The following is a 288,358-nucleotide window of genomic DNA, read 5'->3' as shown; positions in this document are numbered from 1 at the left end:
TGTATTTCTTTGTTGTCTCTTGCAATTTCTCCTCTTTCATTTCAGGTTTTATTGATTTGAGTCTTCTCTTTTTTTTCTTGGTGAGTCTAGCCAAAGGTTTTTCAATTTTGTTCATCTTTTCAATGAATCAGCTTTTAGTTTCATTGATCTTTTCTATTTTCTTTTCAGTCTATAATTCATTTATTTATGCTCTGAATTTTATTGTTTCCTTCTTTTCCACTTAAATAACTCCCTTTTACATTGCCTGTAAGGCTGGTTTATTGGTGTTAAACTCCTTTAGTTTTTGCTTGTCTGGAAAACTCTTTCTCTCTCCTACCATTCTGAATGATATCCTTGCTGGTAGAGTATTCTTGACTATAGGTCTTTTCCTTGCAGAACTTTGAATATATTGTGCCACTCCCTTCTAGCCTGTAAGGTTTCTGTTGACAAGTCAGTTGAAAAGCCCTTCTGGGGCTTCCTTTATACACAACTTGTTGCTTTTCTCTTGCAGCTGTAGGACTCTCTAATTCTTGACATTTTAATTATTATTAGTCTTGATGTGTGCCTCTTTGGGTTCATCTTGTTTGGTATTTTCTGTGTTTCCTGTACCTGGATGGCTGTTTCCTTCCTCAGGTTAGGAAAGTTTTCAGCTATTATTTCTTCAGACAATTTCTCTGCCTCTTTGTCTCTCTCTTCTCTTTCTTTAATGCAAATGTTGGTCTACCTGATGTTGTCTCAGTGGTCCCTTAGACCGTCCTCTTAATTCTTAATTCCTCTTAATTCTTTTTTTTTTTTCTATTCGGCTTGGGTAATTTCCTCTACTCTGTCATCCAGGTCACTTTATCCATGTGTCACTTATCCACTTATGTGTCCTCTACTCTGCTCTTGACCTCCTTTACTGAATTTTTCATTTCCATTATTGTATTCTTCAGTTCTGATTGGGTGTTCTTTTACATTTTCTAATTTTTTGTTGAAATTCTCACCATGTTCATCTGTTCTTCTTCCCAGTTTGGTAAGCATCTTTGTGACTATTAGTTTGTACTCTTCATCAGGTAGATTGTTTATCTGTTTCATTTTTTTCTAAGCGTTTGTCTTTTTCTTTTCTTTGGAATATATTTCTTTGTCTTCTCATTTTGCCTACTTCTCTGTGCTTATTTCTATGTATTAGGTGGATCAGCTATGTCTCCTGATCTTGAAAATGTGGTCTTATGTAGGACATGTCTTATGGGGCCTAGCAGTGTACTCCACTCTCATCACCCATGGCAAATGCTCCAGAGGTGTCCTCTGCGTGGGTTCCATGTGCCATTCTGTTGTGTCAGCATTTCTATTGTTGTGGGCATGCAGCTACCTGGCTCAGCTGGCCCCCAGACCAGCTGGTTGTGAGGCCCGGCCATGGGTGTCTGCGATGGGCATGTTTTTGGCTAGGACAAGCTCTCAGCCTGCCTGTCTGTGTGATTTGGTAGCACAAAGCTACTGTGGTTTTGCTAGTCAGTGAGTCAGGCCCCCAGTGTGGCTGATTGTTAGGCCCAGGGGCACATGACTGCTACAGGCCCCCACTGTGGCTTACTGCATGGCCCTGCAGCACTTGGCTGCCTCAGATGTACTAGTGGGTGGGACAGGCTTCTGGTAAGGCTAGCTGTGTGCCATGAGGCTGTTGCCAACTTGCTCTTGGGTGGAGCAGGCCCCTGGCAGAAACTGGTTACATGACCCCGGAGTGCACAGGTGCCTCAGGTGCTGATTGGTAGAGTAAGCCCCAGGTGTGGCAGCACACAACACTTTCAGGCGTTGGTAGGCAGGGCAGATCCCCTGTGTGTATGTTTGTGAAGGCCAGTGGAACAAGTATGCTGCAGGCTCGCTGGTGGGTGAGGCAAGTCTCTTGGGCTGGCTGCCTCTGCTTCTGACTGTTCACCATTATCTCAGGTTCTGTAATAGGCAGGGCAAACCCCTGTGCTAAAAGGCTAAAGGATGGATTCCAATGGTTCCTGCTAGTGCCTGTGTCAGCATGGCTGAACTAGATCACAGTAAAGGCTGCCACCAGTGTCTAAGTCCCTGGCGATTGGGCTCAGCCAACTCCAGCCTCTCCAGGATACTCTCTGAGCTTAGTAAGTGAGTCTCTTTTACCAGTGGACTATGAACTTTGCTATCTGGTGATTTTGTGTTGATTTATGCATCAAGTGTGTCTGTATCTGGGCCCTTTAAGAGCAGGATTTCCTTTCCCCAAAGTTCTATAGTTTTCCTGAGTATATTCCTCATTGGTTTTCAAACTCAGGCATTTGAGGATCTTGTCTCTCTTGTGCTGGATCTAAGGTTGAGGTGCCTAATGTGGAGCTCAAATTCCCTGCTCCTCTGGGAAAAGCTCCACACCTTTAAGATCACTCCTAACTGTGAAGCACCATGGCTAGAATGTGGTTTTTCCCTCAGCAGGACTTTATCTCTGCCTCTTCCAGCCCTCTCTGTTGTCCCTTGTTGTGCAGGTTCTTTTTATCTAGTTTTCTGATCTCTCTCAGAGGAAATTGTTCCATGGGTAGTTATAGGTTTGTTGTACCTGTGGGAGGAGGCAAGTTTAGGATCGTCTTAAGCTGCCATCTTCTGAACTTCCCTCTGACTTTTATATTTTTTTTAAAAACATAAATGAGAAGTTTCATTTGATGGTGCATATTATTGGTGTTTAACTGACTATGGCTATCTGCTTTTATGATTTATGAAAATTAATGCAAAAATAAGCATATGACAAATATCTTTGACAAATGGCAAAGCTTATAAATATGATAATCAGAGTTCGTCATGAGCAAAATTATGAAGTTTGTTGATCATCTCTCTACCCTTTTACCCCCAGATGCTCAGTGCCTGAACAACCCTCTATATACCTGACTATATTGTCGTCATGATATATCACCTTTCTTCTGCCCTCGTTCCATCAGGGCCTTAGTCTCTGTCTTGAGGCAGTTTAGGTATAATGGGCAGGAACTTTGAAGCCAACCATCCAGGTTTGAATTGAAGCTCCTCTACTCACTAGCTAGGTGACTTTGAAAAAGAATTGTTTAACATTTCTATGCCTGGGTTTTGACAACTCTAAAATAACCATAATTGTGCTCACCTTAGAAGCTTGCTATAAGGATTAAGTGTGGTAAATTTAGTAAAGCACTTAGAAAGTGGCTGGCACAAAATAAGCAATCTGTAAATGTCATCACCAGTAAGTGGAAATGAGTTATTGAGGATAATGACTCATGCTACACTGGCAGCTGACTAAAAAGCAATGTCTTTCAGATAACCTAAGTGATTGATATCTGCTCTGTTCTGCATGTTGGTGTCCCCCATGAATTCATATGTTAAATTTCCAACACCCAATGTGATGATATTATTATGTGGGGCCTCTGGGAGGTACATAGGTCATGAGGGTGGAGCCCTTATGAATGGGAGTAGTATTCTTACAAAAGAGATCCCCCAAAGATCCTTTGTCCCCTTCTGCCATGTGATAATACAGTGCGAAGTCTGCAGTTCTGAAAAGGGTCCTCATACAACCTTGCTGGCACCCTTGGTCTCAGACTTTCAGCCTCCAGAACAGTGAGAAATAAATTTCTGCCATTTATAAGCCACTCGGTCTATGGTATTTTCTTATAGCAACCTGAACAGACTAAGATACCATCTTTACCAAGATGTTAAACCCCCCATCCTACTTTCTCCTGCATTTCTACTTTCTCGCATCTCCCATGTCAATGCAGCATAATTTGTAATTCAACCAATACTAAGAAGTTCAAGTGCAAAGAGAAGACAAAGGAACAGATAGTTTGGGTCACAACAATTTTTTGGCAGACAGGACACTACATGCTATTCTATCTCCATATAGATACCACTTTAAATTCTTTCATCCAGGAAGCAACAAGGCAAGTGATTTTCTATGCACAGACTTGATGCATATAGCTTTTACCAGGAATAACCCATTCTGATAGGGACTATTTTATTGACATACTTTTGGTGAAAGGAAACAGACCTTATTAAAGAGGGTTCTAAACAGCAGATATTTAGTTCTACTTGTTTTAAGTTATCAATAGACAACTCTAGTAACTCCTCAATAATTTGAATTTCTAGCATGGAATTTGTGATAATTTAAACAGTTTGTGTGAATATTCACTTATGAATTGTGTAAGTGGGAAAACTTTAATTAATTAATTATGAATTGTTTATGGAGCATATTAATTATTTAAGCAATTAATAATTAATCACTTGCAGAGCAAACATATTTTCAAATGTTTAAGCCTTTATAATTCTAAAATTAACAATGATTCACCATAAGTTCATTATATATTAATTAAAGTATGTCTACTTGATGCCCATTCTTAGTAATTTTTTATTCATGTGATTTTGTTATAGAATACCTATTATATGTTAGACACTATGCACAATGGTAGGTATACAATATTGAGCAAAAATAGCATAGTACCTGCCCTCAGAGATATTGCAAGTATGTTAAAAAGTATTCTTATTTTAAAATTTTCTACACATTTTATTTTTCAGTAATTTGACTGATTTGTCTTTCTTTCCTCTCCCATTATCTAAATTAATGAGATTAGAGTATTTTGATCCAGACTCCCTCTCTCTCTGTGTCCCACCTCTACTGAAGGGGATTTTGAAAAATATTTAAAAAAAAAAAGGCTATAAACCATGCATTAATAAAATCATTTAACTATAGAATCTTCAGGTAAAATTAACAAAAATTGGTTCCCTCAGTCAGGCTTCCCTCACTTGAAGTATTATAGGTTTTCATATAGCATCTGAGAGAGCAGCACATTCACTGCCTTAACAGAAAGCCAAAGCATCATCACAAAACTGTTTAGTGATCATGGAATCGGAGCAAGAGTTTGAATGTGATCACTGAAGATGTTTGGTGGTATCAAATTCAGATAGCCTGAAGGAACCATTCTCTAGAGTGAAATAAAAACACTTGGTGAAGAGATTGTGAAGACTGTATATGTTAAGACCTTGGACCAGGACAGTCTTGGTTCCTTGGTAGTGCTTGAGGACATGGACAAATTTTGCCACTGAAGGTCTTCTTCTGTCCAACGTGAGATAAGTGTCATCTTGTTTGAGAGTGATTCGCTGCAGGTCGGCCATTCAGAAAAGAAGTTGGCTTCATGTCAAGTCTTGGATAATTGCAAGGCTTGGAACCTACCTAGCATGACATCAAAGGCAGAGCTCATGCTGTCTTCTATCAGAATAGGGGAGAAGCCACGCTCTGCCGCTTTGCATGGTTATTGAATATCAACCCCTGATTGCACTAGAGGCTGGTGTTTCTTTCATTGCTCAGCTTAAGAGTCCCATAGTCTAGGAGTCAGAGTCACTCTCCCGGAATCTGACATCCAACTCAGCTAGATTTCTATGTATTATTCCTTCTGGAATGCAAGCTGACTGGCCATCTGCCTTTGTTTCACCATATTTTATGACTGACTATTTTCTTCATGCTCCCTACCGTAATGTCTGCCTTCAGATATGTTAATAACACCAATTTGACTGTTCTGAAAGTCATTCTATTCCTGAAAAGTTATTTTGCACAGCTTTGTTTTCATCCATTATAGGTTCAGTTGGACACTATGAGGCAGTTTTTTTCCCTTATTTTCAAGTTTTTGAGGAATATCACGCTGTCTTTCACTTGCATAAAACTACATGTACCATTAAATGAACAATATGCTCATATAAGAGGTTAGGTTGGGTAAGGTATTAGAAGATTCATTTTGTACTAAAGCATTTAGTTCAATCTGTCCAGATACCTGTAGGTTTTATGGCCATTTGTAGGTAATTTTAATGTAATTTTTCTATTACTTCTTAAGATATCTGTTAACTTCTGACTTCAAAAAAATGGATCTTTGCTAGGTTTCTTGACTCTGGACTATTAAGTTTTTCTGGAAAATTAAGAAACTTAAGGTGTTTATAACTTCATTACTTTATAATAAGATAAAAACTGATTTTAATAATATAGCTAAAGTCACTACACTGATTTGTTTATTCATTTTTATAAAATTAATATTTTTCAAGGAATTTATTAATATATGTTGGGACCTAAGGATATAATAATTAATAATAAATACTGACCATTTATTGAGTATATACTATACATCAGACACTATATTTAGCATCTTATACATATTTTCTCATTTAATCTTCACAACTACTGTATAAATAGGTATCATTAATGCTATTTTTTTCAGATAAAGCAAATAGAAGCTTGATAAAATTGTTTATGGTCATGTAATAAGATTGAAAGCCAAGAATAAAATCTAGATCTATATGCCTTGATAAAATAAGTGGGAAAAAGGATCAAAAGATCTTGCTTCTCAAAGGAATGTTTTTTGGGTAAAAAACTTTATCACTTATGACCAGATATGTAGGCCAAGAATATTATTGTGGGGGGAACAGACAAAATATGAAATGAAGAAGGACAACACCCAGATGATTAACAAAAAACAACATTGTAGAAAAAATGACAGTACTGAATGCCTATGACTTATAACAAACTATACCCTTATCCCAATGTCTAAAGGGATATTGGCATCATTCAGGATCCAGTATACTCTGTAGTTAGTTTTTGAGACTGTAGACCTCTCTTATGGTGACTTTGCAGTACTCCAGCCTCTCTTGTAGCTAGGGGTGGTCACAAGACCAGATTGCATCCATTGTGCTCTAAAGTGAAGTCAGTTTGTGAGATTGATTCTGCCAGTATGTGTCTTTTTTTCTCTCTGTTCTTATTTTTTGGAACATGGCCATATGCTGGAGGTAGTTCAGCCCTCTAGTGAGCACACAAAGAAAAGAATCTTTAAGGGTGGGCAAACAGCAAGACAGAAGGTACCAGGATCCCTGATGAAATTGTGGAGTTACTATGGAGTTACTGGAGGTAAGCCAGGGTTGCTTATCTCCAGACATCACGTTATAAAGAGCAGTGTATCATAATGGTTTTGAGCACAGACCCTGAAGTCAGGCTGCCTGGCTTTGAAGGCTGGCTCTGCTGTTTATTAGCTACAGGACCTTTGGCAATTTACTAAAACTCTCTGTTCCTTAGTTTCCCGTATAAAATTGGAGAGAAACAACACACCTACCTCAGCATTATTGAGGCTATTTGCTAAGTTAATTAACATAAAGAACATATAACAGTTTCTGGCACATAGGAAGTACTTTCCATTAGCTGCTTTTCTCATTACATGGCAGACATAAAGCCGCTAATTTCTTTAACTCCTTATTTTCATTATATCTGTTATTTGTAAGCAAATGCCATTTTTAAACGATATACTCACCATCAAGTCTTTCTTCATCTGCTCTAAACCTAGAAAAATCTGCATTAGTGTAATTAATATCTTTAAATTGCTGATTTCTTTCTACCCTTCCTCTAAGGTAGTATGTTGTACAATACTTCCCAAAGTGTGCTGTGCAAAATGCTGGGCCTTGAATAAAGATGATAATGATAATAACAAGAACTAACATTTCTTTAACTCTCACTATGAGCCACTGAGCTTTGTATATATCAACTCAACTGTTCCTCCAAACAACCTCATGTGGTAGATATTTTTTATTATGCCCATTTAGAATGATGAGTGTTTAAGGAACAGAAATTGCACTTGTCTGCTTGAGCTGCTATAAAAGAAATACCACAGACTGGGTGGCTTAAACAACAGAAATTTATTTTCTCACAGTTCTGGAGGCTAAAAAGTCCAAGATTAAAGTTCTGGCAAATTTGATTTCTGCTGAGAGCTCTCTTCCTAGCTTGCAGAAGTCTGCCTTCTCACTGTGTCCTCACATGTACTTTTTTTGTTGCATGCACATGGAGAAAGTGAGAGCAAGAATGCTCTCTGCTCTCTCTTCTTATAAGGACACTAATCCTATGGGATCACAGCCCCACCCTATGACCTCATTTAATCTCAATTGCTTACTTAAAGTTCCCATCTCCAATTACAGCCATACTTGGTGTTAGGACTTCAACATAAGAATTTGGGAGGGGACACAAACATTTAGTCTATAGAAGAAACATTAAATATCTTGTTCAAGGTTACTCTAATAGTAAATGGTGGAGCCAAGACTCAAAGACATGTCTGTCCACTCCTAAAAACATGTACTTACACAATAAATACTATAGCCCTCTCCTTAAAGTTCACAATGTCTATGAATATATTAAAGGCTCTGAAAGTCTTTCTAAAAAGTCTCTAGAAAATGTCTAAAATAGTGTTGTACACACTTACATAATCATAGGGGAAGGGAGCTTCATTCATTCAAAAGATATGGAGTAGCCATGCTGTGACACGCAGTATTCTAGGCATTGGTGATATTGTGGTGACAAAGACAAACACTATCTCTGCATCTCTACATTTATAGAGTTGCTTTCACCCGACTAGAGGGAAACAGGAAAAAAACAAGTAAATGTACAAAGAGTTTGAAAAAATTAAAACAGGGTAAAGGAATAGTGAGTACTTAGAGAAAGGTGATCTACTTTATATTAAAAGATCAGACAAAGCCTCTGCAAAGGCAGTATTTGAGGCAAGAACTGAGTGATGTGAAGGAGCCAGACATCAGCCACAAGAAGATCTGGGGGAAGACTGTTCCAAAAAGAGAGAAGATTAAAGCTAAAATAACACCTGAAGCTATACTGAAGCTGACTCACTAGAGGAAAAGAAAGAAGGTCAGTATAGCTGGAAAACAAATGAGGATGAGCCAATTTATGCATTCTATAAATATTTAATGGACCTCAATTATGTGCAAGATCCTGTTTTAAGAACTGGTAAATGTCAGGGATCAAAAGAGACGAGCATAGGTCTACTCCAGTGGCCTAGTTGTTAAGTTCATCATTCTCTGCTTTAGCGGCCTGGGTTTGGTTTCCAGGCACAGACCTACACCACTCACCAGGCGCCATGCTGTGGTGGCAGCTCATACACACACAGAAAAGGAAGATTGGCAACAGATGTTAGCTCAGGGTGACTCTGCCTCAGCAAAAAAAAAAAAAAAAAAAAAAAGAGCGAGAAGGACAAACGTTGTTTGAAGAGATAGTCTATGAGAATTTTTCACAATTGAATAAATATTTTATTTCTTTTTTATTGAGGTAGCATTGGTTTATAACATTATATAAATTTCAAGTGTACACCATTATATTTTGGTTTCTGTGTAGACTACATCATGTTCACGATCCAAAGTCTAATTATCTTACCTAATTACCATCTATCACCATATTGAATAAAGATTTGATTCTCAGATAAGAATAAAAGACATGGGTTTTCAGCTCCAGAATTCGGAGTAAAATAAATAAATAAAATAAAATAAATAAAACCAAATATTACACCAGAGAAAACAATATATTGGCAGTTAAAAAATAGAAACCCCAAAAATATAACTAATGGATTAAAGAGAAAAATCACAGTGGAAGTTGAAGTATATTTAGAATTAAGCAATAACACATGTACTGGTATCAAAATTTGTCAGATGCATTAAAGTGATACTTAAAGGAAAATTTTATATGAATCCTTTTGAAAAATAGGAAGAACTATTCTTACCTCAAATAGTTGTTTTAATAATTAAATAAGATAGTTATTGAGTTTTCCAGAATGATAACTCCCAAATATAATCTAAGCTTCAGATTTCCCTACGTAACAATGTATATAACCTTGTTGATCTATTTTTTCCACATCTAAATTGGTATTTTATGCTTCTGTATGCCATTATTCACATCTCAATGGAAGTACATATCAGGGAATCCCGCAATTTATATGGCATTCTTATCCATATGACTCACAGCTGATTTTCCCAAATATAATATGTGATCCTTTAAGTCAAAGATGATCTTGTCAATTTTGCATCCCTATACAGTCTGGCACTGTGTAGATTAAATCAAATTGTGTGTGTGTGCCTGCATGTGTGTGATTAATGCCTTCATTAAGAGCAATGTTCTAGTTCAAGTTCTTTTATTAACTATCTGTATAATGCAAGACAAGACAGTTCATTTCTCAAAACTTAGTTTCTTGATATGTTTTTAAAAAGAATAGTTCCTTTGATTTTTAAAATCTTGATGTTTATGTTTGCACATCTAAATTATTCTCCTAGATTTTCAATAATTAAGAGCTGTTGTTTGGAACATCAGTGAAAACGAAGTAGGAAATTCTGAAAGTATGATCCTCCATAAAAGCAATTTCAAAACTACCAAAACCATCAGAATCAACTGTTTCAAAACTCGAAACTAACCAAAAGCTTGGAGCAGCTCAGGGAGTAGTCATTCAAGAAAAACAGCTGCATCTCATTAAGAATATCTAATTTTCTGGTGTTATAAAGTGTGCTAGTCCCACCCACTGTTCCTCAGCTCAATGGTTGCCTTAAAAATAACAGCCCAGGGGCCGGCCCAGTGGTGCAGTGGTTAAGTTCAGGTGCTCCACTTTGGTGGCACAGGGTGTGGCAGTTCTGATCCCGGAAGTGGACTTACTCACTGCTTATCAAGCCACGATGTGGCAGGCGTCCCACATATAAAGTAGAGGAAGATGGGCACGGATGTCAGCTCAAGGTCAATCTCCCTCAGCAAAAAAAGGAGGATTGGCAGCAGATGGTAGCTCAGGGCTAATCTTCCTCAAAAATTAAATAAATAAATAAAATAACAGCCCACTTTTCTGGTACTAGTATCTAGAGGGATCAGAAAGAACGTCATTTACCAAGACTTATCCTTTGTTATTCTGTCTAGAGAGTTCACAGAAGTCCTGTTCTAAAGGTTTGTTTTATCTCACCTGACTCAGAACTTGACCATGCCTACAGCTGTTACCAAAAGAGTGTTTGTTGAAAGTCTTTACAGGAAAATAGTTTGATCTTTGCTGCCTGAGACAATAGACAATAGTTGTTGCAGACAATAGACTAACCAAGTTAGCTTATAAGTAAAGATTGAATGCTATTCTACTGAGATCAGGAAGAAGATAAAAATGTCCACTCTCCACACCTCTATTCAACATTGTACTGGAGGTCCTGTCCAGGATAATTAGATAAGAAAAAAGAAAAATGTATCCAGATTGAAAACAAAGAAGTAAAACTAACTCAATTTTCAGATGACATAATCTTATATGTAGAAAATCCTAAGGAATCCAGTAAAAAACTATTCAAACTCTTAAATGAGTTCATTAAGGTTGGAGGATACAATATTTATATAAAAATTCAATTGTATTCTATATAATAGCAATGAACAATCTGAAAATTAAATTAAGAAAAATATTTTTATTTTTAACAGCATTAAAAATGTAAAATACTTAGGAATAAATATAGCCAAGGAAAAACAAGATTGTACATCAAAAACTACAAAACAACAATGAAAGAACTTAAGGATCTAAATAAATGAAAAGAGATCCATGTTTGTAGATTAAAAATATTTAATATTATTAAGATGTTAATACTCCTTAAATTGATCAAGCTATTCAATGCAATCTCTATCAAAATGCCAATTGTCTTGTTTTTTTTTGTTTTTGTTTTTGCAGGGATGGACAAGCTGATCCTAAAATTCCTATGGAAATAGGCCACAAGAAGAGCCAAGAAATCACAAAAAAGAAAGATAAGCTTCAAAGACTTACACTTCCCCATTTCAAAATTTACCACAAAGAATAATCAGAGTAATGTGGTACTACCATAAGGATATTTATTTATTTATGTATTTGTTTGTTTGTTTAATGGAATAGAATTGAGAGACCAGAATAAACCCATACATCTATGGCCAATTTATTTCAACAGGGTCTCAAGACCATTCAATGAGGAAAGAATAGTGTCTGCAACAAATGATCCTAGGAGAATTGGATACTCACATACAAAGAATGACTTTGGACCACAACCTCACAACATATATAAAAATTAACCCAAATGGATAAAAGACCTAAATGTAAGATCTAAAACTATAAAACTCTTGAAAGGAAATATAGGCATAAATCTTCATTACCTTGGATTATGTAACTGAAATATGATGTCAAAAGCATAAGCAAAAGAGAAAAGGTACAAAAGTTGCACTTTATCAAAATTAAGAACTTTTGTGCAGTTAAGAGCACTATTCAAAAAGTGAAAAGACAACCCACAGAATTGGAAGAAATATTTTTCAAATCACGTATCTAAAATGAGTTTAACATACAAAATATGCAAAGAACTCCTACAGCTCAACAATATAAAGGCAAATGACCCAACTAAAAAATGGGAAAGAATTTGAATATACACTTTTCAAAGGAGACACATAAGTGGTCAACAAGCATATGCAAAGTTGATCAATATTGTTAGTCATTTGTGAAATACAATGAAACCAAAATTAGATAACATTTCGCACACTGTAGGGTGACTATAATTAAAAAATTGGAAAATAATTGTTTGAAATGATGTAGAGAAGTTGGAACTCTCATGCATTGCTGATGGAAACGTAAAATTATATATCCACTATGGAAAAGTTTGTCAGTTCTTCAAAAGTTAAAGATAGACTTACCATATGATCCAGTATTTCCACTTCTAAGTATATAAGTGAGATAAATGAAAGCATATGTTCACACAAACACTTGTACACGAATGTTCATAGCAACATTACTCATTACAACCAAAAAGTGGTAACAACCCAAATGTCTAGTAATTGATGAATGGATACATAAAATGTGGTATATACATACAATGGAATATTATTCAGAGTATTAGGGTTTTGCAGAGAAAAAGAACAAATTATTTTATATATTTATATATATATAAAATGATGAATTAGCTCACATGATTAGGGAGGGTGAGAAGTCCCATGTTCGGCTGTCTGCAAGCTGGAGACCTACGAAAGCCCCTGGTATAATTCAGTCTAAGTTGGAAGGCCTGAGAACCAGGAGAGCTAATGGTTTAAATCCAAGTCTGAGGGCCAGAGAAGATAAGATGAGATGTCCCAGCATGAGGAATGAGCCAGGAAAAAGGAGATGAATTCCAGCTTCCTCTATCTTTTGTTCTTTTCACACCTTCCATGTATTGGATGATGTTGACCCATGTTGACGATGGTAATTCACTTTACTGAGTCCACTGATTCAAATGCTAATCTCCTCTTGGAACCTTCTTACAGACACATCACCCCATGGCCAGTCAATTTGACCCATGAAATTAGCCATGGCATTCAACTTCATTAGTTATCAGATCAGAAAAATGCAAAAGAAAAAGCTACCATGAGATACCACTAAACACCAAAAAGAGTGGCTGTTTTTTAATGATAATAGCAAGTGTTGGTGAGGTAATGAAACAACTGGAACTCAAATCCTCATATACACTGGTAGTAGAAGTATAAATAAATGCAATCTCTTTGGGAAACTATTTTATATGCCGATTGAGCTAGGCCATAGTACCCAGATATTTGGTCAAATGTTATTCTAGATGTTTCTATGAAGATTTTTTGTTGTTGCTCAGATGAGTTTAACATTTAATTTAGCAGACTTTGAGTAAAACAAATTACCCTCCATAATATGGGTGGTCTTCACCCAATCAGTTGGAGGCCTTAACAGAAAAAGACCAAACTTCCCCAAAGAAGAGAGAATCTGCAGCAGATTTCCTTTGGACTAGAACTGCAACGTCAACTCTTCCCTGGTCACCAGACAGATTTTAGAGCTGACAGTGTACACAATTCTGTTTTTATGGAGAACCCTGACTAATACAATCAGATTGTCCATTTCTTAAAAAAATGTCACTGGGACTTTAATAGAAATTATATTGAATCTATATATAACTTTGGGAATTATTGTCATCTTAATATAAAGTCTTCAAATCCATGAGCATTGGATTACATTCCAATTATTTAGTCTTTAATTTCTTTTAGCAATGCTTTATTGCTTTCACTGTAGAGGACTTGTATCTCCTTTATTAAATTTGCTCCTAACTATATTCTTCTTTTGATACTATTGTGAATGGAATTGTTCCTTAATTTCCTTATTTGAATCATTCATTGCTAGTGTGTAGAAATACAACTGTTTTTTGAGTGTTGATTTTGTATCCTGAAACTTAGTCGATATTGTTTATTAGCACTAACAGTACTTTTGCAAAGTCTTTTGGGTTTTCTATATATAAACTTATATTATCTGTGAATAGAGATAGTTTTACTTCTTTTCCAATCTGAATAGCTTTTATTTACTTTTCTCACCTAAATTATCTGGCTGAGACTCCTGGTACTATTTTGAATAGAAGTGATGAAAGCAGGCATCCTTGTCTTGTTTCTGATCTTCAAGGAAAATATTTCAGTTTTTTACTGTTGAGTATAATTTAGCTTTGTGGTTTTCATATATTACCTTTATTATATTAGAGAAATTCCCTTTTACAACTAGTATATTGAATGTTATTATTAAAGGGTGTTGGATTTTGTCAGATGCTTTTTTTGCATCCAGATGATCATTCACTTGCTTTTTGCTTCATTTTATTAATGTGATCCATTTCATTGATTGATTTTCATATGTTGAAATAACCTTGCATTCCTGGAATTAATCTCAATTGGTCATGTTGTATAATTATTTTACTATGCTGTTGAATTCAGTTTTCTATTGAGGATTTTTGCATCAATATTCATAATAGATAGTACTTTATAGCTTTATTTTCTTGTAGTATCTTTTGCTTTGAAATCAGGGTAAGTCTGGCTTCATAGAATGAGTTAGGAAGTGTTCCCTTCTCTTCTATTTTTGGAAAAGTTTGAGGGGTATTGGTATCAATTCTTCTTTAAACATTTGGTAGAATTCACTAGTAAAGCTATCTGGTCCTGACATTTCCATATTGGGAGGTTCTTAATTACTGGTTCAATCTCTTTACCTGTTATAAATCTAATTATATTTCTATCTCACCTTAAATCAGTTTACTTGATTTGTATATTTGGAGGATTTTTTTCTATTTCATCTAGGTTATCCAATTGGTTGACATAGTTGTTCATAGTATTCTCTTATAATCCTTTTTTATTACTCTAAGTTGGTGGTAATGTTCCCTCTTTTGCTTCTGGTTTTAGTACTTTGATTCTCTTTTTCTTACTCTTGTTAATTTTGATCTTTTCAAAAAACCAACTTTTGATTTTGTTGATTTGCTGTATTATTTTTGTGATCTCTATTTTATCTCCTAATTCTTATTATTCCCTCTTTCCGCTAGCTTTTCATTTAGTTTGTTCTTTTTTCCTAGTATCCTAAGGTGTATAGATAGGTTATTATTTTGAGAACTGTTCCTTTTTTTAAACTGTAGGCATTTACAACTATACATTTCCCTCAGACCTTTTCTTTACTGCATCAATAAATCATGTATATTATATTTTCATTTTCATTCACCTCTAGGTATTTTTTAATTTCCCCTGTCTTCTTTTTTGACTCATTGCTTGTTTAAAAGTGTACTATTTGATTTCTACTAATTTGTGAGTATTACAGTTTTTCTTCGTTCGTGATTTCAATCTCATTCCGTTGTGATAAAAAATAATATTTGTATGATTTTAATCTTTTTAAATTCATTAAGGCTTGCTTTCTGGGCTGCCCTGTGGCCGAGTGATTAAGTTCGCATGCTCCACTTTGGTGGCCCACGGTTTCATGGGTTCAGATCCTGGGCATGGACCAGCACCATTCAGGCCATGCTGAGGCAGCATCCCACATGGCAGGGCTGGAAGGACCTACAACTAGAATATACAAGTATGTACTGGGGGCCTTTTGGGAGAAGAAGAAAGAAAGAAAAATAGATTGGCAATAGATGTTAGCTCAGGGCAAATTTCTTTTTAAAAAGAGACATTTTCTGGTGTAATACATAGTATACCCTAGAGAAAGTTCCATGTGTACTAGAGAAGAATGTGCATTCTGCTGTTGTTGGGTAGAATGTTCTAAAGATGTCTGCTAGGTCTAGCTGGGTTATAGCGTTGTTCAAGTTCAAATTTTCTTCTTTTCTTTTTTTCTTTCTATTTCTTCTGTCTGGTTGTCTATCCATTATAAAAAGTGGAGTATTGATATCTCTGACTACTATTGTAGAACTGTCTATTTCTCCCTTTAATTCTGTCAATTAGTGTTTCCTATATTTTGGAGATCTATTGTTAGGTACACATATATTTACAATGTCAATATCTTCTTGATGGATTAATACTTTTGTAAATATGTAATTTCATCCTTTGCTCCTGTAATATTTTCTACTTAAAATCCATTTTTATGATAATAACATAGCCACCCTAGGTCTCTTCTGTTTACTATCTGCATGGAATATCTTTTTTCATCCTTTTACTTTCAATCTCTTTTTGTCTTTGTAATTAAAATGAAAAATGCTCTTGTAGACAGCATATAAATGGATCACGTTTCTTATCTATTATGACAATTCTTTTTGTAATTGGAAAGTTTAATCCATTTACAATTAAATAATTACAGATAAGTAATGGCTTACTTTGCCACTTTGTTATTTCTTATATGAATTTTGTTCCTCACTTCCTCCATTAGTGCTTCTTTTAGTATTTAATTGATTTTTAGTGTACCACTTTAATTCCTTTCTTCTTTTCTTTACTGTATATTTTCAGTTATTTTCTTAAAGATTGCCTTGAGGATTATATTTAACATATTAAATTTATAACAGTCTAGTTTGAGTAATACCAATTTAGTTTCAATAATATGCACTCTGCTCCTAAACACTCACGCCACCATTTATATTGTCACAGATTATTTCTTTATATATTGTTTACTCATTAACATAGATTTATAGTTATTGTTTTATGCATTTGTCATTTCAATCATAAGGGAAAAAAGAGGACTTACAAACCAAAAGTACAATAATACTGGCTTTATACTTAGCTATGTCTTACATTTGCTTGCGTTCTTTATTTCATCATGTGGCTTCAAGTTACTCTACTGTCCTTGCTTTAAAGCCTGAAGAATTTCTGTTACTATTTCTTGTAGGGCAAATCTACTAGTTACAAACTCCCTTAGCTTTTGTTTATCTGGAAATGTCTTTATTTCTCCTTCATTCTTGAAGAATAGTTTTTTCAGATACAGAATTCTTGGAAGATATTTTTTTTCTTTCAGCCCTTTAAATATGTCATATTACTCCCTACTGGACTCTGGTTTCTGATGAGAAGTCAACTGTTCATCTGATTGACAATTAATTGTACTTGATGAGTCACTTTTCTCTTGCTGCTTTGAAGAATCTCTTTTTATTGTCTTTTGACAATATGTCTATACTGTGTCTTGATGTGAATCTCTTTGAATTTATGCTGTTTGGAATTAGGTGAGTTTCTTGGATGTGTAGATTCATTTGTTTCATTAAATTTGCAGCATTTTTACCCATTGTTACTTCAAATATTCCTTATATGAAAAGAAAATTTTTCTTTCTAGTTTTTAATTTTGATAAACTTAACGTATCTAGTTTTCCTCTGTTGCATGTGCTTTTGGTGTCATATTTAATAAACCATGGCCACTTTAAAGATCAAGAATAGTCACCCCTAAAGATTTATAGTTTTCAATCTTAAATTTGGGTTTTTGATGCATTTAGAGTTAATTTTTGTATATCATTTAGAAAAAATATTGATGACCTTAAAGACATAGTCAATAGAAACTATCCAAGATGAAACATAGAAAGAACAAAGATCAATAGCAACAAAAAATGAACCAAGTTTCAGTGACTTGTTGAATGGCATGATTGTTTATTTAGGAAAGCCAAAAGAATGTCCAAAGAAACTACCAAAATTACTGAGTGAATTTAGCAAGGAAAAAGAATGAAAAGTCAATATACAAAAATCTATTGCATTTCTAATACTATCAACAAACAATTGAAAAGTGAAATAAGCTATCATTTACAAAAGCATCAAAAATACAAAATACTAATTTTAACAAAATACATAACAGGACTTGTATATTAAAACTAAATAAACTTGCTGCAAGTAATAAGTCAGACAAAAAGAAATAAGTATATATTCCATGTTCATGGAGTGGAAGACTCAATATTGTAAAAAATGTCCCTTATCCCTAAGTTGATGCAGATATTCAACTCAACCCCAATCAAAATCCCATTAGGAATTTTTACACAAATAGACAATCTGATTTTTAAATTTGTATGGAAATACAAATGACTTAGAATGACCAAAATAATTTTTTAAAAGAGGAAAAAAGTCATATAATTCATGCTACTTATTTTCAAGACTTCTTATAAAGCTACAATAAACAAGACAGGACCATTGGCATAAAGATAGAGATATAGATCAAAAGAACAGGATAGGCATACATGAGTAATTGATTTTTGACAAAAGTCTCAAGTATATTCAATGGGCACAGAAATTTTTTAATACATCATTCTGGAGAATTGGATATCCATTTAAAAAACAATCTCAATAATTATCCTATATCATATACAAACATTATCTCAAAATGGGTCTAAATTTCAGAACTAAAATTTTTAAACTTGAGAAAACATAATAGGTATTTTTTTTTGACCTTGGGCTAGGCAAATGTCTTTTAGATAGGGCGCCAAAAGCATAATCTGTTAGACAATATAATGATAAACTGTATTTCATTATAATTAATAACGTTTGCTCTATAAAGTGATGATAAAGAAATGAAAAGGCAAACTCAAGACCAGAGAAAATATTTGCAATGACTTATATCCAGAATGTGTAAAAAATCTTTTAACTATTATAATTTGTACTTAGTTTTATCTTTTGTTTTCATGTATGTAAACAAAGGAAACTTTTATTTTTCATGCCATGACATTTTTTAAGATAAAAATGTCCACATTTATATTTAGCTTCAGTCACCTTGAAATTAAATACCTATATGGTCCCTACAATATATCTACAAACCTTATTCACAATTTTTTGTGACTTGTAATATATTACTCTTTTATTTCATTATTGTTTTTACTACAAAAATAACACATTGATATGTTCTTTGCAAAATTATTTTAAAAGTACATATTTGTCAAAAGCAAAGTATAGCAATCCCCCTCATCACCATCCTCTAATCTCATTCCCACTTCCAAAGGGAACCACTATCAATATTTTGTTGAGCATTCTTCCAATTTCTTTTTTATGCATTTTTATGTTATTTCAGTTAGGATTAAGTTTGGTTGTATATAAGAGAAAACCTCAAATAATAGTGGTTAAACATGATTGAAGTTTATTTTTCTACCCTGTAAAATAAATCTAGAGGTATAATTTTCAGAGTATTTATGACAGCTGTACAATCCCAAGGAACTCAAGATCCTTCTGCCCCACTATCCAACCATTGTTTCCAATATCAAGGTCTTCTCATGTTCTATCATGGCTCTTGGTGCCCCAATTATTACATGTACAGTACAAGTTAAAAGAAAAATGGTGGGAGAAGAAAAAAAATAAAGAGGCTTCCACAAATATCTCTTTTTCTTTTAAGAAGGATCCCAACCATCTCCTTTAAAAATTCTGCTCACATTATTTTTTACGAAAATGTCATTTCATGGCGAATTCTTGACTGCAAACAAAACCAGAAAATGTATTTTGGCTGGATAGATCTCTGCTCATTATTATAGAGGTTCTGTTAGCGAAAAGGAAGAACTACATATGATATAGGCAAAGAGAAGTATCTGCTCACACACATAAAGGGAAATATATACAGGTATATCTTTCTTAAAGAGGATTATACTCTATTTGTTGAGAGTTTTTATCATGAATGGATGTGGAATTTTGTTAAATGCTTTTTCCACATCTATTGAAATGGTCATATAATTTTTATCATTCATTCTATTAAAGTGATGTATCACATTTATTGATTTCCATATTGCTTCATAACTTACATTTTTTTATTTGGTGAAATGTTTTAGAAATCTTTTCATGTCTATACATAAAAGTCTATGTCTTTTACCTATTCATAAATACTTGTGAGCCAATGCTTATGTGACAGACACTGACCAATTTATTTATGGTATTTTTTCCTGTTACAAACAATTGTGCATATATTTAAATATATTTTAAGTGTCAAAAATATCACCAGGGCCGGCCCCATGGCCAAGTGGTTGGGTTCACATGCTCCACTTCAGCTGCCTGGGGTTTCACTGGTTTGGATCTTGGGTGCAGATCCTGGAGACGGACATGGCATCACTCATCAGGCCACATTGGGGTGGCATCCCACATGCCACAAATAGAAGGATTTGCAACTAAGATATACAACTATGTACCAGGGGGATTTGAGGAGATAAAGCAAGGAAAAAAATATTGCCAAATTGGGGCCAGCCTGCTGGCATGGTGGTTAAATTTGCACACTCCAGCAGCCTGGGGTTTACAAGTTCAGATCCAAGGTGTGGATCTAACACAGCTCATAAAGCCATGCTGTGGCATCATCCCACATAATATAGAGGAAGATTGGCACAGATGTTAGCTGAGTGACAATCTTCTTCACAAAAAAAAATATATTGCCCAATTGCTTTCCAAAGGAACATTTTACTTCAACCAATGGTGAAGCTCATTACTTTAGAAAAGCAATCATTTTTGAGGTGACATCAACATCATGGCAGAGTGAGCTCTCCCCTTAAACTCTCCCCTCTAAGATATAATGAAAAGAACAATCATATGCCAATAGAAGACATCCATACAATGCATAAGATGTCTGAGAGATGCACACAGCCATAAGCTTGAAGGTGGACGTGCTAAAGCCCCCACTGAGGAAGTGGAATGGGGTAACAGAAATCTTCTCTTCTTCCTGAAGGGCGTGACCCAGGGACTGCACGTGGCTCTGAGAGGAATGAGGGGGCAGCCCTCTGTGAGAACATCATTGCTCTCTGAGGTCCCTCACAGGCCAGGGAAAACCCCACACAGAGGTGACTAGTTACCTTGGGGAAGTCTTCATCAAGCCAACACCTCAGTAGAGCAGATAGAAAGGACAGACTGAGAAGCCCCCGAGATCAGGCACAAGAAAGAAAGCATGCCTCACCCCAACCTGGTGCCCCAGTTCAGCAGGTACAGAAAAGAAGTGGCTGGGTGCTGAGCCATGGATAATGGTGGGATCAGAATATGCAGCTCTTGACTCTCACCCAGTGGTGGCAGGTGGAAGCAGCAATCAAATACTACCACTACGCAGAAGCACAAATCCACGTCATGTAGCAGGATGAAAAAATATATTGAATCTCCAGAAGGAAAATGACAAGTACCCAGAAATAAATCCTGAAGGCATAGAAATCTATAATTTAGATGACAAATAATGCAAAGTAGCTATCATAAAAAAACCTCAATGAGTTACAAGAAAATGCAATAGACAGTTCAATGAATTCAGGAACTTCTTCACAAAAGACATGGAAACTATAAAGAAGTACCCATCAGAAATATTGGAGATGAAAAACAAAATAGATTAGACAAAGAGGAATATGAATTCCCTGAACAATAGAGCTGATATTATTGAGGAATGAATCAGCAATATTGAGGACAGAAATATAGAAATGCTTCAGATAGAAGAGAAGGGAGAACTAACACTAAAAAGAAATGAAGAAGTTCTCCAAGAACTATCCGACTCCATTAGGAAATGCAACATAAGGATTATAGGTAATCCAGAGGGAGAAGAAAAGGAGAATGGCACAGAAAACTTGCTCAAAGAAACAATAGTGGAGAACATCCCAAACGTGGAGTAGGAGTTGGAAATGCAAGTGAAAGAATCCAATAGATCTCCAAACTATATCAATGTAAAATGACCTGCTGCAAGGCATATAGTAGTGAAGCTGGCAAAAATAAATGACAAAGAAAAAATATTAAGGGCAGTAAGGCTGAAGAAAATAACTTACAAAAGAATCTCTATGAGGCTTTCAGCAGATTACTCATAAGAATCCTTACAGGTTAGAAGAGAGTGGAATGATATATTCAAAACTCTGAAAGACAAAAACTTTCAGCCAGGAATACTCTATCCAGATATCCTTCAGATATCGTGGAGAAATAAAAACTGTCTTAAATAAACAAAAGCTAAGGGAGTCCATTGCCACAAGACTCTCCCTACAAGAAACCTTCAAGAAGGCCCTCATACTTGAAAAAAAAAGAAAGGGGTTACAGAGTCCTGAGTAAGAAGAGAAATAGGTAGAGAAAGTCAGAAAGTTGTAGCTATCCATCAGAACAGGTTAGCAAACACTCAAGTATAACACTAAAGATAAAAGGAAGGAAAACACCAAAAATAAATACAATCTTATCATTTTAACCATAAACTCACAACGCGAGATAGAATAAGATATGACAAAAAGAACATAGGAGATGAAGAGGAAAGGGATGCAATTGGTGTAGTCTAAGGAAATAAGAAGTTATCAGAAAATGGACTATCTCATCTATGAAATTTTTTATACAAACCTCATGATAACCACTAAACAAATAAGTAGAACAGAGACACAAATAATAAATAAGGAGAAAACTAAGAAAAAAGAATAGAAAACTACTTGACTGAATTGGTAGTCCAAAATACATGGGATGAGAAACAAAGGAAATGCAGAAGAACTGGAAAATTGGAGATAAAATGGCAGCATTAAGCCCTCATCTATCAATAATCACTCTAAAAGTAAATTTATTGAATTCTCCAATCAAAAGACACAAAGTGGTGGGATGGATTAAAAAACAGGACCCAAAAATATGCTGCCTCTGGGAAACACTTCCCAGACAAACACAGGCTAGAGTGAAGGGATTGAAGACAATACTCCAAGCTAGTGACAAACAAAAGAAAGCAGGGGTTGCCAGACTTATATCAGACAAAGTAGACTTAAAGATAAAACAGATAAAAAGAAACAAAGAGGGGCAGTATATAATGATAAAAGGGGACACTCCACTAAGAAGACATAATACATATAAATATCTATGCATCCAACACAGGAGCATCAAAGTAAGTAAAGTAACTATTGACAAACCTAAAAGGAGATGTTAACAATAACACAATAATAACAGGGTATCACAACACTCGAGTTACATCAATGGATAGATCATGCAGACATAAAGTCAACAAGGAAACAGTGGAATAAAATGAAAAACTAGACCAGCTGGACTTAATACACATGTATAAAACACTCCATCCCAAAACAGCAAAATGCACATTCTTCTCAAGTGTCCATGGAACATTCTCAAGGATAGACCATATGTCAATAAACAAAGCAAGCCACAATAAATTTAAGAATATTTAAATAATATCAAGCATCCTTTCTGGACATGATGCTATGAAACAGGAAGTTACCTACAAGAAAAAAGCTGAGAGAGGACAAAGATGTGGAGGCTAAACAATATGCTACTGAACAACAAATGGATCACTGAAGAAATTAGAGGAGAAATCAAAAAATATTGGGAGGCAAATTAAAATGAAAATATACCATATAAACTCATGGGATGCAGCAAAAGCAGTCCTAAGAGGGAAATTCATCACAATACTGGTTCACCTTAACAAACAAGAAAAATCTCAAATAAGCAATCTCAAACTACACCTAACAGAATTAGAAAAAGAAGAACAAACACAAAGCCCAAAGTCAGCAGGAGGAAGGAAATAATAAAAATCAGAACAGAAATAAATGAAAATGAATGAAAAGAAAGACAGTAGAAAGGATCAATGAAACAAAGAGCTGGTTCTTTGAGAAGATTAACAGAATTGACAAACCCTTAGCCAGACTCACTAAGAAAAAAAAATAGAAAGCTCAAGTAAATAAAATTAGAAATGAAAGAAGAGAAATTACAATGGATACCACAGAAATATAAAAGATTTTAAGAGAATACTGTGGAAAACTATAGTCCAACAAATTGGGCAATCTAGAAAAAATGGATAAATTCTTAGACTTTTACAACCTCCCAAAGCTGAATCAAGGAGAAAGAGATAATCTGTAGACCAATCACACGTAAAGAGATTGAAACAGTAATCAAAAACCTCCCTAAAAATACAAGTCTAGGACCAGACTGCTTCTCTGGAGAATTCTATCAAACATTCAAAGAAGATTTAATATCTGTCCTTCTCAAACTATTCCAAAAAACTGGGGAAGACAGAACACTTCGTAACACATTCTCTGAGGCCAACATCACCCTGTTACCAAAACTAGACAAGGACCACACAGAGAAGGAAATTTTCAGGCCAATATCACTGATAAACATAGATGCAAAAATCCTCAACAAGATATTGACAACCTGAATACAGCAATACATCAAAAAGATCATACACCACGATCAAGTGTGATTTATACCAGGGACACAGGTATGGTTCAACATCTGCGAATCAATGTGGTACACAACATTAACAAAATGAGGAATAAAAAACACACGACCATCTCAATAGACACAGAGAAAGCATTTGACAAGAGCCAACGTGAATTTATGATAAAAACTCTTAATAAACTGAGAATAGAAGGAAAATACCTCAACATAATACAGGCCATATATGACAAACCCACAGTCAACATCATACTTAATGGTGAAAAACTGAAAGCCATCCTTCGGAGAACAGGAACAAGACAAGGGTGCCCACACTCACCACCCTTGTTCAACATCATACTGGAGGTTTTAGCCAGAGCAATCAGGCAAGAGAAAGGAATAAAAGGAATCCAAATAGGAAAGCAAGAATTGAAACTCTCGTTGTTTGCAGATGACATGTGTTTTATATATAGAAAACCCTAAAGAATCCTTTGGAAATCTATTAGAAAGTCAACAACTACAGTAAAGTTGCAGGATACAAGGTCAGCTTACAAAAATCAGTTGTATTTCTATACTCTAATAATGAACTAACAGAAAGAGAACTCAAAAATACTATCCTATTTACAATTGCAACAAAAAGATCAAAATATCTAGGAATAAATTTAACTAAGGAGGTGAAAGATCTATACAAGGAAAACTATAAGACATTACTGAAAGAAATTGATGATGACATAAATAAATGGAAACATATCCCATGCACATGGATTGGAAGAGTGAATATATTTAAAATGTCCGTACTACTAAAGCAGTCTACAGATTCAATGCAATCCCAATTAGAATCCCAATGACATTCTTTACAGAAATAGAAGAATACTAAAATTAATATGGGGCAACAAAAGACCCTGAATAGCTAAAGCAATGCTGAGAAAAAAGAACAAAGGTGGAGGCATCATAATCTCTGATTTCAAAATATACTACAAAGCTATAGTAATCAAAACAGCATGGTACTTGGACAAAAACAGACACACAGATCAATGGAACAGGATTGAAACCCCAGAAATAAAGCCACACATCTTCAACAAAGGTGCTAAGAAGATACAATGGAGAAGGGAAAGTCTCTTCAATAAATGGAGTGGGGAAAACTGGACAAGACCATTCTCTTTCACCATACACAAAAATAAATATAGTTAGTACCCTCTTTGAAACTGGTCTTAAAAGGATCTTTTCAAGTACTATGTCTACTTAGACAAGGGAAACAAAAGAAAAAATAAACATTTGGCATTTCATTAAAATAAAGAGATTCTGCAAGGCAAAGGAAACCAGGATCAAAACGAAAAGACAATCCACCAATTGGGAGAAAATATTTGAAGATTATTTATCTAACAAGGGGATAATCTCCATAATATATAAAGAACTCACACAATTGAACAACAAAAAACAAACAACTTGATAAAAAAATGAGCAGAGGATATGAAAAGACATTTCTCCATAAAAGATATACAGATAGCCAATAGGAACATGAAAAGATATTCAACATCACTAATAATCATGGAAATGCAAATCAAAACTACACTAAGATATCCCTTTACACCCATTAGAATGGCTATAATCACCAAGACAGAAAATAACAAATGTTGGAGAAGTTGTGGAGAAAAGGGAACACTCATACACTGCTGGTGAGAATGCAAACTGGTTCAGCCACTATGGAAAACAGTATGAAGAGTTCTCAAAACATTAAAAATAGAAATATCATATGATCCAGCTATTCCATTACTGGATATTTATCCAAAGAGCTTGAAATCAATAATTCAAAGAGACCTATGCACCCCTATGTTCATTGCAGCATTATTCACAGTAGCCAAGATGTGGAAGCAAACCAAGTGTCCATTGACTGATGAGTGGATAAAGAAGATGTGGTGTATATATACAATGGAATACTATTCAGCCATAAAAAAGACAGGATTGTCCCATTTGCAACAATATGGATGGACTTGAGAGTATTATGTTAAGTGAAATAAGCCAGACAGAGAAAGACAAACACTGTATGTTTTCACTCATATGTGTAAGATAAACAAAGACGCAGACAAAGAGAACAGTTCAGTGGTTACCAGGGGAAAGGGGCACACTTACATGATGATTGATAAATAATAATCTACAACTGAAATTTCACAATGTTGTAAACTATTATGAACTCAATAAAAAACGGGAAAAAAGCAACCATTTTCATTTAAAAAGCAATTTATATAAATGGCCAAATCTCAAACAGAACAAAAGGATTTACCACGATAAGTTAAATCTTCATCCTTCCCAAGATACCTAGGTCCCCAGTCCTCCTCTCCAGAGGTAACCACAGTTACTAGTTTCTCTTATATCATTCCAGATCTCTTTGTGCATTAAAAAATATGTGGGTGAATTTTATATTCGAATCTTTAACTCAAGTAAACACATACAACACTGTTTTCCTTTTGTTTTTCTCCTCTTTGGCACTGTCATTTACTAATGTATCTTAAAAATAATCCATTAAAACCACATACTTATTTATATCATTCTTTTTATTTTTGCAGTTGTATAATGTACCAATGCATGGATGAAACACAATTTATTTAAAGAGTCCTTTCTGGTGTATATTTAGATTGTTTTGATATGTTTACAATGTTTCAATGAACATCTTGTGTGTTTGTGTACGTATCTATGTGTATATGTGTGTGTGTGCGTGTGTGTATTTATGTGCCTGTGAACATTTTGTATAAGTAGAGTTGCTGAGTTAAGTAAGATGTTCATTTTAAATTTTTATATATATTGCAAAATTGCCTTATAAAGAGGTTGTGCAATTTAAATTCCCATTAACATTGCCTAAGAGTGTCTGTTCTTTCACTCCCTCACCAAAAAAGTGATTGTATTCAAATCTTTTGCGTTCTACCAATATGATATGTGAAAAATGCTTATTGCTAGTGTTTTAATACGCATTAGGAGTCATGTTGAACATAATTTTTTGTATCTATAAATCCTTTCTATTACTTTTTCTGTGATCTACCTGTACATATAGCTGTTTTCTACCATGTTAAGTATATTTCTAAAGACATTTCAAAGAGAGTGATACATTTAGAGTAGTAAGTTACCTCTTTTTGCGAATTCAGTTGTGAACAAACCAAATCCAGGGAGACGTAAGTTTTATTGGATATCTTAGACATGGCGGTAGACTCCAATTTTCCCTTCCTACCTCCCCAACACCTTCTTCCATTCACTTTGTTTAGGAGTACCTTCCAGACAGTTTGACCTGTACACTGTTATGTTTTGAGACTCAAGTAGCTAGAACTATACAAGTACTGAAGATTCCCTCTGGTGACAAAAGGGAGAATAGAGCATGGATTTTGTTCCCATTGATCTAAACCAGGTATCAAAAATTCAAATATCTATAGGGGCCAAAATACAGCAAACTGTCATGAAGTAAGAGGAAGGGTGAAGAATATGGCAAATTAGAGACTACAGCTAGAGCACTACTTAACTTTAATTCTTACCATGAAAGAATATGGACCCATATTACCAAATCTTCCTGTTTTTTCATGAGAATCCAGAAATCAGGATTTTTATGTAACATTTCTTATTTTTTTAATGTTGTCTCAATTTTTGCAAAATATTACATTAACTAAATAAACACGTGCATAGGCAAGATCTAATCCAGAGGTTGTGACATTCCACCCTCTAAACTATCCTTAGCACTTACTTTAACCCATTTTAATCTATATAGAAATTGAATGATTACGTAGTTATGACAATAATAATAATAACTCATTGCCAAAATAGAGGACTCACAATTTGCCAGGCACTGTACCAAGCATTTTACATACTTTATCTCATTTAATGCTTCCAACAAAATCTTTGATGTGTTGTTATTATTATTCCCATTTTACAGGTGAATGAAGTAAGGATTAAGAAGATCAAATGACTTGTTAGTAAGAGCAAAATTACTATTTATACCCATAGCTGTCTAAAATCAAGGTTTTGGTTCTCAACCATTTATCATGTATGAAGTTTGACAGTGTGCTTTCATTTATGTACTGTGTGATGACCCTGACTGCTGAACTTGTGATCAGTATCATAATGTCTAAGGACATGGAAGAAATTAAATATAGGAGGAAAAATGTAGAGATAAATTACTATATTTTTAAACATAATTTTGACATAATTTGTATGTCTTTTATCTTCTTGGAGTAAGTGTGAAAAATTCATAAGATTGATTTGAGAACTTAAAAAATAATGAACGTAAAGCTCTATGCATCATGACTGACTGAGTAACTGCTCAATAAATTATTATGTATCTTTTTGTGAAATAGGTTCTTTTTTGCTGTATTTGTCTATTTTTGAAAGAGGAGTTTTACAATTTCCTCTATAGGGGAAATTATTTTGTTTATTAAACATAAAACAAATTGTCTAAGAATGAAATAAATGTTAACAATAGTCATTCATGTTATTTGCCATGTCAACTATTTTGGCAATTTTCTTCTACTTATAAAAAAATTTATGACAACCAGTATAAAGGAAAAGCAAGAAACAAAAACCAAAACTATATATACTGTCAAGAGCTTGTACTATATAAAAAATGAGGATTGTACAATGTAACACCAAACAATTTTTCTTCCTCCTTTCTGTTGTCTAAATTTAGCAAGTTCCCTGACAGTGGTTATTGGATTCATTGGGATTTACTGAAAGACAATGAAAGACTTGATTGTGCCTTGCATGTAAAACTTCCTAATCTAAAGACAGCACATATCATTGGCTCATATAGATAAGATTTCTTTTCTTTTCTTTTCTTTTTTTGAGGAAGATTAGCCCTGAGGTAACTGATGCCAATCCTCCCCTTTTTGCTAAGAAAGACTGGCCCTGAGTTAACATCCGTGCCCATGTTCCTCTACTTTATATGTGGGACGCCTACCACAGCATGGCTTTTGCCAAGCGCTGCAGTGTCTACACCCGGAATCCCAACTGGCAAATGCCAGGCCACCGGGAAGTGGAGTGTGCAAACTTAACCGCTGCACCACGGGGCCGGCCCCAAGATTTATTCTCTGATGAAAAAATTTTGCTTTGCCAAAACTAACTCAAAAATCCTCCAGAGCCACGTATTTACTACGATTGACATTGGTAAGAAAAAAATCTTTCTCGTTCATCTTACTAACTTCGGGATTCATCCGAAGTAAGTGCAGAGGCATAAGTTAGTCACAACATCCAGGGTTTTGGCCTTCTGTTGTAGGTTACCTTAACTATCAGTTGAGTGGCTTTTTCCATCTTCTTAAAATCCGCATTGCAAAGGTAAGATTTACATTTACCTCAGCTCTCAGAGATTCAAACCATTCATTGTATCATTTTTTTCTGAAAAATATTATCATCAAAATAACTCATATTTCATAACATACAATCATAGACTTACAGAGTATTTTGCAACCAGTATAAAGCTAAAGCATTTTTTATATTTGGAGAGAAGCATCAAATGCTAAACATTGATAGCAAGCTTCTCTGAAGGTGGATTATATACGATTTCATGTGCTCAAAATTCAAATGATAGTTTCCTTGTTCACAAAGAAATATCATAAAATATTTTAAAACAACAATCTACCAAGATCTTTGCTTTACTCTCCTTCCACTTTTTTATTTTACTAATAATAGAAATGTGCTTAATTTACGAGCAAGTAAAGGAAGTAATTATAGACTTGCAGTCTTTAGAAAATCAGGTATAATTTTTTTTAATTCAAGAAGGTTAAATTTGTAACATTATAATATGTACTTAAAACTACCTTAAATATGATTCTTGACCAGAAAATATAACTCCTATGGAGCTATAATTAAGATTCCATTCCTGTTAATGGCCATCCATCTATTGATCCATTCATTAAATGCCTGTTTCATCCTAAGCACTGTGTTAGACATTGAGAGACACTTAAAGAGACTAGTATAACATAGTTTTGCTTCCCAAAAGGTCACAGTCTACTATGGAAGCAGACATATAAAGATGCATAATAAAACTCATAGTCACTCAGGTAGAAGAAAGCAAAAAGTATAGTTTTGAGGTGGAGAAGGGATCAAAAAGTCTTCAAAGTGATTAAACTTCAGCAGAGTCTTGAAAGTTGAAAATTTTCCCATTGCATTCAGGGGATTCATCCGAAGTAAACGCAGAGGCATAAGGAGATGAACCTGACTTGCTCAAAAACTGAGTTCTGAATGTCTAGAACTTTAGATACACTGGGAGAATCAAGGCCAGATCTTGGAAAACACCACACATCATAGAAAGGAGTTTGATATTTATGCTATGTGTAATTTGTTTTAAGGAGAGGACAGATTTGTGTTCTATAAAAAAACATTCTGGTAAAGTTTGAATTCAAGACAGTCAGCTTTGTTATCTGGGAAACATTATTTGATCTTTCTATTCTCAGTTTCCTCAGGAGTAAAATGAAAATTGTAATAATAAAAGCTAACCATCATTAGCTGATTACTATGTTCCAGGTACTATGGGCCTTCATTTGAATGATGCCTACCTCATAGATTGAGACTATTAAAAACAAATATGCAAATACAGTATTGTAACACACTGATTGGCACCAAGTAAGAACCTCATAATAGTGCTACCATTCCACTCATTTAAAAGATTACATTTTTAATGGCAACACAATAAAAGAGATGCAACCTTAAATTATTTTAAACTTTTTCTTCAACTTAGTTGAATAAATTTGGCAACTAGGATGCTCAATTTAATAAAAAATGCAGCTGGAAATTTGAATGTTTCTCAGAAAAATCTCCTAACACCCTGAGCCAATTGCATGATAATGAGAACAGCAGAAAAATTGAGGCTTGACAATAAGCATGAGTCAAGTGTCACATCTTTGGAAATAGCCACTAGCCTGGAGTCAATCAAAATTTCTCTGCATGAAAGGAAAAGAACGCTGATTTTATTCATTTTATTGCCTATCCACTTCTCACTATACCCAGGGGGTCGCTGATCATTTTTTGCCACTCTGCCAAGGGGGTTCTAACACTAATAATGAGCTTTGGTATTGAATACAGCTTCTGAGTTCCTGAAAGCACATAAATTTAACACTTTAGTAAAATAATCCCTGACAATTACTAGATTTCATTTTCCTACTATTGCTTCTAAAGGATCATGAAAACTGGTTCCATCAGGAAAGATATCCTGCTTCCCCTTAAAAGAGAAGCAATTAAGGTAGTCTAGAGCCACCTAATCTTCCTCTAGAAATAAGCACCTGGGTGGGCTGAGGGAGAGTTACATTGTATTGAACATGAAGAAAATAGGTAAAAGTTCAATATCTGTAAAACTCAACTATGTGATCCAAAATTATCTTTTCCCTTTGAATAATAAATGCAAAAATCTATCACCTAAATATTCAACTCAAATGGCTAACAATATGCCTCCTATGTTCTCTTGAACCTGAAAATTAAAATATGAGTGTATTTCAAGTTTCTTAATCCAAGCCATTTTTTATACTAACAAATTAACACATAGCCTCTTGTCTTTACTTTTTTTATAGAATTTTTTTATTTGAGGAATTTAAAATTAGTATCTGAGGGCGGATCCCATGGCCAAGTGGTAAAGTTTGCCCACTCCAGTTCAGTGGCCCAGGGTTTCACTAGTTCAGATCCTGGGCATGGACATGGCACCACTCACCAGGCCACGCTGAGGTGGCATCCCACATAGCGCAACCTGAGGGACCTACAACTAGAATATACAACTATGTACTGGGAGGCTTTGGGGAGAAGAAGAAAAAAAAGAAGAAGATTGGCAATAGATGTTGGCTCAGGTGCCAATCTTCAAAAAATAAAATTAGCGCCAGGAGCTGATATGTCTGTGTTTTTCTCTTCATCGCTTCCACTAAGCCGGTGGAAGGTAGAAGCCAATTGATTTTGTCAATTTTTAGGATATTAGATTATTATATAATAGGTAATATGAGGGTGTGAGCTACAGTGAGGAAGGGCAAATGCTGTAATAGGACCTCCTAAGATCAAGGTATAGCGCATATACCTTTATTGAAAAATACCCCTAGAAGTTGCTGAGGGAACTTAGGAAGTACAAGTATAGTTGCCAAAAGACAGTGGTATGATTGATATAAAGAGACCAACAGATACAGCAAAAGAACAAATTGTGTGTGCATGCTTGAGCTAAAGTCAATACTTTATTTAGATTCCCTAAGTTTCACCTTAATGTACTTATTTTATTCCAGCATCCAATCAAGGATACTACATTACATTTAGTCGCCATGTATTTTTAGGCTCATTGTGGCTGTTGTGACTTCTCAGACTTTCCATCTTGTTGATGACCTTGGCAATTTTTATGAGTACTCTCAAGTATTTTGTAGACTTTCCCACAACTAGGCTGTATTTAATGTTTGTTGTAGCTGAAGGTAACAGATGTTTTAAAGTCTTCTAATGTACTTATGGTTTTTTTCTCCCTTGTTGCTTTTGTCCTTCCTTAAAAACTACTTTTTAATTAGAGCCTTTGTTTTGTAGGCTTTTCAGCTGTAATCCACTGTTATTATATTGGAGGTTTGTTAGTGTGATTGTACGATGTGGGAGAGGGAAGCATTCTACCTTATACTTGACTATCGTACTTCCTTATATCAAAAATTTAAGGTTAGCTTTTTTAGCAGGTAGAGAGGGCAGAGAAATAGTGACATGTTAATTTAAAGATGTATCTTGAGAAGAATGCTGGGAAGATGGTGGCATAAGAGGACTCTGAACTCCCTTCTCCCACGGACACAACAAATGTACAACTACTCTTAGAACAATTATCCACACAAAAAGGGACAGTGCTGACTGATGTGGAAGAGGCATAAATCCTTTTCTTAAGAAGAAAAAGCCACATTTTAGCCATGGCACTTTGGTCAGGAGCAATCTTAAGGTACAAAGCTTTTCATGAAGGAGTGGGGGATCTGAGCAGGAGAATTTTGCCACAATAAGCAGGTTTTGGACTCAGCACAACCAAGACAAGTGTCATAATATCTGGCTTTGTAGCCTATTAACAACAATGAGGAATAACCCCAGAAAAGCTATCAGACATAAGGCAAAAGAAAAGCCTGCTCTTAAAAGGCCCAGACACAAATTCACCCACTTCAGAAAGCAACCTAAAATCACCAGAAAGAGATCTGTACAGTCCTTTAGTGAAATAAAAGACTCACTTGATAGGCTCTAGGCATATCTCAGTGAGAGGTAAGACCAACTCAGGCTGGGACCACATCCCCAGGAACTGAGACATTGGTGGCAGCTGTTGTTATGACCTACTAAAGGTGTTCAGACACAGGTGTTGGCAGACACCATTGGAGTTCTTCCCCCGACATGTTAGTGCAAGGGTCTGCCCCACTCATCAGACCAGTGATTTAATCCACCTTAGCTAGGACAAGCAGCACCCTTAGGGACTGACCCTAACCAGTAACAAGCCCTCAGGCAACTTGCAGCCCTTCATAGGCAGGTTGTGTGAGACCTCTGCATCTGAATGAATGGATCTGACTCTGTGGGGTAAGATGTACATGAAGAGCCAGCCTGTGTTGACAGAGTGTATGGGGCCTCTGCAGCAGGGTGAGTGGATCCACTTCACTGGGTTGGGGTGGGCACACCAGGCAAGACAGTGTTGACAGGGTGTGGGTCCTATTGGCGGAAGGCTTGTCAGCTGCAGCAGATTTGGGCTTCTCAAACAGCCACATAGGGGATCAGTCCCACCTTCCAATGCCAGAAACAATTGTGTGCTACCATAGCTGGGGCCAGACCCACTCTGCTGCACTCCTGAAAGAGCTGACAACAGCAACTGTAGGTCCCTGAGCCTAGCAAATAGCCACACTGGAAGCCTATTCACTTAACAGAAAAGCTACATCAGGAATGTGCTATTAGTCCTTGTGCTGGGGCTCCACACACAAGATAAAGTGATTGAAGAGACAATTGCAGCTGCATGAAGCTGAAAATAATGACTAGCAAGCCAGGGGGTACAGCCTAGTCTCCACAGGCACCTACAGCAAGAGCAACTCTACAACAACAGAAGGACACATGTAGCCCACTCCTGGAACATTTGGAACTGGTGATGAGAGGGAGGCACACTGTTGGGCCTCATAAACCATCTCTTACATAAGGCCACCTCTCCAAAACAGAGAGTCATAGTTGATCTACCCAATACATAGATACAAGCACAGAGAAAGAGGCAAAATGAGGAGACAAATGAAAATATTTCAAGTAAGGGAAGAGGACAGAACCCCAGAAAAGGAACTAAGTGAAAGAAAGAAACAATCTACCTGACAAAGAGTTCAAACAAAAAGTCATAAGGAAGACCATTGATCATGGGAGAAAAATGGATGAACTCAGTGAGAACTTCAGCAAAGAATTTGAAAATATAAAAAAGAAACAGAACTAAAGAATACAATAATGGAACTGAAAAATTCACTAGAGGGACTCAATAGCAGAGTAGATGATGCAGAAGAACAGATCAGTGAGCTGGATGAAAGACTAGAGGAAATCACCCAAGCTGAACAGATGAGAGAAAAAAGAACCAAAAAGTATGAGGACAGTCTAAGGGACCTCTGGGAAAACACAAAGTGCCCAAAATCTGTATTATAGGTGTCCCAGAAGGAGAAAAAGAGAGACAAAGAGGCAGAGAATCTATTTGAAGAAATAATAGCTGAAAACTTTCCTAACATAAGGAAGGAAACGGACATCCAGGTCCAGCCAGCACAGAGAGCACCAAACAAGAACCCAAAAAAGCCCATCCAAGACACATTATAATTGAAATGTCAAGAGTTAAGGATAAAGAGGGAATCCGAAAAGTTGCAAGAGAAAGGCACCAAGGTACATACAAATTAAACCCCATAAGGCTATCAACTGACTTCTTAGTTGAAGCCTTGCAGGTTACAAGGGAATGGCATGAAATATTTAAAGTGCTGGCAAAATCTACATCCAAGAATACTCTACCCAGTAGGGTTATCATTCAGAAGAGAAGGAGAGATAAAGAGACTTTCAGATGAGGAAAAAATAAGGGAGTTTATCACCAATAAACAAGACTTACAAGAAACGCTACAAGGCCTTAATTAAGTGGAAAAGAAAAGACCACAAATGGGAATAAAGAAATTATCAAAAATAAAACAAAACAGTACAATACAATCACTGGTAAAGGCAAAAAGACAGTAAAGGTAGCAGATCAACAGCGTATGAAGCTAATATGAAGGTCAAAAGACAAAAGTGCTAAAATTATCTACTTCCATGATAAGAGGGTAATGGATACACATGGCCAAGACATAGGTTAAATTTGATAACAAAAACAAAATGTGGGAGGAAAGGAATAAAAGAATAAAGTTTTTACCAAGAGGTCAAACTTAAAAGACAATCAACTTAATATAGAATACTATATACATAGGCTATTATATATGAACCTTGTGGTAATCAGAAACCTATAATAAATTAAAAAAGAGAAAGAGACCTAAATGAAATATTAAAGAAAGCCTTCAAAACACAAGGTAAGAGAGCAAGAGAAGAAGAAAGGAACAGAGAAGAACTGCTAAAACACCCAGAAGAAAAGTAGCAAAATGGTGATAAGTACATACTTATCAATAGGTACTTTATATGTCAACAGACTAAACGCTCCAACCAAAAGACATAGGGTGGCTGATTGGATAAAAAAAACAAGACCCATATATATGCTACATACAAGAGACACGCTTCAGTACTAAAGAAACTCATGAACTGAAAGTGAAGGGATGGAAAAACATACTCCATGCAAATTGAAATGAAAAGAAAGCTGGGGAGGCAATATTTATATCAGACAAAATAAACTTTAAAACAAAAACTATAACAAGAGACAAAGAAGGGCACTACATCATGATAAAAACAACAACTCAAGAAGAGGACACAACACTTGTAAATATCTATGCATCCAACATAGCAGCACCTAAAGATATAAAGCAATTATTAACAGACATAGAAGGTGAAATAGACAGTAACACAATAACATTAGGGGACTTTAACACTCCACTTACACCAAGGGATAGATCATCCAAATGGAAAATCAACAAGGAAACATTGGCCTCAAATGACACGTTTGACCAGAGGTACTTAGCAGATATATACAGAACATTCCTTCAAAAAACTGCAGAATACACATTCTTTTTAAATGTACATGGAACATTCTCTAGGATAGATCACATATTAGGCTACAAAACAAGTCTCAATAAACTTAAGAAGACTGAAATATTACCAAGCATCTTTTCTAACCACAATGCTATGAAGCGAGAAATCAACAACAGAAAGAAAACAGGAAAAGCCCAAATATGTGGAGGTTAAACAAAATGATACTGAACAATGATTGCATCAAAGGAGAAATAAATGATGCCTGGAGACAAATGAAAATGAAAATAAGACATACCAAAATTTATGGGATACAGCGAAAGTGGTTGTAAGACAGAAGTTTAGTTCAATACAGGCCTACCTCAACAAACAAGAAAAATCTCAAATAAACAATCTAACAGTGTACCAAAGGAGCTAGAAAAAGAAGAATGAACAAAGCCCAAAATCAGTAGAAGGAAAGAAATAATAAAAATCAGAGCAGGAATACATGAAATAGAAACTAAAAAAACAATAGAAAAATCAAGGAAACAAAGAAATGGCTCTTTGACAAGATAAACAAAGTTGACAAACCTTTAGCTAGACTCAACAAGAAAAGAAGAGAGAAGCTTCAAATAAATAAAATAAAAATGAAAGAGGAGAAATTACAAGACAGCTCAGAAATGCAAAGGATTATAAGAGAATACTATAGAAAGCTATACACCAACAAACTGGACAATCTAAAAAAGATGGATAAATTCTTAGAATCATACAACCTTCCAAAACTAAATAAAGAAGAAATAGAGAATTTGAATACTTTAATCACCAGTAAGGAGATCAAAACAGTAATCAAAACTCTCCCAAAGAATAAAAGTCCAGGCCCAGATGACTTCCCTGGTGAATTCTACCAAATATTCAAATATGACTTAACCTATCCTTCTCAAATTCTTCCAGAAAATTGAAGAGGAGGGGGAGCTACCTAACTCATTCTACAAGGCCAGCATTACTTTTTTTTTTTTTAAAGATTTTATTTTTTCCTTTTTCTCCCCAAAGCCCCCCGGTACATAGCTGTGTATTCTTCGTTGTGGGTTCTTCCAGTTGTGGCACGTGGGACGCCGCCCCAGCGTGGTCCGACGAGCAGTGCCATGTCCGCGCCCAGGATCCGAACCAATGAAACACTGGGCCGCCTGCAGCGGAGCGCGCGAACCCAACCACTCGGCCACGGGGCCAGCCCCAAGGCCAGCATTACTTTGATACCAAAATCAGACAAGGAAAACAACAACAAAAATTACAGGCCAATATCACTGGTAAACATTGATGCAAAAATCCTCAATGTAATTCTAGCAAATAGAATACAACAACACATTAAAAAGATCATACACCATGATCAAGTGGGATTTATTCCAGGGATGCAGGGATGGTTCAACATCTGCAAATCAATCAACATGAAACACCACATGAACAAAATGAAGAATAAAATATCATCATCTCAACACATGCAGAGAAAGCACTTGACAAGATCCATCACCTGCTTGAGATAAAAGACCTGAACAAAATGGGTAGAGAAGGAAACTACCTCAACATAATAAAGGCCGTATATGACAAACCCACAGCTAATAGCATACTCAACAGAGAAAAACTGGAAGCTATCTCTCTAAGAACAGGAACCAGACAAGGATGCCCACTTTCACCACTCTTATTTAACACAGTATTGGAAGTTCAAGCCAGAACAATCAAGCAAGAAAAAGAAATAAAAGGGATCCAAATTGGAAAGGAAGAGCTGAAACTGTCACTATTTGTAGATGACATGGTTTTATATACAGAAAATCCTATGGAATCCATCAAAAAACTTTCACAAATAATAAGTGAATATGGTAAAGTTACAGGGTACAACATCAACATACAAAAATCAGTTGCACTTCTGTACACTAACAAAGAAGTAGCAGAAAAAGAATCTAAGAATACTATCCCATTTACAATTGCAAACAAAATAATAAAATACCCAGGAATATATTTAACCAAAGAGGTGAAAGTTCTGTACCGTGAAAACTATAAAACATTGTTGAAAGAAATTGCAAAGGACACAAAAAAAATGGAAAGATATTCTGTGCTCTTGGAATAGAAGAATTAACATAGTTAAAATCTCTATAATTCCTAAAGCAACCTACAGATTCAATGCAAGCCCTATTAAATTTCCAACGACACTTTTTCACAGAAATAGAAGAAAGAATCTTAAAATTTATATGGAACAACAAAAGACATTGAATAGCCAAAGGAATCTTGAGAAAAAAGAGCAAAGCTGGAGGTATTACACTCCCTGAAATAAAAGATACGACAAGGCTAAAGTAATCAAAACATCATGGTAAAGGCACAAAAACAGACACACAGATCAAGGGAACAAAATCAAGAGCCCAGAAATAAAACCACACATCTACAAACAGATGCTTCTCAACACGGGAGCCAGGAACATACAATGGAGAAAGGAAAGTGTCTTCAATAAATGGTGTTGGGTAAACTGGACAGCCACATGCAAAAGAATGAAATTAGACCATTATCTTTCACGATACACAAGAATTAACTCAAAATGGATTAATGATTTTAATGTAAGACCTGAAACCATATAACTTCTAGAAGAACCCACGGGCAGTATACTCTTTGAAATTGGTTTTAGCAGCATATTTTCAAATTCATATCTGACAAGACAAGGGAAACAATAGAAAAACAATGGGACTACATCAAACTAAAAAGCTGCTGCACAGCAAAGGAAAACATCAACAAAACAAGAAGACAACTTAAAAATTAGGAGAAGAGGGGCTGGCCTGGTGGTGCATTGGTTAAGTGTGCACGTTTCACTTCAGAGGCCCAGGGTTTGCCGGTTTGGATCCTGGGTGCGGACATGGCACCGCTTGGCAAGCCATGCTGTGGTAGGCATCCTACATATAAAGTGGAGGAAGATGGGCATGGATGTTAGTTAGCTCAGCTCAGTCTTCTGCAGCATAAAGGCGGGGATTGGCAGCAGTTAGCTCAGGGCTAATCTTTTTCAAAAAAAAATTGGGGGACGATATTTGCAAACCATATATCTGACAATGCATTAATATCCAAAAATATATAAAGAAATCATACAACTCAACAGCAAAAAACAAACAACCCAATTAAAAACTGGAGAAAGCATCTGAATAGATATTTTTCCCAAGAAGATATACAGATAGCCAAAAGGCACACTATAAGATGTTCAACATCACTAAGTATTAGGGAAATGCAAATCAAAACTACAGTGAGACATCACCTCACACCCATCAGAATAGCTATAATTAAAAAGACAAGAAATAACAGGTGTTGAAGAGGATGTTGAGAAAAGAGAACTCTCATACGCTGCTGGTGGGAATGTAAACTGGTGCAGCCATTATGGAAAACAGTACGGAGATTCCTCAAAAAATTAAGAATAGAACTACCATATGATCCAGCTATTCCACTTCCGGGTATTTATCCAAATAACATGAAAACATGAATGCATAAAGATACATGCACCCCTATGTTTGTTGCAGCATTATTCACAATAGCCAAGACTTGGAAGCAACCTAGAGACAAATGGATATTGAAGATGTGGTATATATACACAACAGAATACTACTCAGCCATAAAAAAGATGAAATCTTGCCATTTGTGACAACATGGATGGACCTTGAGGGTATTATGCTAAGTGAAATAAGTCAGAGGGAGAAACTCAAATACCATATGATCTCATTCGTAAGTGGAAGATAAAAACAACAAACAGACACATAAAGACAGAGATTGGATCGGTGGTTACCAGAGGGGAAGGAGGGAAGGATGAGGGCGAAAGGAGTGATTCACAAATGTGAAGGGTGATGAATGGTAATTAGTCTTTGGGTGGCGAACATGATGTAATCTACACAGAAATAAAAATATAGTGATATACACCTGAAATTTATGTAATGTTATAAGTCAGAGGGAGAAACTCAAATACCATATGATCTCATTCGTAAGTGGAAGAAAATAAAAACATAAATCAAATATAAAATAAAATAAAGACGTGTCTTGATTTGCGAAACTTTAAAATGGCAAAATAGCACATTTTATTACTTAAGGAACTACGGTAATTAATAGATGTGTTAAAATACCCAGCAGGTTAGAAAAAAATTTTGTTTCAGAGACTCACCTCACCAAAATCCGTGCTCGCAAAATTTCATGTTCTCATCTGGGAATTTTTATTGTCGTTTTGGTGTCCCTACTCTGTCATTGTATATTGGGTGGATATTGGGTCAGATAATCTAACTTTTTAATCCACAGGCACTAGACCACGAGAACAACAGGGAGCACTGCTTACTTCCAAAACTGGATTAGAGCTAGATGAAGTAACTGAATGGAACTTTGAATTGACTCCATTGGGGAAGGAAGGAAGTAGATGACATCAGTCTTCTGAGTGGTTCACAGTTGAAAATCTTAACCACATAGTAACTATTTTTGAGCATAATTCTACAGCCAAAGTTAGGAGAAAAACAGAAGATTGGATAAAAAGTGATGTGTATAGTCAGTAATAGGTAGAGGAAAGATGTTACCAGTGAGGGGAATACGTAAGTCCTCAGGATGTAAGAATTGGCTAAAATCTTAAGGAATATGCATTTTTGTAACATCTATTTCTTTAGCTCAAAATAATCCATTTTTTTCTAACACAAGAGATTACAAGAAGAGATGATCCAGTTAAGAGGGAAGGATGAAAATCGACATAGACATTGAGGGTTTGTAGTGATCTTGCCGGCTCCAGTGGGTTACTGGGTGGTATTGTGTGAATTGGGAAGGAAGAACTGTGTTGTCATAGAGGTCTTCCTTGAGATTTTGTATGTACTTTGATACAGACCATGTCTCGGAAGACACACAACAAAGTAGCTGAAAGCATTATGTGACTGATTCAGTGTAGTTAATTCCAACGACATAACAACAAGGTTGAGAAGCTTGATTGACAGCCAAAATACAGTTAGGGACAAGGAATTTATGCAAAAGTGACAAAAAGGGGAAACTCTGGTAATGATATATGTATATATACATTAACTATATAAAGGAGGATAGCTACACCCACTGAGGAAGATATTCATGTTCCTATGGTAAAGGAATTAGCAAAAACTTTATTGAGCATGTACAAATGTGAGACCTACTAAGCTCCCCATATTTAATGCATGCATTTCCATCAGAGGGAGTGAATATTTAGGTAAAGAGGAGGAGTTAGTTGTGAGATGGCAATGGGATAGGCTCAGAACTTCCTGCCTCAGTATGGGGTTGAGTAAATTTTCATAGGATAATTGCCTGCTGATGGGGCTTTATTGCTTAATTTACATTGAAATATTTATAGATATGGAAAAAACAACAAAGTCAACATCTCTTGAGAGTCTGTTAAGTTGGCTTCATATATTCCTAACTAATCTGTAAGTCAGGATATGATAGGTGATGTTACAGTTTCAAATGACCCCAACATTTTAGTGGTTTATAACAATAATTATGTATTGCCAAAGATTAACTGAGCACTCTGTTTCACATTTTAGAGGCTGACAAACCAATCACTTTCTTGACTTCTTGAATATTGATGGTTGCCATACCACAGGGAAAGAGAACTTGGAAGGGTCTCAACCTTCTATGAAATGCTCTGGTCTGAAAATGACACATGTTACACTTCCACAGCAACTCGTTGGCCAAGACCAGTCACAAGGTCCCACTCAATCATAAGAATAGCAGGAATTACAATTCTACCATATGTCTCTAGTCAGAGAACTGGAAATATTTAGTGAACAACAATAACGAGTTGTATAATTTTACTGGATTTTTTAATGAAAATCCTTTAAAACACATTTATGTTAAAGTCAATTATTTTGGATTTTAAAGTCATGGGAGAAGAAAAATTGTCTGTAAATACTTAAGAAAATTTCTAACAGAGAAGCATATACTTTTACAGATTCTCTTCTCCCTTTTCCATCAGAGAATAGCCTCTCTCTGCCCTCCTCCTCATACTCAGCCTTCCAAGCTAATTGGATGGCCTCCTTCTGGCTACCTTCTGTAGGACTACTCCCACTCACTGTAGGACAATTTATTCTTACCTCCAGGACTCAAGAAAATGCACATTTTTAGTTTTGTAAGAACTTGAAAAGGAGCCCTCCAGAGTGTTTCATTATCACCTGTCAGTAGAAAGGGATTATAAGTGCTTCCACACAGAGGATGTTTGCCTTTGTAGCTTGGCAGTATCTCCTACCATCATGGGAAGCTTGGAAATTGAATGAGGTCCCTGTTTTGCTGGTAACTGAAGCTATCAGGTCAGCTTTAAATTAAACTGAATCTCTAGCATTGATATTCTCCTCAAATTTAAGAAACCAAAGTGACATTAAAGATTATTGATTCTGAACTTATTTCAGAAGAAGCCTCCTACCACTCACAACGATATTATAATTAAAGAACCATGTGCTTCTTAAGCTGAAAGCTTCTTTAAAGGTTATCTATACCAATCCACTCATTTTATAAACAAGAAAACTGAGACCCAATTTCAGAAAGTTAGAGAAAATGCTGACTATAGAATCCCAAACAGCTACATATTCCGTTTTTGGAATGCTAGGAGAGAGTTGACTTTTATTTCATGAAGACTTTCATATCTGAGGAGATTGCATATTTATCTAAAATATGTTATAAGGTTGGGACACTGGATACCAATATTCCTGTGTGTGGGTCTTTTGAATTCTAACAGTTGTAAACTGCCTTGATTTAGGATAACATTAGCCCAGAATAGTTTGCAATCAATAAAACACTGTAAAGGTGTATGGTAATCATCTCTGTATCATTCTAATTTTAGAGAATATGTTCCTAGAGAGGGCTGTTTATCTATTTTCAAGGCTCTATAACACAACATTTGGCTGACTTAGAATTTGGACCATTATTAACTGTAAAATTTTGTGTGCCACGGATATTTTTTCCAGTATCGTGAAGACTATGGATCCATGTTAAGAATGATATTTTTAAATGCATAAAACAAAACACATAAGATTACAAAATGAGCCAATTATATTGAAATATGGTTATAAAATATTTCAAAGTGCACAACAAAGTAATACATGTGCTTACTTAGTAAAATTTAGTATCAACTGCTATTTCTACAATAGTTTTAAGGTAGTGACTAATATAAATGTATTGTGAAATAAATGCAGCAACTGAACTATGATTTAAAAATATCTGTCATTTCAAATGATGACACAGATGCTAATACTACTGTATCTTGTTGCCTACATTTGTAGTTTAAAGAAATGTTAAATTTTCTGTTAGCGCTTAATGAAAATAAAGAGTAATTATTTCCCAATCCAAGTGCATGAACAGACTAAATTATATCCATAGACATGTGCACTCCAGGTTAAGAATTATTATTTAAACTGATGTAATAGCAAGGGCAAAGAAAGTTTAAGGAATCTGTATTTCAAAAGTAATTTAGCATACAATGCTTAGATTGTTTTATTCCATTTTATTTGTATAAAGTAAGTACATTCATTCTACTTATTATTAATATTATTTCAAAATGTATACATATATTTACTTTATCATACCATAAAACCTTCTATTCAAATCTGTAATCTCCTTTCTATAATCTCTGAACTTAAATATAACTAGATGTTTAAATATAACTGATGTTTTAAATAATGGAGAAAACAATACACTCATTTTAGAGGATTAAAACACATTACATCAATGTGATATTAAAGGCTTTTTTCTCCAAGCAAATATCTATGAATTAGGTGTCATAGACCCGCTCACCAGTATCATTAATATACTGATTTATGAACAACTAATGCTGAAATGACAGTTCAAAAAAATCTCACATCCTTGCTTAGAAGATTAAAGTATGCTAATCTGTACTATATACATGCTTAAATAAATACACTTTAACAATTTACGACATGTACAATAATTATTGTTGTGTTCCAAATAATTCATTTTTTCCTTCTCCATGTAATACTTAGCAAAAGCATTATCTCAAGTTTCAGATTTCAAGTAATGAGCTGTTCATGTTCAGTATAAAGCCTTCACTAAATTCTATTTGGAAAACTGTTCTCCTGGGTACAGCAGTATCCTGAACTCCAGGAAATGATGGAGATCAGTTCTAGGAAATATCAAGGTGTCAAGTGATTTCCTTGTTTCACTTCTTCCCAGAAATAGCAGGTAAAGTCATCACTATTTTCTACAATTCAACTAATGTGGCCTAAAATGAAACAAAAGAGAGGAAGGAAGGAAGGTAGGAAGAAAGGGGACGAGAGGGAGGGAGGGAGGAAGAGAAAAATCATAAAAGGAAAGAGCACTTTAAAATAAAGGAAATGAAGGCTCATGGATGGAAAAAGGGCACAATGATCATGAATCTTAAATTATATTTTCACATTTAAAATAATTTTTAGCTTTCTGATACTGACAACTACGATCTATAGCAGGAGTCAGCACACCACAGCCCACAGGCCAAATCCAGCCGGCTACAAATTTTTGTACAATCTGTGAGCTAAGGATGGTTTTCATATTTTTAAATGACTGAAAAAAATCAAAAGAGGATTTTACTATATATGAAATTAAATTCCAATTTCAGACCACATAAAGAAAATTTTATTTATGCACATTCATTTGTTTCTGTATTGTCTATAGTCGCTATTACATTACAGAGGGAGAGATGAGTAGATGTGATGAAGACCCTATAGCAGGCAAAGCTGAAAATATTTACTAACTCTTTATAGAAAAAAATGCCAACCTCTGCTCTATATGATGCAAAATCCATTTCTTAAAAATATTTTCTATTAAATATTTATCATTTAAATCTAAAAAGTGTTTCTATTAAAAAGTAATCTTTTTAATACTGAATTCATTCAGCCTGACTTGTAGATATCCATACCAGCTTTAGCTGAAATGCCTCATCTACATGTGAAAATGCAACTGTTTATCAATTCATATTGTTTGGAAAATTAGGAGGTCATAAAAAGTCGTTACAAGTAATATTATCTCAGGTTCAGCCCATATGCATAGGTTGTAGGACTGCAGCCCCAATATTTTCATTCTGATAAGAATGTCTCAAATGAGCTGGTGATTATGGTTGTTTTTTTCATAGGGCAGCAACTTCCTCTGTTACTCTCAATGTTGACCACATAGGTCTCAGAGAATCTATTCCACAAATAATTATTGAGTGGTGCCTACCAAATGCCAACTATTGTGCTAGATGATGGGGATAGAGCGGACAGGAAAATAACATGTATATGCCTCAAGTTCACTGTGGTCCTAGAATGCTCCTGATTTGTTTTACTCTTGCTCAGGTTTCTTTGGTTTACCCATTACATATGCTATTGATCGCTTGGATTCCTTTTAGATTACTAAGCTAAAATATAATATTTCCCTACAGATTTAATATGCATCTCTTCTTGCATTCTTTTCTTCCCACGGCTCTTTCACATTGTCTGTGGAAGGATGGAAACAAAGACAAAAGACAAACTGATAAACGCAATTCTTCTGCTTTGACTAAAACTCACTTTACTTGGATAAAGTTTATCTGTCCAGAGTCTCTCTAACCTTTGGGTAAGTATCTTTAGACAAGGCACCTGCCTTTGATGCAAATAGACATGTATTACTTCCACCCTTTAAATATTGATATGCATTTCTGAATTCAAGGAGTGCCCAGAGTTAAGCCTATGAAGTACTGTTACATTAAAACATTATGTCTGTTGAAAATTTCAGAATGCTATTTACACAAAGGTTTGTTGCTGTAATGAATAGTTTACTAATAAACAACACTTCCTTGTTACATTAACATGAAAATTATATCTAATAGGGTATATTAAAGTCATATACAAATGCTAATGTCTAATAATCACACACTGTCACATTTCGTCACTCATTCATTTAACAAATATCTGTTGAACAGTACCATAAATGAAGCTATGCCCTCCCATTCTATACCAAACCTCACTAAGATATCAAGCTTAATCTAGACTTTGCTAGACAGTCTATCACCTGACTATGCCCTGCCTTGTACTATACCCTATTTAGGTCTATGAATTTTTCTTGTCCCCCTAAATGTATTTTAAACCCCATGCACTTAGAAATCATATCTTTTATTTTTCTATATCTACTGAAATATATAATATCATTGCTAGGTATTCTGAAGGTATTCAATAAATATATATTATTTGATATTCTCAATTAGAATTAAATATATTTTATTTTACAAGTCTGTGCCATAATATATATATTTTTTAATGTGAAAGGATGGCTGGTTAAAAGTGTCCATACAAATATGTTTATCTTAAAATATCGTCTGGTACCTATTAGATTATCTATAAACATTTAATGGACACTTGCTGAATACTTGAATTTTTACTCAAACAAGTTTAAACTTCTGTTAGGTGATGATGCATTTATATTTCTCTTAGGGTTATAAAGACAATTCATGATTTTAGAAAAGACTTCTCTGTATCAAAATTATATAAACACTAGCAAGCTAAGTAACTCATTTTGTGTGACTATTAATTGGCAGGTGTTTATCAACGTGTGTTTGATAAATGGGGTTTATTTGTATCATGATTAAACACATTAAGACTGCCAATTCATATGAAGCCAACCAATGAGGAACCAGGTTAATCTAGATTTTTTAAATATTGTTTTGCTTTTCTATAGTTCTTTTTTTTTATTGAGGTAACATTGGTTTATAACATTATATAAATTTCAGGTGTATGGCATTGTATTTCAATTTCTGTCTAGATTACATGATGTTCACCACTCAAAGACTAATTACCACCCATCACCATACACACGTGCCCAGTCACCCCTTCCACCCCAATCTCTGTCTCTATGTGTTTGTTTGTTATTTTTGTTGTTTTTACCTTCTATTTATGACTGGGGTCATGGGTATTTGACTTTCTCCCTCTGACTGAGTTCACTTAGCATAATACCCTCAAAAGCCATCCATGTTGTCACAAATGGCAAGATTTCATCTTTCTTGTGGCTGAGTAGTAATCCATTTTGTATATATACCAAATCTTCTTTATCCATTCGTCCCTTGATGGGCATCCGTGTTGTTTCCAAGTCTTAGCTATTGTGAATAATGCTGCAATGAACATAGAGGTGCGTGTGTCTTTATGCATTTGTGTTTTCTTGTTCTTTGGATGAATACCCAGCAGTGGAATAAATAGTTGGATCATATGGTAGATCTATTCTGAACTTTTTGAGGAATCTCCATACTGTTTTCTATACTGGCTACAGCAGTTTGCATTCCCACTAGCAGTGTATGAGAGTTCCCTTTTCTCCACATCCTCTCCAACACTTGTTATTTCTTGTCTTTTTAATTATAGCCATTCTGATGGGCATGAGGTGATATCTCATTGTAGTTTTGATTTGTATGTCCCTAATAATTAGTGATGTTGAACATCTTTTCATGTGCCTGATAGCAATCTATACATGTTCTTTGGAAAAATGTCTATTCGGGTCCTTTGAACAGTTTTTAATTGCATTGTTTGGTATTTTTTTGTTGTTGTGGAGATGTATGAGTTCTTTATATATTTTGGATATTAACCCCTTACCAGATACATGGTTTGCAAATATCTTCTCCCAATTGTTAGGTTGTCTTTTCCTTTTGTTGATGGCTTCCTTTGCTGTACAGAAGCATTTTAGTTTGATGTAGCTTCATTCATTAATTTTTTCTATTGTTTCCCTTGCCCAGTCAGACATGGTACTTGAAAATATCCTGCTAAGATCAGTGTTGAAGAATGTACTGCCTATGTTTTCTTCTAGAAATTTTATGGTTTCAAGTCTTACATTCAAGTCTTTAATTCACTTTGAGTTAATTTTTGTGTATGCTGAAAGATAATGGTCTACTTTCATTCTTTTGCATGTGGATGTCCAGTTTTCCCAACACCATCTATTGAAGAGACTTTCCTTTCTCCATTGTATGTTCTTGGCTCTTTTGTTGAAAACTAGCTGTCCATAGATGTGTAGGTTTATTTCTGGGATCTCGATTCCAATGATCCCTCTGTCTGTTTTTGTGCCAGTACCATGATGTTTTGATTACTTTAACTTTGTAGTATCTTTGGAAATCGGGGAGTGTGATCCCTCCAGCTTTGTTCATTTTTCTCAGGATTCCTTTGGCTATTCGTCGTCTTCTGTTCTTTCATATAAATTTAAGAATTCTTTGTTCTATTTCTGTGAAAAATATCATTGGAACTTTGATAGGGATTTCAATGAATCTGTGGATTGTTTTAGGAAGTAATAAGATTTTAGCTATGTTAATTCTTCTAATCTAAGAGCATGGAATATCTTTCTATTTCTTTGTGTCTTTTTTGATTTCTTTATACTTTATAGTTTTCAGTGTACAGGGCTTTCACCTTTTTGGTTAAATTTACTCCTAAGAATTTTATTATTTTGCTTGAAATTGTAAATAGGATTCTATCCTTAGTTTCTCCTTCTGCTACTTTTTTGTTAGTGTATAAAAATGCAACTGATTTTTGTATGTTGATGTTGTATCCCGCAACTTTACTGTATTCATTTGTTATTTCTAAAGGTTTTTGGTGGATTCTTTAGAGTTTTCTATATAAAATAATGTAATCTGTGAATAGCGACAATTTCACTTCTTCTTTTAAAATTTGGATTCCTTTTATTTCTTTTTCTTGCCTGATTGATCTTTCTAGAACTTCAAATACTATGTTAAATAAGAGCAGTGAAAGTGGGCATCCTTGTCTATTCCTGTACTTAGAGGGAAAACTTTCAGTTTTTCTCTGTTGAGTATCATATTAGTTGTAGGTTTGTCATATACGACCTTTATTACGTTGAGATAGTTTCCTTCTGTACCCATTTTATTCAGGGTTTTTAAAATCATAGATGGATGCTGTATCTTGTCAAATGCTTTCTCTGCATCTCTTGAGATGATATGTGGTCCTTATTCTTCATTTTGTTAATGTGGTGTATCATGTTGATTGATTTGTGGATGTTGAGCCGTCCTTGCATCCTTGGCATAAATCCCATTTGATCATGGTGATTGATCTTTTTAATGTATTGTATTCGATTTGGTAGCATTTTGTTGAGATTTTTGGATCACTGTTCACCAGTGATATTGGCTTGTAATTTTTTTTTCTGTTGTGCTTGTCTGGTTTTGGTATCAGGATAATATCAGCCTTGTAGAATGAGTTAGGAAGCTTCCCCTCCTCTTCAGTTTTTGAAAGAGTTTGAGGAGGACAGGTATTATGTCTGTTTTGAATGTTTGGTAGAATTCATCAGGGAAGCCATCTGGTCCTGGAGTTTTACATTTTGAGGGGTTTTTGATTACTGTTTTGATCTCCTTACTAGTGATTGGTCTATTCAAATTCTCTATTTCTTCTTGATTCAGTTTTAGAAGGTTGTATGATTCTAAGAATTTATACATTTCTTTTAGAAGATCCAATTTGTTTGCGTATAGCATTTCATAGTATTCTCTTATAATCTCTTGTATCTCCCAGGTGTCCATTGTAATTTCTCCTCTTTCATTTGTGATTTGATTTACTTGAGCCTTCCACTTTTTTTCTTGGTGCGTCTGGCTAAAGGTTTGTCAATTTTGTTTACCTTTCAAAGGACCAGTTTTCAGTTTTATTGTTTTTTTTATGTTGCTTTTTTAGTCTCTAATTCATTTATTTCTGCTGTAATTTTTATTATCTCCTTCCTTTTACTGATTTGCAGCTTTGTTTATTCTTCTTCCTACAGTTCCTTTAGGTGCACTCATACAACATTTATTTGAGATTTTTCTTATTTGTTGAGGTACACCTGTATTGCTATAATCTTCCCTCTTAGAACTGCTTTTGCTGTATCACATAAATTTGGGCATGTTTTATTTTCATTTTTATTTGTCTCCAGGTACTTTTTGATTTCTCCCTTGATTTCGCCATTGACCCAATAGTTGTTAAGTTGCATTTTGTTTAATCTCCACATGTTCGTGGCTTTTCCAATATTCTTCCTGTATTTGATTTCTAGTATCATACTGTTCTGGTCAGAAAAGACGCCTGGTATTATTTCCATCTTCTTAAATTTGTTGAGATTTGTTTTGTGGCCTAATATGTGATCAATCCTAGGGAATGTTCCATGTGCATTTTAAAAGAACTTGTATTCTGCAGTTTTTGGATGGAATGTTCTATATATATCTACTAGGTTCATCTGGTCTAATGCGTCATTTCAAGCCAATGTTTCCTTGTTGATCTTCTGTTTGGATGATCTATTGGTGTAAATAGGTTGTTAAAATCCCCTAGTATTATTGTGTTACCGTCTATGTCTTCTTGTATGTCTATTAATAATTGCCTTATATATTTAGGTGCTCCTGTGTTGGGTGCATAGGTATTCACAAGTGTTATGTCCTCTTGTTGGATTGTCCCCTTTGTCATTATGTGGTGCCCTTCTTTGTCTCTTGTTACAGTTTCAAAGCCTGTTTCATCTGGTCTAAGTATTGCTACCCCAGCTTTCTTTTCATTGTCATTTTCATGGAGTACCTTCTTCTCTCTCTTCATTTTCAGTTCGAGCATCTTCAGATCTGAAGTGTGTCTCTTGTATTCAGCATATATGGGTCTTGTTTTTTTAATCCAATCTGAGAGCCTATGTCTCTTGATTGGAGCATTTAGTCTAGTGACATTTAAAGTAGCTATTAATAAGTGTGTACTTATTGCTACTTTTTTCCTGGGTGCTTTAGTAGTTTTCTGTTCCTTTCTCCTTCTGTTTTTCTCTTCTCTTGTGTTATGATGGCTTTCTTTAGTGTTATATTTTGGTTCCCTTCTCTTAACATTTTGTGTATTTCTTACAGGTTTCTGGGTTGTGATTACATGAGGCTCACACATGGTAACCAGTGCTCATAGCAATCTATATTAAGTTGGTGATCTCTTATGTTTGACCTCTTGCTAAAAGCTCTACTCTTTTACTCCACTCCTCCCACATTTTCTCTTTTTGTCTTCATATTTAACCTCATTTTTGTGCATGTGCTTCCATTACCCTCTTATTCTGGAAATAGATAACCTTAGTCCTTTGTCTTTCAATCTTCATATTAGTTTCTTAGGTGGTTGATCTGCTACCTTTACTGCATATTTACCTTTTCCAGTGATTTTATGGTTTTGGGTTTTTTAAAATAATTTGCTTATTCCTATTTGTGGTCTTTTCTTTTCCACTTAAATAAGCCTTTTATCATTTTTTGTAAGGCTTGTTTATTAGTGATAAAGTCCTCTAGTATTTTCTTGTCAGGAAAAATCTTTACCTCTCCTTCCATTCTGAAGGATAACCCTGCCAGGTAGAGTATTCTTGGCTGTATGTTTTTTCCTTTAAGCACTTTAAATATATCATGCCACTCCCTTCAAGCCTGTAAAGCTTAAACTGAGAAGTCAACTGATAGCCTTATGGGGTTTCCTTTTTATGTAACTTGTTGCCTTTCTCTTGCATCTTTTAGGATTCTCTCTTTATCTTTAACTCTTGATGTTTTAATTATAATGTGTCTTGAGTGGGCCTCTTTGGGTTTTTCTTGTTTGGTGCTCTCTTGTACTTCTTGTGCCTGAGTGTCTGTTTCCTTCCTTAGGTTAGGAAAGTTTTCAGCTATTATTTCTTCAAATAAATTCTCTGCCTCTTTGTCTCTCTTGTCTCTTTCTGGGACACCTATAATACAGATGTTAGTGCCCTTGATGTTGTCCCAGACGTCCTGTAGACTATCCTCATTCTTTTTAATTGTTTTTCTTTCTTCTGTTCAGCTTGGGTGATTTCCTCTAGTCTTTCATCCAGCTCACTGATCTGTTCTTCTGCATCATCTACTCTGCTATTGAGTCTCTGTAGTGAATTTTTCAGTTCCATTATTGTATTCTTCAGTTCTGATTCATTCTTTTTTATATTTTCCAATTCTTTATTGAAATTCTCACTGTGTTCATCTATTCTTCTCCCAAGATCAGTGACCATCCTTATGACTAATAGTTTTTACTCTTTATTGGGTAGATTGTGTATCTGTTTCATTTAGTTCTTTTTCTAAGATTTTGTCCTGCTCTCTTATTTAGAACATATTCATTTGTCTCCTCATTTTGCCTCTTTCTCTGTGCTTGTATCTATGTATTAGGTAGATCAGCTGTGTCTCCTGATCTTGGAGAGTTGACCTTAAGCGAGAGAGGCCTCATGAGGCCCAGCAGTGTGCTTCCCTCTCATCACCAGTTCCAAGCGTTCCAGGAGGTCCCCTGTGTGGGCAACGTCTATCCTTCTGTTGTGACAGTGTTGCTCTTGTTGCAGATCCCCACGCAGGCTAGGCTGTCCATCTGGCTGGCTGGTTGTAATTCTCAGCTGTGTGTGGCTGCTATGGACACTTCAGTCACTTTATCAGGCAAAGGAAGCCCCAGCACAGTAGGCTGCAAAGTCTAATAGCACATTCCTGTTGCAGTTTTTCTGTTAAGTGAGTAGGCCCCCAGCATGGCTTTTTGCTATGCTCAGGGGATTACAATTGCTGTAGGCCTCCAGTCTGCAAGGCTGTTCTTAGCTATCTCAGTAGTGCAGCTGGGTGGTGTCAGCCCTAGGCATGGTAGCTCACCATTGTTACAGGCTTTGGAAAGTGGGGCCAATCCCCTATGTGGCTGTTTGAGAAGCACAAGTCTACTGCAGCTGACAAACCCCACTGCTCACAGGCCCCCACACCCTGTCAACACATTCCTGCCCCATGCACACATCCCGCCCACTGAAGTGGACTCACTCACCTCACTGCAGAGGTCCCACACACCCCAACTGGGCAGTCCTACAAATTACCTAAAGCCTTGCTAGTGTGTGACGCTATTCCCTAGTGTGGGCTGCCTGCCCTGGTTCTTCTAGATTAAATCATTTCTCTAGTGGGTGGGGCAGACCCTGCACTAACAGGCCAGGAGAAAAACTCCAAAGGCATCTGCCAGCATCTGTGTCAGCCCGTCTGCATTAGGTCATGTTAATGGCTGCTGCTAGTGCCTCAGTCCCTGGGGGCAGGGGTGATCCCAGCTGCCCTTTGCCTCACTGTGGTGCACCCAGAGCCTACCAAGGGAGTCTTTCTTCACTGAAGGACTATTCACCTTTCTTTCTGGTGATTTTTGATTAATTTCCCAAATGGGTGAATTTGTGCTTGGGCCCTTTAAGAGCAGGCTTTTCTTTTTCTTATGTTCAGTAGATTTCTTTGGGTATTTCCTGTTGTGTTTAATAGCCAGCAAAGCCAGATATTATGACACTTGTCTTGATTGTACTGAGTTCAAAAGCTGCTTATTATAACAAAGCTCTCCCTCCCAGATCCTCTGCTTTTCCAGGGAGAGCTTCATACCCTAAGCTTGCTCCTGGCCTTGAAGCACCACAGCTAGAATGTGGTTTTTTCCTCTCTAGACAGGAATTTCTGCCTCTTCCACGTCAGTCAGCACTGTCCCTTGTTGTGGGGGTTCCTTTTATCCAGTTTCTTATTCTCTCTCAGGAATAATTTTTTCAAGGGTAGTTGTAAGTTTGTTGTGTCCATGGGAGGAGGTGAGTTCAGAGTCCTCTTATGTTGCCATCTTCCCAGCAGTCTTAGATATTTTTATTTTGCTTATTCCTGTATATTTTACTCTAGTTATTTTCAGTGATAAAATGTCTTTCAGCCTTAATTTCTTAGCTACTTACCTAACAAAAAATGTATATGTTTTTATCTAATCAGTGTTTATGTGGTTATAAGAATTGGTTTCCATGTGTTGACATTTAATGTATTCTAAATTATTCTAAACATTGACACTGAACTTTACAACTTTACCAGAAATAAAATTAGGCATTTGCATTTTTTATTAGAATAATTTAACTTGACATGTATAGACAAAGTAATCTGCATTAGTACATATGAAAAGAGAAGAAAGCAAGATCAGGGAAGCCACAGCCAAAACAAGATGACCTGAAATGAGAAGCATCCTAATTTTTTTCCATTCTCTACCTTACTAATGTGGAATCAATTCCAAAAACAAATTAACAGAAAGAATAAAAGTTCCAAGGAATTCCCAAATCTTTGCTAACAACAAGCTACTTTTAGAAAAAGATATTTTAGAACTCTCCTAAAAGCAATTGGATAACAACAGCCTCAGTGACAAACACTGATATTCATAATAACTATGAAAAGTTGGAATTGCTCTGAAAAGCAATGGATGTAATTGAATAAAAGTCTCAGTAGCTTTTACTTCATTTCCTATGTTAAAATTCCTAGAGTTTTCTCTCCTGGGACTAAAGGTAAGTTTCTTAAGAAGGTTGTGGGTTCAGGCAAAAATACCTAAGTGTAGGTATAAATGCAAGTACTTCTTTGTCTGGAGCACACTTGAATGTTATAAAGAAGTAATGGAAGAAGAAATTGTATTAAATTTGCATTTGTTAATTAGGACCCCAGGGTTTCCTATGGTGAGCCAAGATTCAACAAAAGACTATAAGGGAATTGAAATAGGGAAGATTATTCTTCCCACGTCCTGAAGAAAGTACACAGCATGTCTCCAGTGTCAACCTTGGAGGGGAAGTCAAGTCAGGGTGTAGGCAGAAAGAGTGACAGGACCTGGAGCACATGACTTTGTTAGGGTCAATGGTGGAGTGCTTTGGAGTTTCCAGGCTGGGGCTGGATTCGTCAATTCCAACCAAAAAGAGTGGGATTTTAGTAAGCTTGATGGGGGTCTCATCTAAAGGGCACACAAGAGGAAAGCAAAGGAGACTGTTTATCACTGGGATATTGGGTAAGTCAGATCAGGAACTTACATTTACTTGTGACTCTGTGGGCTGTTATCTAAGGCATGTGCTTGAATGAGGGGCTAGTGTCAGTTTAAGGTCCCCAGAGGTCACTTAGCCAAACAAAATGGATGTTCAGGAAGTAGTACCATGGAGTAGCTTAGTTAAACTTCCCATCCATCCTGTGATGCCTCAACATGAGGAATAACAGTCACTTGTGTAGCAGATATGTTAAAGGACATAGGTATTGTTTTCTGAAGCCATTGTAAAGTACATTTAACTGAGGAAATAATGATGAAGTCTATGATGAATAGACTTGCTACTGTTGAAATCCAGTTCTTAGTCATTACCCCCAGATAGATGGCAAGAACCATGAGAGCAAATCAGAGACCTCAGGGAGTGTGGGAATTTGTTGAAATATTTTAACTATATTATGCATAACCCATATATCTTGAGATAGCTTTTGGATGTTGGCATGTACTTGTCCTGAGCTGCTAATGCGCATGCAGCAAAAAGTGCTCTGTAAAAAGCAGATTCCACCTTATTCAGCCAATAGGGAATCTAATGCCAGTCAATTATCCATCATCATATGTGCTAGTGAGTCATGCTTTTACTGCATCAGACTCATAGTGTAGTATCTTCTTGTGGTTGGTTAGATTGGCTGACAGTTGTTGGGTGGCTTTTAATATTTGATCTTGTTGGGCAAAGGTGGTAGCACCTGTCCCTGTGCCTGCCAGTCCAGTGGTCATAGCTAGTCACAACAGGATAGGGATAAGAATGGCTCTCTTCCTATGCAAGTAAGATATCTCTAGCAGAGAGGTGCCAGGAGGGTAGAGGGTGACTGGAATATTAAAAGTAACAATGATACAACAATAAAGGTCACATCCATGGATTATTTGTGAATGGGTCAGGGTCAAGTGAACTTGTTCCTGGCCCCTTGAGATAAGTCCACAGTAGAATTTGAATGAAACATTATTTGTCATTAAAAAGTAGTGAATATACAGGTTGAGGTCCAGCCTTTGTGTTCAAGTGTAGTCGGTAGCCTTTAGAAAGTACTGTCTTGGGGTGTTAATTATTTTGATGGTTACCCACAGAGTGCCCTGTTTAGGGTCTAGACTATGAGTATGATTTAGCTTAAATGAAATGCATGGTGTTTTGGAGGGAATTAGCACAAGGGGCTGATCACCAGGAAGAGCTGTGGGATAGTGACATGGGGCTGTAGGTCTGGCTCTGCAAGTTGACAGATAAATATTGTTTTACTTGCAATACATGCTGTTATCTGGGAGGTTTGTATAAATATATTCATCACATCAGATCTGGTCCATTTGGTTGTGGTGTGTGGCAGAGTCCAACGTACAGTAGGGAGAGGCTTATGGATAAGATATGGGAAGGAGTGGAGGTGGCAACTTCAGGTATGGAGGAGGTGCCAGCAGCAGCGGTGGGAATAATAATGGGAGTAGAGTCTGTCATGCATGTGTTAGGTGGAAAGCAAAAGTTTTAATCTAGTACATTGAACAGTGAACACAGCAGCAAAAGATCCGTAGCCATGGAGTATAAGCAGGTCAAACCAGAGGTGTTGTGAAAAAGTGCCTTACTGTGGCTAGTGTGGTTTAGAATACATTGTTTGGCTTGCTGTAAAGGTTAACATGAAGTCTAGTGTTGCAAAGCATTCAGCAAGGGTTATGCAAGCTTTTTTATTGAGGCAAGATTTGTGAGGTAAACAGTAATTTCAGAAAAATAGTATTCTATAGGGCCCTCAGGGTCAATCAATTAGAGACGTTTTTACAACTTGTCCTCCAGGTTGATAGTCACCACAGTCAATTCCCTCCTGGTGCTGAGGCCATCTCAGGCAGAGGGTGGGGAATGAATCTCAATGTCCACCAAGGTTGGAGTGCATTATCTGCTTTCTTGTTATCTTAGGTTATGTATCACATTCTGAGGCACAGTCATCTCCAATAGTGAGCTCTTGGACTCATCATTGGTGTACTTGAGGGTGGCAGAGGCCAGTCCTAGGGAGGGCGACCTTCCCAGGTAGGAGTGGCTGGCTGGTGCTAAATTCTAAATATATATGCTAGAGATGTGGCTTGGGATGAAACTACAAGTATGGGCTCTACTGCTAGTCAGGTAGATCTCAGTGGGCTCCACTGGATCTTCAGGGGTGCACCTTGCAAAGGAGAGTACAATGTCCAGGATCAAGCTTTGTGGAGGCTCCATTCACAATGCATATAGATTCTAGGCACATTGGTTGGCTAATGTATGGAAATTTTATGAATGGCACCTTTATGATCCAGAGATTGCCCCATTAAAGCTATAGTAAGATCATTAGAGTACAAACCTCTCAGTCAAATGGGTCTTATTTGGTTAAATTGGAAAGACTATTCTGCCTGGGATATAATTTGAGATGAGGTATAAGAAGGGAGCAACTCATTACTCATCACTTCCATTGGTACCATTTAATGTACACTGAGGTGAGTTTCAGTCAGAGTCCATGGCTGGTGGCACGCTGGCCAAAGACCTCCTAACAGAGCCTGCCAGCATCTGGCACTCAGCCCTGCTGTGGTGCATTTGTCCAACTGGCTGGTTTTGTTCTAGCACTTCTGAGGATCGGTCTGAGGGATCCGCTAGCAATCTTATTACCCAGACTGTATGTAATAAGAATAATATGGCTACAACAGAGATCATTTGCATTTGACTAGCTTGCAAGGTCCTCCTTCAGGGACAGCAATGGGTATAATGACCAAATGTGGAATGTAGTTGCTTTGGAGCAAGAGGTCTAAGGTGGGGTAGGGACCTGGCCTGTATCTTGCTGATAGTGAGTGCTGGATTCCAGTTTCTTTCGGTATTTCATTTCCTAAAGTGACTGGCATCTGCTAGGCAGAGGGCTTCTTTTCCTCTCTCTGAGATCCACACAATTCCACTAGTTAGTCCTGGAGATATAATTTCAGTCTCCTGCAAATTTTTTGATGAGTTTGGTTTAATTAACCAGTGTTTATAACACAAATAGTGAGGCATAGATGGTGGCTCTAGCTTCGCAGCTGGTACTGGGCCATTGTCTGGGCCAATGAAATCTGTATAATCATGATCTCTAAGCAACTTGGTAGATGTTTGTCCCCTTGGGCTCTCTATTATAAGAGGGTGATATTGCCTAATCTGTCCTTAATTGGGTCGCCAGCATGTGGAAGATGGTGAGTAATTGAAAAATCAGAATGGTAAGGGGACGGGCCAGCCCAGTGGTGTAGTGGTTAAGTTCACACATTCCACTTCAGTGGCCCAGGGTTCACAGGTTTGGATCCTGGGCATGTACCTACACAAAGCTCATCAAGCCATGTTGTGGTAGCGTCCCACATATAAAATAGAGAAAGATTAGCACAGATGTGCGCTCAGGGGAAATCTTCCTCAAGGAAAAAGAAGAAGATTGGCAACAGATGTTAGCTCAGGGCCAATATTCCTCACCAAAAAAAAAAAAAAAGTAAGTGGAACATTCATCTGGTGAGTGAATGTGAATATGGTCTCGCTAATATCAAAGGAGTAGGGGTTCCCTGTAAGTATTAGCAGGCGAGTCTTTGGAAAACACAGCTAGTTGATAGGGGGAGGTTTGAGATCTGAGGGCCAGGAATTAAGCAGTATTAGAGCTTGGGAGTAAAATTTCTATCCATTTGGAGGACCACCTATTATTTAAAAGCTTGGGGAACATGTCTTTGAGTAGGCCATTGTGCCTCTCTATAAGACTGGCCACTTGGGGCCAGTAAGCTAGGTGAAATTCCACAAGATTCCATGTCCTGGAGCCCATGACTAAACAATGTGGAAGGTGAAATGGGTACCTTTATCTGAATCTAGAGTGTCTGGTGGGCCAAAGGGGATGGGTACATACTTGGTTAAGGAGGAGATTACATAAGAGGAAGTAGCATTTCTGGAAGGTGTGGCCAGCAGTCCAGTAAAAATATCGATGGTAGTAGTTGCTTATGAATTCCAGCAAAAGGTGGCAGAGGTCCAATAAAATCAATTTTCCATCATAAGAAGGGTCTGTCACCGTGGGGCACATGTCGCCACCTGGAAGCATTACAGAGGTTTTTTGGGGAACAAAGAGGACAATTATCTACCATCGTTTCAGCTAGAGCCAAGGTGAGGGGGAAGCCACACCTCTATGCCCAATCAGTGAGTGTTGTCACTCCCCTATGGCCTGTTGCAGTATGAGCCCACTCTTCTAGTGGATATGGCATCTCTGAAAGAATAATTGTGTCCAGGGCTGTGTGTGGTAATCTGGGAGGTGGCTCATGCAGGGCCTTGGAGCAGATATATAATTCAGATTAGGAGTCTCCAATGTTATAATTTGCTTCTGGTGTTTGTTGGTGCATGTGTACACAGACATGAGTGACCATAATTGGCATATGTGAGTTAGCTATCTCTTTCCAAATAGAGTCACCCCAGACAGGTTTTCCCTGAATCATGAAATTAGCCTTTTACCATTGTCCAGACGAGACTGTGAGCCCATTGGCCACCACCTAGGAGTTACGAAAAATAGGTGCCCTTGGCAGTCTCATTTTTATGGTCTGTTGTAGATCCAGGAGCACTGCCACCGGTTCTGTCAGTTGGGCTGAGCCAAGGGCAGTCTTCCTTGGCTAGGGATATGCCACTAGCAGAATGATATGTTGCAAACTTCCAGCAGGCTGTATTGCACACAGTGGTGAGGCTGCCATTGGTAAAGAACATCAACTCCATTTCCATGTCAGACAGTCCCTAAAACTCCCCGAACTACTAGAGGGGCCAGCAGTGTGATTGCCACTAGTTGTACCTCAATGTCATTTGGCAAGGGGCTGAACATTGGGGAAGCCACATCCTCCTGAAATTTAGAAAGACCCTTGACATCAGGTTTAGCCCTTTCCTGAAGATATCATTTCCATTTTAACCATGAGACTTCAGTGGCTGTGCCAAACCTCTGCTGTGTTGAGTCCCTAAACCAAGGCATGGTAGGGACTTGTGTGTGAAACAGTACAGGCTGCAAGCCCATTAATGCTTCTGTCTCTAAAATGGCCCAGTAGGCTGCCAAGATTTGGTGCTCGAGTGGCATGTGCAGGCTGCCACTCAGAACCTCATGGACAGCCAGGTACAGACGTTCTTAGTCTAGAGACTCCACAAGGCATAATTAGGCGTTGTCAGTGATTCAACTCAGAAATTTGAACATGAAAGGACTAAGAGCAGGGCTGTTGTATGGCTTGTTAGGCCACCCATAAGGCAGTTTGTTGAGGTTCTCTCAAATGGAAAGAAGCCAATTTGCATGTAACAGCATAAGTAGGCTTAAATGGAATGGATAAGCGTGAAATATGTTGCCTCCAAAAGGTAAAGAGACCTAATATGTGTTGTGGCTGCTGTCATTGCAGTGGAAGCCCTGATGATGAGAAGTTGATGTTTTACAGTGAGAGGAATTTTGCAGCCCTCTGCTGACCATATTATGCCAAGAAACTTGACAGAAGTGGCCTATCTTTGAATCTTAGGCAGGACAATAGCCCATCCTCTCTACTGTAAATGTTGCATTACTAGGTATAAATCTTCCCTGATGTCATTCTCAGAGGGCCCCCACAGAAGAATGTTATCTACATAATGCCAAAGGTGGTGGTAGGTTAGTTTTAGTGAATTTAGATCTTATTTGCATAGGTTATGTGTGATGGCAGGGATATTGAGACAACCCATTGTCAGCTGAGTAAAAGTATACTGGGTGCCTGTGAAACTGAAAACAAATTGGAGTTGCCAGCCTTTAGCTATTGTGGCAAAGCAAAACATGTCAGCTAGATATAGGAAAGCAAAGTGGGGGCCCTGAGCTAGTTGTATATCATCATCTCTATAATATTGGGAATGGGAAACTTTATGGAGGGAACCTGTACATTTAAGTTTTGATAGTCAATTGTTAATCTTCATTCCTTGATGGCCAGTTTTAACACTGGCCAGATAGGGCCAGTAAAGGGTAAAATGGTTGGCCTATCGACCCTAGTGTCAAGCATACCTCATGATGGGCTGAAAGCCCTCTGTACCTTGCTTCAGTGGGTACTGTGGTGCATTTACTATTTCACTGGAGAAGGCAGTTATATGGGTTCTCATTTGGCAACTCTCATGAGAAAGACCAGGAATTGAGGTTTATTCCACCTGATGTGTTTCTGAGTGAAGGTGTCCCTACCCACAACAGGAAAAGAGAGAACCATGGGTGCTATGACCACTGTCAACTGTTTTGGTACCAAAAGACACATCAGCTTAATTTATACACCCTTTATAGTTTTATCTGCTATGACTTATGGGCTGTGTGAAGTTCCCTTAGAGAATTTAGAAGAATTACTAGGAATTACTGTGGCTTGGACTCTTGTGCCAATAATGTGTGGTTATTGTCTTGTCTCAGTGGACCACCAGGATTTTAGGTGGGTGATTGTCCTTGGGAGGTGGAATAAGCTCTAGGGAGCCACAGAGTCCCTAGGGTAATGCTCTGGAGGGTTACCAAACTCACATGTCAGAGAAGTTTTTTGGGGGTAGAGGGAGCCTCAGGATCCTTTGAAGGCCTCTGACAGTTAGGTAATAGCTGTTTTAAAGAAAGGAGCTTGCACCAAGGCTGTCCAGATATAAGATCACTGGGAACCCTCAATTGGAAGAGCTGTCAAGATAAGGCACTCCGCTGTTTAGAATCTTTCCAGTCATTGCTTGGGATTGTCATGTGGGCACCAGCACTAAGAGGTAGAAAGGGTGCTCTGTGAGGTGGGTCGTGGGGCCCCAGAACTTAGTCCTTTTTTCTAGATCTTTGTGACGCATATTTTCTATCCCTATCTTCTCTAGAACCTCAGAGCCATTCTTTAAAATGCAAATATTTCTCATCAGAAGGAAAGAAAAAAAAGAGAGGTGGTATTTAGAAATTGAGCAAATAAAAAATCTTGTGTCTTCTCCAGAAATATAATAACTATAAATTCTCTGGGTCTGTCTGTGTGTCTGTCTGTATGTCTCTATCTCTACATATATTGTAAATGTGAGATATTTTTCTACCTCTGGATGGTATTATCAAACTTACTTTGTAAAAGAGCTCTATTTAATTGGGTTAAGAGTCAAGTGCTTATAAGGATTGGGCATTTTAAAGTTCTCAGAACTGTAACAGAAACTAAGCCAAATACTTTTCAAGTTTACATGATCTGAGATAATCTTTGGTAAATAAAAGCTAGCTTAAGTTTGTTGGTTTAATTAAAACAGACATATCTTCAAAGCTAACAACATTGAATATAATGCAAATAAACAACGTTTATTCTACCCAAGTTTACTAATCAAATTCATGTTGTCTCTGTTGTAAAATTTGTCAGCAAAAAATAACTTAGAAGTGGAGCATGCTGAACTTAACGACTAGGACGCCACGGTTGGCCCAACCATTTTATTCTTTTGATTCACATTTATTTAAGTATTTATTTATTTATTTTTTAATTTTTATTTTTTTCGGATGTACATCATATTTCAAATTCTGGATACATTACATCATGTTCACCACCCGAGCACTAATTATAGTGCATCCCCTCACATGTGACCCTAATCACCCCTTTTGCCCTCCCCCCTCCTCCCTTCCCCAATGGTAACCACCAGTCCAATCTCCAATGCTATGTCGTTTTTATCTTCTACTTATGAGTGAGATCATATGGTATTTGACTTTCTCCCTCTGACTTATTTGACTCAGCATAATACCCTCAAGGTCCATCCACGTTGTCACAAATGGCTGGATTTCGTCATTTCTTATGGCTGAGTAGTAGTCCGTGTATAAATACCACATCTTCTTTATCCATTCGTCCCTTGATGGGCACCTAGGTTGCTTCCAAGTCTTGACTATTGTGTATAATGCCACAATGAACATAGGGGTGCAAGTATCTTTATGCCTTTGTGTTTTCAAGTTCTTTGGATAAATACCCAGCAGTGGAATAGCTGGATCATATGGTAGATCTATCCCTAATTTTCTGAGGATACTCCAAACTGCTTTCCATAGTGGCTGCACCAGTTTGCACTGCCACCGGCAGTGAACAAGGGTTCCCTTCTCTCCACACCCTCTCCAACATTTGTTGTTTCCTGTCTTGTTAATTATAGCCATTCTGACTGGAGTGAGGTGATACCTCATTGTAGTTTTGATTTGCATTTCCCTGATAGCTAATGATGTTGAGCACCTTTTCATATGCCTGTTGGCCATCTGTATATCTTCTTTGGAGAAATCTCTGTTCAGATCTTTTGCCCATTTTCTAATTGGATTGTTGGTTTTTTTGTTGTTGAGCTATATGAGTTCTTTGTATATTTTGGATATTAACCCCTTATCTGATATGTGGTTTGCAAATATCTTCTCCCAATTGTTAGGTTGTCTTTTCATTTAAAGTAATTACTGATGTCGAAGGACTTATTATTGCCATTTTGTTAATTGTTTTCTGTATGTCCTGGAGCTTTTTGTCTTTCCTTTCCTCTCTTATTGCCTTCCTTTGTGTTTCATTTGTCTTTTTATAGTGCTATGCTTTGATTCCCTTCTCATTTACTTTTGTGCATATTACATGGATATTTTCTTTGTGTTACCATTGCAATGTCTAAAACACCTTGAAGATATAACACTCTATGTTAAACTGATAATTTCAATCACATACAAACTCTACACTTAGACAGCTCCATCCCCCAGACTTTATGTTATTAATATCACAAACTACATCTTCATATATTGTATATCAATTAAAATAGATTTATAGTAATTTTTTGTTCTTTAGATTTTATGAAAGAATTAAAAGTGAATTTATACACCATAGTTACATAAGTTACCATATTTGTCCATATATTTGCATTTACCAGAGAACTTTATATTTTCATGTGGTTGCATGCTACAGTCTAGTGACATTTTCTTTTACCTTGAAAGACTCCCTTTATCATTTCTTGCAGAGTAATTCTAGTGGTAATTAGCTCATTTAACTTTTGTTTATTTGGGAAATTCTTAATTTCTCCTTAAATCATTTAAAGGCAGTTTTGATGAATGCAGTATTCTTGGTTGATAGTTTTTTTTAACACTTTGAATAGATCACCACACTCCCTTCCAGCCTGTGAGGTTTCTGTTGAGAAATCTACTGATAATCTTACATAAGATCCCTTGTAGGTGATGAGTTGCTTTTCTTCTCCTGCTTTCAGGATTCTTTCTTTGTCTTTGACTTTTGGCAGTTTGATTATGATGTATCTCAGTGTAGGTCTCTTTGAATTTATTCTGGTGACCCAGGTTTGGTTCCCAGGTGTGGACCTACACTGGTCTGTTAGCAGCCATGCTGTGCTGGTGGCCCACATACTGAAAAGTAGAGGAAGATTGGCACAGATGTTAGCTCAGGGTGAATCTTGCTCAGCAAAAAAAAAAAAAAGAATAAAATGGTTAATTCACCAAAAAGATATAACAATATTAAATATATATGCACCAAACATCAGAGTTCCCAATACATGAGGGAAATTTTGACAGAATTGAAGTAGGAAATAGATAACAACACAATAATATTTGGATACTCAAAATCCCACTTGTCAATAATGGATAAAATGACCAGACAGAAGACTGATAAGGAAATAGAGGACTTGAACAACATTATAGAGCAATTGGACTTAACAGACATATACAGAATACTTCATCTAACAGCACCAAAATATACATTCTTCTCAAGTGCACATGGAACTTTCTCCAGGATAAACCATATGCTAGTCCAAAAAACAAATCTCAAACAAATTGAAAAAGACTGAAATTATACAAAGTCTTCTTTCCAATCACAATGGATGCAACTAGAAATCAATAGCAGAAAAAAACTGGAACATCCACAATTACATGGAATTAAATGACACACACCCATGGATGAGAGAAGTCACAAGGGAAATTTGAAAATACATCGAGACAAATGAAAACAAAAATATAACATACCAAATTTATGGGATGCAGTGGAAGCAGTGCTAAGAGGAAAGTTTCCTTTGTTTGTGCAGACTGCTATAACACAATATCATAGACTTTGTGGCTTAAACAACAGAAATTTATTTCTTACACTCATGGAGGCTGGGAAGTCTGAGATCACAGTGCAAGCTTGGCCAGATTCTGGTGAGTGCCCTCTTTCTATTTTGTACATGGCTGTCTCCTTGCTGTGCCCTCACATAAAGGAGAAAGAGAGATTTATCATTTCTCTCATGTTTCATCTTATAAGGAAACTAAGCTTATTCATGACAGCTCCACATTCACGACCTAATTACTTACCAGAAGCCTCACCTCTAAATACCATCACATTGAGGTTTAGAGATTTAACATATGAATGTAAAGGATCACAAACATTCAGTTAATAGCAGAAGTTTACCTATAAATGTGCATGTTAAGAAATAATCACAGCTTCAAATTCACAGTATACGTTTAGACCTCAAGGAACAAGAAAAATAAGAACAAATTAAACCTAAAGCAGAAGGAAGGAAATAATAAAGATTAGAACAGAGATTAATGAAATAGAGAAAGAAAAAATCAACAAAACTGAGAGGTGTTTTTTTCTTGAAAAGATGAACAAACTTTACAAAACCTTAGCTAGATTAACCAAGAAAAAAGAAATAAAACTCAAACAACTATAATCAGAAATGAAAGAGGGGACGTTATAACCAATGCCACCAAAATTTAAAAAATTATAAAAGAATATTATGACTATTGTATGCCAACAATTTGGATGACCTAGAAGAAATGGATAAATTCTTAGAAACACATAACCTACCAAAACTGAATTATGAAGAAATAGAAAATTTCAATAGAGCAACAACTAGTAAGGAGATTGAATCAGTAATCAAAAACCTCCTAACAAAAGCTGAAAAATATATGGCTTTATTGGAGATTTATAACAAACGTTTAAAGAATAAACATAACAAACCTTCTCAAATTTTTCCAAAACTTTAAATAAGAGTGAATACTTAAAGTCTCATTCTACAAAGCCAACACTACCTGATACCAAAGCCAGAAAAACATACTACAAAAAAATAAAACTATACACCAGTAGCTCTTATGAATATTGATGCAAAAGTCCTCAAGAAGATACTAGCAAACCAAATTTACATTAAAAGATTAAATTAAAGGTATCACATTAAAAACACCACATTAAGAAGATCATACACTGTGACCAAGTGGAATTTATCTCTGGGCTGCAAGGACGGTTCAACATATGAAAATTGATCAGTGTAATATATCACATTAACAGAATGAAAGACAAAACCACATGATCATCCCAATTAATGCAGAAAAAGCATTCGAAAACATTCCCCAAACTTTCACGATAAAACAAAGTAAGAGTAGGAGAAAACTACCTCAAAATAATAAAGGTCACATATGAAAATTGCATAGCTAATAAAAGACTCAGTGATGGACTGAAAGGTCTTCCTCCAAGATCAGGAACAAGACAAGAATGCCTGCTCTCATTGCTTCTATTCAACATAGTATTGGCAGCCCTAGCTAAAGCAGTTTGGAGAAGAAATAAAATACAAATAAATAAAAGGCAAAGAAACAAGAAAAAGAGAAGTAAATGTATCTCTGTTTGCAGATGATACGATCTTATATAGAGAAAACTCTCAAGATTCCAAAAACCCCATGATAAATAATGTCAATTCAACAAAATATCAGGATATAAATCAAAGGAAAAAATAATATACACTATACAATAATAAACAATCAGAAAAGGAAACTAAGAAAATAATATCATATATAATAATATCAAAAAGAATAGAATACTTGGAAATAAATCTAACCAAAGAGGTGAAAGACTTGCACACTGAAGACACTGTTGAAAAAAATTAAAGACACAAATAATTGGAAAGACATTCCATGTTCATGGATTGGAAGACTTATATTGTTAAACAATCAATACCAACCAAAGCAATCTACAGATTCAAAACAATCCCTATCAAAATTCCAGTTTTGCTTTTTGAAAAAATAGAAAAGTCATCCTAAAATTCATGTGGAATCTCAAGGATACTGAATACTGTAAATAATTTTTAAAATGAAGAACAAAATTGGAGGACTCATACAACTAATTTTAAGACATATTACAAAACTAAAGTAATCAAAACAGTGTGGTACTGGCATAAACACAAGCATATAGGCCAATGGAACAGGATAGAAAGCCCAGAAATAAACGCTTTCATATATAGTCAAATGATCTTTGACAAGGGTGCAAAGACCACTTAATAGGGAAAGGATAGTTTCCTCAACAAATAGTGTTAGGAAATCTCAGTATCCACATGCAAAAGAAGGAAGTTGCACATTTACCTTACACTATACAAAAAATTACCTCAAAATAGAATAAAGGTCTAAATGTAAGACCCCTAACTATAAAAATCCTAAAAGAAATCATAGGAGAGAAGCTTTATGACGTTGAATTTGGCAATGATTTCTTGGATATAATCAAAATAGCACAGGTGACAAAAGCAAAAAAAACCAAAAAAGAAAAATGGGATGAAACCAAATTTAAAAACTTCTGTTCATCAAAAGACACAACAGAGTGAAAATGCAAACTAAGGAATGGAGAATGTATTGCAAACTATAAATCTAATAGGTGTTTAATATTCAGAATACAAAAAGAACCCTACTACTCAACAACAACAAACCTGGCTTAAAAAATGAGCAAAGAATCAAATAGACATTTCTCCAAAGGTGATATACAAACGGCAAAAAAAAAAAAAAAAAAAAAAATATTAAAAGACACTCAATATCACTCCTCATCAAAGAAATGCAAATTAAAGCCACAATGAGATATCACCTCACACTCATTAATATGGCTACTATCAAGAAAAAATGAAACAAATGAAATGTTGGCTGGGATGTGGAAAAGTTGGAACCCTTGTGCACTGCTGCTGGGATTGTAAAATGGTGTAATCACTATAGAAACAGCAGGGTAGTGCTTCAGAAAATTTAGAAGAGAACTACCATATGATCCAGCAATTCTACCTCTGGGTATATATCCAAAAGAATTGAAAGCTGAGTATCAAAGATATATTTGCCCACCCATGTTCATAGCAGCACTATTCACAATTCTCAAGAAGTGGAAGTAGCCCAAATGCCTATCAAAGAATATATGGATAAACAAAATGTGTTAGATACATATAATGGTATACCTTGCAGCCTTATAAAGAAAATAGCCTATCACATGCTACAACATGGATGAACATTGAAGATATTTTGCTAAATGAAATAAACCAGTCACAAAAAGACAAATACTGCATAATTCCACTTTTAGGACAGATTTAAATAGTCAAATTCATAGACATAGAAATTAGAATGGTGGTTACTGAGGGGTTGGGGGAGAAAGCAAAGGGAAGTTGTTGTTAAATAGGTATAAATGTCCAGTTCTGCAAGATAAAAAGTTTCCGGAGATGTGTTTCACAGCAATGTATAAACGCTTAATACTACTGAACTGTTCACCGAAAAATGGCTAAGATGGTAAATTTTACGCTATGTGTTTTTTACCACAACAATAAACCCTCAGACACTGCTTGTTGGAATGCAAACTGGTGTAGCCGCTATGGAAGACAGCATGGAGATTTCCCAAAAAATTAAAAATAGAAATACCATATGATCCAGCTATCTCACTACTGGGTATTTAGCCAAAGAACATGAAATCAATCATTCAAAAACATGCATGCACCTATATTCATAGCAGCATCATTCACAATAGCCAAGACATGGAATCAACCCAAGTGCCCATCAACAGATGAAGGGATACAGAAGATGTGGTATACATATATATATACACACACACACAAAGGAATACTACTCAGCCATAAAAAAGACAAATTGTGCAATTTATGAAGGCTTGAATGGACCTTCAGGGTACTATGCTAAGCAAAATAAGTCAGACAGAGAAAGAAAAATACCAAGTGATTTCACTCATATGCAGAAGATAAACAAACACATGGATAAGAGGAACAGATTGGTGGTTACCAGAGAAGAAGGGAGCAGAGGGAGGGTGAAATGAGTAAAGGGGCACATATATATGGTAACAGATATAAACTAGACTACTGGTGGTGAACACAATGTAGTCTACACAGAAACTGAAATATAATATACACCTGAAATTTACACAATGTTATAAGCCAATATGCCCTCAATAAAATAACTTTTTAAAAAAGAAAGAAATTGACTCGTGATTGTGAGGACTGGCAAGTATGAAATCTGAGCAGCAGGCCAGCAGGCTGGAAATACTGGTAAGAATAAATGCTGTAGTCAAGTACTAAGGCTGGAAACTTGGACAGAATTTCTATACTGCAGTCTGAAGGCAGAAATCCTTTCTCTTTGGGAGACCTCAGTATTTTCTGTTGAGGCCTTCACCTAATTGGATGGGTATAATCTGATTTACTCAAAATCTACTGACTTAAATGATAACCCCATCTAAATAACATCTTCACTGCAATATCTAGAGTGGTGTTTCACCAAACTACTGAACATCACAGCCTAGCTAAACTGAAAAATAAAATTAATCATCCCAGTCTAACTCTTGTTAACTCAGCACCCACACACATTTATTTAAATGATACTGAACCTCCAAATACAGACAGTAACAAGAACATATTTCCACTTAACATGATGCAACTATCCCGTGTACAATGAAAAACACACTAACCCTTTTCCAGAATTGGAGCAAGAGAAGAAGTGGTATAAAGCTAAAACCCTACACATAGATGCACCTATATTCATAGCAGCATCATTCACAATAGCCAAGTGCCCATCAACAGATGAAGGGAGGTCCAAATACCATACTGTCTTCCATAGCGGCTACACCAGTTTGCATTCCAACAAGCAATGTCTGAGGGTTTATTGTGGCCTTTTCCACTAAAAATTTGAACATTTCTTGTGAGGCCAGTTTCGTGGTGATGAACTCCTTTAGTTTTTGCTTCTCTGGAAAACTTTTTCTCTCTCCTTCCATTCTGATAGCTTTACCAGGTAGAATATTCTTGGGTGTAGCTTTTTCCATTTCAACACTTTGAGTATACCATGCCACTCCCTTTTAGCCTGTAATATTTCTACTGAAAAGTCAGCTGATAGCCTTATCGACTTTCTTGTGTATGTAACTTGTTTTTTTCTTGCAGCTTTTAGAATTGCTCTTTAACTCTAATTCTTGACATTTTAATTATGCTGTGTCTTGTTGTGGGTCTCTCTGAGTTCACCTTGTTTGGCGCTCTCTGTGCTTCCTGTGGCTGGATTTCTATTTTCTGCCCCAGGTTAGGGAAGTTTTCAGCTATTATTTCTTCATATAAGTTTTCTGCCCCTTTGTATCTCTCTTCACCTTCTGGGAAACCTATAATGTGAATGTTAGTAAGCTTGATATAGTCCCAGAGGTCCCTTAGACTGTACTCATTCTCTTTAATTCTTCTTTCCTTTTCCTGTTCAGCTTTAGTGATTTCCTCCATTCTGTCATCCAGATCACTGATCTGTTCTTCTATGTCATCTACTTTGCTGTTGATTCCCTTTAGTGAACTTTTAATTTCCATTCTTCAGCTATGATTGGGTTTTTAAAAAAATTTTCTAATTCTTTGTTGATGTTCTCACTGTGTTCATCTATTTTTCTCCTGAGTTCAATGAGCATCCTTATGACCATTAGATTGTACTCTTTATCAGGTAGATTGTTTTTCTCTGTTTTGTTTAGTTGTTTTTCTGAGAATTTGTTCTATTCTTTTATTGAAATATATTTCTTTGTCTGCTCATTTTGCCTACTTCTCCATATTTATTTCTATATATTAGGTAGATCATTTATGTTTCCCAGTATTGGAAATGTGGCCTTATGTAGGAGATGTCTTATGGGGCCCTCCACCATGTTACCCTCTTTTCACTCATGCCAAATGCTCCAGTGGAGTCCACTGTATGGGGTGCTTGTGCCCTTCTGTTGTGGCAGAGTTGTTATTGCTGTAGGAATGTGAATATACTGTGCCTGTCCCTGGGTTGGTTGGTTGTGAGGCCAAGCCATGTCTGGCTGCTACAGATACATTATTGGTCAGGACAAGCCCCCACGTGGCTAGCTGCAAGGTCTAGTAGTGCACAACTACAGCCAGTTTGCTGTTGAGCAAATCAGGACCCCAGTGTGTCTGTTTTCTAGGCCTGAGGGTACACAATTGCTGAAGGTTGCTGGTGTGGCTGGCTTCGCAGTCCAGCAGAACTCAGCTGCCTTGGGTGCACTGGTGGGTGGGACAGTTCCCTGGTATGGCAGCATTTAATCATTTCATGTCCATTGGTGGGCAGGGAAGATCCCTTGTGTGACTATTTGTGAATCCCAATAGCATAAGTTTGCTTCCAGCTCACTTGTGAATTGGGCTGGTCTCTGGGGCAGACTGCCCATGCAGATTGGCTGGGCTCAATTTTCTTGGGTCAAGCCCTTGTGCTAACAGGCTACAGAAAGGATTCCAATGGTGCCTGCCAGTGTCTGTGACTGTACTGCTGAAATAGGTCACCATAATGGCTGCCACCACTGTCTCAGTCATTGGAGCAGCAGAGCCCAGCCACCTCCTGCCTCTCTGGGATGTGTTCTGAGCTTAGTAAGTGAGGTTTTTTACCAATGGACTATGCAATTTTCTATCTGGTCTTTTTGTGTTGTTTTCCAGGTCAAGTGAGTCTGTGGATGGACCCTTTTAGGACAGGTTTTCTTTTCCTTGAAGTTCTATAGTTTTCCTGGGCGTATTCCTCATTGGTTTTCAAAGTCAGGTGTTTTGGGGTCTCATTTCTCTAGTGCTAGATCTAAGGGCTGGAGTGTCTAATGTGGAGCTCAAATGCTCCACTCCTCCAGAAAAACCTCTGTACCTTTGAGATCACTACCAATAGTAAAGTGCCATGGATAGAGTGTGGTTCTTCCCTCAGCAAGACTATATCTCTGCCTCTTCCACCCCTCTCTGTGTTATCCCTTGTTATGGAGATTCTTTACATCCAGTTTTGAGATCTCTCTCAGAGGAAATTTTTCCACAGGTAGTTGTAGCTTTGCGAGAGGTGTCTGTGAGAGGAAGTGAGCTCAGGATCCTTATATGCTGCCATCTTTCAAACTTTCCATTGACTTTAATCACAGAGCATAGTAGTACTAAGAGATACCCTAAGGTTTCTTTTGTATTTCAGACATACTCTTCTTTACCTCCCTTATGTAGTAGCATCCAGTTTCCACTTAGTAATCAGATCCAATCATCCCAGCTAGTATAGTAACTTCCTTCTTTGAGTGTTGATTCAGAGATATTAGAAGCCCAAAGTAGCTTCAGGACAATCTTAATTTCCCATTTGGTGGAATCATTGTTGTGTCTCCTCATGGAAGTATTTCTTCCCTTAGAATTAAGACCTCTAGGCAAGCAGAGCATGTTATTCTTATTTTGGAAATAAGAACCAAAAATTTTGCTAGTGAGTCTCTAGGGGTAATAGTGAGTGATAACACTCCCATTTCCTCCCTTTGACTCCTGGACCCATGAATTCTAGCTATGGGAGAAACAGTACCATGTATTTGACTCTGATTCAGAGCATATATAGCCTTCTGGAGAACCTTTCACAAACCCTGCAAGATATTGCCACCTAGCTGATGCTGTAACTGAGTCTTCAAAAAGCCATTCAACTGTTCTAGTGTTTCTTCAAGATGGTGGGGAACATGGTAAGGTTAGTGAATTCCATCAGTGCAGGCCCACTGCTGCATCTCTTTTGCTCTGAAGTGAGTTGCTTGATCAGAGGAAATGCTGCGTGGCGTGCTGTGATGGTGAATAAAGGATTATGTATGTCCATGGATGGTACTTTCAGCAGAAGAATGACATGCCTGGAAGGCAAATTTATATCTAAAGTAATTGTCCATTCCAGTGTAAACAACATATTACCTGTTCCATGATGGAAAATGTCCAATGTAATCAGCGCAGTTACCTGGTCTGACCACCCCAGGGAATAGTGCCATATCACAGACATAGTGTTGGTCTCTGCTGCTGGAAGATTGAGCACTCAGCAGTGGCTGTGGCTATGTAGGCTGTGAGTAGAAGTTCATATTGCTGAGCCCATGCATAACCTTCATCCAAGCCACTATGACCACTTTATTCATGAGCCCACTGGGCGATGACAGGGGTGGCTGGGAAATGAGACTGACAGATATCTACAAAATGGGTCACTCTAGACACTTGAGTATTAAGGTATTCCTCTTCTGAGGTCAACAGTTGATAAGCTTTCATATGGGACACAAATATTTTAGTATTCACCCATTCAGAAAGAGCTATCCACATACTTCTTCCCCAGACCTGTTGTCAGCAATTTTCCAATATGTTCCTTTTAAGTCCCTGATGATCCAGTGACACTATTGACTTTAGACTATGAATCAGCATATAATCACATCTTACCATTTCTCCTTCCAAGAAAAATAAACAGCCAAGTTCACTGCTGGAAGTTCTGCCCACCAGGTAGATTTTCATTTACCACTGTCCTTCAAGGGTACCCCAGGAAGGGATTGTATTGCTGTAGTTGTCCACTTTCAGGTGGTACCTTCATGTTGTGTAGAACCATCTGTAAACCAGAACTAAGACTTGTTTTCCTCTGTAAACTGATCATAGGGAACTCCCCATGAGGCCATAGATGCTGGCAGGGAGAAAGAAGGTAATGTAGCAAGACGGAGGACCATAGGCATTTGGTCTTCATGTAACTTGCTTGTGCCTTCAGGGCCAACTCCATCCCAATTTCATATATATCACTTCCATTTTAAGACAGAGTTTTGCTGTACCTGCCCAACTTTATGGTTCGGTGGGTCAGACAACACTCAGCTCATGATGGGCAGCTAGGTCACTTGGTTACTTGTTGGCCCATGGTTAAACATTTAGTCTCTACTAAGACCCAGTAGCAAGCCAAAAGCTGTTTCTCTAAAGGAGAGTAGATATACACAGAGGATGGCAGGGATTTGGCCCAAATTTCCAAGGTTCTGAGCTTTGATTCACCTATAGGAGCTTGTCAAATGTCCAAAAATTATCCCTATTTGCCACTGACATTTCAAGCACCATTGGATCTGCTGAATAAGTAGCCCAAGTGGCACAGCAGCTTGTATAACAGCCTGGAGCTGTTACAGAGCCTTCTCTTACTCTGGGTCCCACTCAAAACTAGCAACTTTTGGCATCACATGGTTAATGGACCAATACAATATACTCAAATGAGAACCATTGGCCTCCTAAATACAAGTAGGCCCACTAGACATTATGCCCTTTTTTTGTTGTAGGAAGGGCTAAATGCAACAACTTATCCTACACTTTAGAAGAAATATCTTGATATGTCCCACATCATTGAACTCTTGGATATTTCACTGAGGTATAAGGCCCCTGAATTTTTGTTGTATTTATTTATCACCCTCTGACACATATGTGTCTTACCTGTAAGTCTAGTGTAGCTATTTCCTGCCCACTTGGTTCAGTCAATACAGCGCCGTCAATGTAATAGACCACTGAGATATCTTGTGGAAGGAAAAAGCAATCAAGGTCTCTGAAAACTAAATTATTACATAAGTTTGGACAGTTGATATGCCCCTGAAGTAGGACAAAAGTGGCATATTGCTGGTCTGTCAAACTGCTTCTGGTGGTCTTTACTAAAACATATAGAGACAAAAGCATTTGCCAGATCGATAGCTGCATACCATGTACCAGGAGATGTGTTAATTTGCTCAAGCAAGGAAACCACATCTAGTATAGCAGCTGCCATTGAAGTCACAACCTGGTTAAGCTTATGATAATCTACTGTCATTCTCCAAGATCCATCTGTTTCCTGCACAGGCCACATAAATGAGTTGAATGGAGATGTGTTGGGAATCACCATCCCTGCATCCTTCAAGTCCTTGATGGTGCCAACATTCTCTGCAATTCCTCTAGGAATGCTGTATTGCTTTTGGTTTAAAATTTTCCTAGGTAGAGGCAGGTCTAGAAGCTTCCACTTGGCTTTTTCCTTTATAAAAGCCTTCATTCCACATTTCAGGGAACAAGAGTAGGAATCTGCCAGCTCCCCTGTATAGAACTAGGGAAAAACCACAGAATGAGTTCAGGGACCCATTGGACCCACTGTGTGATGGACTTGAGCTAAAACACCATTGATCATCTGACCTCCATAAGGCACTACTCTGGTTGGTGGACCAGTGACATTTTGTGTCTTTTGTAATTATAGTGTAATTTCAGAGCCAGAGTCTAATAATCCCCCAAATCTGATTATTTCTTTTTCAGCAATGCACAGTCAACTTGATAAGAGGCCATAGATCCTATTGAGGAAGTCTGGGAGATTAACAGCATAAATTTTTGGCAGTCTACAGGGGTCCTTCCTCAAAGGGACCCTGATTGCCCTTCATTTGAGAGATTTAGGGTATGTAAACTGGCTCAAATCTGGGAATTTATTGAGGGGTTGTGACTCCCTTTGTTTTTTTTTTTTCTTTGAGGGAGATTGACCCTGAGATAACTACTGCCAATCCTCTTTTTGCTGAGGAAGACTGGCCCTGAGTTAACATCCATGCCCATCTTCTTCTACTTTATACGTGGGATGCCTCCCATGGCATGGCTTTTGCCAACTGGTGCCACGTCCATACCCAGGATCCGAACCAGTGAACCCCGGCCCACCGAGAAGCAGAACGTGTAAACTTAACCACTGTGCCACCTGGCTGGTCCCATGACTCTCTGTTTTTGATGTTAGACTTTTGTTCACTTAATTTGGAACACTTCTGCTTATACAATCAAGTAAGAATTTAGTAGGCTGCCCATCTACTTCACTTCTAGGGACACAATGATCAACTAGTCAACGTCATGTCTCTGTGAGTCAGACTAATCTGATTACTCCTTTGACTCTGCTGTCCATTATGGTAAACATGTACACCTTTCCTTTGACATTTAAGTGCCAGAACTTGGCCTCTGCCACCTCAGGATCCAATTATCCTCGTTGCATTTATGTTTTCCAATTCAGCGGCAACAGTTCCCACTATAATTTGTGACTTGGGGAGGAGAGCAACCACAGAGTCCATCCATTAGAATGCTAGAGCTTCCCTCACAAATTTATTTCTCACAGTTGCAGTAAAAGGTGTGTACTCTGAATACACATGGGGTAAATCAACAGCTCTTAAATGATAAATCTACTCTAACATTCCCAAATTCCCTGAACTTTGGATACCTTCCTATACAGTATACCAAGGCAGTTCTGCGCATTCAACTTCACCTAGTGTAGGCTATCTTTTGGTCCATCTTTTAGCCAACCAACCAAAGAAACTCTTTCAACTTTTTCTAACCCTCAAAACTGCAAAATTAAATCCAGAATCTCTGCTTAGTGGGCCCATGTCAATGAATTCAGCCTGATCCAACTTGATGTTCCTTCCACCAATATATCACACCCTTAATATCCATACTCAAATGTATTCATATGATTTCTGTTGAAATTGTGTATTAGAATTTTATATAATTCTGTATAAATTGGAAACAATCATTTGGTTCTTTTCGAGCTTAGCACACTTACTAATGGGTCACACTTTGTACTTTACCTTTAGGAGTCTGATGAGACTTAAGTCTAATTATAGGTCCAGAAGCAAAGAAGGATGGTGTGGGTGGGTGGGTCCTGAAGATAATCATGAGTGTCTTGATGGGCAAATACCTAAAGGGAGGCCATTATAGTTTCCTCAAGTAAGGCAGAGTCCATTTCCTCCAAGGGGGAGGAACATATGCTTCCACTGACAAAGAAGACTCAGCAGAATTTAGGAGTTCAATGGCCCCAGTTTAATCAGCATCATCCTAGATGCCCTTAAATTAACAGCAGACATCCTTCAAGGTTGAAAATTCAATTTGTGTTGTAATTCAGAATGAAACTCTGGGCTTGGGTTTTAGTAACTGCAGCTCTATGACTACAGGAAATAGGTATTTTTTCTGAGCAGATATAGAAAATTTCAGGTCATTTATGTGGCACCTGAGATGGGAATTTGAGTCCCTGAATTTATCCTTTTCTTTTCTCAGTTTGTCCATCTCAATTAGGAGTGAGCAGTCAATCTCATTATATTGTTAGTATACAGTATTGTTATACAGTATCAAATACATAATCGCCCAGAACCTTGCCTCTTGTATTTCATTAGGAGTGTCCAATGGTGACATTTTGTGTTATCTCTATTGCCATATCACAGCATGGACTGTCAGTGCTTTCTTTACTATTGGAAATAGAGTTATCTGTGCCTGTAAACTGAATCAGATTAGAGAATCAATTCCAGAAACTCCAGAACAAATTCATAAAATTCACCCTTAAGATTCTGTTACTCCATAACCACTCTGTATCAAAATACATATTAATCATGTTTCTCCAGAGAAACAGAACCAATAGGATGTATATAAGAGAGAGAGAGAGAGAGAGAGTTATTTTAAGGAATTTGCTCTTGTGATTGTGGAGACTGGCAAGTCCAAAATCTGAATGGCAGGCCAGCAGGCTGGAAATTTTGACAATAGTTGATGGTGTATTCTTGAGTTACATGCTGGAACCTTGGGAAGAATTCCTATATTGCAATCTGGGGGAAGAACTACTCCTTCAGTCTTTTATTGAGTGAGGCTCACCAACATTATCAAAGTAATTTGCTTTAGTCAAACTCTACTGATTTAAATGTTAATAACATCCAAAATAATACCTTCACAGAAACATCTAGACTTATGTTTGTCCAAACAATTGGGTACCATAACCTAGCCAAGTTGACACACAAAATTCATCATCACAGTGGTATTCACCTTATTATCTTGTGTGGCAATTCTGAGGATCTATGGAGTTATTTGACAAGAGAACTATTCTGTGGGAAACTGGATTAGCATTTTGGAACATGCTTGTGCTCTGGAGTCAGACAAACTGGAATGATAATCTACTTCCTAGATGTGCAGGCTTTAGCAAGTTCCTTATCCTTACTCAATCTCATTTTTCTCATTTGAAAAATAAGATATAGTAATAGTATCAACCACATAGGATTGTTATAAGGATATAATGAAATAGTGCATGGCACATAGCAAGTGCTTTATGAGTTCAAATATTATTCCTTTTGTGGCAGATAATGGTAGCTTATCACCAATATCCATTCTTCTCTAGGAAGCCAGTTTTCCTCTCAAAAGAACTGCATGTGCAGGCATCTTCTAGCCCCTTTTCTGTCACCCTATAGAATTTGGGACTAAGGAAACCAGTGAAAAAATGTTAGTACTTTGCCTACTACTATTGTGAGTAACAATCTCTCTTTCTTCTCTGACCCAGGAGTCTAGTGTCTTCTACCAGTATCCATAAACTGTAGCAGGCTAATTTATTAGCTTCCAAGTCCAGTAAAATCTCAGACCCTTCACAGTTCTTTATATTTAGGAAATGACCACAGACAGAAGATGGAAGGAACATTGCTCTCTGAATCAACATATATAGGAGATATCTCTGACAACCGGGAAAACCCATATTAGAATCTTCTGTGAGAAATACATTTATACTGTTTTGAGCCATGATGAATTTGGTATCTATTTGGTACAGTACTTAGCCTCTCCTAACTAATATATCATTTAATTTTTTTTAAATTCCAGACATTCCCTCCTATCCTGTGCCCTTTCAAGCATACTAGTCCTTAGTTTCATTATTTGAAGCCCACACATAACTTATTTTATCACCCTTATCTGATAATAAGGCTATCGAGGAAAACTTCCAACAATGTGTATGAGTGAGGAGAAAAAATGCTATAAAAATATTGAGGCTTTGTTTTCTCTTTTGGAAGAAAATAATTAATCATCTCTTGGCGTTGAAAAGCAGAATCACTTGCGTAGATTGAGTTAGGTTTTAAAAAAAATTATAGCTAAAAAAGGCCTTAGAGACTAACTGGTGGGAATTACTAGTTTTACAAAGGTAGAGGCAGTGTTTTTAACAAAAAAAGATACTAGTAGTTTGTATATTTAAGATTATAATTCATAACTACTAAGTCTTATTTCAGTGTCCTTTCTAGCATACTCTTCAGCACTAGTGAACCATGGGATGAGATTTTGGAATTACTAACCAAGTGGAGTCATTTGTAAAGTTTTCTCTCTCACTAATCTAAAATTCCCATGCCTGAAATATGACAGTAAAATATTATTCATAATTTAATAAATATCCGCTTTGATATTTATGATACTCAGACTTAGGTGTTGAAAACTCTTCAGCTTATGAATAGGCACAGAAATATAACACGGACTCTGACCTTAAGGATCTTATTTTCTGGCTGGGTAGACAAGATACATACATCAAACAAAGTCGAATGATACTAGAGAGTATATGGTAAAGTACTAAATTATATATAAATGATTTATAGATGATTGGAATGGTCAAGTTAGTCTTCATTGAAGGGTGGAAACTGGACTTGCCTTTAAAGGATAGGAATACTTTCATATGAGGATAGTAATGGTAAAGTATTTTCAACGAGAAATAATATGAATAATGATAGCAAAATCATGGAGGAAAAAGCACAGAATGTCCTTGGGGCAATGGAAAAAATGGGTCTATGTTAGAAAGATTTTGCTTTGCTGAAGTAGTGGAATATGTGGTTCACTATCTACAATGAGACAAGAAGGTACAGTTATTCTATATAATATTGATACTGTCTATCCCTCATTATTTCTCTCTCTTTTTCTCCCTCTCTCTAGTTCAGCATTCCTATATCTATTTCACATTGATTTTGTAATTTCTCCAATCTTAAAATAAATAAAAAATAGGGGCTAGCTCAGTGGCGCAGCAGTTAAGTTTGCACATTCCACTTCGGTGGTCCGGGGTTTGCTGGTTCAGATCCCGGGTGTGGACATATGCACCATTTGGCAAGCCATGCTGTGTCAGGCATCCCACATATAAAGTCGAGGAAGATGGGCACTGATGTTAGCTCAGGGCCAGTCTTCCTCAGCAGAAAGAGGAAGATTGGTGGCAGATGTTAGCTCAGGGTTAATCTTCCTTAAAAAAAAATAAATAAATAATCCTCTCTTGATTTCACTTCCTCCTGTAGCTACTGCTTCATATCTGTTTTCCCCTTTACAATATAACATTTCCAAAGAGGAATCTGATCTTCCCTTCAAATCCTGTCCTTCCATTATCTCTTGAACACACTTCATAGATTTTATCCTCACAAGTCTGCTGAAAAATCTTTTGTCAAACTCACTAATAACCTCCAAATTGCAAAATTCAGTGGTCAATTCTCAGTCTTCCTCTTGATGAATCAAGCAGCATATGACCAAACATACGACTTTCTGCACATTGAAACACTTTATTTGACTTCAAGGACACTATTCTCTTGGTTTCTCTCCTACCTCACTGGTAGCTTTTCAGTTAGCTATTGCTAGTATTTCTTCACCTTCCCTACCTCTGGATACTGAAGGCCTGGAAAGTCCAATGCTTCAATTTACTTTTTTTCTATCTCTTCTCACTCCCTTGAAGATTTCATCAAGCTTAATGGCTTTATGCACCATCAACATTTTGATAAATCCAAAATGTGTATTTCTTGCCCATATTTGTCTCCCAAACTTCAGACTAATATACCCAGTTGCCTACTCCACTTGGACGTCCATTAGGCATCTCCAACTTAACATGTCTGAAACTGATCACCTGATTTTTTCCTTAAACCTGTCCAAAGTTGTTCCCATTTAATTAAACAGGAATTCTGTTGTTCCAGTTGCTCATCTCTAACTCTTCTCTTTCTCTCATGTCCTACATCCAATCAATTAGAAAAATGATTTGTAATTAAAAATTCATCCAGAAACTCACAACTTTTCTGCAATTCCACTACTAAAACCCTAGTCCAAGTCACCATTCTTTCTCACCTAGATTATCTCAACAGTCCCTTAACTGGTCTCTCTGTGTCTGTGCTTGCCTTATTAGTCTATATGCAAATCAGTAGCCAATGATTCTGTTAAAATTCACATCAGGTCATGTTACTTTTCTTCTCAAAATTCTCTCTTGGTTTCACATCTCACTCAGTGGCCTACAAAGCCCTACATGATCTGTTCACCATCACCTTTCTAATTTAGTTTCCTAATTCTTCCCCCAACCAAGTTGCTCTCTCAGCTCCAGCCACACTGACCACTTGCTGCTTTTTCAAACATAGAAATAATATTTATGCCTCAAGGCCTTTGAAGTTGTTGTTCCTCTGCCTTGAATGTTCTTCCTTTACATGTCCATATGGGTTGTGACCTCTTTGCCTTCAGTTCTTTGGTCAAATGCTGCTTTCTTAGTGAAGCATTCCTTGACAATGACCCTATTTAAAACAGCAAATCCCTTTCAATTTTTCCTGTTAAGTCGCAATATTAAAAGAGATTGAAGAAGCAATCCTAGGAAATAATTTAGTTTTAAACATTTTTTTATTGAGATAACATTGGGTTGTAACATTATATAAATTTCAGGTATGCATCATTACATTTTGATTTCTGTTAGACTACATCATGTTTACCATCCAAAGACTATTATCCACCATCATACACATGTGCCTTATTACCCTTTTCACCCTCACCCTCCCCCCTTCGCCAACAGTAATCACCAATCTAATCTCTGTATTTAAGTGTTTGTTTGTTTTTGTTGTCATCGTCCACTTATGAGTGAAATCATACAGTGCTTGACTTTCTCCACCTGACATTTCACTTAGCATAATACCCTCAAGGTCCCTCTATGTTGTCACAAATGGCAAGATTTCATCTTTTTTATGGCTGAGTGGTATTACATTGTGTATATATACCACATCTTCTTTATCCATTCATCCATTGATGGGCACTTAGGTTGTTTTCCAAGTCTTGAATAATTCTGGAATGAACATAGGGGTGCATATATCTTTTTGGATTAGTGTTTTTGTTTTCTTTGGATAAATACCCAGAAGTGGAGTAGCTGGGTCATATGGTAGTTCAATTCTTTATTTTTTTAGGAATATCCATACTGTTTTCCACAGTGGATGCAGCAGTTTACATTCCCACCAGCAGTGTATGAGAGTTCTCTTTTTCTCCACATCCTCTACAACCCTTTTTATTTCTTGTCTTTTTAATTATAGCCATTCTGATGGGCATGAAGTGATATCTCATTGATTTGCATTTCCCTGATAATTAGTGATTTTAGGTATCATTTCATGTGTCTGAGGGCCATCTGTACATCTTCCTCAGAAAAAAGTCTGTTCATATCTTCTGCCCATTTTTTGATTGAGTTGTTTGGTTTTTTGTTGTTGAGTTGTATGAGCTCTTTATATACTTTGGCTATCAACCCTCTATCAGATATATGATTTGAAAATATTCTTTCCCAATTGTTAAGTTGTCTTTTCATCTCATTGATGGTTTCCTTTGCTGTGCAAAAGCTTTTCAGTTTGATGTAGCCCCCCAGTACATAGTTGTATATTCTAGCTGTAGGTCCTTCTGTCTCTGCTATGTGCGATGCCACCTCAGCATGGCTTGATGAGCAGTGCCATGTCCCTGGACCACTGAAGTGGAGCACATGAACTTAAGCAGCCACAGGGCTGGCCCATTAAACCTATTTTGGGTTAATTTTTGTATATGGTATAAGATAATGGTCTACTTTCATTCTTTTGTATCTGGCTGTCCTGTATTCCCAACACCATTTACTGAAGAGACTTGCTTTTTCCATTGTATATTCTTGGCTCTTTTGTTGAAAATTAGCTGTCCATGAATGTGCAGGTTTAGTTCTGGGCTCTCAGTTCTGTTCCATGGATCTGTATGTCTATTTTTGTGCCAATACCATGGTGTTTTGGTTACTATAGCTTTGTAGTATATTTTGAAATCCAGGAATGTGATAACTCTAACTTTGTTTTTTTTTCTCAAGATTCCTTTGGCTATTCGGGATCTTTTGTCATTCCATATAAATTTTAGGATTCTTTGTTCTATTTCCGTGATAAACATTGTTGGGATTTTGATAGATTGCATTGAGTCTGTAGATTTCTTTGGGAATTATGGCTATTTTAACTATGTTAATTCTTTCAATCCATGAGCATGGAATATCTTTCCATTTCTTTGTGTCTTCTTCAATTTCTTTCAACAATATTTTATAGTTTTCAGTGTACAAATCTTTCACCTCTTTGGTTAAATTTATTCCCAAATTTTTTGTTGTTGTTGTTGTCATTGTAAATTGATTGAATTCTTATTTTCTCTTTCTGCTATTCCTTTGTTAGTGTATAGAAATGCAACTTTTCATCTTGTTCCTCTTTAGGGCCTCTTTAGGTATTCCCTATTGGCTTTTGAAGCCAGCAAAGCTAAGTATTATGGGATCTCACCTCAATTGTGCTGAGTCTAAAGGCTGGGATGCCTATTGTGGCATAGATCCCCCACTCAGATCCCTCTGCTCCTCTGGGAAAAGCTTCATACCCTTAAGATTGCTCACAGCCATGAAGCACCATGGCTAGGATGTGTGTTTTTTCCTCAGCAGAGATATATTTTTGCCTCTTCCACCCCTGTTAGTGTTGTCCTTGTTGTGAGGGTTCTTTTTACCCAGGTTCCAGATCTCTTTCAGAGGAAATTGTTCCACAGGTTGTTGTAGATTTGTTGTTTCCATGAGAGGAGGTGAGTTCAGAGTCCTCTTATGCCATCATTTTCCTACCCTTGTAAACCTAAGATTGCCTTTCTTAATACATGGAGGTAACATAGATATCCAGTCATTGCGATTATTATATCAAAAATAATCATTACAAAAATATTAATTGAGCTTTTACTACTTTGCAAGCACTGTGATTTACAAAGTATACTTTACAAATACTATTACAATTAATACTACATTTTACAAGTGTAAGAACTGAAGGTGAAGAGGTTAAATTTCCCAAGTTCATCGCCAGCCAAGTCTGATTCCAAAGATTAAATGAGTAGCAATTGCACTGTATCTGCTTAATAACGATAAGAAGAAAAGTGTCCTCTTTTTCACCCTTTTTGGAAAAGTATTATAATAAATTTGAATATTATTTAGTTGACGAAATCTATAATTTTGCTGGTGTCATATTCCTTTGTTTTGATACTTTGCCCCTAATTAATAGACTTTACTTACAGAGGGTAATTACTTTTCCGTGTATCCCGGAGTTATTTTCTCTGAGCTGTTTGTTTTAATGGACCTTGTGTTGCTTTTTATTGAATATTTATTCATTTTCCACATTAAAGTGAAAATCATTATTATGTGCATATTCAAAAGCCCACTAATGAGTAAATCAGACAGTCTTATTAATGATATTCAACTACAGATAATCCCTGTTATAAGGCAGCATAATTGCATCACAAAACTGACTTCAAAACATTACTAGAGCATATATTGGAATGAGTCTTTTGTTCTTTTTGTCTGTTGTTTAAACATGATGCCTATATGATTTAATCACCCAAATGGCCAGACTTACAGTTGTAAATAAACTAGAAATTGTCTTAGTAAATTGTTTTACAAATAAGGATAGTCTAATATTCCTGTACCTCTCACAAATAATTTTAAGCATAGGTGTTGGAAAATTGTAATTCACCCTAAAATCTTGATTTCAAAAATTCTGTGCTTGTATGACATGAACAAGCATGCCAAGACATGGCATAAATTGTAGATGAAATATTTCTTTTAACTTTGAGTATTTAATGTTTAGAGGGTCAGAAGTAATTTTGCTGAAATTTCTTCATGTTCACTAGAAATATTTGAAAAGATGGCAACAGGAATGTAAGCACATATTAATTTTGATATTTTAGTTAAGTATCTGTTAGTGAATGACAAAAAAATTAATTGCTCACTCCCACAAACATATGAAAGCTACACATTTTAGAGACTAATATGTTATTAATTGCATTATTTGGAAGAGAGATGTTTCATAGGATATAAACAACAAAGATTTTCATCTATAAAGAATGCAATAGGCTGTCTCTAAACTGATTTACTTAATTGATAAAAAAAAAAAGCTTTGTTCATGACAAGCAAGAGGACAAATAAATCTTCATTTAAAGCTCTGAGCATACATAAACTCAATATATTGTCAAGGAAGCAATTCCTAAATGAAGAACAAACAAAGAAAAACTCTTTTATGACTTAGATATCTTTAGCACAGAGTAACAACAGAATTTAAATTAGGTTGTGGGTTATTTTGTAATTGTGATCAGAAAAAGTACAGGCTTGTGAGAAAAGAAGCAAACAAGAAAGCCATCCTCAGTGTTGAATTACTTTCCTTTAAAATGCAAGTACATATCACCAATTAGCAGCTTGGTTGCAGAACTGACTACACAGGCTACATAATAAGAAAATAGGATTTACCTGGTGATACTTTTCTTCCTTTTAATCCCTGTTAATTTCTAGTTGAGGTATTTTCAAGATCTTCTTCCAACAGAGACAGCCTCTTAGGTGACACTTTTGACTGAGACAAACTTAGGTCAAACTCACAGTTGCAACACTTACTAGCAACTTTGATGAGTGATTCAAATTTTCCGAGTCTACATCTTCATCTGTGAAGTACCGATAATAATGGTAACTACTTTACTAAGCTATTATAGGGATTGACTGAGATAATTTATGCACTGTACTTGACTTCATAATAGGTGCACAGTAAATGTTGGTGTCCTTCTTTTAGTCCACGTAGAGGGATGGCAGAGCTGAGCGGATCCAGAAGACTTTGAATGTGAATGGAAAGTTGTGTTAATTACCCGCTGTGTTGTAGTTATTACCTCCTAGTACATTATGTATTGATCAAGAATAGTCAGCTGGTTAACAAGATTTAGTAGACCAATTCAAGAAATGCTTCTCTGAAACAAATTAGTGGAAGGTTCTGTTTCAGGGAATAATGCTAAATCCCTCCACACTGGCATGTGGCTCCCTGCTGTTGAGGGATGTCTTCCTGAAACCAAGCCATAGATCCTCATTTCTAGGAGCAGGTTTCAAGTAGAGGAGAGTGGATAGAACTTCTTTAGTCAGGAAAATTTCCCTTCTCTTCCCTCTTCAGATATAATGCTCTCCCATATGCATTATCTTGGCTTATAGTAACAATAATGTGTCATCATGAAGAATGATTTTCTGTCTTGATCCAAATACACACAAAAAAGAAATGACAGTGTGTCTGGCCCTGTGGCACAGTGGTTAGGTTCACAAGCTCCACTTTGGCAGCCCAAGTTTCACCAGTTTGGATCCTGGGTATGGACCTACACACTGCTTATCAAGCCACACTGTGGTAGGCATCCCACATATAAAGTAGAGGAAGATGTGCACAAATGTTACCTCAGGGCCAATCTTCCTCAGCAAAAACAGGAGGATTGGTGGCAGATGTTAGCTCAGGGCTAATCTTCCTCAAAAAAAATAAAAATAAAAATAAATTACAAAAAGAAATGACAGTGTTTTCCTAACCTTAGCAGAATTATTGATTAAACAGATGGGACAATTTTCTTCTTATTTAATTCACTCACTTGTCAGTTCTAGACCTGAATTTCCTTTGCGGCAAAATGTGGGGCTTGAATAGACCGTTTCTATGGTTCTGACTGACTCTATTTTTCTACTAAGCTTTCCACTAAGAAATAAAAAATGATGTTTTACATTTAGGATCACTGGGTGCTTGACCTCTTCAAGAGAAGGCACATTGTGTGGCTGTCAGGTTAGTGAGGTGATTAAGAACTCAGGCACTAGAGGTAGACCTCGGTTTGAACCCCAGTTTTGCCACTTGCTAGCCACATAATCTTGGGTTAGTCTTTTAATTTTTCTGATTCTGTTTCATCATCTGTGAAATATGGTTAATAATAACATCCAACTCTTAAAAGTCTTGAGGGAATTAAATGGGATATATTTAAAGCATTTTACATGGTGCTTGATGAATAACAAGCAGTAAAATTGTTCGCTATGATGTAAGTACTATTAGAGAAGAAGAGAGTCAGGCACATAAATTTCATCAATATCATAGTCCTGGCAATAAAGACAGGGGGAAAGTTTGAATAGAGCAGGTGTATGTCATTTATATAATTTCTTATCCAGCTCCCCCAAGCACATAGAGATGGGACAAAGTAAAAATTGAAAGAAGTATTTACACATATATATCCACAAGCAAAAGGTAGTGTCACATTGGGACTAGAATGTGATAAAGAAAGGACAGAAAAGAAGAATTCTCTCCTTTTTATCATAGAACATAGCATGGCATCAGTGACCTGAGGGGTCTTGGGTGTCTGTAGCATCGGCAGCATCAGTGGCTTAGGGACCTCCTCTGGTGGTAAAAACAACAACACACTTTCTTGGTGGCTTCATGAATTTAAGCAGTCCTGGCAACAGACATTAACTTTATTCCAGGTCCTGAAAAAAAAACACCATTAAATCTTCATTTTTTAAAATGCTATTTGCATAAAAGGCTCAGTTAAGTTATGTCTGACTCTCGAACTCAACCTTGATGTAGATGTGCCAAGTGTCCTCATCATCAACTAATCAAATCAAAGCATCTGCTGCCTCAAGGCGGGAAAATGGTAAAATCCAGATGGCAGCTGAGAGGGCTGCTCATTTACTAATGTGGACTCTCCTTGGGGAGTCCCAAAAATTGTTGTGGGGAGGATACTTGAAGGGACACTGGAAGTTCTGAGTTGACATAACAGCACAGTCAGAAGCGGGGAAGGGTTTCACTGTTACTGTGACTTTAGCTCATTAGTTAGGTAGTTTGTTGTTTTTTAACCTTCAGGCAGGAATGGCCTATCAAAGGTTGATTATTTGTTGTAAGCATGGTAGTGCATTAGAAACTATCAGCACTTTGTATATCTGTAGCTTTAACTAGAGTTCAATATCCCCTGTAAATCTCAGCAGAGACCTTCTATTTCACAGACAGTTCACATTATTCAGGACTAGTAAAGGTGGTTGTTCATTTGAAAGTTATATCAAACTCTATCCCCACTGAACTCCTATAGTCTCCTCCATCTTGTGGAAACTCATTGATAATCAGTATATTGCTGAATGTTGACAATAGAAAATTAAAAATATCCTTAAATGTAGCAATTAAATAAACTCTTATCTGTTTAGTCATCTTGAGAACACATATATAACACCTAGGGGGAAAAAGTTATCACGCAAACGAAAGCTCTAAATGGTTGATATAATTACAAGTACTGAACTTGGTGTGTGGATGCATATCATTAATTTTATTGGCATGGGACCCTTCCTTCAAAGGGTATATATTGCACAGTGTTTAAAATGTGTGATGTGGACATTTTTCATATCTATGCAATATAAATCATAAATAAAAAGAGAGCGCATTTCTATTTGCAATGCAAAAACCCAGCAATTTGCCAGATTGATTTACTGCTCTCTGGTTTTCTCCTCTTTTTGTTTAAGGATATTTTGAAATAGCAATAATGCCATCTGCTGGTCAGTTCAGTGAAATCTGGAAATAAGCATAGAAAATCTGTCTACGGAGAAGTGCCAGAAACAAAAAACTAGTAGTTGGAAATGTTTTATATTTGTTAGATTTTGTGAAATCTAAAATTCACAGTCACTAAGATTTTAGGCTTAAACAACATATTCGGCATGCAGTACAATTCTTAGGTAAATTAACTTTCTACAATCCTAGTGTTTTTAATACAATGAACAGTTTTGGATTTGTTTGCAGTCTGTGAACTATTGACAAGCAATGTCTTTCTGTGACTAATTCCTTTTGTGCCTGAAAAGGTTCGTGCTACTCCAGTGGCTTAATGCATAGACATATCACACGGAGGAAATGTGCTAGCTTAAACTCCTTTTATTTTTTTTTAAATAGTATCAATTCAAAGGATGCTAATACATTTAAAAATGGAGCCATCCTAAGGGAATTCCTCTGATTACTGGTAAGGACATTTCTATCTGTGAATCACAATCCATATAAGTAGAGATTACATCCCACAATTACTTTATGCATTGATTTGGTTATGCTTTTCTTTCACAATGTTTTTTTTTGTTTGTTTTAAGTGACCATTAAGGTGAATAAAATAAAAGCAAGTCAGAATGCTGATGATGTTTGAATTTTTCAAATGCTAAAATTTCTTCTGTTTTCCAAGATATACTTTCTTATGTGTCTTGGGTATTAAATATGCAAGACCGTCATGATGCTATAATATTTGTAGAGTAGTAGAAAGTATCTCTGAAATGAATGTAATCTGGACTCAGTTCGATTTTAAGACTTTCTCATTTCCAGTACTCAAAAATATATCCCCCAATAGAATATTCTTGGGGGGGGGGGCGTATAGCTCTAGTTCAAATAGATTTCCTGATCTGATGTAAAAATAAGGTAATTTTCTAAAAAAAGAAATCCTCACAGAGGGAGTAAGTCAGGACACAAAGACTCCATTGCCACTCTAATAGAAGGACAAAGAATATTAGAACTCCTCATGGGCTTTTCTATTCTCTGGATCTTTAAAAATAAACAAGAGCACAAGATCCTTGGAAGTCATTCCTGCACACTCTGCACATTAAATAAAGCTTAGTATAATACGCCTCAAAGTGTGTTCCACAGTCCACAAGGATCAGAATCATCTGCAAGACATGTAAAAAAAATGTAGATTCACGGACCTCCCCCCACCACCCTACCCCATAACACTGCTACACTGTATGCTGAGACTACAGAGTGAAGAAAAAAGACAAATGTCCCTGCCCTCATGAAACTTACAGTCCAGTGCTTCTTAATCAGGTAACTAGAAACTGCATTGGTACAGAAGAGGCAGATGACAAAGCCATAGCTGAGACGACTCAGGCAAAGAAGAGATTGAAAGCGATGTTTTACCAGAGGAAAAATGGTCAGATAGTCTAGAATTGACTAGGAAGGAGAAACTGATGACAAGTCTCTTTACTTAGGATTTCTGTCAAGAAAAAGAGATAACAGGGAAAATTAAAAAGAGAACAAAGAACTGTAAAAAATGAAAAAAGAGAAAGAAGAATCGGAAGAAAGGGAGGAAATAAATGAAAACGAATGGATCAAGTGTGTGTGTGAGAGAGAGAAAGGATGTTGAAGAAGAAACAAAATAGGCGATGCTGATTAGAAACTCAAATTTGGGTAGACATAATCAAAAGTGAAAAGGAGAATTAGAGGAAGTCGCAATAGAAACAAAGAAAAGAGAATTAGGAAGCATACATAGGGAGAATTACTCTCCATACCTGAGAAGGAAGGAATACAGGAGGAAATGTGAATCTTACGACGGGAAGGAGAGAGTAGAAGGCACAGAAAATAGGCTGCTGAGTGAGACAGACACTAGTCCAAAAAGTGAGAGTGCAAATAGATGAAAAAAGAAATAGTCACAATTGATAAGTGGAAAAATTTTTCCCATTTCATATTTTTCTCAGAAGTATCCTCTTTACCTTTTCATCATACTGTTATTTTTCTTGTATTATGTCCAACAATAATAAATAGAAGTTGTAAACATTCTTCAGAAGAGGAAAAGTATACTTGAAACCAAGCCAGCTGAGTTACCATTGTGTCTTTATTTCTGTTCTCTACTGTGAACACTTCTTCAAAATGTGAATGAGCTTTATGTGGACAGCAGATCCTATAATGCTCCAAAGTTGTCAAGGGGTTAGTGTTTACACAGAGAATGTTAGCTTGTTTAGTACTCCATCTCCACCCTTTCTATCAACAATTCTGTTTTATTATGGTGATACATTTCCCTTGAATAAGCTTCCTAGAAACTCTCTAAAGTCCCTTTCAACTCCAAGAGTCTAGAATTTTAATAAACCTTTTGGCAAAATATTTTTGTACTTTAGAAGATCCATACCATTAATTCTTAAAAGAAAAATCTTTCCAAATTTTAAAGTCAGTTCAGAAATACAGAAAAATTCAGAGAATAATATAAGAAACACAAGTACCTATGATCCAGAATTAACATAAGTTAACATTTGATTATTTTGCTTCCAATGTTTATGCTCACATGTGTGTATTAAAAAAACCCAGAACAATCAAAATTAACCTGGAATCCTCTTTTTCCTTTCCTTGGCCCTATTCCCAATTATCCCACCCCCATCACCCCTACCTTACAGCAATCAATGAAATGAATTTTTCCTGTCTTTGTAGTCCATTTTAGTCTTTTTAAGAATTTACTTTGTGTGTACACCCACACACATCAATGAACATTATACAGCATTACTTTGTGTGTTTTTAAAATCTACATAAATGCTGTCACATCATTTGCACTTTTCTGCAGCTTGCTTTTTCCAGTTATCATTATGTTTTCCAGGTCTATTCATATTGATATAACATATCCAGTTCATCAATTCTGCTATTTAGTAACACAATATATTTTGTTTTTATTTTCTGGTGGACATCTATTGCTTTTCATTTCTGCTAATATAAACAAGGATGAACATATGGCTACATATGTCCTGGGATGTATGTGTGAGATGTTCTCTAGAGTGTACACCTTGAAGCTGGGTTGGTGGATAAGAGAGTATGTGCACCTTATGCTTTTCTAGATATTTCCAAATTAATTCAAATAAATTGCGCTGTTTTTCACTCTCACCAGGATTTCTTGTTGCTAATCCTCGCTAATACTTAGCATTGTAAGATCTTTTAAAAAAGTGCTTGCCAGTTCGATTGTATCATATTACTATTTTAGGTTACATTTCTCTGATTACTACTATAACTCACACTCTTACTCCTTATGCTACATCACTGGCTAACGGTTTTTAATCTTTACTCTGCACTAAGCACTATTCTAAGAACTTTTATGCATTAACTAATTTAAATCTTGCAATTATTTTGAGTTATTTTTGATTTTTATCCTCATTGAATAGACAAGGAAAGCAAGACACAGAAAAGTTAAATAACTTGTCCAAAGTCCTACATCTTGCAAGTGAGATTAAGCATCATCATGTGTCTTTACCCGTTGTCATATTTTCTTTTGTGAATTTAACATTACTATAATTTGTCACTTTTTCTGTCAAGTTGCTTGGCTTATTCTTATGGATTTGTAGGAGTTCTTTACATATTCTGGGGCTACCATTCTCTATGTGCACTAGTTATGTTGCTCAATAAACTTCTGAGAAAATTTATTAAAATCTGTCATAATTGATGATTTGTCCAATTTTTATAATTCTGACAACTTTGTCTCCTGTATTTCTAAGCTAGATGTTAAGAGTTTCAAGGTCCTTATTGTTATACAATCTATGCTCCTTCTTCCATTCATCATTATGTAGCATCTTCACATATTTTCACTACTTTTTCTCCTTTTTTTAAACTAGTTGTTGCCTGATAAATTATTGTCATCTTGAATTTTGCTTTTATATCACTATCCCTCCTATTAGGCAATATACATCCCTGCCTTGTTGATGTCAGGCTTGGCCATCTGACTGACGTTGGCCAAACAATGTAAAGATAAGTGATATGTGCCACTTTCAAGCAGGGGCTTTAAGAGCCTTCATGTTGTTCTTCTATTTTCTTTTTCCTTTTGATGTGAGACTATGAATAACACAGATAGAGGCTATGCCATTGCCTGATTCCTGGATGGGAAACAAAAGTAGTAATGCAGGAGCAAATTCCCAATAGACTCGTAACATGAGTGAGAAATAAATCTTTGTCACTGGAAGCTGCTAAGATTTTTGTAGTCATGTTTTTTAAAATTCCAGATTAATGCAGCTTAATCTGATTTATAGAAGGCCTATATCTGAACCAAATTCCTTCACAAGCCCCTCAATTCCAGGTCCTATTAACCACTATGACTTTTATTTCTGTCTTTATTTATGGCACAAGGGGATTTCTCTTTCCTGATTTCAAGTTCAGGGACACATTCAAATGTGTTGGGGGTAATATTTTACTAGTATTTCTATGTACTTAAAGTAGAAGAGTTCCCTCATTAGCTCAGATTACCATATCTATCCAGGAATCCTTGACAGTATTTACAACTGTTGACCTTTGAAGTAAAAGACTACTACTTGATTGCTTAAGATTATTTTTGGAGGTTTTGATTCTATGAGACGTTATCAATAACATCATAGGAGTATCAGTGCTTAAATAGTGAATTTCAATCTGCATTACATATCTTTTCTCTCCAGGTTCTCATTTGTTTCATGAAACAGTATAGAACTAGCAGTTGATCCTAAGTACAAAGAGGTTATTTGAATATTTCTCAGTTTGTAAGATTAAATATAATATCATCTTTCGAAAGATTATGTTTCTAACTTTAACCAGAAACTATGATAATCGTCCTAATTTTAAGTAGGTTCGCTTTTCTCCAGTAAAATATGGCAACATTTGCAGAAAATTTCACCAACTAAGCGGAAGTTGTTCTTAGTTCCTTTCTTACGTTCATGGGCTTAAGGAGGTTTTCTTGAAACGTGAACAGAGTGCAGCAGAGGGCAAAGTGAGCAGAAATAATTTGCTACTTGAGGCAGACAGCAGGAGGTTGAACTCTTACGGCATATGAGAGAGGCAATTTCAGGGTAAAGCTATGCATTTATCAAAAAAAAATGTGTGTGTGTGTGTGTATACACACACACCTAGGAGAGTCCGTATGCAGGTATTTGGGTAGGGTGTGAGTAAACATATATAATAAAAGATTTCTAAGGCTTCAGTTTAAAAACTGCAAATTAATTTTACCATTAGAAATCGTAATAAATCAAGTCAAACCCAAACACACTTATTTGTCATGAGAATGAGAATCAAAGTTTTAATATTATCTTTAATTTGTCCTAATGGATTAATCCAAATTATAAATAAAAGTGATAGACTGACTTTTAATTCAGAAACTACGAAAATGAAAACACTACTATTATTCCTTATTAAATAATACACTTCAACTTCTTCACTGGGTGTAGACTCATATATTTAACATGGGAATGTCTGGACAAACTAAACTTGTTTAAATGCAACGATTTCTGGTTATACCACAAAAGAATTCCAAATAGTCGTTAAAAGAAGAAAAATGACCATCCTTATTTTTAGAGTACATATAAAACTTCACATACTACTTGGTCCTGTACATAGAGATGTAAACACTTCAGAAATGAATTTAATATTTCCTTGCTCTTTGGAGAAACTGTGGGTCCAAAGATAACACACCTCTCCAATATAATATTATTAAGATTTTGGTTTGAAGTTAATACCCTTTAAAAAGGAAGGAATACGCAACTAACATAATTAATACATTTTATCTTTGTAAAATACCAAGGAAACATCTAAATGTCTTACCTTGCTATTCTCAGTTAGTCTGAAAAATTGGTTGTCAGAGCAATTTTATTTTAATTGAGCATACATAAAATCAATTGGGTGAAAAATTGCAAATATTGTTGAAGCAACTAGAAAGATTGGCTTATTACATTCTGAGAGAATAAAAGCACACCAATTTCAAGGTTTCACACATAGTTCAAAGACCATGAAGTTCAGAATTCGTGTCTGAATGTGCCTGCCTTGAAGGGGAAAGGACATGGAGAGGTGAGGACAATATACTGCTGCGGTCATTTTTATTTGTACCCCCTTGGCACTTACAGCTGTAAGAAAACCTAATAATTGAGAATGTCTTATGAAACAAGAAATGGGATAAGTATTTAGGAAGGATGTCATAGAAATGGTTTGTTTGTTTTTATCAAGATAGACTACTTTTTGTCATGCAAAGCATCACTTAAATGTTTGTCTAAAATAAGCAAATAGCAGACAGGTTTCTATTATTTATGATTATTGGTTGTGAATCAATAGTATCCCCCAAGTTAGCAATGATTGTGAGAATCAACACACATCCTACTGTACAACAGTCTCCCAATAATATCATGGCCATGTCTCACAAACATTTGATTCTACTATTTGGGGTAGCAATTACTCCCATACTGTGGGATTAAGCAGTTTTTGTTTAAACCACATATATGAGGAGTTAGAATGTGAGAGAGGATGCAATTCCTTTCTAATATCTAAGGTTTACTCATCCTATATTTGTGTAAATAAAAGAAATACTCAAGCAACTCTTCTCAAGATAAAGAAAATCGGCCTCATTTGATTTGATTTCCAAAACCACAACCACTCTTTACCACTCAGAAAACATATAATATCATGCCTCTAGAACCAGTCTATTCTTTAAAAATCATCACTTGGCTTTGCCTCTAAGTTTAGTATTTCTGATTCCATCTAAAATTATTCTAAAGACTATAAGATCAAAAGCTTGGAGTAAATGTGAGGTGGGGAGGGCATAAAAGTTCATAGGTAACGTCTAGATATGCTAATAGGAGAAAAGATAACTGTTGGGTACTTGAGAAAATTATCAAAAATATATACGAGTATGTGACAGATAGTCTTAACTGTAGCCTTCATCATTCCTACTTCCTGATATTTACACCTGTTATAATTCCCTCCACTGCAGTGTGGGACTAGTCTGTGACTGTTTTTAAATAATAGATATGACAAAGGTGATAGAATGTATTCAATTACATGTTCATTATTGTTTTATATAAGATATTAGTGCCCATCTTGCTGAAATCTCTCATTACCTTGTTAACTTTGAAGAAGAAAGCCACCATGTTGTGAGTTGCCCTGTGCAGTGGATCACATGGCAAGGAGCTATAGGTGATCTATGGCTGGCAGCCAACGAGAAACTGAGTCTATCATTCTGGCAGCCTTCAAGGAACTGAATGCAACCAAAACTGTGTGAGCTTGGAAACAGATCCTTTCCCTGTCTAGCCTCTGATCAGAACCCAGTCCTGGCAAACACCTTGATTTTAGCCTTGCTGAGGACGGAATTATGTCATGCTGAGAATCCTGACTCATAGAAACTATAAAATAATGAATGTGTGTTGTTTATACTACTAAATTTGTGGTAATATTGTTACATAGCAATGGGAAACTAATACAGGAGCAACATTGGCAGAAGCATAACATCCTAAAGCAGGGTTTTTTTCTCTGTCCAAAACCAGGAAAGAACTAGGAGACCTTTAAAATGTATACCATCTTTCTAGTTGTAGAAAGAATGGTGGTATGTTCTCATAATAAATATAATGATAACTTTAAAATACCTATAATGCCTGATACATAATGACTACTTAGTAAATGTTACTTACTGACAGTGATAGTTAATAGTAGGAAGAGGTTTGGTTGCTACTTAATAACAATGACCCTTTGAAAACTACCATTTTTCATGCCATCCAGCAATACCAAAACTCATTTTCCCATCAATGACTCTGCATTTATATGTTCTAAATACCTTTGTGAGCCTACTCAATTATAAGAAAAATAGATTGTTGAAAAATGACTTATAGATTAATGAAATTCTAAAATATAGCCCAGATCTAGGAAAGCTTTTCTTTTGTGACTGAACATTCTGACAGTGACAGCTAGCTCCAGAGTTTCCATGTTGTGTGTGGATGTCCCTCTGGAGACAAACTGTTTGCTTTTAGATTCCTGTTTTATAACTTCCTCAGTATGAGCCATGCAGAAGTTTCTTATCTCTGATACTCAGTTTCCTTATCTATAAAATGAGGACAATAGTATTATATACTTCATAGAGTTGGTAATGAGGAATGAGTTCACTCATTTAAAGAAAAGTGAACAATGTCTAATACATATATATTGTTCAAAAAATGTTAGCTATTATTATAAAAACTAAAATTCTTCTTTTAAAATGAAGTGTAAAAAACAAAGTCTGTGTATAAGAATCACAATTGAAAAAGGACCAGATTAAGCAGTGAAAAATACATCCCCTTGTCCTAGTCACCCTATTCATTCCTCAGAGAGAATTGCTTTTAGCATCTTCATGTGTTCTGCCAGGATAATCTGGGCACATCCGTACACATTTCTAGATAGCAGAAAACCTCACTTGTTGTTTTATCCATTGTCCTGGACAATCAATGCACTCCTTCCATTTGGAAACTCGTTCTTCAGTTCTGGAAAATTTCTTAAATTATTTTATTAATTTTTCCAAAACCCCAGTTTTCTCTTTCCAGAACTCTTTTACAAATGGTGAAGCCCCTGGACTGTACTTGAATTAAAAAAAAATCCAGAGGAGGGGGACAGAGCAAAATGGCAGGGTGAGCCAACCTGGGATTCTCTCCCCTCTAAAATACAACAAAGGATTGGAAAAACGGAATTTCAGAGAAGAAATCTGATGCCAACACGTTAGAGACCTACAATACCAAGAAGGCAGAGATCATAAACCTTGCTGACGGCCTCAGAGGTGCTGGAACGGGTAGGAGAGAATGTCGCTCCCTCCGCTAGAGTCTGTGATTGCTGCTGCGTGGGTCTGGGAAAGAGCGGGGGAGGGGCCACGCCACCAGGGGATCATCCAGGCCTCCTGCCGCTGGTTCAGTGGAAACCCGCTGACGGGGGAAAGCTTCCGTGCTCGGGGACCCCATAAACCCAGGGCCTCGGGAGACCAGAGAACAGAACGGATCTGAATCCAGATTGGCAAGTGAGAATAGCAGCCCCTCCCTCCCGGCAAAGCCACTGGGCGCCACCATCTTTCCCGAAGGCGGAGAGCTCAGAACACGCAGCTCTCAACCCCCATCGAGTGGCAACAGGCTGTAAATGCAACCAAATTCTACCACCATATGAAAAAACCGCTCCTCTACCATCCAGCAATTCATAAAAGCCCCAGACCAGAAGGAAAACAATAAAAGCATAGAATTAAGTCCTGAGGACTTGGAATTAGGTAAACTAAGTGATAATGAGTTCAGATCAGCTATAATCAAAAAACTCAATGAGGTAGAGAGAAAGATAGAGAAACAAGCCAATGAGTTCTGGAGTTACTTCACAAAAGAGATTGAAATCATAAAGAAGAATCAAACAGAATTACTTGAGATGAAAAACACAATGGACCAGATAAAACAGAATACGGATTCCCTGAATGCCCATGTGGACACCATAGAAGAGCAAATTAACATAATTGAAGATAGACAGGCTGAATGACTCCAGATAGAGGAAGAAAGACAACTAAGAATTTAAAAAAATGAGGAAAATCTCCAAGAGATAGTGGATTCAATGAGGAGTAAGAACTTAAGGATCATAGGAATTCCCGAGAACGTGGAAAAGGAAAATGGAGCAGAAAGTGTGCTTAATGAAATTATTGAAGAGAACTTCCCAAATCTAGGGATTGACAGAGAAATGTGTGTAGAGGAAGCTTTCAGATCTCCTAGATTTGTCAATGTAAAAAGACCTACTGCAAGGCACATAGTAGTACAATTGGCAAGAAGGAAAGATAAAGAAAGAATACTCGGGCAAGTAAGAAAAAAGAAGAGAATAACCTATAAAGGAGCCCCTTTCAGACTTTCAGTGGATTTCTCTACAGAAACTTTACAAGCTAGGAGAGAATGGAGTGACATATTCAAAGCTTTAAAAGATAAAAATCTTCAGCCAAGAATACTCTATCCAGCAAGAATTTCCTTCAGATATGAGGGAGAAATTAAATCTTTTCCAGACAAACAAAAGTTAAGGGAATTTGTAACTAAAAGCCCTCCACTACAAGAAATCCTCAAGACGGCTCTCATAGCTGAAAAAAGAAAAAAGGGAGAAAGGGGTCACAATCCACAGACTAGGGAGACCAATGGATAGAACCAGAACAGGATAGCAAATATTCCACTATAGCATTAGGGTAAAGGTACGGAAACTACCAAAGCAAGGACGATCTTATCACTATAACTACAAATTCATAACAGAAGTTGAAATAAGAAATGAAAATAATTATTTAAGAGGGGAAGAACAAAGGGTCTAAATCAGCATTGGCCAAGTGAGTAAGAGACCACCAGAGAATCGACTATATTATACATGAGATTCTAAATACAAACTTCAGGGTAGACACTAAAATAAAACACAGAACAGAGTCACAAATCATAAATAAGGAAAAATCTACGAAACCCAGCATAAGAAATTGCAGTATTAAATGGGTAGGCTAAAGCACACAGGAAAAGAAATGCAGGAAAACAAGATAATGAGCAACAGATTAAGAGCATTAAGTCCACATGCATCAATAATCACTCTCAATGTAAACTGATTGAACTCTCCAATAAAAAGACACAGAGTGGCAAAATGGATTAAAGAACAAGATCCAACAATTTGTTGCCTCCAAGAAACACACCTCAGCTCCAAGGACAAACAGAGGCTCAGGGTGAAGGGGTGAAGGACAATACTTCAAGTTAATAGCAAGAAATAAAGGCAGGTGTTGCAATTCTTATATCAGACCAAGTGGATTTCAAAATAAGACAGGTAAAGAGAGACACAGAGGGACAATATATAATGATCAAAGGGACACTTCATCAAGAAGAAATAACGCTTATAAATATCTATGCACCCAACACAGGAACACCAAGATTCATAAAGCAACTATTAACAGACCTAAAGGAAGATGTTAAAAACAACACAATAATAGTAGAGGACCTCAATACCCCACTCACATCAATGGACAGATCATCCAGACAGAAAATCAACAAGGAAATAGTGGAGCTAAATTAAAAGCTAAAACAATTGAACTTAATAGATATATATGGATCACTTCACCCTAAAAGAGCTGAATACACATTCTTCTCAAGTGCACATGGAACATTCTCAAGGATGGACCATATGTTGGGAAACAAGGCAAGCCTCTACAAATTAAAAGAAATTGAAATAATAACAAGCATCTTCTCCGATCATAATGCTATAAGGCTAGAAATTAATTACAAGAAAAAAGATGAGAAAGGCACAAAGATGTGGAGACTAAACAACACACTACTGAACAAGCAATGGATCATTGAAGAAATTAAAGAAGAAATCAAAAAATACCTGGAAACAAATGAAAATGATAGCATGCCATACCAACTCATATGGGATACAGCAAAAGCTGTATTAAGAGGAAAATTCATCGCAATACAGGCACATCTTAACAAACAAGAAAAATCCCAAAGAAGCAATCTTAAACTACACCTAACTGAACTAGAGAAAAAAGAACAAATAAAGCCCAAAGTCAGCAGGAGAGAAATAATAAAAATCAGAGCAGAAATAAATACTATTGAAACGATAAAGGCAGTAGAAAGGATCAATGAAACAAAGAGCTGGTTTTTTGAGAAGATAAAATTGACAAACCTCTGGCCAGACTTACAAAGAAAAAAAGGGAGAAAGCTCAAATAAACAAAATCAGAAATGAAAGAGGAGAAATAACAACAGACTCTGCAGAAATACAACGGATTAAAACAGAATACTACGAAAAACTATATGCCAACAGAATGGATACCCTAGAGGAAGTGGATAAATTCTTGGAGTCCTACAATCTCCCAAAGCTCACTCAAGAAGAGGCAGACAATTTGAACAGGCCAATCACAAGGAAAGAGATTGAAACAACAATCAAAAACATCCCAAGGAATAAAACCCCAGGACCAGATGGCTTTCCTGGGGAATTCTACCAAACTTTCAGAGAGGATTTAATACCTATCCTTTTCAAGCTATTCCAAAAAATTAGGGAAGATGGAACACTTCCTAACACATTCTATGAGGCCAACATCACGCTGATACCAAAACCTGACAAGGACACCACGAAAAAAGAGAACTACAGGCCAATATCACTGATGAACATAAATGCAAAAATTCTAAACAAAATTTTGGCAACCAGAATTCAGCAATTCATCAAAAGAATCATACATCAGGATCAGGTGGGATTCATACCCGGGACACAGGGATGGTTCAACATCCGCAAATCAATCAACGTGATACACCACATCAACAAACTGAGGAATAAAAACCACATGATCATCTCAATAGGTGCAGAGAAGGCATTTGACAAGATCCAACAGCCATTTATGATAAAAACTCTGAAGAAAATGGGCATAGAAGGAAACTACCTCAACATAATAAAGGCCATATATGACAAACCCATAGCCAACATCATACTCAATGGGCAAAAACTGAACCCCATCCCCCTGAAAACAGGAACAAGACAAGGATGCCCTCTATCACCACTCTTATTTGACATAGTACTAGAGGTCCTGGCCAGAGCAATCAGGCAAGAAAAAGGAATAAAAAGAATCCAAATAGGGAAGGAAGAAGTGAAACTCTCGCTGTTTGCAGACGACATGATCTTATATATAGAAAACCCCAAAGAATCCATTGGAAAACTCTTAGAAGTAATCAACAACTACAGCAAAGTTGCAGGGTATAAAATCAATTTGCATAAATCAGTAGCATTTCTATACTCCAGTAATGAACCAACAGAAAAAGAACTCAAGAACACAGTACCATTCACAATCGCAACAAAAAGAATAAAATACCTTGGGGTAAATTTAACTAAGGAAGTGAAGGACTAATATAATGAAAATTACAAGGCCTTTCTGAGAGAATTGGATGACGACATAAGGAGATGGAAAGACATTCCATGTACATGGATTGGAAGAATAAACATAGGTAAAATGTCTATTCTACCTAAAGCAATCTACAGATTCAACGCCATCCCAATCAGAATCCCAATGACATTCTTTACAGAATTAGAACAAAGAATCCTAAAATTCATATGGGGCAACAAAAGACCCCGAATTGCTAAAGCAATCCTGAAAAAAAGAACAAAACGGGAGGCATCACAATCCCTGACTTCAAAACATACTACAAAGCTACAGTAATCAAAACAGCAAGGTACTGGTACAAAAACAGGTGCACAGATCAATGGAACAAAATTGAAAGCCCAGAAATAAACACACATCTGTGGAAGGCTTATCTTCGACAAAGGAGCTGAGGGCATACAATGGAGAAAAGAAAGTCTTTTCAACAATTGGTGCTGGGAAAACTGGAAAGCCACATGTAAAAGAATGAAAATTGACCATTCTTTTTCACCATTCACCAAAATAAACTCAAAATGGATTAAAGACCTAAAGGTGAGACCTGAAACCATAAGGCTTCTGGAAGAAAACGTAGGCAGTACATTCTTTGACATCAGTATTAAAAGGATCTTTTTGGACACCATGCCTTCTCAGAGAAGGGAAACAATAGAAAGAATAAACAAATGGGACTTCATCAGATTAAAGAGCTTCTTCAAGGCAAATGAAAACAGGATTGAAACAAAAAAACAACCCACTAACTGGGAAAAAATATTTGCAAGTCATATATCTGACAAAGGCTTAATATCCTTAATATATAAAGAACTCTCACAATTCAACCACAAAACATCAAAGAACCCAATCAAAAAATGGGCTGGAGACATGAACAGACATTTCTCCAAAGAAGATATACGGATGGCCAATAGGCACATGAAAAGATGCTCATCATCACTGATCATCAGGGAAATGCAAATCAAAACTACACTAAGATATCACCTTACACCCGTTAGAATGACAAAAATATCTAAAACTAATAGCAACAAATGTTGGAGAGGTTGCAGAGGAAAAGGAACCCTCATACACTGCTGGTGGGAATGCAAACTGGTGCAGCCACTATGGAAAACAGTATGGAGCTTCCTCAAAAAACTAAAAATAGAACTACCATAGGATCCAGCCATCCCACTACTGGGTATTTATCCAAAGAGCCTGAAGTCAGCAATCCCAAAAGTCCTGTGCACCCCAATGTTTATTGCAGCACTGTTTACAATAGCCAAGACGTGGAAGCAACCTAAGTGCCCATCAACAGACGAATGGATAAAGAAGATGTGGTACATATATACAATGGAATACTACTCAGCTGCAAAACAGAACAAAACCATTCCATTTTCAATAACATGGATGGACCTTGAGAGAATTATGTTAAGTGAAATAAGCCAGCAAGAGAAAGATAATCTGTGTATGACTCCACTCATATGAGGAATTTAAAACTATGGACCAAGAACAGTTTAGTGGATACCAGGGGAAAGGTGGGCACAAAGGGTGAAGTGGTGCACCTACAACATGACTGACAAACATTAATGTACAATTGAAATTTCACAAGATTGTAACCTATCAATAACTCAATAAAAAAAATTATTGACTAAGAAAAAAAAAATGGGCATAGAAGGAAACTACCTCAACATAATAAAGGCCATATATGACAAACCCATAGCCAACATCATACTCAATGGGCCAAAACTGAACGCCATCCCCCTGAAAACAAGAACGAGACAAGGATGCCCTCTATCACGACTCTTATTCAACATAGTACTGGAGGTGTTGGCCAGAGCAATCAGGCAAGAAAAAGGAATAAAAGGAATCCAAATAGGGAGGGAAGAAGTGAAACTCTCGCTGTTTGCAGACAACATGATCTTATACATAGATAACCCCACAGAATCCATTGGAAAACTCTTAGAAGTAATCAACAACTACAGCAAAGTTGCAGGGTACAAAATCAATTTGCATAAATCAGTAGCATTTCTATACTCCAATAACGAACTAACAGAAAAAGAACTCAAGAACACAGTACCATTCACAATCGCAACAAAAAGAATAAAATACCTTTGGGTAAATTTAACTAAGGAAGTGAAGGACCTATATAATGAAAATTGCAAGGCCTTTCTGAGAGAATTGGATGACGACATAAGGAGATGGAAAGACATTCCATGTACATGGATTGGAAGAATAAAAATAGTTAAAATGTCCATTCTACCTAAAGCAATCTACAGATTCAATGCCATCCCAATCAGAATCCCAATGACATTCTTTACAGAATTAGAACAAAGAATCCTAAAATTCATATGGAGAAACCAAAGACCCCAAATTTCTAAAGCAATCCTGAGAAAAAAGAACAAAATGGGAGGCATCACAATCCCTGACTTCAAAACATACTACAAAGCTACAGTAATCAAACCAGCATGGTACTGGTACAAAAATAGGTGCACAGATCAATGGAACAAAATTGAAAGCCCAGAAATAAAACCACACATCTGTGGAAGGCTTATCTTCGACAAAGGAGCTGAGGGCATGCAATGGAGAAAAGAAAGTCTTTTCAACAAATGGTGCTGGGAAAACTGGAAAGCCACATGTAAAAGAATCAAAATTGACCATTCTTTTTCACCATTCACCAAAATAAACTCACAATGGATCAAAGACCTAAAGATGATACCTGAAACCATAAGGCTTCTAGAAGAAAACGTAGGCAGTACATTCTTTGACATCAGTATTAAAAGGATCTTTTCGGACACCATGCCTTCTCAGAGAAGGGAAACAATAGAAAGAATAAACAAATGGGACTTCATCAGATTAAAGAGCTTCTTCAAGGCAAATGAAAACAGGATTGAAACAAAAAACAACCCACTAACTGGGAAAAAATATTTGCAAGTCATATATCTGACAAAGGCTTAATATCCATAATATATAAAGAACTCTCACAATTCAACAACAAAAAATCAAACAACCCAATCAAAAAATGGGCTGGAGACATGAACAGACATTTCTCCAAAGAAGATATACGGATGGCCAATAGGCACATGAAAAGATGCTCATCATCACTGATCATCAGGGAAATGCAAATCAAAACTACACTAAGATATCACCTTACACCCATAAGAATGACAAAAATATCTAAAACTAATAGTAACAAATTTTGGAGAGGTTGTGGAGAAAAAGGAACCCTCATACACTACTGATGGGAATACAAACTTGTTCCACCACTATGGAAAACAGTATGGAGATTCCTCAAAAAATTAAAAATAGAACTACCATACGATCCAGCCATCCCACTACTTGGTATTTATCCAAAGAGCTTGAAGTCAGCAATCCCAAAAGTCCTATGTACCCCAATGTTCATTGCAGCATTGTTTACAATAGCCAAGACGTGGAAGCAACCTAAGTGCCCATCAACAGACGAATGGATAAAGAAGATGTGGTACATATATACAATGGAATACTACTCAGCTGCAAAACAGAACAAAATCATTCCATTTGCAATAACATGGATGGACCTTGAGGGAATTATGTGAAGTGAAATAAGCCAGCTAGAGAAGGATAATCTGTGTATGACTCCACTCATATGAGGAATTTAAAAATGTGGACTAAGAACAGTTTAGTGGATACCAAGGGAAAGGTGGAGTGGGGGGCGGGCACAAAGGGTGAAGTGGTGCACCTGCAACACGAACGACAAACATTAATGTACAACTGAAATTTCACAAGATTGTAACCTATCATTAACTCAATAAAAAAAAAAATCCAGAGCCGGTCCAGTGGTGTAGTGGTTAAGTTCGCGTGCTCCACTTAGGTGGCCTGGTGTTTGTGGGTTCGGATCCCAGGTTCAGACCTACACAACACTCATCAAGCCATGCTGAGAAGGCATCCCACAGACAAAATAGAGGAAACAAAAAACCTTTCCTCTAGTGTTTTCTCTTTATCTCTTTCTCTGTTTGATCAAATTTCTGGAAGATTTTACTTGGAATATTTTGATATTCCAAGTAGTCTATTGATTTTTTCAAATTTTTGTTATAAAGATTTTAATTTCCATTAACACGTTTTCATTTTCAAAATGTTCCTTTATGATATCCTCCTATTTTTTGTTTACAGTTTTCAACTAGATTAATACTTGATCTCTATGAAGCATTTGACTTTGCTGATCACATTCTACTTCTTGAGGAAAAAGTCTCTTTACTCTGATTTCAAACTTTCCTTCTTTTATACCTCTGTCACTGTTCTTCCTTGCTCTCCTCTGACATATTTTCATTATCTGACCTGTAAATAATGGAGCTTCTCAGGAATGAATCCTAGGCATTTTTTTTTCCTCATCTGTAATCCCTTTCCTGAAATGAGAAGTTTCTGAAAATGAGGTCCTCTGACTATCTGCAGTAGAAGTAAAAGTGATAAAATGCATATCACGTAGACCTAATAAATAAGTCTCTCCAAGTGTCATATGGGAATATGCATTTGTAATGATCTGCCCCCACAGTTCTTTCATATAATAAAATTTAAGACAAACTTCCAGAGAAAATCTCATCCGTTACTGTAATAGTTATAATTTTTTGCATACCAGACTAGCCCAAAATTTAGGGCTTAAAAGAACATTAAATATTTAGTGTCTCTCAGAACCTAAGAGCAGTTTGGTTAGGTGGGTCTGTCTTGGTTATTCTCATGAAATTGTGTTGGGAAACAACCTTCTATATGTCTTTCATATTTCCACAAATCTTGCAAATAAAGCATTAACTGTTTCTTATATTTCCAACCATCCTTCCAACAATGTTAGTATAGTGAACAGGCTCGGAAAGTCAAGATAGTGACTATCTCCAGAACTAAGGGCAAATGTGCTTACAGTCCAGCATAATAAAGACAATATGTCTCTCCAGAGCAAAGGGAATATTTGTTTACAGGTCATTATAAAATATTTGGGTTTCCTCAAGCTTGGGTTTCTTTAGCTGTGATGCCTATAACATCAGTCTTGTGGGATTTAGGGAGTAAGATACAACTATGAGTCTCATGCTGCCTGGTATGATATGAGTAATAAAGTTCTTTGTCTCTCATCCTAGAGTCATGTATGGTCTAACAGCATCTGTGAAACTGTGGCAGACTGACTTGATATGTGATGAGTAGGGTAAAATCTCAGACACCTCATAGTTCTTGAAAGGATACAGTCAGATACAAGGAGGGCTATACTAATCTGCAGGCTTGACTGGGGCTGGAACATTAACTTCCAGGAAGGCTCGCCTGCATGTCTGGCATGTTAGCAATGTCTGTTGATGTCTAAGTTCTCCGTGATGGCCTTTCCAAAGGCTAATGGAGTGTCCTCATGATATGGTGGCTAATTTCTCCCATGGAGCAAGATGGAAGCAACAATTCCCTTTATGACCTACCCTAGGAAGTCACACATGACCATCTCCTTTGTATTCTATCAGGCACCCAAATAAGACCTGATTTGGTGTGGAAGGAGACTACACAAGGGAGTGAAATTTAGGAGATGGGAATCATTGGAGGCCATATTGGAGGCTGGATACCACAATAACAATGTCTTTAATTACCATTTATACAAGGTTGCCTTACAAAGTTACAGCTCCATCCCAGAGTTTTCTGAAGTCCAGCTCCACATAATCAATGATTTGCTTAACCTCTCCATTTGGATATTTCCTTTTTTTATATTTATTCATTTTATTTTATTTTATTTTATTTTTTACTGTGGCAACATTGGTTTATAACAATATATAAATTTCAGGTGTACATGACTATATTTTTATTTCTGTGCAGATTGCATCATGTTGACCATCCAGGGACTAATTACAATACATCACCATACACATGTGGCTAATAACCCCTTTCATCCTCCTCGCTCCCACCTTCCCCTCTGGTAACCACCAATCCCATCTCTGTCTCTATGTGATTGTTTGTTGTTCTTTTTACCTTCTATTTATGAGTGAGATCATCAGTATTTGACTTTCTCCCTCTGACTTATTTTGCTTTGCATAATACCTTCAAGGTCCATACATTGCCAGATTTCATAATTTTTTATGGCTGAGTAGTATCCATTGTGTATATATACCACATCTTCTTTATCCATTTGTCCCATGACGGGCATCTAGGTTGTTTCCAAGTCTTGGCTATTGTGAATAATGCTGCAGTGAACATAGGGGTGCATGTGTCTTTATGTGTTTGTGTTTTCATGTTCTTTGGATGAATACACAGCAGTGGAATAAACAGTTGGATCATATGGTAGATCTATTCTGAACTTTTTGAGGAATCACCACACTGTTTTCCATAGTGGTTACAGGACTTTGCACTCCCACCAGCAGTATATGAAGGTTCCCTTCTCTCCACATCCTCTCCAACACTTGTTATTTCCTGTCTTGTTAATTATAGCCATTCTGACGGGAGTGAGGTGATATCTCATTGCAGTTTTGATTTTCATGTGCCTGATAGTTAGTGATGTGAACATCTTTTCATGCGTCTGTTGGCTGTCTGTATGTCATCTTTGGAGAAATGTCTGTTCAGATCTTTTGCCCATTTTTTTAATTGGGTTGTTAGTTTTTATGTTGTTGAGATGTATGAGTTCTTTGTATATTTTGGATATTAACTCCTTACCAGGTACATGGTTTGCAAATATCTTCTCCCAATTGTTAGGTTGTCTTTTCATTTTGCTGATGGTTTCCGTTATTGTGCAGAAGCTTTTGAGTTTTATCTAGTCCTATTTGTTTGTTTTTTCTATTGTTTCTTTTGCCTGGTCAGACATGGTACTTGAAAATACGCTTCTAAGACTGATATAGAAGAGTGTACTGCCTGTTTTCTTCTAGAAGTTTCATGGTTTCAGGTCTTACATTCAAGTCTTTTATCCATTTTGAGTTAATTTTTGTAAATTATGAAAGATTGTGGTCTACTTTCATTCTTTTGCATGTGGCTATCCAGTTTTTCCAACACCATTTATTGTGAAGAGACTTCCCGCTCTCCATTGTATGTTCTTGACTCCTTTGCTGAAAATTAGCTGTCCATGGGTGTGTGGGTGTATTTATGGACATTGATTCTGTTCCCTTCATCTGTGTCCGTTTTTGTGCCAGTACCATGCTGTTTTGGTTACTATAGCTTTGTGGTATATTTTGAAGTCAAGGAGTGTGATAACTCTAGCTTTGTTCTTTTTTCTCAGGGCTGATTTCACTATTCAGGATTTTTTGTTGTTACATATAAATTTTAGTATTCTTTCTTCTATTTCTACGAAAAATGTTGTTGGAAATTTGATAGGGGTTGCATTGAATCTGGAGATTGCATTAGGAAGTATGGACATTTTAACTGTGTTAATTCTTCCTATCCAAGATCATGGAATATCTTTCCATTTCTTTGTGTCTTCTTCAAATTCTTTCAACAATGTTTTATAGTTTTCAGTGTACAGATCATTCACCTCTTTGGTAAAGTTTGTGCCTAACTATGTTATTCTTTTGGTTGTGATTGTAAATGGGATTGTATTCTTGATTTCTTTTTCTGCTACTTCCTTGTTAGTGTATAGAAAGACAACTTATTTTTCTATATTGATTTTGTATCCTGATACTTTACTACTCAATAATTTTTTATAAAACTTTTTTGGTGGATTGTTTAGGGTTTTCTACATATAAAATCATGTCATCTGCGAAGAGCAACAGTTTCACATCTTCCTTTCCAATTTGGATACATTTTATTTCATTTTCTTGCCTGATTGCTCTTTCTAGGACTTCCAATATTGTGTTATATAAGAGTGGTGAAAGTGGGCATCCTTGTCTGGTTCCTGTTCTTAGAGAGATAGATTTCAGTTTTTCTGCACTGACAATGATATTATCTGTGGGTGTGTTATATATGGCCCTTATTATGTTGAGATACTTTCCTTCTATACCCATTTTATTCAGAGTTTTTATCTTAAATGATTGTTGTATCTTGTCAAGTGCTTTCTCTGCATCTGTTGAGATGATCATGTGATTTTTATTCTTTGTTTGTTCATGTGGTGTATCATATTGATTGATTTGCTGATTTTGAACCATCCCTGTATCCCTGGAATAAATTCCACTTGATCATGGTGTATGATCTTTTTAATATATTGTTGTATTTCATTTGCTAGTATTTTATTGAGGATTTTTGCATCGATGTTCATCAGTGATATTGGCCTGTGATTGTTTTTTGTGTTGTCCTTGTCTAGTTGGGTATCAGGGTAATGTTGGCTTCATAGAATGATTTTGGAAGCTTCCCCTCTTCTTCAATTTTTTGGAAGAGTTTGAGAAGGATAGGTATTAAGTCCTCTTTGAACGTTTGGTACAATTCACCAGGTAAGCCTTCTGGTGCTGGACTTTTATTTTTTGGGAGGTTTTCGATTACTGTTTCAACCTCCTTACTGGTGATTGGTCTGTTCAAATTCTCTATTTATTCTTGATTCAGTTTTGGAAGGTTGTATGATTCTAAGAATTTATCCATTTCTTTTAGATTATCCAACTTGTTAGCATACAGCTTTTCATAGTATTCTCTTATAAAATTTTGTATCTCTGAGTTGTCCATCATAATTTCTCGTCTTTCATTTCTGATTTTATTTATTTGAGCCTCTCTCTTTTTTTCTTCATGAGGCTAGCTAAAGGTTTGTCAATTTTGCTTTTCTTTTTAAAGAACCAGCTCTTAGTTTCATTGATTTTTTTCTATTGTGTTTTTAGACTCTATTTCATTTATTTCTGCTTTGATTTTTGTTATTTCCTTACTTCTACTGATTTGGGGCTGTGGTTATTCTTCTTTTTCCAGTTCTATTAGATGCACTGTTAGAAGGTTTACTCAAGATGTTTTCTTGTTCGTTGATGTAGGCCTGGATTGCTTAAAACTTTCATCTTAGAACTGCTTTCGCTGTATCCCATAAATTTTGGCATGTCATATTTTCATTTTCATTTGTCTTCAGGTATTTTTTTATTTCTCCTTTGATTTCTTCATTGACCCAATCATTGTTCAACAGCATTTTGTTTAATGTCCACATATTTGTGTCTTTTCTGATTTTCTTCCTGTAGTTTATTTCTGGCTTCATAATATTGAGTTCAGAAAAGATGCTGAGTATTAATTCAGTCTTCTTAACTTTATTGAGACTTCTTTCATGGCCTAATATGTGATCAATCCTGGAGAATGTTCCATGTGAATTCGAAAAGAATGTGTATTCTGAGGTTTTGGTATGCAATGTTCTGTATATATCTACTAACTCCATCTCATCTAATGTGTCATTTCAGGCCAATATTTCCTTGTTCATCTTCTGTTTGGATGATCTGTCCATTGCTGTAAGTGAAGTGTTAAAGTCCCCTCCTATTATTGTGTTACTGTCTATTTCTCCTTTTATGTCTGTTAATAATTGCTTTATATAGTTAGGTGCTCCAATGTTGGGTGCATAGATATTTACAAGTGTATATCCTCCTGTTGGACTGTTCCTTTTATCATTATGTAGTGCCCTTCTTTGTCTTTGGTTATAGTTTTGGCTTTAAAGTCTATTTTGTCTGATACAAATATTGCTACCTCTACCTTCTTTTCTTTGCTATTTCCATGGAGTATCTTTTTCTATCCTTTCACTTTCAGTTTGTGCGTGTCTATAGGTCTGAAGTGTGTCTCTTGTATTCAGCATATATATGGTTTTTGGTTTGTTATCCAATCAGATATTCTATGCCTTTTGGTTGGAGCATTTAGTCCATTGACATTTAAAGTAGCTTTTGATAAGTATGTACTTATTGTCATTTTGTCACTTATTGTCTGGGTCTTTTAGTAGTTTTTCTTTGTTCCTTTCTTCTTCCCTTGTTCTCTTCCCTTGTTGTTGGCTGGCTTTCTTTAGTATTATATTTGGGTTCCATTCTCTTAATTTTTTGTGTATTTATTATAGCTTTCTGTTTTCTGATTACCATGAGGTTCATGTATAATAACCTATGTATATATCAATCTATATTAAGTTGGTGGTCTCTTTAATTTGACCTCTTGCTAAAAGCTGTACTCCTTTACTCCCGTCCTCACAAATTTTATGATTTTGATATCATATCAAACCTCGTTTTTTGTGTTTGTTTATCCATTAACTTCTTTTCATGGAAATAGGTAATTTTAGTACTTTTGTCCTGTGACCTTCATATTTTCTTCATAGGTGGTTGATCAGCTACCTTTACTGTATGTTTGCCTTTACCAGTGATTTTATTGCTTTCTTTTTTGATAATTTTCTTATTCTTGTTTGTAGTCTTCTCTTTCTAACTTAAATATGTCCCTTTAGTATTTCTTGTAAGGCTGGTTTCTTGGTGATAAACTCCTTTAGTTTTTGCTTCTCTTGGAAACTATTTATCTCTTCTTCAATTCTGAATGATAACCTTGATAGGTACAGTGTTCTGGGCTGTAGTTTTTTTTTTTCCTTTTCAGTACTTTAAATATACTGTGCCACTCTCTTCTAGCCTGTAAGGTTTCTGCTGAAAAGTCAGCTGATAGCCTTATGGGATTTCCTTTGTATGTAACTTGTTGCCTTTCTCTTGTGGTTTTCAGGATTCTCTCTTTATCTTTAATTTTTGACATTTTAATTATAATGTGTCTTGGTGTGGGCCTCTTTGGGTCTATCTTCTTTGGTGCTCTTGGTGCTTCCTGTACCTAGATGTCTATTTCCATCTTTAGGTTAGGAAATTTTTCAGCTAGTATTTCTCCAAATAGATTCTCTGCCCCTTTGCTTCTCTCTTTCTCCTTCTGGGACACCTATAATATGGATATATTGAGCTTGATGTTGTCCCAGAGGTCCCTTAGAGTATCCCCATTCTTTTAAATTCCTTTTTCTCTCATCTGTTCAGCTTGAGTGATTTCCTCTAGTCTTTTGTCCAGGTCACTGATTCATTCTTCTGTATCATCTTCTCTGCTATTGAGTCCCTCTAGTGAATTTTTTATTTCCATTATTGCTTTCTGCATTTCTGATTGGTTCTTTTTTCATATTTCCCAGTTCTTTGTTGAAGTTCTCACTGAATTCACCCATTCTTTTTGTTTGAAGTCTTTGTCAGGTAGATTTCTTATTTGTTTCATTTAGTCCTTTTTCTGGGGTTCTGTTCTGTTTTGTTCCCTTACTTGAAATGTATTCCTTTGTCTCCTCATTTTGCCTCTTTCTATGTGCTTGTATCTATGTATTAGGTAGATTATCTATGTCTCCTGATCTTGGAGATGTGGTCTTATGTAACAGATGCCTTATGAATCCTAGCAGTGTGCTTCCCTCTCCTTGCCAGTTCCAAATGTTCCAGGAGTGTCCCTGTGTGGGCTATACGTGTCCTTCTGTTGTGGCTCTGTTGCTCTTACTGCAGGAGCCCAAGGAGGCTAGGCTGTCCCCCTGGTCAGCTAGTTGGAATGCTCAGCTATGTGTGGCTTTTGTGGGTCCTTCAGTCACTTTATCAGGTGTGGAGAACACCAGCACAGCTGGCTACAAGCTCTAATAGCACATTCCTGTTGTAGTTTTTCTCTTTGGTGTGTAGGCCCCAGAGTAGCTAGTTGCCAGGCTCAGGGTCTTACAATTGCTGGAGGCCTCCAGCCTGCAAGGCTGTTGTCAGCTCTCTCAGGATTGCAATTGATTGGGGCTGACCCCAGGCTTGGAAGTACCCAATTGTTTCATGCTTTGGAAAGTGGAGCCAATTCCCTATGTGGCTATTTGAGAAGTAGAAGTCTGCTGCAGCTGACAAGCCCCACAATCCACAAGGCCACACATCCCATCAACACAGTCCTGCCCCATGCGTCTGCCCTGACCCACTGAAGTGGACCCAGTCACCCCACTGCAGAAGCCCCACACACTCCACCAATGCCCCCACACACTCCCCCCACTCCTCATGTATGCCCTGCCCTGCATAGTTGTACCCACTCACTCAGCTGCAGAGATTCCAGGCACCCTGCCTATGTGGGCCCACAAGGTACCTGAGGGCTTGTTGTTGGGTAAGACCAGTCCCTAGGGCCAGATGCCCCTCCCCCCCGGCTGAGCTGGGTTAAATTGGTGCTCTAGTGGGTGGGTCAGACCCCTGGTCTAACAGGCCAGGGGAAGTACTCCAATGGCATCTGCCAGTGTCTGTGTCAGTATGCCTATACTAGGTCACAATAATGGCTGAAATCAATGTCTCAGTCCCTGGAGAAGTCTCACATCTCACCAAGATGCACCCAGAGCCTATCGAGTGAGTCTCTTTTTCCCAAAGGACTGCACATTTCTCTCTGTTGATTTTAGCTTACTTTCCAAAATGGGTGAATTTGTACATGAGCCCTTGAAGACCAGGCTTTTTTCCCCTTATGTTTTACAGCTTTTCTGAGAATGTTCATTCTTGTGGTTAATAGCCAACAAAGCCAGATGTTATGACACTTGTCTGAGCTGTACTGAGTCCAAAAGCTGCTTATAGCAGTAATGCTCCCCCATTCCTCCAAGGAAGGCTTTGTACCTCAACATTACTCCTTGCTGGCCATGAAGCTCTACAGCTCATGAAGGTGGCTTTTTCTTTCCAGAAAGGAATTTCTGCCTCTTCCATCCCAGTCAGGACTGTTGCTTGTTGCGGGGGTTCTTTTTATCCAGTTTTCAGTTCTCTCTCAGGGGTAATTGTTCCAGGAGTAGTTGCAAATTTGTTATGTCCAGAGGAGGCTGTGAGTTCAGAGTCTGCTTACACCACCATCTTGACACCATCTTCTCTGGATGTTTCAAAAGTTACTCAAATCCAACATGAATAAGCTGAACTCTTGATTCCCTTATCTCTCACAAACCTGCTTGATTCTTTTCCTGGATTAAATATTAGTGAATATTAACACCACCAATTTAGTTGCAGAAACCTCAAAGCCAGGAATCATCACTGACATATTCCTCTACCTCATATACAATCTTCCACCAATCCTTCACTTCCTAAATATTTCCCGAATGTTCATCTGCTTCTTTCTATCTCCACCACTACTACAGTAGCCCAAGCTACTAGCATCTCTCATATGGACTGCTACAATAGCTTCCTAACTGGTTCCTCACCCCAGCATCAAATTCTTACTCCACACCATAAGAGGATTATCTCTTTTACAATGTAAATCAGATCATCTCACTCTCCTGCTCAAACCCCTTCAAAATCTTGAAAGTCATTGGAGGCCATCCTGAAGGCCTTGAGAATAAAATATGAGCTGATTATTATGGAAGGTCTTGACATCGACTAGTTCCTGCCTCTCTAGCTCCTTTCTGCTTTTCACTAACTACGCTAATACCACATGAGTCTTCTATTCAGCCTCTCAAAGGTACAGTACTTCTTTATAGTTTATGAGTATCTAACATACCATAGGATGCTTGCTTTTTTCCTGTCTCTTACTTATTTCTACTAATCTTTCATATGTTAACTCAAATACTACTTCCACAGGATAGTAGGACCAATCCTAGACTATACCGAGTTTTTGTCTAAATTGAAGGCACCCTGTGTGCAATAACACAGCCCCACTAACACAACATTTGGAAAGGAAGGCACCTTTGGGAAAAGAAAACAGCTCCCTTTCCTCTGGGCACATGCGGCCAACATGTTGTTTAGTGCAATAAATGCATAACCCTATGAGTAACACCACAGAGAAGCCTTCCCTAACCTGCACCTTCCAGATTACATCAGGACCTTTTATTTGTAGCTCTCATCACTCACTAGACTTGTCTTTCATAGCACTCAACACAATTTATATTGATATATGGAACTGTGTGATCATATCCTTAATGTCTAGCTCTTCCACTAGAGTGTAAGCACTAAAAGCAAATAAACTTTGTCTCTTTGGGTCAGTAATGCATCCATAGAGCCTAACAAAATGCTGACACATGGAAGGTGCTTAATAAATACACATTTACTAAATGTGAATGTACACACATACACACATATGAATGTATGTATGCCTTAATGGACATTGATAATTTCATAAATATTGCTGTTTCAAAGTTCCCTGGTTTAAAAAAAATTGCCACCAGATAAACTAGTTCCAGAAAATAGTAGGTCTGACAGAATAGACTGGAGACCTGACTAATTGGAATAGAATAGATTCCTTGAATGAATTCAAATCAATGATAGCTTATTGTTAGTTTCTGAATGAAAGTATAACAGTTTCTGACACCTAAACTGTATTTAAAGATAAGACTAATAGAATACATAAACTGATAACTGAACTTGGATAAGGAGAAACATGCAGAGACCATTTTAATGTAGATTGAAATTTTACTAGGATGATAGTAAAAAATTTATCTAAAATACTCTTCCTTCCATGTTTCAGTTTTATCAAATTATTTAAGAATTACTCTGAAACTTACCAATCCACACTTATCAGGGATTGTACAGGAATCTAAGGGCCATTTGTACTTTTAAAATTTTCTCTAGTGTTAGCTATTCTCTAACATTCTTGTCATTGCCTTCTCAGCCCCTTTCACTTTTCATATATTTCTTGACTCCTCATCCTCTATGATGACCTTATTTCTTTAACTATGCAGAAACAGCTCTCAGTGTTAAATTTAATAGCAATTAGCTATATAGCATTGAGTAAGTCATTTCATATTTCTTCTCAGCTTATCTGGTAAATTACAAAATTGAATTCAAAGATGTCTAAGACTCATTCAAGTTCTATAATTCTATAACTGATCATGATTTCATTACAAGGACACAACACAAAACATAAAATATTTATTACCACTAAAAGTATTATGAACATTTTTAAAAAGGGTGCTATGCTGAGATCATGAAGCTGGAAATGATAGACATAAGAATCTCCAGGAGCTAGAGAGCACTATGGACCAAAGTAGTGAGAAATGTTTTCCTGGAAGAGGAGTGATATGGTCTGAATGTTTGTGTCCTCCCTAAATCCATATTTTGAATTCTTAATGCCCAATGTGATGGTATTAGGAGGCAGTACCTTTGGGAGGTGATTAGGTGATGAGGTTGGAGCCCTCGTGAATGATATTAGCACCCTTATAAAAGAGGCCCAAGAGAGCATCCTTCCCCATCATGCCATGTGAGGATACAAGGAGAAGTATGTCACCCAAAAAAGGGTCCTCATCCAACCATTCTGTCACAGTGATCTTGGATTTCTAGCCTTCAGAACTGTGAGAAATAAATTTATTCTGTATATAAGGTACCCAGTCTGTGATATTTTGTTATAGCAGCCCAGATGGTCTAAGGAGAGGAGGGCCTTAAGTTGTGCTGGATGCTGAAGGAGTATTATAACTTAAATAAGTTTACCTTAAAACTTTGGATGGCATTTTGAGGTTGGAAAACAAAGGTGAAAGCAAATCCCACAATGAAGAATTTTTGCATTCAAAGTAGTGAGATTAAGAATGGGAAAATGAGGAATCATCTTGAAGTGGAGTCAGGTTAGAGAAGGCCTTGCTAACTTGCCAAATTTTGGACATTGCCAAGTATAAACTAGGAAACTGTTGAGTTTCTATTTAAGTGCATAATTGGTGGTAATATGATGATGTTTTAGAAAAATAAATCTAGAAATGGTACATAGGACAGACCAAAGTAGAGGGACATTGCAAGCTATGGAAACATAACTCATATGTGTTATAAAAATGTACTGACAAATAGGGCAGTCGTTTTTTTGTAAAAATCAATCTAGTCCAAATATAAAAATTAAATACCATTTAAGGCATTTTGGAAATGTTTTATAAGAGAACATAGATGTGAAGTTTCTTGTAATTATGAAATCACAGTAAAGAGAAAAAAAGGAAGCCATTATGAGGTACATGCAGAACATTCCGATTTCAAGAACTTGGGTTTATGGATTGTAAAGATAGCACAATGTGCTTCTAATTTGGTAAGAATTTCTTTATCTTGGTGTATGGCCAGAATCAATAGTACTAATGGTTTTAAGTGGCCTGGAGTTAGCCTGAAGACCTGAACATTTCAATTCTAAGTCCAAATAATCAGAATTTGTCTATGTATTTACTCTTTATTTTAACACTTATATGGTCAGTGTCTGCTTATGTGCTTTAATGAAAGTCAAAATGTTGAATAATCAAAATGTGTTCATGTTTATTTATGACCATGGCTACAAAACCCAAAATCTGGACATATAATCTTACAAAAAACTTTTTTATGAATTACAAAGCACAAAGTGAAGAAATTGATTTTAGTTCTACATATAATAAACTTCTTTGTCGGAAATGATAAAATTTTGTGAAACTATGACTGTCTCAGAAACCTTAAAATATGTGTCTAGTGATCTGGTGATTTTTAAAATAAGGAATCTGCTCTACGAAAACAGATAATCATTGGGAGAAAGAAAAATAATAAGAGAGACAAATAAACCTAAGAAGACCACATTTATTTGAGCTGAACCTTAAAGAATCCATTCATTAGTTCAAAAAACAGTTATTGAAGGGCTTCTGTGGACCAGGCACCATGCTGGAGTTATAACAGTAGGCAGACATACGTGGGTTTTACCCTCATAGAGCTTACAGTTTTGTGGGAAAATATGTTTTAAAGTCAATAAAATAATAAAGGTAAAATTAGGGATTATGATAAATTCTATGTATAAAAGCATGTATTGTTATATATGACAATGAAGATAAGGAACTGTATTAGTCACTTTTGCTTTGGCAATAAACAACCCAAAAATCTCAATGGCTTATAATAACTTTCATTTTTTTGTCATGTTAAATGGCAGTTACAGATAACCTGTTGGGCTCAACATGGCTCAGTTCCATATGTCTTCTCATTTGAGGAACTACTTTGAAGGAGTAACCACTACCTGGGCATGCTGGGGGTTTTGTCACAGGAAACAGGCTTAAAGAGGGCAGAGCCAAACCATGAAAACTTATTTAAAGTTTCTGGTTGGTTATAATGTGTTGCATTCCCTTGGCCAAATTAAATCACGTGGTCAAGCCCAAAGACAATAGAGTGGAGAAGTATACGCCACCAAAATGAAATCATGGTAAGGGTAGAGAGGTAAGTAATTAAGACCAAGTAATACAATTTGCCACATTAGCCTACTTGAGATAGAGTGGTCAGGAAAGTCATCTCTTAGGAGATAGCTTTTGATTTGAGACCTGAAAAGTAAGAAGAATTTAGCCATGTTGAGGTAGGAGGAATCATTTCAGACTGAAGGAATTGCAAGTGTATAGTTTATATGGTGAGAAATTGCTTGGAGTATTCCAAGAAATATTAGAAGCCAGTGGGGTTGTAGTATAGAGAGCAAGGTTTAGAGTAGAAAGAGATGAAGATTGAAATGGAGAAAGATTCCATTCACAAAGACATTGTAAGATGTGATAAGAAGATTGATGTCTACAATTGATGTCTAGTAAATGAATAGAACTTCAAAAAGAAGTAAAAACGTGAAAAGATACAAAAGTCTAATAATTGTGTGGTATATTCTGAGATACGACAAAAAGTGTGGTGTCACTACAAGATAGCATTCAGGTGCATGAAGAGACTTAGAGTGAAGGACAGTAGGAATAGAAAATCAGTTTAAAGATAAAATATGATTCTGCAGTAAATGCAAGATTTTGCAAATTGATTGGAGGTTCCTGTTGGGAGTAATAAATAGTGACCACAAAAGTTTCAAGTTTGGAGATTGTATCAGTTAGCTTTTCCTCCAGAACAAAGGAAATATACCAGCATGTATGATAACCATTTATTTACCTCACAATTTTGTGTGTTAAGTTGAACTTGGTTCAGTGGCAGGCTTTTCTGGTCTCATTTAGGCTCTCTCATGTGCCTGCAATCAGTTGCTAATCATCCAAGTGGCTCTGACTTTGAAGACTAGAAATTTTGGCTACAGCAACAGGCACAATTTGGCCCATGTCTCTTATCATCCAACATGCTAATTGGGATTTGTTCACATGGTGCCTCACGAGAGTTCAAAGAGAAGGAGTGAAAATATGTGCATGACTTCCTGAGACTTGGGCTCAGAACCAACATAACGTTTAAACCGCCATACTGTTTTTCATAGTGGCTGCACCATTTTACATTCACACTAGCAGTGTATAAGAGCTTGAATTTCTTCACATCCTCACCAACACTTGTTATATAATTTTTATAATAGCCATTCTAACATGTGTGAGGTGGTGGTTTTGATTTGCATTTCCCTGATGATTATTGAAGTTGAGCACCTTTTCATATACCTGTTAGCCATTTAGGTGTCTTCATTGTAGAAGTGTTTATTCAAGTACTTTGCCAATTTCTAACGGGGTTATTTGATTTTTTACTAGTAAAAATTATCATATGTTCCCACAAGCCCACTTCTGGGTACATATCCAAAAGAATTGAAATCAGGATCTTGAAGAGAAGTATGCACTCCTCTGTTCATTGCAGCATTATTCACAGTAGCCAAGATATGGAGACAACCTATATGTCTATCAACAGATGACTGGATAAAGAAAAGGTGGTGTGTATATATATATATATATATATATATATAGGAGTATTATTCAGCCTTAAAACAGAAGGAAATCCTGCCGTATGCATCAACATGAATGAACTTGGAGTACATTAGGCTAAGTGAAATAAGCCAGTCATAGAAGGTCAGATACTACATGATTTAACTTATATGAGTATCAAAATAGTCAAATTCTTAGAAAGAGAGAGTAGAATGAATGTTGATAGGGGCTAGGGAGAGGAGAATACAGGGAGTTGCTGTTGAAAGGGTATAACGTTTTAGTTACACAAAATGAATAAGTTCTAGAGATCTGCTGTACAACATTGAATACAGTGTAGGTAACAATACTGTATTGTGTGCTTAAAGATCTGTTAAGAGGGGAGATGTCGTGTTATGTGTTCTTACCACACACACACAAAAGAACCAACACCATGTCCTCTTTGCCACATTCTATTGGACAAAACAAATCATGAAACAAGCACGTTTTCAAGCAATGGAGAAACAGATGTCACCTCTTGATGAGAGGATCTACAAACAAATTGGAAAGAGGCATATATACAGAGAATGATAAAGAATTATGAAAATTTATTTTTACAATCTATAACAGATTCCTTACCAAAATAGGTAAGGCAGATCAGAAACAATGTTTAAGACATAAGACGATGCATTTAGTTTGAGATGTTTGTACAATTCCTGGGTAGCTGGAAATGTTTCTTACAGAGTTGGGCATAATGTTTTAAAGCTCAGAGAGTCACAAGCTAGAGATATAGATTTTAGAGCCATTAGTTTACAAATGAAAGTTCAGATCATAAGAGTGGAAGTTATCCTCCAGAAAAATGATGTGATATGAAAATATAAGAGAACTGAACAAAACTTGGAAAACAGAAAATTTAAAGTATAGCCATAATAATAAAAATGAATGAGTGATTAGTTAAGGAGATAGGAGAAGAGAAGAAAGAAAAGAGACAAAGTCCAAGAAAATGAAGAGTTTTAAAAAGGATGGATCAGAGAGACTGGTGATTTCCTCTTCCAGTCATGGTAGACTAGCTTATTGTAGACTAATCTCCCCATCAATAGCAGCCATAAAATCTGAATAAGATAGTTTTAAAAATTTAGTTTGAAAGCATCATAGGCTCTAAGGCAGCAAAGATTTCATTAGGAGCTAAGATCCTAGAGAGAAGGGAACCACAGAGAGATAGACTTGATGGGCTTGAAAAAAGTGAGTGTCAAGGAGTGGTGAAGCTGAGCAGAGCTTATTATGGCAGGCCTACAGAATTTGGAAGACAAAAAAAAATGGTGTTCAGGGACTAACAAGGAGGAAGGATCCTGTTAAACATCCAAGAGCTTTCACTGAATTCCTTGAGACCTCATTCCACAGGAGTAGGATTGAATCATTAATGAGCTAAATCTTGTAAAGACTTCCAGTCAATTCAATGCATGTTTGAATTAAAGTGATATGTCCATACTGTAAACTCCTGCCAGTAGCAAAAGCATATCCTCTTTGGAGAAACATAACATTAATAAGTCAAATTATCCCCTCAATATTTCATACACACTGTCTCACATCAGTCAAAAATTGACAGACATGGGCCAGCCCTGGTGGCCTAGTGGTTAAGCTTGACACACTATGCTTTGGCAGCCTGGGTTTGGATCCTGAGTGCAGACCTACACCACTCATCTGTTAGGGGCCATGCTATGACAGTGGCTTACATAAAAAGAAAAAAAAGAGGAATGTTAGCTTAGGGAAAATCCTCCTCAGCAAAAAAAAAAAACAAGACTGACATTAGAGACTGGACCAAAAGTCTAAAAACCAAGTAAAAAGAGTGGAAACATAACTATAGGAGATTCAGATTTTGGAGTTATTAGACATCAACTCTAAAATTACTGTGATTAATGGGTTTAAGGAATTAGATTATGAAATCCAAAATTTAACAGCAAACTGGAAAGTATAAAAAGTATACAGAAGTCAAAATATAATGATGTATACTTGAAATTTATATAACATTATAAACCAATGTTACCTCAATAAAAAAAGAATCAACTCTGATTCATTGCTTATGGAAAAGCAAAGTGGTATAGCCACTTTAGAAGACAGTTTACAGGTTTCTTACAAAACCAAACCTACTCTTACCATACAATCCAGCAATCACACTCCTTGGTATTTACCCACCAGAGTTGAAAACTTATGTATACATAAAAACCTACACATAGATGTTTATAGCAGCTTTATTCATAATTTCTAAAACTCAGAAGCAAACAAGAAGTCCTTCAGGAAGTGAATGGATAAACTATGGTACATCCAGACATTGTGATATTATTCAGAACTAAAAAAAAAAAAACGAGTTATCAATCAGGAAAAGACATGGAGGAACATTAAATGCATATTATTAAGTGATGGAAGAAAATCTGAAAAGGCTACATACTATATGATTCCAACCATATAACATTCTGGAAGATGCAAAACTATGGAGACAGTAAAAATATCGGTGATGGCCAGGGGTTAGGGGAGAGTGACAGAGTAGGCCTAGAACAGAGGATTTTTAGGGCAGTGAAACTATTCTCTATGATATTATAAAGGTGGATACATGTCATTATACATTAGTCTGAACCTATAGAATGTACAACACCAAGAGTGAACTCCTGTAAACTATGGACTTTGGGTCATAACGATGTGTTAATGTAGGTTTATCAATTTTAACAAACGTAGCAATCTGGTGGAGGATGTTGATAGTGGGAGAGGTTGCGCATGTGTGAGGGCAGAGGATATATGGGAACTCTCTGCACTTTTCATTCAATTTTGCTGTGGACCCAAAACTACTATAAAACTAAAAAATGCTATAAAAAATAAAGTCTATTAGAAACTTTTAAAATAATAAATAAAAAAGAATCAAATGGAAATTTTACAAAAGAAATGCAAAAAGAGTCAAAACTAGCCAAAATAATCTTGAAAAATAAAAACATAGTTGGATAATTTATACTCTCAATTATCAAATTCATTTTAAAGCTACAATGTTTAAAAGTTTGGTACTGACACAAGGATAGACAAATAGACATATGGAATAATATCAAGAGTCAAGAGACAGAGTAAGACCTATATGAGCACTTGATTATGACAAAAGTACCACAAGAGATCAGTGGTAAAAGAATGTTATTTTTAATAAATGATGCTGGCTCAATAGGATACCCATATGTGAAAAAAGGAACCTTCACCCATATCTCACATGATCCACAAAAATTAATTCCAGATGATTTAGATATGATTTAGATATAAATGTATAAGGTAAAAAAAATAAAGTTTCTAGATAACAGAGGAGAATATTTTCATGACCCTAGGGTAGGCAAATATTTTTTAACAGGAACTCACCTTGAAGTATATGTTGGACTTCATCACAATGAAGACTTCTGTTCATCAGAAGACACCTTTAAGAGAATGAAAGGACAAGCCCTATAACTGGGAAAGATATTTGCTATAAATATAATCAGTCAAAGACTCACATCCAGAACATATAAAGAACTTCTACAAGTCAGTTTAGAAAATTAGACAGCCTAATAGAAAACTGAACAAATGACATAGATACTTTTAAAAAAGCATATCTTAATGCCCTATCAAAGCATATGAAAAGGTGCTCAGTCTAATTACAAATTATGGAAATTTAATTTAAAACCATATGAGATAATACTCAATTACCTCACCCAAGTGTATTTTCTGTTGGTGGGATGCACAATTTGTGTAACTGTTCTGGAAAACTGTTTCATACTAGCTATTAAAGCTTAACATACTCATATCACTCCTAGTAATTCTACTCTTTGGTATATACTCAAATGGAAATGCATCCACATGTTCACCAAAAGACAAGTACATAAATATTTTTGGCAGAGGTATTCATATTAGTCTAAAACTGGAAACAATCCAAATGAATAGATACATAGATCTCAATAGAATAAATACATTGCAGTATATGCGTAAAGTAAACAAATACAGATAAATATACTGTTGTCACTGAAAAAACATAGATCAATCTCAAAATCATAATATAAGCAAAGGAACGCAGACACAAAATAGTTCATATTGTAGGCTTCCATCTATATAAAGTTTAACAGCAGATAAAATTAATCTACTGTCATTGAACTCAGAATAGTAATTTTAGGGTAGAGAATGAGAAGGACATAGTGGTGGTTACATGAGTGTGTAATTCTTCAAGACTTTTACTTAGAATTTGTAAAATTTTCTGTATGTAATTTATACTTTAGTGAAAAAGTTTCTTTAAAAAATAATAATATGGTTTCTAATGGATTAAGGAGTGAATTGAAGGCAAAAAAAAGGAGGCAAGATAAAGTAACCTTCATTTAAGAGATCTGACTGTAAAAGTAAAGATAGAATGGGAGGTGAGTTCTAGGGAAATGAGGATAGTGTATATTAGTGCACAGTATTTGCAAACTAAGCACTAGATTGGGAGAACTTAAAAATGTGTTTCATAGTAAGAAGTCCTGTGGTTGAGAATATAGCTTGAATTAATTTTTCATAGGTTTTATTTTGGGGTAAAATTATCAGAAGATAGTTGTGGAATTCATCAGATCAAGACTGATCTGCCCTTGATTGTCTAATTCTTCAAAATTTCGTTTGCATAATCCCTAAAAAATGTTTGAAAAATGTTTGCCTTGTGGCACATTTAAAGTTGGCACCCAAAAATTGTTTTATCTTAAGATTAAATAGATACAAAAAGTACTTTCCTGTTATCTTATATTATATACATGCTTGAAGTATATTTTCTTGTAAAACCTTGAAGCTGCAGTTCAAACTTCAGTATTTTGTACATGTTTGTCATACAAGTTAATTGACGGATCTAGTTCTTAAGAGTCAAAATAATCAGCTAATTCAGATTTACTTTGTCAGAAAAAGTCTGAAATATTTTTTAATTCAAATAAATGTACTCATGCATGTTCATGTGACAGCCTTCTAATTTATGAATTACAGTTCTTGGCTTGAGTTTGTCCCTTGAATCAGTGTGTTGCTCAGCCTCTGCACTATTGTCATTTTCAGCCAAATAATTCTTTTTTGTGGTGCACTGGCCTGTGTATTGTATAATTTTTAGCAACATGCCTGGCCTCTATCCACTAAATGCCAGCAGCAACTTTCCTCCCACTTGCAGCAACCCAAAAGGTCTCCAGACATTTCCGACTGTCTTCTGGGGGGCAAAATCACCCCTAGATGAGAACGACTGCCTTGGATGAATCAAGACATAATTCCCTTCAACATTTCCCCCTCTAAGTTTAGCTTGGATCTTAGGAGATTCTTCCTTTAGAGCTAGCTCTTTTTGTGTTGTCTAGATTTTTTACACCCTGGGGAAACCACCTTAGTAAGATTTGAATGGGTAAGAGGTATTCTTTTCTTTTATAGAACTATAGTGAAAGGAGAGCTTAAGAAGAAAGAACCAGTTCTTAGGTACCTTCTCAGGCAGATCCATCTTAGAAAAAGAGTGCATATGGAAGTTGAGGATCTGGAACTTCTTTCACCCCATAATTTATTTCCCAGTATATCACTACCCCATTGCTTCACTTCCTTCCATATGCAGTACAGACTCCATGGTACATCATGACAACTCCTGTTTTGCCAGCACCCTCAATGCCCTCAGCCCTTCATCCTACTAACAACATGCCCCAAACATTGAAGCAATTTAAACAATCATTTCTTCCATTGGTACACTAGGGCTGCTAAACACTGCAAAAAAAATAAAAAGTGTGCTTTTATGTAACCAGACACTTGTAGTCTCACCTCATCTGAGATTTCAGCATTACTCAGGAATTCTCACATGATAAGCTTTTTTGAATCTGCAATGTCTGTTCCAAATTTTTACTTTTCACTTCAAACCCACAATCCCATATCATATCTCTCTCAATAAATTAAGCTTCCCTCTAATTTACAGAGAAAACTGAGTCCATACAGTATGAACAACCTCAGTCTCCTGCATCTGCACCAACAATTTATGTATATCTCTTGCCTACCCGCACTTCTTCTCCAGTTTGAGAAGAGATCTTTTATTTTCCACAGTAAAGCATTTCACCTGTGTTCCTAATATCATCCCTTCCAGTCTCATTTAACTCTAGATTACACTATCAGTTATCTCCTTTTCTGGCACAATCAACTTTTCCCTCTTAACTCGTTTATTCCTCAGAGAGGTAAATATGTTCCCATAAAAATAAATCTTTCTCTAAAATGTAGTCATCAATAGTCTCTTCATCTGCCAGCCACTCTTCAAAATATCTAAGTCAAGCTTCCACCACTACTTTTCTGAAGATCCACTGGTAAAAGCCAACAGTGACCTCATAAGGAACTCTTAGTCCTCTTCTTATTTGGTATAACTATTCATGTCTTTAAAGTCCCTTCTCCATGGACTACTCTAACATAGTTCTATTGGTCTTCCTCACACTTCTCTGACCATTTTTCTTTTCCATTGCCTCTCCCTTTCAAAATCAGAAAACATTAGTGTCATCCAGGGTGATATTATCAGTTTTCTTTCCATTCATGTGGTCTCCCTAGACAATTTAATCTCTTCCCATGGCTACAACTCCCACGGATAACCAACTAACTCTCAAATATTTGTCTCTGCGTAAGCCGTCTATCCTAAGTCCCTAACTCTTATTTACAACTTCTTGTTGGATGTTTCCATCTGGATGTCATACTGATACCCACAAATTCTACCTCCTCTGTGCCACAACCAGTCAAGAAACCTTTTACATTTTACATCCTAAAGATCTCTCAAAATTTTACCTCTCAAATTCTTCTGTGATGGCCTTAGTTTAGAGACTTATTATATTTTACTTGAACTTTCAAAAAAGCTTCCTAACTGGTCTCCCTGAAGCAAGTCTTGGTCAATTGAATCTATTCTTCATTATCATCAGATTTGACCTTTCCAAAATGCGAATCCGGCCATTATTCCTTTCCTTAAAGAGCTTTCACTGGTTCCTATTTTCCATAGGACAAAATCCAAATTCCTTAACAGGACATGCAAGAATATTCATTGATGTTTTGTCTCCTTCCTATCCCTCCAGACATAACTTTAGGACTTGTGTTCTCCAAAATTTTGCTCATTGAATCACTTACATTCAGGTTACATTAGATTACAATGCAGTAACAACCAACCTCAAAATCTTAGTGTCTCATAATAACAAAGTTTACCTTTTGCTTATGCAATATGTCAATGGCAGGTTAGTTAGGAACTCTGCTTCATGTCCCCTCACTGTGAAACCACAATGCAGAGGATTTCTGATCACCATGGCAGAGGTAAAAACAACATTGAAAATCACAAACTGACTCTTAAGATTTCACCTGGAAGTCACACCTATCACTTCATTTTATGAGATATTTTCCAAAGTAAGTTACATTGCCATATTGAATATCAATAAAGTGAGGAAGTGAATCCCTGCCATGGGTCCTTATGGAGGAATCTGGAATATATGAGAGCAGTCTCAATGAAAATTGTACTCACACACCGATTTCTCAACCTGTAATGTTCTTCTGCACCTTCTGTAAGGTGCAGACACACAGTCGGCTTTGAAGAATCATCTCATGGGCCACCTACTCCACCGTTTTTTTTCACCAGTTCGTTCTTATGTTGCCCACTTATACAGCGGCATTCAGAGTAATTCAATGCATTTCATAGATTGCATTTGTGTCTCCTCCCTCAGAACCATGAGCTTCTTGAGGAGAAGTTCCAGGCATTCTTCAATTTGATGTCTCTAACATTAAGTGCTGTGCCTGATACATAGTAGATGACAACTAAATTGTTTGATAAATAATGTATCCTAAGACACTATTTTGAAATATTAATCAGTTTGTTCCCACCTCATTCATTAAATGCAGATATTTGATCATGTAGTTCAAATACCACTTGTTAGTGGGTCAAAGAAAAAAAATTTGAATACATATTTGTCATATGTATATTATATATGCACCTTGCATACAATGCAAGTTTTCTCATATTCAGACCAGATGAAAGATGCCAGAAGCTATAAAAAGGGAAAGTGGAGAAAGCACTACATAGAAAATAGAGGGAAAACTTCAGACACCATTAGTTTTCATAGACTAAAGCATCTCCCACTCATGTCGGGGAGTGATGTGAAAGCCAATGCCCAGTTGACCTTCTGTTTGCCATCTGGTGAAGACCATCATTCTATGCTAGCCAGAATGTCATCTATCAATCAACAAACTGAGATGACACTTACTCATGACTTTACTCAAATCCCATCTAACTCACTTCTGTATGTACAAGAACTCCTTCAAAAGCCCACAACTATAGGGATGATGGGAGTATGAAAGGAAAATCCCTTGTACCTCTTCAAGCTTAAACTAAAATTATCTAAAGATCCTGCAATGGCTAGGACACTTGCCTAATCCACCACCCCTGTGTCCTTGAGTTCCATAACAATAATTAATGAATAGATATTAATATCCATTCATTGTACATAGATATCCTGAACAACTCTTTTTTTAAGTTGCCTGCTCCTTAAAGAAGATATTACGCATGAAACTGACTGTCATTATTATCGCCCCCTTCTAAAGCACATTTCTACTAGAAGGAGCAAATGGAAAGGGAATCAGTGGATGATATATAATAAACGCAGTATCTTCAAACATGATGTTTGGCTCTTCCTAGCAGGTGGCCCCTGCTTCGGTCTACTTATCCTCATTCTGCTGTGCTGCAAAGTCATTAACTAGTGGTTCTTTACTGCTCAGGGCTATTCAGGTATATACAGAATTGAAGCCTTTTTTGTGATGTCTTTGCTCTTTTGGAGAGAGAAAAGAATCTTTTGAGTAGTGCTGTCACTGGATCTTTTATTAATAGTCCCACAATTCCCACAAGTACATTTCCTTTGTGATTCTGTTTGCTACAGGCTCAGACAAGATTGAGAACTCTAGTGTTTGTTATTTTCTTCTTTGGTTGCTTCTTCTTTATTCAAGAGAGGGAAAAGTAAAACTTTTAACAGGGCATGTGAAATGAATATGAGTTTTCTTGTCTCTAAAATACATTGGCATTCTGCCCATGCTGACGATTACATTTCCTCCATTTCTTTCTTTCTTTTTTTTTTTTTTTTGCTAATTCTGGCCTCTTTTATGTTCTTGCAAAGGAGATATGTAGGGACCATGCAGTCTTTAAACTCTAAATAAACTTTTAGAAATGAGGAATTTAATTGGTGTTCATTTAAATAATTACTTAAGTTTTATCCAAAGCTTCATTATACGAAGATATTAGTGAATTACAGTTGAACATATGGTTATCTTTCTATATGGAAACATTTCAGGTGCATCACTTTAACATATAACTGTATGTATATGTGTGTATGCACTGCAAGTTTCTAATTCTCAGAGAAAATAGGGTACTTTTCCTGAGAATTTTAAATATAAACTTTCTGCAAGCTTGTGTTTAAAATGAAAATAGAATCAACATTTTTCAATTATGATTTGTGAAAACATAAACTGTCATGGAAAAATTGTTGGATACATACTCATATACTCATGTGAGTATATGATCTTCACCAATATGTATAAATATATATAACTGCTCTTTATTGAGGGGATGATAGCTTGATCCTTTAAGTGTGAAGACAGTGACCCATATTTTCAACAGTAAGTCATTTGAATCAAAATCTAAGAGAAAAATCTTAGAACAAGAAGGATTCAGAACTAGCCTTCAACTGTAGTCATGGGGACTCTACTTCATAAGCCATTTGATATTCTGGAAACCATAAGGGAATATCCTCTGCATAAAGAATTTTATTCCAGAACCCTATGAGGGCTTCCAGGAATCTGTGAACCTCTGTACATTGTTTTCATTTCCTTCCAGGGGAAGACAGTAATGTTTTTCCAAGGAAGGTTCAATCGATATTTATCAGATTCTCAAAGGCATATGTGACCTAAAAAGGTAAAGAACCATTGCCTTAGGAGAAGCAAGAGAGACTGTAAAACTACCAAGTTAAAATGATGATGGCCAAGGAAATAAATGACGCGTGTGTTTGTGTGTATGAGTATAATTTGAAAAGGAGGGAACCCTAGAGAGATAAACCTGCAGGAAGTTTGAGGAAGTTTCTGGTATCTAAGGAAAAGCTCAGAGCTTCTTACTTTTGAGACATTCAGCTAGACCTACGTGATGTTATGTGTGTTCCAAACTGTATGATTTGTATAAAATATTCTTGACTCAAACCCCATTTTCATTCCCTTGCTCATAACAGATTGTCAGCTGGGCTCACCTTGAGGACCAGTTTCTCCTAAAATTCATTTACACTATTAATACAGTTTGGAAAGCTTTGATCTTTCAATTTAGCAGAGAAGTCTGTTGGTGATGTACATAATAAAGATGGACAAAATGGCAAATGTGATGTATTTAAATTTAATTCATCTTATTTAGAAATATATTTAGCTTTTTACAAGAACCTCACGGGGAAATGTGGTAACAACTATTAGCATGTAATTGTATCCATCAGTTACTTTAGTTCCAAGTATTTTGCAATGCAAAAGGCCCATTAATTAAAATCTTAACTATATATTGCAACCTATTTTGGTTACATGTTTGAAGAGCTATTTCTTCCAAATGTTAACATTTTGATGAAACTGGATATAAAAAAATAACTGAGCCATAACCAATCTACATTTCAATTACTTATACATCAAAAATAAATGGCTTTAAATGGTATTAAACATCAATTTACAGAAAAATCAATCTAGTTTTAAAGCTTTTGATCAAGGTTCACAGGAGTCAAAGAAATGGTTATTTTGGACAATGGTTGCCAAATTTTGAAAATGAGTATGATTTGTACTGATTCTTATGTGGTATATTGATATAAAATTAATCAAGTTTATGTCTCTTGTCACAATAAATGACAGGTTTTTATGATGCAAAATCATCCAAGAAATCATTTTCTATAAGCCTTGCCAGACATTTGTTGACATTAGATGTGTTCTTGACTGTAGGTCACATATTGAACTCTAGCTTTGTGTAGTGTATGCACGAACTCTTCTTTTAGGCTATTTTGGCTCTCCAGAGCTTTTAAAAGGTCAGAAGTAATTAGATCATCTGGCAGGTTGCTATCTGTCATCATAATTGACTTGAGTCCTCATATATAGGAAATCATGCTCAATATCAATATAAATACTGACATTTGAATAAAGGGGGTTGGTGGCCCCAAGTAGGGCAGCTTTATCATTTAAGGAAGCTACATTAAATCTTGAAATGCCTCTGGGTAGCACTTTTTGTCTGCTTATTTTAGGGAAATCGTTTATTTATGTGTTTCCCCATTGGAGATGTGTGCGTTTTACCCTATGACTTGAACATTTTTTTAATGTGCAACTGGAGTCCCAAACTGCTCCTGTAATTTTAACAAAAAGCAAAGTTTCAAGTGATATCCCCTAGGAGAAAAGCTAAGGGAGCTAGATAAAACCAACTTAGAGAAGAATGAGTTATCTTTTTTTGGTTTCTAACGAAAACTGTGTGAAATTATAGTGGGAAGAATTTAGGTTAGACACAGAGCTCCAGACACTGGGATGCACTGCTTAATTAATAGAGTACTTGCATATATATATTTTTAAGTCTACCCAGAATAGATTGGGTGGAACACGACTTTATTTCTAATGTACAGAATGTATTCTAAAGATGCACCTCTCTATTGTGCATCTTTAGAATACCTTCTGTACATTAGAAATAAAAAGTGCCTAAGTCCATGTCCCAGTAGCTTATCTGAGATAGAACAGGACTTACGCACAGCACAGCCATCTGATCTTATAAACATTAAATACAATTGTGCTAAAAAAATAGAATTTCATGTTTTGCACAATTTAATATGGATACTAACATATACTTCATTTATCTGTTTTTCACTTATATTAATTATAAGGGCAATAATGAACTTTTTACTCTTCTACTTTCAGTGATTTTTCATTTGATATTCTATATTTTCCTCCATATTTTATTATCCAATAACCAGGAATATCAATTGTCACATGTAGGATTACTGCAATCTTGAGATTATTTGTATTGTTATACTTGTTACTTCAATATGAATGTTGCCGTAGCTGAAATTATTATATGACATGTAAGTTTTGCATACATTTTAAAATGATATCTTTAGGGGCCCACCAGGTGGCACAGCGGTTAAGTGCACACATTCTGCTTCAGCAGCCAGGGTTCGCCAGTTCGGATCTCAGGTGCGGACATGGCACCGCTTGGCACGCCATGCTGTGGTAGGCGTCCCACATACAAAGTAGAGGAAGATGGGCACAGAGTTAGCTCACGGCCAGCCTTCCTCAGCAAAAAGAGGAGGATTGGCAGCCGATGTTAGCTCAGGGCTAATCTTCCTCAAAAAAAAAAAAAAGAGTCGCAGGGTATTTTAAGGGCTTCCTTGGTAACTTTGCCTTTTCTCATTCTTCAAGTTGAAGCTATATTTAAATTTGCTGTAGTTTAAGTTTACTAGAATTCAACAATGACTTAAACAAATTCAATACAAACACAAAATCGCACATATAAATAAAATAAATACTATAATGAAGGTTAAGCCTCAATTGAAAAAAGCAATTAGCATAATTAAGATTCTGTTTAGAAGTCTACACGACTTTGCATGAATTCTTGCTTTGAACTCTAATCTAAACATCAACTGAATACCTCCTAGAAATGTAAACGTGGAAACAATTTCACTTATTTGATGATGCTAAGAACCTCAATGGAAGCAAACTCTCCCACTTAATATAATCAATTACAATGAATTTGTAACTGAGACTCATTCTTTTATTGCTGGTTTGATCAGCAATGAACAGAAGGTACTTTTTCACTCTTTACACTTTAGCTTTTATATATATATAACCAGAATTATGATTCAACAAATTAATAGCTAGGAAACAAGTATGATCTTTATTCATAGACAAGAAACAATATCAAGAAAAGCCACCAATTTCTGCTGAAGGTGATGAAAGCAGAGTTTGTTAAAAATACATAAATTCAAATTAGATATCAACTAGATGTTATATCATGTAGGATTAATAAACTCTTTAAAATAAATCCCTCTTTTCTGTCACTAACATGAAACAGATATTCATAATACCATTCTACTTGATGTTGACCTCCAAGAAGACACATTTATATTGTGCTACCATATAAACAACCCCTTCATTACTTGGGGATATGTGAAAAGAAAGAACAAGTCATTTTATAAAATGATGGTATGTTAGGGGATGGGTGAGCTAGAGAGGAGCCCTATAGATAAATCTGATGGGGGAAGCCGTGTGAAAGTTCTGAAGAGTGGCAACTGTGAAATCAGACTGCCAGGTTCACACCCTACTCACCCACTTAATTATGCTACCCTTGGAAATTGACTTAACCTTTCTGTACCTTAGTTTCCACACTGGTAAAATGGGATAATAATAAGATGTACTCCGTGGAATTGTTGTAAGGATTAAGTTAGATAATTCATGTTAAGCATTAGCATAGTGCCAGGTATTTAGCACACAAGTATTAAATATTAGATATTATTATTATTATTATTAATCTGGTTAAACTCATTCCATTGGAGCTCATTTACATACCAATTATTGTAGTCATTATTGATGAATCAGAATGTGAACTGCTGAAGGAGATTTGACACATTTTTCTTGCTATGAAAGAGATATTGCAAATATTAAAAATTGGCTGCTTTAAAATAGCATTTAAAAGTAAATAGAACAAAGGAAACTATTTGAATGCAGTATGTCCAAAGCTGAGTTACCTAGCCTACTTTGGGTCTACCACTATAATAATAATAATAATAATAATAGGGCATGGCAATATTCTACTCTTAGATGTTAATAGTACTTATTTATATAATAAAGGCTTTAAAGACCTACGTACTTAAAACAAAATTTAACCTAGCTTTTCACAACTTCTTAGACTATTGAATCTACTCATCATTAAACATCTATTAATAGCTACCAAAAGTAGCTACCAAAAGCTACAATAGAACATTGGGAGATATAGTATTCTAAACTTAACTTTTAATCTAACTTAGCTAGCATTACCAAACAAATCTTTAAAAAAAATCAGACTTGTGTCCTCTTTCAATTTTTGTTAGTGTACTTTTATATCAAAAGGGGATAATGAGGAGAATAGATTTTTATAAGTTAAATAACATTATCATTACCAAAAGATGTTATACATTATGCTTTGCTATTTGCCAAAGACAAGCCTGAATCTGCCTCAAACACAGTTCTTTGCTCTGTAATAATGTATAACATCTGAACGATTAAAACGACCTGAAGCCTGAGGAAATGGTTTGTGGTGCCAGGTGAAGAATATAAAATTGAACTTCGAGTTCAACAAGGAAATGAAAAGTGGTATTTTTTCTTTTCTGTGCTTACGGCTCTGCCTGCCAGATGTCTTTTCAGCATTAAGAAGACATATTATCTTCTTGTAACTTTACTCATACATGCTCTAGTTCAAAGTTCACTACTGTTTGTATTTTTGATGCCACAGATTTGTTATCTTTCTTACAATAGTTTTACTTTACTTCTTCCTCTAGAAACACACTCAACGTTGAACATAAATTTATATTTTCTCAAGTTCACCACAAGCCACTGAAAAGTGGAAATTGTTTTTATAAGTAACACAAAGATTGCTGCTAAAACACTGTGGCTCTAAGGCACAGTGTATAAATAACCTTATTTTCAGAATTTTTCTCTCTGAAGAGGGGACTAGAAACCTCAGATTACTCAGAACCCTGAAAATGGTTTTGGAATCATTTTTGTACCTCAAGTAGCCTATGGAACATGAACAGATGTGGTGAAGATCTTTAGACTTTTGCTCTGGAGAGTTATGAGGTCTAAATCATCATTGAGGCACAGGGGAATTGCATATAACTGACCAAGCCAAAAGGAGTAAGTTCTGAAATTTGGGACTATTAATGAGCAAGAGAGGAGTTTCAAAAATGAGAATGCTTTTATATTTGATATCTAAATTCAATGCCAGCAAGGGCCAAGCTGAGACATGCAATGTGTGCACAAGTCAGGTGGAGAGTACACACTCTGCTTCAAGTGAGCAGCTACTAATCCATCCAGCTGTTTGTTACCTTCAAAGAATGTAAACCCGCTATTGTTGGTTTACCAAATTTTTAAAGAAGGCAGAAAACCATACCTTCTCTCTGTGTTTGTGTCTGAGTACATAATCTATATTTTGCCATCCATTGTACTGTTGGTGCCCGAAATGCTGATAAGAAAAATAAAAGATCTGAGTTTATGTAGAACATTCAACATAGCAAAGAGTTCTCTGCCCTGCTCAAGTTATTCCCAAGTCCAATGAGATAAGATCCTTAGTAAGAAAATGGCCTAAGAGCTGATTGAGCCTAGGCCCAAGCTCAAAATTACCCAGTAGGGTCTCCTCTATTGTTTCCAAAATGAATGTGTCCTATATCACAGCCAGGAGAACTCAGACGCTAGCTAAGTAGAATAATTAAAGATGAGAATGTGTGATTATTTTCTATGATTCTGCTTATTTCTATTTCATTTATCTTGGGAAGTTTTTGTGAAAATTTGTAAACCAAAATTGTTTCATATAGCCAATTAATCTTTGATTGCAATACTCCTATATGTCCCTTAATATTTAGCTCAGAAGTTGTCACCTTTCCAGAAACCTTTGCTATTCCCAGTAGTGTTCACCACACTTTCCCCTGTTCTACTTCTCTCATTTTATACTTGCTCTTATGATTGCATTTTTTATGCTATATCATAACTTATTTGTTTGAATATCTGCCCATCTTACTGTGAGCATTTTAAGGGTAGAAGCTATGTCTTATCCACCTAATTTTTCCCAGTTCCTTACACAATGCCTGATACATAGTAAGAAAAGAGTCAGTATTTCTCTTGTTTTACTCTGAAAGATTTTAGTTTTAAAAAATTTTTTATTATGGTAACATTGGTTTATAACATTATATAAATTTCAGGTGTTCAGTATTTCTTAAATTGTAAGATGCACCCTGTGAACAGGGCATTTATTTAGCCTGATGTTATTTCTTAACTAAATTATGTGTTACCAGGACATAATATTTAAGATTTCTGGTTATCTTTAATTCTATATTAATATTTACTATATCAATTGAACACTCAGTGACTTAACTCTCTACTTAGTAAAATTTAAAACTACTATAAAATACTCATTTACTGAAGGTAACAAGGTTTAATTCTAAAAATCTTGTAGTAAGAGTCAAAAGACATTGGTTTGAATGCTAACTTTTTCTTAACTTGTTCTATAACCTTAGGCAAATCACTTATTTGGGGTCTGTTTCCTCATGGGTTAAACAGTAAAAATAATATTTCCCTTATCTACTATGTGAAGTTATGTGAGAACCAAATGCTACCTAATGCAAATGGTGGGCAGTTTGCTTATAAAGTTCTAGTAAAACTAAATCTTAAAGTAATATTTATTACCATATTTAAATAATTTTTATATATGGCAAATTATAGGAGTCATCAGAAATCAAGCTTCAGGGTCCGGCCCAGTGGTGTAGTGGTTAAGTCCGGCATGCTCCACTTTGGTGGCCCAGGTTCACAGGTTCAGATCCCGGGCACAGACCTATACCACTTGTCAAGCCATGTGGTAGTGGTGACCCAAATACAAAATAGAAGACTGGCACAATGTTATCTCAGGGCTAATCTTCCTTACACAAAAAAAGAGGAAGATTGGCAACAGATGTTAGCTCAGAATGAATCTTCCTCACCAAGAAAAAAAAATCAAGCTTCATGTCTAATATGCAAAAATTCCCTTTCTCTTCCAATAGAAGAGTTGGTCAATCAAGTTTTAATTTTTGTAGAGTTAACTGATTATAATATAATGCAATGTAATACAATATAATTTTAAAGAAAAAGACCGTTAGCAATCAAATTATTATGATTCACTTCAGAAAACTAATATTATGGTACTTGAAAGTAATTTAACAGATAGCAGATTTGAAAAGCACACTTTCTATATCACATATTAATGCATACAATTATAAAATTGCAATGTCATTATTCACTAATTTGGGTACCTTTGGTTTTGTATTTCGTTCACTGTTTAGCACAGCTCCAACTGTTCTCTGAGTGATTATTGATAATCATCAAAGTTATCTTCCAAAAGCCTTGGAACTGATAATATTAGAAATCCCAAAATAGAAGGATTTGCTGTCCTATCAGGATTACCTGAGGCACTTGTTAAAAACTTGATTCCTGGATCTCACTGAAGAGATTCGGAATCAGTAGACTTGGGCACCCTGGATCTGCATATTAGCAAGCAAATGGGTGCTCTGATTCAGGTGATCCAGGGACGTACATAATGGAAACTTGCTCAAGAAATGTTTCAAATATGCCTTCTAGTCTTCCTGACTCTAGTTTCTACCTATTTCAATCAGGCATGCAGAGTATTTTCCAGAAAAAGAAAATCCTATTTCTATCATGGTAACTACCTGCACAATGACAAGAACTCTTACTTTACTTATTGTCCAATCCCCAAAGCTATCAAGACCCTTAAAAACGTAAGCTCTTGAGCATGACATCAGCATCATGACAGCATGAGATGCTCCCTTTTTATCTCCCCTTCAATCTACAACAAATAAAATATCTGTAACTCAACAAAGGCTCTTTTTCCCAACACACCAGGCTACCATAAAGATCCACACATCATTACATATGAAGGTGGATGAATTGGAGCACATAGAGAAGGCATACTGGGGAAACAGCAGAGGCAGTACCCACAATCTTGGCTCCCAGCCACTACAGCTAAGCCAGCAGCCTGCAGCCCCAGAGAACAAGGTAGCAGCAGCAGGGGCATGCACATGACTCCAGCCTCCCAGCCGCAGCTGTGCCTGCAGCCACAGGGAACAGGACAACATTGGATGTGGAGCCCTGAGATCCCAACCCAGTGGCCATGGCTCAGAGCCTGGTAGCAGCAGCAGCGACGTGCACATGGCTCTGACTCCTTGCTCTCGACTGCAACAGCACTCACAGCCAAAGGGGAAAGGGCAACACTGGAGGTGAAGCTGCTCAATACCAACCCCACGGCCCCAGTTTACCCAGTAGCAGCAGTGGAGACATGCTATGACCCCCAAGCTCCTGACTGCAGTGTGCCTGAAATCACAAAGAACCAAACAATAGCAGAGGCAGTGCCCCATGATGCCAACACCTCACCTTTGGCTCAGAATTCAGTTCAGCAGCAGAAGCATACACACAACCCTGATCTACAGACCGCAGTGATGCCCGCAGGCACAGGGAACCGGGAAACAGCAAATGTAGTGCTCAACAATGTCTACTACTTGGCTGTGGGTCAGAACCCGGTAGGAGCAGCAGAGGCAGTGCACACGACTCTGGCCTCTTTATTATAGCAGCACCTGTGGCTACAAGAAAATCAGACAACAGCAAAGATGGTGCCCCATGAATCTGGTACCTCTCCACTCTCCCCCTGCCTCTGCCATGGTGGTGGTGCTTGCAACTCAGGTGACCCCAGATGTGGCAGAGGTGCCCCCATCCCTGTGTCCCTGGAGGTGAAGCCAGAGACTGCAAGGAAACCACCAACAGCAAGGCATCAGCAACCCCTGGAGGTGCAGGTGGCAATGAAAAGGGCACCAGCAACACCCCTATTAGAGGCAGTAGTGGGGGACTGCTGATCATCAAATATAGCCATAGGCAGCTCAAATAAGAGAAATCAAAAACTGTTGCTACAGCACCACGTACTGCAAAAAAGAAGAAAGTCCTCTAATCACCAACCAATTGAATAGTTAGAATCAAAGTAAACAAAGCTATACCTAAACAAGAAAAGTTTTTACTACAATAAATGTGTTGACAGAGGATTAACCCATGAAGCACCACAAAAACCCACAATAACATAGAATCACAAAAAGAAAATAATAATTTTCCAGAAACTTAAAGTCATGGATAACTATGATCTAACTGATAAAGAATTCAAAACAGCTATCATGGATAAAATTAACAAGCTACAAAAAATGCAGAAAGGCAGTACGATAAGCTCAGGAATAAAATTAATGAACAGAAGGAATACTTTACTAATGAGATTGAAACTATAAAAAAGAATCAACCAGAACTTCTGGTGCTGAAGAATTCAATAAATGAGATGAAACATGCATTACAATGCAATGGAAATAGAGTAGACCATATGGAAAAGAGAATTAGCAGACTCAAAGATTGAAATCTAGAAATGACACAGGTAGAAGAGGAGAGAGAACTAAGATTTTTAAAAAACAAAGAAATTCTTTGAGAACAATCTGAATTCATTTGAAAGGGCATCATAAAGATAATGGGTATCTCAGAAGAAAAATAAGAGAGAGAAGGAGCAGAGAGCTTATTTAAAGTAATAATAGCTGAGAACTTCCCAAACCTGGGGAAGGAACTGAATATACAAATCCATGAGCTAATAGAACACCCAATTATCTTATGGAAAAAGAACTTCTCCAAAACACATGACAACATAATTGTCAAAAGTCAATGACAAACAAAAAATTTTAAAAGTAGCTAGGGGGAAAAAAAACTATAACTCACAAAAGAACCTCCATTAGGTTATCAGCAGATTTCTCAGCAAAAATTCCATAGACAAGGAGAGAAGGAAATGATATATTCAAAATATATTGAAAGATAAAAACTGTCAGCCAAGAATACTCTATCCAGCAAAGTTATCCTTCAGATATGAAGGAGAAATGAAGGCTTTCCCAGACAAACAAAAGCTGAAGGAGTTCACTGCCACAAGACCTGCCTTACAGGAAATGTTGAACAGAGTTATCCTACCCAAAACAAAAAGACAAAGGTATACAAATCTTTAAGCAAATAGACACACAGAATCAGAAAGATGGAACTCTGTCAGAATAGGTTAGTAAACATTTAATTATAACATAAAGGCTAAAGGGAAAGAAAGCATTAAAAATAAGTGAAACCACTTCAGTTTGGTAACAAATTCACAATACAAAAAGGAATAATTTGTGATAACAAAACATAGAAGGGGAAGAGGAAGGACAGAAAATGCATAGGCAAATGGAGATAAGATGTTATCAGCAGAAAAAGGACTATCTCATCTATGAGATCTTTTATACAAACCTCATGGTAGAGCAGAGTCACAAAAAAAAAGAAGAAATTGAGAAACACATCACAGACAGCCACCAAATTGCAATGACAGAAGAAAGATGAGGAAAAAGAAACAAAGAAAATATAAAGCAACCAGAAAACAAAAGATAATTGGCAGGTATATGTTTTCAATAATTATCTTAAATGTAAATAGATTGAATTCACCAATCAAAAGGCACAGAGTGGCTGGATGGATTAAAAAACAGGACCCAACTATACGCTGCCTCCAAGAGACTTGTCTCAGCTCTAAAATAAAACACAGGCTCAAAGTAAAGGGATGGAAGATAATACTCCAAGCAAATGGCAACCAAAAGAAAGTGGGGGTAGCCACTTTATCTCTAGATAAAGAGACAAACGAGATAAAGATGGACATTATATAATAATAAAAGAAATATTCCACAAAAAGACATAACATTTATTAATATATATGCACCTAAGATAGGAACACCAAAGTATATAAAGCAACTATTAACAGACCTAAAGGGAGAAATTGACAGTGACACAATAATAAAAGGGAAATTTAATAACCCACTTACATCAATGGATAGATCATCCAGACAGAAATTTAACAAGTAAACATCAAATGTTCCATCCAAAAGCAACAGAATATGGGGCCTGCCCAGTGGTACTGTGGTTAAATTTGTGTGCTCCACTTTGGCAACCCAGGGTTCACCAGTTCAGATCATGGGCGTGGACCTATGCACCACTTATCAAGCCATGCTGTGGCAGGCCTGCCACATGTAAAGTAGGGGAAGATGGGCACAGGTGTTAGCTCAGAGCTCGTCTTCCTCTGGGGAAAACAAAAAACAAAAGCAGCAGAATATGCATTTGTTTCAAGTGCGCATGAAAGTTTCTCAAAGATCTGCCATATGTTGGAACACAAAACAAGGCACAATAAATTTAAGAAGACTGAAATTATATCATGCATCTTTTCTGACCACAACAGTATGAACCTAGAAATCAACTACAAGAAAAAAAACTGGAAAACTCACAAATGTGTGGAGACTGAACAATTTGCTACTGAACAACTGTTGGATCAACGAAGAAATCAAAGGAGAAATCAAAAAATGCCTGGAGACAAATGAAAATGAAAACATGGCATACCAAAATCTATGGGATACAGCAAAAGCAGTACTAAGAAGGAAGGTTATAGCAAAACATACTTACCTAGAGCAACAAGAAAATCTCAATCTGACACTACACCTAAAGGAACTAGAAGGATAAAGGAAGCCCAAAGTCAACAGAAGGAAAGTAATAATAAAAATCAGAGCAGAAACAAATGAAATAAAGACTAAAAAGACAAAAGAAAAGATCAGTGAAACTAAGAGCTGGTTCTTTGAATTGATAAGCATTTATCTAGACTCACTAAGAAAGAAAGAAGACAAATAAATAAAATCATAAACGAAAGTGGAGAAATTACAATGGATAACACAGAAATACAAAAGATTATGAGATTGCTATGAAAAACAATACCCTAACAAATTGGAAACAGAAGAAATACAAAATCTCTTAGAATCATACAACCTTCCAAAACTGAATGAAAAGACAGAGAATCTGAACAGATCAAACACTAGGAAAGAGATTGAAAGACTAATCAAAACCTCTCAAAAAATAAAGTTCAAGAGCAAACAGCTTCACTGGTGAATTCTACCAAATTCTTAAAGAATATTTAATATCTATCCTATTCAAACTCTCCCAAAAATTGAAGAGAACAGGACACTAAGTCATTTTATGAGACCAACATTACCCCAATACTAAAACCAGTCAAGTACAACAACAACAAAAAAGAAAATGACTGGGAGCCAAGCTGGTGGCATTGTGGTTAAGTTCACATGCTCTACTTCAGCAGCCTGGGGTTCACAGGTTTGGATCTCAGGTGTGGACTTAGCACTGTTCATCAAGCCGTGCTGTGGTAGCATCCCACATAAAATAGAGGAAGACTGGCACAGAGGTTAGCTTGAGGCCAATCTTCCTCACACACACACATACAAAATTACAGGCCAATATCCCCAATAAACATAGATGCAAAAATACTCAACAAATTATTACCAAACCAAATACAACAATCCATTAAAAGGATCTTACACCATGAGCAAGTGGGTTTTATTCCAGGGATGCAAGGGTCGTTCAACACCCACAAATCAACAAACGCAATACACCACATTAACAAAATAAAGAATAAAAATCATATAATCATCTCAATAGGCATGGAGAAGCACTTAAAAATTTCAACATCCATTTATGATAAAAAAAAAAACCTCTCAATGAAATTGGTATAGAGGAAATGTACCTCAGCATAATAAAGGTCATACATGACACACCCACAGCTAATATCATTCTCAATGGTGAAAAGATGAAAGTTAGGTCTCTACGAATGTGAAGAAGACAAAGATGCCCACTCTCACCACTCTTATTCAACATAGTACTGAAAGTCCCAGTCAGAGAAATTAGATAAGAAAAAAAATAAAAGAAATCCAAAAAGCAAAGGAAGAAGTAAAACTGTGACTATTTGCAGATGAGTTGATTTATATATAGAAAATCCTAAAGAATCCACCAAAAAACTATTAGAAATAAAAAAACGAATAAAGTTGAAAGATATAAAATCAACATACAAAAATCAGTGGTATTTTCTATGTACTAACAAAAAAAAATAGCAGAAAGAGAAATTAAGAATACTATCCCATTTACAATTGCAACAAAAAGAGTAAAATATCTAGGAATAAATTTAACTAAAGAAGTAAAAGTCTTATACACTGCAAACTATAAAACATTGTTGAAAGAAATTGAAGAAGATACAAAGAAATTGAAAGAAATTCTGTGCTCATGGTTTAGAAGAATTAACATAGTTAAAATGACAATATTTCCTAAAGCAATCTATGGATTCAATGCAATCCCTATCAAAGATCCAAGAACATTTCTCACAGAAATAAAACAAAGAATCCTAAAATGCATATGGAACAATAAAAGACCCTGAATACCTAAAGCAATCTTGAGAAAAAAAGAATAAAGCAGGAGGCATCACACTTCCTGATTTCAAAATATGCTACAAGACTATAGTAATCAGAAGAATATGATACTGGCAGTAAAATAGACACCCAGACCAATGGAACAGAATTGAAAGCTAAGAAATAAATTCACACATTTATGAACAGCTAATTTTTGGCAAAGGAGCCAAGAACATACAATGGAGAAAGGAAAATCTCTTCAATAAATGATGTTGGGAAACCTGACAAGAATCAAAGATAAATAGAGAATTCTAAGAGCTATAAAAAGAGAGCAACAAGTCATATACAAAGGAAACACAATATGGCCTTCAGCTGACTTTTCAGCACATGCAAAAGAAGGAAACTAGACCACTATCTTACACCAAACACAAAAATTAACTCAGAATGGGTTAAACACTTGAATGTAAGACCTTAAACCATAAACTAAAAGAAAACAAAGACGGCACACTCTTTGACAATGGTCTTAGCAATATTTTTTTGGAAATGTCTCTTCAGGCAAAGAAAACAAAAGCAAAAATTAAAAAGTCGGGCTACATCAAATTCAAAAGCTTCTACACAGCAAAGCAAACTATTGACAAAAGGAAAAGACAACCTATCAACTGGGAGAAAATATTTACAAATCATACATCTGATAAGGGATTAATATCCAAAATGTGTATAGAATTCATACAACTCAATAGCAAAAAAATAACAGAAAATGGACAGTAGATCTGAACAGACATTTTTCCAAAGAAGGTATACATATAGCCAACAACCAAATGAAAAGATATTCAACATCAGTAATGTCACACCCATCAGAATGGCTATTATTAAAAAGACAAGAACTAAGCATGGGGAGGTTGAAGAGAAAAGGGGATACTCGTACACCGCTGGTGGGAATGTAAATTGGAGCAGCCACTATGGAAAACAGTTCAGAGAGTCTTCAAAAAATTAAGACTAGAACTACCATATTATCCAGCTATTCCACTTCTGGGTATTTACCTGAAAAATACAGAAATACTAATATGAAAAGCTATATGCAGCCTTATGTTCATTGCAGCATTATTTACAATAAGCAAGACATGGAAACAAACTAAATGCCCATCGATGGATGAATGGATAAAGATATGGTATATGTATACAATGGAATACTACTCAGCCATAAAAAAACATGAAATCTTGCTGTTTGCAGCAACGTGGAAGGATCTTGATAGCATTAGGCTAAGTGAAATAAGTCAGACACTGAAAAACAAATACCATTTGATCTCTTATGTGGAGTATGTTTAAAAACTGAACAAACAAAACAAAAACAAACACGTAGATACAAAGGACAGATTGATATTTAACAGAGAGGATGGGGGTGGAGAGATGGTAAAATGGGTAAGGGGTGTAAATTGTATGGTGGTGAATGGACACTAGACTTTTGGTAGTGAGCAAACTGTAGTATATACAGAAGTTGAATTATAATGTACATCTGAAAGTTGCATATTGTTATAAACCAATGTTACCTCAATAAAATAATCTAAGCTCTTTCTACTTAATGCTTAGTCTTCAACTTTCCTCCAGTACACACTTTCTATTCCTGAAGGCCAGGCTGCCCTTTCTCTCACATATGAAATCCTGGTGTCTGCTTTTGTGCTTTTTCTCTTTATAATGCCTTCTTTCACTTGCTCTCATGTCTATCCACAATCTTACCCATACACTAGAAAACACTGTGACTAACATATTACCCACTGATCTTCCCTTTCTTTTATCTCATAGTATAATCATTTATGGCCAGTTCAACATCTATTTTTTAAATTATTTCATGTGTCACCAACTAGGATATAGACCAACTTCTTGAGGACAGCGCCATTGCATAATATTTCTTTGCATGTTCCACAGAATGAGAAACACACTGACTGGGTATATATTGTCCCTTGCTTCAGTGAATTCACAGTCTAATGTGATTCTGCATAGTATATCATCATCAAACACTTACTGTTATATAATGAAAGACATGCTTTGCAAGTTACTTGAAAGGAGTACCAGTGAGTTGTGATCATCATAATTTCTATTTCTTTATCTGTCTCCATGTAACATTTGTACAGTGGAAGCATAGTTCAGGAGTTCACAGCATGACTCAAATGCAAACTGCTTGAGTTTATATCTCAGTCCTGCCATTTATCAGTTAAATGTCTTTGATCATGTTTCTTATATATGGATGTTTCAGTTTCTTCATTCATAAAATGTAATAAACTTTATAATCTGCCTAAAATAGTTATTTTTAGGGTTTAAAGAAATAATACAGGAGTTTCGGAAGATGGCAGCATAGGAGGATCCTGAACTTGCCTTCTCCGATGGACACAACAAAATTACAACTACCTGTGGAAAAATTCCCTCTGAGAGGGATCTGGAAACTGGATACAAACAGCCTCCACAACAAGGGACAACACAGACAGCAGTGGAAGAGGCAGAGATAAAGCCCCACTGAGGTAAAAACCATACTCCACCTGCAGCACTTCATGGCTGGGAGCAATTGTGAAGATATGGAGTTTTTCCTGGAAGAGACATTGGGTGCCTCAAGGAACTGTACCAGAGGCCTGAAATATTTGTGTGCCCCTAGGCCTAGCAATCAGCCACATTGGAGGCCTGATTCACTTACTGGCAAAACGGCAGTAGTTATGTCCTACTGAACTTGTAGCAAGCCATGATGGGGGCTTGCCTCATCTGATAAAGTGCCTGTAGCAACCACACATGGCTGAACCTTGAAACTAGCTGGCCTGGGGCCAGCCTCACCTACCCATGCACTCGCAGAAATAATAACCCCATCAGAATAGAAGGGCACATTGGGCCCACACATGGGACATCCCTGGAGCATTTGGCACAGGTACTGAGAGGGGAGCATGCTGTTGGGCCCCAAATGGCATTTCTTACTAAAGGCCACATTTTCAAGTTTGGGAGATGGAGCAAATATACCCAACACATAGAAATAAGCACAGATAAGTAGGCAAAATGAGGAGACAAAAGAATATGTTCTAAATAAGGGAACAGCATGAATTCTCAGAAAAGGAACTAAACAAAACAAAGATAAACAATCTATTCAATAAAGAGTACAAACTAATAGTCACAAGGATGTTAACTGATTTTGGAAGGAGAATAGATGAACACAGTAAAAACTTGAAGAAAGAATTGGAGAATATAAAAAAGGACCAATCAGAAATGAAGAATATAATAATGGAAATGTAAAATTCACTAGAAGGAATCAACAGCAGAGTAGATGACACAGAAGAACATATCAGTGATCTGGATGAAAGAGTAGAGGAAATCACCCAAGCTGAACAGAAAAAAGAATTAAAGAGAACAAGGACATTCTAAGAGAACTCTGGGACAACATCAGGTATACTAACATCCACATCACAGGCACCCTAGAAGGTGAAGAGAGACAAAAAGGGGAAATAAATTATTTGAAGGAATAATAATTGAAAACTTCCCTAACCTAGGGAAGAAAACAGACATCCAGGTACAGGAAGCACAGAGAGTACCAAACAAGATGAACCCAACGAGGCCTACATCAAGACACATCATAATTAAAATGGCAAGAATTAAAGATAAAGAGAGAATTCTAAGAGCTGTAAAAAGAGAGCAACAAGTCATATACAAAGGAAACACAATATGGCTTTCATCTGAGTTTTCAGCAGAAAGCTTATAGGATAAAAGGGAGTGGCGCTATATATTCAAAGTGCTGAAATAAAAAAAAAAAAAACCTACATCCAGGAACACTCTACCTGGCCAGGTTATTCATTCAGAATGGAAGGAGAGTTAAAATGCTTTCCAAACAAGCAAAAACTAAAGGAATTCATGACCACTAAACCGGCCTTACAAGAAAGGTTAAAGGGACTTGTTTCAGTGGAAAGGAAAAGGGCACAAATATGAATAAAAAAATTACCAAACAGAAAATATCATTAGTAAAGGCAATTATACGGAAAGGTAGTGGATCAACCACCTATAAAGCTACCATGAAAGTCAAAAGACAAAAGTACTAAAATCATCTATATCTATGATAAGGGGTTAGGAATACATAAAAATAAAGCAGGTAAAATATGATATCAAAAACATAAAATGTGGGGTGAGAGAGTAAAAGCACAGGGCTTTTATTAATTGCTCAAAATTAAGAGACCATCAACTTAATACAGATCGCTATTTGCATAGGTTATTATATATGAACCTTATGGTAGACACAAACCAAAAACCTATAATAAATGTGCAAAAAAAAAAATGAAGAGAAATAAATCCAAACATAATATGAAAATTAACCATGAAACTACATAGGCAGAGAGCAAAAGAGGAAAAAAGAAACAGAGAAGAACTACAAAACCATCCAGAAAAACGTAACAAAATGGAAATAAGTACATACTTATAAATAGCTATTTTAAATGTCAATGGACTAAATGATCTATTCAAAAAACATAGGTTGGCTGAATGGATAAAAAACAGGACCCATATATTTGCAGCATACAAGAGACACACTTCAGACCTAAAGACACTAACAAATTGAAAGTGAAGGGATGGAAAAAGATACTCCATGAAAATGGAAGTGAAAAGAAAGCTGAGGTAGCAATAATTATATCAAACAAAATAGACTTTAAAACAAAACCTGTAACAAGAGACAAGATCATTAGATAATGAAAAAAGAAACAACTCAACAAGAAGGTGTAACACTTGTAAATATCTATGCATCCAACATAGGAGCCCCTAAGTACACAAAGCAAATATTAATAGAAATAAAAGGAGAAATTGACATAAAGGGGACAATCTATCAAAATAGAACACCAAAGTATATGAAGTGACTATTAGTCGACCTAAACGGAGAAACTGACAGTAACGCAATAGTAGAGGACTTTAACACTCCACTTACATCAATGGATAGATTACCTAGACAGGACAATAAGGAAACAATGGCCTTAAATGACACATTAGATCCCATGGACTTAGTTTATATACACAGAACATTCTATCCCAAAACCACAGAATGCACATTCTGTTCAAAGGCACACAAGACATTCTCCAAGATAGATCACCTATTTGGCCACAAAAAAGCCTCAATAATATGAAGAAGACTGAAATATGACCAGGGATATTTTCTGATCATAATGGTGTGAAACTATTTAATAATACACCTAAAGGAAGTAAAAAAAATGAAGAACAAGCAAAGCCCAAAATCAGTAGAAGGAAGGAAATAATAAAAATCAGAGTGGAAATAAATGAAATAGAGACTAAAAAGACAATAGAGAAGACCAATGAGACTAAGAGCTGGTTCTTTGAAAAGAAAAACAAAATTGACAAACTTTTAGATAGACTTATCAAGAAAAAAAGAAAGAAGGCTCAAATAAATAAAATCAGGAGGGAAAGAGGAAAAATTACAACAGACACCACCAAAATACAAAGGATTATAAGAGAATACTATGAAAAGATATATGCCAGCAAATTGGATAATCTAGAAGAAATGGATAAATTCTTAGAATCATATAACCTTCCAAAATGGAATCAAGAATAAATAGAGGATCTGAATAGTTCAATCACTGGTCAGGGAATTGAAACGCTAATCAAAAACCTCCCCAAAAAACAAAACTACAGAACCAAAGAGCTTTCCCAGTTAATTCTACCAAACATTCTAAGAAGATTTAGTAGATATCCTTCTCAAATTCTTCCCAAAAAATGAAGAAGAGAGAATGCTTTCTATCTCATTCTGTGAGGCCAACATTCCTCTCATACCAAAATCAGACAAGAACAACAGAAAAAAGAAAATTACAGGTCAATATCACTGATGAACGTAGATGCAAAAATCCTGAGCAAAATAGTAGCAGATCAATACAACAATCCATTAAAAGGATCATACTCCATGATCAAGTGGGTTCATCCCAGGGATGCAAGGATGATTCAAAATTCACAAATCAGATAAGTTTGGGCACATCCAGAATGGTATGGCTATAGAAAGCATTCACAAATCAATCAGTGTGGTACACCACATTAACAAAATGAAGAATAAAAATCACATAATCATCTCAGTAGATGCAGAGAAAGCATTTGGCAAGATACAGCATCCACTATGATGAAAACTATGAATATAACAGATATAGAAGGAAAACATCTAAATATAATAAAGGCCATAAATGACAAACCCATAGCTAAATTCACCATTGATGGTGAAAAATTGAAAGCTATCCCTCTAAGAAGAGGAACAAGACAAGGATGACCATTTTTGCCACTCTTACTTAAGATAGTATTGGAAGTCCTAGCTAGAGAAATTAGGCAGGAAAAAAAGGTACCCAAATTGGAAAGGAAGAAGTAAACTGTTACTATTAGTAGATATGATTTTATATATAGAAACCCTAAAGAATCCATCAAAATAGTATTAGAAATAACAAATGAATAGAGTAAAGTTTCAGGGTAGAAAATCAACATACAAAATTCAGTTGCATTTCTATACACTAACAAAAAAAATAGCAAAAAAAGAAGTCAAGGGTACAATCCCATTTCCAATACAAAAAAGTATAAAATACCTAGGAATAAATTTAACCAAGGATATGAAGGACCTGTACACTGAAGATGATAAGACATTATTGAAAGAAATAAAAAAAAGACACGAATAAATGACATATTCTGTGCTCATGGATTGAAAAAATTAACATAGTTAAAAGGTCCATACTTCCTAGAACAATCTGCAGATTCAATGCAATCCTTATCAAAGTCTCAATGGCATTTTTCACGGAAATAGAGCAAGTTTATATGGAATATAAAGTTTATATGGAATCTTGAAGTTTATATGGAATAACAAAAGAGCCAGAATAGTCCAAGGAGTCTTGAGAAAAAAGAACAAAGCTGGAGGTATCACATTCTTTGATTTCAAAATATACTACAAAGCTATAGTAATCAAAACAGCATGGCAACAGCACAATAAAGACACACAGAACAACAAAACAGAATTGAGAGCCCAAAAATAAACCCACACATCTATGGGCAGCTAATTTTCAACAAAGGAGGCAAAAACATACAATGGAGAAAGGAAAGTCTCTTGAATAGACGGTGTTGGGAAAACTGGACAGCCACATGCAAAAGAATGCGAAAGTAGAACATTCTCTTATACCATACACAAAAATTAACTCAAAATGGTTTAAAGACTTGGATGTAAAACCTGAAATCATAAAACTTCAAAAAGAAAACTTGGACAGTATGTTCTTTGACATCAGTCTTAGCAGTATATTTTTGAATACATGTCTATTCATGCAAAGGTAAAAAGAGAAAAGAAAATGGGACTACACCAAACTAATAACCTTCTGCAAGGAAAAGGAAACCAGGAACAAAATGCAAAGACAATCTAACAATTGAGAGAAGATATTTGCAAACCATATATCCAATAAGGGATTAATATCCAAAATGTATAAAAACTCACAACTCCACAACAAAAAATAAACAGTCCAATTAATAAATGGGTAAAGGATCTGAAGAGACACTTTTCCAAAAAAAATACAGATGTCCAACAGCCACATGAAAATATGTTCAACATCACTAATTATTAGGGAAATGCAAATCAAAACTACAATGAGATATCACCTCATGCCCGACAGAATGGCTATTCCTAAAAAGAGAAGAAATAAGTGTTGGAGAGAATGTGGAGAAATGAGGGTTCTGCTGGTGGAAATGTAAACTTGTGCAGCCTTTATGGAAAACACTATGGAGGTTCCTCAAAAAATTAAGAATAGAAATACCATATGATCCAGCTATTCCACTGCTGGGTATTTATCCAAAGAACTTGGAAAAACTAAACCAAAAAGATATATGCACCCTTATTTTCATTGCAGCATTATTCACAATAACCAAGACTTGGAAACGACTTAAGTACCCATCAACAGATGAATGGATAAAGAAGATGTGGTATGTATGTATGTATGTATATGTATATATAGGCTCCTTTGTTGAAAATTAGGTGCCCATAGACGTGTGGGTTTAGTTCTGGGCTCTCAATTCTGTTCTGTTGATCTGCTGATCTATACTTATATATGTATATACATACACATACATATATATACATATACATGTATATATGTAAAATAGCATGCTGCTCAGCCATAAAAAAGACGAAATCTTAACATTTGCAGCAAAATGGATAGATCTTGAGGGCATTATGATAAGTAAAATAAGTCAGATGGAGAAAGCCAAATACCATGTGATTTCATTCATGTGTGGAAGGTTAAAAAAAAAGCAACAACAACAAACAAACACATAAAGAGAATAGACTGGTGATTACCATAGTAGAAGGGAGCAGGGGAGAGGGCACTAGGGATAAAAGGGCACATGTGTATGGTGACAGATGGCAATTATACTTGGCTGATGAACATGATGTAGCCCATACAGAAGTCAAAATATAATGATGTACACCTGAAATTTATATAATGTTGCAAACCATTGTTACCTCAACAAAACAATACATTTTAAAATGTAAGTACTGAAACAATAATATTCTTAGAAGAAAACATGGGCACAAATCTTCATGACCTTAGGTGATAGTGTTTTAAATATGACACCAAAAACACAAAAGAAAAAATACATAAATTGGGCTACATAAAAATTAAAAGGTTTGTGCTTCAAAGGATACCATCAAGAAAGCAAAAAGGCAACCACAGAATGGAAGGAAATATTTGTAAACCATAAGGGACTTGTATCTGGAATATTTAAACGACTCTGATGACAATAGCCCTATTTTAAAAATAGACTGAAGATTTGACCACACGTTTCTCTAAAGAAGGCATGAACCAGCCAAAAATACATGAAAAGATGCTCAAAATCATTAGTCATTAAGGAAATGCAAAAAGAAAAAAATACAATGAGATACTACTTCACACTCACTAAGACGGCTATGATAGAAAAGAAAGACAATAACAAGTGTTGAGAAGGATATGGAGAAATTGGAACCCTCATACATTGCTGGTGGGAATGCAAAATGGTGCAACAGCTTAGGAAAACAGCTTGGTAGTTCCTCAAAAATTTAATTGTAGAGTTACCATATAACTCAGTAATACCACTTCTACGTATATACCCAAGAGAACTGAAAACATATATTCACACAAAAACTTGTACATGATGTTCAGAGTAACATTATTCATAATAGCGAAAAGGTAGAAACAACCTGAATGTCCCTCAACTAATGAGTGGATAAACAAAATGTGGTATAGTCATACAATGGAATATCATTCAGCCATAAAAAGAAACGAAGTACTAATGCATGCTGCAACATGGATGAACCCTGAAAACATTATTCTAAGTGAAAGAAGACAGTAAAAAAAAAGTCACATATTGTATGATTTTATTTATGTGAAATGTCTAGAATAGGCAAAACTATAGAGACTGAAAGTAGATTAATAGGTGCATAGGGCAGTGGAGCAGGGAGTGAGGAGTGACTGCTAATGGATATGGGGTTTCTTTTTGGGGTGATAAAAATGTTCTGAATTTAGATTGTGGTGATGGTTGCACAACTTTGTGAGGATACTAAAAACCATTGAATTATACGCTTTACATAAAAGAAGTTATGAGGATATAATGTACAGCATGGTGAGTATAGTTCATAATATGGTATTGTGTACCTGAAAATTGCTTAGAGTAGATCTTACACATTTTCACCAAAAAAAAAAAATGAACTATGTAATTTTTGTGGATGTGTTAATTATCTTGGCCTTGGTAATCATGGCATAATGCATATGTATATCAAATCATCATGTTGTATACTTTTGATATATGCAATTGTATTTGTCAATTATTTTCCAGTAAAGTAAAGAAAATTTTGACTATGATGTCTCTGGGTGTGTATCTGATTGAATTTACCCTACTTGGAAGTTTTTGAGCTTCTTGGATGTGTAAATTAATGTTTTTTCATGAAATTTGAGAAGTTTTCAGCCATTATTTCTCTGTATGTTTTTCTGTTCTTTTCCTCCCTCTCATTCTGGTATTCCCATTACATGTGTGTTTGTGTATTTCATGATGTCCCACATTTCACTGAGGCAATGTTCATTTGTCTCATTCTTTTTCTCTCTCTTCTACAGGTTGCGTACTCTGTAATGCTCTGTTTTAGAGTTCATTAATTCTTTCGTCTGCCAATTCAGATCTACTGTTGAGCCCCTCTGATGATTTTTTTTGTTTCGGTTTTAGTACATTTTGATTCTAGATTTTCCATTTGGTCCTTTTTTAATGATTTCTTTCTCTTTATCAGTATTCTCTATTAGATGAGACATTGTCTTCATACCTCCCTTTAATTCTTTGAATGATTTCCTTTAGTTCTTTGAACATATTTACAAAGGCTACTTTGAAATCTGTGTCATTAAATCATACATCTTATCCCTCTCACAGGCAATTTCTTTTGCCTGCTTTTTTTTCATGTGTATGGGTCACACCTTTCTCTTTTTACCTGTCTCATAACTTTTTGTTGAAAATGGACATTTTAGATAATATATTGCAACAACTCTGAAAACTGGTCATACCAAGAGTGAATGCTGCTTTTGTTGTTTGCTTGGTTTGTTCTTCATTTATTTATTTACTGACTTTGCTGAATTAATTATATGAATATTTTTGCTGCAGTGTGCAACCTCAGATCTCCCTACTCAGATTTTATTCTTCTTTTTATTTTTACTTTGACTACTTAGAGGTCACCAGTCAATTCTGAGTCAGTATAAGGAATTTATTGGCCACAAGTTTTTCTTGACCCCTTAGTCAGTTAGATGTTTATCCTTTACCATTGAATATGTGCATGTAGCTTGTAGGCTGCTATGCAGTTCAATGAGTTCATATTTTTGTCACAAGTTCATCCAGGCACCAGTAGCATTGATATCTCTTTGATCACTCCTAAGCTTCTTGGAATTGAAACATCTTGTAGACTTCCTGGGTTGACTGTGATATTATTTTTAAGCACAATTTCCTTGCTGTTACCCCTGAGTCAGAGTAGCTTATTGTTCATTCAGTGTTTGGTCAGAGGTTGTTTTGAAGCCCCTGTGCCAGTGAGGTCTCCACTTCTGTATTTATGGGCTTGTGAGTGATGGGTAATTTCAATCTTGTCCAAAATCTTCCTCTGATTGTCCCTGAGTTAGTGAAGCTTAGTGCATGTACACAGCCTTCAGGACCACCAGTATTGACTGAGATCCAAAAAGATACCTTCTCTTTTTTAATTGAGGTATAATTGACATGCAATTTATATGAGTTTCAAGTGTACAACAAAGCAATTCAAGATTTGTATACACTGCAAAATACTCACCACAATAAGTCTAGCTACCTTCTGTCACCATACAAAGTTGATACAATATTATTGACCATATTCTCCATGCTGTACATTACATCCTCATGATTTATTTATTTTATAACTGAAAGGTTGTACTTCTTGATCCACTTCACCCATTTCATGCCCTGTAAGCCCTCCTCCACTCTGGCAACAACCAATCTGTTCTCTGTATCTATGAGTCTGTATTTTGTTTTGTTTTGTTTATTTTTTAAGATTCTACATATAAGTGAAATCGTATTGTATTTTTCTTTCTTTGTCTGACATTTCACATAGCATAATATCTTCAAGGTCCATACATGTTGTCACAAACGGCAGGATTTCACTCATTTTTATGGCTGAGTAGTATTCCATTGTACACATATATCATATCTTCCTTATCCATTCATCCATAAATGGACTCTTAGGTTGTTTCCATATCTTGGCTAGTGTAAATAATGCTGCAATGAACATAGGGGTTCATATATCTTTTTGAATTCTGTTTTGGTTTTCTTTGGCTAGGTATCCAGTAGTTAAATTGCTGGATTTTATGGTAGGTCTCTTTTTAATTTTGGGGGGAACCTCCATACTGTTTTGCATAGTGGCTGCACCAATTTATACTTCCACCAACAGTGCATGAGAGTTCCTTTTTCTCCATGTCCTTGCCAACACTTTTTATTTCTTGTTTGTTTGATAATAACCATTCTGACAGGTGTAAGATGATATCGCATTGTGCTTTTGATTTTCATTTCCTTAATGATTAGTGATGTTGAGCACCCTTTCATGCGTCTTTTGGCCATCTGTATGTCTTTGGAAAAATGTCTATTCAGATCCTTTGCCCATTTTTTAATTGGAATGTTTGTTTTTTTCTCAGTGAGTTGTATGAGTTCTTTATGCATTTTAGATATTAACTCCTCACTGAGTATATGATTTTCAGATATCTTCTACCATTCAGTAGGTTGCATTTTTGTTATATTGATAGTTTCCTTTGCTGTGCAGAAGTATTTTAGTTTGATGGAGTGACATTCATTTATTTTTGCTTTTGTTTCCCTTGCCGTTGGAGTCAGATCAAAAACACACAATGCTAAGACCAATGTCAAATAGCTTACTGCTTATGTTTTCTTCTAGTTTTATGGTTTCAGGTCATACAATCAAATCTTTAAGCCATTTTGAGTTAATTTTTGTATATGGTGTAAGATAGTGGTGCAGTTTCATTCTTTTGCATGAGGCTGTCCAGTTTTCCCAACACCATTTATTGAAGAGACTGTCCTTTCCCCATTGTATATTCTTGCCTCCCTTGTCATAAATTAATTGACTATACATGCGTGGGCTTATTTCTAGGCTCTCTATTCTGTTCCATTGATCTATGTGTCTGTTTTTTATTATTATAGCTGTGTAGTATATTTGTGTAGTATATTTTAAGTGAGGGAGAATGATACCTCTGGCTTTGCTCTTCTTTCTCAAGATTGTTTTGGCTATTTAGGGTCTTTTGTGGTCTATATAAATTTTAGAATTGTTTGTTTTATTTCAGTGAAAAATGCCATTGGAATTTTGATAAGAATTGTATTGAATCTGTAGATTGCTGTGGGTAGTATGGACTTTTTAACAATATTAATTACTAAAATCTGTGAACACAGCATATCTTTCCATTTGTTTCTGTCTTCTTCAATTTCTTTCATCAATGTCTTATAGTTTTCAGTGTACAGGTCTTTCACCTCTTGGTTAATTTATTTCTAGGTAATTTTTTTAATGAGGTTGTAAATGGGATTGTTTTAATGATTCCTCTTTCTGATAGTTTATTATTAGTGTGTATAGAAATGCAACATATTTTTTCATATTAACTTTGTGCCCTGCAACTTGAATTAATTTATTGGTTCTAAGAGCTTTTTGGTGTAGTCCTTAAGGTTTTCTATATATAATATCATGTAATCTGCAGAAAGTGACACTTTTACTTCTGTCTTTCCAATTTGTATGCCTTTAATTTCTTTTTCTTATCTTATTGCTGTGGCCAGGACTTCCAATACTACGTTGAATAAAAGTTGGGAGAGTGGGCATCCTTGTCTTGTTCCTTTTCTTAGAGGAAAAACTTTCAGCTTTTCACCATTGAGTATGATACTAGCTGTAGGTTTGTCATATATGGCCTTTATTATGTTGAGGGTTGTTCCTCTATACTCACTTTGTTGATAGTTTTTATCATAAATGGATGTTGAATTCTGTCAAATGCCTTTTCTACATGTATGAAGATGATCATATTATTTTTATCTTTCAATCTTTTAATGTGGTGTATCACGTTGATTGATTTTTGGATGTTGAACCATAGTTGCATCCCTAGGATAAATCCCAGTTGATCATGATGTATGATCCTTTAAATGTATTGTTGAGTTCAGTTTGCTAATATTTTGTTGAGAACTTTTGCATTTATGTCCACAGGGGATATTGGTCTGTAATTTTCTTTTTTGTGTGTGATTTCCTTGTCTGGTTTTGGTATCAGGGTAATTCTGGCCTCATGAAATGAGTTTGGAAGCATTCCCTCCTCTTCAATTTTTAGAAGAGTTTGAGAAAGATAGGTGTTGAATCTTCTTTGAGCGTTTAGTAGAATTCACCAGTGAAGCCATCTAGTCCTCAACTTTTGTTTGTTAGGAGGCTTTTGATTACTGATTCAATCTCCTTACTAGCCATCAGTCTATTCAGATTTTCTATTTCTTCATGATTCAGTCTTGGAAGATTGTAAGTTTCTAGGAATTTATTCATTTCTTCAAAGTTGTCCAATTTATTGGTCTATAATTATTCACAGTAGTCTCTTATGATCCTTTGTATTTTGGTGGTTTCAGTTGTAACTTCTTCAATAGAAACCTTCTTGTGTGTCTTTTGTTGGTTCTCTTTGTTAAACTTCTGATTACTCTGCCACTTTGCTTTTTGCTACTTCTTTCATGGATCTATGAAATTCCTATTAATCCATCTACAGAAAGATCTCCATTGTTGTCAACAATACCGTTAAGAATGAATTTCTCCAAGCTCTGTTCCAAGTAATATCAATTCTCTCAGTAGAGTCACAGAGCTTTTCATCTTTAACACCTGTGTCTCTGGCCTACTTCTATGCATGGGCACTGCTCAATAGCTGGAGGCAGGCACTGTGGCCCCTTCTCCAAAAGTGAAACTTCTGCTCTAATGAACATTGGAGCAGGCAGATGTGGCAGCTCCTGGTTTTCTTCCTTACCCCTCCTTAAGTAGATCTTCCACTCAATGAGCAAACTTGGACAGGAAAATTGCAGCCCCAGGATTCTCAGAGTCCTGCACCTGCGGAGGTCTTTCCACCCTATGGGTAGTGCTGAGAGGAGGAAAAGAGACCAGGTTCTACATGTCACACTTGCCTGTAGCAGAGTTTCTGAAACCCAAGGCTGAGTTGGGGAGAAGACCAGGTAGCCTCCATACTCCCACCCCCAGTCTTCTGGGGTAGAGCTTTCATAACATGGAGTAGTGTGGGGAGGAGTAATAGTAATGAAGTGAGTTATGGCTCAAATGTTACAGGCTATCACTATTATAACTAAAATTAGTAGATTTGCTTGAATGAGTGTTTCTCTACTTGTTGTATGCTCTTAGGACAATTTCCAGAGGTTTTAAATGATGGTTCTTTAAATAATATTCCCCAGCTAAATGATTTTTTGTTGGGAAGAGAGTTTACCCTAATCCTTATTCCTCCATTCTGAAAGTCAGTCTAAAAAGTTTTTAGTTTTCTACCTACTTGATCTCTGTTTTATGTAAGGATTCAGAGAGACTTATGAACTATGCCACCTTGCTGTCATCTTCCCAGATCCTTTCCACATCTTTCTTTTTAAGAGAGAAAATATTATGCTTAAAATTTAGATGAAAGAATTTTTGTCTTAATGAAGAGTCTCAAACTGTTAAAAAATCTTAAATGTATAAGAATAGTTCTATTTTTAAGCTTTATGATCATGAATACTTCTGAATCCCTTTAATTTTCCAAGCCAAATAAATATTCTATGAATGATATTTAGCTGGTGATGTTCCACAAGTATATATATGAAGGGAAAATATCGCAAAACTATATCTCTTGTGCATTAAAAAAACTGAGCAATAATATTAAGGAAGAATATATTATTTTTAAAAAAGGATTAGTCTTTTTCACCTGAGAATTTCTCTATAGAAAATTGAAATAATCCACACCAAGAAATCACACTGAGTTGCATTTTATGATGTTTAAAAATAGATATTACTGAGGCCGGCCCAGTGGCGCAGCAGTTAAGTGTGCACGTTCCGCTTCGGCGGCCTGGGGATCACAGGCTCTGATCCCGGGTGCGGACATGGCACCGCTTGGCAAGCCATGCTGTGGCAGGCGTCCCACATATAAAGTAGAGGAAGATGAGCATGGATGTTAGCTCAGGGCCAGTCTTCCTCAGCAAAAAGAGGAGGATTGGCAGATGTAAGCTCAGGGCTAATCTGCCTCGGAAAAAATAAAAACAGATATTACTTTTTTCCAACTTTATTTTCTGTTAGGATTTTAGCTAATTCAATATGAATTTTTTTTTCTCTTTACCAAACTGGTGGCATTCTATCAGACAGTATAACAACAAAGTTTCAATTTGGATCACAATCCTTTTGTATTTATGGTTTTCATAACAATATTGTCTCACTTTGTATCTTTCAACAAAAAACATTTGGTTTTAATATTTACTAGCATTTTATCTTCTAGATTACTACAAGTAACAAGTCAGAACTGGAAACACAAAATAAAATTGATGCAGAACTATTAAAAACTTAGCAGAATGATATGTATAAAATTCTTTGGGCAGATTAATTCCCAAATTCACAATGTGAAATTATATGAGTCTCAGAATGCTTAATTGACCTGAGCAATAAATTATAAATCTAGTCTCAATTCCACTTGATTCACCTGTGTTTAATATGCAGCAAACATTATTGATATGTATTAAAAGCCCTTGTAGGTACAAAAAGGCTGTTATGTAGCTATAATAAATGGCTGATCTTAGTTTGGTAAAAGGTTTTAAAGTACTTAAAAATAACTCGCACTCTCTCAGATTATTATACCCTTCCTGATGATATACATATTTGCATTTTTAGCTTTTATCAAACTTATGGTAATTTGCATGTAAAACTCAGTTTTGAATCATGTCTCAGTTTGTTCTTCATTGCCTTATTATGCATTTTACTAGGAAATCAGGACTTTATAGAATAGAACATTCTGATTGCGCTTGACCACTTCGAAGCACCAGCCATTAGGAAGACAGATGGAGACGAAAGTAGGGCTATTTCTTCCTCACTCCTTCCCTGATTTAGTGCTGTAGTTGACAGCACTGGCTGCATCCCTCCAGGACTACAGCTCCTGAGAGGCAACTCCAATTCTCAAAGTGCTCCGGTATTGAAATGTTTTCCTGTGGCCTGTAATGCATTCTGAAGATACAGCTGGCCAGTTTTAGCAGTTCATCTCTAATTTCTCAGTAAGGCGTGACCCTATGAACAAAGTGAAAGAAACAAGATTAAAGACTTTAAAATTATGAGAAAAAGGGAAGTTACAGTAATTAATTTAATTAGGGATGCATAAAAGGACTTCTGAAAAGCAGCAATGTCACATTTGAGGTTGAAAATTCTAAGTATGAAATTGGAATCTTTTGGCTTTGATTGCCTATGTTTATTCCCAGCAATCCAAGGACAGAGATGAGAAAGCAGAGAATGCAAACCATACATCATTGAAGATAGGCAAGGCAGGACATTAGAAGGATAAGGAAGTCAGGAAAATAAAGTAAAAATAAAGGATTCAAATAAATATTTTGTTGAACTGGTCAGCTAGGAAGGTCATATTTTGTAGTATAATCAGAAGAAAGTTGAGGAGTTATGATTATAGGGTGAGGAGAAGGCACTAGAAAGCATGATACATATGAAGAGCAAATTTAATATCAGGAAGGAAATGGGGGAAGTAGCAAGATTGGGTATATTAATTAGCCGCTTTTGCTGAAATGATCATTTTACTCTCCAATGTCTAAATAATTTATCAAATAATTCAAAACTGTACATAATCTAGTCTCACCCTACTTTTCCACCATTCCCTACCCTACTCAATACTCTGGATGTTTTTCAATCCCCTACACACGCTTGAAATTTCGCAGCTTTGTTCCTTAGTTCCTACTCTTCCCCTTGCAGAGAACTCTTTCTTCCTTTCCCTCATTTTCCCTCACTACAGTCCTCACTTATTTCTGCATGTTTAAATTGTATCAGCACTTGAAGGTCCATTTTCCAACTTTTGATTATGAAAATGTTCAAAGAAGAAAAAAATTGTACTGTGAACACTCATATACCCACCTCCTAGATTCTACAATTAACTTTTGACTATATTTGCTTTACCTCTTAACTATCTCTCTAGTCATTCCTCTATCTATCCATCAATCCATCTTAATTTTTCAACATTAGTTGCACTTATCAGTACACAACCAAAAATAGATCAGTGTGCTTTTCATATTAGAGAATGAAAATTTTTTGACTGATCTTTCATCTGAACCTCCACACAATTTTACCTGTACCTCTCAGAGTGTTTTGACCTCTCCTTATATTGTAACTATTATTGAACATTTCATACCTCCCCTGATAGAATGTTATGCTGTGTATATCACACATCTCTTAACACATGCTTTGCCTTCAGTAAAAGTTCAATTATTATGTTTTGGTGAACTGAGTTAATATATGTGGCAGCCTGGAATATATCAACTGAAATAGTAAACACTTGTTTGTGCCCTACTCCTATAGTACTCTAAACTTCTAAGCTTGGGCAATCTTATGCCAATCTGTATTCATTCTCCTTGGAAAATCTGGGCTCAATCGTATAAAGCATAAGACAAATGTTTAACAAATCTGTATCAGCACTCTTGCTGTTGCACTGTCTCTGATACTGGCATCTAGTTTTTCAAGTTTACACCATGTTCTCCTAAAATGGTTATTATTCTGTCTGGATTTCTGCTCCTGATCCTTTGTATACTCATGATTGTGTGACCAATATTAGCTGCCAGATCTTACCAGGGCTTTCTTTTTTACTTTCTACCTGTACCTCCTATGATTATTTGCTGCTTGAATTGCTGTCAATTTACCACCTATGAAATAGTAATGTGGATTTTGGTCATTTAGTGATGGTACTTATGCCCCCTCTGTCATTTTCTTCCACAGGTGGCCCCTTATTTACTGTAATTTTCTATTAGAAGCTTTGTTTTCCAGTCTCTTAATGAACTCATCCTTTGTCTTTATTCTACTCATACCTCTGACTTTTATTTGACCTCAAAGGTATACCTAGGTTCCTGATCACAGCCCAAATTTTAATTCTGACAGATGACTCTTTGAAAAGTAGCTGGCTACTACAGAAATAGTTTTCTGACTACAGTGATATATAAGCATAGATTAAATGATATGCTTGATGTGGTGTAGGGGGTTGATATTGGCACCAAATGGCAAAGGACAAGGTCTAGAACAGACCACCTGCATTATAAGCTCAAGAGACAGTTGTTAAAATGCAAATTCTTTATGTTTCTCATTTAGGAAGAGAATATAGTAAGTTTTTCATTGTTAAATATATTTAAATTAAAGAAATTTTTAACTTAATTTCATCAGTGCTAAAATGTCCTTTCTTTTATGAACTGAAAATAATAGATGTTAGCTTCTGTTTTTTTGATATTACTATATCTAGAATAAAAAGTTGATAATTCTCTAATAGTACAGATTCCTAAGTATTGCCACAGATTTATTAAATCAAAATATCAGAGTAGAGTATGGCACAAGACTGCAATTTTAACGAGTTCCCAAGTCACTTTTATTCACACTAAAGTTTGAGAGCACAGTTGCCTAAACCAGGAATAAAATATTGTGGGGAAAAAAGATGATGGGGCTAAGGAGAAGTTGGCTTCCCTGAAGCAAAAAGAGAGAATTAAAATGCATAGGAATATAAGTAACATCTTGATTTAATATCTGCATAAAACCAAGCTCTCAAGTAAGAATGAATGTAAAACGGTTTTTTAGAAAGTCACTCAAGGACATTAAAGAGAAATTTTCTCATCAAAATTTAACCATTAGTATGTAATTTGTTATAGCGTATTGTTTTACATCTCCATTTAAGTAGGTTTTATTGATTAATACAGATTATACACTATGTAATCGACTTCAATTCCAGATAAGCCATTGATTTAAGGTGTAATATAGTTTTTTTTTCTTTAAATGCTATCTTGACTCAGCTTTGAGGCCCTGGCTAGAGGCGAGTCAGTTCCCCTTTTTGAGCAATTAAGTCCACACATCAACCACTTCCCTTAGAGGGCTCTCACATTCCTGACACTATGCACCGACCCTAATAATTCCATGGCCAGATAGATACCAGATAACCAGAGACAGCCCCAATGCCCTGGTGCCCATGAAAATATTCAGATAAGGCATTCCACAGGGAACCTGCAAAACCTAGTTAACTTCACTCAATTTGCCGTACATAAGACCCCTCCTACAGCTCCAGCTTTCTGTAGCCCTATCATCAGGTGCAACCCTCTGTGTGGCCCTGCATGACTGACTTCTCTCATTTGAAGCTCTAAGAAACAAGGAATTCTGCCTTTCATCTGTCCAGGAGTCAATGTATTATGTTCCACCATCAAAAGAATCTTTAAATCCTATAAAACATGAAATCAGATCTAAGCCTTAATATTTTGATATAATTAAACAGTGAGTTACCAGCGCTCACTTGCGCATTAGAAACACCTAGTGTTTTGGGTCCTATAATCATCAGTAAAGAGACTATTCTGTGAATAATTTATGGTGTTATCAGTAAACATGGTAACACAGCAGTGCTGTCAGTCAACATGGTGATTTAGCCAGAATAACAAGTACTCTGCTAATGGTGATGTGATATAAAAGTAATCAGAACTGGTGCCAAACACAGGCAGAGTAGGTGCCCACCCAAATAGTATGTTTTGAAGAGCACTAGAAGATGTTCCTGCTTATCTAGAAATATCTTTTCAATTTATCTGCTACCGTGTTTCAAACTCATATTATTTGTCAATCCAAAGATAGGAAGTGTTAACCTCTCAAATTGTATTGAGCACTTGCTATTTTTTGAGCTCAGAGCTGGACACAAGAGATTAAGGAAGAAATAAAAAAGAGAACTTATCTTCAATTAGGTCACATACAGGTAGAGGATATAGACACATAAATGGGTGATTATAGTAGAGTTGGCTAAATATAATGGTAGTAATAGGGAATGGGAAGTGTCCTAGAGTAAAGACCTTTTTGAGGATGTAGCAATTGGGCTAAAACCTGAAGGATGAATTAAGAAAACAAAGATTTGAGGAAGTGCTTCAAGCAGGAAAAATAGCATATTAGCAGGCCCAAATTTGTCAGACCCCCTTCATGACTCACAACATACTTTTTTACTCATATGACAAGACACCTAAAAACATAGAACATCTTACCTTCTTCCTCATATGACATGACATCTGAATACACAAAATTTAAAAACATTGTTTATTGCTACGAAAAAGTATAGGAATTTACTAAATCCAGAGAGATTGATTGCTCAGAAGCCAATCAGAAGCTGGTTATTTTTCCTTGTGCAACTGCACTGAGTCCAAAAAAATAACATTTAAAAAAAAAGCAGAGCTATTTGTTAGAAACTGACACAATTTTAGTACACTCAGAGACATTGATGAGTATGAATTATGCTTTAATTTTCTATAGCTGACTATTGTAAACCTCAAGATGTATTGAAATTATCAAGAATCTGTCCATTGAACTTGCAGTTTATTGAGGAACTAATGGACCGAAATGCCAAAATTTCTGACAAAAAACAAAGTAATCTTGGAATAGTAGAAATTAATATGTGAGTCCTGTATCTATGCTGGTATTCCTGAGTCTATGTGCGAACACTGGGCAATGTTTTTGTCCACCTGGCACTATGAAAGAACATCTTTATGAATGTTAAGCATAGCATAGTTTCATAGCAGCCCTGTGAAACTGCTAATTTCAAATCTTAGATCAATCCACATCGGGGATGTTAATTTTGGATCCAAATTGAGATTTAGCCTGACTGAATACAACTCACTGCATTTGAAAATAGTTCATGCTATATATTCTAGTATCCTCACTGACTTGATCCAAGTTGATCAATGAATGTAATTTGAAATTTTACGCAAATAAAGTTGTCTATTTTATTTTTTGTCTGGTATTACATTTCTGCTAAAATCTATATCAATTTTACAAGATAACAAGCAATTCCTCACTACTGTCATCAATAGAAACATTCATGTGCCTACACAAATACGGATTTCTGATCTTCTGGCTAATTGCTGAAAAAACTTGGATACCACTGCCCTACATCTTCTTTCCTCATTTTTCAAAAATTGATTTGTTCTATGTTCTTCAAATGAGTGAGAATAAACACTACTAATTTTAACAGCAGAAAATTCAATTTATATAGCACCTTATCTTGGAAAAACATCACTACTAGTGCACTGATGTTTTCAGCATGTTGTCAAATACCATTTGAAAATTGTGTCTATTAGTTTTATGCTATTGGCAATCAAAAAGGAGTCTAGAATGGTGAGCTTATGTGGGTCTTCCAAATTATTTGAGGTTCAGGGGAAAGGAATCTTTTCTAACTTTTTATTATGGAAATTTTCTAATATCTACAAAAATATAAAAAATAATATAATGAGCCTCCAGATACCCATCACTCTGGTTCAAAATGTATCAAAAAATTTCCAGTGTTAAATAAACTCCCCACTTTCATACTAGACTGTTTTGAAACAAATCCCAGACACCCTATTTCATCTGTAAACACTTCGAAATGTATCACTAAGATGTAAAGATTCCCTTTTTAAAATATGACCACAATATCATTATCATACCTACCATAATTAACAATAATTTCCTAATATCTTTTAATAAGCTATCAATGTTCAAATTTCCCACTGTCTCAAATCTGATTTCTTTATTGTTCATTTGTTTGAATCTAGATTTAAACAAGGCCCACCTATTGCATTTGATTAATATATATCTTGAGTCTTTTCTTTTCCTTCTTCACATTTTATTTTGAAAAATTTCAACCCTACAGAAAAAGTCAGAGGCATAGTACAATAAACATCTATATTCCATTTATGTTGAACAATTGTTAACATGTTACACAATTTTGTTCCCTCTCTCTCTCTGCATATATGCCTTTTCATTTTTGCTAAATCATTAGAAAGTAGGTTTCAGACAGATGATGCTTTGCCCCTAAATTCTTCCGAATATATCTGCTAAGAACAAAGACATTTTCCTATATAATCATAACACCATTAGGGTAAAGGAATTTTGGAATTGTTCAGTTATTTTTCTTTAAAATACATACATAATTTGAAAATTTAAAAAGTAGGAAATAATGAATAGAATAAAAAGTTTGAGCATAAATTGAAAAGTGTTGCCTCTTGCAAATCTCAATTCCCTACCTGGGCTTGCCCTTTCTGGAAGATGCAACACATAGTTGGTTTCCATCTTTTATGTCACAAGGAGAATGTTTAGTTCCCATTCCCATCAATGTAAAGAGCCTAATTTTTAGTACTAAAATTATTTTTTAATCTTTAAGAAAAGATGATTGGCTGATATACTGTATAAGCTGATCAATCTGTGCAAGATTTAGAAAAGCTAAAGATGCAAGTGAAGTGATATAGTCATACCAGATTATAAATGTGAAGCAATAATTTCTAAATTAATCAAATTCTGTGAAAAAATTTATAATGGTACATTTTTATATAACAGTGAATGTTTCATAATAGTATATATTACTATCTAAATTTTTCTTTTCATTCAAAGCAAGCCTTGAATGCTAAAAATACCCTAACTCCACAGGCAAAGTTAATCTTTTAGATAGTTATATTGGGTTGAGATTTGTGGGCTCTCCCCGATGGGCCTAGAACACCAAATCACTAGCTTGCTGGGTTAAAAGTACTAAAGACCCAGATCAAAATGCAAACATTTATTGTGGAAGGGGTAACACATTAATTCCTGAATACTTTAATAGTAATTGTTTATTCAGTTTGCTAACTGAGAGCAGAGCTTGACTGAGGAAAAGGGTTAGTTTTGAGAAAGAATAGAACGGACAAATTTTAAAATAGACATTACTCCCAAAAGAGAGATGTATAGATGGTAACATCATTAAGGCACTGAGTGCTTGAGAGGATAAAAGATGGAAATGAGGTGTATGGGACTCAAAGTACCTCTGCTTTACACTTTTGTCAGTAACAGCCTGAAGAATGTTACCTCTTCAATGTAATTGAAAATGCCGGAAAAATAGTAAAATGTGAGAGTCAGTGTGCTATTAGTTCAGATAATCAACTGAGACAGTTTGCCAAAAAGAAACTATACTTTATCAGTATGAATATGTCTTGATCCTATTCTGAGCTGCCATACCCCTAACATTTCTTTCTTCTCCAAATGACTCTTCTGAATTTGTTATTGAGTGCTAATGGGAAGCACACTTATATGGATACCCATGATAGAAGAATATTCCTCTTAATTCCAAGGAAGGTATCTTAAGTGTCCTAAAAAGTAGGAAAAGGAAATTCCCTTATCACATAGATGAAGCCCATCAATTCTGATTTTCACTGGCTCATGTGCACAGTCAGATCATTTCCCATCCAAGAAATTACATGCTGAACTATATTAGCATTTTCTTTAATGTTCAAGGACTTCAGACGTGGGTACCTGATATGCCTTTAGTTGCCCTTAAAATGAAAAGAGTCTTGAATAGTTCTAGTATCGAGGTAGCTTCAACCATAGTTCTACTTACATGTAACCACACAACCAGAGAATTCAGTGGAAGAAAAATGAGATCAAATGACTGGCAGTTTGTTTGCATATTAAAACCATATCAGCAATGTATAATATGGAAAGGTGGACTTGTAATGCTGACAGTATTTTTTGAAGAAGAACACTTAGAATCAATTTAATATTGATTCAGGAAGTCCTTTAAGAAAGAAAGATATCTGCTGTTTTTAGCAATCTGATGGAAAATTGGCTCTTGCTCTCCAGGGTTTGTTGGGCTCAGAAAGACAAAAAAGGAAGATGTTCTGGAAGAACATACGGTTTTGAAAGCCAGAAGTTTTACTCATTGGTCAATACACTTGGATTAGCAGACATTTGGTCCTGTCCGAAACATCCACAAGACACTGGATCCATACCAAAAGATCCTTGACATTTGATCCATGCCAAAATGTCCCTGAGTTTCTTTGGTCCATGCTAAATGGTTTTGGTCAGGACCAAATATCAAAGATCTTTTGGCATGGACCCAATGTCTTATGGGCATTTTGGACAGGACCAAATAAGACCAGATATCAAGTACCTTTTGGCATATACCCAATGTCTTATGGATATTTTGGACAGGACCAAATGATCTTGCAAATATCAAGAACGTTTTGGCATGGACCAAATATCTTATGGACATTTTTGAAAGGACCAAATGTCTTGCAAGGTACACTTGCCATTAAATGTTTGCATTATCATTTCTACAAACAGGTAGAAGATCGATAAAGGAATATGAAGACTGATTAAATAAACCACATTAAGTGCTGTGCTAATTAAAGTCAGTTTAAAGTTATTTTTGAAAACTTCTTATAAAGATAAATTTTTCACAGGGTTTTGACAGAAGTCAGAGGGTGGGGTTGATAGGAGGAAAAGGATATTTCAGGCAGAAATATTTGTATATGTAGAGTGGCAAGAAGAGCAGATATGAGTAATGTATGTATGAAGTAAGGCAGGCAGATAGTTTGCCTGAAATGCAGGAAAGAAGCCATGGGATTTGAGTTATATCTATGTTTAAACCCTGGATTTGATGCAAATCTTTTACCATCTCAGACTCAGTTTTCTCATCTGTAAAACTAGGGACAATAATGCATCTCTCAGAATGACTGTGGTGAAGACTGAATTATATCATGCATGTAAAAGCATCCAGCACATGGCCTGGCATTTGGAGGATTCTCACCGCATATGTCTTCCCTGTTTCTCTCCCTTGAAAGGAAGCATTGCCAGATGGGGAAAACTAATCCAAAAGAGGTGTAAAAGGCAGGCTAGAAAGTTTGCTTTTACAATGAAAAGTAATTGAAGAATATTATTGCTCTTTTAAGAAGAAAGTGGCCTAATTGTAAGTTCAGTACCAATAAAACTTACAATGCAGTGTGGGAAATAAACATTAAACAACCTCACAAGTAAATATGGAGCACAAATTGTGATAAGTGATAGAAAATAAGAGGGCCTTATAAAAGAAAATAACAGGGTTAACCTAATTTGGAATGGAGGATTCAGATAAAACCTTTCTAAGGATGTGACACTTAAGCTGTGATATAAAGATAAGGAGAAGTTAATAAGGCAGAGAAAGGAAACAGAGTGCAGTCCATGCAGAGGGAACATCATGTATAATGGCTCCAGGGTAGGACAGTGCTTGATATATTTGAGGAACTGAAAAAAGGACCGTGTGACTTAAAGGTAAAGAATGAGGGGGAGAGTAGAAGATGAGCCTGGAGAAGTGGGCACACTATTATAATGTGATTAAAGAGTTCTGAGCATTGTTGATATAATCCAATTTGCCTTAAAAATATCACGCTGCCTGCAATGTGATGATAGGCTTAAAGGCAATCAAGAGTGAAAATGAGGAGACCAACTTGGAGGTTATTGCAGTAGTCTAGGTATTTAATGATGGTAGATTGGAGTGTGTGGTGGAGAGTTTGAGGTGTATTTTGAAGAGGATATCTATAAGACTTGATAATAAATTGAATGTGGAAGGTAAAAGAAAAGGATGGCTCAAGGTTGATGTGCAGAATTTGGGCCTGAGCAACTAGATGGGATGTGGGAGACTAAGAAATAGGCTGGAGGTGTGGAATTAAGAATTCTGTCTATTAATTTGAGATATATGAGATATGCAAGTGGACATGCCAAGTAAGAAGTTGCACATATGAATCGGGAAGTCAATGAGAGATGATGATGATGATGATGGTAAAAATGTAATGAATTCTGAGATCTCATCATACCTCTCCTAAAAACTACCATGACTTTTGCAATTTACAAAAATATGCATTAGTAGCATTTTTTGGCTCTAATGAATTGCAAAATTTATCCGTCATTTAGAAATTGTATTTTTCTTTCTAGAAACATCCAAATGAGAATTTTACCTAGTTTTAAATCTCAGAGAATAGAAAAAGTAGTCTTTAAAAACTTATTTGAGACAGAAACTACATGGAAATTGACAGGTTTATATTTAAGCCATATTAGATTGATCATGATTTTATTTTGATATGCTTGTTTATGTCTTAATTATTTCCTCACCAGAGAATAATAGTTTTTCACAAGTTCAGATAAGACACACATCTACTCTTTAGCTGCTGCTATTATATAATGCCTATGCAAGACATAGGAACCTGAGCATAATCTTTAGCTCTCATAATCCTCATTAGGGAAGTGAAATAAGGGACCTTTATCTTTCCACTACACATGTAGTCGATACTCCTTAAGGACTATTGCTTTTTCTATAGGAGAATAAGGGCAGTCAAGGCCCACTGCTTCTCATGTGTCTAGGGAAAAGAAAGGAGAACTTCTCTTAGCACTTGAAAACAAGGCCTTTGTTAACCCTTACAGAAACTTCTAGTGAACTAAAAAAGATGGATGCAGCCCATGGGCACATGACTTGGCAAGTGGTGTGCAGATTGGATTTTGGCCCCTATTTGCCCCCTTAGCTTGGCATCTTTGTTCAATGAACAAACCTAAACAACTGTATGCAGTAACCCTGTTTATAAACTCCTTAGGGACAAGAAGGCAACATAGTGCAATGGAAAGTTCACTGATCTAAGAAGCAGGCGGAGGATGAGCTGTGTGAACACAAGAAAGTCATTCATGCTTTCTGTGTCTCAGTGCCCTTAACTGTAAAATAAGAAGATTTCAATAATGATCCAATAAGTGTGTCTCAAATTAATATTTTCTGATCCCCCCCATCAGTCTGCTATTTGCTATTGTTCATAAATGTGTCCTTATGATTGGTGAACATAACTGAAAGACACCCTACATTTCAAAGACATTTTTATGTCAGAAATTTTTCCATGCGTTTGCATATAATATTTTCTGAAGTGAACTATTTGCTTGTTCTAGACAATTGAGAACTTGATTTTATACTACACTAATTTTACAAAATTTCTTTTCTGAAAAGTATTCTGACCATTTTAATGACCTGATAGAGATGTTAGTCAAATGGCTTTTGATGATTCAGCAATAGTTCTTAAATAAAGTGTTGATTGTTCCAGAGATAGTGACGCAGATCTAATTCAATGGCTGCTACTAGAGTAATAATAATGCCACTTGTTTGTGAAAATTAGACATTGATTCATTAAGGCTCACCTTAGTTTTAGTACAACTTCCCCAGGTCTACAATAATTATGTCCATCCAGAAGTTATTTACTCTATTAAGAGGCAACATTACAGTTAATGGAAGCTTAGGAGTTTTGTTTGCTTGGTTTTTTTATTCTTGACATTGTAAAACATTTAAAATATTCCTTGTTAAAATATTCCAAGAAAAATAGAAGCATATCACACTTTCCTAAAGGCAGCACCAAATTTTCTAAAAGAAAGGGAAAATAGTTAAGTATTTATAATAGTATAAAATATTCAACTTTTTAAAGTAAAATTTGGTCAACCATCATGTAAAACTTTAGCTTCTGTTTTCTATGTTTAAGTGTGAAATTTAAAAAATAAAAACAAAAGAAATGGGAAAACATTAACACTGATTAGAAACTGGACAAAATGAAATATGTAAAAGGCAAAATATTATGCCAAGTTATGTTATGCATAAATGATTATATTAGCTTTGGTTTAAAGGAAATAATAATAAGTGATATTTATGGTGTAATTGCTAAACATTTTGTGTGCCATATATTATTCAATTCAGAAAAATTCCATGAAGTATGGAAAGATTAGGAAAAGTATATTGTCAGGAGTCATTCATTCATTTAAATAATATTTATCGAACTCCTACCAAGTGTCAGGTACTATGCTAAGTGCTAGGTGCTAAGTGATAAGTAGTGATAAACAAAGCAAACAGTGCTCGCTCCCTTGGAACGTATAATCTAGTGGCATATATAGCCATTAAATAAGGAATCACTCAAAATACATAAGCATATGGGAATAATTGTTATGAAACTACCAAACTGGTTTCTATTGAAGTAAATAGCAGGTGGACTTTATCCACACAGGAATGTAAGAGGGGGGCCTCCCTAAGATAGCAAGGCTTACGCTGAAACCTAAAGAATAAGGATTGAGCAAGGCAGAGTTATGTCAAGAGTCTTAGAGACAGAGGACTTAGCATGCTCCAAAGTCTTAGGGATAAAGGAATACCAAAAACAGTGCTGCTGGAACATAGTGAGAAAAAGAAGGCAGAAAATAGTATTGGAAATGCCAATGACCAGATCATACAAGGGCTTGAGGGTTTTATTAAGGATTGGAAAATCAATGAAAATTTTTAAGCAGGGGATGTCTTATTCAGACTTATATTTCTTAAAAGATCATTCTGTGATCTAATGTGTGGGAAATGGAGTATTGTGAGACTAGAATAAAAAGAGGGAGAAATATCAGGAGGCTATTGGAGAAGTTTGGGTGGGAAAGGTTGATTGCTTGGACTAGGGTGGTAGTAATGGAAATGGAATTAAGTTGACATATTTAGACTATGTTATTGCAGTAAAGTAGAAAGTACCTAATGATGGATTGTATGTAAATATATAAGGGAATTCCAGGTGACAAGGATGACTTCCAGGTTTCTGATGTGAGCAAGTGGATGAATGGAAATGTCTTTTTCTAGAATGAGATGGAATGGGAGTAGAGGTCAAGAGTCTTGTTTTGAACATATAGTCTGAAACTTCCGTAAGATATTGAATTGGAGATGACAATTAGTAATAAGTCTGAAATTCATAGAAACAATGTGAATTGGAGATTGTATTTTGGGAGTTGTAACTAGATGCTATTTAAAGTCATGAAAGTAGATACAATCACCTGAGGAAAGTTTGGAACTTTAAAGCTATAAAGAAGAGGAAGAAGAGCAAGCAAAAGTAATTGAGAAGGAGTAGAAAGAAAATGTTAGTCAAGAGCTTGTATTATCATGGAAGCCAAGGGAAGAAAATGTCTTAGTAAGGAAGAGTCCTCTGTTTTAAATGCTACTGAAGTAGTCAAAGAAGATGATGAAAACCAGTAAGTGGCTCAGACTAGTTAGTTTAAATCAGTTTTTAAAGGGAGAAGAATTTTTTCTTGAACAGCATAATAATGTCATGCCACTAATAAAGTATCAGTTTGACTTTCATATAAAAAAAGAATATAAGATATAGTACAAGGAACTTGAACAGTGACAACGAAAAAACAAAGAAATAAAAATTGTAGGTATATTGGCTCTAGCAGCCCAAAACAAAAGTTTTTTATAGTAGATTCTGGTGAGATTAAAAAACCACATGCTTACAGAACATATTACATTTAACAGTCTCTGTGAGCATTATTTTCTCAGAAAAGGGGAATTATGATCATATAAAAGTGTTTATTTTTCATGTAAATGCAATGCAATATTGTCATGTAGTAAAGAGTCAGCAACTATGATCACGTAAAAGATCCTTAAAGAAGAAAAAACTACGATTTTGTCTTTCCCAGTAAAACATATGTAATATTTTGTATGATATCTTCATATGTGCTATCTCAAATCTTTAGTCTCCTATTTAAAAAAATTTCTAAAAATTATTTTACTTTAATGAGACACCAAAAACTAATAAAAATTTAATGTAGCCATACATAAAATAACAATATAAAATAAAATATTAAAACAAAGGATTGATATTCATGTAAACACACATCTTGGAGTTCTAAATGTTTAATCATATGAACATTATAATAGTTCAAAGTATTCTAATGCGTATTAGCCATAGACGAAGAATTCAGACTGTTTTACTTATATTGACTAAATATTTAACATGAGCTTGCATCCTGTTTTATTAAAAAAAGAGTGAGCATGTATTTGTGAGTCTTTTACCCCATACACTTGCTTTTACAATTATTAATTAAAAAGGAAACAAGCAGAGTACCAAAAAACATCCCAAAGTTTGCCTGTATTTAGTATATATTGATAAATATCGATAGTGGATTAAAATGCATAAGAGAAGGAACACAAGCATAAAGGACAGGGATCCAGAAGATCACAGAGCTAGTCCCAAAGCTGCCCTTTAGTAGCCATGTGACCTTGAGCATTGTCCTTAATCTACCGAACTTCCAATTATGCTCATTATCCTGCCTAAAAACAAGAAAATTAAACTCCTTGTCCACTAGAAGTTCTAATTCAATAGGCCTGAACTGAGGCCTGAGCATTACTAGTTTGAAAATGCTCCCCAGGGGATTCTGGTACAAACTCAGAGTAGAGAATCCCTTGTTCAGAAATATCACCTGGGAGAGTTCTCGTCAAGATGGCGCTGTGAGCAGACATTGAACTCGCCTCCTCCCACGAACACAACTAGTTTACAACAATTTTGGGAAGAATCACCCTGGATTGAAAACTGAAAACTGGATAAAAAGAACTCCCATGACAAGGGACAGTCCTGATGAAAGCAGAAGAGGCAGTAACTCCGGCCAGAGAGGAAAAAAGCCACCTTTGGGAGCAGCGCAGCTTCTCAGCTGGCCAGGCGGGAGCCACCCTAAGGTACGCAGCCCTCCCTGGAGGAGTGAGGTCCGGAGCAGGGGCAATACTGCTATAACCATCCTTCGGACTCAGCCCAACTGAGATGAGGGTCTTACTATCTGGCTTTGGTGGCTATTAACTGCAGCAAGGACACCCCAGAAAACCTATCGGCCGAAAGCCGAAAAGATCCGCGTCTTAAAGGGCCCACGCATAAACTCACTCATTGCAGCAACCTAAAATCACCAGAGAGAAGGCTGAGTGTCCTTTGGTGAAACAAGACTCACCTGGTGGGCTCTGGGGGCAGCTTGGTGAGAGGAGGATCCCCTCCTGAGACTGAGACATTGGTGGGGGCCGTTGTTCTGAGCTGGTCCAGGTGTGCTGATATGGACACCAGTGGGGGCCTTTGAGGTGCGTCCCTTGGGCTGTTAGCCCAGGGGTCTGCCACACCCACTAGAGCACATATTTAATCCAGTTCAGCCAGGGTAGGCAACCCGCCCTAGGGACTGGCCCCACCTAACAGCAAGCCCTCAGGATACTTTTCAGCCTGCATTGACTTAGTGCTTTGATCCTCTACAGGCAGGCAAGGGTGTCTGCCTCTGTGGGGCAGGGCTTGTGTGAGGACCAGGTGAACTGTGGGGGGCATTGGGGCAGAGGTGGGGGCCTCTGCAGTGTGGAAGTGGGGTGCGCTCCAGGGGGTTGAGAAGTGTGCACGGACCAGGACTTTGTTGACAGTGTATGTGGTCCAGAGGGGGGTGAGGCTTATCAGCGGAAGAAGACTTGTGCTTCACAAATAGCCATAAAAAGTATCAGCCCCACCTTCCAAAGCCTGAAACGACTGAGTGCCTCCATGCCAAGGGCTAGCCCCACTCAGCTGCACTCCTAAGAGAACTGACATCAGCCTTGTTGGCCTCAGGCCTATCACAACTGTAAGCCCCTGAGCCTAGCAACCAGCTACACTGGGTACCAACCCAATTAAGAGGACACTTGCAATAAGAATGTGCTAATAGACTTTGTAGCCAACAGTGCTGAGACCCCTCCAAACCGGATTTACAAACAGCTGGCCAGGGAAGGAAAGATCAGACTCCTTGGTTACCTGCAGTGGGAGCAACCCTGCCACAGCAGAAGAACACAAGTAGCCCACAAAGGGGTCACTCCTGGTTTTTATGGTCTAGTGACGAGAGGGAAGCACACTGTGGGCCTCATAAGGCATCTCATACATAAGGCCACTTCTCCAAGATCAGGAGACATAGCCAACTCACCAAGTACAAAGAAAATAGCACAGAGAAAGAGGCATAATGAGGAGGCAAAGGAATACTTTCCAAGCAAGGGAACACTACAAAACACCAGAAAAAGAACTAAGTGAAACAAAAACTAGCGACCTCCTTGACAAGGAATTCGAACAGAATATAATGAGGATTCTCACAGATATGCAGAGAAGAATGGATGAACACAGTGAGCACATCAGCAAAGAATTGGAAGATATAAAAAAGAACAAATCAGAAATGAAGAATACAATACTCGAAATGAGAAATTCACTAGAGGGACTCAATAGCAGAGTAGAGGAAGCAGAAGAACGGATCAGCAAGCTAGATGAAAGATTAGAGGAAATCACCTAAGCAGAACAGAAAAGAGAAAAAAGAATTAGACAGAATGAGAACAGTGTAAGGGAACTCTGGGACAATATCAAGCGTGCTAACATTCGGATTATAGGGGTCCCAGAAGAAGTAGAGACAAAGGGGCAGAAAATTTATTTGTCGAAATAATAGAGGGAAATTTTCCTCACCTGAGGAAGGAAACAGACATCCAAGTTCAGAAAGCACAGAAAGCTCCAAACAAGAGAAGCCCAAAGAGGCCCACACCAAGACATATTATAATCAAAATGTCTAAAATTAGAGACAAAGAGAGAATCCTAAAAGCAGCAAGAGAAAGGCCACAAGTGACATATAAAGGGAAGCCCATCAGGCTGTCAGCAGACTTCTCAGCCAAGACTCTACAGGCAAAAAGAGAATGGCATGACATATTTGAAGTGCTAAAAGGAAAAAGCCTACAACCAAGAATACTCTATCCATCAAGGCTGTCATTCAGAATGGAAGGAGAGATAAAGAGCTTCCCAGACAAGCAAAATTTAAAGGAGTTTATCACTAGGAAACCAGTTCTACAAGAAATGCTGAAGGGACTTATTTAAGTGGGAAAGTAATGACCAAAAATAGAGATAAAAGAAAAAAAATTATCAAAAAACCCAAAACAACAACAAGAAAAAACAGGCAATAAAATCACTTGTAAGGTAAAAGTATAGTAAAGGCAGCAGATCAACTACCTGTAAAGGTAATATGAAGGTTAAAAGACAAATGTGCTAAAATTACCTATTTCAATGATAAGAGGGTAATGGATATATACACACACTAAACAAAAGACTATATATGATGTGAAAAACATATAATGTTGGAGGAGGGGAGTGAAAAATTAGAGCTTTTAGAAAGAGGTCAAGCTAAAGAGTCTATCTACTCAATATAGACTGTTATATGCATAGTATATTAAATAGGATTCTCATGGTAACCACAAACTAGAAACCTATAACAAGTAGGAAAAAAAGTAAGACAAAAGAAATCAAACATATTACTAAAGATAGCCATCAAATCACAAGGGAAGAGAGCAAGAGAAAAAGAAAGGAACTGAGAAGAACTACTAAAACACCCAAAAAAAGAAAAAGTGACTAAATGGCAATAGATACATATTTATCAATAGCTACTTTAAATGTCAATGGATTAAATGCTCCAATCAAATGCCATAGGGTGGACAACTGGATAAAAAAACAAGATCCATGTATATGCTGCATACAAGAGACACACTTCAGACCTACAGACACTCACAAACTGAAAGTGAAAGGATGGAAAAAGATATTCCATGCAAATGGCAAAGAAAAGAAAGCAGGGGTAGCAATACTTATATCAGACAAAATAGACTTTAAATCAAAAACTGTAATCAGAGACAAAGACGGGCACTACATAATGATAAAGGGAACAATCCAACAAGAAAATATAACACTTGTAAATATCTACGCACCCAACATAGGAGCACCTAAATATATAAAGCAATTATTAACAGAAATTAGAGGAGAAATAGACACTAACACAATAATAGTAGGGGACTTTAACACTCCACTTACACCAATGGGTAGATCATCCAAACAGAAGATCAATAAGGAAACACTCGCCTTAAAGGACACATTAGACCAAATGGACTTAGTAGATATATACAGAACATTCCATCCAAAAACCACAGAATACACATTCTTTTCAAATGCCCATGGAACATTCTCCAGGATTGATCACATATTAGGCCACAAAACAAGTCTCAATAAATGTAAAAAGATTGAAATAATACCATGCATCATTTCTGACCACAAAGGTATGAAACTGGGAATCAACTACAGAAAGAAAACCAGAAAAGCCACAAAAATGTGGAGATTGAACAAAATGCTACTGAACAATGATTGGGTCAATGAAGAAATCAAAGAAGGAATCAAAAAATTCCTGGAGACAAATGAAAATGAAAACATGACATGCCAAAATCTGTGGGATACAGCAAAAGTGGTTCTACGAGGGAAGTTTATAGCAATTCAGGCCTACCTCAACAAAGAAGAAAAATCCCAAACAGACAATCTAAAAGTGCACCTAAAGGTATTGGAAAAAGAACAACAAACACAGCCCAAAATCAGCAGAAGGAAGAAAATAGTAAAAATCAGAGCAGAAATAAACGAAATAGAGACTAAAAAAACAGTAGAAAAAATTAATGAAACCAAGAGCTGGTTCTTCAAAAAGATAAACAAAATTGACAAACCCTTAGCTAGACTCACCAAGAAAAAAAGAGAGAAGGCTCAAATAAATAAAATCAGAAACAAAAGAGGAGAGATTACAACTGACACCTCAGAAATACAAAAGATAATAAGAGAATATTATGAAAAACTATACGCCAACAAATTGGATAATCTACAAGAAATGGATAAATTCTTAGAAACATGCAACCTTCCAAAACTGGACCAAGAAGATGTAGAAAATTTGAATAGACCGATCACCAGTAAGGAGATCAAAACAGCAATTAAAAACCTCCCAAAAAATAAAAGTCAAGGACCAGATGGCTTCCCGGGTGAATTCTACCAAACATTCAAAGAAGACATAATACCTATCCTTGTCAAACTCTTCCAAAAAATTGAAGAGGAGGGGAGGCTTCCTAACTCCTTCTATGAAGCAAACATTATCCTGATACCAAAACCAGACAAGGACAACACAAAAAAAGAAAATTACAGGCCAATATCACTGATGAACATCAATGCAAATATCCTCAACAAAATACTAGCAAATCGAATACAACAATACATTAAAAAGATCATACATCATGATCAAGTGGGTTTCATTCCAGGGATGCAGGGATGGTTCAACATCCACAAATCTATCAACGTGATACACCACATTAACAAAATGAAGAATAAAAATCACATGATCATCTCAATAGATGCAGAGAAAGCATTTGACAAGATACAGCATCTATTTATGATAAAAACTCTAAATAAATTGGGTATAGAAGGAAAATACCTCAACATAATAAAGGCCATATATGACAAACCCACAGCAAATATCATTCTCAATGGAGAAAAACTGAAAGCTATCCCACTAAGAACAGGAACCAGACAAGGATGCCCACTGTCACCACTCTTATTTAACATAGTATTGGAAGTCCCAGCCAGAGCAATCAGGCAAGAAAAAGAAATAAAAGGGATCCACATTGGAAAAGAAGAAGTGAAACTGTCACTCTTTGCAGATGACATGATTTTACATCTAGAAAACCCTAAAGAGTCCACTAAAAGACTTTTAGAAATAATAAAGGAATACAGTCAAGTTGCAGGATACAAAATCAATGTACAAAAATCCATTGTGTTTCTATACACTAACAACGAAGTAGCAGAAAAAGAAATTAAGAATGCAATCCCATTTACAATTGCAACAAAAAGAATAAAATACCTAGGAATAAACTTAACGAAAGAGGTGAAAGATTTGTACACTGAAAACTATAAAACATTGCTGAAAGAAATCGAAGAAGACACAAAGAAATGGAAAGATATTCCGTGCTCTTGGATTGGAAGAATTAACATTGTTAAAATGTCCATACTTCCTAAAGCAATCTATAGATTCAATGTAACCCCTATCAAAGTTCCAACAACATTTTTTACAGAAATAGAACAAAGAATCCTAAAATTTATATGGAACAACAAAAGACCCCGAATAGCCAAAGGATTACTGAGAAAAAAGAACAAAACCGGAGGTATCACACTCCCCGATTTCAAATTATACTTCAAAGCCATAGTAACCAAAACAGCATGGTACTGGCACAAAAACAGACACACAGATCAATGGAACAAAATTGAGAGCCCAGAAGTAAACCCACACATTTATGGACAGCTAATATTCGACAAGGGAGCCAAGAGCACACGATGGAGAAAGGAGAGTCTCTTCAATAAATGCTGTTGGGAAAACTGGACAGCCACATGCAAAAGAATGAAAGTAGACCATTCCCTTACACCATGCACAAAAATCAACTCAAAATGGATTAAAGACTTGAATGTAAGACCCGAAACCATGACACTTCCAGAAGAAAACATAGGCAGTACGCTCTATGACATTGGTCTGAGCAGCATATTTTCAAGTCCCATGTCTGACTGGGCAAGGGAAAGAAAAGAAAAAATGAACAAATGGGACTACATCAAACTAAAAAGTTTCTGCACAGCAGAGGAAACCATCAATAAAACGAAAAGACAACCTAACAATTGGGAGAAGATATTTGCAAACCACATAGCAGATAAGGGGTTAATATCCAAAATATACAAAGAACTCATACAGCTCAACAACAAAAAAACCAACAGTCCAATTAGAAAATGGGCAAAAGATCTGAACAGAGATTTCTCCAAAGAAGATATACAGATGGCCAACAGGCATATGAAAAGATGCTCAACATCATTAGCTATCAGGGAAATGCAAATCAAAACTACAATGAGGTATCACCTCACTCCAGTCAGAACGGCTATAATTAATAAGACAGGAAACAACAAATGTTGGAGAGGGTGTGGAGAGAAGGGAACCCTTGTTCACCGCTGGTGGCAGTGCAAACTGGTGCAGCCACTATGGAAAGCAGTTTGGAGTATCCTCAGAAAATTAAGGATAGATCTACCATATGATCCAGCTATTCCACTGCTGGGTATTTATCCAAAGAACTTGAAAACACGAAGGCATAAAGATACTTGCACCCCTATATTCATTGCGGCATTATACACAATAGCCAAGACTTGGAAGCAACCTAGTTGCCCATCAAGGGACAAATGAATAAAGAAGATGTGGTATTTATACACGATGGACTACTACTCAGCCATAAGAAATGGTGATATCCAGCCATTTGTGACAACATGGATGGACCTTGAGGGTATTATGCTGAGTGAAATAAGTCAGAGGGAGAAAGTCAAATACCATATGATCTCACTCATAAGTAGAAGATAAAAACGACAAAAAAAACCCACATAGCATTGGAGATTGGACTGGTGGTTACCATTGGGGAAGGGAGGAGGGGGGAGGGCAAAAGGGGTGTTAGGGTCATATGTGAGGGGATGCACTATAATTAGTGTTCAGGTAGTGAACATGATGTATTGTATCCAGAATTTGAAATATGATGTACATCCGAAAAAAATAAAAATTAAAAAAAAAAAAGAAATATCACCTGGATTTCTGGCATTTGTCACACCAGTTACCTGGAGAAACTGTGCTATATTGCCTGAGCTAGAAGTCAAGGTGATTTTTTCTAAACCCATCCCACAAATCTAGATAGTAGAGATGCTTCCTTGTTTTAGTCACAGCTCTAGGTGAAAGAGAGAAATGGAAATCACCCCATAAAAATCCCTAACTATAAGCTAATGCTCACATGGATTTGGAACCAGAATTCAAATGATTACTTGTCCCTCCAAAGAAAATCCACACCACAAATTTAGTTTGAGTAGGGCCTGAATTGAATGTATTCCCAGATACATGAATGAAGTAAAGGCAACTTCTCTTTGGCAAAACATTCTTTAAGCTCAGGCCTCAAAGTGTCCCTACTCATAAATAATAAAGTAAAATGAGATACAGTAAAAAAAAAATCACAAAACACATGATGAAATAAGACACTGTGAAGAAGAATCAGCAGAAATAACAAGCTGCAGACTAAGGCCACCAAAGACTGCAGATACAGGAACTATAAGATAGATAATTGGAAGATTTACTCCTGCATGGAACCCTTATATTACTATATCCACATTTGCATACAAAATATGTATATTAATATACATACATATAACACAAAATAACATAGACAGTATACTCATCAAAGACTTGTTAAATGTGCCTTTGTCATATCAGCAAAAATCAAGGTGCATCAATTTTGGCAGTTGACACCAAGTGAAGACTTTTGCTTTATTTTTTATAAAGAAAGAGGCAAACTTTTGTAGAGAATCACATTAAAAGAAAACTAAAACATTCAAACAAAACATTAAGAATAAGTGAAAAGCTTAATAAAGAAAAGGAAAAACCAGCTAGTTTATACAACAAAAAAATGTGTCCAATAAACAGATCATGAGCCTCATTCATAATTAAAGAAAAGGATATTAAAGCCTAAATGAAATGCATTTTCCATCTCTCAGACTGGCAAAAATTAAGATGCTTGAAATCATCCAATGTCAGCAAGATTGGGGAAAAGTGCTCTCGTTTGCTATGAATTGGTGCTACCAATCTGTAGAAGAACTCCTCAGTATCTATCAAAATTTTTGATCCATTGTACCATAACCAAGTCATTTCATTTTTCTGGAGAGTCATTGAATAGATGCACTATCACATGTGCACACATATTTGTACACAAATGATATTTACTGCACCTTTGTAATAGCAAAAATGTGAAAATAAGTGAAATTCTCAGCAATAAAGTACAGGTTTATAACTTTTGAAAGTTCCATATAATAGAATACTAGGCAAACATGACATAGATAGAAATATATAGGCTGATACTAAAATATCTCTCCACATTACATCAAGTGAAAAAGATAAAGAAGAGCTCTCTGCACAAATACACACACACATACACACACATACGTGCACTATATGTAGGTACACTGATATTTTTTATGGACTTGATATAATTTTATACCTATTGGTATATATTTATACCTATTTGCTATATCAATTTTTATAATGTATAGTTTTCATAATAAGAAAAATGATAGCATAATAAGAAGAAAAATAGTCTGATTGTTTTATAACATTAACAAGATCAATTGCACATTATATAACACTGATATGACACCTCTGCTTTTATTTAAGGCTTCTGGATTCTTTTTTAAAAAACCTCCTTACCTTATACATCACAAACCTGAAAGATATTTTCTTTCTACTTTGGTTTCTGAAAGATTAACTATTAGATAGAAGTTCTGAGTGTAAATCATTTCTACAAGGCTTAAAATACTTTCTATTATATAATCTATTTTTTAAAATCACAAGATTATAAACCACTTATGGTGTTTCTTCCTTCTAGCTGCAAAATTTTAATACTCACTTTTCAGTTATAACCTAACAAATGTATAAAAAACAAAAAAATCATTATGCAAAAAAAGAGAACAAAAAAAGAATAAAGTAACTGAAAATACTAAAGATTAAAATTACGGCAGTACATTATAATTGCCATATTTTGTCTAATGCACAGTATCTTACTTAAAAGGATATATAAAATTATCTGTTTTCCACTAAATAGCATTATATATTGGCAATAGTTTTCTCATGAATTAGAAAATACTAGAATTTGTTTAGGTAGCATGTTTATGTACAAACAGATTTTATCAGATGCTGATCTCAATTGCAGTAGATATTTCCCACTAAGAAAACTATTTATACAGTTAGCAAGCTGTCATTCAGTAAAACTCAATTTTTAAATTAAACAGATGGTGATAAAGAAATTAATGAACATATAGTTGTTTGCTATCTGTACTAATTTGCATTTCTAAATTACTCAGGTTATGCAGCAATTAAGCATTAATTGCTTTTAGACAAATGAATATCTCAAAATGAGTGACGAATTATGATGGAATTGTCTAAGAAACATCATGAATCCTACTGTCACTGCCCCAATGCAACATTCTATTGAGACATTTTCAAGTGTACAAATGGAGGGAATGAACGATGTGCTGATTTACCACATTTTACAATGTGGTTTTATTGTACCATATAAGGAAAAGTATGGTATCTTCACATATATGAATATTTAACTGAAAAGCGAAAATTTACAGCGCTATTGGGACCTGAATCTCTTACATATATATAGAACTCAATAGTCTCTTAACATGTCTTTTGACAAAAGCAATTTCAAGCAATATTGACTTATTATAATTTATTGTTAGCCAAGTGAACCTGCCATTTTATCCTATTAATTTGGTGAGATAAGGCACTTCGTAAGACAGCTGATTGGAATACGGCAATGGAAAGGTTTGCAGTGATCAAAGGAAATCAAATGAATAGAGATAAGGTGCGTGTTCAGAAGCCATTTGTCTGAATAGACATCCATGAATAAATCTGAAGGCAAAAACACAGTAGAAGGCATTCCGTTGAAAGAAGTTTTAGACTAGTGTTTACCAGAAGGGAAGCGGGGAGGGAGGAAAGGATAATAGGGCACTTGTGTACGGTGACGAATGGTAATTTGTCTTTGGATGCTGAACATGACATAGTCTACACAAAAATTGAAACGTAATGATGTACATTTGAAATTTATGTAATGTTATAAACAAATGTTACCTCAATTAAAAAAAAACAAATTTAGTAGTCTGAGGAACAGGAGTGATATATATTGCTATAGGAATATATTTACTGCTGATTAACAAAATAGAAGACGTGGAGAATAGATGATGTTTCCTAACAGACATAGAAAAATTTACACAGAGGTAAGACATAGCAACAAATCTGGATTTCAACCATTCCAACACTTTGTAGGGCTCATATTTTTCTAAGAGCAGAGCATCCGGTGCATTTTTTAATGAATGTATAATTTACATAGAATGAAATTCACATGTAATAAGTACTGATGATGATTCTTGACAGACATATGCACACATGTATTCAACCCCTTAATCAAGACATAAAACCTTCCCATCACCCCAGAAAGTTCTCTCATACCCTCATTCAGTCAATTCCCAGCCCCCGTGGCAACCAGTATTCTGATCTTTATAACCGCATATTAGTTTAGCCTGTTCTAGAACACCATGTTGATGCAATTTTCTTTTGAGTCTGGCTTCTTTCATTCAGGACAAGTCTTTAAAGTTCATCCATGTTGTTGCATTTTTCAATAGTTCACTTTTCTATTACTGAGTAGTATTCCATTGCATGATTATCCTTTGATGCTTTTTTAACTTTTAAAATAATTCTAGGTTTATATAAATTATGAAGACAGTACCCAAAGTTCCTGTACCCTCTTTGCCCATCTTCCTCTAATGTTAACATCTTAGATAACCATGGTACATTTGTCAAAACTAAGAATTTCACATTGGTATGTTACTATGAACTAAACTACAGACTCTATTCAGATTTCACCAGTTTTTCTAGTAATGCCCTTTCTCCATTCCAAGATCCAATCCAGGACCCCACATTGCATTTACTTGTCATGTCTCCTTAGTCTCCTCAAATCTACGATAGTGCTTCAGTCTTTCCATGTCTTTCATGACCTTGACAATTTTCAAGAGTAGTAGTTAGGTATCTTATAGAATGTTGTTCAATTTGGATTTGATGTTTTCTCATGATTAGACTGACATTATTGATTATTGGAAAGAAGAACATAGATGTAATAGTCCCTGTTCATTACATAATATCTGGGCTACATGATCTCAACATTGCTTATCATTTATGATGTTAAACTTGATCGTTGGTTAAGATGATGTTTGCTAGTTTTCTCCAGTGTAAAATTACTGTTTTCTCTTTCCATGCTTTATTTCTTAGAAACAGGTCACTAAGTCCAGTCCACACTCAAGGTAGCGTGAATTAAGTTCCACCTCCTTTGAGAAGGAATATCAAAGATTTTTCAGACATATGTTAAAACCACCATGACAGTTAGCAAATATTTGTAGGAGTATGATATTTTAAGACTATGCAAACAAAATATTCCCCTTGAAAGTCCCACCCACTAATTTTAGAATTCATCTGTATATCTTGCCTGCAGCAATTATTCCTGTGGTATTCTAATGATGCTTTCCTATTTTTCTCATTCCTTCTACATTTATTCATCAGAATTATCCTGTAAGGCAGATCTGTCCATTCTCCCCCATATTTGTTTATTCAAACATTTACTTGGGTTATAATCAAATAGTATTGTTCATTATTATATTTCTCCAGTTGTTCCAGTCTTGGCCATTGGGAGCTCTTTCAGGTTGGTTCCTGTGTTCTTTGGACATCTTCAAGTCTTTTAATTTTTTACCTTATTCTTACTTTCTGGCACAATAAAATGCTTCAAATTCATCTTGTATTTTCCTCCTCTATTCCTACAATCAGTTACTTCTGCAAGGATCCCTGGTTCCTTTTATTGGAGAATGGTAGTTAGAAACCAAGATTTCAACAATGTGTATACTTGTGGTGACTAGGGTGTCACTGCTCCTAGGACCTTGAAATGTATGTATGTATACTCCATGTGTGCACATGTATATATGTTTATTTATCCATCTCTTTAGATAGATATATAGAGTATTTATGTGTGTGTGTATATATATGTATACATGTATACATATACACACACATATAAACAAGTATATTTGTGAGACCTAATCAAAGGTTTAAGACTGACTTAAGACTAGGGCATAATTTTAGTTGTTTTGATAGATTTCGATACTACCTATTTTATCAGTTTTCAATATTTTGTGATATCAGTTCTCTAGGGCCCTGTCATCACCTCTCAGACTATATATCAGCTAAGAGAGTGTTATCAATCACTGCTATTCAGCAGAATCATCTAGGGAGCTTGTGAAAATGCAAATTCCCTTAGTCCTACCCCTAGGAATTCTGGACCAGTAGATTTGAGGTTAGGTGCAGGAATATGCATTTTAAATAAGCACCACTGGTGATTCCAAGCAGCTGGTGCAAGGACCACACTTAGGGAAATAGTAAGACAATTTTCACAGTAATTCTAGTTCTTTATAGTCCCCAGGACAATCTTCATACCTTCACTCTTCGGGCAATGCCTGCCTGGTCCCTCCATCTCTGCCTGTGGAAATCATGCTTGCCCTTGAAGTCTAGGCTTAAATCAGCCTCCAGTGAAGGCATCCTTGACCCACATCATCTAACCCTAAAAAATGTGATCTCTCCTGCTACTATAGGACAGGAAGTGGCGAGACATTGGTACTTGGGATCAGGAGCACATGGTAGGGGAAATGGAATGGGATGGCTGTGTATGACACTGGAGAGAGGGCTATAACTTTGGCATTGAAGTCCTGCATTGACCTTCAGTGCCCATTTAGTTCAAGTTACAACAAGGGCTAGAAGCTAGGGAATTTACAAAATACCAAGCACGATGCCTCTGAAAGGTCAGAATAGTGGGTGCCAACCTGATGGCAACCATAAACAGGGGGAATGTCCAGAAGTCATGTCAGTTTAGGAGGCTGAGGATGGGAGGTGTGAAGTGGGAGAAAGGATAAGGTGAATGCCAATTAGATAACTGCCCTCCACACATTCAGAAGACAGAGGGGGCGGGAGGATGGTGGCAATATCATCCACTGAGGGGCCTTTCCTTGCTAAGGAAAAGAGGAGAACAGGGAACTATCTAGTTGGCCTTGTCCAGGGAGGGGACAGTTACACGGAAGAGGAGCAAGAATGGGGAGATCAGAGCAAGGAGAAGCATGATACACAGGAGGGACGTGCACCATGGATACAACTAGGAAGTGAGAGAGCTGGGATTTTGCTCAGTTCTGTCTAACAGTAATGCCCATGCTCTTTGTCCCCATCCAGGCACCCTCAGATTGTAATGTACTTTGTACCTGCTTATTAAAATGCATGTTTCCAGGCCCAACCGACAGATGTTCCCTGTGATTCACTAGGTCTGGGGAGGGGCTCATTATTTTGCATTCTTAAGAGCACCCCGATTAATTTTCCCTTGTGCAGATAGCCTAAAGGCCACACTTTGAAAAACACTGCCTCAAACTCTTGTCAGGCTAGGTACGCATATCCTTCAATAACTCCTAATATGAGTTGATTATTTTAGCCAAAGCATTGTGTAATCTGAGTTAGAAAACTAAATCCATGCACTAACTAGAAATCTGGCCTCTCTAGAAAGTTTGACCAGTGTTTTCAAAGCAGACATTCACATAAGTGTTAATTATATTTTTGGCCTCCATGACCAGCTATTAAGTCTTATATCTGATGGTCTCTTATGACTGGGCTAGCATAGAAATAAAAAGCACGTTTTTAATGGATTTTTCTCAATTGTGTTTTAAAAGATTGTGTAGCAAAGGAATTAAAGAAATGCCAGCATCAGATGTCTTTTTAGGCAGTGTAGAAATCTCAATCATGTTTTGAGAAAAGGATTGAAGAATAAGTCCTGGAAGGAGACTTGTGGGAAAATGAGGCAAAATCCAACAACTTCATCCCGGTACCATGGATGATGGTAGCGTACGGTAATACTCATTAAAGGGACATTTATTTTCCCGATCCAGTGGATAATGGACAACTGTCTACTTGAGCTTTTTAGTAAGTAGAGAGCCATATAACCAGGAAGGAAGTATATTAAAAGATCACTGTGAGCAGATAGTTTACAATGACATATAAGAGATGTAGTGGCCTTAAGAATTGATCAGTAATAAAATTGATCAATTCAAATACAGATTCATATGACTTTAAAATCTATACTCTTAACCGCATCAGTTTTTCTCAAACTTAACTGGGCATAAGAATCACTGTGGGTTTGTTCAACATGCAAATTTTCAGGTTCCTCTCTTTGCATTGCCTGATTTTGTAGGTCTGAGTTGAGGCCCAAGAGCCACTATTTTAAAATAGCACTCCAAGAGGTTTTGTGGTTGGAAACCTATGAACAGCAACTTGATAAACTATGGACTAGAGGACTGTGCAAAATATTATAAGAAAATGGGAGTATGGATTATCACCAGCTGGCTATGGTAATATTGTAGTTCTCTGTATTGGCTGTTTATCACACCAGGCTTTTTCCAAACACACATCATAGCGTCTCCAGAGCTACAAAATTAGTCTCTTGAGTAAGGTCCTTTGTCTCTATTATTTCTTTCTTTGTTTCTTTTTTTTTTTTTACAAAGCTATCTAGATTATTTTGCCTTGAAACCAAGACTGAGAAAACACATTTAAAAATATAAAGAAATTCAGAGTGACTTTGCCCATCTTAGAGAACATGGGATAATACATAATCAAAGCAGCTTTGTTGCACTAATTAGTGTCAAGTTTAATGGCAAACAGTCTATGGTATGTGTCTGTGGTCACTTTGATATTATGGAAATACAACCTTACCAAATCTATTTAGACAGAAGCATAATTTCTCCTTCACTCAAGACCCTTGGTAATTTTAGGCTTCCCAAGAAGATTTCATATGCAAAAGTCTAAGGGGGTTATTCTTGAAAAACAGAAAAGGCAATAAAATGTTACTAGGCATTATCTAAAAAGAAACAATATGCATTATAAACTAGTTCCTCTTCAGAAATGTATTTTTAATTTCTGGTTTTAAAGCATATTGTTTTTCAGCAAGAGATTTCATTAAACTCAAAGTCATACAATGAGTTTAGTTTTGTTTTCCTTTTATTCTCTGCATCTCTTCTGAACTGTCAGTATTTTCATCAGGGTTCTGAAGAAGCCTGCAATGAAATTCTAAACTGTCGAATGCCTGAGGTAAAATAGAATATAACAAGCAAGCAGAGCTGAGAAACTCTGAGAAATTGCAGCTTCTAGTTTTTGAATGTTTGCCGTGTTCTAGTTAAGGATAACTTACAAGTATCGATTTTTTTGAGGTGATATTGTTAGCTTAAGTGTAAACTAGAACAAGGAGAAGCTATGTCAAGTGGTGCAATAACAGAAAAATTTAGGAAAATAAAATGAGCTTTGCAACAAGTGACTTAATATCAAAATTTGTCCAAGTCTCAAAGCAAGACTTGCAGGACTTTCAGATTTTGGACAATAATCTATTAAAAGTTTCACTTTTAAATTCATTTGAGAATTAGAGCATAGCAATGAATCTATTAAAGGATCATCATCAGCACCCACCCCAGCCTCAAATAAATACCGCAGTAGACGCTTTCTTTATAACCTTCAGGAAGTTTTTTTGAGTCAAAAGTAGAAGGAAATGAACAATCATTTAGTTACAGCAGATGAGGATTGTATACTGTGGCTAATAATGCAAAAAACGCAATTTAAGTTAATTCAAGTTATTAGTGAATATATTCTTATACGGAAATGATTGAAAACCTTTTGAATCCTCTGAGGCTTATAAAATTAAAAATATAAACCTTTCCCCCAAAGAAAGAAATTATTTTTATATTGGAATTTCACAATTGCTTTTAAATAAATATGTTTCTGGCTTATTATTTCATGAGGGTATATTTCTATTTGATAATATTCTGTGACTAGAAAAAAAGCAGTAAATTTTTCTCATTTGCCTTCTGAACTTTTTTTCCAACTTTTCTTTTGGTAAGAATATTTAAGTTCTACTCTTTCAGCAAATTTCAGTTATACAATAGACTGTTAGCAACAATAGTCACCATGTTATATATTGGATCTTCAGACTTTATTCACCGTATAACTGAAAGTTTCTTCCCTTTTACTGACCTCTCATTCCTCTCACTCCCCCGCCCACTGCCAACCACCTTTCTACTCTGTTTCTATGAGTTCAATTTATTTTTTTTAGATTCCACATGTAAGTGATACTATGCAGTATTTGGCTTTCTCTGTCTAGCTTATTTCACTTATGATAACACCCTCCAATTTCATCCATGTTGTTGCAAATGGCAGGAATTTCTTCTTTTTTAAAGTTGAATAATATTCCTTTATTTTTGTATATAATATAATAGATCTATTATATCTATTTTCTTTATCCATTCATCCATTGACAAACAGGTTGTTTCCATAACTTGGCTATTGTGAATAATGCCACAATGAACATGGGAATGCAGATATCTCTTTCAGATAATGATTTTGTTTCCTTTGGACATATACGCATTCATGGAATTGCTGGATCATATGGTAGTTCTATTTTTAATTTCTTGAGGAACTTGCATACTGTTTTCCATAGTGTCTGTACCAGTTTACATTCCCACCAAACGTGAGCAAAGGGTTCCCTTTTCTCCACATCCTCGAACATTTGTTACCTCTTGGTTTTTTTGATAATAGCTATCCTAACAGATGTGAGGTAATACCTCATTGTGGTTTTGATTTGCATTTCCCTTAAGATTAGTGATATTGAGCACCTTTTCATGTAGCTGTTTGTATATCTTCTTTGGAAAAATGTCTATCAGATCCCCTGTCATTTTTTAATTGGGTTATTTTATTTATTTATTTATTTAGTTAGTTAGTTAGTTAGTTTACTTTTATTATTGAGTTGGATGAGTTCCTTGTATATTTTGGATACTAACCCCGTTTCAGATATGTGATTTGCAAATATTTTCTCTGACTTGCCTTTTCATCTTGTTGATGATTTCCTTTGCTGTGCAGAAGTTTTTAGTTTGATACAGTCCCATTTGATTATTTTTGCTTTTATTGCCTTTGCTTTTGGTGCAAAATCCAAAAAATCATCACGAAGACCAAAGTCAAGGAGCTTACCCCTATGTTTTCTTTTAGGAGTTTTACAGGTTCAGGTCTTATGTTCAAGTCATTAATCCATTTTTAGTTGATTTTTGTGTATAGTGAATGTTAAAGGTACAGTTTTATTCTTTTGCACATGGCTGTCCAGTTTTTCCAACACCATTTATTGAAGAAATTATCCTTTACCCATTGTATATTCCTGGCACCTTTGTTGAAAATTAATTTACTATCTATGCATGGCTTTATTTATAGGCTTTTTTTTCGGTTCCATTGATCTATATGGTTGTTTTTATGCCAATGCCATAGTGCTTTGATTACTATAGCTTTGTATTATAGTTTGAAATCAGGAAATTTGATGCCTCCTCCTTTGCTCTTTCTTAAGTTTGCTTTGGCTGTTAGGGATCTTTTGTGCTCTAAAAACAAATCTTAGGTTTGTTCTATTTCTGTGAAAAATGCCACTGGAATATTGATAGAGATTGCATTGAATCTGTACATGACTTTGGGCAGTATAAACATTTGAACACTATTAATTCTTCTAACTCATGAGCACGGAATATCTTTCCATTTATTTGTGTCTTCTTCAATTTCTTTCATCAGTCTTTTATAGTTTGCAGTGTACAGAACTTTCACTTCCCTGGTTAAATTTATTCCTAAGGATTTTATTTTTTTGATTCTATTGTGAATGGGATGTTTTTCTTTTATAGATTATTGTTAGTGTATAGAAACACAACTGATTTTTGTATGTTGATTTTGTATTCTCCAACTTTACTGAATTTGTTTATTATTTCTAAAAGTTTTTTGGTGTAATCTTTGGGGTTTTCTGTATATAGTTATGTGCTACATAACAACTCTTCGGTCAATGGCTGACTGCATATACAACAGTGGTTTCATAAGATTATAATGGAGGTGAAAATTTCTACTGCTTAATGACGTCATAGCCATTGCAACATCATAGCACAATGCATTACTTACTACAATGTGGTGATGCTGGTGTAAACAAACATACTGCACTGTAAGTATGCACTGTAAGTCATATAAAAGGATACCATATACAATTGTCTACTATACATAATACTTGATAATAAATGACTATGTTCCTAGTTTATGTATTTACTATACTATGTCATTGTTTTAGAGTGTACTCATTCTACTCATAAAAAAAAATTGTACTGTAAAACAGTATGCTGTATTATGCCAGCAGCAGCCTCATACATCTCATGTTTACTGCCTCTCTTGATTGCATCATTTTCTCTTGTGCTTGATTTAATCTCATGATGTTTTGTTCACCTTGGCCCCTAGGGTACAAAATTCACTGCTAATGTTGCCAGTATGGGACATTGAGGGAATGACCTGGGAATGAAATTAAAAGTGATTAAGGACTACAAAGTTGGAAAACTAGTAATGGCTATTGCTTGATAGTTAAAGTTTTATGATGTTGAAAAAGAAGGCTGGAACTGACTACAGTATTGAATTTACTGTTAGCTCTGGATGGTTTAAATGATTCAAGAATAGTTATTGACTACATAATGTGAAAGTGAGTGGTGAGTCTGCATGTACTGATGTGAAAGCAGTGGAAGAATTTTTGGAAACTAGATAAGCTTATTGTGGAGGAAAATTACTTGTCACAGCAAATATTCAATACGGTGGAAATCTCCCTATTCTGGATGCAAATGCCTGAAATGACTTTCATCCATAAGGAGGCTAAGTCAATACCAGATTTCAAGGTTTTTAAGGACAAGATAACAGTCTTGCTTGGGAGAAATGTTGTAAGCTACAAATTGAGACCCTTTGTGATCTGACACAGTGAGAAGCCCACAGCCTTTAAGCATATCAGTAAGTACACACTACCAGTGTACTACAGGAGCAAGAAGAAGTCCTAGATGACCCACCTCCTTTTCTAAGATGCCCTCCTGAATTCCTATGACAGTGAAATGGAGAAGTACCATTTGGAGAATAACACACCTTTCAAGATTTTTCTCGTAGTTAATACTGTTCCTAGAATCCTTCTTTTATTGGTGATCTTCATCCCAATATCAAAGCAGTGTTTCTCCCTCAAAACACCACCTCTTTGATCCAACTAGTGGATCAAGGAGTTTTAGCAACTCTTAAGGCCTATCAGCTAAGGAGAATCTTTGCACAGGCTATTGCTACAACTGAGGAAGATACTGAGAAGACACTGATGCAAGTCTTGAAAGGTTACATCTACGACTGCATCAAGAATCTTGCTTGGGCTTGAAGTGACATCCCCAAGGAGTACAAAAATAACATCTGGAAGAAGATATTTAAGAGGTTCATCCATGACTTCTAAAGACTTGCCAAGGATGAGGAGGCTGCAAAAATCAACAAAGCTGTGATTGAGACAGCAGACAACTTTAAACTGGATGTGGATGAGAATGACATTGAGGAGCTCTTAGAGGTGGTTCCTGAGGAATTGACTAAAGAGGAGTTGTTGGAAGTGGAACGAGAATGCTTAGCTGAAAAAGAGGCAAGAGAAAAGGAAACTGCAGGAGAAGAAAAAGAAGAAAAATCCCCATGAAAATTCAGTGAAAGGTTTAGTGGAAGCTTTTGCAGATCCTTAAAAAAAATAAAAGCATAGGCCTCAACACTAAAATGTTTTCATTAATAGAGAGGAATGTTCATGGTGTGTTATCTGCTTACAAGTAAATCGATGATGAACAAGAGAAACAAACCAAGCAAACCACTAAGGACATATTTATGAAGAGTGACACCTCCTCAAGAAGAGCCTCAGCCAGGTCCTTCAGCAGGTATTCCAGAAGAAGGCAGTTTTATCATAAGAGATGATAGTTGCATGCATGTTATTCCCCCTGAAGAACTTCCAGGGGGACTAGATGTGGAGGTGGAAGACAGTGATGCTGATGACCCTTAGCCTGTGTAGGCCTAGGCTAATGAGTGTATTTGTGTCTTAGTGGGTTTTTTTTTTTCCTAAGGGAGATTCACCCTGAGCTAACATCTATTGCCAATCTTCCTCTTTTTGCTGGGAAAGATTCACCCTGAGCTAACATCTGTCGTCAGTCTTCCTCATTTTTTTGTATATAAGCTGCCATCACAGCATGGCCACTGATGAGTGGTGTAGGCCTGCACTGAAGAACTGAACCTGGGCCACTGAAGCGGAACACACCAAACTTAACCACTAGGCCATGAGGGCTGGCCCTGTGTTTTAATTTTTTAACAAAAACTTTAAAAAGTAAAAAAAAGTAAAAATTTTAAAAAGAGAAAAAAGTTTATAGAATAAGAATATAAAGAAAGAAAATAATTTTGTACAACTGTACAGTGTGTTTGGGTTTTAAGCTGTGTTATTACAAAAGAGTCAAAAAGTTTAAAACAATAAAGTTTATAAAATAAAAAGTTACAACAAGCTAAGGTTAATTTATTATTGAAGAAAAATATTTTTAATAAATTTAGTGTAGCCTAAGTGTACAGTGTTTATAAAGTCTACAGTAGTGTACATTAATGTCCTAGGCCTTCACATTCACTCACCACTCACTCACTGACACTCACAGCAATTTCCAGTCCTGAAAACTCCATTCATGATAAGTGTCATATACTGGTGTACCATTTTTTATCTTTTATACTATATTTTTACTGTACCTTTTCTATGTTTAAATATGTTTAGATACACAAATATTTAACATGGTGTTACAATTGCCTATAGTATTCAGTACGTTAACATGCTGTACAGGTTTGTAGCCTAGAAGCAATAGGCTATACCATATGGCCTAGGTGTGTAGTAGGCTATCTCATCTAGGTTTGTGTAAGTACACTATGATGTTCACACAATAACCAAATTACCTAATGGCACATTTCTCAGAATGTATACCCATCTTTAAGTGATGCATGACTGCATAAGATCATATCATCTGCAAATAAAGATAATTTTACTTCTTCCTTTCTTACTTGGATGCCTTTCATTCCTTTTTCTGTCCTAACTATTCTGGCTAGACTTCCAGTACTATGTTGAATAAAAGTGATGAGAGTGGGGATCCTTGTCTTGTTCCTGATCTTAGAGGAAAAGCTTTCAGCTTTTCACCACTGAGTATGATATTAGCTGTGGGATTCTCATAAATGACCATCATTATATTGAGGTACATTCCTTCTATACATAATTTTATGAGTTTTTGGGACAAAAGGATGTTAAATTTTGTCAAATGCTTTCCCTGCATCTCTTGAGATGATCCTATGATTTTTATCCTTTATTTTGTTAATGTGGTGCATCACGTTGATTGATTCGCAGTTGTTGAAAAATACTTACAATCCCTGGAATAAATTCCACTTTATGATTTGTTAAAATTTGTTCTGTGGCCTAAGATGATCTATTCCACACAAGGTTCCATGTGTACTTGAGAAGAATGTGTATTCTGCTGCTTTTGGATGGAATGTTCTGTATCTGACTATTAAGTCCATCTGATCTAATGTATAGTTTAAGTCCAATGCTTTCTTATTGATTGGCTGGGTGATCTATCTGTTGTTGAAAGTGGAGTACTAATGTCCCTTACTATTACTGTACTGCTGTCTATTTCTCCCTTAAGATCTGTTAATATTTACATTGTATATTTAAGTCCTCCTATACTGAGTGTATAAATATTTACAGTTGTTATATCCTGTTGATGAACTGACACTTTTATCATTATATAATGAAGTTTTTTGTCTCTTGTTACATTCTTTGGATTAATGTCTATTTTGACAGATATAATTACTCCTGCTTTCTTTCAGTTTCCATTTGCATGGAACATCTTTTTCCACCCATTTGTGTCCTTAAAGCTGAAGTGTGTCTTTTGTAGGCAGCATAGAGTCAGGTCTTGTTTTTGTAATCCATCCAGCCACTCTATTTCTTTTGATTGGAGAATTTAGTCTATTTACAATTAAAGTAATTATTTGATAGGTATGGACTTACTATTGCCATTTTGTTATTCTCTGGTTCTTTTTTAATTCCTTTGTTCTTTTCTTCTTCTCTTTCTCACTTCCTTTGTGACTTCATGGTTTTCCATAGTGGTATGCATTGATTCATTTTTCTTTATCTGTTATGTATCTACTATATGTTTTCCCTTTGTGGTTACCATAAGGCTTACATAAAACATCTTATAGTTATAACAGTTTATTTTAAGCTGATAAGTTAACTTTGAATGCATACTAAAAACCTGTATTTTTATACTCACCTACACATTTTGTCTTAGATGTCATAATTTATACCTTTTTACATTGTATATCTATTAACAAATTATTGTAGTTATAGTTATTTTTAATACTTTGTCTTTGAGCCTTCAGACTAGAGTTATAAATGATTTACTCTCCACTATTACAGAATTTAGGAAGAGGAACATGGTCACCCACGTCCCAAAAAATTGACCATGAAAACCCTGTGAATAACAGTGGAGCATTGTCTTATATAGCACCAGAAGGTGAGAGGATGGTGCAAAAAGACCAGGCAGTGTTCTGCTCTGCTGTACATAGGTTGCTAGGAGTTAGAATCTACTTGAAAACACTAACAAATAAAAAATTAAAATATTAAGTATTCTGAATTTAACTATATTTTTACCTTTACCAGTGAGTTTTATGCTTTCATGTTTTCATCTTACTATTTACCATCCTTTCATTTCAGCTTGAAAAATTCCCTTTAACATTTCTTGTGAGGTTTGTCTAACGGTGATGAATGCCTTCAGCTTTTGTTTGTCTAGAAAACTCTTTACCTCTCCTTCAGTTCCGAAGAACAACTTTCCTGGGGACAGCTTGCCTGATTGGCAGGGTTTTTTTTTTTTATTTCATCACTTTGAAAATATCATCCCACTCTCTCCTGCAAATTTTCTGCTGAAAAATCTGCTTACAGTCTTATGGGAGTTACCTTGTGTGTAACACTATTGTTTTCTCTTGCTTCTTTTAAGATTCTCTCCTTGTCTTTAACTTTTGACAATTTAATTATGTCTTGGTATGGGTCTCTTTGATTGTATCTTATTTGGTGTTTTGGGGGCTCCCTGATCTGGATGTCTGTTTCTTTCTTAGGTTAGGGATGTTTTCAGTCATTATTTGATTAAGCTTTCTGCCCCTTTCTCTGTCTTGCTTTTCTAGAACCCCTATAATGCATATTCTGGTACACACGCCTGTCTGTTAAGAACTGTTTTTTTGTGTGCTACAGTCCTGTGGGACTCATGAATGCAAGCTTTGTTGGCTGTCAGAACCAGGATATCAAGGGCTCATTCCTCAGATAGCAGCCACAAATGCTGGGGCACCAGATATGTGCACTAGCTCCTACAAGGGAGATACTGGTGACTTGGTGGGAGAGTGTAGGGGAAATGTTTGCTGGTTCACCCGGTTTCCAGGGAGAATTGAAGCCAGTCCCTCGATGCAGGATAAATTAGAACCTGGACTCTTAGGCAGCAGCTTATAAAGTATGCAATTAGATCTCTTTCAGGGAGACTGTGAGATGGGTATTTTTGCCTGCTCTTTCTGCACTGAACCCTGAGGGGATGGCTGTGGTGACTGTTCATGTGCCCATTAAGAACTGTTTCACTGTTTGCTATAGTCTTGTGAGCCTTGTGGGCATAAGCCCCATTGGGTTTGAGAGTTAGGCATTTTAGGAGTCCATCCTCTAGTAGAAATCTTAAAGTCTGGAGCACTAGATGTGTTATACAAAGAGTTTGCTCATCAAGGAGAAGCTGGGAGTTGGGGGTTTGTTGGTAGTACGGGGCTGTGCTGGAAGTGGGTTTACATGAGGGTGTGTCTTAGCCTTTCCTGCCCATTTCAATGTGGGTATTTTCTCATTTTCCCGATGTGTAGGAGTCTCTCAGCTAGTTTCTGGATTACTTTCAGAGGAAATGTCTCTGTGTTTAGCTGTACATTTGATGCATCTATGGGGAGAAAGAAGTTCAGGAGCTTCCCATGTCACAATCTTAGTTGACTCCGCTCCCTTCTGAACTCTTATAGAAGGGAAAAAAAAGCTTTGATAAAATGGCTGTTTCCCCCTCAGAATTTCTACAAAAGACATAAATTATCTTTAATTAGTAGATTATTTTTAGATGATAAAATAGTAAGGACTACTTTCCCCTGATTTCAACATGACAAAGAGCACAATCTTGGAGAAAGGTTCAGCACAATGTGGCCTCTGGGAAATAGAAGACATAAACCTAATATCTTGTGTACAAAAGGAGAGAAATCCCCAAAGCATATGTGGCTTTCTAATAGCATTCCTTTTCACATCTCCACTAACCTTAAGGTCATGATTAGAAGTTCAAATCATCTTTTTATACCTTTATACACAAGTTATTCCTATCAGTGTCTAGCACCTAATTGGTCACATCCCAACTTATTTAATGGAACTTTGCGTTTCAAGAGTTAAACTCATTCTCTTTAGAAACATCACAACTCTACACACGTTTCTAGTCTACTGGGTATAGTGAGATACTGTGCAAATCCATAGGGTGAGCAACTGATTAAATCAAGATATAATTTCATAGGAAATATACTTTAATCTCCCATGTTTCGGTAACTCAAGCTCTGTGTTCAGAGGATAATCATTAAAATTTCAACTGCTTTATCAAAAGTATTCTGGTGAATACTTACTTTTATATTTATTATGTAGTATGTTTCACCTTGAGTTGGTAGTGTTTCCTAGTTGTCAGCTGTATTGCAATTGCTGTGAGAATAATAGTAAGTGAGCTTTTGTGAACTAAGTGAGTAGACATATTCCCTATAACCAATTTGGAGTTGTAAAGATAACACAAGACAGGAATATTGATTTACTTTTTTTTTTTTTTTTAAAGATTTTATTTTTTTCTTTTTTCTCCCCAAAGCCCCCCGGTACATAGTTGTATATTCTTTGTTGTGGGTCCTTCTAGTTGTGGCATGTGGGACGCTGCCTCAGCGTGGTTTGATGAGCAGTGCCATGTCCGCGCCCAGGATTCGAACCAATGAAACACTGGGCCGCCTGCAGCAGAGCGCGCGAACTTAACCACTCGGCCACGGGCCCAGCCCCAATATTGATTTACTTTTAACGTTGCACTATCATGCCAAATTGAGACATATATTCATGTAGCTATTCATTGTATAGATCAATCCTAAGTATAATTAATCATAAGAAGTAGTGTTGGAAACAACACAGTAGGTTACCCAATTCACTGAAAGGCTTGTTGATGCTGCTTTTTCCAGTATATTTTTATGTCTTGTCTAAATTACCTGTCTTTTCTCAGTTCTTATTTTCTAAATTCCTCTTGAAAGCTTTCACAATCTAGCACCTACCTCATTGATTCAAGTTCTTAAGTGATCCTTACTTGTAACTTCACTGTTACTCTATAGTTTTTCCATAATGCAACAGAGGTCAGATAGAAAGGAATGTCATTATAACTAGTATTATTAATCTACCTATGCTGTTCACAGCAAAACAGAAGTGTTAGGTCCTAGGAACTTTAAATGTTAATCACAACACTAATCTTACTAGGGATATTCATGCTATGTATCTGGTCAAGATTTCACTATATATCTGCACCAAACAGATGGACTTCTATAGTACATCACTTTTCTGAAGCTGTTGGGCCTACTTCCATTCTGATTCCAAAAATATTTTATAAAATAAATGCAGCACATTCTACAAAAGGAAAATATTTGTATTAGTGTCAGTTTCATGACCATATACCAAGATAAGGACCTAAAAGGTGATTATTTGGTACTTAACTTAAAGGAGACATTAATATGTTTCCTTTCTTAGAGTCCCATAAATTTTCAAGGACTTATTTGAATATTAAATATGTGTCTTATTATGAAGGGAATTATAAGTAAGATTTACTCACAAGAGAATTATCATGTGTAAATTACAATGTCTGGTGATATTCTACAAGTAATTTTTTTACTTAGGAAAAAAATGACAGTGAAACTGGCAAACTCTTTAACAATCTATATGTACAGTCATAAGAATTGAAACCTGAGAACATGACCTTGGATGCATATGATGCTATTATTAAAGCTGTATGGCATTTAAATAAACTTTTTCTTGTCCTACCAACATGGACTGAGCAAGGGAAAGAATCCATGGCAAAACTCATAATTCAATTTAATCTAAAAAGTGTTAATATTACTTTTAAGTAATTTAAAAGTGAAACTTATCAGTCATATTTTGTTGTCAGCAACTTGGTAAAAATTATTTTATCACAAGAGATGCACTGTAAGAATATTATGAGCCTATGGTTATGTTATTAGCTGTGTGTAGGAGGCAAACTGTCGACTCATCAAAATGGCAATTGTCAAATGATCAGATATTCAGATGAACATACACTTATTTTCAAAGTACTGCCACGTAAAATACAAAGCCTTATGAAATATAACTTAGTAGCAATAGGAAGAGCTAAGAAAAAATATCCTAAATATCAAAGTTTGCTAAGCCGCATAGTCAAGACTTAATTATAGATAGCCTGTATTGAAGCATGACTAATTGACAGACTTTTAAGCAATTCATAAATCAAGGGATAAATATAGACACCCCTTACCTCAAGCATTCATAGCACATGCTTTGTTTTCTTTTTCCTATGGCACTATCTGCTTTTGTCTCTGTCTGACCTTCCAGGATGCATGACTAACCACATAGTTCTTTCAACTGAGAAGCCATGAGAAAAGTAAGCTCCCCTTTCCTTTAAGATCCCACATGATATTGCATTTAGGATGCTATCTGAGAGATTTCACTTCCATTTTTTAAGGCATGAAATTTTTAACTAAAGAGTTTTGTCTGTTTTAAACTGAAAGGTTTATTTTTCTCAATGAACAGAAATTTCCAAGTCAGGCAGAACAGGGCTGGTTGCAGTTGTTCAAGGAAATCATCAGGGCCCAGGTTCATTCTTTCATTTTTCTCAGCCAACATTGGCAAATGGCTTTCATTTACATAACTTCAAGATGCCTGCTGCACCACCAAGAAACAAAAAGGGAAGATCTTGCTAAGTTACATCTGTATATATTGGCCAAATAAATTTTTTTTAAAGATTTTATTTTTTTCCTTTTATCTCCCCAAAGCCCCCGAGTACATAGTTGTGTATTCTTCATTGTGGGTCCTTCTAGTTGTGGCATGTGGGACGCTGCCTCAGCGTGGTTTGATGAGCAGTGCCATGTCCGCGCCCAGGATTCCAACCAACGAAACACTGGGCCGCCTGCAGCGGAGTGCACACACTTAACCACTCGGACACGGGGCCAGACCCCAAATAAATTTTTTTAAATACTTTCAGATAGTGATAAAGTTCTCTGAAGAAAAAGGAAACAATGTAATAAATAGGGATGGGCATGGATTTTGCTTTCCATAGCTTGGTGAGTTTTGGTGTATCTGATGTGGTGCCATAGAGGCAGATAATTATAGAATTACAAGGAGGCATCCATGCAGTTATGTAGAGGAAGAACATTCTTGACAAAAGGATGAAATAGAGCTGGAGTGGTATACATATACAGTGTGTGTGTACATGCTAGCTACATACACAATACATATATATGTATAAATATTTTAACTTTTTATTGCTAGGTATAATAAAAATACAAAAAACTACATAAATGTCCAGCTTAATTATTTTAAGTAGAGTTCACAAATATATTCATATTAGTCATAAATATATAAATGTATTCATATAGGACACATTTAAATTTGAATTCCAGATGAACAATGAATCACTTTTTTACTAAAACTGTGTACCAAATATTGCATTGGACAAACTTATACAAAAGTCGATTCATTTTTTATCTGAAATTCAAATTCAACTGGGCATGCTGTATATGTGTGTGCATGCACATGCATGTGTGTGAGTTTATTGCTATATCTTACAATCCAAATTATAAGACTTATTCTAACAACTACCAATCGGGTCAGGATATAAAATTTTATTAACCACTTGTGATGGGCTGAATAATGTCCTACACCTCCCAAAAAGGTCCATATTCTAATCCTCAGAACCTATCAATATGTTAAGTTACATGGCAAAAGGGACTTTCAGATGTGATGAAGTTAAGGCTCTTGAGATGAGGAGGGATATTATCCCCAATAGTACAGGACTTAGCCTAAATGAACCTGGTATAATTACAATAATCCTTACAAGAGGGAGGCAGGAGGTCAGAAAGAAAAGAAGATGCTATACTGCTGGTTTTGAAGATAGAGCAAGGGGCCACAAGCCAAGGAATGCACGGGACCTTTAGAAGCTAGAATAGGAAAGAAACAGATTCTCCCTTAGAACCTCTGGAGGGAGCATGGCGTTGTCAATTCTTTGATTTTAGCTCCCCTAAGACCCACTTAGGAGATCTAACCTGCAGAACTGTAAGATAACAAACATCTTATTTTAAGCCACAAATTTGTGGTAATTTGTTACAGTAGCAATAGGAAACTAATGCACCACCATAAAAGTTCTCCATGATGCTTTGTCCCCTAAGGGTAACTATTATCCTGAAGAATTATAATAATCACTTCTTTACTTATCTTTATAGTCTTATCTCATAAGTGTTTATTCCTAAACACTGCAGTTTAGTTTTATCTATTTTTAATATTTCCTTTAAGTCTTTTTTATCCTATAGACTTCTATCTCCTCTTTTTCCTCCTTGCAATTGAAGATACTGGATTATTTTTCTGTAATGTCCTACAGCATAGAGTTTGCCCATTTCATTCCCACGGTATGGTTTAACGTGTTTCTCTATCCTCTACGTTTTCTGTAAATTAACAGTATGATATGGTTTTTTCATGTATTTTCCTTGTTATAATGAGACATTTAATAAGTGATAAAATATTTTTATAAATTCTCTTCATAAATTTTCAAGTCAGTAGCACCATAGGGATATAAATATATTGCAGGAGGTGGAGAGATTAGCCTAGGTTCCAAAATTCTGGACTAAACGAAGCACAAGTTATATTGTATGTTATGAAGACATTTAATTTGTTTTCGTGAAAAGCCTCTTATGAAAGATTGACTGTAGCAGATATCAAATCCCCCCAAAATGTCAAAAAAGCAATAAGCGAGTGCTAATGACAGTAGCAGATGATCTTACTAATCAATGTTCTTCCTTCTGTATCTCAATTTTACAACGAAAATCAATTTGAAACGAAAAAAAATGCTTACAATAAATTAGACTTTTACCCTTATTGTGTTTATTTTGTTATTTGAGAAAACTTGAATTCAATGTGAGTTTTTTTGCTTATTGTTTGTTCTGTTGGTTGTGTAATATAAGTTATAGGATAAATATTTGAGTACCTATAGTAGACCTAGCACAGTAAATTCATTAAAAACACCAGCTTTGTAGTCAGCTGGACTTAGATTTCCACCCAGGTTCTGCCTTTGGTCAAGTCACTTAGCCTCTCCGTGCTTGTTTTCTGTTTGTAAAATGAGGATAAGTGTGCCTCCTTAATATATGAAAAATGTGCACAGCAGAATACCTCACTCATCATATGATTGCAGCAAACAATGGTTTGTTGCAATAGTCATAGTTGTGTGCAAGATATTATGAAAATAAAAAAAGAAGTCTTTACATACAGGGTATCTGGTAAGATAAGACAAGGATAAATTACGCAAACAAGACAGCTTGAAATGAAGTGGTAGTTGTTGAGAACAAACAGTTTTTATCATAGTACTAAAGATAAGGAAAAGATGTTACTAGCTAAGGAGAACAGTAGTGAAAACAGAAACATAGAGTCCCCCAAAAGCTGCAGAAATTGGGCCCTAACTTACTTTAGGAGACGCTAACATGATGGCCATGGCAAAAGAGAGAGCCATTAAAACAATAGAAGACAGATAAAGTGCAAAGACCATCAACTTTATCTTGCTGAGAGGTTTACATGTGATAAATTTGATACTGTGAAAAAATAGAAAAATTACAAATCAGTAAAGGAATAGAAGGTTCTGGCATAGCAAGTATACTAGATATACTCGTGATAATTCACCTCTCATTGTCAGACTGCAAGTTCATCTCAGTGGACTGGTAAGGAGATTATCTTAAAGAGTAAGAACCTCCAAAAATAAAGCAGCCATGATGTGAGGGAAAAAGACTTGAGAAAAAGATACCATGTCACTCAGCTGTATTGAAGTCCTGGCAGAAATGTAAAAATAATTACCAAGTGAAAAGATCTGAGATTCTGAGCATGTACTAACAATTAGAGAGAACCACAGGCCATGTTCAGAATTTAATAATCATCATGTTAAAGATTGATCTTTAATCTCTTTGTCTTTTGTATAATAGGTTTTACGAGCAATGCTTTTGTATCAACTTATGCAGAATAATTTAGGATTGCTATTGCCATGCTTCAGTGACTGTGATACAAGACACCACTTAAGTAAGCAATCTGAAAATGTGCCTTCAGACATCATCGATGTGTGTTACTTACTTGCCAAAGAATGTATTTTCCCATGCAGAACTCCAGTTTTCTCTGCCCCTGACACAGCGGCTGACAAAATGGAAGGGCTACATGTTCCAGATGATGCAGCTACAAAATAATGAAGCCTCTGTCATCCTGGTTTCCTGTGTCACTAGGAAGCAGAGGTTTCTGCTGATCCACATGGGATGTATGGCATGAGGGAGAACTAAAGCTTTCTTGTTGAGCCACTGAGATATTGTAGCGGTTGTTACTATAGCAAAACCCAGCCTATCTTGATCAATATACCACAGAAATAGATACAACCATTTTTTTCACTACAATGTTTAGAGAAGTTACAAAAGTGAGGTTTTTAGATTGTATTATGCAGCCATGATACAAGAGGAATAATGTCTAAAACTAAGAGAATATGTTATCCTTTGTATATTCATTCCACAAGTTTTAACTTACACTCTATGTCAGTCACTCTACTAGTCACGAAGTAGATTCATTTGTGAATTAAATAGACACAGTTACTTTCCTTGTGGAGTTTATAATCTAGTGTTTAATAATGACTAGCATTTATAAGTGCTTATTCTATGTGAGGCTACATGCTTAGCGTTTTATACACACTCTCATTTCAACCCTGTGAAGTGGATACTATTACAATTCCTGTTTTATAAATGAGTAAATTAAGACAGAAGGTTTAAGTATCTTGTGCAAGACCACACACCTAATAAGGAGCAAGGTAAGTTTTAAAGCCAGATAGATACTGTAAGGCAAGAACTCAGGCTCTTAACCACTATATTATGCTCAATGCACACAAGCAGTCTTCAAACTCTAAAGTACAAAAGAGTAAATTGTAGATATGGCCTGGAATTGACATTTTCAGCAAACTCCCTGGTGATTTTAACATACTCTAAAATTAGAAGGCAAAGCAAAACAAAAAACTGATGCAGGTGGTCAAAATTTGAGAAACATTGCAGTATATTACATATAAAAAGTATTCTACCAGTTCACATCAAAAAGAACATAGTCTCTAAATACTTGCTATCATAGTGGAAATAAATTTTTACTGACCCATTCACATTTTTTTTCCTGGTAACCCCTCCCCTTAGAATTGAGTAGTGATAAATAAGAGTTGGCAAAATTAGAGCTGTAGATAACCGATCTAACCCTCTGTAGAAAGTCTGATATGGGTATAAGCAAGTATCAAATGAGGATAAAAGGAAAGAATGGACTCTTAGCCAGATTTCAGTGAAAAATCTAAACAACTAATTGAACAATATTTCCCTAAATTTGGACTGTAGGAGTTATCTTCAAGCTACTCTAGATTTTAACAATTTAATCTTACTGGTAAACAATCTGTTTTGTTTCAAATTAAATAATAAAAAATGCAAATGAGTTAAATATTTTCATTTATTATGTTTTAAAGCAAGTTTTCAGGTGGATTCACTTTCTTCATTAAAATAAGACTGAATGGTCAGAGACATCATTGCATTCGTAAGTGGTGAATAAATGTAAAAATAAATAATAAAGCTCAATTTTCTACTACCCTGAATTAATCTGGCTCATAAATCTTGTGAAGGATAAGTGATTCACCTAGACAAATTTAAAAATAGAACAATAATGACCTACTAAGATTAAAATATTCATTATACTTAAGCACATGCTGCCTTTAATATAAGTATTTGAACTTAAATATTACTAAAGCTTAAACAAATTTGGATGTGACAAGCACAAGATTAAATGTGGCACACAATGAGTTTAAACAACTGATTAGATTTTCTTGGTCCATTTTATATCTAACAATTATGGAATAGCAGTAATGCCAATTAGGTAAACCATATTACTGAACAAGAGAACTAATGTTCTTAAATCTATCTGCTTTTGTCTATAACTTTTCCCAATAGGTATTTCTGGAAAAAAAAGTAATGTATCTTCTTTATAGTACATTGTAAGGGCTTTAAAAAAATTTATAGTAAGGTCTACTTTTGTACACTTTCTGTTGTACTATACTATATAAATTATATGCTATACATTATGTATGGTACATAAGGTATATAAGTATATACTATACTATATATAAAGTACATTTTCTACATCAACAATGTTTTATTTTGCCTTAATTTAAATGTGAGTTAGGTACTACATGCTAGGTGCTGAGGATGCAAATTTAAATAAGGCATGGTCCATATCTGCTAAAGGATACAGTACCAAAACATGAATTGTTTGAGAAAAATTCCTATGCATAATTATATTTTAACTCTTTTCCTAATCTCAAATAAAAATGACTAAGTCGTCTTATACCAAGAGGAGAATTTACAGAAAATTCTAGAAAGAAATACACATTTACTTTAACCATTTAGATACTGGGAACAAATAAATCCTTTATATATAGGAGGAAATCTTACTTACAGGAAATTGTAAGTAAAGCTTAAAATAATACTTGGGAAGGGTAAATATAAGCTAAATGATAGATTTTAACTTTTATTTATAAATAGTTTGACCTTAAATTTTCGTTTTTGCTGAATGAAATTCAGCTAGCTATTGTATTCTTAAACCGTGTACTCATTGCTAAGCCCAAGAAGCTCCTGCTGACTTTGCTTAGTGAAATCGAGTGTCCGGTGTAGTCCTGTTAGCCAGAGCTCTGGCTATGTATCTTTTCTCACCACAGGACCCTCTCAAGATGGAAGTTATTCCCTTGACCTCTCGTTGTGATTTCAGGGATGTTGTGATGGTTTCAGGAAATGGGGTGCTGTTTTTGGTGAGAATACTTTACTGTGCTGCTTCTAAACAAGATTCATTTTTAACTATACTATAAAATAAAGTTTTAGATGCCACTTAAGTGGTATTTTGCTATTTTAAAGAGATAAACATGCCTTAAGGAAGCAAACGTAAAACGCTATTATATTGGGTCATTCACCATTGTTAAGTTTTTTCGAAGTGCTAAACTAGTTATAGTTACAACCAGTGATGCACGTTTTCAAAGGAACTACACGAGCATCTGGGGTACAGCCTCTAACTCTTAGGCAAAGATTTGCTTTGCAAAGTTACATTGCTAGGAAGAGGAATGCAAACATTCAAACTTGGCCTCATTAGTTCCATGTTCTAATGAACCTGGCATAATGTTCAACATGTTTGAGTTTTTCTATGCTGTTTCATTTAAATTGATCCATTCCTTTTTGCAGTCTTTGTCACTTGACTATAACATGTTCTCTTTCCTACATAGCCTCATTATTTTCCTTAAAGAATTAAAATATTTTAGAAATTCCTTCAAAGAGTAACACTATATTAGTGTTTGATGTTATTTGTGATGTCACATTTTAATGACAATATTAATTAGAGAAATCTTAATATATTAAATTTGACTTAAAAATATTTAAAAGAAAGAAGAAATATTTACATAGAGACAGCGATCACATGCACCTAAGTAGAGCATTTCAAGAATCTTGAGAACTTCTGTCTTCTAATGATGTCTCATTAATCTTCATTGAATTGAAGGTGATATTTCTGGCCACATTTAGAAGTATACCTAACTTCTGCATTCATTGCTCAAAAATAATGGACACATTAGTGTGAACATTTTCTTTCCCTACATCACCTAATAGCAAACTCCCAGTGAAAATCTTTTACCCTTTTCCCAAATTACTGCAACGGTGAGTGTTAAGTACATGTCTAACTGTAACAAAAGTTTCGATCCTTCTTGATGCTGCTTCTTGAAATCTATCTCTTTACTGCTGATAGTATTTTGACAGGGATGAGGCATGAGATGGTGACAATCTCAGATAACAGTGGCTTAACAGATGAGAATGTTTACCTGTTTTTTCATATTAAATAATAACTGAAATATTTTAAATGTTCTGGCAAATGCCAGGAGTCTATTTCACCATTAAAGCCAATACAGAAAGTTTTTCCAATACAAATTTTGTCTAAAATACAAATAAAGAAAATGTTCAATATATGGTGTGATGCTGTTTTATGGGAATCTTTTACACATTTTTGACCTTCCCACATTAACATGAGTTTCTCCTTGTTAAAAGTTCAACATTTCTTAGATCATTATACTTACATATGTACTCACACTTTTTCCAAGAAAATAAGGAAAAGTGCACCATTTCAATTAAACTATTGCCTCTAAAGAGAACTGCAGAAGCCTGTATTCAGTATACTTATGATAAAGAATGAAATGTGACCCTATGCTCACAAATACACGGTTCTGATTGAATTCACTATAAAATGAATCTACTAGAAAATGACCAGAGTCAGCTAAGAATGCTTGGTTTTTGTATGTGTCTTGAGTGAGATCACATTTAATCCACAGAACTCAAAGACACAGTCAGTGCATCAATATACAACTAATAAGTGGCCACGGGCCATTTCAAACTTAAGCCTGATGCCAAAGAGTGCACCCTTAACCAATAGTCTACACATAAAGTATCTTATCAAAATTCTTAATCTGTACTATATCTAAGAAACAGATGGAAACAGGTGCAACAAACCCAATAAGATTTATTATTTGACATTTATATTGGCAATGCGTTAACATAAAATGGGGCACATTTAATTAAACATCACTGAAATGAAGTGTATTCATAACTAGAATTCTAAACACCAGAGAGCCATTCAAGAAGATGTTATGTTGTTGTTGTTGCTGTTGTTGTTTTTACTGAGCTATAATTGACATATAATATATTAGTTTCAGGTGTACAACGTAATGGTTCAATATTTGCATACACTGCGAAATGTTCACCACAGTAAGTCTGCTTACCATCCATCATCACACAAAGTTACAAATGTTTTTTCTTATGATGAGAACTTTTAGAATTTACTCTCTTGACAACTTTCAAGTATGCACTAAAATATTAGCAACCATAGCCACCGCGATGTACATTATATCCCGATGACCCCATGATCTTACATTTGGAAGTTTATATCTCCTGAGCCCCTTCGTTTGTTTCACCCAACTCCCCAACTCTCCCTTCCCCCTGCCAGTAGCCACCATTCTGGTCTCTGTGTCTATGAGCTTACGTTTGTTTTGTTTTGTTTCTTCATTTGTTTAGTTGTCAATATTCATTTAGTATAATTCTCTCAAAGTCCTTCCATATTGTCCAAATGACAAGATTCCATTCTTTTTTATAGCTGAGTAGTATTCTGTTGTGTATATATGCCATATATATAATACCCTATTTCTTTATCCATTCATCCATGAATGGACACGTATATTGTTTCTATATCTTGGTTATTGTAAACAGTGCTGCAATGAACATAGGGGTGCAAATACCTTTTCAAATTAATGTTTCTGTTTTCTTCAGACAAATACTTACTAGTGGAATTGCTGGATCATATTGAGCTCTATTTTTAATTTTTTGATGAACCTCCATACTGTTTCCATAGTAGCTGCACCAATTTACATTCTCACCAACAGTGCACGGAGGTCCCTCTTTCTCCAAATCCTCACCAACACTTATTATTTCTTATCTTTTCTATAATAGCCATTCTAACAGGTGTGAGGTGGTATTTCATTGTGGGTGTTTTTTTTATTGAGGTTATAATAGTTCATAAGACTGTGAAGTTTAAGTTGTACATCATTATCTGTCTGTCAATATATATATGTGCCTCTTTCACTTTATGCCCAGCCCTCAACCCCCTTCCCTTCTGGTAACCACTAATCTGTTCTCTTTGTCCATACATTTGTTTATCTTCCACATCTGAGTGGAATCATACAGTGTCTGTCTTTCTCTATCTGGCTTATTTCGCTTAACATAATACCTTCAAGTTCCATCCATGTTGTTGCAAATGGGATAATTCTGTCTTTTTAATGGCTGAATTGTATTCCATTGTATATATATACCACATCTTCTTTATCCATTCATCAGTTCATGGGCACTTGGGTTGCTTCCACATCTTGGCTATTGTGACTAATGCTGCAATGAACATAAGGGTGCATGAGTCTCTTTGAATTGTTGATTTCAAGTTCTTTGGATAGATACCCAGTAGTGAGATAGCTGAGTCATATTGTATTTCTATTTTTAAATTTTTTTAGAAATATTGTTTAGAAACAATATAATACTGTTTTCCATAGGGACTGCACCAGTTTTCATTCCCACCAGCAGTGTATGAGAGCTCCCTTTTCCCTACATCCTCTTCAACATTTGTTGCTTTTTGTCTCGGTAATTGTAGTCATTTTGACAGGTGTAAGCTGATGTCTCATTGTAGTTTTGATTTGCATTTCCCTGATGATTAGTGATGTTGAACATCTTCTCATGTGCCTCTTGGCCATCTGTGTATCTTCTTTGGAAAAGTGTTCATATTCTCTGCCCGTTTTATGATCAGGTTGTTTGGTTTTTTGTTGAGTTGTATGAGTTCTTTATATATTTTGGCGATCGATCCCTTGCCAGGTATAAGAATTGTAAATATTTTCTCCTAGTTGGTGGGTTGTCTTTTCATTTTATTCCTGATTTTCTTTCCTTTGCATAAGCTCTTTAGTCTGATGAAGTCCCGTTTTTTAATTTTTACTTTTGTTTCCCTTGTCCGAGTAGTCATGGTATTTGAAAAGATCCTTCTAAGACCGAAGTCAAAGAGTATACTGCCCATATTTTCTTTTAAAGTTTTATGATTTCACATCTTACCTTCAAGTCTGTAATCCATTTCAAGTTCATTTATGTGTATGGTGAAAGATAATGGTCTACTTTCATTCTTTTGCATGTAGCTGTCCAGTTTTTCCCACACCATTTATTGAAGAGACTTTCCTTTCTCCATTGCATGTTCTTAGCTCCTTTGTCAAAGATTAGCTGTCTGTAGATGTGTGGTTTTATTTCTGGGCTTTCAATTCTGTTCCATTGATCTGTCTGTCTGTTTTTGTACCAGTACCATGCTGTTTTGATTACTATAGCTTTGTAGCATATTTTGAAGTCAGGAATTGTGATGCCTCTAGCTTTGTTCTTTTTTCTCAAGATTGCTTTTGCTATTCGGTGTCTTTTCTTGCCCCATGTGAATTTTAGGATTCTTTATTCAATTTCCATGAAGAATGTCATTGGGATTCTGATGGGGATTGCATTGAATCTGCAGATTGCTTTAGGTAGTACGGACATTTTAACTATGTTTATTCTTCCAATCCATGTGCACAGACTACCTTTCCATTTCTTTATATCGTCACTGATTTCTTCCAATAATGTCTTATAATTTTCATTGTATAAGTCTTTCATTTTCTTGGTTAAATTTATCCTAGATATTCCTTTTGTTGCAATTGAAAATGAGATTGTATTCTTGAGTTCTCTTTCTGTTAGTTCATTATTAGAGTATAGAAAATGCAACTGATTTTTGTAAGGTGATTTTGTATCCTGCAACTTTGCTGTAGTTGTTGATTACTTCTAATAGTTTTCCCATGAATTCTTTGGGGTCTTCTATATATAAAATAATGTTATCTGCAAATAGCAAGAATTTTACTTCTTCCTTGACAATTTGGATATCTTTTATTTCTCCTTCTTGCCTAATTTTTCTGGCCAAAACCTCCAGTATGATGTTGAATAAGAGTGGCAAGTGTGGCCAGCCTTGTCTTGTTCCTGTTTTCAGAGGGATGGCTTTCAGTTTTGCCCCATTGAGCATGATGCTGGCTGTGGGTTTGTCATATATGGCCTTTATTATATTAATGTACTTTCCTTCTATACCCATTTTATTGAGAGTTTTTATGATAAATGGATGTTGGATCTTGTCAAATGATTTCTCTGCATCTGTTGAAATGATCATGTGGGTTTTGCTCCTCATTTGGTTAATGTGGTGTATCACGTTGACTGATTTGTGATTGGTGAACCATCTCTGTGTCCCTGGTATAAATCCTACTTGATCATGGTATAATATCCTTTTAATGTATTGCTGTATTCAGTTTGCCAATATTTTGTTGAAGATTTTTGCATCTATGTTCATCAGCGATATTGGCCTGTAATTTTCCTTCTTTGTGTTGTCCTTGCCTGGCTTTCGGATCAGGGTGATGTTGGCCTTGTAAAATGTGTTGTGAAGTGTTACATCTTCTTCAGTTTTTTGGAGTAGTTTGAGAAGGATAGGTACTAAATCTTTGAATCTTTGGTAGAATTCTCCAGAAAAGCCATCTGGACCTGGACTTTTATTTTGAGGGAGGTTTTTGATTACTGTTTCAATATCTTTACTTGTGATTGGTCTAGTCAGATTGTCTATTTCTTCTTGGTTCAGTTTTGGGAGGTTGTATGAGTCTAAAGAATTTATCCATTTCGTCTAGATTGTCCAATTTGTTGGCATACAGTTTTTCATAGTATTCTCTTATAATCTTTTATATTTCTCTATTATCCATTGTAATTTCTCTTCTTTCATTTCTAATTTTATTTATTTGAGCTTCTCTCTCTCTTTTTTTTAGTGAATCTGGCTATGGGTTTGTCAATTTTATTTATCTCCTCAAAGACCTAGCTCTTAGTTTCATTCATCTTTTCTATTGTTTTTTTGGTTTCAATTTCATTCATTTCTGCTCTAATTTCTATTATTTCCCTCCTTCTGACTTTGGGCTTTGTTTGTTCTTTTTCTAGTTCTGTTAGGTGCAGTTTAAGATTGTTTATTTGAGATTTTCCTTGTTTGTTGACACGGGCCTGTGTTGCTATGAATTTCTCTCTTAGGATCTCTTTTGCTGAATCCCATATGAGTTGGTGTGGTGTAATTTTATTTTTCTTTGTCTCCAGATATTTTTTGATTTCTCATTTAATTTCTTCAATGATCCCTTGGTTGTTCAATAGCACGTTGTTTAGTCTCCGCATGTTTGTCATTTTCCCAGCTTTTTTGTTGTAATTAATTTCTAGTTTCATAGCATTATGGTTGGAAGAGATACTTTATATGATTTCACTCTTCTTAAATTTATTGAGCCTTGCCTTGTTTCCCAATGTACAGTCTATCTTTGAGAATGTTCCATGTACACCTGAGAAGAATGTGTATTCTGCTGATTTGGGATAGAGTATTCTATATATATCTATTAAGTTCACCTTGTCTAGTTTTTCATTCAGTTCTACTATTTCCTTGTTGACTTTCTATCTGGATGATCTATCTACTGATGTAAGTGGGGTATTAAGGTCTCCTGCTATAATTGTGTTGCTGCTAATATCTCCTTTTAGGTCAATTAATAGTTGCTTTATGTACTTTGGTACTCCTGTGTTAGGTGCATATATATTTAGAAGTGTTGTGTCCTATTGGTGGATTGTCCCTTTTATCATTATATACTGTCCCTCTTTGTCTCTCAGTGTATTTTTTATTTTTAAGTCTACTTTGTCTGATATAAGTATGGCAATATCTGCTTTCTTTTATTTGGAATTAACTTGGAGTATCATTTTCATCCCTTCACTCTAAGCCTGTGTTTATCTTTAGAGTTGAGATGTGTTTCCTGGAGTCATCATATTGTTGGGTCTTGTTTTTAATCCATCCAGCCACTCTGTGTCTTTTGATTGGAGAATTCAATCCATTTACATTTAGAGTGATTATTGATATATGAGGGCTTAACACTGCCATATTATCACTTGTTTTCTGGTTCTTCTATATTGCCCCTGTTTCTCCTGCCATGTATTTTGGATTGCCAATTCAGTTTGGGGGCTCTCTATGATGGTTTTCTCAGTTTTATCTTTATTTATTATTTATATCTCTGTTGTGAGTTTTTGTTTAGTGGTTACCAAGGGTTCGTACAAAAGATCTCATGGATGAGACAGTTCATTTTCTGATACCCTCTTATTTCCTTAGTCTAAGCAAGTTCCATCCCTCTCCTCTTCCCCATCTAAGTCATTGTTGTCACAACTTATTCCATTTTGTGCTGTTTGTGGTTAAAATGAAGTGATTATATTTATTCTTGATGTTTTCCTTCCCTTTAGTTTAAATATTATAATTGTTTGCTAACCTGTTCTGATTGTTGAAACTTTCTGGTTTTCTCTGCCTATTTATCTCCTTGCTCAAGGCTTTGTAAACCCTTTCTTTTTTATAGGTATGAGAGCCTTCTTAATCATTTCTTGTAGGGGAGTGAGTCTTGTGGTGATGAATTCCTTCAGCTTTTGCTTATCTGGGACAGTTTTTATTTCTCCATCATATCTTAAGGATATTTTTGCTGGATAGAGTATTCTTGGCTGAAAGTTTTTGTCTTTCAGAATTTTGAATTTATCATTCCACTCTCTCCTAGCCTGTAAGGTTTCTGCTGAGAAGTCCACTGAAAGCCTGATAGGGGTTGCTTTGTAGGTTATTTTCTTCTGTCTTGCTGCCCCTAATGTTTTATCTTTGTCATTGCCTTTTGCCAGTATTATTAATATATGTATTGGAGAATGTCTTTTTACAGTGATGCAATTAGGATTTCTATTAGCTTCTTTTACTTGTAATTCCAGCTCTTTCCCCAGGTTTGGGAAGTTCTCAGCTATTATTTCTTTGAACAAGCTCTCTGCTCTTTACTCCCTCCCTTCTCCCTCTTGAATACCTATAATCCTTATGTTGCATTTCATAATTGACTCAGATATTTCTAGGAGAATTTCTTCATTTCTTTTTAGTCTTAGTTCTCTCTCTTCCTCCATCTGAAGCATTTCTATATTTCTATCCTATAAATTACTAATTCTGTCAGCCATAATATCAGCTCTGTTATTTCAGATTTTCAGATTTTTCTTTATCTCATTCATTGTGTTCTTCATCTCCAACTTTTCTGATTGGTCTTTCTTTAGAGTTTCAATCTCTTCTGTGAAGAATTCCCTCTATTTATTAGTTTGATTCCTGATTTCATTGATCTGTCTTCCTGAGTTCTCTTGTAACTCATTGAGGTTTTTTGTGATAGCTATTTTGAATTCTCTGTTAGATTGTAAATTTCTGTGCCTTCAGGATTGATTTCTAGGTGTTTGTCTTTTTCCTTCTGGTCTGGAGTATGAATATATTTCTTCATACTATTTGATGAGGTTGACTTGTTCCTTCACATATTGGTAGTATCTGATCATGGATTCCACCTGCCACCGCTAGGGGCTGAAGGGGCACTGTAGGCTCTCCCACTGGACAGTAAATTTATAACATGGGGCCTCAGGGCTGCCATCACCTGTTCCTGCATTCTTGTCAAGATGCTCCCACCCTTCGGGCCACAGTGGTGCTATGGGCATTCCAGCTGGGAAAGCAGTTGCACGCATGCACAGGGCTGCCTGGGGCTGGAAAGTGCTCAGTTCTCTGACCCATCCCCAGGGATAGTCCATCCACCTTCAGATGTATAGCTACACTTGTCTCTAAGGCTTCCTGTTGTATTGTGTGGGTATCCTCCATTAATCAATGAATGTCCATTTCTTTGTAGTTAGAAGGTATAGAGATAAAGTGAACAGCTCACTCTGCCATGTTGATGACATCACTCCAAGACAGATTACCAGTTTGATATGGAAGGATATAATTTAGGAATAGCCAGATGGAAGAGACACATAGAGCTAGATATGGGGAAAGGATGGGAAGCTTTCATGCTCCCCAAGTGTGTCTCTTTCCCAGCACCCCCATGTGTTCACCAAACCTCATTATGGTTTTGATTTGTAGTTCCCTGATGATTAGTGATGTCATACATCTTTTCATGTCTTATTCACCATCTATATGTCTTCTTTGGAAAAGTGTCTATTCAGATCCTGAGCCCATTTTTTAGTCAGATTGTTTATTGTTTTTCTATTGAGTTTATAAGTTCTTCATATATTTTGGATACTAGCTCCTTATTGGATATATGATTTGCAAATATTTTCTCCCATTCAGTTGGTTTCTTTTTGATTTATTGATGGCTTCCTTTGCTGTGCAGAAACTTTCTAGTGTGATGTAGTCCCATTTGTTTATTTTTGTCTTTGTTGCTTTTGCTTTGGGAGTCAGATCCAAAAAATCATTGCCAAGATTTACATCAATGACCTTATCACTTATGTTTTCTTCTAAGAGTTTTATGATTTCAAGTTGTTGTTTTCAACCAAAGGCTCTTACTGGAGTTCTTGAACTTATGCCAGATAGTTAGCCACACAAGCCCTGGTCTACAAGTCCATGAAAGACCCATTGAATTAATTTTTAATCTTGTTCTTCAATTATTGTTTTGGCAGGAGGCATATAACATTGACCCAGTAGGAAAATAATACATGTTAGAAATAATATCAATTTCAGAAACAATTACTGATCAGTAAGGGCAATAATTAATAGATCTAATGTTTCATGGGGGAAAAGGCTTACTCTGGAATTAGTATCCAAAGAATATATTTATGCAAAAAACATGTTTATTACTAAACTTTCATTTTTGTTAAGCATGACTAGAGAAAAATTAATAATTGATCTTTCAGGTGGCACCAGAAGTGACATTAAAGGAATACTCTGTGGCTATAAAACTATGATTCCAGTACAATTGTCATTTGATCTTCATTTTGTTGTTTTGGGCAAACTAGTTGTCAAATACTGAGCAATATACTGATGGCCAAATGGATTGATTTCATTAGGATGGTTATTTCAGTCTTTTAGATGCAATCTAGAGATGAATCAACACAACTCACTCATTGTAATAATCATGTAAAACAAATAAACAAATTAAAACTATTTGCTGCAATATGTAGCTTTTGGTTGTTTGGAAATAAGTTTGGAAAAAAATGAGACATTGTGGAACATTTTGGAGGATGAGGTGATAGTAATTTAGTGGAAGAACCCTATTTGTGTCTTGATAACCTAGTTTCTCTCTCAAGTGCTGAAACAACTTGATGGGTTGTCAGAGATGATTATTATTCCTGAAAAGATTTCCAACTCAAGGCCTGTTAGTGTTCTAACTTTAAAGTTAGCAAGAGGAATTGGATCTGCCTAATATGTAGCACAAAGTTTTCTATTTAGTGTGCCCCATAAGAGCCCCATATCCCAAGTATGTTGTGATATCAATTCCCTTAACCCTTATAGAGTATGGGGCCCTGAGCCAGCTGCCTCGAGACACATAGAATTAGACTTTTGCCATAGTGTTCAGTAAGATATTATCATTGGGAACACTGGCCTGCCATCATCAGTAAGTCACAATACATCTGTTTTCTAGTTATATACACTCTGCATCATAAAAAGTAAGTCAGCGAGGCTGGCCCAGTGGCACAGTAGTTAAGTGTGCACATTCCACTTCGGCAGCCCAGGTTTCGCCAGTTCAGATCCCGGGTGTGGACACGGCACTGCTTGGCATGCCATGCTGTGGTAGGCATCCCACATATAAAGTAGAGGAAGATGGGCATGGATGTTAGCTCAGGGCCAGTCTTCCTCAAAAAAATAAAAAGTAAGTCAGCAAACAGTAGATTAAGGACAACTTCCAACCCAGTTTATTTTTCATCACTGTGCATGAAGAATGGACCTTAAAAGAAATCCTGTCATGAGGATCTCCAATATCAGAATCCTAGAGTTATCCCTCAATAAATGTTGACGCTTCCAAAATTGCAATAAGGTCAGGAGGAAGAGTGAAAGTACTCACATTCTGTCTTTCCAAATATCTCCAAAAAGAGAAAAATGCTCCTACTTGAAACAACCGTATCAGCAACACAAATACCACGTGTACAGTGATTTTAGCTAAGCAGCATAATAAAAAAAAGTTACTCTATTGGAGAAGTCACATTTTGAGAAAGTTGTTTTTATGACTAGGAGGCAACCAAGATACTTCCATTTTCCCTAAGTTTTGGTTTGCTTAATGAAATAAAATTTAATTGTCATAAAGGTTTTTAGTGGTACCAAAATCTGAACTAGTTAAGGCCCATATGGACATTTGCACATAGGTTTGCCTACCTGGGAATTTACATTTTTCCAAATAGGAGACATTATACACAAATCATCAAAAACACTAGAGAAAAAAATGTCTTTTTCTACATAACCCAGATATTCTGCAATCTCTCCACCATGCACCTTTACAATTCACTGTCATATTTTCATAAGTAAGATGTTGATATTCATATATATTACTTGAAATTTTGCTATCTTCCAGCACCATGGATACATTATCAGAGAAAAATAGCATTTTTAAAAAAGCCTTATTGATTGTTTTTGTCAGGGAATGACAGAGCACCTTTGATATATAATTGGGGAGCAATACATTTTAACAAGTTTTGATTTCTTGTGCAGCTGGAAGACAATAAAGAGGAAGCATGAGAACAAATTAAGCCGTATATAGGTCAATCATCCTATTAGGACTCTTCAGGGAACACACATCTAATTTGCATAATTGTATTTCTATGGCTGCCAGACTGGCTGCTGTGCTGATACATGTGCTTGATGAGTTCAAAAAACTTTAAAGATGGCCTTTCTCATTGTAACAATTGAGTGAGGAGAAAGTGGGTAACTGTGTGTGTGTATGTGTACATGAGTGTGTGTACAAGTGTGGGTGTGTAACTTGAAAAGTAACCAAATATATATGTATTTTTAAAATATCTATTATTATTTTATGATCAGTTCCTTTAAAAAATTATAATGTGATTTATGAAACTTAACCCTCTACTGAACTTATGTAATAATCTACCCTACTAGTATTTATATAAGCTTTTCCAAATATATTACTCTTTATAAAAGTATGACAAAACTTTCCACCAGTTTCAAGATAAAATCATTTTGTTTTTGTTTTTTTTTTCTGCTGAGGAAGATTCACCCTGAGCTAACATCCATGCTAAAATTCCTCTATTTTTTAGTATGTGGGCTGCCAGCACAGCATGGCCACTAACAGAGTGATGTAGGTCCATGCCCAGGAACTGACCCTGGGCCACCAAAAGAGAGCTTGGTGAACTTTAACACTATGCCACCAGCATGACACATAAAATCATATTTTTAAACTAATATATTGAATTTACTTACTATTGGTTCAAATTTTGTCAACTTATATCATATTATATCAACTCCAGCCCAATAATTATGCCATAGTAATCCAAAGTTAAAAATTGAGATTTTTATGTCTTTGATGAATTACCATGAGAATGTAAGTTACCACTTAATAAATACAAATTATTACTTATTAAATATTCATAGAATTCACAAGAAGAGGAAAATTAAAATGTTTCAAGTGTCTAATCAAAGATCACCAGAGATCTCTTAACTGCCCATTTTTGGTTCTGTTATTATCACTATTCTAATATGTTTTTACTGTAGGACAAGGAAAGGTAAATAAGAACTATTCATAAATCAAAAATTCCTCAAGTTGATCCAAAAGTCCTAACCAATTCTCTACTTGGTACATTGCTTGCCAGAATTCAGTGATTTATAATTTACTTATTTAAGTGCAGTTATAATTTAATGATCTATGAGTGGAGATAGTCAAGTTGTGTAGACTTCCCAAAGAGTAAATAATATAAAAAGTGCATTTATTTAGAATGCATTACAGAATGAGCTTAATTTAAGCATTGAAAACATTTCTAAATTAAAAAAAATAATAAAGTGAGCACTTGTTCACCAAACCATAACTTTTGCTCTTACTTCTATTAAAATTTTGGAGCTAGTTTCCTTAGAATATAGAGCATAACAATAGGCCTGCCTACCTCACAGGATTGTTCAAAAATGTAAAATGCTAAAGAGAAACAATCTATAAATGCTAATAATGGTAAAACCAGGTGGCAGAAGACCTAGAAATAACTTAGGTGATAAACCTGAAGCAAATATAGTATATTTTTTATTTACGTTTTATTTCCTTTTCATATTACTTTACTAAAAATTTGGGTTCATGGGAAATTTAAGTTCATTTTCCTCACTATGATTGGCAGTGATTCCCAATACTGCTATTTTGGAAATTCATGAGGGTGTTTTTGATTCAAAGAATGATGAAGAGGTCACTATAGGCATTTAGGTGGGGTTCAGGGGATGGTAGACTTCCCTCAATGTATGCAGCAGTTCCATTCAATGGACAACTGTCCCACATCTTACGTCACTTACCCATATATCACAGGTCTTTTATGTAAATGTAAAATCTTATTATAATTATCTGAACCTAAAACATATAAATGCAAAGTATTTTTGCAAGATTTTAATATACACTGCGTTTTCCAGAGATGCAACTGCCTTTAAATAGAAGAAAAGCTGTTATTTTGTTTTGTTCAGAACTTTACCAAGAGTTGTTCACTATTTTAGAAAATAACATCACTGAAAGCAACATCACTTGTGATATTTGAGTTGTCAATACAATATACCTATATCAGTCTGCATTTCTAGGTATCACATTTATGATGATTCTATTTATAGATACAAGCACTTTATCATTTCATTACTTCTAGTGTAGTTGTGACTAATCATTTATATATTGAAATATTTATTATTTTCTTAAGAATTAATCCTTTTGTTTTTATTTTATATTAAGAAAAGAATTTAATTGAATTTTTAAAAGTCAGAGCTGGAGATACATTACAGTACCTACAAATTTTGTTTAGGACAATGAAGAGGGCCATATGATTTAATTATTAGTCAGTATAGGATACACTTTGCTGCTATAATGAACAAATCCTGGGATCTCAATAGTTTTATATAATAAAGGCTTAGTTGCTGCTTGTATAGAGTCATATGTGAGTTGAGTGGCCCTCCTTTATCATGTAGCTATGGCCTTTGGGTTTCCAAGGTTGCTGTGGCAGTAGAAGACAGAAATGGAAAAGGCAAATAAACTCATTGCAGAAATGTCACATACCACATCTGTTCACATTTCACTGGCTAAACATAGTAGATAGCTCCAATATGACTGAAAATGTGGCTGAGAAATGCAACAGAAACATGAATTTTAACCAGAGCTAACAGTCTTTACTACAGAGACACCACAAAGTATTTATTACACAAAGGAAACACTGGGTCTGTGAGGGTTGAAAGCTATATATATGTGTGTGTGTGTGTGTGTGTGTGTGTATATGAAATGGAGTAAAGAAAGGAACAGATATACTCCTTCCTTTCCAAAAGTCTGCATGCTTTCCCTCCCTTCAACCAGGTACAGTTATTTTAATCTGAAAGTAATTTACTGGAAAATACATCACATAACTGCTCTCAGTTGGTGTGCCCAATATTGATTAGAATGTTTGTGAGGCTACCACATTTATTAGTTAATGAAACTATCACGATTATGCAAATAAGTCAATGAGAATAAGGAGATAAGATTTTACTCTAAAATAACAACTTTTTAAAAATACCTAGATATGTATTTTTCTTTAAAGAATTGATTAAAGAAAAGGTAGTGATTTTACCTAGCCTAGCCATGTCTTCTATAGAATATGTTAATAATGTAACCAATTCCTTATTTTTAAGGCTGCATAAAGAACATTTGTTTCTTTGGAGTAGTATAAAAAATGTATCTGTGGTAGTACTGAATTATGTGCATGTCCATTTAGTAGAATAGTAGGACAAATTGAGAGAATTAAAAGAAAGCACACTACTCTGAGAGTCAACACCCTGATGTTAGATTTCTGGTTCTACCATGAGGAGAGGGTGTCATGTGTCCTTGTTTGTTTGGTACTGTCTCATCTTATATTTGTTGTCCTGGAGCCCTGTATAGTTTAACATTGGTCTAGAAAAAACATGTCTCCATTTGAATGATAAATGATACGGTCACCCTAATAGGGAACAGGGTGAGCTTAGGTATATCACCTATTTAGTAAGCACCACTTACAAAGTTTGACCCTGTACTAAACACTTCAAGTACTTTATTTTACAACAGCTCCTTAAAGTAAAAAGTATATGTCCCGACTGATAAATGAGAAAACCAAGTTTCAGGCAGATATGTCACTTGCCAAAATTCACACATCACATAATAATGTAACTAGGAGCCCACTTCAAGTCTGACTCAATCTTTTTCAACCACTCTGTATATCATCATTTATTCACCTTTACAAGAGAAATAAACATTTCTGCCTTAAATAACATCTGGAATAGTTGTGAGTTTAAAATAATATGGTAAACATGGGGAGGGCATTGAGAGAATTTTAAAGTGCTATCTAGATATGGAATACAATTTCAGTTTTTACACAGATGAATGTGATATAAATTCAGTATAATTGCCTGAATTCTGTTTGATAAGCATGTTAAAAATAAGTCTCTTTGAGTTAAAAATTTGGTGACAATTCAAATGTCTAAAGTACTTTTTGTTTGGTTCCCAAAATATAATAATTCTATAGATAGGGTCTACTATGGTTGCTGAAATGATTTGATTTTACTTTGATCGATAGTGTGCTTTTACCACTGTATACTACTACTATTACTAATAATAGCAAACATGTTTAAAACATATATTACTTATATATAATGTATTATATATAGACACGTACTTATATATTACTGTTTGCAAGTTCTGTTCCAAGGACGTCATACTAGATTTTATCCTCACAACAATCCTATGAAGTAGGTCCATTTTTATCTTCCTGTTATACAAAACTGAGGTATAGAGCAGTTCAATAATTTTCCCAAAGACATACAGGTACTACGTTGCGGAGCAGAGAGTTTAACTCACTACACACAAGTACTTCTTGCCAGATTTTTGTGCTCTTTTTATCTTTTCTGTATATATTTTAAAAGCTTTATTATTTGGGGCAAACATATCAACAAGTAAGTTCCCCCACTGTTAACTTTTATCAAAGAGATTATTTATTTTAATATCCAATATTTATTTATTTATTTTTATGACTTCTTCCCTGCATATATTGTAGCAAATATATTCTAAAATAATCTTGATGTTGTACTTGCAGAGGTACAAAATTTCTTATGAGGTGCCTGAGTAATCATGTATAACCTTTGTAACAATGGAGTTTCATGTGACTTTGGTTCTGAAATTTTAGTGAACTTAAGAATCACTTAGGGGTTTGTGGCAAGATGGTGGCATAGGCAGACTCTGAACTCACTCACTCCCATGAAGTCAAAGTTAGAACTATTTTCTGAACAATTATCCTGAAAGAGAACTGAAACCTGGATAAAAAGAACCCCCACAACAAGGGACAGTCCTGAGTGAGGTGGAAGAGGCAGAACTTCCTTTCTGGAGAGAAAAAAAAGTAAACTTCATGAGCCACAGAGCTTCATGGGTGGCCAGAAGAAATCCAAAGGTACACAACCATCCCTGGAGGAATGAGGGACCTGAGCAGGGAAGCATTAGCACTAAAAGCATCCTTCAGACTCAGCACAACTGAAACAAGTCTCATAAAATTTGGCTTTGCTAGCTATTAACTACAATGAAGAATAACCCTAGAAAGCCTATCATGCATAAGCAGAAAAAAGCTCTTAAAAGGCCTATGCAGAAATTCACCCATTTTGGAAACCAACCTAAAATTACCAGAAAGAAAGGTGCTCAGCCCATTAGTGAAAAGAGACTCACTTGCTAGGCTCTGGGTGCATTTCAGTGAGGTGTGAGGCCTGTCCAGGAACTGAGACATCTGTGGCAGCCATTACTGTTGACCTAGTAAGAGGTGTGCTGACACAGATGTTGGCAGATGCCAATGGAGTTCTTCACCTGACCTGGTAGCCCAGGGTCTGCCGCACCCACTGGAGCATGAATTTAAACCAGCTCAGCCAGGGCAGGCAGCCTGAACTGGCCCCTGGCCAGCCTGAACAGCCCCTGAACAGCCACTGGCCCCACCTAAGAGCAAGCCCTCAGGAAATTTCTCAGACTGCATAGACTGGGTGCCTGGATCCTCCACAGGAAAGTGAGTGGGTCTGCCTCTGTGGGGCAGGGCATGTGCAAGGAGTAGGTAGAGTATGTGGGGCCCTCTGCAGTGAGGCAACTGGGTCCACTGTGGTGGATTGGGACACACACACACAAAGCAGGCCTCTGTTGAAGATGGGTGTGACCCTGTGGGGAATGGAGTTTGTCAGCAGCAGGAGTCCTGTTCTTCTCAAACAGACACATAGGGGAATGCTCCACATTCTGAAGCCTGAAACAATTGGGTACTCCCATGCCTGGGGCCAGCCCCACTCAGCAGCAATCCTGAAAGAGCTGAAAATAGTCTTGTAGGTCAGAGGCCTACAGAAATTGTAAGTCCCTGAGCCTAGCAAACAGCCATGGTGGGGGCCTACTCACTTAACAGAAAAACTGCAACAGAAATGTGCTACTAGACCTTGCAGCCAACTGTGCTGGGGCTCATCAAACCCGATAAAGTAACTAAAAGATCCAAAACAGCCACACAAAGCTGAGTATTACAACCAGCTGGCCAGGGGGACAGCCTAGGCTCCCTGGGCACCTGCAGCAAGAGTAACCCTGCCACAATAAAAGGACACATATAGCCCATACAGGGGTCACTCCTGGAACATTTGGAACTGGTTACAATAGGGAAGCACACAGCTGGGCCTCATAAGTCATCTGTTACATAAGACCACCTCTGCAAGATCAGGAGATGTAGCTGACCCACCTAATACATAGATGTAAGCACAGAGAAAGAGGAAAAACGAGGAGGCAAATGAATATATTTCAAGGGAACAGGACAAAAGCCCCAGAAAAAGAACTAAATGAAGCAGAAATAAACAATCTACCTGACAAAGAGTTCAAACAAAAAGTCATAAGGATGCTCACTGATCTTGGGAGAAGAATGGATAAACTCAGTGAGAATATCAACAAAGAATTGGAACATATAAAAAAAGAACCAATCAGAAATGAAGAATACAATACTGTAAATGAAAAATTCACTAGCGGGACTCAATAGCAGAGTAGATGATACAGAAGAACAGATCAGCGTGCTGGATAAAAGACTAGAGGAAATCAGCAAAACTGAACAGGTAAAAGACAAAAGAATTAAAAAGAATGAGAACAGTCTAAGGGAACTCTGGGACCACATCAAGTGCACTAGCATTCATTTTATAGGTCTCCCAAAAGGAGAAGAGAGTGACAAAGGGGCAGAGAATCTATTTGAATAAATAATAGCTGAAAACTTTCCAAACATAAGGAAGGAACAGACAATCAAGTACAGGAAAAACAGAGAGCAGCAAACAAGTTAAACCCAAAGAAGCTCACACCAAGACACATTGTAATTAAAATGTCCAAAATTAAAGATAAAGAGAGAACTCTAAAAGCCACAAGAGAAAGTCAAAAAGTGATGTACAATGGAAATCCCATAAAGCTATAAACTGACTTCTCAGCTTAACCCTTACAGGCTAGAAGGGAGTAGCACAATATATTTAAAGTGTTGAAAGGAAAAAACTTACAGTCCGGAATACTCTACCCAGCAACCTTATCATTCAGAATGGAAGGAGAGATAAAGAGTTTCCCAGACAAGCAAAAAACAAAAGAGTTTATCATCAACAAACCAGTTTTACAATACATGCTAAAGGGACGTATTTAAGTGGGAAAGAGGAGACCACATATAGGAATAAGAAAACTATCCCAAAAAAGGCAATAAAATCACTGGTAAAGGCAAAAATACATTGGAGGTGGCAGATCAATCACCTCTGAAGATAATACGAAGGTACTAAAATTGCCTATTTCAATGATAAGAGGGTAATAGATACACACACAAAAAATAAGAGCTTATCTATGATATCAAAACCATAAAATGTGGGAGGAGGGGATGAAAAGTGTATAGCTTTTAGAAAGAGGTCAAACTAAAGAGACCATCAGCTCAATATAGATCACTACATACGTAGATTACTATATATGAACCTCATGGTAATCACAAACTGGAAACCTATAATAAATACACAATAAACAGAAAAGAACTCAAACATAATACTAAAGAAAGCCATCAAAACACAAGGGAAGAGAGCAAGATAAGAAGAAAGGAACAGGGAAGAACTACTAAAATATCCAGAAAAAAAGTAACAAAATGGCAATAAGTACATACTTCTCAATAGCTACTTTAAATGTCAATGGACTAAATCCTGCAATCCAAAGACATAGGGTGAACCATTGGATAAAAAAAAAAAGACCCACATATATGCTGCATACAAGAGACACACTTCAGACCTAGACACTCACAAACTGAAAGTGAAGGGATATAAAAAGATACTTCATGCAAATGGCAAAGAAAAGAAAGCTGAGGTAGCAATACTTATATCAGACAAAATAGACTTTAAAACAAAAACTATAACAAGAGACAAAGAAGGGTACTAGGTAATGATAAAAGTAACAATCCCACAAAAGGATATAACACTTGTGAATACCTATGCACCCAACATAGAAGCACCTAAATATATAAAGCAATTATTAACAGACATAAAAGAAGAAATAGACAGTAACACAATAATAGTAGAGGACTTTAATACTCCACTTACACCAATGGATAGATCATCCAAATAGAAGATGAATATGGAAATATTAGCCTTAAATGACACATTACACGAAATGGACTTAATTGGTATATATAGAACATTCCATCCAAAAACCACAGAATATGCATTCTTTTCAAACACACAGAACATTCTCCAGGATTGACTACATATTAAGCCACAAAACAAGTCTCAATAAATTTAAGAAGATTAAAATAATACCAAGCATCATTTCTGACCACAATAGTATAAAACTAGAAATCAACTACACGAACAAAAGCAGAATAGCCACAAATATGTGGAGATTAAACAAAATACTACTGAACAATGATTGCGTGAATGGAAAAATCAAAAAATACCTGGAGACAAAGGAAAATGAAAATCTATGGGATACAGCAAAAGCATTTCTAAACAGGAAGTTTATGGCAATACCAGCTTACCTCAACAAGTAAGAAAAATTTCAAATAAACAATTCTATAGTGCACCAAAAGGAACTGGAAAAATAACCCAAAATAAGCCCAAAATCAGTAGAAAGAAGGAAATAATAAAGATCAGAGCAGAAATAAATGAAACAGAGACTAAAAAAATAGAAAGAAATCAATGAAAGCAAAAGCTGGTTCTTTGACAAGATAAACAAAATTGACAAATCTTTAGCTAGACTCACCAAGAAAAAGAAAGGGAAGGCTCAAATAAATAGAATCAGAATTGAAAGAGGAGAAATAACAACAGACATCTCAGAAATACAAAATATTATAAGATAATACCACGAAAAGCTATATGCCAACAAATGGAATAGTCTGGAGGAAATGGATAAATTCTTAGAATCATACAATTTTCCAAAACTGAAACAAGAAAAAATAGAGAATTTGAATAGACCAATCACCAATAAGGAGATCGAAATACTAATCAAAAACCTCCCTAAAAATAAAAGTCCAAGACCAGATGGCTTCCCTGGTGAATTCTACAAAACATTCAAAGACGACTTAATCAGTATCCTTCTCAAACTCCTCCAAAACATTGTAAGATAAAGGGAAGCTTCCTAACTCATTCTATGAAGCCAACATTACCCTGATACCAAACCAGACAAGGACAACACACAAAAAAGAAAATTACAGACCAATATCACTGATGAACATTGAGGCAAAAATCCTCAACAAAGTACCAGCAAATCGAACACAACAATGCATTAAAAAGATCACCCATCATGATGAAGTGGGATTTATTCCAGGGATGCAGTGATGGTTCAACATCTGCAAATCAATGCTGTGAAACAGTACACTAACAAAATGAAGAATAAAAATAAACATGATCATCTCAATAGATTCAGGGAAAGCATTAGACAAAATACAACATCCATTTATGATAAAATCTCTGAATAAAATGGCTACAGAAGGAAAGTACTTCAACATAATAAAGGCCATATATAACAAACCCACAGCTAATATCATTCTCAATGGAAAAAAACTTAAAGTTATCCTTCTAAGAGCAGGAACCAGACAAGGATGCCCACTTTGACCACTCTTTAACAAGTCTTAGTCAGAGCAGTCAGGTGAGAAAAAGAAATAAAAGGGATTCAAATTGAAAAGGAAGACGTGAAACTGTCACGATTCACAGATGACATGGTTTTAAATAGAGAAAACCCTAAAGAATCAACTAGAAAACTTCTACAAATAATAAATGAATCCTGTCAAGTTTCAAGATACAAAATCAACATACAAAAATCAGTTGCATTTCTATACACAAACAATGAAGTAGCAGAAAGAGAAATTAAGAATACAATCCCATTTACAATTGCAACAAAAAGAATAAAATACCTGGGATAAACTTAACCAAAGAGGTGAATGACTTGTACCCTGAAAACTATAAAACATTGTTGAAAGAAATTGAAGAAGACACAAAGAAATGGAAAGATATTCCGTGCTCTTGGATTGGAATAATTAACATAGTTAAAATGTCCATACTGCCTAAAGCAATCTGCTGATTCAATGCAATCCTTATCAAAGTTCCAATAACATTTTTCACAGATACAGAACAAAGAATCCTAAAATTTATATGGAACTGCAAAAGACCATGAATAGCCAAGGCAATCCTGAGAAAAAAGAACAAAGCTGGAGGTATCACACTCCCTGATTTCAAAATATACTACAGAGCTGTAGTAACCAAAACAGCATGGTACTGGCACAAAAACAGACACATAGATTAATGGAACAGAATCGAGAGCCCAGAAATAAACCCACACTCTATGGATAGCTGATTTTGACAAGGGAGCCAAGAACATACAATGGAGAAAGGAAATTCTCTTCAATAAATGGTGTTAGGAAAACTGGACAGCCACATGCAAAAGAATGAAAGTAGACCATTATCTTACACCATACACAAAAATTAACTCAAAATGGATTAAAGACTTGAATGTAAGACTTGGAACCATTAAACTTCTAGAAGAAAACATATGCAGTACACTCTTCAACATCGGTCTTAGCGACATGTTTTCAAGTACCGTGTCTGACCGGGCATGGGAGACAAAAGAAAAAATAAACAAATGGGACTACATCAAACTAAAAAGCTCCTGCACAGTAAAGGAAACCATCAACAAAATGAAAAGTTAAGCTAACAATTGGGAGAAAATATTTGCAAACCATATATCTGATAAGGGGTTAATATCCAAAATATACAAAGAAGTCATGCAGCTAAACAGCAAGAAAACTAACAATTCAATTAAAAAATGGGCAAAAGATCTGAAGAGACATTTCTCCAAAGAAGATATGCAGATGACCAACAGGTGCATGAAAACATGTTCAACATGATTAACTATTGGGGAAATGTAAATCAAAACTACAATGAGTTATCACCTCACTCCCGTCAGAATGGTTATAATTAACAAGACAAGAAACAATAAGTGTTGGAGAGGATGTGGAGAGAAGGGAACCCTCACACACTGCTGGTGGGAGTGCAAACTGGTGCAGCCACTATGGAAAACAGTATCGAGATCCTTCAAAAAATTAATAATAGATCCTTAATGTGATCCAGCTATTCCACTGCTGGGTATTTATCCAAAGAACATGAGAACACGAATGCATAAAGATACATGCACCCCTGTGTTCATCGCGACATTATTCACAATAGCCAAGACTTGGAAGCAACCTAGGTGCCCATCAAGGGACGAATGGATAAAGAAGATGTGGTCTTTATACACAATGGAATACTACTCAGTGATAAGAAACAATGAAATCCGGCTATTTGTGACAACATGGATGGTCTTGAGGGTGTTATGATAAGTGAAATAAGTCAGAAGGAGAAACTCAAATACTGTATGATCTCACTCGTAAGTAGAAGATAAAAACAACGACATACAAACACGTAGAGACAGAGATTGGGTTGTTTGTTACCAGAGAGGAAGAGGGGAGGGAGGAGGGTGAAACAGGTGATTAGGCACATGTGTGTAGTGATGGATTGTAGTTAGTCTTTGGGTGGTGAACATGATGAAATCTACACAGAAATCAAAATATAAGGTACACCCGAAATTTACATAATGTTATAAACCAATGTTACCACAATGAAAAAGTAAATAAAATAGAAATAGATTTTTTAAAAAAAAGAAAGAGAAAAAAAAGGAATCACTTGGGGTATTGTTTAAGATGCAGACTCATAGGTTCTCATCAAAAGATTCTAATTCAATAAGCCTGAAATGGCATTTCCAGACTCTGAATTTTAAGCAAGCACTTCAGATGAGTTGGACAGATGAGAAATTCTAATCCATGTCACTTAAACAGGATTATATACTCCATTATGTGGCTACTTGCCATATACAATTTGTTCCTATCCCATAACTAAAGTTTAATTATATACTTGTAGTATACTTTAGTGACAATAATTATATTGAACCTCTGTAGCAAATCCTTCATCAAATTCTACCTTGGTTTCATGTGGCAGTTAGATGTAAGCTTTATCCACACAATATTAGCAAAGTTGGTGCAAACGGGTACTGTAAGGCTTCAGCTGTGAAGCTTTCCATGTCTTAATCTGTTGTTAATTCATTTCTATTCCATTATAAAGAGCCTTTCTAAATGCTAATGATGCACAAATGGTCATTTTTATTTGTCACCTTATGTGCAATGCAATAATTTTTGCTACAGAAATCCCTCAGGTTTGCAATTTGTTACTAATATACACAATCTATGTTAGTTACTCCCTTACACCTTTTCATATGGTAGAGTAAGTCTTTCATATGCTGTTTTCAAGTGATATATATTAGGCTTGTCATTAACCTATCTTAGCATACTGTCACTTCTAATTCTATACAGACAGTTTTTATAGTAGTTACTGTATTTGACCTAAAATTGAAGGTAAATTTACAGCCTTAATTTTGTTGTCTTCATTGATTAAGTCACTCATGCATTTAATGTGTTCTTAAGATTTTTCACTTTTCTTAAAAACTCCATTTTAGCCCAAATAAGGATTTATTACAATATCTTGGTGAAATATGTGCATCAAAAGATGAATTAATTAACAAATGGCTTATGTATCCCCTGTTCTCCTGGTGACAGCTGAAATTGTTTTCCAAATCTTTGGATTTTTTCAATATATATCTTGTCATGTGGAAACCTCAAAAATTGACTATATTTTCTCCTTATTAACTGGTTGTAAGGCAATAATAATCACAAAATTTTTACCTATTTAACCTAGAAACCAATCGTTCTTTTTTGCCTAAAATGCCATGATGGTATGAGGATCAAGATGCTTGAAAACAATTAGAACTGTATGAATAAAAATACGAGTTAATAGCCACCATTCACTGAGTGCTAAGTTTCAACACTATGTTGGGCATCATCACTTCATTTAACCTTTATGATAACCATAAGACATAGGCATTATTATCACAATTTTACAAATGAGAAAAGTAACTAATGCTCAGGAAGGTTACATCTCTAATCCAATGTTACACAGCTAGTAAAAGTGAAGATTCTCACTCAGAGGTATACAACTCTGAAGCTCTTGCTTTAAACTTTTCTGCAACTCAAATATGGTCACCTTTAGATCAAAAAGCCAGCAAGGACAAGGATAGGTAACAGATATTAAAAAACACAAAAGTTAGTTCTATACTTTTCACTAAAGCTCAAAGTCATTGAAATACTAGATATTGAAATCTCCTATGCGGAACAGTTAATTAGGTATCAATTCACAGTCAGCTGTTTCTTGAAATACTAATTCATATTGCCTGGGAAAGAAGCAATGGTCATCTGCTGAATATTCCTCAAAATCTGAATGTCTTTTCTCACATTCAACATGAACAGTAGCTCTTGTTTGATTCTCTTTTTACCAACTCTTAAATTTAAATCTTTTGACTTAATGTCCTTTGACTAACGGCTATGCTTTGATTGGACACCATCTCTTCCTGGTTCCTGATTGCTGATTCACAATGACATTTTTGCAGCTGTCATCAGAACATCCAGCCAATTTTCTTGCCCAATTTGTTGTGAAATCATAAGAATAATAAGCTGATCTAGGACTGAAGCTAAGCACGAGCCTGACAAAAAACATGAGAGAGAGAGAGAAAGAGAGGAGAGGGAGGGAGGGAAAAAAGATAAAAGGGATTAAGGAAGGAGAGAGAGAAAGAGACAAAATTGCCTTATAAGTTTTGCACAAATACAGATGGGAAAATTATTCTCTCTTGGTTTGGCTTTGTGCCAGTTATTAAGCTATTGACTCTCAGCTCCCCAGCCTTCTCCTTTCCATTTTGTTTTGCTGGAACTGGGACTCTGTAAGCCCAATTTTACCTTGCCAGTTAACTCCTTGTTAAATTCTTCTGGTATGCTGCACTAGAGTGAGATTTCAAGGTTCATTCCATTCAGCTTCCCGTTAGCTTGAGGTTCCTATAAGCATTACCACAGTCACACTTCACCTAAGAAACATCACTACTACCTGTAGTATCTGCTGAATTCTGTTTGCATTTTTTTTAACATTTGCAAAGTCAGATTCACTATCTCCTCTCAAAGACATTGGCACCAGCCAACAGGCATCTTTTCCCCAGATATCTGGGTCCCAATTACACAAGGCTCTCCTCAGAGCTCAGAAACACTAGAACGACCCAAGGACTGCCCTCTCATCAGCAGTCTAAATTTCAGCTCCTCAGTACTCCTTCTCTAAGTTTCTAAGTTTTAATAATTCTAATATCTTCCCTTTGTTCCCACAGCCCTAAGGGTAGTAACTGCTTTACGCAGTTGCTACATTTGAGTTCCCTCTTTAGCCCTTTTTGTTACAAAGTCAACTTTATACCTAGTTAAAAACTCCTTATATTAAAAATTCTTGGGGCCAGCCTGGACATGGGGCTCGGGTTTGCGCATTCTGCTTTGGCAGCCTGGGGATAGTGGGTTCAGATCCCAGGCACAGACATAAACACTGCTCATCAAGCCATGCTGTAGCAGCATCCCACATTCAAATAAAGAATAGAGGAAGATTAGCATGGATGTTAGCTCAGGAACAATCTTCCTCAAGCAAAAAGAAAGATTGGCAGCAGATGTTAGCTCAGGGCCAATTTACCTCACAAAAATAAATAAATAAATAAATAAATAAATAAATTCTTTCTGTTCAAACAAATGGTATGATTTCTGACTCTTGACAGGACTGTGACTAATACAGTCTCTGAGTTACACCTAAAGAAGTAGAATAAAACTGCATTGTTTAGCTGTTATTCTCAAATCCTGTAATCTCAAAATTCATACTTCCACTGTATCATCTAGGAAGCTTGTGAAAAGACACATTCTCTGGATCCACTTCTAGGAATTCTGGGCCAATAGATTTGAGGTGAGTTGCAAGAATATGTGTTTTAAATAAACATCACTGGTGCTTCCAAGCAGCTGGTACAAGGACCACACTTGGGGAAACAAGACAATGTTGACAGTAATTCTAGCACTATGTAGTCACCAGGACAATCTTCATACCTTCACTCTTTGGGCAATGCCTGTCTAGTCCCTCCATCTCCGCCTGTGGAAGTCATGCCTGCCCTCTAAGGCTAGGTTTAAATCAGTCTTCAGTGAAGGCATCTCTGACTCACATCATCCACCCCTAAACAAGTGGTCTCTCCTGCTGCTATGGGACAGGAGGTGGAAAGGCTTCGGTACTAGGGATCAGGAGCACATGGTAGGGGAGATGGAATGGGATGGCTGTGTATGATGCTGGAGGGAGGGCCATAAGTTTGGCACTGAAGTCTTGCATTGACCTTCAGTGCCCATTTAGTTCAAGTTACAACAAGGGCTAGAAGCTAGGGAATTTACAAAATACCAAGCACGATGCCTCTGAAAGGTCAGAACAGTGGGTGCCAACCTGATGGCAACCATAAACGGGGAGAATGATGAGAAGTCATGTCAGTTTAGGAGGCTGAGGATGGGAGGCATGGAGTGGGGGAAGTGACAAGATAAATGCCAATCAGGTAACTGCCCTCCACACATTCAGAAGACAGAGGGGGCAGGAGGATGGTGGCAATATCATCCACTGAGGGGCCTTTCCTTGCTAAGGAAAAGAGGAGAACAGGGAACTATCTAGCTGAATTTGTTCAGGGAGAGGACAGTTACATGGAAGAAGAGCAAGAGTTGGGAGATCAGAGCAAGGAGAAGCATGATACACAGGAGGGACGTGCACCATGGATACAACTAGGAAGTGAGAGAGCTGGGATTTTGCTCAGTTCCGTCTAACAGTAATGCGCATGCTCTTTGCCCCTGTCCAGGCACCCTCAGACTGTAATATACTTTGTGCTTGCTTTTTAAAATGCACATTTCCAGACCCAGTCTACAGATGTTCCCTGTGATTCACCAGATCTAGGGAGGGACCTACTATTTTGTATTTTTGAAAGCATCCCATGGGTGACATCAGCAAGATTGTAAAATCTTCTAAAGATTATGAAGTCCCAGCACTTGTCCTTGCACAGAAATGCTCATTTGACAATGACATAGAGACCAAAATACCTGTATGAGATGACCAGAATACAGTTAAGAAGTTACAGTATCCCAGACAAGCACAAAGCCAAGAACAGTCACATTGAAACAGGTAAGAGCAATTTCGCTTTACCCATGTCAGCTCTTCCCTCAAACTAGCAGTGCTCACGCCAAGAGAGATCTCCTGGCCAGTGGCTTCTCCCTGTGGCGCCGGGTGGCGGAAAGGAGATACAGTGAAGTGTCTACCTAAGTCCCCCAACCTTTTGGTGCTCTGCCCAAGGGGCTGGTTTCTGTTTTGCCTCACCCAGACTGCTGACAAAACTGGTATACATACAAGGGAATACTATTCGGCCTTAAAAAGAAGGAAATCCTGCCATTAGCAACAATATGGATGAACCCAGAGGACATTATGCTAAGTGAAATATGCCAGTCACAGAAGGACAAATACTGCATGATTCTACTTCGATGAGGTATCTAATGCAGTCAAACTCATAGAAATAGAAAGTAGAATGGTAGTTGCCTGGGACTGAGGGAGGGGGTAATGGCATGTTGCTGTTCAATATGTGTAAAGTTTCTGTTATGCGAGACGAGTAAGTTGTAGAGATCTGCTGTACAACGATGCTCCTATAGTTAACAATACTGTATTGTGAACTTACAAATTTGTAAAGAAGGTATATCTCATGTTTAAGTGTTCTTACCACAATAAAAAAAATAAGCAACAAAGAAATAAATATATGAAACACCTCAATTCAATTTCCCTCATGCAGGTAGCCTAAAGATTACATTTTGCAAAACACTGCCTTTAATTCTTTCCAGCTCCAGAAGGTGTATCTCTCAGTAACTTCTAATATGAATCTATTTTTTGTAGCTGGAATCTTGTGTAATCTGTGTTTGAAAATCAAACAAACATGCTAACTGCAAATCTGGCTACTCTACAAAGTTTCACCAGTGCTTTCAAAGCAGCAACTCATATAAGTGTTAATTGTATTTTTAGCCTCCAAGACCAGTTGTTAAGCCTAATTTCCAACTGTTTCTCTTATGATGGGGTTGTAGAGGAACAAAAATCATGTTTTTCCCTAATCAATTTTGTTTAGCTGCTTGTGGAAAAAGTACAATCAAAAAATCAAATAAACGCCCATGATGTACTCACAGATTCAAAAACCATAATTCTTCAAGTAGATCAATTGCCTTTAAGAGAGTGCTTTTCCCTTTTGAATGGAAAACAACTGTGTTGTTAAAGGGAAATGCATTCAAAATTATGACTAAGACTTTGAAATTAACATTTATCTCATAAGCTCGGCGTCTGAATTTTATTTTAATAACCAAATTTAGGAAAATAAAAATAGAGGATAATCAATGTGGAATAAATTAGCTGTTCGGATGATATATAACATTTGATCTTTAATAGATTTTATAGTCTAGGTAAATTTTTTTTTTAAAGATTTTATTTTTTCCTTTTTCTCCCCAAAGTCCCCCGGTGCATAGTTGTATATTCTTCATTGTGGGTCCTTCTAGTTGTGGCATGTGTGACACTGCCTCAGCGTGGTTTGATGAGCAGTGCCATGTCCGCACCCAGGATTCCAACCAACAAAACACTTGGCCGCCTGTAGCAGAGCGTGCGAACTTAACCACTCGGCCACGGGGCCAGCCCCTCTAGGTAAATATTTTTGGAATACGTACTAATAAAGTGCTTTGCTTGATATCAAGTGAAAATGAAAATTTTCCCAGATTCAACAGACAGGTTGCAGTAGTATTTTTTAATGAAGAAATCCAAAATGTACTGTTAATCTGTATACCAATTTAGTTAGAATGACTTTTAGCATCAAGATCGCATTTGGCCTCTCCAACATCCACTCAAATTGCAGTAAGAAAACCACAACTGTCCACTATCTCCTCCCCTTTTTTATGTTCCCCATACTTTTTGTCCATTGGTACATAACAAATGTGTGGGGCTCTCTCATGTATTTCTCTGTGACTCAGCTCCTCCGTGACCCCAACCTCCACTACCAAATTCATTGCCAGTTAATTTAACACTAATCAGCAATATTTAGACCTGGCAAAGTTTAAGAATTGAGAAAAGACCTTTATTTGAAGCCCTCAAACATGTGTTAGTCAGGTTTATTTTATCTCAGAACTAAATGAGATTCTTAAAAGCAGTCTCTTCAGGACTTTTTGCTTTATTTCTTCCAATATTGCTACATATTTTAATTACATGAACCACGGCCCCTATGTAAGCAAATTGTGCAGCAGCCTCTTCTCTCAATAATAGCTCTCAAGTATCATCACATATAAATCTGGTTGGAGATCTGTATCATTGAAGCTGAATTTGAGACCCTGTCAATTAGTGTAGTTGATGAGTTGTTAAAGTCTTTTTGTGTAAATATGTATATGTGTATAGAAAGTCATGGGAAGGAGACAAAATATATGATGTTATGCTAGATGCTATCCAAAATCCTTGATTTGTACAAGCATTAATATGTACTTTTCCTATACTGTTTAAAATCTTTGTCTTATTTAAAAAAAATAATTTTGAGGAAAATCCATACTCATACAATGCAGAATGTACAACCGCTAAGATGAATGAGTAGAAAAGTAATGGCACAGAAAGATATTCATAATATATTAAGTAAAAGGAAGTTACAAAATAGTATGTATATTACAGTTCCATTTTTGCTAAAATATAGTCATACAAATGGTTTAAATCTCTTTTGAAGTTTTCTGAGATGTATTCTGTAATACAGCTAGTCCAAATTTATCATTGGCTTGAATTAAAGTAGCATGTGATAAGGAACTCTAATACTCACAAAAATAAAGAACTATCTACACCAATTCTGTAAGCAGAAGACAGCTTTTAGTCTATGATACTGTCTCCCCCTAAAATTGCACTTTACCCTTCCTACTCCATTCTGTCCAACACATGGTACTTAGTCATTTGCTTTCTTCCCTGTATATAACAGTGCTTATTAAACTATTTGATAATACTCCCTAGTTATTAAAGTACTCAAATATTTCTGAATTTACCATACTGGTCCAGGCATTTTGCCATTGAATAAACTAAGTTTTTATGCACACAACATCTAGCATGTCACAGCCTCCTCCTAAAAAATTCTTTTTTACATATGACTTTGTATGCAGTCTGGTGGAAATTAAGTGAAAAATTAGTTGGCAGCTAAATGCATTTTTCAATGGGTAAGTTACTCATAAGCTATTAAATTTGTTCTGTGCTCCTTTAATTCCCCTTTCAATTGTTGAAATTTCTTCCTCTCCTTACTCTCCACATTTTTGTCACATAATTTAAATGGGTGGTACTTAATTTAAAAGGATTACCTATCACAGATGAGTGAAAACTAGCATTTATCTTGTGGTTTCAAAAAGCTGTCAACTAGGGGCTGGTTGGTGGCATAGGGGTTGAGTTCTCACCCCCTGCTTTGCAGCCCGGGGTTCGCCTGTTCAGATCCCCAGCACGGACATATGCACCACTTATCAAGCCACACTGTAGCAGGTATCCCACATACAAAAAATAGAGGAAGATAGACACAAAAGTTAGCTCAGGACCAATTTTCCTCAGCAAAAAACAGGAAGATTGGTAGCGAATGCTGGTTCAGGACCAGTCTTCCTCAAAAAAAAAGAAAAACTGTCATCTGTACATTGGCCCTGAATAATCTGACCATCCGATCCTGCAGCTAGGAGTGTACAATACCCATTCTCTCTCTCTTTCCTTGGACCACAGTGGACATCTTAGTAACCTGTGCTCTTTTCTGTCACAGGGCCATTGCACATGCTGTTTGCTGGCTAGAATGTTCTTCCTTTCCCTTTCTCCCACCTTTCACCTATTTGACTCCTACTCAGGTATTTGCTTTCAGCCTAATCTCAGTTCGTTCTCGGGGATCCATACCTGACTTCTTCCCACATACATGTCCCATAAGTTAGGTTCTATTTTCTTACACATTTTCATAGCACAATGATCCTCTTAGGAGCTCCTGTAGGCTTAATTTTATATGGGTGTGTGTATAACTTGGTTAATGTTTTCCTCCCTCACTAGATTGTATGCTTCCTGGTAGCATAGACCATGTTTGATATCTGTTTTTAGCTCTCCCACATTAATACACAGTACTTAATATTTGTTGAGTGCCCAAATGAACGAATAAAGAATTAACAACAGCATTTGAAGCCTTTATATTATCATCAAGTGATTTTAGAAGGCTCAAGCTATAGATAAGTGGAAAATTATTTGTCAATATAATACGGATGTTGGGAGATATGAGTTCAAAGACTGACTCTGCCTTCAACTCATCTTGTAATCTTGAGTTAAGTATCTTTATCTCTTTCTTTTTTCTTACCTGTAAAGTGATGGGATTGTATCTTGTGATCTCTAACAACATTCCAGTTCTAAAATTCTATGTTTCTATGATAGATAGAAGAGGGAAAAGAGCAGAATAAGACTTGTGGTCACAGAAAGGAAGGAACGATAAAGAAAAATGAAAATCACATATGTTAGTGGCAAGTTTCATGTAGATTTTCTGCCCTAGGAACAGACTACTGTGTCACAGAGATGACAGGGTAACTAGAGGGAATATTTTCCGAACTCAAGCAAGAGGATCCATATGAAAATATTTGGAGTATTCTCCACATGAATATCGTCTAGGAAAGACGGTAGTAAATTGGGTGTCTTAACTTCTCCTGAGGTGAACATATCATGCAACAATGAGAATATCATTGAACAGCCATATGTACAATTTAATCTAGAATGTACATAACTCTAGATCTCATGATGATGGACTAGAAATAATCTCTTTTATGCATGATTTCATTTTGTTCTTCCTTAATTAAATTTTAAAAATACAAAATTACGTATTTAACTGAGCTGGAAAAAAGTCAGCCGCAGATAATTCGTACATAAAAATGGTATACTTTTTTTCTCTAATTAAGCCACACTCTTCTTGGATGGTGAAAAATACATATTCATGTATCTTCCCTTCTTTTATTTATATTTGTGATAATCACTTCTTTCTGCACCAGAAACAACTGGCCATCATTACCAATATGTTGCAAATGATTCTCCTTTCTCTTAGAGCTTTTGGCAAGCTCTTGTAAATGAAATGGAAGAGGCTGGCCTTGAATACTGGCATGTTTTTAATGAGATCTGTTCCTTGGTGCTTCTTTCTCCTGCCTTCCAAGCTGTAGAGCATTGAATATTAAAGTAGCTGCCATTTAATTACCAGTTTTACTGTTACCATGTCTGTTTCAACTCTCACTTCTAATTAAAAGATGAATGAATCATTTTCATTTTAAATAAAAACTGAAATGTATGTCAGTTTAGAAGCTGCTCAAAAGTTAATTAAAGCTAGAATTATTCCAGCAAGTTCAAATAACATATTTGTCATATGTAAGTAATTCCTAGGTTTTTAAAACCATTTATAATTTGTTTTATCTTCAACTACAGCCAGCCTTATTTAAACGTTACTGATGCTCTATAATGCCAACGGAATTCATTTTAATATGGGGTGTTTTCCATAGCTTTTAAAATTACAGAATATCAAAATAATAAAAACCGAGTTGAAAACATCTGTGGGGATTTCATTATAACAGATAAAATTTATTGAGTGTTTACTATGTTCCAGGCACTGTGTCAAACACTTGACTTGCAGTATTTCACTTCTCTTCATAACAACAGGTATAATTGTCCTCATTTTACAAAGGCAAAAATAGAAACTCAAAAGAGTTAAATGACTGGTAGAAGGCCAAGCAGCTAATAGACATTGATGCCTGGATTCAAACTCAGATTCATCTACCTTTGGAGCTCATGTTCACCTTAACCATTATGCTATGCTAATTCCACTATTCAGTTTTAAATTAGATAGCTGTTGAAGCCAGGCCTGGTCTTCATAAAGCAGAATATACTGAGAATTATTTTAAAAATCTTTGACTGACAAGAAAGATGGTCCACATGGACTTTCTATTGCTCTATACAAATATTAGCATCTTTTTTACTAAAACTTTCTGCTATAAGTTATTTATATACAACCTAAATTTTTTATTTGATTTAAATTAAATATTAGGCAACACCTTTAGAGCATTAATTTTTATTTATAGCTCACATGTCCACCATGCAGGCTTACCACTTTCTAACTTTATAATCGCTACATTCAAAAAATGTCAGAAGTCCTTCATTTAAGAACTGGTTGAACACTTAGATGAACTTCGTCACTATAGATTCACTGAATGCATGTTACAGAATGGTCACAGAAAAAAGCTAGTCTATAGCATTAAAGAACAAGTCAGTGGCACAAGCTTAATTAAGTTTGAATTAGGAAAGACATTTTAGTTTATTTATTAAGGAAGAAATCAATATATCCTTTCAGTAACATCAGGTTACAATATTTAATGGTAACTACCAATGCCTAATAAAGTTTATTACAACTTTTAGTCAACCTGAGGTAGACTCTCAGATATAATAAAAAATAAAATTTGGCTTAGCTATGGCATATTTTAAAATTTTAGTTCCGATGGTAACAGTATTGCAAATATTCAGGTACAGGCACTATCTGATGATATTTCTACATGTCTGGTTCAAACAATGAATTTGAAAACAGCAAAGAGGAAAGTCAGTATTGCCACTTTCAAGAATGCTTCACAGTACAGAAATTTCTAAAACCTCTCCTTTTATCATGGCAATACTAAGGAAACTGTTGTGGGGACAATCACAATTATACAGAAAAAGATTTCAGAGTTCTGATCTTCTCTCTCCTTCTCCAAGGCATTTATACTTAGATCTCATGCAATTACCTCAAACCCAACATGTCTAAATCAAAATCCATCAACTTGTTTTGCAGAGAAGTTTTAGATGTTTTGGAAGAAGCTGAATTACCTGGTAAGGATCAATTGACATTGAAGAGCACATGGAAGAAATATTCAGTAGTTGTCATAAGATAGCACAGCAGAAATACATAGTAATAGCAATTAATTCAACAACCACTCAATGTCTGGATTTTTGCATTAGAGACTCAGAGATAAACTAGATGTGACCCTTGACCTAAAGGAGTTCACAACTAGTAGGAGAGAAAGATAGGTAAACAAGTAATCACAATGTGACAGGCAGTATAAACACAATTATGTATGAATTCCTATGAGGCCATGTATGAGCTAAGAACTGGGTTTTCCTATTTGCACTCCAATATTCCCACTAGGACTCAAACTTGTCCCTGAATCACAACTTACCATTTGGGTCTTGAGTTCTTCTTAGATTCCTAGGATTTGCACTCTGTTCCTAAAACTATCCCCTATCCTTAAGCCTTAGCTCTCAATTTTTAGTGCACATTCAAAATACTCTAATGAAAATGGTGATTCTAATATAAATAAAAAGAAAATTCTGTTTACAATAGCAATTTTAAAATGCTTAAAATGAAAACAACCTACACACTAAAGCAAATTTTAAAACGCTACTAACTCTATGTCACTCTGGAAATATGAGACAGGCTTTTCAGGAATGGATCAGATCTGCTTGGAGGAGGGTCTGCTGAACAAGACCCAACCCTGGACCCCTACAGAATTTTACCAAGACTGTCAGCTAAACTCTGAGACTGAATCAGGAGTCTCTAAGTTCAAGAACATATATAGATGAAGAAATCAAAAGCATACCCGTTAGGATAATTGGTTGAATTTGCAGAAGATTTTAAATCTAGTTGTACAAGAACTGAAGTCATCAATCATGGGTCAAGTCAATAATCACCCAGGCATAGTTGGAAGAGGCTACAAAACAGTATAAAACAGGCCATAGAAGAATGTAGCAGTCAAATGTGTGTACGTGTACACACACACACAAACTACACTACAAATATCTTATTGTCATCAGAGAACCAATTGACATCCATGCAAGCAACGCCTCATGGGAAAAATGGGAGAGGACGATACACATTAATTTGCTAATCAAAGATCCTAAAACTTTCTATTATTGATATCCAGGGTGGAAAATCATAAGAATATATATAGTCAGCAGGGAGATGTCCACCTCTCTGCAGTGTTCTATTTCAGACAGTTTCTGCTCAGTATAGCAAGGTCCGTCACCAAATTTATAAAGATACTAGCATGGCAAAATGGCCTTTTGCTGTCAATTAGACAATTTAGTAGAATAGCATGGGATTTTGTGATTAAGGAAAAGTTTGATGGATAATTTCCTCACTGACTACATTCAGAGATGTTTAGTGGATGACTACCAGCTCAATTCAGCTCTACCACATGCTTTCTCAGATAGCCAGTCAACTTAACAGCTCAAAGTACAGGCTTCTAAGAGATAACACATAATTTTTCAGGAACAGAAGCATAGAAGGAAGAATACACAGAATTAATGCTTTGGGAGTATCATGAAGCATTTGATAGGCATTATCTAGAAATAATTTTTTTGCCAAATATTAAATATTACTGAAGTAAGTAAAAAAGAACTTAATAAATAGAAAAAATATGTTGTACCTTGATCTTGGGAAGAAGATTCAATAATATAAAGAAGTTAATTCTCTGTGTAAATTCAATGTGATCATTCATGTGGAGAAAATAAATATACAAGAATAGATAGAAATATTCTCCAAAAGAAAAGCAATGAAGATCGAAGTCAATTGGAACTAACAGCCATAATATTCTAAATATATTGGTACAGACACATTAATAGATAGAAAGATAAATGGAATGGAAAGGAAAGACCAGCTATGGATCCAAATACATACAAAAATTAAGTATCTGATGTGATGACATTTCAAATCAGAGTAAAAAAAGATAGGTTACTTAATAAATAATTCCTTGAATAGATCAAAGATATATCCTTAAAAATAAATAGTAAAATTGTAAGGAGGAAGAAGCATGAAATTGTGTTTCTTAGAAATTCTGGAGATGAGAAAGAACTGTCTGAGCAAAATACAAAATAGAAACCCAGAAAATATGAGATGATTCATGTAGTTGACTACATAAAATTTGAAAAAAAAATGCACAGCAAATTATACCATAAACCAAGTCAAGACATACGAGTCAAACTGGAGAAAATACTAACAACACATATGACAGTCAAAAAATTGATTTTTAAAATATATAAATAGCTCTTAAAATCAATAAAATAGGGATCAAAAACAAACAAAAAACTCAATAGGAAAAGATATGGATAGGCAGTTAGCAGCAGTAATAACACAGTAAAAATTGCTATAAACGTAAAAAGATGTTCAGTATCACTCGTAATTTTAACAGTAAACATGAAAATAAACTTTTGAAAGTTTAGCAATAAAGTTTCTTGGGCAAGATTTGAAGGAAATATGTATTTCTGATATATTTTTATTAGGAGTCTACATTAATAAAAACCTTTATGGTGGGCAATTTTGGAATACTTATCAAAATACTAAAAGCATATATCATTTTACCTGATAATTACACTTTTACAAATATATTTTAAGCTCTATTCACAAATATGTACAGGATATATGGCCATTGATTTTCATTGCAGCATTATTTATAGTAGTGAACAAACTGACCCAATTATTAATTGAATAAAATATAGCATTCATAGAATGGAACTATATACTTAACAAATATTTATCGCACATCTACCATGTGTCAAGCACTATTTCAGTAGCTACGCAGAAAGCAGTGATCAAGATAGATGTGATCTCTGTTCTCATGAAGGTTACCTTCTATTTGTATGGTGAGAAAACAGACAACAAATAAGTAAACAGGTAAAGAAACAAGATAATTTCATATAAGTAAAGGTTGAGGACAATTAAATAGAGTGCTATGATCAGAGTGTAACTACTTGATATTGGGTGATTGAAAAAAACTCTCAGAAGAATTGAAATTAAACAGTGAGCTAAATGAAGTGAGCCATGCATAGGTGAGTGAGGAACCTGGGGAGAAGAACATTTTGCACCAGGTGCAAACACAGCCAACATAAAGAATATAGTGGGTCTAGATGTACTGATATTTAAAGAGCTTCAAGATACATTGTCAAATGGAAAAACATCAAAGTGCACAACGGTATGTATAATATACTTCCATGAGTGTAGAAAAAAGAAAAAGACATGATTTTTGACAAGATTAGTTCCGTAAAGATTCAGAAGAAACTGATATCAACAGCTGACTATGGAGAAGAGAGCTAGGAAACTTAAGGTCAGGAACAGGAGGAGATGTACATATATGCCCTTTTATACTTTTTGAATGTTTGCCACATGTATGTATAACTTTAAAAGCACTCTACGAGAGGCAGAATTCTAAACTGCTCTCAACAAGATTCCTAGTCCTTGATTATCCAAACCTACAGTAATATAGATACTATGGTGAAGGGATTTTGAAGATGTAAATAAAGTCAAAAACCAGTTGACCTTAACATATAGAGAATATCTGTTGAGCCTGTCCTAATTATATGAACCTTTTAAAATAAGAAAGTTTTACTTGGCTGGTTGTAGAAGAAGAAGCCAGAGATTCAAAGTACAAGAAGGCTTTAATGTATTGTTGCAGACTTGAAGATGAAAGGGCCCCCATGGCAAGGACTTGGAGCAGCCATTAGGATCTTAGAGTGGTCCCTGGCCAACATCCAGCAAAAGAATGGGAATCTCAGTCCTACAACCACAAGAAATTGAATCTGTCCACAACTTGTATGAGTTTAGGAGAGGACCTTGAGCCTCAGATGAGACAGCAGTCCCACCTATCATTTTCCAACCACGCCAAGCCCAGAATTTTGACCTATGAAAAATGTAAGATTACCAATAAGTGCTGTTTTAAATTGCCAGGTTTGTGGTAACCTGTTATATAACCATAGAAAACTAATACACAAACAAACAAATGTAGCTACAAGCAAATTCTAATTTCCCAAGGGTTTTAATTCAAAAACTCTGAAATTGAGCCTATGCATCTGAATTTTAAATAAGTTCCACTAGTGATTTTGGTACATGCACATAAGTATGGGCTAGACCCTCCTCTGAACATGGCTGACCCATATTGACTTTTCTGAGTGTCCACCAAGGGGGATTATGAGTTTACCACAACCCTTTGGGCACTATGACTGATGTTGCCATTCTTCTTTGAGGAACACATCCAATTAGTTACCTAACCTTGCCCACTTCTAGTAGATTTTATCTTCCACAAGGTCTGCATATATTTGGCCCATGTAGGTTATGGAAGATCTACCCTACAATTCTGCACATTTTCTCAACTCCTTTAGCATTCAATGTCTGTGCATTCTTTTAGCCCTTAAATAGAATAGATGACCTATTATTAAATTTGCCTGTGCATTTATTGATAGTCAATGACATTGTAAAGTCCTGAATAGTAGTAAATAAGCTTAGGCTTAATTTCATTTCTCTCATGGCAAATGTTACCTTTCTATACACATAGCACATGATCCAGAATAATAAATGAATGAATAAAATGATTGGTTGACATCAAGGATCCTCTGGGGACATATCAAGTTTTAAACTTATTTTTTTAACTTTACAATATCTACCACAAGGTTGTTCAAAATTTACTGAGAATCTGATGAGTCGCAAAAACTCTACTAAACACTAGACAGTGACAGAAAAATAAGGAGTGCCCTTGAAGAACTCATAGTCTAATTGTAGAGACATCTTGCAAAGAAATAATGTCTATACAATATGATAAGTATTTCAGACATATAAATCAAGTATTGGGGAAGCACAGAGGACGTAACTATCAACTATGAGAATACAGAAGGCTTCTCAGAGGAGGTCACATATGAGGTGAATTTTGAAGGAAGAGTAGAAGTTTATCAGATGCATGAGAGAAGTATTCTTTAATGATTCTAGACAGAAGTATGCTTTTGAGTTCAAGGTGAGGAATCATCTTACATATACAAATGCTATTATATTTTTTAAATTCTTAGGTCTAGATGTTCTTTAGAATTCAAGATACTTTAGATTTTAAAAATGTAATAGGATTCATATTGCATATATTAACACACCCATCACCATCTGGAGAGCACACCATAATCAAATGGATTATTATTTCTATTATACTAGTTGTATAAATAAAGATAAGAAATAGCCGTAAATCAATTCAGATCATGTTTGTCACTAAATGTATCTTAGCACCAACTTAAAAAGTAAAAACTTTAACTTTTCAGTGGATTTTTGAAATTTCAGATTCCATTGCGGAACTATGCATCTGTTAAACATTTTTGAGCAAGTCATTCGGTTTTTTTTGACTAATTGGTGATTTCAAAGAATCCCTTCCTAGAGTTCAGATTTAACGGGTCAGGTAAACACAACACAAGAGTGCCTGAACAAGAATCATTCCTGTCTTCCTCTGGCTCCCTGCAAGGCTGCATTCACTTAACTGAAAATTTCTGATCATGAAAAAATAACCCAATGCAAATATCTATATTGAATATATCTCCCATTCACTTTTATGCTCAGAAAAGGAAAAATACATGTATAATCCTGGTAGAAAGTATGGCCTAAAAACATAATACCACACTTAAGGATGAGGCAGATCTTTCATGATCTCAGTTACAGAAATAAAGTATACTTTTCTCATAGAACATAATAATTAAATATCTTTTCCTCATGGCAAATATATCCTGTCAAATCTTCTATGAATTCTTCCTTCATAGGACTGCAAATAGAAGCATCATCTCCAGTTGCTAGTCCTTTAGGGCACTAGAAATGCTAATCTTTTCAAGTTCTAGTAGGATTACAAACAAGGTGTGGGGAGAGAGGATGCAAACACATTCCATTGATCTGGAAATTATTATTATTTTTCCTATGCCACTCTTCCCCCACATTCTCATGAAGCTAATTGCTCTGTCTTCTACATTCCACTGTATTTTTGTTTGGATATCTGTAAGAGGACTGTGTATTTATTTATTTAAACGAGCTACTCCAATACTAGACTGAGCTTCTCCCAGGGCAGCAACTGTCCTGTTCATTCATGTAACTAACTGTCTCTGTGCCTGCTGGGCACCTTCACCTAGCACAGAAGTCAATAGTAGGTAATCAATAAATAAGAAACTTTATAATTGAATTAGTAAACTAAACAAATGAGAGTAAAAAGGAGAGAAAGTCTGATTCACATGTCTTTCTCACTAATTTCAATTTGAATTCTTTGTGCCCCTGGGCATAAATAAGAGATACAAGCCTGCTAACAAGCTCATTAGGTTCCCTACCAGTGGGCATGTTCGTTTACTAAACACAAAATACCAGCAGAGGACATTCAAACCCCCCAAGTGGGATTTCTTTCACTTCAAAGTGCCTCCCATGACTTCCTATGAGCCATAAAAGATCTGTGAAGTAGGTATCAGCAAACTTTCTTTGGCTTTTCTCAGGCATTCTTTTCTCTAATTACCTCTTACTCTATTGCCTTGGATATTGACAATTACAGGTGGAAGCTATTGTTTCAGGAATACAGAATGCATAGTTATCACAGATCCATGATTTCATAAGTTTCAACTTCTGATAAAATTCACCTCTTTCCCGTCTGCCTCTATAAAGCACATTTTACTTTGAAGAGCAGCCTTCCATTCAATAAAAGATGGATGTATTTTGAAGCATTTTACAAGATATGATTTAGAGGAAATAAGGGACACAAAATTGCAGCAATTTTTTCCCTAGTGCATATATTATGACAAAAAGAGAGTTAGGGAGAAAGTCTTAATGGTATCCATTGGTGCCCATTTAGCTCCAAAGCTTATTTGTCACTGGGATGTTTTTGTGTCAACTCTCCCTCTTGGAATGGCTGGTTAACTAACCCTTGATATTTAGCCACCTATATTCCTTGAAGAAGTCTCCACAATGGAAGACTCCCTTATGTGATATATTTGAGAGCCTAAATAAAGTTTTAGACCAGGCTCTTTCTAGCAATTACAATGTTAACAGAATTATTTGTGAGAAATACCTATAAATGTGCAGAAAATAAAGTCTTCATTACTGATATAACCTGAATCATTATAATGCCATCTCATTAGTATAACAACTCCATGAATTTTTACTTTTAGTTTCTTTTTCAATAAAGGAAATGATAAATAAAATGCAAGTAAAATAGAGTACTTGCATCTTCAAACTTCTAGTCTATTCTGGAAATTGTTCTAATAAATTTCAGCTTCCAGACTCTATTACTACTCCACTGTGCTTATTAAAAAGGCATTTCTAACTAATTGAATTAATAAAAATAAATATTTGGGGTCAGTCCAGTGGTGTAGTGGTTAAGTTCACACACTCTGCTTTGGTAGCCTGGGGTTTGCAGGTTCAGATCCCAGGCATGGACCTACACACCACTCATCCAGCCATGCTGTGGCAGAATCCCACAAACAAAATGGAGGAAGATTGCCACAGATGTTAGCTCAGCAACAATCTTCCTCAAGCCAAAAGAGGAAGTTTGGTAACAGATGTTAGCTCAGGGCCAGTCTTCCTCACCAATAAATAAATAAATAAATATTTGTACTTTCTCTTTGTCTACTACTCTCTTCTCTGTATTCTAATGGTGTATGCACAAGTAAGTATAAATATAAATACCAAATGCTAGCTGACGGAATCTGAATTGCTGAAGTCACAGCTTAAATAGGTGTTTCCAGTTAATGAATCCTGTATAGAAAACAGTAAAAAATTACCAAATGGGCCTCTACTGCTAGAATGTTTAATAGATTAGGTAAGCACCAGGCTAAAATTCATGTAAACTCATTTTGGTAGTATCAATATGTGGTTTGAAGTGTTTTAATAGACTAGGCAATTTTGCCCTGGAATAGTTCCTTGAGCTCTAGGCCCACTGGACATCTCTACTTGACTACCTCAAATTCAATATACCCCTAATTGAACTCCGCATCTTCCACCTAAAATCTGCTTATTTGCACTCTTGTGGTCCCTGTGAATGTCACCACTATCCATTCAGTGGCCCAAAGAAGAAGAATAGAAATTATTTCAATCCCTTCCTCTGTATCCCTGCAAGTCCTACCCATCAAATCAGACACCAAGTCCTGTGGATATTATCTTCTAAAAATCTGTGAAACGTGTACCTATTTCTCCAGTCACCACAACTCTCTCACATGCACCCAATGTTCACATTTTTCCATCTTCTTCATCAATCAATGCTTTCATCATACATTTATCTGTGCCTTGCTTGCTTTTTCTATGGCAAAATATCCTTCTTTGCACAAATAACTCCTTTGTTTCCTACATGACTCAGCTCAGGCAATATCTCCTGTAAGAAGCCTTCCTTGACTACCCTACTACCTACAATCTGGGTTAGGAGTTGGGTTGTCCTGAAGACAATGTGGAACCATGAAGGACTTGAAGCAGAGAATTTTAGAAAGATGAGCAAAATGAGCTCCACGTGGGTAGGTTCAGTATTTGTCTTAGTCAGTTTGGGCTGTTGTAACAAATTACCATGGATTTGGTGGCTTAATCAACCAACATTTATTTCCAAGTTCTGGAGTCTGAGAAGTCTAAGATCAAGGTCCCAGCAGATTCAGTGTCTGCTGAGGCCCCTGTTCCTGGTTTGCAAATGGCTGGCTTCTTGTTGTAGTCTCACATGGTGGAGAGAGAGATTATCTTTTTCACGCCTCTTTATAAAGGTACTAATCCCATTCATGAGGGCTCCACCCTCATGACTAATTACCTTCCAAAGGCTGCACCTCCAAATACCATCACATTGAGGATTAGGACTTCAACATATGATGGGGGAGGCATGAACATTCAATCCATAGCATTCCACCCCTGAGCCCCAAAGATTCATTTTCTTTTCACATACAAAATATATTTATTTTGTCCCAACAGCTCCCAAAATCTTAACTCATCCAAGCATCAACTCTCAAGTCTAAAATCCAAAATTCCATCTGAATATCTAAATCAGATATGGGTGAGACTTGAGGTACAATTCATACTGAGGCAAAATTCCTCTCCAGCTGTGAACCTGCGAAACCAAATGAGCTATGTGCTTCCAAAATACATGGTGGGACAGGCAGGCATAGGATAGATTTTCCCTTCCAAAAGGGATAAATTGAAAAGAAAAAAAGGGTGATACATCCCAAGCAAGTCCAAAATCTAGCAAGGCAAACTTCATGAGATCTTAAGGCTCGAAAATAATCCTCTTTGGCTCTATGCTCTGCTTCCATACCCACTGGGGTGGAGGTTTCTCATTGTGGACCCGTTGAAGTGGTGATCCTGCCCCTGCAGCTCTGCCAGGCAGAGGTCATGCCTCCAAGGCTTTGAGTGACCCCATGTCCATGACTTTGGGTGGCCCTGATCTGAAGGCTTTGGGAAGGTGCCATTTGGCCTATTGAAACCAAGGTGATGTCCTCCTTTTTAAAGCCAAAGGGGCAGAGTTAATGATATCTGAATTACCTTCAGGGTCATTCTTCTCTTGTCTCTAAGAATACTGCATTTACACAGCTAAATGGCTCTATGGTCTCATCCTCTAAAATCCAAGAAGTTTGACAACATTCTTTCATTCCATCTTGTTTTCTCTGTCTTTTTTAGCTCAAACTGCTATAGGAATCAGAATTGGCCACCTCAAAATGTCTATCTTTGGTTAAGGATAAAAGACACTGAAAGAAACTTTGACTCCCCCCAACTGCCGAAAAGAATTTAACATAGAAGACTTGTCCCCAGGACAGGCCATCGCCATAGATAAGTCTGGGTATCTGTAGTTTATGAGGGTCCTTGCTAAGCCCATTCTTATCAAAATTCTTTCTATCAAACATTTTCTTTTCTATGCGAATTTCCATGTGAATTACCCTCCTCTCCTTTGAAGTCCCAAACCACTACCCCAACATTCTCCTTTGTCTTTAGCTGAAGATGATATTTAAGGTGGCAGCTTTGGCCATTCTGGAAAGTTACTCAGCTTTCCTTGGTTTCTCTAATGTATACATGTTATAAAGTTTTGTTTGATTTTCCCCTGTTATTCTATCTCATGTCAATTTAATTCTTAGACCAGCCAGAAGGACCTAGAGGGCAGAGAAATTGTCTTCCTCCCCTACACAGGCAATCTTCCTACTGGAGTGGTTAATTAGTTCTGTGTTTCATGCTCACACTAAAATCTTCATCACCTGATCATATATCCTTAGTTTTCTCTTCCAAAAATGCTGTCTCATCTTTTGCAATATGGAAAAGCTGAGAATTTTCCAAATCTTTAACTTCTGCTTCCTTTTTTCTTAATAATTCTGTCTTCAATTCATTTCTCCCTTCTTGCATTTTACTATAGCAGTCAGTAGGTGCCGGGGTCCAGCCTCGGCAGAGTCCAGGTTCCCGCGGGAGAGACGGCGTCGGCGAAAGTGTAAGTGCTAGACGTGAGACTCGAAGCAGTTGCAAGCAAGTCCAATTTATTTCGGGAACAGGGTACACTTATATAGGAAAAAATCACACGAGGTGGTCTAACTATTGTCGTCATGGGAACAATAGGTGAGGGGCAGTGCGTGACTAAAGGTAATAATCAGAGGTGGTTATCTACATACCAGATGTGCAGCATACATATCGATTGTTTAGGAAGAGGTTACATAGTTTCAGGGTCTTCAAAGAAGTTAGGAGGGCAGTGAGTATACAATTAATGGAATATAGACCCCCGCATCCTTGGGGGCTGCTGTTTGTTCTTTGAGATATGTTTATTGCTAGTTCTGCCTGTTTTTACAAGGCTTCCAGGACAGAGGGAAGACGTTAATCAGTAATAGGCTTTAGAAAGGAGGTCAAAGGACTCTGCTTAAAGAATTATGTTCCCTGGAGAAGTGCCTTGGACGATTCTCCTTCCATTGCCAGACCTTGTCACAATACAGTGGCAGCTAGATTGGGGGAATGCTTCCCACAAGTAGGAACCAAGCCCCACGTTCAACACTTTGCTTAGAAATTTCTTCAGTTAAATATTCAACTTCAACACTCACAAGTTCTTCTTGTCACAAAATACTAAAACACAAATACAATTCAGCAAAGTTTTTTGCCTCTTTATGACAAGGACCACCTTTCCTTCAATTTCCAAAATGTTTCTCATTTCTGTCCGAAATCTCATCAAAATGATCTTTACCATTCGTATTTTTACCAGTATTCTTTTCCTTATGATTTATGTATTCTCTAAGAAAATGGAGGCTTTCTCTCCAGCTCTTCTCTTTTCTTTCTGAGTCCACATCACAATCACATTTAGCAGTCACTTCATGGCAATATCAACTTTTTCTGGCATACACCTCAAAATTCTTACAACCTCTTCCTATTGCATAATCCCAAAACCACTTCCAAACTTTTAGGTATTTGTTACCACAGTGCCCCACTTCTTGGTACCAATTTCTGTCTTAGTCAGCTTGGGCTGCTATAACAAATTACTCTGGAATAATAGTATTTCACTTGTTCTAAAACTCAAGTCTGATCATGATACTCATTTGCTTAACATTCTTCAATACTTCTACATCATTTTAAGTATAAAATCATTACTCCTTAATATGGTATACAAAGCCCTTTATTATCTCCTAGATCCTACCAACCTGGCTGGACTCATTCTCCACCACTGCCCCACATGCACCCTGTGTCCATCTTTTGCCATCACTCCTTCCTCCACCTATGCTCCAACCATACTGGACTACTTGTACTTGCTGAGTGTGCCATGTTCTATTAGACCTCTGGGCCTTTGCACATATTGTTCTCTCTTCTTAGAATATCACTTAACTTTGAGCTTATCTCTACATAGGTGTTAATATAATGATCTTATTTATTTTCCAGAGCAGGCAACTCTATGTATTTGTCTGGGTTAGATGTCTTCTCTGAGTTATATGTCTTTCTTCTAAGCTTCAGTAGCACCCTTTACTTTCTATTTTTCAAGTCTTCCACAGTAGATTATGAGTGCTTACAGAGTAAGGATAATTTTTATTTAACTCCATTTCCAGTAACCAATATGGCAACTAGCACATTCTATGTGATAAATAAGTGTCAAATGAAGTTTGCTGAATGCATTTAAGACAAGCATTAGCTATTTTAAATGTATAGTATTTTAGAAGGACTAAAGTACTCACAAATATCTGATATGATAATTGTAATAAACATTTCATTAAGGCAAATATCTTGAGAACCTGAAATTTGCAACACTATTAGCCAAGTTGATATGCATTTGAAATTAATAAATTCATTACTTAAATAATTGTTTATATTTTCATGATGGTGCAAATTAGAGAGATTTTACTGCATAGCCATTCTCTGTATTTTTAATACTTTTTCCTGGGTGAAGAATGGTTTAGGTAATACTTCTATCAAAAGTGCAAAAACATTCTCCACAGAATATGTATCCCTAAAAAATACAATTTAACTTCTCTATGTCTTGATAAAATTTGTGTGATATTCCAGGTCACCTACTACCTGAAACCAGATTATAGTAGGTACAAGGACTTCTAGAGAAGGGTGAAAATAAAGCCAATTTCCTTAGCCCTTCTCTCCTGAGAGCTGGGAACCTATCTCAATGAAGCAGTTACCATAGATTTCTCACCTACGTATGTCTTTTTAACATACCCTGCCACATACCTATCATACACAGAACCACTGTTAAGCAAGAAGTTTCGTACAAATTCCTTCTCACTCCAGTGCTACAGAGACAAATGGAAAATATCTGAAGTTGCCTGCTCTGGATACTAAATAAGATCATTATATTAACTCTTATGTGGAGACAAGCTCAAAGTTAAGTTATATTAACTGGGCCTTAGGACCTAGGGCATGTGTGATGAGAAAGAAATGGGTCACATGGGAAATAATCAGCGAAGAAAACAGGATGATAAGTAGGAAATTAACAAGAACAATTAGAACAGGAGATGAGTCATCCAAATACAGAGCCTGCATTATCGGCACATAGTAGCTAATTACTCTGATAAGTATTTTGAGAACTTGAAATTGTAGAAGTCACTAGTGCCAGAAAACTAGCAATATCTTGATATCCATTGCTTTTCAAAAAATCTAAAACTATCATAATTCGTGCTTCTAATATTGTACATTGCATTTAAGTTCCTTTTAGTCTCATTTACAAGAGAGAGAATGCTTTGTACCTGTCATGTCCATCAATTCAACTCTCCCTTTTTTGGTTTGATGCCAGTTACTCAAATGTTGATGAAACAATAAATGACAAATGTTTGTCATATGAAATTTTATTTAGGTGTCATATTTTTTCTTTATTCTTGAATCTAATAAATAGGGGTCTTCTGTGTAATGTAACTTAATTCAGGCAAGGAGTAATCAAGTCACAACAAAACAATCCTTTATTGATGGAAAATCTAATTTTATTAGGTTAAACTTTTCATCCTGGTAGTATATAACTGTAAACTCAACAGGACTAAAAGTCAATGGGGTTCCCCTGACATGTATGAAAATATGCTTATGTTTCCATTTGACTATGATATTTTTACTATACAGTATCTTTGTTACTCCTCGAAAAAAGTTGCATTCTCAAAGAAAAGACTCATTCTTACAGTAAGCTTTTTAGTAAAAGTCACTTTTTTTTTTTAAAGATTTTATTTTTTCCTTTTTCTCCCCAAAGCCCCCCAGTACATAGTTGTGTATTTTTCGTTGTGGGTTCTTCTAGTTGTGGCATGTGGGACGCTGCCTCAGCATGGTCCGATGAGCAGTGCCATGTCCGCGCCCAGGATTCGAACCAACGAAACACTGGGCCGCCTGCAGTGGAGCGCGCGAACTTAACCACTCGGCCACGGGGCCAGCCCTAGTAAAAGTCACTTTTAAGAATTATCTTTTTTGGCATCACAATTGTGAGGGCTTATGTTTTTGATTCAAAATAGGAAAATTAAAAGGAAAAATTTGAGGTAACAAAAAGCATCAGCAAAAAAGGCAGAGTGGAGATCTCTGAAAATCCACTCTTCTATAAAAACAATGAGAATAATGGCAAAAATTGTCAGAATAAATTTACTTATTACTCTGGTAATTAAGCAAAGGCTTACAGTTATCCAGGAAGCACATGTTCAAGAAAAACAGCTGAATCTTGGTAAGAACTATGAGGTTTGGGGCAAGTTAACTTGCCCTGATCTCATCACTCCCTTGCCAGCTACAGGGTACCCTTGAATACCAACAGCCCATAGACACTGTGAAAACCAGTAGCCTGGCAGCCATTGAAGGGGTTAGAATGGAGTTGGAACTCCTGCAGAGCCCCATTTCCAGAAAATTATTATTTGAAATGGCTGGATGACCGTGAAAGAACTCACTTGCAAAACTGTCTTTATTTGACCTGACTCAGAACTCATTAAGTATAAATAGTCTCTTCTCTGGGAGCATGTCAAAAACAATTGTTAAATGTTGTAAGTAACAGATGCTGATTAAAGGTTGAGGCAAACAATTGGCTAGCCAAACTCCTTAAAATGAAAAGCTGAAGAATGAGAGGTACATATCGAGTTTTGAAAAGCTTAGAAATATTTTTAGAAATCTACTTGCCTGGGGCTATTCAGGATGCTCAGGAAAGACCTAAGTAGGCACCAAGTCTCATTGGTAGCTAACTCTGAGGCTTTGAGCTAGCAGGAAATGAAGGCTAAGGCACAGTGGTAAATTGCCTGGCAGAGTGTTCAAAGTGTGTCCCAAAATGAACTCAGATCCTTTAACAAAGACTAGGAGATATATTAGTTAGAGACATTTAAGAAAATCTCTGTTAAATCATTAGGTGACCACTAAACTAATTGAAGAGAGACTTAAGTGACTACACATGGCAAAGAATATAGGGTTACATTATTAGTTCAGAAAATTCTCCAAACAAACAAACAAATAACGACCACAAAATCAACCAGAATAACAGACCCTGTGGTGAGGAGAGAATGGGATTTCCAGAGTGGTCATATTATATTAATTTAAAAGCCTGATTTTCAGTAAAAACAATACTACAGATGAAACAAATAAAAAAGTATGGCCTATAAACAAGAAAAAAGCAATCAATAGAAATAGTCCCTGAGGAAGCACAGATATTCAACTTACTAAAGAAAGAGACAAAGCCTTTAATCAGCTGTCTTAAACATGTTCAAAAAACTAAAAGAAACCATGTCTGAAGAAATAAAAGTAAGTAGGAGAACAATGTGTCAACAGAGAATATTAATAAAAAGAAGTTTTTTAAAAGAACTGAGTAGAAATTTGAGAGTTCCAACATACAATAATTGAAATTAAAAATTTGTGAAGGATCTCAACAGTATATTTGAGCAAGGGGAAGAAAGAATCTGTGAGATCAAAGATAGGCCAGTTGAGATATCCTATCTGATGGAAAGAAATAAAATGAAAAATAAATAAATAAACAGAGCCTAGGAGACCTGTGTAACACCATCCAGCATACTGATATACACATGATTGGAGTTCAAAAAGAGGAGAGAGAGAAAGGAGAAGAAAGAATATTTGAAGAAATAATGGCAAAAACCTCCCCAATTTGGATGAAAAAAACATTAATATACACATCCAAGATGTTCAATGAATTCCAGTAAAATAAACTCAAAGAGATCCCAGCTCTGATTCACCATAATCAAACTTTGGAAAGACAAGGAAAATTCTGAAAGCAACAAGAGAGAGTTGACTCATCATCTATCCTATCTTCTATAAGATCAAAGGGCTGATTTATCATTAGAAACCGTGGAGGCCAGAAGGCACTTGGACGATATATTAACAGTGCTGAAGGGGAAAAAAACTGTCAACCAAGAGTTCTATATCCAGCAAAACTATTTTTCAAAAATAAAAGAGAAGGGCAAAATGGTGACATAGGAAATTTTACCACTTGTCCCCCCTAGAAACATCTGTTTGAACAACTATCTATGCATGAAAATACCTTCACAGATACCAAGGATTGCAGTAAGGGGTGAGGGATTACAGCACCTGGATGAAGCACAGAAATAAGAAAGGATGCATTAGAGAGGATAGGAAAGGTACCTCATTACCCCTCCCTCAAGCCCAGGCAGCCCAGCATAGAGAGAGAAGTTCCTTGCAGGAGAAGAGCAATGTGAGTATTTGACTTCACTGTGGACCCCAGATCCAGCCTGCCCCAGCACCAGGCTGACTCATACAGCCTTAAGTGACTCCTTGCAGGATCCTGCAAACCCAGGCTGCCCCCCAACTCCTCACCCTAGTTCCTGCCAGCTTCAGTGACCCCTGGTGGTTCCAGTGGCCCCAAATGACATCCTTGGCACCAAGTTCCCAATGGACTTCTGTGAACCCAGACTCCAGCTCAACCTGTGCCTGTCTACTCCAGCAATCCAGGCAGCTCACATGGCCCCAGGCAGTTTCCACAACAGTATTCTCTGTGGGTTTCCATGACACCAGGCCCCTAGAAGGTTCCCATGAATCAATAAACCAGCTCCCCCCAGTGCCTCTCCACTCTAGACCTTCCTGACCCTTCACCTTCATACCCACCTACTCTAATCACCCAAGGCAGATCTAGCAGCCCCAGGTGGCATCCTTGGCACCAATTTCCCAGCAGGCTTCCATGAATCAAGAAGCCTGCTCATCCCAGTGCCTGACTACTCCAGCAGCCCCAAGCACTTTCCACATCTCCAGGCAGCTTCTATGGCATAGTTCCCTGCAGTCTCCTGGAACAAGGCCCCTGTGACAACCCTGTGCCTGTTGACTCCAGAAACCCCAGGGGGGTTCCCATGACCCCAGGCTTCCAGTGGGTTTCCAAGATCCGAGGCCCCCACTACCTCTCCCCCAAGCCTAGGCAGCCCAGTATACAGAGAGAAACTTTCCCTGTGGGAGAAGGAGAGGAAAGTAAGTGACCAACTTCACTGAGGACCCAGAGTCGGTGTACTTCAGCACAAGGCCAATTCCTGCAGCCCTAGATGGCTCCCTGTAGGTTCCTGCTAACCCAGGCTCACCCCTCACCCCCAATCTCCAGCTCCAATGAATGAGGCAACTTGCAAGCCCAAGGCAACTTCCCCTGCTTCAGCCAGGCTTCTGCTGGCTATAGTGACCCCAGGCAACTCCCATGACACTAGGCCTCTGGTAAGCTCCTGTGAATCAAGCAACGGTCTCACCACAGCACCAGCCTACTCCAGTGGTCCTAGAAATCTCCTATAGCTTCAGGCAGCTTCCACAGCAGTGATCCCTGCAGTCTCCCAGGAACCCAGGCACACATGCACCCTGACACCTTGTCAGTGCCAGTGCCCCACACAGCTCCAACAGCTCCAGGTAGCCCTTGTGATATCAGGTTCCTGGTAGGCTCCCTCAAACTCTGGCCTCTGGTTTATCTTGGTGCCTACTGGCTACAGCAGCCTTAGTCAGCTTCCAAAGCACTAGGCTTTCAGCAGGATCCCATGAGCCCAAGCCCCCATCTCACCTTGGTGCCTGCCAACTCCCATGGCTCCAGCAGTTTGTGCAGCACCAGCCTCCTGTGGAGCTCCTGGGAACCCACGTACCTGGTACCCACCAGGTCCAGTGGCCCCATGCAGCTTCCATGGCTAAAGATAGCTTAATCATATGCAGGTTCATAGAAGCCCTCTGCAAACCAAGGCTCCTGGCCCATCCAGGTGCCAGCCAGCCCCTGTAGCTACAGGTGGCCCCCATAGCTTCGGAAACTTTTCTCAGCTCCAGGCTCCTAGAGGGCCCCCATGAACCCAAACCTCCAATCCATTCCAATGCCCGCGAAGTTCGATGGCCCCAGGTGGTTCCGGTGGCCCCAGGCATCCTGCCCACCCTGGCATGGACTAACTCCTATGGCTCTAGGCTCCCAGTGTGCTCTGTGAACCCACAATACCAGCTCATCCCAGAGCCAACTGGCCCTGAATCTCTGGGAGGTTGCCAGAGGGCTCCATCAAACCCAGGCTCCTGGCACATCCCAACACTTGTCAGCCCCCATAACTCTGGGTGACTCCTGAAGCCTCAGCCTCCCTTTCAACATCCACAATCTCAGGCTCCATGGAGGTGCCTGTGACCCCAGAGTCCCAGCAAAACTCAGTATCACTGTCTGAGGCTTTCAATCCTCCTTAGCACCAGGCAGCCCAAAGATTCCAATAGCAAACCTGCCCACAGACACCACCAGAATATCTGGATGGCATGACTGGGGAAGGGCTTTACCTGCCAAAGCCAGTTTGTAGAGACTGGAAGAAGTGCCTACATCTTAAATGTGTGGACACCAACACAAAGCCACAAAGGTTATGAATAATCCAGGAAACATAAAACGGCCAAAGGAAACTAATAAAATTCCAATGACTGACCTTAAATAAATGAAGATCTCTGAACTGCCTGGCAAAGAAATCAGAATAATTCTGTTAAAGAAAATCAGTGAACTACAAGAAAACACAGTTAGACAACTAAATGAAATTAAGAAAACAATGCATCAACAAAATGAGAAGTTCAACAAAGAAATAGAGCATTAAAAAAAATCAAACAGATTCTATGAGGCCAACATTACCCTGATACCAAAACCAGCCAAGGACAACACAAAGAAGGAGAACTACAGGCCAATATCACTGATTAACTTAGATGCAAAAATCCTCAACAAAATATTGGCAAACCAAATATAGAAATATATTAAAAGGATCATACAACATAATCAAGTGGGATTTTTTTCCAGGGATGTAGAGATGATTCAACATCCACAAATCAATCAATGGGATACACCACATTAACAAAATGAGGAATAAGGATCACATGATCATCTCAATAGATGCAAACAAAGCATTTAAAAAGATCCAACATCCATTTATGATAAAAAACTGTCAATAAAATAGGTATAGAAGGAAACTACCTCAACTTAATAAAGGCCACATATGATAAACCCACAGCCAACATCATACTTAACGATGAAAAACTGAAAGCCATTCCTCTGAGGACAGGAACGAGACAAGGGTGCCCACTTTCACCACTCCTATTCAACATAGTACTGGAGGTGTTGGCCAGAGCAATTAAGTAAGAAAAAGAAACAAAAGGAATCCAAATTGGAAAGGAAGAAGTAAAATTTTCACTATTTGCAGATGACATGATTCTATATATAGAAAACCCTAAAGAATCCACCAGAAAACTATTAGAAATAATCAACTACTAGAGTAAAGTTTCAGGGTACAAAATTGAAAGCCCAGAAATAAAACCACACATCTATGTACAGTTAATCTTTGACAAAGGAGCCAAGAACATACAATGGAGAAAGGAAAATCTCTTCAATAAATGGTGTTGGGAAAAGACTGAATCATGAAGAAATATAAAATCTGAATAGACCAATGATGAGTGAAGAGATTATATCAGTGATCAAAGAACATCCAACAAAGAAAATCCTGGACATGATTGGTTTCAGTGGTGAATTATACCAAATATTTAAAGAAGAATTGAAAAAAATCAGAGAGAAAGAAGCACTCCCAAACTCATTCTACAATGCCAGCATTAGCCTGATACAAAAGCAAGATGAGGACACTACAAGAAAAGAAAAGTACAGGCCAATATCCTTGACTAATATAGATGCAAAAATTCTCAACAAAATACTAGTAATCCAAATTCAACAGTACATTAAAAGGATTATACACCATGATTAAGCAGAATTTATCCTTGGGAGCCAAGGGTGGCTCAACATACAATGATCAATAATCATGATACATCACATTAATAAAATGAGAGATAAAAACCATATGATAATGTCAATAGATGCAGAAAAAAGCATTTGTCAAAATTCAACACCCTTTCATGATAAAAACTCTCAACAAATTTGGTATAGAAGGAAGCTACCTCAACATAATAAAGGCTATATATGACAAACCCACAGCAAATATACTCAATGTTGAAAATTTGAAACTTTCTAGCTGTGATCAAGAACAACACAAGGGTACCCACTCTCACCTCTTTCATTCAACATAGTACTGGAAAGTCCTAGTCAGAGCAATTAGCCAATCAGAAGCATCCAAATCAGAAAGGGTGTAGTAAAATTGTTTGTTTGCAGATGATATGATCTTATACATAGAAAATCCTAAATACTCCACCAAAAAGCTATTAGAATTAATCAATGAATTCAGTACAGTTGCAGGATATAAAATCAACATACAAAAGTTAGTTGAATTTCTGTACAGTAACAACAAAATCAACATACAAAAATCAGTTGCATTTCTACATGGTAACAACAAACTACCTGAAAAATAAATAAAGAAAATAATCTCATTCATAATAGAATTTAAAAACTAAGCAAACTTAGAAATAAATTTAACCAAGGAGGTGAAAGATTTGTACACTGAAAATTTTAAGAAATTGACAAATGAAGTTGAAGAAGATGCAAATAAATGGAAATATATGTTCATGGACTGAAAAAATTAATATTCTTAAAGTATCCATACTATCCAAAGCTTCCTATACAAGCACTGAATCCAATATCACAACTCTAGATTTAAATCTTTATTACAAAACTATAGTAATCAAAACAATATGGTACTGGCAGAAAATTAGACACACAGACCAATGGGATAGAATAGAGAGTTCAAAAATTGACTTATGTCCAATAAACTCATATTTGACAGGTGAGTCAAGAAGATGAAATGGAGAAAGGATAGTCCCTTCAATAAATGATGTTGAGAACTGGATAACCACACACAGAAGAATGGAATTGGACTCCTGTCTTACACCACTCACAAAAATTAAATTAAATGGATTAAAGACTTAAACATAAAACCTAATACTGTAAAACTACTACAAGAAAACCTAGGCGGAAACCTCCTTAATGTCGATCTTAGCAATGATTTTTTTTTGGATATGACACCAAAAACACAAGCAACAAAAGCAAAAATTAACAAGTGAGACCACATCAAACTAAAAAGCTTCAGCACAGCAAAGGAAACCATCAACAAAATGAAAAGACAAACTAACAATAGGGAGAAGAAGTTTGCAAACCATCTACCTGATCAGAGGTTAATATCCAAAATATATAAACAACTCATACATTTCAACAACAAAAAATCTAACAACCCAATTGAAAAATGGGCAAAAGATCTGAACAGACACTGTTCCAAAGAAGATATGCAGATGCAGATGGTCAATAGGCACATGAAAACATGTTCAACATCACTATCAGGAAAATGCAAATCAAAACTGTAATGAGATATTACCTCATGCCCATCAGAGTGGCTATAATTAAAAGAGAAGAAATAACAAGTGTTGGACAGTCTGTGGAGAAAAGGGAACTCTCATACACTGCTGATGGGAATGCAAACTGGTGCAGCCAGTATGGAAAACAGTATGGAGATTCCTCAAAAAATTAAGAATAGAAATACCATAGAATCCAGCTATTCTACTGCTGAGTATCCAAAGAACATGAAAACACCAATGTGTAAGATATATGCACTCCTATGTTCATTGTGGCATTATTCTCAATAGTCAAGACTTGGAAACAACATAAGTGCCCATCAAGGGATGAATGGATAAAGAAGATGTGGTATACATACACAATGGAATACTACTCAGCCATAAAAAATGATGAAATCCAACCATTTGTGACAACATGGATGGACCTTGAGGTATTGTGCTAAGTGAAATAAGTCAGAGGGAGAACGTCAAATACTATATGATCTCACTCATAAGTAGAAGATAAAAACAACAACAAATAAATAAAAAGTAAAATGATTGGCAACAAGAAATCAAATACCATTATCCACAGATGACAGGATTGTGTACATAGAAAATCCCAAAGAATATACAGATGACTATTAATGAGTGAATTTAGCAAAGCTTCTGGATATGAGCTTGATTTTTAAATTTTATTTTAATTTTGTGTTCTTACAACAAACAATTACAAAATGAAATTTTAAAAAACACACACACACACAAAAAAAACAACAACAATAGCAAAAAAACACATATATACAGAGATCAGATTGGTGGGGAAAGGGGGAGGGAGAAGGGTGAAAGAGGTGACTAGGCACATGTGAATGGTGATGGATGGTAATTATTCTTTGGGTGATGGACATGATGTAATCTAACAGAAATCAAAATATAATGATGTACATCTATAATTTATATAATGATATAAACCAATGTTACTTCAGAAAAATATATGTATATATAAAATAAATAATTAAATAAAACCATAAAAAAACACAAAATCCTAACCCTATTAATGAGTGAAAGTTGAATAACAATATGATTCCACTTATGTAAAATTTTAAAGAGCAAAATAAAATCATGTTTCCGTAAGCAAAAAAAAATGACGTGGCATGCATATATATATATACACATATATAGACTATTATTCAGTCATAAAAATGAAGGAAGTTTTGCCTTTTGCTATAACATGGATGGACCTTGAGGGCATTATACTAGGTGAAATAAGTCAGACATAGAATGACAAATATTGTATGTTCTCACTTATATGTGGAATCTAAAAAAGCTCAACTCATAAAAATAGAGTAGAATGATGGTTGCTAGGAACTGGTGGTGGGGAAATGGAGAGATGTTGGTCAAAGAATACAAACTCCCAGCTATAATTAACTACACTGTATTACATATTTGAAAGTTGTTAAAAAGTAAATTTTAAATTTTATCACCAGACGCACAAAAAAATCACAATTGTGTGAAAGGATGGAGTCGTTAACTAACATTTTTGTGGTAATCGTTTGCAATATATACATGTATCTAATTATCGCAGTGTACACCTTAAACTTACATATGTTATATGTCAATAATATCTCTATTAAGCTGGAAAAAAAGAAATAAGAAATTAAAAACTTGATGTAAACAAAAACTTTAAAAGTTTGTTGCTAGAAAAGATGTCCTACAAGAAATACTAAAGGATGTCATTTAGGTTGAAATGAAAGAACACTGGATAATAACTCAAATCCACATGAAAATATAAATAGCATCAGTAAAGGTAACTATATGGGTAAATATAAAAAACAGTATAAATATATTTTGGTTGTAACTCCTTTTTTTGCTATCCAATTTAAAACACAACAATATAAGGCAATAATAATAAACCTATATTGATAGACACACAATATGAGGATTGATTTGTGACAATAACAGCACAAAGGGAGAGGGAGAAAAGCTGTATAGGAGCAAGGTTTTTATACTTTATTGAAATTAAGTTTCTATTAATCTGAGTTAGACTGTTATAAATTAAGATGTTAATTGTAGCTGCCCCTACCCCAGGAAGGATTAATAATCACTGGAAAAGGCTTGCCAACAAACTGTGATCCAGAGGTGAGAAGGCCGGTCAGCCAATGATGGGTAAGACCTCCAGGGCGGGGCAACCTAAGACAGGTGCTGTCACCTGGGGGCACAGATGGAGACACAGATGGAGATATCGGGAGCAGGAGGGGCTGTTGCCTAGGAGACCTTGCCTGCTCCGAGATAAAAATATATGAGCACAGCAATAACATGATAATATCAAAACCGAGGCCAAGGGAGGGCTCCTTGAGAAATCACTAAGAATTCTGGGCATTCACTAATTACTTCATCCAGAACACCTGTGTATGTTTAACAGATGTAAGCTATGTATATATTGAAACACTGGTTATTATAAAGTCAGAGTGGCCATCAGCCCTTTCTGCATCTATCCTGATGTGTACATTGGATTGCGACACCGACATTAATGATAACCCATTGGGTAATCATTAAAAAAATAACACAGTATGCAATAAAAAATAACAATGGAATTAAAATGATACACTAAACATATCTATTTAATACTACAGAAGGCAATGACAAAGATATTGAAAAACAAAACAGACATAAAATATGTAGAAAGGAAATAAAATTACAGACATAAATCTTACTATATTCGTCATTACAATAAATACAAATGGAGTAAAATCTTCAATTAAAAGCCAGAGAATGATAAAATTGATTTAAAAATATAAATTATATGCTATCTACATCAGACTCACTTTCATATCAAAGACACGAACAAGTTGAAAGTAAAAGGATGGAAAAAAAATAATTCACCATGCTAACAGCAACCAAAAGAGAATTGGGGTAGCTATACCAAAATCAGACAAAATAGACTTTTGGACAATCATTGTAGCTAGAGACAAAGAAGGATATTTTATAATTGTGAAAGTACGACTCCATAAGGAAAACATAACAATTGAAAACATATATCCATCTAAAAACAGAGCCCCAAACACATGAAAAAGATGGACAGAAGTAAAGGGAGAAATAGAAAATTCAACAGTAATTGTTGAAGGATTCCTTATCCCACTTTAAATAATGGATAGACGATGAACAAGAAAATAGAAGACTTGAAAATCACTATAAACCAACTACACCTAACAGACATCTTTAGAACACTCCTCCCAATAACAGCAGAATACACAATCTTCTCAAGTACACATGGAACATTCTCTAGGATAAACTATGTATTTAGCTGTAAAATAAGTCTCAATATATTTAAGAAAATCTAATTCATGTGAAGTCTGTCCTTAAATCACAATGAAATCAAATTAAAATTTAATAACAGAAAGAAATATAGGAAATTCAAATGCATGAAAATTAAACAACATACTCCTAAATAACCAATAGCTCAAAGAAGAAATCACAAGGTTACTTAGAAAATACTTTGAGATGTATTAAAACAAAAATATAGTATACCAAACTTATGGAATACACCTAAAGCAGTGCTTAGAAGGAAGTTTATAACAACAAATACCCATGCTAAGAAAAGAAAGATCTCAAGTCAGCAACCTAACTTTTGACCTTAAGCAACTAGAAAAAAGACCAAACTTAAACAAAGCAAGGAGAAGAAAGAGAATAATACAGATTGCAGCAGTAATTTAAATAGAGAATAGAAAAACAATAAAGAAAATCAACAAAAAAGTTGGTTATTTGAAAAAAAGAATAAAATTGAGAGACCTCTAGTTAGACCAACCCAGAAAAAAAAAGAGAATACTGAAATTATTATAATCAAGAATTAAAGGTGCCAAGTCCTTTCTCAGGCGTCACCATTATGTCTTGTGAGTCCTCATCTGTGCACTTTTGTCAGCTCCCTTTTGTGGTGCTCACTGGCTCAGCTGCAGTTCATTTCTCCCTCTGGAAGTGCAAACATTTCCATTGGAGCTTCATAGTCGTGGTTTAGGAGCTCAAGCCTATGACAGTGGTGTGCATTTCCTGTATCTTCATTCCATTTATGCTCTGGATCTACAAAAATTTCCTGGAGCCATCCACAAACCTTATAATTTCCCCCATTGTTAATCATGTATAACCTAGAAAAATTATACAAGAATCTACTGATAAAAATAAAGGCAAAGAAGACTGTAAGGATGCAGACATAAATGGATTACCAACAAAAGCATCAACAGAAATCTCTGCTGAAAAGAAGGGCTAAAGGAATTTTTCTAAAAGGTCTAATTGTTTGAAAAATTGGCCTGATATATGAAGAACCTTTTTTGTAATTGTTCTGACCTTTTTTTCTGAGACCACTATTCTGTATAGACAGTTTAGATGTTTACCTGATACTAATCAGAAAATACATGGTATTTATATTTTAAATATATTTAGTAATAATTACCTCATTCCTGAGTTCCTTTTTCATTATAGTAACTTTTGTTTCTATCACTACAGTTTTAATAATATGAATAAATAGAAAGTTTATGCCAGTAGACACTCCGTTACTAAATCAGTACTGAAAAATAGTTAGGCGTCTAGCATTCATTCACATAAATTTGACTGCTATTTGCTCTGATTCCTTTGGGCTCCTCTAATTTTCGTGGAGTAAAATTTTACTGTGAAACAGTACAGTAAGACTGTGCAGTGAAAGGAAGAGTAGTTTTTGGAGATGATAATGGCTTGAAACATAAAGATATAATTACCGTTCAACACAATGGAGCAGCTTCTCTATGAGAGAAGTAATTACTATTTATTGCTCTTAAGATAGAAAAGACAGGGAAATAGGAGAAACTTCTTTTAAAATGAAACAGCTTTTATATAGACGTCTAATGTATATTATAAAATTCTATTCCTGTTGCATTCCTTCTATTCCTATAAATGCATTAAATATTCAGTTAGAAAAAAAATAAAGAAGGAAAAATACTACCTAAGTTACAGAAATAAAAGAGATTATAATGGAATTCGATGAACAACTGTATGCCAATAAATTAAATAACTTCAATGAAATTGACAAATTCCTAGAAAGACACAAAATACCATCAATGACTCAAGAAGAACTGATAAATCTGAATAGATCTATAAAAACTAAAGAGAATAAGCAAGTAATCAAAATACCTTAGATAAGGGTGATGTCAATATCATGGTGGAGGGAGTTTATTCCCTTTGTCTCTCCACTCGAAGTTACAACCAACTAGACATCTGCTGACCAACAGAGGGTTCCCATACACATCACAGCAGGATCCATGCAGCTATACATCTGAGGTGGGTGGAGTGGAACTCCAGCAAGCAGTGGCAGTAAGAACCCCTTCTCCCTCCCTGGTGACAGTGATCCAGGATGTGGGTCCTCACACAGATGCCAGGTGACTGTAAATGGGGGCAAGGGCAGCCCAGCCTGCATGTGAATGCCTGCGGAGTGGCAGCAGCAGGCCTGTGAGAGCAACCATGGAGTGGCAGAGGCCCTGTCCATGTAAACATGCCCCACTGAGTGACAGCAGTCCTGCCCACGTGAGCAAGCCTCGCCAAGTGACAGCAGCCCCACCCTCACAAACACCGATTGGCCTGACTGGCACAACAATGAGCAGACAGGATGGGAACACAAAAAACAGCACCTTCCTCCCCCAGCAGTGGCAGGTGGAATTTGTGACCAGAAGCATCAGGAACCACAGCAGAACTGGTGACCCAGCCCCCAGTGGCAGCAGCTCCTACACAAATTCCACCGGCAGTGGACTGCAGACAAGCCCACAGGTTCCTGAGCCCCCACGAGCAACAGTGACACCCATGAACCCAGCACCTCTGGAAACAGTGTAAGGAGTTAATTTCCAAAATATATAAAGAACTCATACAACTCAACAACAAAAAAGACAAACAACCCAATCAAAAAATGGGCAGAGGATGTGAACAGACGTTTTTCCAAAGAAGATATACAGATTGCCAACAGGCACTTGAAAAGATGTTCAACATCACTAATTACTAGGGAAGTGCAAATCAAAACAACAATGAGATAGCTATCACCTCACACCCACCAGAGTGGTCATAATTTATAAGACAAGAAATAACAAGTGTTGGAGAGGATGTGGAGAAAAGGGAAGCCTTGCACACTGCTGGTGGGAATGCAAACTGGTACAGCCACTATGGAAAACAGTATGGAGATTCCTCAAAAAATTAAGACTAGAAATACCATACGATCCAGCTACTTCACTCTTGGGTATTTATCCAAAGAGCATGGAAACAACAATTCAAAGAGATTTATGCACCCCTATGTTCATTACAGCATTATTTACAATAGCCAAGACATGGATGTAACCCAAGTGCCCATCAACAGATGAATGGATTAAGAAGATGTGGTGTATATACATATATATATATATATGTATATACACACACACATACACACAAACACAATGGAATACTACTCAGCAATTAAAAAAGACAAAATCTTGCAATTTGCAACAACATAGACGGACCTTGAGGGTATTATGCTAAGTGAAATAAGTCAGACTGAGAAAGACAAATACCATAAGATTTCACTCATTTGTGGAAGATAAACACATAGATAAGAAGAACATATCAGTGATTACCAGAGGAGGAGGAAATGAGGAAAGGGTGAAAGGGATAAAGGGGCACATATATATGGTGACAGATAAAAGCTAGACTATGGGTGGTGAACACGATACAGTCTATACAGAAACTGAAATACAATACTCTACACCTGAAATTTACACAATGTGATAATCCAATATGACCTCAATAAAAAAAAATTACAAAGAAAAGAACTTTACAGAAGGAAAATTCCAGGGCCAAATGGCTTCATTGGTGAAAAACCAAGCCAGATGAAAAAGAAAAGAAAACTACAGATCAATATGTTGTATGAATATAGAGGCAAAAATCCTTACCAAAGAAAACTATCAAATACGATCCAGCAGTATATAAGAAAATTATACGTCATGACCAATTGGAGTTTATGCCAGCAATGCATGATTGGTTCAACATACAAAAATCAATGTAATACACTATATTCATAGAATAAAGATTTAAAAAACCACAAAATCATCTCAATAAGGCAGAAAAAGCACTTGACAAAATCCAACACCATTTTATGATTTAAAAAACACTCCACAAACTAAGCATCTAAGCATAGAAAGGAATTTACTTAACCTGACAAAGTACATCAACCAAAAATGCACAGCTAATATCATATTTAATGACAAAACTCTGAAAGATTTCCTCAAGATCAGGAAATAGTTAAGGATGTCTTCTCTCTCTACTTCTATTCAACATTGTATTGGAGGTTCTAGTCAGAAGAATTAGGGAAGAAAAAGAAATAAAAGACATGCAAATTGCAAAGGAAGAAGCAAAGCTATCTCTATTTGCACATGGCATGATTTTGCACAAAGAAAATCATAAGGAATCCACTAATAACTATTAAAATTAATAAGCAATTTGAGTAAGTTTGCAGGATACAAGATAAATATTAAAAATCCATTATATATCTATACCTTAGCGATGAATAAGAAAATGAAATTAAGAAAAAGTAATTCCATTTACAAGTAGATCCAAAGAATAAAATATTTAGTAGTAAATCTAACCAAAGAAGCACAAGTTTTGTACACTGCAAACCACAAAATGTCATTGACAGAAATCTAAACTAACTAAACAAATGGAAAGGCATCCTATGTACATGGATGGGAAGACAATGTTATTAAGATGGCAGTACTCCCTAATTGATCTACAGATTCAATGAAGTTCCTATCAAAATTCCGGGTGAACTTTTGCTGATATTGATAAGCTGATCCTAAATTTCACTAGGAATTGCAAGAGATCCAGAATAGCCAAAACAATATCGAAAAAGAAGAACAAAGCTACAGGACTCAGGCTTCCATATTTCAGTAATTACAACAAAGCTACAGTAATGAAGACTGTGTGGTACAAGTATGAGGATAGACATTTGGGCCAATGGAATTGAATTGAGAGTCCAGAAATAAACTGTCACATTTATGGTCAATTGATTTTTGACAACAAGTGCTAAGATTCCTCAATGGGAAAAGATTAGTCTTTCAACAAATGATGCTGAGACAAGTGAATATCCACATGCAAAATAGTGAAGCTGGACCACCTCTTCACACCATATACAAAAATGAACTCAAAATGCATCATAGACCTGAATGTAAGAGTTTACTTTATAAAACTCTCTGAAGAAAGCATAGTTGTAAATCTTCATGATCCTCAATTAGTCAGAATCCTTAGATAAGATCAAAGCACAAACAACCGAAGAAAAAAAGAGATTAACTGGACTTTTTCAATATTAAAAACGCTTGTGCTTCAAAGAACACTATCAGAAAGTGAAAAAACAGCCCACTGAATGGGAAAAAGTTTGAAAATCATGTATCTGATAAGAATCTAGTATACAAAAGAACTCTTACATATCAATAACAAAAAGGCAAATAATCCAATTAGAAAATGGGCAAAGTATTTAAATTGATATTTCTTCAAAGATAGCCAATAAGGACACGAAAAGATTACGAACATTAGTCATTTGGGAGAAGCAAATCAAAATTACAATGAAGTACCACGTCACAGCCACTAAAATAGCTAGAATCAAAAAGAAATTCAACAAGTGTTGGCATAAATGTGGAGAAAGTACAAATCTCATATATTGCTAATGGGAATATAAATGTTTCAGCTGCTGTGGAAAACAGTTTAGTAGTTCCTCAAGAAGTTAAACATAGAATTTTCATTTGACCCAGCAATTCCACTCCTGGGTCTATATCCAAGATTACTGAAAACATGTTCACTTAAAAACTTGTACCCCAGTGTTCACAGCAGCATTATTCTGTGTTATATCAACAAATCAAATGTCTATCAACTGCCAAATGGATAAACAAAATGAGACATATCTGTACAATAATATATAATTTGGCCATAAAAAGGAATGAAGTATCGATTCATGCTACAACATGGATGAACCTTGAAAACTTTATGCTAAATGAAAGAAGGCAAATGCAAAAGAGCACATGTTGTCTCCTTCTACTTACAAGAAATGTCCAGAATAGGTAAATCTATAGAAGCAGAAAATAGATTAGATTAGTGGTGACCAGGGTTTGGGGGAGAAGGTTACAGCAAATTATTGCTAATGGATACATGGTTTCTCTTTGGGGGTAAAGAAAATGTTGTAGAATTAGATAATGAGATGATTACACAAATCTGTGAGTATACTAAAAATAACTGAATTCTACACTTAAAGTGGTGAATTTAAATGGTGTTATGTGAGTTATATCTCAATTTTTAAAATATGAAAAAGAAAATCCAGGGCAACAAATAATTTTCAAACCTAATTTGTCGCATCTGCTAAAGACTCCAGCATGACTAGAAGGAAGCATTTCTATAATGAAAAAAGAATTTTTTTTTTACATATAGTGAAATTAATCCTAAAAGAGAATATTTGTAATGATGTGGATTTTAGGCCGGTTAATTTTGAAACTGCAGATGAGAAGCAGGATCCGAGGAGCAGAGTTTGCTTGCCCTTTGAGAGACATTTGCATTTGTGAAAGAAATCTCCATGCCTCCCCCTCTGCACCAGGAGGAAGGGGGAATGGCCTTATCTCTGGAAACTCTTAATGGGGAAGGCAAGGACTTAAGTTGGCTACTGTCTGGCAACCTCATGTAACTGATTTAGGGTGGTGGCTTCTTGCCTTTACTTAATCAGACTTGATTCTTATCTAAAAGTTGTGGGACCACCCAATGGCCAGACCCCACCTGCAATGATACCATTTTAACTTTTTTACATGTTCTTTCCTTTGTCTTGTAAAGAGATGGCTCACATACCTATGCCTTAAATTTAGCCTTACTCTCCACTCATGTTTGCAGCAGAAGCGGCGGCAGCAGCACCTCCTCCTGCCCGTGGGCCCTGTCCCCATGCAGCAGCCTGACTGCCCATGGGTCCTGTCCCCATGCTATTCCACACTATTCTCTAAATAAAAGAGCACTACCGCCAGATCTTGAGAGTCCAAGAAATCTTTCTTTCAACTCCTCGGCTCACCAACCCCGCATCATTTCCTCTGGCACTTTGTATGTAACACTTACCCCAGAGTATATATCCCCATAATGCCTGATAGATAAGACTTAATATAACCCAGTCCTTCAGTCACTTCAGAAACTCAACACCATGAGGATGGGTTCAGGCTCTAGTACGTAATTCTCATTTTCTACTAGAGGACCATGTCAAGTTCAGCTCTAACACTCCGAATTTGTGCATTAAATGTAATAGATGTAAAATTGAAAAGTAAAGGGTACATCTTGTGATTTGCAGTTTGAGAAATTCAACAGGGTAATTTTTTAAGTCCTTAGAGTTTTATCCCAGCCCTTCAAATAATAAGATCAATAATATCAAAAAAGACAATTGGGGAAAGTAACAAAAGAACCATGACCAAAAATTGTATATTTTTCTTACATAAAAATTTTTTATATTCTCTTTTAAAAAACTGTTTATCAATAATTATTCAGAGCTGAACAGGAGGTAACCTTGTAAAATTAAACTCAAGCTTTGGAATGGATGATATTATGTCTTTCTCACTTTATCACCCTGCTGCAAGCTAGTAAACAACTCATTAGTACTTGCATATACACTTTTCCCTTGAGGGAAAAGAAAAGTACTGATGATAGGCAGGTTTCACCTTAAAAGTCAGAAAACTTGCATGCTTTTGACATTTCAGGGAAAATAAGTACTTTGAGAGAAGTCATGCGTCATAATTGCCTCATTTGAGGCTAACTGACCCTGCTGGGTTCAGACCTTCAATTACTCAAGCAGCAGGGAATAACCAAGATGCTTGTTTCTCTCCATGCCAAAAAATGTCCAACAAAGAGGGCTGTAAACCAACCCATTCCAAGGCATTCTCCAAGGCATAAATTAGAAGGTTATGAATTACAAGAAAAAGTATTAGAAATATGGAGGATTTTCAAAGGTATTTGAAAGTGGAAGTTTCAAAGGTATTTTTTTTCTCATCAGTTTGGCTCATCAGGATAACCCATGCCTTTATTAAATGAAGTCTGCTATTATCTGGTAATTTAAGAGCGTCCTTGTTTCCGGAAATGTTTAGGGGGGTAAGGAGGTTTCATTTCAGCATATAAAAGAGTATATAGTGGCAGCTGTTTAGTTTCCCTTTAATACTGTGGGTCATAGTATGCCTGCTGTTTCTCATTTAATTAAACAGAGAAACTGAAGTAAACTACTAATCATTCTCTAATAATGGGGACAGTAATTTGATAGTACAGAAAATAGAAAGAAAAGTGTTCCCTTTGTCTTGCTCCAAAAGCTTAGAAGTGTAGTCCAGGGGAAAGACTGTTGGTTCAGGATGAATTCTATCTGAATTTGAGTCAACACCTTGCCTATGACTGTTGGCCTGGCGTGTACTCAACTGCTCTGCTGTTTGACTTCACCATTTGAAGATGAGGGTAGATAGATTGATAATCCTTAATGAAACCAACTTCACAGCAATTAATACATTAGTTACTATGAATTCCTCAAACAAGAAAATGAAACAAATCAGTTTTCCACAAAGGAAAATAAAATAACTATTTTGCTTTTAGATGAGAGAATTTGTAGTACCATTGGAGAATGGGACAAAGAATACCTTTCAAGGTGATGAATCAGCAAAATTATTCAAACATATATTATCTCCTTAATTTGCTAGAAAGACAACCTCTTGGCCAGTTTTCAAATAAGTAAGACGCAATCTCTTTTTCCACTAACTTTCATTATCTCCTTTTCTTAAGCAGAGCTGCTCCAGATCTCTCAAGAATGCTGAATGCATGTTGAAGGGAAAATAGGTAGTTCTATAAATAAATAGCTTCCTAAGGGCCTTCATTGGAAGGACCAAAACAAGACCATCAAACAAGCAGATAAGGCATCTTATTTTACCTGTACTCAGTGAGCACAATAGGTATCCAGTCTAGGCTTGTGATGACTAATGTCTCCCTTCACTGTTCTAGCTTACCAAATTGGTCACTATCCCCTAGTGCCTCGGAGTAAACCAATATAATAGACTCCAAAAATAGAGTGCCTTAAAGATAATAGACATTTGTTTCACTTTTACATAATGTTCATAAGGTAAGCAGTCTAAATTGGCTGGGTGGATCTGCTCTATATGGTCATTCAGGAATTCATCATCCTTCTACGTTGCTGCACTGCCATTCTCTGAGGCATTGTCTAGACCGTATGATCAACGCTAGGTCATGAATGCATCCATGTTAGCTCATTAGAAGAGAAAGACTAGAGCAAGCAATTTTCTTTCAAAAAATAAGGTAGATGTTGCACTTATCACTTCTGTACACATTCTATTGCTGATAAGTCAGTCACAAGACCACATATGTGACTTTCCTTTTTTCACAAGGAAAGCTGGATGATATAGTCTCTATAACAGGTAGATTAATTCTATTATTATGAAATAAGAGGAGAAGAGATTTAGTTAGACAACTAACAGTATCCTCTACACCTAGAAGGGAAGGAAAGTATCTATGTCTTTTTTGAGATCAAGATGAAAATTAACTAATATGATAAATTAATTCATACTAAAGACAAAAGTCTGTCTCCATCAACTTCTCATCCTAATATCAAAACCAAGATACTTGCAAGTAACGTGTTGTTTGAACAATGGCTTGATGGAAGCAATCCTGCCATTCTGAGGCATTACTCAGAATAATGATGTGATAATAAAAACGTGAGGATTCCCATAGATTTAGAGGAGATTGGAATCCAAAGGGAAATCCTATGAAGGATAAAGAGGTTGGTTTTTCTGAGAAAATATAAACCATATGCAGAAGCAACAATTATTGTTAGTTTATGGGAGAGGTTTCCATTTTATTTTCTTACTTGGATTATCAAGAATATTCATATATGAACCACTGTAAGCTACATGGAAAGAAGATGTTAAGGTACAATTCTAAGATGTAAGAACTCTAAGGGAGGCAGCCGCCATCCAGGTAAGATAAGACACTGTATGGGAAAACTATTCTGCTGTTCTGAAATTTTATAGAAGATGTGCAACAATTAACCTGGAAGCCTCAATGTCTCTCACAGGTACTAAGACAAAGTTGAAGCATTTTGGAAAAAAATTTAGAGCAATTTTGTATTTCTTATCTACTCTTAAAACTCCCGTAATGTATTGGGCACTTAAGATTTGTTAAGAGAGTAGATTTCATGTGAAGTGTTCTTACCACAATAAATAAATAGATAAGTGTCATTTGAAAACATCTGGGGAAAAACGTGACCCTGAAACAATAAAAGATGGGCATGCAGTTGTAAGGAAAAAAATTCCTGTACTCATGTTATAGAGACCAAGCTGCTCAGATTAATTTTAATAATCTACAAAGTTAGAGACTTCATAATCTTTAAGCAATAAATGGAGCCATGTTTATTTATATTCAGTAAATCAGGTATCTTGTATTAACCAAGTCTCAGAAAGTTCCTTTGGAAAATCTAACTCCATACATTCCCCCTCTTGCTAATTTTCTCTCTTTACACGTCAGTAAGATAGCTAAGAGTCAGTTTGCAGGAAAATCTTCTCCAACTTTATTTTGGTTAGTTGAGTTATCGCTGATGATTCCTGAGTAAGTAAACTACTTCCATTCCTGTAGCATAATTTACAGGTCTCAGAATTAGTGAAATGAAATAGCGGATCAGATCCATGCAGCTTGCTTAGGGTAGAACACGCATTGTATTACAATTCAAAATGACTCCACTTCTGCCCTTAAATCACTTCACACATTGAGTGGGGGTATTAAGTAGCTTTCAGTGACACAAAGAGTGGTTTGTCACATGTTTTGAATGTTAAACAGTACAACTAAGTTACAGAGCATTTCGGGTTTCTCTCTACCCTCAACAACATATTCACAGATCTAATCTTCTTTAACATTCCTTCTCTTTCCTTTCTTTTTTTAGAGACACCCAGGTAAATCAAGATACTAGCAATTTTTAGACTTTAATTTATAGAGGAGCTTAATTTTTAAATTTTAGCTTATATGACTTGATCATTAAATGTTCTCAGTTTTATTACGGCGGAAACCAGAGGAGTGATGTTAAAAGATAAACTGAGAATCATAACATTAATAAAAAAAAGATAAACTGAGGCACATTAAAAGTTTTAAGAGTTTATTTGAGCAAAAAATCCATTCTAATCAGGCAGCATTCAATATGAAAGATAGAAAATAGCTCCAAAAAGTTGTACAAAGTGAAAGACTTTTACAGGCAGAAGGGAGCGGAACAAGGAAGTTATACTAGGCGAAAAAGTGGTTTGATCATTGCAAAGTTACTTTCCTTTAAGGGATGGCAGGGGTCTATCAGACAGATGACCTAACTAGTGCTGATCAGGTGATTCCCGATTGACTGGTTTAAGATTCTATTTCTGAGAAATCTGAAACTGTGATTAAGTTAAGTCTCGGTTTGGTGACATGGGACTTAGCATCAGGAAGTCCATTTTGAGCTTATTGGCTTGATTGTAACAGTGATTTATTTAAACATGTATTTTTATGAGTAACAAACACAACATAAACAAAATCCATTCTTTGAATCACTGGAAGAAAGTAATTTGTTTTGAGAGCCTTCTAGAGCACTCTTTATAATGAGCACTAAGATTCAATAGATTGGAAACAATGCTAATGTTGTAAGTATTCAACACAAAGAAAGAAAATTATCGCGTTCCTGTTGCAACCCAAATGAAGCCGAATGTGATTAAAGATGGAACGTGCCTTTGCATTACTGTCTTCTGAGTGAAACTGGCACATTTTCAAGCTGTTTATCCAATGAGTAAATAACAGTCATGAGAGACAACCGGTGAGATTGCATACAAATGAATGCAGGTCCATCATTTGCAAAGTGCAAGAACCTGGACCTTCATTGCTTGGCACCATAGCATGAGTATCTTTAAATTCAGAATTCTACCAGGAATCCGGACTATTCCATAGGCATGTTTTAAGTAGAACATTAATAATTTTATACGCCTACTTATCTTCAAAAGTGATTGCATCCAAAGCAAAATTTGGAAATGTAAAAACCACCAAAGAATTTCATTAACATGGTCAATCTAAGTAATTTAGAACTTAAACTACCATTATCTATGAAGTAGTGTGTGTGTGTGCTTCACAAAACTATTTACTAACCAATTGTTTTTATTTGGTTGAGTTTATCTTATTCCCTACAGTATATAGCACAATACCTGTCAAATAGTGGGTATTGAATAAATATATGTTGAACTAATCTGATAAGCATTTATTAAGTGTATATTCACCAAATGTACAATTAAATTTATGTTTATCAAAATAACTGCGATTTTTTTTTACTGAATTGTATTATTCCAATTAAGAAAATTCACTAAATAATCCCAATGCTTTGGACATTTTAAAATGTTAAATATCTAAATTCTATGTATTTTGCATTCTTTCATAAAAGTAGGCCTCAAAGACCATTGCTTTTCTACTTGGACCTCAGCAAAACTGTGTCTAGGTGTTCATGTTATAAGAATACCCTACAGAAAAATATTTTTGATATTTTTATTTTGAATTTGGGTACAAGTTTCAAAGTGAAACTTCCCCGCCTTCCAGAAGTCAGTAAGTTTTTATATTTTACATGCACTCACATTGGTTAGGAGAACAAACAAAAGAAGAAAAAAAGAGAATATGACATACAGGGCAAGGCAAATATTCCTTTATCAGTTCCCAAACATAGATTGTTTAAGGATAAACAAGTATATTTGCAATTTAAGGTTTTACAAGAAATAATAGGTTGGGGCTGTGCAAATTCTGGTGTAAGAGATTGCAAAAAAGAAAAAACTTTAGGGAAAAATGGTAAAATACTTAGAAATGGACTAAAAGATTATTGGGTGTCTCCAATAACTCAGGGAACAAAATCAAAAATAAATATATTGTACTACATCAAACTAAAAAACTTCTGCACAGCAAAGAAAACAATAAACAAAATGAAAAAGCTATATATTGGTAGAAAATATTTGCAAACCATCCATCTAATAAGAGGTTAATATCCAAAATATATAAGGAACTTATACATCTCAGTAGCAAAAAACAACTCGATTGAAAAATGGGCAAAGGATCTGAGGAGATATTTTTCCAAAGAAGACATACAGGTACTGTATATGAAAAGTTGCTCAGCATCACTAACACCAGCGAAACACAAATCAAAACCATAATGAAATGTCATGTTGACAAGAATGTGAAGAAAAAGGAACCCTTGTAAACTGTTCATGGGAATGTAAATTGGTACAGCCATTATGGAAAACATTATGGATGTTCCTCAAAAAATCAAAAATATAGCTACCGTATGATCCATCAATTTCTTTTCTGGGTGTATACCCAAAGAAGATTAAATCAGTACCTTGAAGAGATACCTGGACTCCCACGTTCATTGCAACATTATTCACAACAGTTAATATGGAAACAATCTAAGTGGCTGTCTACGGATAAAGTGCTAAAGAAACTGTGTTACATATATACAGTCAAATGTTATTTGGTGGTAAAAAAACAAAGAAAGAAATTCTGCCATTTGTGATAATATAGATGAACCTGGAGGACATTATGCTAAGTGAAATAAAACAGACACAGAAAGAAAGAACTGCATGATCTCAATTATATGTGGAATCTAAAAAAGTCAATTAATAAAAGCAGAGTAGAACAGTGGTTACTAAGGGCAGGGAAGCAGGGGACATGGAGAAATCTTGGTCAATGCACAAAAGTGGCAGTTATGTAGGATGAATAACTCTAGAGATCTAATGTACAGCACGGTGACTATAGTTAATAATATTGTATTGAATTCTAGAAATTTGTTAACAAAGTAGATTTCAAATGATCTCATCACAATACAAAAATGATAATTGTACATGGACAGCTAATCTTCAACAAAGGAACTGAGGGCCTACAATGGAGAAAAGAAGGTCTCTTCAACAAATGGTTGTGGGAAAACTGGATGGCCACATGTAAAAGAATGAAAATTGACCATTCTTTTTCACCATTCACAAAAATAAACTCAAAATGGATCAAGACCTAAAGATTAGACCTGAAACAATAAGTCTTCTAGAAGAGAATATAGGCAGTACACTCTTTGACGTCAGTACCAAAAGGATCTTTTCGGACACCATAACTCCTCAGACAAGGGAAACAATAGAAAGAATAAACAAATGGGACTTCATCAGACTAAAGAGCTTCTTCAAGGCAAGGGAAAACAGGATTGAAACAAAAAAACAACCAACTAGTTGGGAAAAAATATTTACAAGCTATATATCCTACAAAGGGTTAATCTCCATAATATATAAAGAACTCACACAGCTCAACAAGAAAAAATCAAACAACCTGATCAAAAAATGGGCAGACGATATGAACAGACATTTCTCCAAAGAAGATATACAGATGGCCAATAATGTGAAAAGATGCTCATCATCACTAATCATCAGGAAAATGCAAATCAAAACTATACTAAGATATCACCTTACATCTGTTAGAATGGCAAAAATAACCAAAACAAAAAGTGACAAATGTTGGAGAGGTTGTGGAGAAAAAGGAACCCTCATACACTGTTGGTGGGAATGCAAACTGGTGCATCCACTATGGAAAACAGTATGGAGATTTCTCAAAAAATTAAAAATACAAATACCATATGACCCAGCCATCCCACTACTGGGTATCTATCCAAAGAACTTGAAATCAGCAATTCCAAAAGTCCCATGCACTCCTATGTTCATCGCAGCATTATGTACAATAGCCAAGACGTGGAAGCAACCTAAGTGCCCATCAACTGATGATTGGATAAAGAAGATATGGTATATATATATATATATATATATATATATATATATATATATATACACAATGGAATACTACTCAGCCATAAAAAAGGATAAAATCGTCCCATTCATGACAGCATGGGTGGACCTTGAGGGTTTTATGTTAAGAGAAATAAGCCAGATAAAGACAAACTCTGTATGACTCCACTCATAGGTACAAGTTAAACATATAGACAAAGAGAACTGATTGGTGGTTACCAAGGTTAAGGGGGGTGGGGGGAGGGCACAAAGGGTGAGGTGGTGCAGCTACAACATGACTGACAATAATGTACAACTGAAATTTCACAAGGTTGTAAACTATCATAATCTTAATAAAAAGGTAAAAGAAATGATAATTGTGTGAGATGATAAGTTAATTTGACTAGTAATTATTTCACTATGTATATGTATAGAAAATCATCATGCTGTACACCTTCACCATACACATTTTTAATTAAAAATTTAAATTAAGAAAAGATTATTGGATATCTCCAATAGAAAATAAGCTGTTTTCTAGCACACCCTTCTGGCTTGTTTGATTTTATGAGGATTCTGTGCTTTTTCTTTTTGAGCTATTACAGCATTTACATTATAGAACATCCATGGTAATACAAGTATTTATTTTCCTTAGAAATGTAAATTCTATCCTATTTAATAGAGTTGTTTATTGCCCTGTGGCTATTTACTTGTGTGTGTGTGTGTGTGTGCATGTGCGCGTGTTCTCATTCTCTACTGGTTTCATTATTAAAATTAATGATTAAAATAAAACCTTCAACATGCATTCATTTTGTATTTCGATGAGAGTCATGATCATGATTGGTTTTTTTGAGTTTTTTTTAAAGATTGGCACCTGAGCTAACAACTGTTGCCAACCTTTTTGTTTTGTTTTGTTTTTTCTCCCCCAAATGCCCCCAGTACATAGTTGTATTTTTTTTTTTTAGTTGTGGGTCCTTCTAGCTGTGGCATGTGGGACACCACCTCAGCGTGGCCTAATGAGTGGTGCCATGTCTGCACCCAGGATCAGAACCGGCAAAACCCTGTGCCCCCGAAGCAGAGTACATGAACTTAACCACTCGGCCATGGGGCCAGCCCCCCTGATTGTTAATAATTTATCCTTTTATAGTTTTGAAGGTTCCACAGATACCTAGTGGATTCACCTGAGAGCCAGGTAGATTACTTTGCTGCCAGATTGTACCTCATGGGAAGCTTAGCCCCTGCTTTTAAGATTTACTAGGCTGGGCTGGCCCGGTGGCCGAGTGGTTAAGTTCGCGCGCTCCGCTGCGGTGGCCAAGGGTTCGGGTCCTGGGCGTGGACATGGCACTGCTCGTCAGGTCACATTGAGGCGGCGTCCCACGTGCCACAACTAGAAGGACCCACAACTAAGATATACAACTATGTACGGGGGTTGGGAGGGGTGGTTTGGGGAGATAAAGCAGAAAAAAAAATTGGCAACAGTTGTTAGCTCAGGTGCCAATCTTTAAAAAAAAAAGATGTATTAGGCTGAACCACAACAGTGTTAATCTAAGGATAATTATTCCACACTACTAAAACAAGACAGTTTTGATAACTCTTATTTAATGAACTGTGAGACTTTCCAGTCTGGCTGATGGGAAAAGGCACTATTCCTTTCTTTGTTGAAGCACAGGGTACTTTTCCTCTAAACCTATCTGACACTTCTCTGCTAGCCTCAGGTAGTTTACTCACACACACTTGCTGGTCAGTACTCTGCTGTGTAACCCTGGAGATCCTCCGCATGTGTACAGAATTTTCACTCTGTGAGGTTCTCTCTCCTCTTGTACTCTGTCCTACAAACCCTAGCTGCCTTGGTCTCCCTGGACTATCAGCTTCATCTCCTCAACTGAAGGAGTCTGCTGGGCTTCACCTGGGTTTCTCCTCTCTGTGCTGCAGCCTCAATACATTCTCAAGGCAATAAGCTGGGGAAATTGTAAGGCTCACCTTATTTGTTTCCTGTCTCTCAGGGATCATTGTCTTGAAAAATGTTTCACTTATTTTGTCTGTTTCTTGGTTATTTAGACAAGAGATTAAATACCATCCCTGTTACTCCCTCTTGGCTGGAAGCCATCAGTCTGGTGAGAATACAGCATGGCAAATTCCAAATTATGCAAATATGCGGAAAACTCAAAGAGATTTTGTTTACTGTGTATTATGATTATTGATATTTCCTGTATTCAAAAATAAAGAAATTAAAAATAATTTTCATTGTTGCACTTGAAGATAGTGATGATGAACACATTGCATATTAAGATAAATAATATCTTAGTATTAATATGAAAAAACTGTTTCGACCTCTTCAACACCCTGAAAGAAAAAACTACAATAAATTGTCCCTTTGTACTGGATATGAAAGATCATAATGAAGAAGAAATTTATAAGTGAATGTTATTTGCTTTGATTTATGATACCTGAGTCTGAGAAGAAACTGTGGAATGCATTAAAATGTTAACGAATTTTGGTCAATTTTGATCATTTTATTTAATTGATTACTCATTAAGGACTTTGCCAACTATATGAAAGGTTATTCTTTAGTATCTGTATAATCTGCATGGTTGGCAAAGATTCTGTGCCCTACCAGAATAATCTTCTGTACTTGATAAAAGAGCTAAGGTTCTTTTCAATCACATTAGCTTCTATGTTTACTTTTTTTATTAAACATTTTATTTTGAGCCAATTGTAAATTCACATGCAGTTGTACAAAATAATACAGAGATACTGTGTTCCCCCAATATCTGCAGTTCCCATCAATGGTAAAATCTTGCAAAACTACAGCCTGGTATCACAACCAGCAAACTGATATTAATAAAATCTTTTGACCTTATTCAGATTTCACCAGGTTTACTTGTTCATGTGTGTGTGTGAATGTGTTGAGTTGTGTACAGTTTTATCACGTATGTAGTTTCATGTATTCACCACCACAAGCAAGATACAGAAGAGTTCCCTCAACACAAGGATGCCTCCTGTTCTCCTATAACCACACTCACCTCTTTTTCACTCCTCAAGGCCCATTCCTGAGCCCTGGCAACCACTAATCTGTTCTTCATTTCTATAACTTTGTTGTTTACAGTATTTTATATAAATGGGATCATGCAGCATGCAATCTTTTGGGACTGGCTTTTTGGACTCAGTATAATTCCCTGAAGATTCATCCAGGTTTTTGTGTATACTAATAGTTTCTTCCTTTTTATTGTTTAGTATTATTCCATGGTATTGACATACCACAGTTTGTTTAACCATTCACCTTTGAAAGGCATTGAGTTGTTTCCAGCATTTAGTATTGTCACTATTTTTATTTTAACCATTCTGATAGTGTTTGGAGATATTTCATGCAGTTTTAATTTGCATTCCCGTAATTGGTAATGCAGTCGAACATCTTTTCAGGTGCTTATTTGCCATCTGTATATTGGCAATATGTCCGTTGCCCATTTTCTAATTGGACTGTTTGTTTCTTTTACTGCTGAATTTCAAGAGTTCTTTACATACCTTAGGTACTAGTGGCAGATATATGGCTTGTAAATATTTCCTCCTAGTCTGTAGTTTGTCTTTCATCCTCTTCACACAGTCTTTCACAAAGCAAATTTTTGGGACTTTTTTAAATTTGATAATGATCAATGCATAAATTTTCCCTTTATGGATTGTGTTGTGTCAAGTCTAAGAACTCTTCGCCTATGCCTAGATCCCAGAGATTTTTCTTATGTTTTTTCTAGAAGTTTTATAGGATTCCTGCAGGGATAAAGAGATTTTTGGGGCTAGTTTACCTGTTGTGGAAGAATCCCCTTTGCTAGTGAGGATACAAAGAAACTTTGCTGGTGGGAAGGTAGAATAGTACAGCCACTCTGGAAAACCATTTGGCAGTTTCTATAATTTCATGGGGCTGAATGAACTGATGAGAAAAATCTTATTATGATTATTTATTTGAAATTATAGTTAATGTTATTTTACTGCTCTATATCAGGGGTCACACACTTTCTCTGTAAAGGGCCAGGTATTAAATAAATACTTTAGGCTTTTTAGGGTACATTCACTTTCTGTCACATGGTTTTCTTTCTTTTTTTATCAACCATTTAAATATGTAAAAACCTTTCTTAGCTCAGGGGCCATACAAAAACCAGGCCACAGGCTGGTTTGGCCCATGTGACACAGTTAGCCAGCCCTTGTTGTACACTACCGCTATATAGGAAACTCTTTCGCTTTCTTGCTAAACTATCCAGAATGCATTGCATAATGATTTAGTAGACTCTGCTTTTGCAAACAGAAATGAAACATTTTTCAATGATGTCTAATTTTCACTGACTCCCCAGAATTCAGATACTCTTACTAAGTCTCCACACTTTTCATGGCAATATATTCACTTGTATAGATTCAATGAGATACTATATTCCTTTTTATTAGGAAATATTTGGAAAAATAAAGTATGCAACTAAGGCCTTGCCTAGAACATCATATTTGAAAATGATGCTCATTTTATCAGGTATGACAATCCACTTTTAAGAAACTAAGTTTGATTTCAATTATGGAGTCAAAGTCTGTGCAGCTCTCTAGGAAAACTGGCCTGGTACTTGGCTTACTGGTTCTTTCATTAATTGGTAATTTAAATAAAATTTTCAATACCTGCTCACTCTATATTTGTATGGGAGTCATGATTACATCCTTTTAAAATTTATCCTTTAATAGATCTTAAGCCATTACATGCTTATAACAGTAAGTTCTATGGTTTATTGGCCCGTCCTAAATAGAAATAATCAGGCCAGACCACTTTCCTGAACTTCAGACACATATGGGCAGGAATTTATAGCTGTCTTGTTCCCGTTGTACCATTAGTGCTCAGAACAGTGCCTGGTATATAAGAAGCACCCAGATTTTTTTATTGAATGAAGATATGAATAGCCGACTATATACTAAACAGTATGTCATAGCACAGACTAGCTAGCTATTCAGGAAACTCATTTCCCATTCCTCCTACGCACATAGATGGACTATATTTTCCAGCCTGCCATGAAATTAAATGGGGCAATGAGTTCAAGTTCTGGACAAAAGAATATGGACACGATTGATGGAGGCTAGCTCCTATAACCCCCAATCATCCCCCCTCCTCCCACCCCCCCAATTTCCCAGCTCCAGTCCTCAGTCAGGGTAACTTAAGGCCTTGCTTCTCTCTGATCCTGTAAAACCCTGTGTATGACTCTATTACTATACTATTATACGTTAAATGTCCTCACTCCTGTCCAAATCTGAACTTCGTCAAGCAAGAAGATGAGTGTTATTACATTGCTATAGCCTTTGAAATAGTCCCTGGCACCTAATTAGAAGCTCAGCAGCTGCATGCTGCTGTGATTCTAGAATAAAGTTCTATCCCCAAATATACAGATTCCTGGAGTCCACTTCAGATCTTCTTCGATCAGCATCTATAGCAGTTAGATACTGGGACTGCATATTTTTTTTAACTTCCCAGATAATTTTGGTGACCCATTAGATTTGAGAACCACTGGCTTATAACCGAGTATTAATTAGAGCAGTGGTTCTTAAATATCCAAGTTGTTTACTCTATTAAGAATCAGAAGAGAGATAAATTTCTCTAGAAAAACACACATGTGCACATATATCTATTTTTTGTGTGTATGATTTCAGGAGGTTCACAAAACTCCTGATGCTCCTCCATGAACTCTAGCCTAAGAACTTCTGAGCTAGTATCTCAGAATGAAGTTCAATATTTATACCAATATAAAAAAATGTGAAATGCACAAAGATGCTTTCTTAGTTATATAAAGTGACCAAGAATATCTATTCTGTATTGATTTTGCAGAATTGTTCTAGGAGAAAAACTTACATACTGTGCTCTGCTCCTTTTCAAGCTCCTCAACGTGTTCCAAGCGGCATTTCAAATCTCTGCAGTAATCAAATTCCTAAGTCAGTGATTACAAAACATGGATTGTCCGGTGCTATTCTTTTTTTAATTTGGGGACAACTGACATTTTTTATCATATTGATTCTTCGTAGTCATTGATATATTTATCATATATTTTCTGAATGTTTTTCAATTCATTATATTATCTTGTCCACATAAATATTGTGCAGTTTCTTTTTTTACCTTTTTTATTAGGTAACAGAATTTCTGTTGTAAATGATACATATTTTAATAGCTTTACTGACATATAATTCACACACTATTCAATTCACCTATTTAGTGTACAATTAACTAGTTTTTGGTATATTCAGAGTTGACCTTCCATCACCACAGTATAATTCAAAACATTTTCATTATTCTGAAAAGAAAAGCTTGAACCCCTTAGCCATCACTCTTCAACGCCCCCCGCATCCCTCCCAACCCTAAGAAACCACTAATCCACTTTCTGTCTCTATGAATTTGTCTATTTGGAACATGTCATATAAATGGAAACATATGATATGCTGTCCCTTTGTGACTGGCTTTTTTTGTTCAGCATGTTTTCAAGGTCCATCCATGTGGTACCATCTATCAGTACTTTATTTCTTTTTATTTGCCAATTAATATTCCACTGTATGGATACACCACCTTTTTCTCATCCAGTTATCAGTTTATTTATCCATTCATCATTTGACTTGTTTATACTTTTTGGATATTATGAATAGTGCTGCTATGATCATTCATGTACATATGAATGTACATGTGTGGACATTTGTTTCCATTTCTCTTGTTTATATACCTAGGAGAGAATTGCTGGATCATATGGTAACTCTGTGTTTAACCATTTGAGAAACTGCCAGGCTGTTTTCCAATGTGGCTGAACCATCTTACATTCCAACCAGTAATGTGTGAGGATTCCAATTTTTTCCACATCCTTGCCAACACTTATTACCGTCTGACTTTATGATGATAGCCATCCTAGTGGATGTGAATTGGTATCTCATTGTGGTTTTGATTTGCATTTCCCTGATGTTTAATGATGTTGAGCATCTTTTCATATGCTCATTGCCCATTTGTGGATCTTCTCCGGAGACCTGTCCATTCTGATCTTGTTCCCATTTTTAATTGTATTTAATGAATTGTAATAGTTCTTTATTCTAGACACAAGACCCTTATCAGATAAATAATTTGCAAAAATTTTCTTCCATTCTGTGGGTTGTCTTTCTACTTTCCTGATCATGGATATAGTTTTTATGATTGCACTTTCTAATCATTTGCTGCTGAGGTATAGAAAGCAATTTATTTATTTATTTATTTATTTATTTATTTATTTATTTATTTTTGAGGAAGATTAGGCCTGAGTAAACATCTGCTGCCAATCCTCCTCTTTTTGCTGAGGAAGACTGGCCCTGAGCTAACATCCCTGCCCATCTTCCTCTAGTTTATATGTGGGACACTTACCACAGCATGGCTTGCCAAGTGGTGCCATGTCCACACCCGGGATCCGAACCGGCTATCCCTGGGCCTCCGAGAAGCAGAACGTGTGAACTTAACTGCTGCGCCACCAGGCCAGCCCCACGATTTATTTTTTATATAGATAGTTAACTAGCCATCTTACTAGATTCTTTGGGGTTTTCCGTGTAAACAATCATAACATCTATAAATAATACTGTTTTGTGTCTTTCACTTCAAATCTTATACTTTCATTTTCGTTATATTGTCTAACTTCATTAGCTTGGACCTCCAAAACAATGAAAATAAAGCAGTAATAATGAGCATCTTTGTCTTATCCCTAATTTTAAAGAGAATGCTTCTAACAGTTCCCTATGGGAAACCATATTTGCTATTCATAGATATTCTCAGGTCCAGTTATTGGAGCTTCACTAGTTTCTTTTTGGTATCATGTTTACCTGATTCTTTTGGATCTTTGATTCCTTGCATTGGTATCTGCACATTTGAGTAAATAATCCCCTCTTTCAGACTTTACAGATTCACTTTGGTGGCAAAAGACCTTCTTTATTCAGCCCAGCTTGGGATACCAGATGGGTCAGCTGGTAGCATCTGTGGGCAGGTGGGGTTTGCTATCAAGGTCTCCAGTTGTGTGAGGCCACTGCCCATATTCGGAGGTCAGGGGGTGTGCTCTTGGCTGGGATCCATGATTCAGTGGGCCTGCTGGCTGGGCTCTGTATTCAAGGGGGGCTGCTTAGTAAGCTACCTGGTTGGGTGGGGCTGCTAGCTATGCTTCAGGTCCGGTGGGGCCAGTAGTTGACCTCTACCATCACCTTTGGTCAGGCAACTTGCAGGCTATGTTCCCTGGCCAGGTGGTATCACAAGTTGGACTCCACAAATTGGGCAGGGCTATAGTCTGGGCTCTGCAATTGCTCCTCAGCGAGTGGAGTCTCAGGCTGCTCTCCCTGACCCGAGGGTGATGCTGGCTGCAATCCCTATTGAGGCAGTGCTGCAGGCAGGGCTTCACAGTTATATAAGTCCTCAGGCTGTTCTCTACAATAAGGTGAGCCACAGGCTGTGCCACAATCTTGGGTGTGGCTGCAGGCTGGCCTTTCTGATCAGGTGGACTTCTGGCTGTGCTCTATGCTAGTCAAGGTCACTAGCCAGGCTCTCTACTTGGGAGGAGCCTCTAGCTGTATCCTGCAGTTGGCTGGGGCTAGAGACTGCTCCATGGTTGGGCAGGGTCGCTGTCCAGGCTTCTGCATCAGGTGGGGCTACAGGCTATGCTCCATCACTTGCTGGGCTTCCTGCTTGGGTGAAGTCACAGGCTACTTTCAGCAACAGGGCAAGGCCATAGGTTGAGTTCTGCTGTGAGACTATAGGCTGAGCTCTGCAGCTAGGTTCTACTGTAGTCTGGGTTCCAAGGCTACCCAGGTTCATTTTTCAGGCTCCCTGGTTTTGGACCAGAGGATATAATTAACAACTGGACAGGGCTTCTGGCTTGGCTCCTTGCCCAAGCATGGCTGTAGGATGGACTCCACACCTGCCCAAATTCTCTGGCAGGCTTCCGTGTCAGGCAG

The 288,358-nt window shown here is 36.1% G+C and overlaps 2 pseudogenes; one reads left to right on the top strand and one right to left on the bottom strand.

Moving 5' to 3' along the window:
• Positions 1-71,734: 71,734 nt before the first annotated feature.
• On the bottom strand, positions 71,735-185,754 carry LOC138921782 (uncharacterized; annotated as a pseudogene).
• A 79,839-nt stretch (positions 185,755-265,593) lies between these two features.
• On the top strand, positions 265,594-265,830 carry LOC100629190 (UPF0729 protein C18orf32 homolog pseudogene; annotated as a pseudogene).
• The last annotated feature ends 22,528 nt before the right edge of the window (positions 265,831-288,358 follow it).

Source organism: Equus caballus, chromosome X (assembly GCF_041296265.1).
Source record: "Equus caballus isolate H_3958 breed thoroughbred chromosome X, TB-T2T, whole genome shotgun sequence".
Taxonomy (NCBI): Eukaryota; Metazoa; Chordata; class Mammalia; order Perissodactyla; family Equidae; genus Equus; species Equus caballus.
The sequence above is the reverse complement of the archived record's forward strand: the minus strand, read 5'-3'. Positions and strand labels throughout refer to the sequence as shown.